This window comes from Podarcis bocagei (genome assembly GCF_964188305.1).
Source record: "Podarcis bocagei genome assembly, chromosome: 13".
NCBI lineage: Eukaryota > Metazoa > Chordata > Lepidosauria > Squamata > Lacertidae > Podarcis > Podarcis bocagei.
Window position 1 is genome coordinate 3,377,694 of NC_138138.1, and position 288,358 is coordinate 3,666,051.

A 288,358-nucleotide genomic window follows, 5' to 3' on the forward strand; every position below is an offset into this window, starting at 1 on the left:
GCAAGGGAAAGAGAAGGCTCAGCAAGGGGCCCTCCTGTCGAAGGGGGAAATGCTTACAAAATTAGATCCAGAACCAACTTGAATGTAGATTTTCATTGGTGAGCAAAGCCATGGCCAGTGTATCAGGGTCCCCTGTCATTTTATTTCATCAGCTATGAGCCTATGTATAATAGCAACCATTAATTTAAAAACTCCCAGCCAAACCCCATCAGAATATTGAAAGCAAGAATGAAGAGAGAAATGCAATCTTACAGCATCAGTTTTAATGCAGTCTGGTGTGTTGCCATACAATTTAGCAATACACAGTATCATGCACAATAGCGGAATTAACATCTATTTTAAAATATATTAACCGATAAGGAAGTGCATATATATAATCTCTTGTACACAAATATTATTCTTGTACAAAATGAGTGAACACTGCAATATCAAATCATTTTTCCTCATCCTACTGTACCTTTGAGGTTTGATTTTCTGCTTAAGTGCATTTATGATATTACAAAATAACAGCTAACAATAAATAATTTCAGCAGCTTTGTGAGGTTTTGCTGAAAAGACACATTGGATCCTCGCTCAGTAAATCTATGAATGAGTGATTAGGTGGAAAAATAGTGCCAGGCATGTCCAGACACACACATTTTACAAGCAGTGGATAAGACAATATAAGCACAACAGTGCAGCACTTCAGCTATCCACTAAACGAGATTGAATGCAAGAAGCCTTTGCCATATTACATCACTATTGATCGGCTTGTCTCCTTTTCCCCCTGACAGGACTACTGTTACAGGTTTCCCCCTGCACAGCTAGGCACCTGCTGAATTTCTGCCTGTCAATGCAGCTATAAAACCTCAGGAGACCTGTCAGCAAAAAGAAATAAATAAAATAGCATTTTCTTAAATGGTGGGAGCCAGCGGCAGCAATTTCACAACAGAGTTCACTATAGCATCAGAGCAGAGAGTTTTAGGTACCCAGAGCACACAGAAAACTTCAGAAACTTCACATTGCCTTGGCATAAAGCATAATCTACAGCTAATACTGTAAATCAATTATTTCCTTAATTTAGAACTAGAAAGGGAATTCAATGAGTTTCTGAATTCTTTCAGATACTGTATCAATTGCGGTTAAAGAAAATGCTCAATGTGTTTTATTGTTAAAACTCTGTTGGTATGTCAGTGGGGCAAAGAAGATGAGAAAGGACCTCAGAGAGATGAAACAGTTTATTCTTTTGTCCAGTAAATGTTCACAGGCAATTAATATTATCAGCCATGATAGATGGTGAAATCTGGAATGCCACAATAGCTCTAGGTTATTAAAGATCCATTTGTTGTACAAGTACTATTCTTTTACAATCTGGAGTATACAAATGTCTTTGGTAATGAAAATGTTCTCCCTTGAAATGCCTTTTTATTCATTCATTATGTTTCTAGCCTAGCTTCCCATCAAGGAGACATGCTCAGTTCTCTCCCACCCATTTCTCCACACGACACATTTCATCCTCACTGAGAAATAGCGACTGACCTTTGGGCACGTGGTTCATGGCCAAATGGGGTGCCCTCGTCCAACAGCCACACCTCAATGCCACTATATTGGCTAGGGTGATTTCTTAACACCAGTACAGAAATGATAGTGGCGATGTAGCCAGACTTTGTGTCCATGTGTTAATGTTTCCGCTGTGAGACAGGGAGGCGAGGCACTATACAGATTTTAAAATGTAGCAAACCAAAATACCAATATTTAACAACTTGTATTTACCTAGAGATGGGAATTAGAACACAACAAAATGTTTGTTGTTTTGCTTGAGATGCACTGCAGGCTTCCTGAATCTTCCTGAATCAGTGGGGATTCTGGGATGTGCTGTCAATCAAGCTCAGCTGGAAGAGCATGAGACTCTTAATCTCAAGGTTGTGGGTTCAAGCCCCACATGGGCTGGACTAGAGGACCCCCTTGCTCCTGTCCAACTCTACAGCTCTACAATTCTGTGAATCACTCGATCAACCATTTTGTCTGTATGCTGACTTTCCACAGTTCAAACCACGCTCAAGGCAGCTTGCAACATAAAAAAACAACAGAACTACACACAGAACAAAAGTAGTCGTAAACAATAAATGAAGCATGAAAAAACTGAACAATTTCCACATAAATCATAAGATCCAAAATAAAGATCCAAAAATCAAATCAAAGCTCAACAACAGCAACACCCCCCAACCAACCAACCAACCCTCCCCCTGCCCCTCTCCCATGCAAGCCAGGTATCAAAGGCACAGGCGTACTGGTTTCTAATTATTAGAGTTTTGATGCATCTAGTGATAAAAACTTAAAAGCAAACTAACCATAATTGTGTGTATTGCTTAGCTTAACTAGTGCCTACTTCTCAATGACATGGTAATCTTGTTTCTGGGTTGTATAACTTCCAACTCTAGACAAAGTCTTACATGATTGAAAACTAATTATTTGCACATAGAAAATTAGATGCCAAAAGAACGGTTCTAAACTATTCGTATACTCGCCATGGGTGTGTGTACAGTTTTCTGTGTGGAAATAGCTTTTTGTATGACAGACTATTCAAAACAAGTTAGCCCCACGTGCAAGTCAGAGAAATACAGTCACAAACCAAGCTTGCCGGTTATTCAGAGTTAAGCACTGAAGAACTTGAGGTGGCCACTGGCAACTCCCCATGTACGCAGCGGTTGCATTCTGAGGCACCGTGTGCATCAGTGGGACACACGCAAGGCTGCCCCGCTCCACCCCCGCCCTGTTCCTGTCCTGTGGTGCCGATAACAATGCATGTGCCAGCGGTCGTGTGCATGCCAGTCACGCACAAATGGAGAGTTGCCTGTACCTACCCAGATACTGAATTGTGAATCAATACACACAAGCACATTTGAGAATTACAACAGCAATCCAGATCAATATTTCAATGAAAGCTACGCAGAAATAAACTTGCTTCACTGTAATGTACCTAGAATCAGGGTGTTAGATATATCTGTGTTATTAATACTTTCTTAATTCGGATTTTGTACGTGTCATCAACAGCTTGCCCAATACTAGCAAAACTACCATAATGGCAAATACATTTTTGACATGATTCCAAAGGATGTGTTTATCCAATAAATGTTCTTGTGATAACTAACTGTTAATTTGACCAGGTTTTGTTCCTTTCACAAAACCAAGGAGGCTGTGGTGACTAGCAAACAAAGAAAAAAGACTAGATGTTTCTTTCTTTTGGACCAAGAGACACGGCCAACATTCTGCCGTAAGCAGCAAGGATATGCCATGATGGGTGTGATTCAGGTATACGAGAGGAGCTGGGCAAGAATGCCTGTCCACTGAAACAAGGATTGCTCCTTCAGGGTAGCAACCTTGAAACAACCTAGGAAACTACGCAGGAATTCTCAACTCTGAAAATATCAAAAATAAAGTGAGTGATTCAATAGTCTGGAAAAGGGAACAATTAAGTGAGCTTCACAAACCCCCCAAAAGTTTTCCATATATTTTTGATTTTCAATCTGAACAGTATCAGCTATGATACCATTTCTATTCTTTACTACCTCCTCTCATACCCTCCACAAAATGATTGCTTATGAGTTTGTTTAAAAAAAACTAAGATTTTAATCTTGTCTGCTTTTCCTGCGTGCTGATTCCACCTGCCACAAGCTAAGGGGGTGGCTTAGAAGTGTGGGGCCCACACGCTTTTAGACCAAATGCATAGAGGGAAGGTTTGTGAGAAATTATTATTAGCCACGATTCCTAAATGGAACTGCCATGTACAGAACCAGTATATCCTTCTGCATTCCAGACACTGGCAACAAACCACAGGAGGAGGCTGTCAGTGCTTGAGGGGCCTCACAGGCATCTGATTGGGGCTCTTGGATACAGAATGCTGGACCATAAGGAACTTGGACTGACCCAGCAAAGCAGTGCTTAGTGTTTTTATCTACATACTTCCTGGATTTGGGTTATAGCAGCACAGTTTGATTATGGTAGTTTTGCATGTATCAGTCATGCCAGAAGCGAAATAATTCATCGCTACAGTTTGTCCTTCCTAATTCCTTAAATCTTCAAGTGAATTTTAGCCATTATTCTTGCTGCTTCTGTGCTTTTAGAAGTTCCCCTGCCAACTTCGTAATGTGCTTCCAGGCAAACTGAACATGGGCAGACTCCACGGTGCGGGCGCAAACTGCAAAACGCAACACAAATTTCCCTCTCAGGTTACAGGGAACAAGATGAATCTTCCTGGAAGCGTTTATGTTTCTAAGTAGTGCTTCATTCAGTTCATTAGTACCCTAGAATAAAGATAAAACAAGCAAGAGTGGTCATTAACATCACACTCTCATTCTGGTAGCTCTGCCAGGACCATCTTGGGTGGGCAACCTTCAGCCTGCAGATACATGACTCAATTTGGAGTAAGCCACACCCACATTTATTTATTTTTAGCAACATTTATATACCGCTTATGCAGACAAAAGTCCCCTAAGCAGTTTACAAAAGGCAACCTAAAATATTCATTAAAAGCACAAAATAAAAACACACATTAAAAACAAGTTTACCTATATAATCAGCCATTTAAAAACATTTATACTTACTAAAACCCCATGTTAAAACTGCATGCTAAAATTACATTCCAGGGTAGGCTTAATGTTCATTCTGCTTTTCACAGCCGAGTGACCCAATTTGAAGGTCCCAAACTTAATTACAGATCAGACCTCTTCATCAGGTAATGCAGTTTCCAGATTTTGCAATGCAGTTTTGGTGCACAAAATGTATACAAAAACCACATGTTTTATGGTTGGAATGCATTGAAAATATGTGTCTGGGGGGCGGAAGGAAGGCATACAAAAATGTGTCTTACAGTAGTGTCATCACCAGAAAGTAGTGCTGGGAGATTGTGGCTTTTGAAATTTGAGGCCTCTAAGTTGCAACAAATAATATAAGAGCTGGAAATTACTGCAAATTTACCTTTAGTCGGAAGCACACCAGTCCCAAAATGACATCAGCACAGATCTCAAATCGATCATCCTGCAACACCAAGTCCTTAAATTCATGTGCCAGCTTAACATGCTAAAATGATAATGAAAAGTTATAAAACAAAATCCATCAAAAGAAGCAGAAGCAGAAGAACCGAAAAACTGACATTCTTTCTGGGAGATAACCAGCTTCATATAGCCAACATGCTTAAGTCTCATGAATGCATGAAGGTGATTGAGTGAGTGGTTACTGAACAATCCAGGCACGCCTGGAGGATGCGGACCATTTGGATCCCTTCATGGGACTGAAACTGCCTTGGTCGCACTGGTTGATGATCTCCGGCAGGCTAGGGACAAAGGTGAGAGCTGTTTCCTAGTTCTGCTGGATCTCTCAGCGGCCTTTGATACCATCGACCATAACCGTCTGGACTATCTAGAGGAGCTGGGATCTGGGGGCACTGTCATACAGTGGTTCCGCTTCTCCCTCCTGGGTCGTATCCAGAAAGTGGTGTTGGGGGATGAGTCTTCAGACCCCTAGGCTCTCACTTGTGAGGTGCCTCGGGGTTCTGTCCTCTCCCCCATGCTTTTTAACATCTACATGAAGCCACTGGGAGAGATCATCAGGGGGTTTGGGCTGGGTGTTCATCAGTATGCGGATGATATCCAGCTCTACCTATCTTTTAAATCAGAACCAGTGAAGGCAGTGATTCTCCTGTGTGAGTGTCTGGAGGAGGTTGGCAGCAAACAGAATCCTGACAAGACAGAAGTATTGTTTTTGGGGGACAGGGGGCGGGCGGGTGTGGAGGACTCCCTGGTCCTGAATGGGGTAACTGTGCCCCTGAAGGACCAGGTGTGCAGCCTGGGAGTCATTTTGGACTCACAGTTGTCCATGGAGGCGCAAGTCAATTCTGTGTCCAGGGCAGCTGTCTACCAGCTCCATCTGGTACGCAGGCTGAGACCCTACCTGCCCGCTGACTATCTTGTCAAAGTGCTGCATGCTCTAGTTATCTCCTGCTTGGGCTACTGCAATGCACTCTACATGGGGCTACCTTTGAAGGTGGCTCGGAAACTGCAATTAATCCAGAATGTGGCAGCTAGACTGGTGACTGGGAGTGGCTGCCAAGACCATATTACACCAGTCCTGAAAGAACTACATTGGCTCCCAATACGTTTCCGAGCACAATTCAAAGTGTTGGTGCTGACCTTTCAAGCCCTAAATGGCCTTGGCTCAGTATGCCTGAAGGAGCATCTTCACTCCTATCGTTCTGCCCGGACACTGAGGTCCAGCTCTGAGGGCCTTCTGGCGGTTCCCTCACTGCAAGAAGTGAGGTTACAGGGGACTAGGCAGAGGGCCTTCTCGTAGTGGCGCCCACCCTGTGGAACGCCCTCCCATCAGATGTCAAGGAAATAAACAACTATCTGACTTTTGGATTCAGGTAGGTAGCCGTGTTGGTCTGACGCAGTCAAAATAATTTTTTTTTTTTAATTGTCCAGTCCATGGCGGAAATGACTGGCAGAATCCGAGACCAGGGAGAGGAGACGGTGGAGGAAGATTGGAAGAAATTTAAAATTTATTTGCAGAAATACTGTAAAATTTATGAATGTTAAGGACATTGAAATGAATTGCAGGGGCTTTAGCAACAAAGTAAAATGTAAGATTGGACTAACAATACATAAATTAATAGGATATGAATTTGCTGAATTAATTTTCAAAAAGCGATACAAGAACGGGAGACGTGAGGAAGTCGGGAAAATAAGCTAATTGAAGATGAGAAATTAAGAAAGAGGGAATTTTTGTTTTTTGTTACTATATGTGTTTTTATCCTTTTTCTCTCTCTTTTTTCCCTTTGATGTGTTTAATGTTTGTATTTTTGTATTGTATTGTTTTTTTGTGATTCTGTATTTTCTTTGTCTATGTATGCTTTTTTATTGTGAAAACTTAATAAAATATTTATTTTTTAAAAAAATTGTCCAGTCCACCAACAGCATACAAATCAATATGGCTAACCTGATCCAAAACACCCACCCACCTTACTCACACACGAAAACAAAGATCAGCACAGCCAATCACACCCTAGGCCAACCCCAACCTCTCTCACCACCAAAGGAACACAAGCAACGCTGACACCAAACTCTACATACATTAAGCATAATAGAAACATCGCCACCCAACCCCAACCCCATCCATCTTCCCTCCTCCCACTCCCCCTTTCTTTTTCCTTTCTTTCTTTCTTTCTTTTTTCTTCTCCCCCTAATGCCTCAACAAATGAAATGGATTTGTAAAAATGTTACATGGAAAAAAAATACGAGGCATTACACTTACTTCTGTAAAACAAGAAAATCCTTAATAAAAATATTAGAAAAGTAAAAAAAAATATATAAAAATTGTCCAGTAGCACACTAAGTTTGTTCTCAGCTTATACCCAGAACAAACTTAGTTGGTCTCTAAGGTGCTACTGGACAAGTTATTTATTTATTTATTTATTTATTTATTTCTATCTGACTTTTAGAAGACATCTGAAGGCAGCTCTGTTTAGAGAAGTTTTTAATGTTTGACGTTTTATTGTGTTTTTAATATTCTGTTGGAAGCCGCCCAGAGTGGCTGGGGAGACCCGTCTGGATGGGTGGGGTATAAAATTATTCTTATTCTTATTCTGGAGTTAGCTAAGTCCCTCCCCCTCGCCTTGGGAGGAAGCCTATTATTGTACTTCAGTCTACCTGAGAAGCGTAACATGTGAGGTCTGAGCAGGTTGCACCAATCTCAGACCGCATGCCTCTAACAAGCCTCTCTTGAGTTCCTATAACAATAATTTAGGAACTTTCACCACTTTGGAGCTAAACTGAGTTTTACTGCCTATGCAACTTTTTCTGAATGCTGTGTGGAAAAGTACATGAACATGACCTTCGAAGAGTTTGTAAGTAAACCACTTTTAACTTACCAAATGTGTATACTTTTTCTATGTTAGGTGAAGAAGAAAACTTTGGAAAGAACTTAGGAAAGCATATTTTAAAAGTCCAAGAGCCTATACTTCAGGTTTTACTTTGCTGCATATTTTGTGATTTTAAATCTCTGCTGGAGTTCTCTCACTTGCCCCAAACTTGGATTTTAGCATCCAGGAATTCTCCTTTTGTGCCTATGTATTTCCTTGCCACAAACTTTTTCTAGCTATCTAATCCTATCCCCACCCTCCAGTAAGGCTTTCAGATTATTTTCTTGAATGTTGCTGAGGGCTGCCAAAAAAATGCCTCTTGGGCTGAATGTGGGCCATGGGCTGCTGCTTGGACCACCCTGGGCTAGACACATTTTTAGAAGCATTGCATCTGCAGAAGTCTTTGCACAGACTCTGTCACGCATGAATGCATCCTTGGCAGCAGTAGCTACAATGTCAGGATATGGAAACTGGATCTCACTTTTCACAGGAAGATTTCAGTGGAATCTGTTGAGCACAGAATATGGAAATGTCTACAAGATACAAAACTAATTGTCTTCTGTGTGTGTGTGTGTGTGTGTGTGTGTGTGCAGTGCTTTTTTTCTTTAAAAATGTTTAGGGGTACTCTCATTTTGACTCAAGAAAATCACAATTTTATAGTTCAAATTGGGGGAAATAAATACAGTAAATGGACAAAAGGACAAAGATTCACAAAATGTTTAGGGGTATGCACATCCCTGCGTCCCCCCAGAAAAAGGACTCGTGTGTGTGTGTGTGTGTGTGTGTGTGTGTTGTGAATATATTCTGTACTATGTGGTTATTAGTATGTTCCTGCATTGCAGGGGTTGGACTAGATGACCCTCAGAGTCCCTTCCAAACTCTACAATTCTCTGATTCTATGTTGTTTAGCAGGTTCATATGCTGAAGGTCAGTTCTCAATCAGTGTGGCAACCTTTTCACTATATTTAATTTGTTCCAGAAACTTAGAACTGATAGACTAATCTGGAGCACGGTATCAATTGGGTGGGTGGGGGGATTCCAAATTGCTCCTCAAAACCTCAAATGGCCTCTGCATAGCTTTTATGTTACTAAACTACAAAGGAGAAACTAGATTAAAATGTGGGACTTTCCTTGCATTAGAGCAGCTGTTCTACAGGAAAATAATAGTTCGCTGAAGTTTTAAATTGTAAATCTGTTATAATTACAGTATTAATCTATATAACAAGTAGTACTTAATAAAACCACTGGGAGGCGCCCAGAGCTTTGGCTCTTACAATGCTGAACTGAAATTCTTCTTCTGCAGCTGCAACAAGATACTTTACAGCCAGACCTGTGTAGATTTACTCAGAAGCCAGTCCTGTTTTCTTCAGCGGCATCTAATTTCTAAGCTTATGAACACAGATGTTGCCTTTAAAAAGTATTGCCACTTACAAATTAAATATCAAAACTGCCGAAAAGTTTGCTGTGTGTGGGCCCTTCAGAATCGTTCCTGGGGTTTTTTTGTTTTTATTTTAATAGGAATTTTGTGGACCTGCTCCGTGCCTGTTGGTCTCTTACATCAGGGCTATTAAAACAGGGTCCAGACCCCAAAAACTGGGTCTGCAGAGGAGGCCCAAAGATCATAGCAGTGCAAGAAGCGGAGGCCGCCTCGGCCGTAAGACTGTAGCTGGAAGAGACGGCAGCGAGGACTCAAGTCTTGCGGCTCCTGCTCCCCCTCCTGTGAGGGCGGGACCTGGCAGACTGAAGTTTTACATTGTCTGTACTGCTGTAATTGTTTTTAACTTGAGTGGGTGGGTGTTGTTTAGTCTGAAGAATGTGCATCGAGGGCAATTGCAGTAGTTCAGGGCAGGGGGAGATGGGGGCAGGCCAGGTAAGGGGCACAAGCAGTTGGTGACTGTGCTGTTTGCCAGCCCCTGCTCCAGCCTGGGGAATTGTGGTTGTTCTATCAGCCAGCCCTCGGGACTGCAGCTACTGTTGTTGAATGCCTGGTTGGCTTGGAGTAAGACCTCTCTCATCCTTGACATCACTGAGACCTGGTGGGTGAACAGAGTGGGGATGGTCTCACCCAGCTGTACCCACCTGGGTACTCAGTGTGGCATCAGGGCAGACTTGAGGGTCTGGGAGGCGGAGCTGTTGTGGTCTATAGAGATTCTCTCTCCCCCTCCCTCTCCAGTCTCTCTGTCCAGTTGCGGGTGGAATCCAGAGTCTGTGTTCCTGGCATTGAGCAATCAGGATGGCCAAGGGATTCTTCTGGTTTACTGCTCCCTTGCTGCCCAGCAGTCTCCCTGCCTGAGGTGACAGAGCTGGTCTCGGAGGTGGTGTTTGGACTCCCAGACTGTTGGTTCTGGGGGACTTCAGCAGGATGAAGAGGAACCGTTAGTGAGCACTCTTTGGGTTCTCTCAGTCAACCAGCTACAAATCCACCTCACAGTTATCTCACCTAGTCCATATTGTGCCTGCTTTTCCAGAAGAAGATCATGGGGGACTTTGTCAAAAGCCTTACGGAAATCAAGATACATTACATCTACAACATCCCCCTGATCCACCAAGCTTGTACATCTCTCAAAAAAGGAGAAATGAGATTCAAAAAAAGCCTGTGTTCATCTGTAAAGCTCCCTCTCATCTTTTCTTGCCCTTTGAGTATTCAGTGCTAAAATAAAATGCATTCACCTTGCGGATATACTCTTGCAGTCCTTTCACTCCATACATCCGAAACACAAACCACATCTTCAAGGAACGGAACCGACGGCCTAAGGGGATCTGCCAGTGCTGGAGGAGAGATCGAATAAGATTATTTTTGATACAGAACAGAATCTGCATCAGAGGAAACTGCCCACACCTTACAGATTTCATAGTAGAATGCTCAAGAAGCCAAATATGGTGGCCGATCCCAGAGTTCTTAAGGGTCAGCACACAGATAGGTGGATAGTGAACAGCGCTTTTCTCTCCTGAAGCATTCCAACACGAGTGAGAAATGAAAATATTGTGATGAAATAATGTTCTGTACTTACCCTATAATCTGTAATAAGTCCTGTATGTTGGTGGGGAGAAAAACATATAATGTAATATTATATAAACACACATTCACAACTACAATGTCATATTATGATACTGTGGGAAGTCGGATCCTTGAAACCTCTCAGCAGAGAGTGGTTGTGGCGTCCAACTTCTGTAACAATATAAATATATTGCAGGGCACCCGTCCCTCCCCTCCATGAACCTAGAATTCAGGAGGGGGGGGTGGAACTGCCAGGCCACTGGCCACCCGTGGGGCCTCCCCACCTGCCTTCCTCCTCCCAGTGCTGCAATTAGGCTTTTAAAAAATGTCCCTTTCCCACGCTGGATGTGATGTAAAGAGAACCATTGTGGGAGGGGGGTCACAGCTGTGATCCCCTACTGAAAATGCCCCCAGCTCTGTGGTTAAGCTTGGGGGGGGAGAGAAACCCCTACTTGGCTCCATAAGGCAGGGGGGAAACCAACTTTATTTCACCCGGGTCAAAGGCCCAGTTTGGCACAAGCATTTGCACACACACACACACACACACACACACACACAGGCTGGGAGCCTCAATGACACCCCCTCTGGAGGCTTCACCCGGGGCAAAAAAATACTGGCTAGCCCGCCCCCCCCAAAAAATAGCTATGACTTTGCATTAGGGGATTTTCTCAGATCTAAGTGTGGGAGGAGGCATATTGGGGGAAGGACACTTACAGCTGAGGTTAAGCCTTCCCTTTCCAGCTCTCACTCCCCCTACCAAAAAACACCCCCACCCCCTACTGCCTTTAGGCTTCAAAAACCACAAACCGCTTATTGGCTCAAAGATTATCTTTAAAGCCTAATAGCAGCAAGGGAGGGGCGAGGGACTCAAGGCGGTTTACAGATAACAATAAGAACAGCTAAAAACAAAGGGAATAAATAACCATTAAAAACATTTAGACATCGATAGAAGGAAAACTGTGTGTGTATATGGTATACAGGATTGGATTGATAGATATTTCATCTCAATGAAGCAGAACTCCAGATCAGCAGCAGAAAAAAACCTGTTTTTCTATCTCACTGGTGATGTCAATTTAATGGATGCAGGGCTTGAGCAAACGTCTGAAACAACTGGGGATGGATAACTAATTCCATGTTGCCGTAACAGGCCATGTGCCTAATGAGCTACTAGCAACCTCTCAGAAACAAGCGTAATGCCACCAGCTATTAGCCCTTGTCACCATGATTATAAGCCTCACTTGTACAGCTCTATGCAGCCCAGATGAGCGCAATTAAGGCTGCACATGGGGCATTTATCATACAGCACAAAGGCGAATCCCTCCCTCGCTGCCACCCGACTGCCATCCTTTGGCTGCCAGGAAGTCAAAAACAATCCCTGATTCGAGAATGCAAATTGACACAAAATTACAGCATCAGACAAAATATGGATTTTCCCTTCCAGTACAGAGTTGCTTGGCAATTATGGAAGTACTCCGTACAAGCAGACAGACAAAAAAGCAACAACAAATCCACCCCACTTTGGTTTACCTTCTGGGCTTTCATTATGTCAACTTTGTCAGCTGTAGCCCTCCAACTGCACCTAGAATTCGATTAGGCTCCTGTTGCCGCTTCAAAGAAGCTTTCCTGGTTTTTTGTTACTTTCCCAGCAAAGGGTACTTTCAAAAGAAGCTGTTATGGAAGAGGCGAGGATCAACTGATTGATAACCCTTTCCCTAGGGAAATGGCAGGGCCTATTCCAGGAGCTCAGGGTTTGTTCCAAAAACATAAAACATCGCCCATAAACTACAAACCCCCAAATTTGGGATCCCCCCCCCCAAGCCAGTGCCAAACTGTTGCAGTTGGATCCCAAATTTGGGGGATTTGTAGTTAAATATGAACCCTGTGTTTGATGTATCATTTGCTCAGTTTGTGGGGTGCTGCAAAATGCTGCAAAAAACTACAGAACTTTGGCACAGGTTTGGAGATAATCCCAAATTTGGGGGTTCGTAATAAATTTTCCTATAAAACATCTTTACTGCATGGCTACTGGTTCATCTGGCCCCATGGTGTATTTTTATAGCAGCAGTAAGTGCTCAGGGCACTTTCTGTAAACCAAGATGGTGCTTGCTTTTAGGAACAGGCAGTCTAAATTTAGGCAAAAAGGGGGAGCAAGAGAGGGAGAGAGAGAGAAAGGCCAGCAGAAGAAGTGGGAGCAACTGCAAGTGCAAAGGCTTCATTTCAGCTGAAGAGGAGAACTAAGAGGCTAGTCAAATGTCTCTGTCAGGACTGAAGAATATCTATTTCAAGCTGAAGTTGAATATGGTGCAAAGAAAATGAATAAACTCTAAATGGCAGGTACTAAAAAGCATTAAGCACAATTCTGAAAATTTTACATGAAAGAAGGGAAAGGCAAGACATTTTATAAAAATAGATTGACATGAGGTGGACTTTGAGGTGGGGAAGAAATTTGATTTATTTTTGCATGTGAAGCTCAATTTATCAAATCTGCACATTCCAAAGCAATGTAAGAACCAAAACAGAGCCATCCTTCAAAATTCACACTTATCCAATTTTTTCACTGCAGTTCTCTATCCAAAGAGTCTTTTTAAAAAATGCAGGTTAGAATAAAATGTGCCTAAAAAGGAATGTAATAGTGAAAAGAGTAGGCAAAAAATGCCAAAATTGGGAGAAATTGCTTGCAAAAATGTATACCTTCATTAATAAACACATTTTTGTATGTAGTTTTAAGAGAAATTCACACAAAAACACTAAAGGCTTGTTTCCAGACACTTGACCATCTTGGTCGCCCTCCTTTGCACACTCTTCCAGCTTGTCAATATCCTTCTTAAATACAATAAATGTTGTAAGCTTCAGAATCATATCCAGCAATGAGACGGCCAGTCCTTCCTCTCACTCCAGAAAGCCTACAGCTGTTCTGTGTCATCCACACTTAGAGGGTCCACCAAAACCCCCAAAGTGAGTTGACTCCAGCTCTTAGATTAAAATAATGTAAATGACACACCTTATTATAATTATTGCCAAGCACTGGACAGAAAAAGGCAAATATACTTTAGATTAGCCTTCGGCAGCGAAGCAGAAGGGAGAGTATCCGTTATCATATGGGGGAAGCTAAGCAGCCGCGCCTTGAGGCTGGGCTCTGGTGCTGTGCTTTTTAACATTTTCATTAAGACCTGTTAAGAGGAAATTAACCATCAAATTGCAAGTGATTTTGTTATTCAAGACAACTAATCGCTGGTTCTCTGAGAGCCAGCGCAATAAATGCCCTGCTGCACAGATAACAATCAATGAAATGGCTGGTCTGCATATCAGGTGAGCTCAACCTGGAACAGACTGGTTTCCGTTCTGCATGGGCCTACTTAGGTTTTACTGGAACCCCCAAACCCCCATAGTCCTCTGAACCCGATTCAAATTTACAAGGTGGAGACTTGAAATCCCAGAACTAATCTATACTAGGATCCCAAATTTTCATTCCCACCTAAGAACATCAGAAGACCCTTTGAGAGCCCAGCGTTCATGTCAGCTGCGTCTACAGCAATCCTTTTCTTTGGAGTTGTCATCTTTTGTCCGCTCAATTTTTATGAAGCACCCAGTTGATGTCACTTTCCTCCTCTTACATTCCAGAGGGGTTTGCGCTATCCTCCTGTGTTTTTCATGCCTAATCTAAAGCAAATCCTGTGTATAGTCAGGAGAACACGAGTGAAACTCTGAAAGGCTTCTGTGTCCTGAATTCAGCACTTCTTGTTTCATTGCTTCCTGATCAGTTTGATCAGAAGATTAGTAACTAATGGCCTATTAATTACCCTTCAAGTAGCCATTTTTAATTTCCCCAGTGTTAGCTTCTGTTCCCAAAGGGGGAGGATTAATTCCCAGTTCCCTTTCATTATTGCCATTATTATTACTCCATTTGTTTCATCATAAAATGGGACTACTTCACATCTAAAAAATTGAAAGAAATTACCAGTGGGAATTAGCTATTAAAGCCTCCCCTCTGTAAATAAGTAACAAGAAAAGTTGTTGGGTGATATGACAACTTATTGTTACAAAAGATGGGTGCACCCACACTCTCTGCTGAGTGATAGCAAGATCCTAGGGGGTTCCAGGCGATCACCCAGTATCTGTGTTCCTTTGGAGAATTGAGACATGGCGGAGACTGTCTTAGCTTTAAGAAATATGGTTTATTCACCTATTTACACCTTCAGTCTGCATGGAGGGAGTCCAGACCTTACGGCATGGTCATTTCAAGAGGGGCTTGTCCCCACAGCAGCACAACCCTGGAGTCCAAGGCATTTCTCCCAGTCATCTCTGCAGCCAGCCTGCCCAAGATGGATCTGAGGCTGGATCTACACTGATCTGTAAAAACGCTATTAAAGGCTATTTTTTTAAAAAAAAAAATAGCTCTCAATGCAATTTCCCATTGCCAATGGGTTGCTGCTCTACAGCACCCTCTGGAATTACATTTTTATAATGCATTTTGAATGTTATAACCAACCAGTGTAGATTCACACTGGTCTTTTTTCCTTCCTCCTTCTTCTTCCCAGCAACCCTTGCTCAAGACTCTCCGTTTCCTGTTATCTCAAACACACCCACACCCACACACCATCACCTTGGCAACGTCTGTCTCCCCAGGCCAAAGGATTCTTCTCAGATGGTCTATCAACACCTTTTGTCATGTTAATAGATTTGCTCTTTGCTAGGCCAGCCAGGCTGGTTTGCATAAGCCAGCCCAGGGATTCCTTATCTGACACAGTTCTGCAGCTTGTACTTTCACCCATATTGCATGGCGAGTTCCCGCCCCCCCCCCAGGGTAAATAAAGACACGAGACACCATAGTTTAAGGTTAAATGGGCGAATTAGGCCACAACTTTATTGAATTCAGGAATGAGAGGCATAGGCTTAGGCATTGGTCCTATCGACTATCCGGCTCCAGCCCATTTGCTGGAGACACGGGGAAGGGTTAACACTATATTGGGGGAGTCTCCTGCTGAGGCACGTCAACTAGGAGCTCCCCCGGGTCACTGCTCGGGGCGTGCCTTTGGCCCTCACCTCCATAGGCTTCGGACAGGGCCACGCGCCCTGGAGTCCTTTAACGGACCACCCTTCGCTCACTGGGGGGAGGTGATGGCGTTCCCCCCCACATCCTCTTAACCCCTTCTTACCAATGCCTACTGCCAATGCCGAAGAGTTGTGACGAGTTGCTACGAGGTAGGCGAAAAACCAAATGGCTGTAAATTGCCAATTGGGAAAAATTCCTACCATGCCCCTTGCGACGACAGACCGAAGTCCATAGCAAAGTCAGAGCCTACCTAAAGCCTACCTAAAGGGAGGGAGGGTGGGAAAACGTGGGGGCTAGCCGGCAAAAAGAGGGCGAGCCCCCTCTGCGTCAGCCCTAAATAGGCTGATTGGCTGGCTGGGGGGGGGGTAGACGCAGCCGGGATTCCCCTGTTCTCGCGGGGGCTGAAACCAGCCCCCGCTCACGTGGGGGTGGGCATGAAGCCCGCAACACCACCTACTGGGCAGGCCGGAAGTGGCTTTCCAAGTAACCAAAATCCTACCATTTATTAATTTATAAGGTTTAGGAAGGGTCCCCCCAAATCTATAACAATATTAAGTGTTTGACTGGAATCCTCATTTTAATCCTGCTTCCAGCTGAGTTGAGAAAAGCCACACTTTAGCAGCACTAAAGGGTTCTAGGATGAAAGGAGCCTGAATCTAGCATTTCTTGCAAGAATCCCAGCCACAGGCAAACAGTAGCTGCTCCACTAGTGTATCAGAGTCTACCTTCTGCCCATCCCTGAGCTGAAATGCTTCAAGAAAGATGTTGGAAACATCACTGCTGGCTCATTCTAGCCATCACTGAAATGGACTGAACCTGTTGTGAAGGCAATAGACTTGTTCATGGTAGAGGAAATGCTTCATAAAGAGAATGAGCAAAAATATGAGGCCTACTGTAAACAGATAAGGACATTAGCAGGATTATTGTAATAACCTGCAGTTTCATAAGAGTATATATTTAAAGTAGATAAATAAAAGAATAAGTTAAGTTAGAGTATGCAGGAAATGTGAAAAACAAATTTAAGGAACCGCAGGAAGAGGAGGAAGGAAGTCGAGTTTTGAATGGTTAGGATGATTATAAAACTATATGAAATGTATATAAATGAAAATCATAAATCATAAATAAAACAAAAATAAAATATGAGGCCTACTATTCCTCATTGCTATCCTGGCAATTGTTCCTCACCTAGCAACAGGAGCGGCATGTCCAGTACCTGAACACATCACCCCTTCTTCACCGCAACAAGATTTCCCCCCTACTTTCTGTTGTGCAATCACTCACCACCTGGGCAGGGGGAGGGTGGTTCCAGGCTTCATTCTCTCAACAACAGGCAATCAAACCTGACCGGAACAATGAGCAATTGGGCAATTGAGCTGCCTGGCTGCTCAAGAGAGTCCTACAGTTTGCAACAAAACATATCCCCCTGTAATGGACTCTCGGAATCAAAATATTCATCGCTTCACTTCTCCCTTAACATACCCTATCCACCCTTTTATGCACCGCAAACATCTTCTGCATTCTTTCAAAAGTGGCAGTGGTCATTTTAATCCTCATTATTGACTGAACACAAAATCAGAGAGTTGTTCCCCTCCTTTGTCCATTTCTTTGGACACTTGTAAAATCAGGCAATTTTCTGAACTCATGTAAACTTGATTTACATACTTGGCTAACACATGTTTTGAAGAAAAAATGGGAAACTCTTACCATTTTGAAATACTGTGCTGGAAGTATCTGAACTGAAACGAACTTTGACAGCCAAAAACTATTTTCAAGTTAGGGAAAAGATAAAACACTTTACCTGATTCTTGATGGGCATGCTTCAGATAAACAGGGTCTATTTTAAAGGCACAGGTTAAATCTGTTCTCTTCTTCACCCTGAAAAAATATTGACTTTGGATTATTTGCCATTGCATTACCAGCTACTTCTGTCATGAGTAAAATATATAAAAGCTTTGATTGCAGATTAAAATTTGACCCCTCATTAATTTATGTGCAATGGAAGGGCCCAAGTCATATGCAAATCATGCAGACACCAGATGCTTTGTTCTTGTGTCGGATTTGATTAACGTAGAATTTAACCTAATGAAACATCATTTTTTCAACTACTTTGTATCTGAAACTAGCATATACTTTTCCTAGACTTCCTTTCAAATTCATTTCAAGTGTAATAAACCTTGGTAGCACGATGCCCCACAATCACAATTCCAAGCAACCCTAAACAAACTCCAGTCCTAGAATTATTTGAGAGGAAGATGTGTTTAGAATGTGTTTTATAGGAGTAGTACGTTCACAGCCCTGGTCCACACATCACATTACATTGTGATGTTAATCAGGAGTAAGAAATGGGATCTGGCTAAACCTCTTAGCTTAGTTACTTTGATTATCTGCAGAATATCTTATGGCTTGAGCCAAAGGTTTGTTCATTAAATAATGGTTTAACATTACATGCAAACTCTTCATTTTTGCACTTCATACTTACCACATGGTAGAACAGTCAAAATTTACTAAGAGCCATTTGTGTGGGTTGAAGTTAAATGAATCTGCAAACTGAAAGGATTTAAAAAAACCATCAGGAAAATGATTACAACCACCAGGTCAATATTTCTAACTTGAGAGCCTTGACAGATTTTCCAGTTTGTCTGTGAGGAGCTTTCATCAATTATTGGAATATTTAGAGAATTCTGGTGAAATTCAACAGTAGCATTCACAGACGGGGATTTTGAAGAACAACTCCGTTATTAAGAGGTTTTGGTTGATGGGTTGGTGGGTTGGTGAAGCCCTCTTCATATTCTGAAGGTTTTATTTATGATTCTATTCATCAATTTCAAAGTACAATACAATCACTTCTCATGTGCATTTAACTTGCACAATATACTTCATATGCATTAAAGCGGAGATCTAGGGGAGAAGCTTAAGAAATTAGGAATTCGCTCTGCACTTCTGGATTTGGGGAACAACCATGGAGAAAAATGGTTGAAATTGCACAAGTTGAAAGTTTTCCCAGTGCAGAGACAGATTTTAAGCTCTCCACGCAGTGCACAGGCTCTAGGATGATCTCACAAGATCTCTCAGGGGCGTCCGAGTTCCCCTGAGATCTCGTGATCACCCCCCAAGCTTCCAGAGCCAGCATGTTATGCAGACTTTGCCTGATAAGAAAAACAGAGAGCTTAAAAGTCCTTACTATGCCAAGAAAACCCAGACAAAAAGAGATTTTCAGGTCTCTGTCTTGCTTGGGGGACAAGGCCTGCTCAGCACGCAGGCTCCAGGGCTGAGTATAACATGAGGTTTTCATGTTATCCCACACTTCAATGCGTTCTGTGGCGCTTGCACCAGATTAGGCTGAATCCTGAACCAAATCAGGCCAATCTGTGGGGATCCGGGTTTTGCCTGACTTAGGTGGAGACAATCCTGGATCACCTCAGGTTGGGTCACGGCACCCAGAATGATCTGGGGCTGTCAGGGGCCAGGTGGCAAGGAAAGGCAGGCCCTGGGCAGGAAGGATGGAAGCTTGTGCTGGAAGCAAAAGAAGCAGCACTTTCCAAGATGAAATCCTCCACTCGCCCCACCTCTTCCTCTCCCTTCCCACTTTTGTCACCCTCCTGATCTCAAGTCCCCTAACAACACTGCTGCAGTTGGGTCAGAAGAAAAGGGTGCTCCGATGTGCCCCTGCCACCATCACCTGCATCTCTGCCACCCACTCCAGCCTCTGGCTGCCAGCCGCAGGGTCCCTCCTGCCTTAGTGAGCCACCAGGACCAACAGAGTTGCAGCTCTCCCCCCCCCCCCCCCAAGGATTTCCACATGTAGCAAAGGAAGCGGAAAGAAACTATCCATTCTGCAAAGTTAACAAATAATAATGTAGGTTGATTTTGTGGTTTCTGAATGTATATGAAGAAAAAAATGGTATGGTGCTTTGCAACACCAGGATATCTCTGTTTTAGCCAGTTGCAGCCCAGTGGCATCAGCGTCTCCATTTGCATGCAGGCCTTTTGTGAAGCAGTATTGTGAGGTGGGGGGGGGGGGAGGGAGGCCATATGGCTAGAGGGAGGGCATCTATTTAGACTTGTTGAATGGTTGCCACACTGACGCTTGAAACACCATGGAAGTGATGATTCATTTCCTTCAGGAGCCAGTGAAACCTGCACAGGAAATTACAGCAAGCTTTGCTGATAAAAACGAGAAAGGAGGGTGCTTTATTGGCTAGGGCTTTTTTGCTTCTTTTCATTTATTAGCTCGTACACACTGGCATTATTTAGGTACATTCAGCAAACAGTAATATATTTCCCCCTTTAATGTCAAGGAAGACCAGGAGTTTATCTGGCAGTCTGGAAAGAGACTCAGGAAATTGCATTGCCCTTATCTAAGGATGCACATGAAAAGCAGCCCAGCATTACTGAAAAAATGAAAAGTCACCTATCATTTATACAGTACGTGAAACAGAATGCCCTTTGGTGATTCTGCACATACTATTCAGTTTCCCCGTTCTGCATTTGGAATGTATTCTCCTGAGGTTTTCAAAACACATGCAGATGAGGAAAGCGGTCACTAAATGATCATGTTGTTTCAGATAATTGCTTGAAAATATTTCCATAGCTAATCAGGATGGAAAGGCAACCTTCCCCATCTCCCTTCTGCAAGCAGAGGGAGGTTCAGAGGAGAGAGTCCAGCAAGAGACCAGGGAAAGTCTTCCTTTGCTTTTCTGCCAGTCTCTTTATTTGCAACAATTACACTGGTAGCTAAGAAGCGGCAGGCGGTGATAGCAAAAAGGCAGAATAAGCGTCAGCAACTGAGTTCAACAGGCTCAGGGCTGACAACGGCGGCTTCTTCTACCCAAGCCAGTAATCCAGCCGCTGTCTCAAATCAATCAAAGTCTGTTTCACACACTTTTCCTTTACTTCTCGGCCCTCCTCTCATTTTGCCCCCCCCCATCTGTTAAAATGTAGTTTGCAAGCTCTTTGGCTCCCTTGCAGGTGCCATGTGTAGCTTAATAGCAATAGGGACTGCACGCACCCTCTACAAATTGTACTTCTAGGAGATATTCCAGAGCCCCTATGCAACTGACCAGAACCACGTCTAAAGGAGCCTTTGGAAATTTTAATTTGTTTCTTCCAGCTTCAAGAAGAGCATCAGCTACAGTTGAGAGGTTGTTGGACTTGGGGTGAATGTTTGCCCCCCCTTCCCTGTTCACCCTCCAAGATTACCAGGTGTTAACACAATGATATAATGTTTGAATAGGTTGTAGATACACAAAATCCAATATGCTTAGACCTCAAATAACAAAGCTGATCCACAAGTTTTATCTGGAAGACTGATTGCATAATTCAGGTGTGTGTACTCTGGACTTTACCAATATGCTCATAAAGGGAAAGGGAAAGGACCCCAAGGTACTGGCAGAACAGGTGCACCAGGGCAGGAAGGTGTGATCCTAACTGCCCGTCATACATAGAGGCCGGGAGGCAGAATGCCAGGGTATTTTTAGCTGCATAAGGAAGAGAAAAATACGGAAGCAAAACCTTGCCCAGCCACCCATTCTTCCGCTGCGTCAGACATGTGCATGAAGATAAAAGTTGTAAAATCAGGTTATTAGCAGCTAATGATTCTGCCTGGATTTCATTTTGAGTTTTCATTACTCTTGCTTACCTCCACTCCATTGAGAAGGTGGCGGAATTCGGGGCAGATGAATGAGCTCCCAGCATAGGCTGCATCAACATGCATCCAAATATTCTCCTCATTACCTAGAAGGTGGGGAATTGTATGAACAATTTTTAATAACCCACCTAACTGAAAAATCAGTAATGAGGGTAGGGCTGGGTTGCAGGTTTCTAAATGTCATTTTTAAAAAAGTATTTCTGCATAATGCAGCTAATCTAAAATGCTGCAATGTTCTAAAGGAGACATGCTAATTCTAGAGGGTGATCAAAATGGTTAGGAAGTGGAGCCACAAGGCAGCAGTGAGCACAGAGTCATCTTGCGACAAAAGCTTATGCCACCAAAGATTCATGGACTAATTTTTAAGGTGCTAAAAAACTCTAATCTTTTTCTGCAACAGAATATCCACATTAAAAAGTTGGGGGGGACCAGTCTTGTTATAAAATAAATATTTTTCCTGTGTTTTTCCAAGCTTGTTTTTAGTCTGTAAGTGGCTTTGAAGGCCTTATGTGGAAATGTGGCTTATAAGCAGAGCTAACCTAACACTTTACACATTTTCAGAGTAGATATGTGATCCTGTGACAGAATGGGAGAAGACGCAGACTTCAGATAACTATCTTACTTTATTGGTTTATGTTAAAGTTACAGAATCCCAAAGTGGAGGAACACTGCTGGGATAGGGCAGTCTTGCTGATGCTTACTTCTTCTTCTTTATGCCTTTAAAGCATAAATATATTTTAAGAACCCTAATTAAGACACAGAAGAGCTCAGAAATGATGCTCCCCACGACATATCCAAGGCAATACAGTGGCTGCTTGCTTCATTGGTGCACAACTCTCTTCTAGATAACAATAAATGGGCTGTCACAGAATCGTAGAGTTGGAAGGGGCTATGTGGATAGGTCATATTTTTCCAGACACAATATATATTGCATATCCAGGGCTGAGAAAATGTAAGTCTCCCTGCAACAGGGAGTACAAGACTGAGGAAAATGTTTAAACTGTTCACTGTACATGGGCAGTGATGGAGCAGAGGGGAAACTGTGAAAAGGTTGTGTGAATCTGAGCTTCCGATCTGGTTTATCTCTGCAGATCATGGCAGGAGTATAAGACTGACATAACTACAGGCACCATCCATGCAGGGCCAGGGGCCCAGGCACCCACAAATGTTCAATGAAGGGGCAGGGGGCCCCCAAAAATTCTACGCGGTGACACAAACACACAGCAGGGCGTGCCAACATCACTCACACCCACTGCAGTGACAGCAGCATGGCCTGGGACCCCTCTGTCATGGGGGCGAGGCAGCGCACCGGGACATAACTAACATGGCATGAGACTCTCCATGATGAAACTTTGGTGACTCTGGAACTTCCAGGCCCCTAAAAGGCACGCAGGCATATCCTGAATTCACACACGCCTGACCTAAAGATTAACACCTGCAAATTTAGTTATCAAATACAGGATACTCAACTCCTCAAAGGTGATTTGAAGGCAGGTAGCAGACAAAGACGGCCAGATTCAAATAATGGCTCACTGTCACAAGTCCTTCACCCTTTATTAAGCAAACTGGATGGCCAGTTTTAACATTTTCTCACTATTCTGGAAGGAATTATGGAAATTGTAGAAATCACTCAGTTCACAGTCCCCTCCCCACTGGCATGCCTTGGCAAAAAGGTATTTTAAAAAACCTTTAGATTCAAAGGCTAGTGAGCTCTCCTGGCTCCAACATGACAGAACTGACCCAGCACTGGCCAGGACTCAGCACACATCTGTTTAGCTTTAAGGACAGGTACACTTTGTAATAAAGTACCTTATAAGGGATGCGGGTGGTGCTGTGGGTTAAACCACAGAGCCTAGGGCTTGCCGATCAGAAGGTCGGTGGTTTGATTCCCCGCGACGGGGTAAGCTCCCATTGCTCGGTCCCTGCTCCTGCCAACCTAGCATTTCGAAAGCACGTCAAAGTGCAAGTAGATAAATAGGTACCGCTCCAGCGGGAAAGTAAATTGTGTTTCCGTGTGCTGCTCTGGTTTCTCCAGAAGTGGCTTAGTCATGCTGCCACATGACCCGGAAGCTGTCGGCGGACAAACGTTGGCTCCCTCGGCATGTAAAGTGAGATGAGTGCCACAACCCCAGAGTCGGTCACGACTGGACCTAATGGCCAGGGGTCCCTTTACCTTTATACTTTGTTTCCCCACCCCTTTCCACTTCTAGTGGGGGTTTATGGCAAAATTGTCCTGCCCATGTTTCTGCAGGCATTTTAGAATAGTTAGGGGATCTTTTACTCTTTAATCAAGGTGTGTATGTATTGTAAAATTTGCTACCTGTTTAGATTATAACTTGGCTGTCTGAAGCAGCATTTATATATATATTGTCACTCCTATCTCACAGAATAAACTAAGCTTTTTCAGTCCTCTGTGGGAGAGCTTCTCATGGGCATAAGATTAAGGGTTAACACACATCCATAGCAAGCACAAGTCATAACTGCAGCAAAAGATTCTAAACCTCTCAGCAGTATGTATATGAACATACATGAGTGTTGGCTGTGAATCCAGGTACAAACTTGCAATAGAACAGGAAGGAGCTAACTCAGGGACGTTTTTCAGAGAAGAGGCAGGTCTCCAGGGTAATGGTTTCATTCTGCTCCCAGATGGAACAGGTTTGACAACATACTAAATTCAAACAAACCCTGTTTATTTGTTTGTTTGTTTGTTTAATTAAACAATATGAGCACATCTCACTGAAAGTACTGTATTTAATGATGTGACAAGTGAAATTTATTGGAATTTAAATGGTAGCTCATTTATAGCAATATTTTTCCAACTCTGAGACAAAATAAATAATTGTTGACTTACAAATAGGACCCAGTTCTGACAGTTTGTCAAAGGAGCAGCATGTTGTGGTTCCAAGTGTTGCACAAAACTACAGGACCAAAAACAAAAAGCAACAACAACAACAAAATAAATCTAATTGAAGGAGAGAATCAGCCATCAGCAAACCAAAACCAAAACTTTCAGCATTCTTTGGGAAAGTACAAGATTAGCTGCATAGAACTAATACAAACTAATTTCATGCAGCATTTCCCAATACAAAATCTGAGGATCTTGTGTGCGTGCGTGTGCATACGCATTTGTGCATGTTTGGGAGTAGTGGTGGTATTTTCAGCTAAAACAAGTCCAGACTGGCTCCACATTAAGTATAATTTCAGCTAATATGGGTCCAGTTTTGTGAAATTCAAAAGAACTATTGGAACATGTACCATGACCCAGATCTCTGAAGCTCTGCCCCTTTCCCCAGGTCAAAAAAGCTTTGCTTTGGACCTCTTAAGAAAGCTGAGATGGGATCTGGAAGGATCTGGATGGGATCTGGAGGTTCCACTCCTTCCAGGCTCTCCGCCAGAACGCAATCCAGGCAGGTGCTTCCATGTCCCTTCCCCCTCTTCCCAGGTTGTCGAGATCTGCTGGACATTTCTGCTTCCCCTGGTCTTCCTTGTCGGCTGAAAGCATCCGAAATGCTAAGTGAAAGGTGAATGCTCACAAGGGCCATAGCATTCCCAGATATAACTCTGTGACATCATTCACCTTCTGCCAGAGGCCGTGATGTCATTTGGGGCAGTTTTGGCAGCTGTGAACTATCTCAGCTGTTAGCGCACCTGAGCAGCAGGTCTGTCCTGTTGTCACGTCACTGTCTGTCTCAGAGTTAGTCCATCTGTAACAGTTTTTGTCTTAGATACAAATCTACGTAAGATGTATCATTAAGATAAGAAACACCTCCCTGCCTTGTATATTTGATCCACCAAGTGCAAGTACAGGCAGCCCCCATTCACGCGCATTCAGTCTGTGTGCGACCATATATACGCACATTGTACCAAACCCAGAAGTGACTCAGAAACATCATAAACACGTCACTGAAACGTCACTAAAAGGGCAGAACGGGGTGTTTGCAGGCCTTTTCAATGGTTTTCAATTACCTATATGTGATTTCACCAATGTGTGCGGTGCCTTGGAACATAAGCCCCAGATAAATGGGGAGCTGCCTGCACACTGAGTAAAAGTTATTTGTTATTTAAACTTTAAAAGACAGTGGTCTTGTGTAATTTTTGTAGGAAGGGAACAAACGAAAGGGTTAAACGACCCAGACTCTTCCTTTCACATAGCGCTAAATGGGAAGGAGAATCTAATTCCCACATTCCTCTGAGGAGGCTCCCAACTGGGGCTGGGCTGAAACCTGACATTCAATGAACTATTTTTATTGCTTTTGTTGCTGCTCCTTGCTTTGGCAAACTCTCTTTTCCTGCCCAACTGCCATCTCCGCTCAGACAGGTTTTGTATAATGCTTGCTCCAACGAATTTACTGGCTAGAGATGACAAAGGGGCAAAAGATTTGGCTCAGCGGTGACTCTATCGTGTCTCTTCAGTGGTGCTGCTCCAGTCATGGGACCCCTCCTCAAAGAGGCTTGCCTAGAATCTACGTTGTGGTCTTTCCATGCCAGATAAAGACTTTTTCATTTCCCCAGGCTTTTCAATCTCTTCGTTTGTGACTCAAGGACACTTTGGATGGCTCTGAAGTTCAGATCTTTCTTTATGGTGTCAGCTTTTTGAAACGGTGGTTATCTTCTACTGCTGGTTTTATGCTCCCTTAGATTTTATGGTTTTATTTTTGCATAAAACTTAAAGCTGCCCAGAGAACCTTAGTTATTGGACAACATAAATACTAGGGCTGTGTACAGACCACTTGTTCTGCCCTGCGGCTCTGATTCAGGTTGGGGGCCAGCAGACCAACCCACCCTGGACCCAGGGACCACCCACCCCAGATCCAGTCCCAAATTAATTCAGGGAGTTGGGTTAATATTTAATTATATATTTTTAAAAGGCCCCAATTTATCACAGGGCCAAGAGGAGGGCAGAGGAAGGAGAAGTTGCATTTTCTTCTACCTCCCACTACCAAGAGCAAAGGGGGTGAATTATGTGGGGTGCTGCTTTGCAAGTGGTTTTCCTATAGGGAAAGATTCTGGTTAGTGAGGAGGGAGCTTAACCATTCTATCAAATTAAACATTCAACATTCAATTGTTTTTAATGACTGTTTTTCATGTGTTTTAGTGGTTCTTTATTTTTATCTGTAAGCTGCCTTGAGTGTCTGTCAGGGGAAAAGGTCGGCTATAAACATGCCCACAACACAGCGGTGTAGGGTGAGTTGTCAGCACCCGGGGCAACGCAAGTAATTTGCGCCCCCTAACCCGGGGCAAGGCAAGTAATTTGCGCCCCCCCTAACCCCTAACCTGCGAGTTGCCGCTGGCGCCCAAACGACGCCGCTTGCCCGGAGGAGGAAAGGGGCAGAGAGGCGAGGAAAATGCAACGGCCCAGCAGCTGCAGCAGCACCGGCGGAGGCGGGGCTGTGAGGAGGGGCTGCCTGGCGCGTCCTCCGCAGCGAGCGCTGAGAGCCGCTGCCTGCCGGGCGCCTTCAGCCCGGACGCGCGCACAGCTCGTCGGTTCCGCGAGACATGCGGCTCCGCTACAGCCTGCGCCCGAGGCTCTTCGGCGACTCCGGAGGCAGCGAGCGCGCCCCCCCCCCCCAGATGTTGCGCCCGGTGCGGCCGGCACCCCTGGCACCCCCCACGCTATGCCACTGCCACAACAACAATAACCATGAATCGAAGTTTGGGGAGCGCTCAGAGCCAAATCCTGGCTTAGTTCACGGGCACAAAAAGAGCCAGGGAGCAGCAACATATCTGTGACCTCTCCAGGAGTCCACACTCCCGGTAGGCAGACCAGACACTGATTTCAGTGGAAACAGCTAAATCCAAATGAAAGCTACAGCAACTTGGTGTCAATGTCCTCTTGCTGCTAAATGCAGTAACGCACAAGCCTCAAGAAGGAGCTCAGGCTTTAGGCCTTGTCACAAGAGATGAAGCTCAGCTATATTTCATTCTCCTGGTTGCTTTTCCTGTGACCTTGTGTGTGTGTGACCTCGAAGCTCCTTTTATCCACAGCCGAAAGCTAAAAACATCTGTTGTCCTGGGAGGGGGAAGGGTTTTTTTTTAATGCAGCGTCTGTAGCAGCCAATGACTCTAACCCAATTTGTAACCCATATTACAACATTGTAATCACATCAGGAGCAGGGACAGCAGGTTGCCTCTTGCAGATACAGCTGGCAACTGAGAGGGGGCCCGGAGTTTGCTTTTCTTCAAATGGCAGCTGCTGCTCTCCTTCTGGGTGCTGTTAAAGGCCCCGAGAAGCCGGCCAGTTCCCAGGTTGGCAACCCCAGTTGTCTACTTATTCATTGGGCATTACAGCCACTAGGTATCAGCAGTTTGAGCTATCAGCACTTACAAAGAATGGAATGAGGCCAGCAGCTTTATCTTGGTCTACGGCTTTCCTTAGGGCTGACCCACGTACAGCGAACGCCTCGTCTGTGGGGAGCTGCTTGGTTTTAACTCCAGCGATCAAGCCATCCTTTTCAACCGATGAATGAGCCTGCAATGAAATGGGAGAAAATGTGTCTTAAAAACATATTTGCATAAGAAGCTTAGTTTATTGAATTTACTTATTACTTCACACAAGTGTTTGTTCTTATTGTTAAAAAAATTAATTAATTTAAAAAGGGAAGAGGCATCACAGACAAAACATGTTAAAGTTTAAACTTGTAGAACACAACACCTCTTTTAAAAAGAAGACAGGCAAATAAATCCGAGTCTCAGCCTCCCATTTGCAGCATGTTAGTCATGTTTGCAACTTCGATAGCTCTACTCTGAGTAAAATACAGCCCCAAAATACTGGCCAAGCCACCTGGTATAGGCTAGTAGTAGATAGGTAGCCGTGTTGGTCTGCCATAGTCAAAATAAAAAAATTCCTTCCAGTAGCACCTTAAAGACCAACTAAGTTAGTTCTTGGTATGAGCTTTCGTGTGCATGCACATGGTATCTGAAGAAGTGTGCATGCACACGAAAGCTCATACCAAGAACTAACTTAGTTGGTCTTTAAGGTGCTACTGGAAGGAATTTTTTTATTTTGGTATAGGCTAGTAACCACTAGCTGGAGATGCTCGGAGGAGGCGGCCTAAAAGGGGCAGGTGGATCTGACTCAGTTGGAGCAAAAACGTGACAAGTGAGAAACTGGAGTACAGACACACATGCCCTTCTTCCAAATATTGTTAAGGATGCAACCATATTCAGAGAGAAAGAAAGCAGTCCCGTTTATCATAATCCTGGATTCTCCTAAACCATCTACCTTTGTTAAACCTGATATTAATCCTTAGGTTGGATTTTCTGTCTCTCCTTTTGGATTACTGAGTCACCCAGTTATGAACTTAATGCAGAAGGAGCTGTGAGCTCAGCAACAGGCTGCCTTAAAAGGTCAGAAACATCTTAAGGCAAATCCTTGTGCAGACAAAATAAAAATCCCCTGACCTTCAGCAGGCAAGTCGGACTGTCATCCCTTATTGAGGATCAGGCATTTACAATCCAAAGGTTTTTTTTTGGGGGGGGGCAGGTGCACTTGATTTCAAGCTGCGTGGCTGGGGCTGCCCAGGAGGAATTCAAAGAACAGGGGAAAAGCTTCACTGCATACATAACGGTCCTGTTTCTGTGACCTTAAACCTTATATCCCCCTTTCATCAGCTTCTTTTTCTACAAGAAAAGAATAGGTAATTTCACACACTTGTTTAAAAGTATGCTTGTGCAAGGAGCCACTTCAAAAGCCAGTGTGTGGATGAAAATTGGTTGTAGCCAATTAAGTCCCACTCAGAGTAGACCCACTGAAACTAATGAACCTAAGTTAGCCATGTTCATTCATTTCAATAGGTCTATCAGAGTAGGACTAGTTTTCATACCATTCATTATGTTCACAACCCAACTTTTTTGGACCAGTGGACATATTCTGAATGTTGAAGAGTCAAAAAATGGCTGCCACTGGGGCATGGAATAACTCAATGTGACTACCATGCGAGATGCATGACATGAAACAAAATTAGCACAGTCATGGTGAAGCTTTTCCCATAATTTTATTTCCATCCTTGAAAAGACTTAACCTGTGGAATTTCTGCCTATCATAGAGCTGTTAAAGGCACAAGAACCCTGTATTCAGAAGCCTGTATCCCCCAATTCTAAACCAAAGCCTAGGTTGGCATCTTGTTCCCATTTACCTGGGGGGTAAGACTCCTTTAAAACAAAGAGAGCAAATAAGAATAGAGGTGCATACTTGACTATATAGTGAATTGTTAACAGGTGTATGGTCTCCAGCTCCTGCACAGGTGGAAGCGTATCTAAGCCTCTTCACAGGTTTTCACATTTGCCTTTTGTGTGGAGCGGGGATTCTATATGCAGAAAACAACTTCAAAGGACTACCTGGTCTCCGATGACGCACCATAGGAAAGGCCCATTCTGGTTGCCAGGGGCAGGGAAGGAAGGGGAAACTATGGCGATTCCAAGGACTTATGGAAAATAAGACAGAAGCGGGAAAACCCCTTGAGGGAGAAACAACAGCCCTTTAGGACTCCAGTGATTCCCACTGCCAGGTGTCCAAAGAACTCACTTATACAGTTCTGACTTCACACATCGGCGAAAACACAGGCAGGTGGGAGCAGCCATCACAGAAATCGCTTAAAAGGGTGCCTGTACTTTTTGCTTCATAACTTTATTTTTAGCAGGTACAAAACTATATCTATATCTGTATATCTATATATCTATGTCTATACGAAAGCTCAGGGTCGAGGGCCGCTGCCTATGGATGCCACTGAAGGTCTTTGCAGGCACTGTGGCAGCTGCAGGTGCTGGGCTGGTGATTCCTGCTTCAGAGTGTCTCCATACTCACTTGGTCCGAGGTATAAGCCACCAGCCGGCCAATGACGTCTCCCTGAGTCAGCATTCCGTTTTCTGATTGCGCCCGCTGGATCGCTTTGGTTCTAGCTGCAAGCAATGCAACCAAGGTAGCTTCGCTGGCCGTGCCCTGCAGGGAAGGAGAGAGAGGCTCAGTTGGGCAGGACAAGCCAATGGAAAGCAAGACAGGACAGTGGCAGAAGATCCGCTGAGCTGAAGAGAACATGGTGAAGATTTAGGGTGCTGCAAGCCAGGGGAAGGGAAGCACAGCCAGAAGCACCTCATTAAACAGGCATTTCTTGTGAAAAGCAATTTAGAAACCGAGGAAGCTTCCCTCTACGAGGCCAGAGCACAGGTCCACCTGGCTTAGTCTACACTGCCTGGCAGCAATGGCTCTCTGGGATTTCAGGCAGGGAGTCTCTCCAAGGCCTCCTTGGGGATGCCATCGTAGATGGAACCTGGGACCTTCCGCTTGTGCCTTTCTGACACAAAGACACACGTTCTTTTTCCACTATGGATTCTGCTCACCCTTGTGGTCTAGCAGCATTCAGAACAGCCTTGCACACACACACACACCAGTCTCTGCTGAATGGCAGCAAGATTCCAGGAGGTTCCAAGTGCTCACCCAGGGCTGTGTTTCTGTGGGGAAATCAAGGTGCAGCAGAGTCTGCTGTGTCTTAGAAATATGGCTTATTCACACTTTTAAACCTGAATTTACGGAGAGAGAGTTCACAACATGTATGTCCCAAGAGGGACTTGTCCTTCCCAGCAGCCCAATCGCCTGATCCAGGCAGCCAGCATGAGGTTGTGCCCACTTCCTGCTCCTTCTCCCCCACATCCCTTTCTCCCCAAACCTCTGCTGGAAAAGGAAACCCTCTTTTCCTGGGGTGACATCATGCTCCCTCTACACCTGGCAGAGCCTGGGGAAGTTAGGAGTGTTATTCCCAGCCCTTGCTAAATTCAGGAGTCTACTCTAACTCTGACCATCCACTGAATGTAGAAATTATGGGGAGTCTGTCCCCACTCAAATTCACAACATTAGGAATTCCTTCTCTCTGAGGCAGACGTCTGGTTTGCTGATTGGTGCTCTGGTTTAGAGGGAAAGCACCCTCAGCCAGTTCCAGGAGGAGAAGGCCAACAGGCATAGAGACAAGAAACACTTTAAATGTAGTTAAAGTTAAGCATTTTTGAACACTATTTATTTCAGAGGCCATTAAGCACTTGCTTATATCCCTCCCATTGAAATCAGTGGGTCTTAGCTGTGCAATTATGGCTGGATCAGGCCTCTATAAAATGTCAGAGTGGAGAAACTGAGGCGCCCCCATTGAATGCGCTGCTGGGAAAGATGGTTTTTATGACACACATACTAAGTAAGCCGGCTATTATACTTTTTACTTCACAGCAAGCAAATAAAGGTTACCATGGTGAGCAGCCTCAAGAGGCGACAGAAGCATTGGTGAGTCAAACAGAGCCCCAAGCGGAAATTTTCTTTCGGCTTTGGATTTTTCAAGTGTCACCTTTGAGGCAGCAGGATAATTTCATATTGATTTGGTCCTTTAAGGGTAATTAAGCATCCATTTCCACAGGCCAATATTGCAATATTCATTTGATTGGCAGTCTAATATAAAGCCCATCTCCGCCATGTTCTTTCTTGTTTTTATCATTATTGATACAAGAATGAGGCAAGAAGACCAACACTACAAATTGCTTCATCTCCACCAGCAGCACAGACAACACCCACTCTCAGTGCCCCCAAATTATAGTCCATCAAGAATTGTCAGCTTAAAAGGGCAGCATTTCCCATTGGCAAATAGACATAATTGCTCATTGATCCTCAGCACAAAACTAGGGCTATGGTGGGGTGAAGTAAAACAACATTTGCACCCTACATGTAAAAGCAATTCATCCTGACATCCAGCTAGCAAGCGTTTCATCCAGCTAGCAAGCATTCAAGCAGTTATTCCAGATTTAATACTGTGGGATTGGGGGCAAGGTCTGTGCTGGTTTGTACAGTTCTAGAATTCCAACTAGCCATTAAAAAGGGCAAAGTTATTACAACCAGTGCTATTTTTCTAAAAAAGGAGGTGCCAGAACTCACCGCAAACACCTCCCTTGTTCTATTATAATGTCAACGGCATTGAGTTTCAGCAGAAGAAAAGCCCTGATTACAGCTGTTTATCCAAATAGCCAGAGTAGCATCTAAAACATTTTAACGATTGGCTCAGCTAAAAGAGGGATAAGTTCTTCTACAACAGGTTGCTCTTCCCCTGAAGGAACAGGTGCATAGCTTGAGGATAACTCTGGTGCCATCGCAGGTGGCTTCAGGAACTAGGAGTGCTGATGCTCAGCTTCAGCAGGTGCATCATCTAGAGCCCCACCTGAGGAGAGAGAGCTTGGCTGCAACCATCCACATTCTGGTAATTTCCGATTGTATTGTTGGTGTTCTTTTACATGGGGCTAGCCTTGAAAACCCCCTTCATGGATCACTGCCTTGCTGTGGCGAAGGGGCTTGAATAACTCAGAGAAGCTATGAGCTATGCCGAGCAGGGCCACCCAAGATGGACAGGTCATAGTGGAGAGTTTTGACCAAACGTGATCCACCTGGAGCAGGAACCGGCAAGCCACTCCAGTATCCCTGCCAAGAAAACTCCATGGACAAAGACAACAGGCATATAAAAGTGAGTTTGAACAAAATGCGGGAGTGCCTGGCATGCTCTGATTCATGGGGTCAAGAGTCGGACACGACTAAATGACTAAACAACAACAACAAATTCCTTGAAACCAGTTTGGAAGCTGAATCTGGTACCAAATGTGGCAACCAGGGTACTAGTAGGGTTCCTCAGCATAACATCAGTCTTGAACAATCTCCTGTCTTCTGGGCTCATTTTAAAGTCTTGATTCCTTTGCAACAACCATCCCTCTGAGGTACATTTCACCCACAACACTGTTGTTGTTTCATTGTCATTGAAAACACACATTTTTGCCTAGTATTTTGGAGAGGAAGGTTTATGAACTTTGTAAATTTGTGTCTAGTTGGTTTAATTGTGTGTGTTTTAATTTTGTTTGTTTTAGGTGTATGTCACTCCAGTAGGGACCTTCAGGTAAAAGGCAGGTTACATATACAAATCCATATTTCCATAGGACATTATCCCAACTAGGTTTTCACAGGGGTAACCAGGAGTTTCAGGGATGGTTCACACAGGCATAGTGTCTTCATTCCTCAGATATCAGATGATGACTTGAAAGCATGATGGCATGTCTTCTGCACCTTTGTGGGGAACCATTATGCCCATATAATATTCAGAAAAAAATCAAAGATACATATCGGTTTCAATCCAGTTTGAACAGAACATACACCATGCAGAAACTAAGACCACAAGCTTCCAGCTTACCTGGATTACGCCACCCCCCTCTCCATCCTTCTCGGCCAGAAATGATGGTGGCAAATTGATCATCTTCCCTAGCCAATCCAGCATGACTGTCTCCAGCTCTGTGCAAGCTGGGCTTGATGCCTAAAATAGAGAAATGTGGTAAAAAGAAACTACAGGAGTGCGGTAGCTTCTCCTCAATATTTATACAAAGAGTTATAATACAGGAAACCCACAAATATAGCATCCCTGATAGTTGGCCACACAATCTCTGCTTGAAAAGTCTCTCACAAAGAGAAATCCAGCACCTTCCAAGGCAGTCTGTTCCACTGTCAAACAGCTCATGCCCTATCCTCTGGAGCAACAGAAAATGAATCTGCTCCATCATCTATATGACAGTCCTTTAAATGTTTGAAGATGGCTATTATATCACTTCTTAACCATATTTTCTCCAGGCTAAACTCCTTCAATCTTAATCTGTGTGTTTTAAAATATTTATATATCTCTATATTTAAACAAAAACAAAAACCTGAAGTGGTTCACAACAATAAACACAATAAAACACTTGGGTCTCCAGGACATGGATGCGGGAGGCATTGGTAGTGGGTGATAATTAGGAACACAAATAATTGGGTGTGTGGTTGGCAGGGTGACTGAAGGGTGAATTGCCTGCCTGGTGCAAAGGTTGCGCATGTCGCCTGTCCCCTAGGAAGCCCAGCAGAGAGGGGTGGAACACACTTACCCATGTAAACCCAATACACCCTATGCCCCCAGAGAGCATGTCAGCCAGAAGAGCTGGGAAGGAGTTGGCCGTTGGGTAGTAGGCAAAGAAGTAGGGGCTGTGCCAGTGCGTCACCTGCCGGAAAGACCAGAAGCAGGCATACATCAGGGAAAGAAGCTGGAGTGAAGAATTGTTTTATTTATTAGATTTCTACGCCACCCTTCATCCAAGGATCACGGGTGCTTTACAGTTTAAAAACAAATAACAACAAACAGAACAATACCACCTGAAAAACACAGGCCCTAGATTGTTTAATCAGCCAATAGCCTGGAAGAAGGAGGACCTCAGATGAAGATTACGGAGTCTGGGTTGGTTCATATCTAAATCTAAATAATCTAAATCTAAATCTATGTTATATTGCCTATAAATTTACTACTGACTATTGAGTTTATATGGACTATAGGGTGCTGGGTATCATAGCTCTGTGAGGAGTAAACTACAGTTTCCATTATCCTTTGGGGGAAGTCATGTGCTACAAATGTATGCTGTGGTAAAGGTAAAGGTAAAGGGACCCACGACCATTAAGTCCGGTTGTGACGCTCATCTCCAAAAATCCCTCCCCCCAGGTGCTGCAAATACATCCTTTTTTATCTCAGTTTGAAACCAGAAATGCAAAACAAACCCTACAAATTGCTATATGAAGCGCATTTGGTGCTTCTGGGGAGAATATCTTCAGTCTGATATTTGAATGAAAAGGGCAGTTATTACAAAGAAATCCAGGAAATGCCAAGGGCTTGAGAAATGGAGCTGCTGACCACAGACCCCTATGAGGCAGACTGATGCTTTGGATGAGGCAGCAGAAGCTGTTTATCTTGATCAGCTTGTGCAATAATACTTAAGTCAGTGACACATTCTGAAGAGATTAATCAAATGTGACCCTCCTTCAGGCTATTTGCAGGATGAAGCAAAAGAGAACAGTCTGCAAAGAGGCGGATTATGGAGAAAGTCAAAGGGACAATCACTTTCACACTCATTGGCTCTGACACCAGCTCAGCATAGATGGCCTTTTCAATATTGGAGTTGGGGGAGAGAGGCTGGGTTTGTGCCCGCTGACCCTCCCGTTCCTTAATTTACCTGCTTTCCATTCACTGAAGATCATATCTCGTAGTGGATGATTTATGGATTTCCCAGGGCACTCTGACACGACTTGCAGTCTCTACGCTGCCTTTTTCTGGTACTGGATCACAAAATTGGAGTATGACAGATTTCATGTGCTGAGGCAATTTCTACAGATATGGAAGAGCCATTCTCATATGGACAAGTCACTACTGATCAGAATTATTGCCTCAAGAACTTTGTTATGGCTATTTATAAATTAATTCATATTGGACTTGTCCACATTTGAACATTATTTGTTAATCCACTTTCCCCCCTTCAAATTAGACTGAAGTAGTCCACACTTACATGTATTTGATGTTTTTTGCCGTTGTTGCATGTGAATGGTTTAATTTATTTTTCCCAACATTCCCCCCTTCTCCCCCTGAATTTTATTACGAAGATGGCCATGAAGCCATTTTCTTAATTTGTCAACAAAACTGGATGTAAGAGGACACCTGTTTGGAGGCCCACATTTCCCGCATTGGTAGCACCATAGTGACCTAGAGATTAGTTGCATTGGATAAAGTCCCGTTGCACAGAATAAAAACATTCTGGATCTTCAAAGCCTTTGGAAACCTTTATATTGTGATTTGTATTCTGCCATGTCTAGGTTCCAGACATTTTTATACCACAGATATATTTGCAGACTCTGCAAAGTCTTCCATTTTTCTGCTGTAGATAATCTTAGCCATATTACCATTTTTTATTGCAATCTTTGAGTAGGGCTATCCCACATACAGTATATTGACTTTGTAAATAAGGAACTACTTGGGTCTTTCACATTTGTACCAGCAGATAGAAATATTGTACAGGTTCCCTTTTCTGTTTGTCCTTGTCTTCTGATTTCATACTCTCCAAGATTTATCAGATGACAATAGGGATGTCTAATAATAATAATAATAATAATAATAATAATAATAATAATAATACACCCACCCATCTGACTGGATTGCCCCAGCCACTCTGGGCGGCTTCCAACATGTATAAAAACATAACAAAACATTAAACATGAAAAAACTTCCCTCAGAGGGCCGTCTTCAGTTGTCTTCTAAAGGTTGTACAGTTACTTATCACCTTGGCTCAGGGTTCGCATATTTCCAAACCCTCCAACTTTTCTCCTATGAAAGTAGGGACTTCCTAATGAAAAGCGGGACATTCTGGGATCAAATCAGAAACCGGGATGGCTTCTGTAAATCTGGGCCTGTTCCTGGAAAATAGGGACACTTGAAGTGTCTGTGATTTGTTGATACCATTATGCTGATTGAGGACCAACAGGTCATGTGCATGGATAGCGATGCACACACCTTGGGCGTTCTCTTGTTTTTAAATTCCCAGCCCAGGAAGTGTGCAAAAGCACAGAGTCAGGCAATTGTAAATACTCAGCACTCTATTTGCTTGTGTAGTTTTCTGGTTTGGGACATAACTGAGGGAACTACACACATGCATATACATATACATATACATATACATATACATATACATATACTTATACTTATTTATTTATTTATTTATTTATTTATTTATTTATTTATTTACGGCTATTAGCCCATAAAGTATGTACAAACATAAAAGCACAGAGGCATAAAGACCGATATATTCGGCACCAGAAGGTGAACGCCATGATGCAGGGGTGGGTCATTGAGCAGAGCCAGATAACAGCTTGGGGCCCGGAGAGCTCCAGGGGACGGATCCCAGAAAAAGGAAAACTGAAGACTGGATCCGACATGCACTCTTCTTCATAACTGTCCGATTAGTTTTTGATGTTGTTGTTGTTTTTGGTGGTTTTTGTGTGTGAGATAACCGCATTCAGGAATCTCGCCACCTGCAGAGTTACAGAAGGATCTGTATCCTGCAAAAGCAGTGCGGCGTGTGACTCAACAGGCCTGCCAACCAAGCGCAGTAAAGCAGGACCCAGGAATTTAGTCCTGGCTATGCTATGTAGGGGACAGTTGAACATTATGTGTGGAAGAGAATCAACAGTTTTCCCGTCACACACGCATAGCGGAGACACCAAACCCTTGGAAAATCTGTGGCTCAGCAGGTTCGACGGAAGGACATTGAACCTTGCACGAATAAATGCAAGTCGGTGTGGTACAGATGAAAGAGATGACATGTATGATGGGAGGCCAAGTGGTGGGGTTATTCCGTGATACCTGGAGGAGCAGACACCCCCACCCCCGGCGAGGTTGTGTTGATTTTCAATGTCTGCTAATCTTTGCTCAATAAGGCTTTTGGCTGAGCGTAAGTTCATCTTTAAAGAGTCCGCTGGGGAAATTCCGATGCTCAGAAGTTTGGCATGGATTTTTCCTACCCACGGATTGACAAAGTCGTCCCGCCAGAGGCACTGAAAAAGGTAATGGTCGGGAAGCCTATGCCAGCTGGACAGCCAATAACCAAAGACTCGCTTCCAGATGACAGTCTCCAATGATGCACTCCTTAACTCCAGACGTATGGCTGCGTTGCTCACACACATGGGGAGTTTCAGGAGGCGACGGAGAAACTGATTCTGCAATGTCCCCAACGATGTTAAATTGGACCCTGGGGCCCAGAGTGGGGCAGCATAACAGAGGGTGGAAACCACTTTTGCATGGTACACCTTCAATGCAGAAGGGATGTGGGAGGCTCCGTCGGCCGCAAAAAATTGGAGTAGAGTATAAAGTATTGTTTTCCCTTTGTTTAGTAAATACTCTATCTGTGGCTTCCAGCTTAGGTTGTAGTGAAAAAAGACTCCCAGGTATTTAAATTTGAAAACCTGTTCTAATTGGACTCCATCTAACTTCCAGCTGTAAGTTTTCCGAGACCTGGTAAAGACCAGGACTTTAGATTTCCCATGATTAATTGTCAGATGGTTGAGTCTGCAATAAGCCACAAAAATCTTTAGAGCTCTGCATAAACCGACTCTAGAGTAGGAAAGGATCGCTGCATCGTCGGCATATAGGAGCAGAGGGCAGCGAAAATCAGCTAGGCGGGGGGCATGAATGTTGGCTTGAGACTCATTCAGAAAGAGCTTCATATCGCTAATAAACAAGTTGAAGAGGAGTGGGGCCAAAATGCAGCCTTGGCGCACACCTCTATTTATTGGGACATATACATATACATATACATATACAGCTACAGTCGTCCATTCAGGATCATGCCAGATATAGTCATGAGCATAGCTGGAAAGGAAGTTAAAGCATTGGGGAAGTAGTGAATTTGGAAAGGGAAGTAACAGAGAGTGACAACTGATCCACCCACCCAAAACCACCACAGCTAATTGTCTGAGGCTCCAGGTGGAGTGGTTCGTGGCCTGATTTCTCCCAATTGAACAGATTATCCCTGTGTTGGGAAAACTCAAATTTACAGCAGGAAAGCATCGGGACTGCTGTTGTCTGAGGCTGATGACACATGTACTACACAAATTAAAGGAGAATGCAAACAGCTGTAAACACACAGTAAACCTCCCATGTAGACAAGCCCATTCTTTAAAGCTCATCTGCAGTTTGATCTTACCCCAGGCATAATGATCTTTTCAACATCTTTAAGGATATCTTCAAATCTCTCAGGTTCTTCAGGAGCAGAATCTGGGATGTGAGGCCTCAGGTACCCGGGCTCCACATCAGGATAGACCCGTCTTTTCTCTATCGTCTCCAGGTAATCTGCAATATAGTCCACCATTTCTTTTCCTCTTTTTCGGAACTCTGTGGCATCCATGTCAAAATTTCAGACTCTAAAAGAAACAAATTGGCATTTTTAAAAATTGCCCACCTGGAATTGGGCAATTTTCCTCATAAGTGAAGTCTGATGCATACAAAAATCAGGTTGTCAACTACTGTACTGAAAAATACAATAACAAAAATGATCCCAGGGCAGAGCCTGGAATCAAAAGGAATGGAGTCAGAAATGTGAAAGCTTTTAGGGAAATTTCCAAAGGAAAAACCGGGGAGAGGGGTTGAATTAAAAAAATATTCAGTGCAATATAGTCTCATTCAAAACAACAAGTTGTATACTTTTTAAAGTAATGGGGCCCCCCCCCCAATAGTATTGCAGTCAATCATACTGCTGCAATAGTTCTTGATCAAGATTCTAGTGCGCATGCATTCATTCACTCAGAAGTAAATCCTGCCCTGTTCCAGTTTTACTGCACTAAGTTACATGCAATGCGCCCCCCCCCCCAGAATACCCTGAAATGGAATCCTAGAGACAGCTACCTCCTTCACTCAGTTCTGGGGCTTTAAAGAAATGGGTTGCTTGCTATATCTAGATGATACAAAGGAAGATAGCTTAATTACAAATGTGGGTAATTTATGTAGAAATAATCCTCAATTTACTATTATTTTATTTGTTATCCATTATTATATAATAGTGACCCATTATTATATAATAGGTAAAGGTAAGGGGACCCCTGACCATTAGGTCCAGTCGCGGATGACTCTGGGGTTGCGGTGCTCATCTTGCTTTATTGGCCGAGGGAGCTGGCGTACAGCTTCCAGGTCATGTGGCCAGCATGACTAAGCCGCTTCTGGCAAACCAGAGCAGCGCACAGAAATGACGTTTACCTTCCTACTAGAGCAGTATCTACTTATCTACTTGCACTATGACATGCTTTTGAACTGCTAGGTGGGCAGGAGCAGGGACCGAGCAATGGGAGCTCACCCCGTCGTGGGGATTCGAACCGCTGACCTTCTGATCGGCAAGCCCTAGGCTCTGTGGTTTAACCCACAGCGCCACCTGCCTCCCAGTTATTATATTAGAAAGGTAAAGGTACCCCTGCCCGTACGGGCCAGTCTTGCCAGACTCTAGGGTTGTGCGCTCATCTCACTGTATAGGCCGGGAGCCAGCGCTGCCCGCAGACACTTCCGGGTCACGTGGCCAGCGTGACAAGCTGCATCTGGCGAGCCAGCGCAGCACACGGAAACGCCGTTTACCTTCCCACTGGTAAGCGCTCCCTATTTATCTACTTGCACCCGGGGGTGCTTTCGAACTGCTAGGTGGGCAGGAGCTGGGACCGAACGACGGGAGCGCACCCCACCGCGGGGATTCGAACCGCCGACCATGCGATCGGCAAGTCCTAGGCGCTGAGGTTTTACCCACAGCGCCACCCGCGTCCCTTATTATATTATAGCTATCCACTATTATCCATTTGTTAAATCAGATATCTCTTTTAGATTGTAAGTGGTTACACACATACACACACACTTTATTTATTTATTTAATAAAATTATATAATGTTTGATTGGAAAAAGCACACAACTCAAGGCAGTTTACAAAAAGAATTAAACAATAAAAGTATTGGCAAAAAGAATTTAAAAATAACCATTTAAAATATTTTAAAAAATTAAAATCAGCAATAAACTAAAAGCAAAGTAAAACAGTCTTCTACCTATCTGGGTAGGTTGGTCTAAACAATAATGTTTTTAGCTGGCACCATAATATCAACAGGCAGGGAGTTCCAAAGCATAGATGCTGCAACACTTAAAAGTTGATTTCTTGCGCACGTAGAATGGGTATAATGTGGCACGTGTAATAGCTGAAAAGGGCTATTGCTGCGCTGGAGTTCTTTGGCTTTAAATCTCACTGAATCCTGGAACTGTTCCTGCAACGAGGGCATTGTGAGTTTTGCAGAGGAAGTGGAGTAAATTGGAGTAAAGCCCTTTGGGCTTTTCTGAATTAGTGGTATATAAACAAACGAACTAAACTTTGGGGCATCTGTTGGACTTAAACACCTATGCTCAATCAGCCTGTCTAGATGTGTAAATACAGCTTGTATCACAAAAGACCAATAAGTCTTCAGTGACCTCCTTTCAAAGGAACTGGGCTACACATAACAACATGATGTGGAAGAAGGGGCCTTTGGCCTGAGACATAAGAAGTCTAAGTGAAACCATCAATTGGGCCAACTATCCCATCTCTGGGGCCAGCTAGAAATGTATTAAAATGCTAGAAGTGTACAAGGTACTGAATAGTCATTTCAGTCTCGTCCTTTAGAAAGTTAAGAACAAGACTAACTAGCCAAGTATTCAATGCAATTCAAGATTGCATTGAATGTCTATATGAAAGTTAAAAATCATATTGAAAACAACATGGCTAACACAAATTACACTGAAAGGTCTAATGGAAAAAAACATATCTACTTTTGCTTTAGATGTGTTTAACCATATACAAAGAGAGAAACTGAAATGGAGTAAATATCTTCATTTAGAGTATCGAAATGGTGACATGTAACTGGAAACCCGATTAACATTAATATGAAAGAAAACTTACAAAAGATAGCTCCATAGGTACTTGATTCTCCTAAAATTAAAGCATGCCTATTTTTCTGCAGCATGATAATTCTTGGTGATCTCATCTACTGTCTGGACATCTCATGTACTTTTATTGACATTCTTTGGAAGCAAATTTTGGAAATATTGAAAGATAAGGCAGGTGCTCCTGAAATATAGTGTTACTGGGATATTTAGCTGATTCTATGGCATGTGTAAATCCTGCATTAGTAGTTTGCTTACTAACAACTGCAAAAATATGAGCGGCTTTTTACTGGAAATAACTGAGACATAATCACATTTAAACAAATGGTAAAAAAAACCAGTCTGGGCTGTATCTGACTGAGCTACTGTAACAGAAGAGAGCCAAAGAACAGACACACTGGGACAGATTTGCTGGGGAATTAATTTCATTTACTATGCACCGAAAGAGTAAATTTCAAGATCAAATACAACTTTATGCATTATTTTCCCCTTTGAAATCAATAACTATACTACATAATTATCTTGTTTGTTTTTAATGATATAATACAATTTAACAAAATCATTTAAAATAACTGGCGGGTTTATGCCACACATACTAATAAAGTTTGCTGAAACTCCCCCCCCCCATAATTTTTATTATTTTTTTCAAATATCTTAAACACAATACAGCTTAACAATAGTATTCTCCTTAAAATCTATATCTTATCTGAATTAACTTCCCTCCACCCCTCTTCTGGCTTATAGACATTTATAGACTGTAGATATAGTAAACCCGCTTAAGTAAGTTTGCTGAAACTTTGTATTTGTCATTTTCATTTAAATAGGGAAGGGTTCTGCTTCAGTTCCTATAGAATGGATCCTTTAAGATCTGTTGCTTATTTCTAAGAATTAAGTGCCTGTTTTAGCCACTTCATTGACTGTCAGTGCAGCTAAGCAGTATACATGCTTTAATATAGAGACTGAGTTACATGAACAGTATTTATATTTTGATCCCAAAATATTATGCTGAAGACACGTGTTTGCAATAGCAGTTTCATGTAATGCACATAGGATCAGCACCTTTCAATTCTATTTTGTCATATTATGCAACCTCAAAGAGACATGTGCATGCCAGGTGTATAAAAAAACAGCATGACAATTTTGACATGTTAATAAAAAAAAATTAATTGAATCTGTATCTGCACACACATGCATGTGTGCCATTTACTCTATCTCCTGACTATTTCAGTAAAGTCCTGGGATAGTGTACAATTAAATGGTGCATTAAGGTGCCATTTCTATACTATTTAAGCTTAGAAAGTTAGGACTTTTACTTACTGTTGGTGAGATTTTGTCCTCTCTCTCTCTCTCTCTCTCTCTTACCCGTCTGCTTTCTTTGTGACAGTTATAAAGACCAGAGGATGCAGTTGCTAGTTTATATCTACAGTATCCACTTTCCACGAGCCAATCAGAAGATAGTGCTTTGCATTTTAACATTCTGCATGTCACACACACCCTCCCTCTCTGCATCCATTCATTCACAAACGCTACTTTAAATATCTTTCGAAAACACTGCTAAGTATTCACCCTAATATATCAAGAAGATTTCATTACTATTGAAGCCACTACAGCAATTTTTATTTACACATCTGTGCCACAATTACTGAAGTAAATATTTGGCACTGACAGAGTTTTGTTACAGTATGTCTAGAATATGCCTCTCTGAGCTGTGTTGGGTACACATCAGTGAAAGGCCAACCTGTGTACACACGATTATTGCATGCAGTGAGCTTTAGGAGAGCTGCTTTTAATACATGTGTGTGGAAGAACTGAAAGCAACCAGCCAACAAAGGTCATACAACTCTCAACTCGAAAAGGCATTGTTGAAATACACTGTGGATGTGTTTTCTCTATTATTTATAGGGTTACAAATTTCAGTTAACTTGCTTTATCACTGGCACAGAGGAGGGGGTAGGCTTGGCTGGATTATGCCTGAAATAATCACTTCAAGGTTTACTTAAGGATGCTTATCAAGTACTTTGACCTGCAAGATAGCTAGTGCTGTGAAAATTGTCAGGTGGAGATTAAGAAAACTTTGGAGAGGCAGCATGGTGTAGTGGACAGAGTGATGGGCTGCCAGGATTCTTGGATGTGCAGACATGTGCATAAATTGTGTGGTGTGTATGTGGTAGCAGATCTTGCAGCTTGGGTGAATTAGATTAGAATAATCACTTACAATTTCTGAAGTCTCTGGAGTTCAAAGGCTTTATTCATGCAGGAACTATTTACAGGATGAGCAGAGATGTGTGAGAGAAAATAGCAGATATCTTGTCTCAACAAGTTGGGAGAGAGCAACAAAATGGACCAGCTTTTAAGGGTTGAGTTGATTTTGACAGAGAGCTGCAATCAACATCCTTCTTAAATTGTGGTGCCCAGAAGTAGACACAAGACTCCATGTGTGGTCTGACCAAGGCAGAATAGAGTACAGTGGTACCTCGGGTTACATACGCTTCAGGTTACATACACTTCAGGTTACAGACTCCGCTAACCCAGAAATAGTACCTCAGGTTAAGAACTTTGCTTCAGGATGAGAACAGAAATTGTGCCCCGGCGGCAGTGGGAGGCCCCATTAGCTTAAAGTGGTGCTTCAGGTTAAGAACAGTTTCAGGTTAAGAACGGACCTCCAGAACGAATTAAGTACTTAACCCGAGGTACCACTGTACTACTATTATTTCTCTTGACCTGAACACTATATTTCTGTTGATGCAGCCTAGAATAGCATTTTTAAAATAAAAAAAGATTTGCTGCTACATCACACTGTGGACGCATGTTCAGCTTGTGGTCTACTAATACCCCTAGATCCATTTCACATGGACTACTGGCAAGCCAGGTGTCTCCCATATTATATTTGTGTAGCTGGTTCTTCCTGCCTAAGTGTAGAACCTGACATTTGGCCCTACTGAAATTCAATCTATCAAGGTCATCTTGAATCCCAAGTCTGTCTCCTGCGGCATCAGTTACCCCTCCCAGTTTGGTGTCATATGCAAATTTGATGAGCACCCCTTCAATTCCTTCATCCAAGTTGTTTATAAAGACATTGACCAACAACCCCACTTGTCACTTTTCCCCCAGGATGAGGAGGAACCATTAGTTGAGCACTCTTTGGGTTCAGTCAGTCAACTAGCTACAAATCCACATAACAGTTACCTCACCCAGCCCACATTTTACCAGCTTCTCTGAAAGAATATCATGGGAAACGCTTTCAAAAGCCTTACTGAAATCAAGATACACAATGTCCACAGCATTCCCCTGATCCACCAAGCTTGTAATCTATATCTATATATCTATCTATGCTGGGTCTTAGTAATCAGCCTCCTTTTCTAAGTGTTCAAAGACCAACTGTTTAATTATGTGTTTGAGGACCTTTCCTGGTATCAACATCAAGATGACCAGTCGTAGTTTTCCCCCCTTTTCTTTTTTGGGGGGGTCTCATTTACCCATGGTCAGCCCTCCCAAGGGCTGCTTGTTGAAGTGCAACAGTGAGCATGGCCTCTCTTTTTTAAAGGACAAATGTGGAGTCTTAGAGGACCACAGAAAAACATTTTGGCATCACAGCGTTGTAGCAGGGACCTATAGGAACAGTTAGCTTTTAAAAAATACATTTTAATTTTTAAAACTAAATAAAACTTGGAAACTTTTTTTGGGGAGGGGCTCAAACTGCAGGCTACAGTGACACCCATAATTATAAAACATTAAAAAATATTGTCAGCTCTAGGCTTCTAGCTGTGATATTTTGTTTAGTGTTCTATGTTTTTTGGAATTCCAAGTGAGTCTATGAAGTATTTTACAGAACAATATAATTTAAAGGCATTATATGTTTTGACAAGACTATAAAGGTTGCTGCTTAGATTATGTAATTTATATTGTGCTATGGTTTGGTCTAAACCACTGAGCCTAGGGCTTGCTGATCAGAAGGTCGGCAGTTCGATTCCCCACGACGGGGTGAGCTCCCGTTACTCGGTCCCAGCTCCTGCCAACCTAGCAGTTTGAAAACACGTCAAAGTGCAAGTAGATAAACAGGTACCGCTCCAGCAGGAAGGTAAACGGCGTTTCCGTGCGCTGCTCTGGTTCGCCAGAAGCGGCTTAGTCCTGCTGGCCACATGACCCGGAAGCTGTACGCCGGCTCCCTTGGCCTGTAAAGCGAGATGAGCGCCGCAACCCCAGAGTCGGCCACGACTGGACCTAACAGCTAGGGGTACCTTTACCTTTACTTTATGCTTTGGTATAAATGTATATGTATTCTAATGATTTTGTAGGTATCTCAGTTCAGTCATTTACTGTTTCTCTCAAGCTCCTATATGGCAATGGAAGCATAAGTTTGGGGCATCATTTTGGATGCCATCTTAAACTGTGGGCTTCCAGTTCCATAATCAGTTTGTGAGTGGTGATGCTCAGATTAATCATTGTTAACTTAGTCTGGATAAGTGGCTTTCCCTTATTAATTGTTCTTTTTTTTCTGTAATGAAAACGAGAGCGCACACACGCGCGCGCACACACACACAATTTTAATTTGGAATTGGTGACTGAATTACATTTACTTTCAACAAAGTCATCCCTCTTTTGATGTGATCCCAGTTGATCTAATTTTAGATTACCTGTTAAGGGAGAAAACAAAAGAGGAAATTGGGTCCCCTGAGCTAAGCTCATGTATGTATAATAAAGGCAGAAATCCTTTTTCATGTGGTAAAAAGACCAAAAAGAAAATTCAGATTTAACATACTCAACAGTTGCAAAGATCAAAGGATCATAGACTTGTCTGAGTAAATAAACTACAAATAAATTTGAAAGTGCAATGTGCCAGCAAAAGGAGTAGCAAAACCTCAAGGGCAGGACATAGACACAGGGAACCATTTGACATTGTCCCTACTTGCCATGGATCTTGCCTTTTCTCTTTCCTTTAAGGCAGACTGAGCTCAGCTCTTAATATTGTGCTTCAGGCTGCAGAGAGTGCAGAGTCCCGCAAAGGGGAGGCGCTTGAGGCAGGGGGCACTTTCCTTCCCCACTAACCAAGACCTGGATAGATTGAAGCTAGAAATGTGTGAGCCCCATTCATTCATTCATTCATTCATTATTTTACTGCCCTTTTTCCTAAGATCACAGGATAGTTTAGAGTATAAAAACATAAAATAACAATAACATTAAAAAACACAATGAAACAGTAACTCCGATTCAGTGATTCCGACTGGGGAAATCAGAGTGGGAGGCTCTGGTGTGTGTATAAAATAGCAGTGCAATTAAGGTGAATGCACAGGGAAGTGTATGAGAAGAACTGAGGTAAATGTTAGGAAGGAATGAGCTTAGAACGTGGGCGAATGAATGAGTGGTGAATGAAGGAGAACTTGAAAGGGAGTCTGAATGTTGGGGGTGAGACACATGAGAGTGGAGTCGGGGGGGGGGAGATGGTGGTGGATGTGATTTGGCAGAGCCCATGATTTTGTACAGGATCACTATTATACAGTAGTAGCCGTTTTTGTGTATCCGATAAAGTAACAAATAAGATAAAGAAAAGCTGAAACGACACACACACAAAACCCTTGCTTATTATTTCTGTTTGCTGAATTAATTGCATTACACCGCATGCCTCATATTTGGTTATGCTGGGGTGGGATATCCAGATAAATGTTATCTGTGGCGGCGGAAGGAATACAGGGGAATTATTGACATGCCCGTCCAAAACCTAGCTCAGAGCTGTACAAGTTGCTCAGAGTGGGAAGGCGGGGCAGGTGTGGGGGGATGCTGGCACAACAGGCACCAACTCAGTTCAGATCATTTTGGGCCTGATCTAACCCAATTCAGACCTGGAATCAAAAACAAAATTCAGAAAACGAAATCTTTAGCTCTCCCACTGATTTGCCTCCCCAGAAGTGAGGCAAGTTCACCCTATATTTTTTTTTAAAATGTGGTACTGTAGTTATATTTTCCCCTTCATGAATCACTGCCTTGCCATGGTGAAGGGGCTTGAATAACTCAGAGAAGCTATGAGTTATGCGGTGCAGGGCCACTCAAGACACGACTAAATGACTAAACAACAAAGTTATATTTTGAAACACAGAGCAGACAGCTAGCCACTTAAGATTCAGGCAAAAAACACATCAGGGGGAAAACAGGATTATAAAAGGAATTTTGACAAGTAAAAATCATGCTGAAAATCCCAGCTGAGTACATGTAATTTCCAACAAGCATGTTACGGGAAACATTGCTAAATTATTAAATGTTTTTTGTTTGGTTTTTTTACCTTAGCTGTTAGAATTGAAGAAGGGATAGTAGATGGATACCAACATTAAATATACATTTCCTAGAGGAATGAAAGAATACTGAAACCATACTGGATCATGCCTGGAAAAGAGACGCGAGTGCAGAATAGGAAGGAAGCAAAAACAAATCAAGAATGAAGCATACAACAGAGCAGAAACTGAATTTTGGAAGAACCATTTCAAATAACAGCCAAAGAGAGAGAAAATATCCCAGATGTGTGATGTACTTTCAAGAGCTGTGCACCAATTCTGGACACATCCCAGCTCCTGCATCACAAGAACATAATATCCCACCTGGTCCAGCATCCCGGTCTCCCAACCAGGTACCTGGTGAAACTGGGGAGTAGAAGATGAGCACAAGACCAACTCTCCGCCTCTCAAGATTTCCAGGGACTGGTCTTCATTGCCGCCTCCAACTGCAGAGGCGGAGCATAGTAGCCATCGATAGGCCTCTCCTCCTCTATGAATTTGTCTAATCCTCTTTTGAGGCCATCCTAGTTGGTGGTCATCACTGCAAGCTCCACTGTTTGACTATGCGCTGCATAAAGAAGCATTTTCTTTTGTCTGCCCTAAATCCTAAATTGAGCTGGTTTTGATGAGAACCAATAAACTGAGTCTGAATCCACTTGAAAAGTCTGAGAAATTGGCCGGTTTCCTGCCCTAGACGGAGGTTGCACTCTCCCTGAAGGAGCTTCTGTGGGTGCATCTGGATCCAACTTTCTCGCTTGATGTCCAAGTAGCCTCGGCAGCTAGGAGCACCTTTTATCAGCTTTGGCTGGTACGACAGCAACACCCATTCCTAGACCAGGATAATCTGATCACAGTAATCCAGTCACTGGTAACTTCAAGACTTGAATACACTCCGTGTGGCAATTCCCTTGCACTTGGTAGCATAACAGCAACACACTGCAGCGTAACAGCTGAGAGGAGCGATATCCTGTCAGCATATTACACCATTGTTCAGAGATCTGCAATGACTGCAACTGGTTACCGGGCCAATTTCAAGGTGTTGCTATTACTATATAAAGCTCTTCAAAACTTTGGACCAGTCTAACTGAAGGGTCACCTTACCCCCTAAATGCCCACACCACCACTTCAATCTGCAGGACGGGCACTTTCACATTTGCTACATAATAGGAGTATAGCATCTAGATCAAGGGAAGTAATAGTGCCACTGTATTCTGCTCTGGTCAGACCTCACCTGGAGTACTGTGTCCAGTTCTGGGCACCACAGTTCAAGAAGGACACTGACAAACTGGAACGTGTCCAGAGGAGGGCAACCAAAATGGTCAAAGGCCTGGAAATGATGCCTTATGAGGAACGGCTAAGGGAGCTGGGCATGTTTAGCCTGGAGAAGAGGAGGTTAAGGGGTGATATGATAGCCATGTTCAAATATAGAAAAGGATGTCACATAGAGGAGGGAGAAAGGTTGTTTTCTGCTGCTCCAGAGAAGCGGACACGGAGCAATGGATCCAAACTACAAGAAAGAAGATTCCACCTAAACATTAGGAAGAACTTCCTGACAGTAAGAGCTGTTCGACAGTGGAATTTCCTGCCAAGGAGTGTGGTGGAGTCTCCTCCTTTGGAGGTCTTTAAGCAGAGGCTTGACAACCATATGTCAGGAGTGCTCTGATGGTGTTTCCTGCTTGGCAGGGGGTTGGACTCGATGGCCCTTGTGGTCTCTTCCAATTCTATGATTCTATGATTCTAATGTCTGTTCCACACCTGCAAAGAATTGATCCTTCCATAGTGCAAGGTAATCTTCGGTTAAACAGAGAATGAAATTCAGGCACACGCGCATGCAGACACACACACACACACACACACACACACACACACACACACACACACCACTCTCTCACTGGTTGCCACGAAATGAATAAATAAATAGAGTGGCCTTCCTTCACTCGGGGCTGCTTCCTGAGCAAGGGAAGGCGTCCTTCGATCAGCCAGTGGCGCAAGGCAGGAGGCTTCATCTCCCCATCTCTGCTGCACAGCACACACGGGCTCCCTGGAGGCAGGCAGGCTCAGAACAGGCAGGCCAGCGGCCCTGAGCGATTTCCAGGGTGAGTCTCTCTCTCTGTGTCCTCTTCCGCATCCTCCTTTTTAAAGAGGGGTGTCCTCACTTTACACGATTTCACTTACGCGTGCAGGGTAACCCCCATGAATGTGGGGAGAAGCCTGTGTGAGGATGCTCAAGAGTGACATGAGTCAACTTATAGGCCATATGCACAAGGCTCACTTGCCCTGCATTGCTCAGCCTCTAATAAATGTAGCCATATCTGAATTCTACAGCATTATGGAAGAGCAGCTTCGTTAGCATATTTAAAGGTTTCGGCCTCTAGGACTATATATGGCAGATTTGCCAAAGTTTCCTTTAATGATAGGCAGTGTCCTTGCAACCACTAAAGAGCTTGTAACAGTCCAGATTTTATCAAGGGGTCAGAGAACACAAAATTTATATAAGGCAATTTCCTAGTTGATCCTTAAGAGACAGTTCTAAATAACTTTCTTGAGAGGTCTAATAAATCTATTGCTCAACAGGTAACAACATATCTGAATGTTCTAGTATCTTTCAGACCTCCTGCCTTGCTACCTGTAATCATAAATAATTGGTGGCTGTGATGTGTACTTTACTACAATCTTTCAGCCATTAAATAAACATTTTATTGATTGAACCAGTTGGTTGATAAAGAAAGGTAAATGTAGCAGACATTGTAATGCCACCAAGCTTAGATGTTAACTACCAGTAAGACTGACAGAAATGGCATGTGTCTTTTGAGCTAAGGTTTAATTTAAAGATTATTTGGTCAACAGAAATCTGTATGTTTGTTGCACAAGAATATGCCAATATGCTTTATTAAGTAGTGGGTTGACATAGCAGCCGGCACAGCGTTTTCTTCAAGTAGCTCTTTATTAAGATAAGCTGGAATAGAACTAACTGCGAACAGCTCAGCCGGCCTGTATTTATAGGCAGCCGGCTGTCAACATTGTAACCACAACAGCCCAGAGTTCCCGCCTAAACTAACTGCCGCGGACCTGAGTGAAAACTATCTACAGACCTGAGTGAAAACTATATACAGTATCCCCCTGTTGGCCCAGGGTGAAACTACACTACATAACACCCCTCCCCACCGAGATAAGGCGTTAGTTACAATCGTAATGGTTTCCTTATATACAGCACTACGCGTAATGGTTCAATTAGGCACAAAAGCATATCGGTTACATTTCCCATACTTAGACCAACAGTGATACCTGTCCAACAACGTAGTCCTTTAAATGAGTTGGGCGCTTGGAAACTCTGCCAGACCGCCGGGGACTGGTAGCCAAGTCCGGAGGGCCACACAGTTCTCGCTGAGGCTGTGGTGCGACCCTAGGTGGCGTTGGAACCAACTCCCCTGGATCCGCTGCTGTGGATGGAGCCTCCGCAAGTGGAGTGGTCTGAGTCTGTTCTGAGACGGCTTGGTTCGGCTCCACGCTGGCAGTTTGCGAGGGAGGTGTAGGTGGGGCCTCGCCATCTGTACGTGTCTCTTCTGGAGCCGCAAGCGCAGTTGGGGGCACCTCGGTAGTGTCTAAGTCGCCAACCCTGCGCCTAAGCTGGTCTATGTGCCGTCGCCACAAACGTCCGTCTTCGAGTGCCACCTGGTACGAGCGAGGTCCAGTGACTCCCACTACTGTGGCTGGCACCCAAGGGATGTCCCCCACATAGTTCCGGGCAAAGACCTGGTTTCCTGGGACAAATGACCGTGGTGCGTTGGCACAGCCTGGGGGTTCAGCCACGGCAAAGTCTGGGTGTAGCCGGTCGAGCGGTGACCTGAGGCGGCGGCCCATAAGCAGTTCAGCAGGACTCCTCCCTGTGGCCGCATGAGGAGTGATGTGTTGCACGAACAAGTATTCGGCGACCCACTCATGCCAGTCTCCCCGGTCCATGCGCGCTAGTGCCTCTTTTGTCGAGCGCACCATTCTTTCCGCTTGCCCGTTGCTGGATGGATGAAAAGGTGCCGTTAGGGCATGGCGGATGCCCAGTCCCAAAAGATACCGCTCAAACGTGCCTGACGTGAACTGCGGTCCGTTGTCAGAGACAAGGACATCAGGACACCCATGCGTTGCAAACAGGCCTCGCAGCACCCGGATGACAGCTTCGGTAGTGGTGGAGGGCATCAGGGCGACCTCCAGCCATTTGGAATAGGCGTCCACCACTACCATAAAGGTCCGGCCGTGAAAGGGGCCAGCCAGATCGATGTGCACCCTCGACCAGGGTGTCTTTGGCGTCTCCCAGGTGTGTCCCTTAGCTGCCGGTGGTGCAGGCCTCGACTCTTGGCACGCTTGACAGGCGGACACCCAGGCAGTGATGGCATCGTCCATATTAGGCCACCAAACGTAACACCGAGCCAACGCCTTCATTTTGACAATTCCCGGGTGGCCAACGTGCAGAGCCTCCAGGACGCGCTGACGGAGTCCCTGGGGAATCACGACGCGGTCTCCCCACAGCAGACAGCCGCGATGAGCTGAGAGTTCATGTTGTCTGGTTGCGAAGGGCTGGAACTCTGATGCAAAAGGCCCTTGTGGCCACCCCCTCCACACCCAGTTGAGCACCCGGCTGATGGTGCGATCCTGGGCAGACGCGGAGGCCACAGTGGCAGCCGATACAGGCGCTGCCGGAAGATCCTCAATCAGAAGGAGCGATGAAGCTGGAGCCGGGTCTTCCACAAATGCTGGAAGAGGGCAACGGCTGAGGGCGTCGGCATGGCCCATCGATTTTCCCGGGCGATGGATGAGCCGGTAGTGGTAGGCAGCCAGGAAAACAGTCCATCGCAGCATGCGTGGTGAGAGGACCGGTGGAGTTGGACGATCACCGGCGAGGAGGCCCAGGAGTGGCTTGTGGTCAGTGATGAGGTCAAAAGTCCTGCCATAGAGGTATTCATGGAACCTCTTCACTCCAGCCACAAGTGCCAATGCCTCCTTGTCGAGCTGGCTGTAATTCCGTTCCGTCGGAGATAGTGTCCTGGAAAAGTAGGCAAGCGGTGCTTCTCTTCCATCTGGAAAACGGTGACTAAGGACAGCACCGATGCCAAAAGGTGAGGCGTCGCAGGCAAGGACCAGCGGCCTGGATTCACTGTACTGTACCAGCACACTGTCTGAAGAAAGGAGAGCCTTGACCGCGTTGAAGGCCGCCGTCTCTCGATGACCCCAGGCCCAAGGCGTCTTAGTGCTAAGGAGTCGGTGAAGAGGCTCAGCCACTGTGGCTTTGTGGGGCAGGAACATGTTATAAAAGTTCAGCAGCCCCAGGAATGCCTGCAACTCCGTTTTGTCCTTTGGGGTGGGGGCCTGCTGGATAGCGCGGATCTTGGATGTGGTTGGATGAAGGCCGGAGGCATCGATAAGATAGCCCAGGAACTCTACCTGTGGAACAGCAATCAGGCACTTCTCCCTCTTTACCTTGAGCCCGGCCTCCTGGAACCTGGTCAGCACGGCACGGAGGCGCTCGAACAGCTGCTGGTGTGAGTCTGCAGACACCAAGACGTCATCAAAATATGGTACCACGCCCGGAAGCCCTTGCAGGAGACGCTCCATAAGGCTTTGGAAGATGCCAGGAGCCACACTCACCCCGAACTGCAACCGGCGGCAACGGAATGCCCCCCGGTGGGTGACGATCGTCTGTGCTTCAGCAGTGGCATCATCGACTGGCAGTTGTTGATAGGCTTGGGCAAGGTCCAGCTTAGCGAAGACCTTACCCTCACCCAGGGAATGCAGCAGGTGTTGGACAACAGGAACCGGATAAGCGTGCTGCTGAAGTGCCTTGTTGATTGTGCACTTGTAGTCAGCGCAGATTCTCACCGACCCATCTGGCTTGACAGGCGTGACGATGGGGGTTTCCCACTTTGCGTGGTCAACGGGCTCCAAAACTCCTTGGGCGATCAGTTTGTCCAGTTGTTCGTCCACCTTAGCCTTGAGAGCAAAGGGAACCCGGCGTGGCTTAAGCTTGATGGGGGCGACTTGTGGATCAAGGCTAAAGGAGATGGGCGTACCAGTATATTGTCCCAAGGTGCCGTCAAAAACCTCGGCAAAGTCTTTGACCAGACCCTCAGTCTCTGCGTTAGAGATGCAGTTGATGCCGGTGACTTCCAGGCCGAGGGCATCAAACCAGTCTAGCCCTAGGAGGCTTGGCCGCTGACCTTCGACCACCACCAACCGGAGCAGGCCCGAGAAATCCTTGAAGGCGATCCGGAACCGGCCAACGCCAACCACGGGAATGTCGTTTCCCTGGTAGTCTCTCAGGTGTACGCGGTGAGAGTCGAGTTGCCTTTTGGATACTCTGGGTACCAGTCTTTTGATGGTGCTCCATGACACGACGGACAGGGCAGACCCGGTGTCGATCTCCATGTCACATGGAGCTCCTTCAATGAGCACCGTGACGTTCAGCTTGCGTCGCGTAGACGAGTCGGTTTGGCCAATCGTGGTTCCAGACGGGCAGCGGCAGTTGGTGAGAGCGAAACAACTTTCCTTGGCGGACTGGAGTGAAGACTTGAACTTGCGAGTCGATGAAGGGGGGGTGTCAGACGGAGCCGATCGGCAGACCTTAGCGATGTGGCCCCTTCTGGAACACCTCCTACAGATGGCGTCTCTGAATCGACACTTGGCACGGGAATGGTCGCCTCCGCAGCCAGCACATTCCGGTTGGCCCTTGGACTTCTGTTGGAGCTTCCGGCGCTCCCGCTTTGTCTGGTGCACGTCATCGTCTTCACTGGAGGATGCCTCATCACTGCTGGCCTCTTCATGATGCACCGGAACTGGCCCCCTAGCAAGACGCGGGCTGCTGGACTTGCGGATCTCCTGGGCGGAGCGTTCAGCAGCTTCTGAGGCCACAGCCTCCTCAATGGCTTTCTGTAGCGTGAGGTCTGGCTTGGCTAGGAGACGCCGTTGCAGATGGATGTCCCGGACTCCGCAGACGATTCGATCCATCAGGGCATCGTCTAAGTCTCGGAACTCACAGTGCATTGCAGCCTGTCGCAGGGCGGTGGCGTAGTTGTTGATTGACTCCCCCTCTGCCTGGTTCCGGTGGTAGAACGCATGGCGGGCAGCAATCTTGGACGGCTTTGGTGCGTAGTGGTTGCGGAGCTTCTCTTGGATCGTGTCCCATGGTGTTGCCTGGACTGCTTCAGGCGCAACCAATGCTCGGGCCGTCTCAAACACCTCAGGCCCACAGAGGCTGAGGAATAGGCCCCGCTTCCGATCCAATGATACTGCTGTCAGCTCGTTGGCTTGGAGGTAGCAGTCGAACCGAGCGAGGTAGGAGTCCCATGACTCAGAGGCTGGCGCAAACGGCGGTAGAGGCACAAGTGAAGCCATGATTCCGATGCCGGCGTGAAGGGCGATGGATGGAACACAGTGCTCTAGCCAGAACAGTCAGCTCTGAATTGGTTCTGCCCAGTGATTTCGCTCAGTGATTTCGCTCTGTGATTCAGCTCAGTTCAGAGGCTGGCCGCATCTGGCTGTGCCCTGATGTCCATCCATCCCATCCTCGTCGCCAGTATTAAGTAGTGGGTTGACATAGCAGCCGGCACAGCGTTTTCTTCAAGTAGCTCTTTATTAAGATAAGCTGGAATAGAACTAACTGCGAACAGCTCAGCCGGCCTGTATTTATAGGCAGCCGGCTGTCAACATTGTAACCACAACAGCCCAGAGTTCCCGCCTAAACTAACTGCCGCGGACCTGAGTGAAAACTATCTACAGACCTGAGTGAAAACTATATACAGTATCCCCCTGTTGGCCCAGGGTGAAACTACACTACATAACATGCTTCTTCCTGCAACCTCACTTACTTGCAAGCCGACTTGTGTGATTTTGTGATAGCTTGGGCTATAAGAAATGCCAGGCCTTTGATTCCTTTTTCCCATTCTCTGGGTGAATAAAGCAGGCCATCTTTATTTATAACACTGCCATGTTTGCTTCTGTGTGTTATCATACCCCTGCACAGACAGAAGAACTGGAAGAAATTTACTGTAAACTTACAAGAAGTAGAGACAGTTGTTATTAATCAAAGAACATGTGATTTATTCTTGAAACAATTTTTAAAAAAGCAGGTACCATTTCATTAATTTGACTACCAATGTGATGCAGATAAACGGTAAAGGTAAAGGACCCCTGGATGGTTAAGTCCAGTCAAAGGCGACTATGGGGTGCGGCACTCATCTCGCTTTCAGGCCGAGGGAGACAGCGTTTGTCCGCAGGCAGCTTTCCGAGTCATGTGCCCAGCCAGTGGTGGAGCTTCATGCTCCGGCACCGGGGGCGGAGAGCAGGCGGGGGCAGGGCTGGCGCACGCCCCAGAGGCGGATGCGCCGCCCAAAGGGGTGGGGCCTGCATCCTGGGGGCGGGGCGGGCCACCTGCAGGCACGGGGCATCCAGCGCAGGCGAGGGGACAGCCGCAATGGAACCCCACTGGGATCGCACTGCCGGGGGTGGGGTGCTCCTCCTGCCCCCCTCTTCCTCCGCCAGTGTGGCCAGCATGACTAAGCCGCTTCTGGCGCAATGGGACACTGTGATGGAAGCCAGAGCACACGGAAACGCCGTTTACCTTCCTGCCACAGCAGTACCTATTTATCTACTTGCACTGGTGTGCTTTTGAACTGCTAGGTGGGCAGGAGCTGGGACAGAACAACAAGAGCTCACCCCGTCGCGGGGATTCAAACCACCAACCTTCCAATCAGCAAGCCCAAGAGGCTTGGTGGTTTAGACCACACTGCCACCCGCTCCTCAAAACCAATGTGATGCATATGAATATAGTATCCTTTAGAACTTGTGCATGACTATCACACAAGCTTTCAGTGAAAATCCCATATGTTTGTAACAGCAAGGCACCAAAATGGCAAGAATGTGTATTAAGTTATTTTTCAGCCCACCTTTCCTTCAAGGAGAGCTGTGCGGCATACATGGTTCTTTTAAAACGCAAGCTTAAAATGCACCATCATGCTGTGTCTTTATCAGAATACTACAAAAATCAATGCATACCAAAAGACTCCCACTTTATTCTTAGACTCAGAGAAGTTTAAACAGAAATCAGTAGGCATTATAAATAAATGCTCCAGCGATTCAATGCTCTTAGCTATAGACAAGGCCACCCAAGAGGAACGGAGAATGGAACTAGAGATTGCGAATTGGAGAAGAGTTTAAAGAGACAGGTAGACGATAGTGTTTGGCAAAATAATATCACAGACATTGAGGAAATTTCAAGATAAGGTCAGGGCTTATAACTCGGAGTCCAGTGTATACGCGTGGTTCAGTCAAGGCATTCAGATTAAGAAAAAAGTGTCATGGAGTGATGATAGCCCAGGTATATCCAATATTGCACTGGGACATTCAGTGTACGTTATACATTTGTTATATACAGAGTTGTGTTTGACAGGAATGCAGGCAGGCAAACAGGATTGATCACAAATATATGGATCATTTAAATCAGTATAGTGTTTTCCAAAGATTTGATTTTAAAAAGGCAAACATGTTCAAGAAAGCAGCATTTATTAAACACGCTCTGATCATGCAAAACAGTAGCCTTGAAAACATGGTATCAGCTAGTTGATTACAACAGTGCAGAGTTTACACTTCTCAAAAGCCTGGTACAAAGGTTAAGATTCCCAGTCCTGTAACACATTCGTTTTTACTTACTTTTTCCTTTCAACTTTCAGGTGTTTTGAATTAAGTAGATAGCACCATGCAGAGTCCTGGAGCCACAAAAAAGCTGATTCAAGAAAATAAGATTTTCAGGGGGCAGTAAGACCAAGCTGTTTTACTCTATCAGTCTCATCCACAAGGAAGCACACCAATCATTAACCTCTGCCACATGCAGAAACTCCTCCCCGCCAACCACATTCTCCCATTCCTTCAAATCATTTGATCTGCTGTGCCTACAAGAAACTTGGCTTATAGATGCAAATGATATTCAACTGCAAAGTTTTAAAATAGTGGTTCTTCCAGCTTTTAAACACATGTACAAATGGGTATGGCAGGGAAGGTCAGGCCTCCCACCTTTCTAGGGATAAGCAAATAGACATAAAAGATAGCAGGCACCCAACAGATAATGAATATATTCAGACAGTATTAGCAAATATTCCTAATACTAATCCAGTTAGCTGCTTAAATGTCTACATGTCTCCTATATCTACAAACCACCATGCTAAGCAGCTCTGGTGTGATTTCTAATTAGCGTTACAATATAGAACATTGAGGAACTATTTGCAAGGCAGACATACTGCTGTGGGGGCATTTTAATACCCAAATTGATGAAAATAACGTGGAGATGAGTAAAATTGGGGTTTTTAAATCCCCCCCACTTCACTATCTTAATCTTTCCTTTTTAAAAAAAGAGAAATAGTTCTTTGTGAAGAAAACACCTTTCACCCCAGGTGCAGGACACACGTTGCTTTATCAAGTGTGCCCCTTTTTAAGAAATGCTGAACATCTTGGCCTAAGAGTAGACCAAGGTCTTCAAGAGCTGAGCACCAGCGCATGAAGTCAGTGGCGTAGTGTGGGTTGTCAGCACCCGGGGCAAGGCAAGTAATTTGCGCCCCCTAACCCGTGGATTTGCGCCCCCTAACCCGTGGATTTACGCCCCCTAACCCTAACCCCCAGATGTTGCGCCCGGTGTGGCCGGCCCCCCCTGCACCCCCCACGCTACGCCACTGCATGAAGTGTCGGCAGATGGGGCTGGGCATTTGGAAAAGAGGGGCAGGCAGCTCAACTACTCCTCTACCCTCCCCCTCTGCGTTTCCTCTACAAACCGCTTCACCCAACAGGAAGGTCCAAGGCGTGAGGGCCAGCCGAAGGAGTCAACAAAGTCCAAAAGGCGGAGGGAGAGAATGCAGAGGCCAAGGGGCAGATTCGGAGGCTTATGCACCCCCTTCCCCCCCCCCGCATGTCATGGGGAACCCCCTGGTGTCTCCAAAATGTGCAAATCCAAGTGAATACTGAAAAAGAGCTGAAGAATTCCAGAAATGATCCTGAGGTAAGTAAAAACAAGGCAACAAGGCCATTTTGTGGGGAGGGAGGGAGAGAGAGGCAGGAACCTTTTTCCTCTTGGCCAGCTAGCCTGTTTTTAAAAAACAGGAATCCCACCTGAGACGCAGCTAGCCCAGGGGTAGGCAACCTAGGGCCCGGGGGCCGGATGCGGCCCAATCCCCTTCTCAATCCGGCCTGCGGACGGTCCGGGAATCAGCGTGTTTTTACATGAGTAGAATGAGTCCTTTTATTTAAAATGCATCTCTGGGTTATTTGTGGGGCATAGGAATTCGTTCTTTCTTTTCCAAAATATAGTCCGCCGTCCGCCCCCACAAGGTCTGAGGGACAGTGGACCGGCCCCCTGCTGAAAAAGTTTGCTGACCCCTTTCAATGCAGGAATATGCAGTTGTCCAATACAATGGTACCTCAGGATGCAAACGGGATCCATTCCGGAGCCTCATCCGCATCCTGAAGTGAATGCAACCCACGACTGCGCGGGTCACAATTCGCCGCTTCCGCGCATGCGCATGATGTCATTTTGAGCGTTTGCGCATGCACGAGTGGCGAAACCCAGAAGTAACAGGTTCTGTTACTTCCGGGTTGCCACGGAGCACAACCCAAAAGCGCTCAACCTGAAGCAACTTCAACCTGAGGTATGACTGTACAGGGATTGAACCTGCAACTTTGGCATTCTCATCCCCGGGCTCTAACCAACTGAGCTATCCAGGCTGATAAAGAAAGGTTATATCTTAGGGGGAAAGGGAGATCCACCTGTTTTTTGCTTTTGGGGTATTTTTCTTTTTCCTGAGTTTACACACCTTTTTTGCATTATTTTGTTTTTGTTTTTGTTTTTCTGGAGCCACAGGTCATGATTTTACTTGTTTTTCACATTTATTTTTATTTTTACTTTTCCTGAGCCACGTGCTTTTTGCATTCTTGGAATTTTTATTTTTCCTCATCCTGGGGTCATGATTTCACGTTATCATCACATTTAATTTGGTTTGCTTGTTTGTTTCTCTTGACACACGCATCATGTTTTCACTTGTTTTCCACATTTTAATTTTAATTTTTCCTGACACGTGTTCAGGCAAAACTGAAGATGCCTCTGCCCCGACCTGCTCTCCCTCCTTCACTGCCAGGAGAGTAAAAGGCTGGTGAGGATTTGGTTGCAGGCCCACACAGCAGTGCCCTGGCTCCCAGCTGCCCGAATCCTTCCACCCTGAGGCCACCGCCCTGAGTGATGGCCACCTATCCGGACAGCTTCAACAAGTTATTAGACAAATCCATGGAGGACGAGGCTATCCATGGCGAGTCAGGATGGCCGTATGTTGCCACCAGGATCAGAGGCAGCATGGCTCCAAATGCCCGTGGCTAGTGAGCAGGAGTGGGAGAGTGCTAGAGTGCTTGAGCTAGAATGCTGGACTCGGTGGGTCTGCGATTCAACCCAGCAGCCTCTTCTTTTCACTGACTCTGTTGTACCGCTTTCAGCACTGTCTCAGAAAACAATTCCTTGTCTGACACCTCATAACTATTTGGTAAGTATGGGAGCTCCCTCTGCTGAGCAAAGGAAGGCAGAACAGGACAGCCACAGGAGAAGACACCTCTGCCCTGTTAGGTGGTCTGCTCTTGATGGGGTTACCCTCCCTCTGAAGGAGCAGTCATGTCTCTTGGGGGTCCTCCTGGATCCTTTGCTGTCTCTTGAGCAGGGGTAGGAAACCTAAGGCCCGTGGGCCAGATGTGGCCCAATTGCCTTCTCAATCCAGCCGGCGGACGGTCCGGGAATCAGCGTGTTTTTACATGAATAGAACGTGTGCTTTTATTTAAAATGCATCTCTGGATTATTCGTGGGGCATAGGAATTCATTCTTCTTTTTTCAAGTCCCACAAGTCTGAGGGACAGTGGACCAGCCCACTGAAAAAGGTTGCTGACCCCTGCTCTTGAGGCTCAGGTGGTCTCAGTGGCCCGGAGTGCCTTCCATCAGCTTCGGCTGGTGGCCCAGCTACGCCCCTATCTGGACAGGGACAGTCTAACTCCTGTTGTCTATGCTCTGGTGCCCTCTAGGTTAGATTACTGAAATGTGTTATGAGTGTGTTATGCCTCTGAAGACGGTTTGAAAACTTCAGTTAGTGCAGAATTCAGCAGCCAGGTTGCTCACCAGAGGAAGACGGTTTGAGCATCTTACACCGATTCTGGTCCAACTGCACTGGCTACCAATTAGTTTCCAGGCCCAATTCAAAGTGCTGGTTTTGACCTATAAAGCCTTAAACAGCTCAGGACAGCAAGACCTCAAGGACCATCTCTCTCCATAGAAACCAACCCAGGCTCTTGCAACCATCATCTGAGGCCCTTCTTCATGTGCCTCCTACATGAAAGGTCCGAAGGGTGGTGTCAGGGAACTGACATCGGAGCCAGAGGTGGAGGCAAGGCTCCCGAGTGATGTTGGAGAAGGGCCCAGCAGGGAGAGAGGCAGCTCATCAGCGGGGGAAGGAAATCAGCGTAACACCAGGGATAAAGGGGGGCAGATGGGGGAATCGGCGAGGGGGCTCCAGGACTCCTCGCCGGAGACCAGCGGGGAGAGCACGGGTCCTCCGCTACCCACACCCTCCCTGCGCAGAAGACTTCCGCGCAGGGAGAGTAGGAGGAGACTTGGCGTCAAACAGCTTTTATGCTGGAAAAGGTTTAAGAAACGCCCACTGACGGATTCTGCTAGAGACTGAGACAGCCGCGAAGTGAAGGGCTGTCCAGACAGAAAAGGTTTAACAAGGCAACATAGCCAGGAGTGGCGGCAACTTACGCACGAGCAACCCCTATTATTATTACAGGTGGCCAAACTAGAACTGGTCTTTTCTGCAGTGGCTCCCTGTCAGTTGAATGTTCTCCCCAGGGAGGTTCGGCTGGCACCTTCATTGTACACCTTTTGTACACGTTCCTTTTTAACCAGGCCTTTGGATGATTGACATCTGATGCCCTTTTAAAATACGTTGTAGAAGTGGGGATTGTGTTTTTATTTTGATTACGTATTTTGTGTTTCTTACATTGTGATTTTATGTTGTGAACATATTGAGATCTACAGGTATAGGGTGGTATACAAATTTAATAAATCATCATCATTCTCCTGTGATATGTATCTTGGGCAGGGCTGGGCGATATATCAATATATTACCCCAAACAGGTTTGAAGTCCATAGGGGGAAGTGGGGCAGATTGATACAGAAAAAATCAATCTCATATTTTATGTAACAAAAATGAGGCAAATAATAATTTTTTTGGCTTGATGCATGGCATAACTAATCAATATTATAACAGCAATCCAAAGAACCATTAAAGTTAGAAGATAATGAGAATATAATGACTTCAGTAAAAAAAAAAAGGGTTTTGTATCATTCTGCCCCACCTGCACGGCTCTTTGATACATCGGATGGGGCACTTTGATGCAAAGCGTAAATTGCACAATTTTTATTGTGAGAGATCATAATCAGCCTTACAATTTGTAACTTAAAATCTAAATTACGTATCAAAACTAACAGTGTTTCACACATATCATAGATTTTATGGCAGGTTTTCTTAAGAAAACATAAAAACTTTTATTAATCTTTTAATAAAGATTATTAATCTATTAATCTTTCCTCAAACACCTATCCATTAAAAAAAAAGCTTTGAAAAAACTTAAAAAGTATAAGAAAAAGTGTAAAGTATAAAAACTTAAAAGTATAGGTAGTCAAAAAATAGTGATTTAAACAAAATGCTTATAAAAAATAAGATAATTACTTAACGTTTAGAGTCTATTGCACATTATATCCACTTAAGTCAATAGAAAAAGTATAAAGAGATGATGTTCTAGATGTGCCCTTTGGGAAATTTGGCTTTGGCAACGGCAAACAACATCCTTGAAATCAACACTTGCCTCATCTTCTACAGTGGGGAAAACAAACATACAAGATCCTGTTTTTTTCCTGAGATATGACACTTGATAATCTGTCATATTATATTTAGAAATGACTTTGGCCACGTAGCAAACAACATTTCTTTTCTTTTCAAATTTACTGAGTTTAGAGATTTCATTCAAACTTGTATATTGGGGCACTATTTTACACTAGCAGAGCACTTTTATATGTATCAATGTCTTAGTGTATCAAAGTGCCCCAATGGACATTTTCAAAAAAGCTAACAATTATTTAAAAAACCACTGAACTTATTTAAAAATCACGTGTAACCTGAATACTGAATGGAATAACTTACCTTAGGTATTTTTAAATCTTAACTAAAGGACGTAAAACAGTGTTGGAACACTTGTACATTTCATGTACCATATTTTTCACTCCATAGGGCGCACCTGACTATAGGGCGCACCTAGTTTTTAGAGGAGGAAAATACGGAAAAAAATATTCTGAATCAAATGTTGCACTAAACTATTTAAAGGAGCAAAGCGGGCGGCTCCTGTCTGCTTTGCTGCTTTAAACTGAGCCTCAGAGGAGGGTAGGAAGGGGAACCATGGCTTATCTAAGTCCAGTTAATATTGCTGAGCCTGACTTATGGCCATCGAGATTAGCCTGGCCGTCTCAGTGGAAATCTGGGGAGGCTAGGGTGGACTTTCAGTGGTCAAAGTGTGGTTGTGTCTTCCTGCCCAGCATCTATTTGCTGCCCTCTTTCCCTCCTGCACCCCCGCACCCTGCTTCGAGGGAAGGAAGCCGAGCCATGGATCCTCTGCTCACAACTGCAGTGGATTCCCTCCACTTTGAAGCAGGAAAGTGGGAGAGGAGCTGCTTACACGAGTGTAAGCTGCTCCCCTCCCACTTTGCTGCTTCAAAGGAATCACGGAGGAGGAATCCGCTGCAGCCCTGAGCAGCGGAGGATCCATGGTCCCCTTCCTACCCCAAACGACCTTGACAGATTAGAGAACTGGGCAAAAACAAACAAGATGAATTTTAACAGGGAGAAATGTAAAGTATTGCACTTGGGCAAAAAAAATGAGAGGCACAAATACAAGATGGGTGACACCTGGCTTGAAAGCAGTACATGTGAAAAGGATCTAGGAGTCTTGGTTGACCACAAACTTGACATGAGCCAACAGTGTGACGCGGCAGCTAAAAAAGCCAATGCAATTCTGGGCTGCATCAATAGGAGTATAGCATCTAGATCAAGGGAAGTAATAGTGCCACTGTATTCTGCTCTGGTCAGACCTCACCTGGAGTACTGTGTCCAGTTCTGGGCACCACAGTTCAAGAAGGACACTGACAAACTGGAACGTGTCCAGAGGAGGGCAACCAAAATGGTCAAAGGCCTGGAAACGATGCCTTATGAGGAACGGCTAAGGGAGCTGGGCATGTTTAGCCTGGAGAAGAGGAGGTTAAGGGGTGATATGATAGCCATGTTCCAATATATAAAAGGATGTCACATAGAGGAGGGAGAAAGGTTGTTTTCTGCTGCTCCAGAGAAGCGGACACGGAGCAATGGATCTACAAGAAAGAAGATTCCACCTAAACATTAGGAAGAACTTCCTGACAGTAAGAGCTGTTTGACAGTGGAATTTGCTGCCAAGGAGTGTGGTGGAGTCTCCTACTTTGGAGGTCTTTAAGCAGAGGCTTGACAACCATATGTCAGGAGTGCTCTGATGGTGTTTCCTGCTTGGCAGGGGGTTGGACTCGATGGCCCTGTGGTCTCTTCCAACTCTATGATTCTATGATTCCTTCCCTCCTCCATAGTTGCTTTGAAGCAGGAAAGTGGGAGAGGAGCTGCTTACACGAGTGTAAGCTGCTCCCCTCCCACATTGCCGCTTCAAAGGGAGCCCGGGAGGAGGGAATCTGCTGCAGCTTCCCCCACCTCCCGCAGAAGCCGCGCGCTCTTTAAAGGGGCTGCGCGGCTTCTCCTAGCTTTTCTGGGAGGTGGGGGGATTCCCCCACCTCGTAGAAAAGCCCGCAGGAGCCGCGCAGCCTTTAAAGAGGGTGCCGCTCTTGGGGGCTTTTCCCCGAGGAGGGAGAAGGGACTGATGTGGCCAGTCAGTCCCTTCTCCCTCCTGGGGAAAAGCCCGCAAGAGCGCACGAAGCTTGTGTGCGGCTCTTGGGGGCTTTTCCTGCCTGCCTCCCCCCTGCATTCGCTCCATAGGATGCAAACACATTTTCCCTTGCTTTTTAGGAGGGGAAAAGTGCGTCCTATGGTGCGAAAAATATGGTATTTTTTTAGTCGGCCCTGCTAAAAACACACTTACTCTCATCAAACGCCAATGGCTAATTGGCAGGTGGCGCCGTTTCAACTGTTGTACTCACACATGTATAGACACGTTTTAGTGATGTTGCGGCATGAATAACATTTCTCGGTACTGAAGTATTGTTAGTGTATCAATGTACCCCATGCATCAAAGTTTCCTCCACTTCTCCACACATTATATCAGTTTCTTAATGTTTATGTTGTGAAATGCCTGTGTGGGTATAGGGTGGTATACAAATTTTAATAATAATAATAGTAATGATGATGATGATGATGATGGTTGGGTCTGTCAGTTTTGGTTCTCTCCATTTCTCTTTCTCCCCAGTCTTATATTTCTGTGCTAATTTGTGTTTTTTGTCGTTGTTTAAAATCCTCATGAAAATTTATCAGCACTTTAGTCTGATTTTCTCCTGATAAACACGTGTTTATGTGCAGTTTTGACTCACACACATTTTTGCAAATCATTTCCCCCCCCCAAAAAAATGCATTTTTGTATGTTATTTTCATGGATATATTCATTTATACACACACTTTCAGTATGGAAGGGGGGCTAGCTGGGGACAGAATCAAAGCTCAATTTCCCTTGAAAATATGAAACTAATATGGATAATATGGATTTTTTAAGTTGGCCTAATAAAGGTGTGGCCCTAATATGTACTATGGAGGAAACTGAATCCCTTTTCTTTCCTGCACAAAAGCCTCCAGATCTGCAATTAAGCCACTCTTGTGCCTACAAGTTTCATCTGCTTCTGCCAAAATGGAGGAAAAATGGAGATGGGGGAGCTGTCACTGTTTCATGAATTTCAAGCACAGAGTTTTGCGGTATGCACAACATCTCAAGCAAAGCAAGCAGAACTACTCAGAAACAGCCTGGAGTTTTAAGAACAACACAGAAACAGATACAAAGCAGATTTTTGGATCTGTGCCCCCCCCCCCGCTATATAGCACGACGGGCGAAGGGATTGGAAATGGGAAGAATAGAGGTACCCTTTGTCCTCCCCTGTCTTTACCCCAACTGCCCCTGGCCTAGATAGGATTCCAGCTGCAGGCTCACTGAAATCCTGAACATCACCATTACCGTAGATTCTGGCGTATAAGGCGACTGGGTTGGCAGCTGCAATTTGGGGGTTTGTCTTATCAGCCCAGTCGCCTAATACGCTGGGCAGCTCCGTGCCCGGGAGAAAGCCGCCCAGCGCGGAGCGGAGCCCGCCACCCGCTGCTGCTGCTTCGGAGCTGCCGCATTAGCAGTACTTGTGAAATGGGGATATACTGTATCATTTTGTTGCAGGTTCCAGTTGTTGCTTTTAATTGCTCAGTTTTGTTGTTTTTCTGCCTTTGTTAGCTGTCCTTCTGGACCAAAAGTATGGGGTATGAATTCTAAAAATATTAAATAATAAGACATACATGCAGGAGATCATGCCATTATATCCACACAATAATCTTGAAAGCCACGTCCAGCATTACCCACTGCCTCTCTGGTATGGATTGTTGAGTATTAGTGTCTTGTTGGCAGACAATCCTGTTTGTGTTCTGCAGGCCCACCATCACCAGAACAGGAGCTGCATTGGTGCAATAAAATTGTGTTTGTTAGTTATTTAGTCATGATAATTAAGGGGTGTACACTTCATAGAATCATAGAATCATAGAGTTGGAAGAGACCACAAGGGCCATCGAGTCCAACCCCCTGCCAAGCAGGAAACACCATCAGAGCACTCCTGACATATGGTTGTCAAGCCTCTGCTTAAAGACCTCCAAAGTAGGAGACTCCACCACACTCCTTGGCAGCAAATTCCACTGTCGAACAGCTCTTACTTCGGCACACTTCTCAGTCAAATAGTGATTTAGTAGTAGTTGAGAAAGCTGGATGCGATGGGCCTTTGGTCTGATCCAGAAAGACTCTTCTTATGCTATTGAGGAATATCCTTACCTGTATAGTTTATTCTATGAGCGGCAGTGGACAGCCAGTATGGTCTTCTAGAGATGCTGCTGCTGCTGCTGTTATTGTTATTTCTTTATACCCCTAACAGGACTCAAGGCAGCTTGCAGATAAAAACATAGGGGGGAGGAATCATTAAAAAATAATTAAACATTAATAGAAATAAAACTACATACTACTAATTAGCTAATTATACTGCCCTATGCCCATAGGTCTCAGGGTGGTTCACAACACAAAGTTACACCACAAAATAATAAAAATAATTACAACAATGAAAAATACTAATGTATACAAACTAATAAAAAATACACTCCCCAGCCAAAGCCCCCAGCCCACCAATACAAATTCCAAAATCCAAATTATCATACAGTCGTACTCTGGAAGTCAAATGAAATCCGTTCCAGAAATCCATTCAACTTCTGAAAACGTTCAGAAACCAAAGTGCGGCTTCTCCTGCAGCCAATCGGAAGCTGCAGAAGCCGTGCTGGACAGTCGGCTTCCAAAAATCTTTTGAAAACTGGAACACTCACTTCCGGGTTTTTTATTGTTCAGGAGCCGATTTGCTCAGGAGCCAAGATGTTTGGGGTCCAAGGTATGACTGTATAACAAATACCAAAATCCAAATTAATATTTAACATATAAAAACAATTTAAATGCACCCAAATAAAACAATGCCCAAACAAGTTAACACACACACTCCCAGTTTAAACAATCTGTTTAAACCATAGTCAAAATAAAAAATTCCTTCCAGTAGCACCTTAAAGACCAACTAAGTTAGTTCTTGGTATGAGCTTTCGTGTGCATGCACACTTCTTCAGATACACTGAGTTTAAACTGTTTAAACCATACAAATAGTTGCCATGAAACAGCATGGCAACAGCCCTTTCATTAAAAGCAGTCAGTTCCCAAAGCCCGGTGGAAAGTGGTCTTCCCCTGCTGACATATAGAGACAGGGTTGACTTTGTGCATTATTTATGGCATTTATAGCCTCCCTTTCTTCCATCATGGAGCTCAAGGCAGTTGCCTCTAACTAGACTGTAGTCTCTCGGCTTTGGATTCCTGCTCCATGTTCTCTGGCCAGCTTCAAGGCAAAGCGGGTGGGAGCTCCTCTCGGGACCACGTGGGCATGATCCTGGCAAGCCTTGCTTTGTCTTTCTGTCATTGTGTGAATGGTGTGATTAGCAGTCATGTGGTTTATAAAAGAATAATACAGTGGTACCTCGGGTTATGAACAGTTCTGCTTACGAACGCTTTGGGTCACAAACTCCACAAAGTAGGTGTCCCGGGTTGCGAACTTTGCCCCGGGATACGAAAGCAATCCACTTCCAGGGCCATGGGAGGCCTATGTAGGGAATGTGTGCCTCGGGTTAAGAATGGACTTCCGGAACGAATTAAGTTCATAACCCGAGGTACCACTGTAATGGGTGGTTGGTGGGGTTGGTCACTGTCCTCGGGACTGCAGCGAGCTGGAGCAAAGATTTAATCTTTCTCCAGCCATTATAGTGGTGGTGACCCTCCCACATGCAGTGCTATTAGCAATGGGAAGAAAGCAAACTATCCCCCCCCCCAATGATAATTGCTATGTGGGGCATTCATTTTCATTGATATATTGACTGGGGAGGGGAAGATTGAACCTCACCCCAATGCTTGGTATTTAATTTTGTTAAATCCACAGCATGATTGCTAATCATAACATTAGCATCCTATGTAGGTGAGCCCTCGGCTCAATTTCTTATTTATTGCACTGGGACTTGCTCAGTGTGAAATTTTTCTACCCACAATATTTCCCCCCCCCAAACAATACAAGGCCATGTGCTGCCACTAGGAGGCAGTAAGTGACCAGTGTGAGCGGCACAACATAAAGCAAACCAGAACAGTTTCAGAAAACAGAGAAGCAGAAACCACCCAGAACATTCATTAAAATAAATAAAAGACAGTTTTTAATCTAAGGGCTAAATTGGGCCATCACTCCACAGAAAATTTAGCTGACCAAAGTCAGGTGGCCCCATGCATGGAGGAAGAAAACCTTTTTAATATTCACTTTATATTGTAAACAAAATAATCATCATGGTTAGGGGAAACAGCTTCTAAGAAGCTTCAGTAAAATAGGATAGGAGCATCTTGATATTGTTGTAAACAATATCAATTACTGGAAAAGAAAAGAAAAAACCTGTGTTGTGTGTTTTGGGAAAGGGAGGTTAACAAAGCAGTCAGGATTCTCAAGTCCTGCCTCACTGTCTAGCTTACGCTGCCTGCGGAGTCGTCTTCAAACAGTAAATAACCATCTCTCCCCCCTCCCAGCCTTGCAGTGTGGGAAGAAAAGAGTGAGGGGAGGGACTCCTCGGCCTGAGCCAAGAGGCAGCCTAACACCCTCCTCCCTCCTCTTGAGCTTTGTTGCTGGGCAAGGAGGAGGCGGCAGGGGGTGCTTCCAGTTCCTCTCACTTGCTCTCCCTTAAGGGTGACTGGGTCCATGCTGCTGCCTAGAGAGGAATCTCAAACTGGCACATCGACTCCGCTGCCAGGCTGTATTGAGGACCATCCTGGCAACGGCCACCTCCCCAAGAAAGTAATAAGTTATGACTTCCGTGCCCAAATGTGCTTATATACCTGAAAGGAGTCAAGGCAAAGCAATCACAGATTCTCATCAGCGGAATGAATCTGAGCCTACAAAAGAAATTCCAATATTCCTGTGCCAATCCTTGCTTAAACTGATAGTGCCAGATCAGTTTCCATCACGTAATGATTTATCCTCCAGTTTTTGTCTTGATAGAAGAAAAAAAAGCTATTCATTAGTGCATTTATTGTTTAGCTTAAATTGTTAGGAGAGTCAGATTCCAAAATCTATAGATGCTGCCTGGCTATATGGTGGTGTAGTGGTTAAGAGCGGTAATCTCGTAATCTGGGGAACCGGGTTCACGTCTCTGCTCCTCCACCTGCAGCTGCTGGGTGACCTTGGGCCGGTCACACTTCTCTGAAGTCTCTCAGCCCCACTCACCTCACAGAGTGTTTGTTGTGGGGGAGGAAGGGAAAGGAGAATGTTAGCCACTTTGAGACTCCTTAAAGGGAGTGAAAGGCGGGATATCAAATCCAAACTCTTCTTCTTCTTCTATATGAGGAGGTTGCATAAAGAGGTGTCCCTGGGTTCCATACCTGCAGGTCTTTCTGATTATGCAGCACTGTGAAATGGCATATTAAGAAGTTCTTGAATTTGCCAGGAGAGGACCAGTATCTTATTTTATTTCCAAAAACCTAAAAAGCAGGCCAATTTGCTTTTGCTTACCACATCTCCTTAGGGCAGGGCTCAAAACCAACACACACACGAGCTCTGGGCATGCCTAAACCTCAGTTTCAAATCCTAGTTAATAGCAAATCTTGGAAAACCAAGATCCAGGGCTCATCTCCACTTCTGCCTGCCCTTCTGCTTTCCCCCAGGGAAACCTCTTTATCGCAAATGTCTGTCAGTTTTATAAAGATTGATGTTAGCTCCCATTCACCAGTAAAGAGTGAGTTTCCCGGGGAAAGTGGCAGGGCAAACGCATAACTGCTCAGACCTGTCCCTAGAAAGCACGCAACAAGTAGAAAACCTTTTGGCCCCCTGCTTTCAAGGCACAGAAGTGAAGTGTGGGTGAGCTCAAAGTTCAAGTGTTTTTTGCACTCTTCCCAATTCACCATTTTAAAAATAGGGATATGTGCTGTAAGTTCTTGAAAAAACAAAAACAAAATTGACTTCTGCTATGTGTTTCCCCAGTGTGATGCTGTGATGCCAAAATGTTTCTTTTTGGTAGCCCCTATAGAGGCAACTAAATATATACAATTGGCAGGCTTAGCCACTTCCGCTTTTACACTTTGGTCATACCCACTTTGACACGCAGCTTTCAGAAGATTTCCCATAGGTCAATGCAGCCCTCAGCCCGAGTCAAAAGGGATTGGGTGTGCCATGTGTGGACTAGCTTTTGGCCTACTCACAGTTCAGGTCATTAATGCACTGTGTGCTTATACTATCTGGCTACTGCAGTGCACTCTGAATGAAAGCAGAGCATTGTAGGGAGGATATCTTAACGATGTTCTGTGATAACACTCCAGTTGTGTTTGCCCTGCGGAGTTTAAAGACCCCTGCAAAACAAAACCCCCAAATCACCACCACCAGTGATTGCATTGGGCAAAGTGCATAGCAGGGGCTGCATTGGGGCAGAGACACTCTCTCGACACTGGCTGGTACACTGGGGGGCGAGGGGAGAGCAGCGGCAAAGCTGGGGTTGTGTGGGTCTACTAGTGGGAGTATCCTCATTGGTTGCCAGTGTCAAGAGGGTGCCTCCATAACCCCCCACCCCATGGTCTGCACATTGGTACACATTGCACATGGTACACATTGTGTGTTTCAGATTGTTTTATTGCCAACCACACCACATTCTTTTTAAAAAAGCGGTTCCCCTTCTCTTTGGAGCATTTTGTGTCAGAGTAACCCAGGAGACTCCATATCCCTGCCCCTATGTAGAGGGGCTTTGGAGGTCTGACCTGGATCCTAGTGTGGAGGGTAGGTGGGCTTCCAATTTGAATCAGACCCTCCAGCAATTTGCATAGGGTGAAAAAGCCATTTTCATAAATATGTCTTTAAATGTCACCTTTTGGATTTGATTATGCTGTTGTTAGATACCAAAACATGTTTCATGTTCTTAACTATATTTATAGTTTGATGTTCTCCCATCTTATTTCTCGCATTATCTTTGACAACAGCTGTCCTGGATCTCTGCTGACATGATATAATGAGATATTTTAAACCTCACAAGATTCATTACTGCTCTCTTATTCTAGTGAAATATCAAAGGAATTGAAGCTTTGACATTTGCTTCCATCTGATATGTGGCATCAACTAGACAAGTCACCTTTAATGCAATCTACAAGATTACTCATTTGGCTTTTGTTGCAAATGATAAGTTTTTGAAAAATTCCTATGACTAACACATTATGTGCACTTTCAAGGTCCATTGAGGAGGCTTAGCAGCTACAGCTTTAACAAAGAATTTAAGGAGCCTCTTTTAGAAGTTTAGAAATAGTTTATAGCTCATTCAGCCTAGTCTTCAAGGCACCCAATGAGAGGCAATTCTGGTGGATGTTGTTTGAAAACTGAAGCAATGTATTTTGAAGGGAAACTTATCAGATTAGACTTGCTTCCCACCTGTTGCATTCCTTTCTCTGGAAGATTTAAGAAAGACATTTAAGGGATTTAAGAAGAAGGAACTTGGTTAAGATAGATTTGGTAATACTGCTTGCTAACGTGACAAAATGAACATATAATAGAAATATCCTTGGAGCATCAAAGTGGAAAATTCAAACCTGACCTGAACTCAAGTGTCTTGATGGATTGCAGAAACGTGTTGCTTAGGAAATGCTGATGTAGATTTAACTTGAGACAGTTCATTGTTTAAGAGTAACTTCAAGAGAAAATAAAGGAATATTTCTGAACTTCAAACAGGTTAAGATTATAATCAGGGAAGAGACATGAAAATGAAGCAAATATTGATCTTAGGTTAATTCAGAACCTGAAACCTGAAGTTGTCCCCACCAGCTGTCTAGCTACAACATTTTGCACCAGCTGGAGCTTCCAGACTAAGCCCAAACATAGCCCCACATAGAGCACATTATGATATTCAGGTGCCTGACTACTGTGGCCAGACTACCCCCATCCAAGAACGGCCATAGCTGGCCTACCAGCTGTGGCTAGTAAGAGGTCTCCTGGTCACGGAGGCTGCCTCCAGCAACAAAGATGGACCCGGAAGCAACTATGAGCCTATTCTTTCAGAAGGGACTGCAACCCCATCAGGGACGCGGACTTATAAAAAATATTGGGGGGGCCCGGGAAAGCTCATGAATAATAAATAAGCTCATGAATATGCAAATAAAGTGGCGCCGCCTCCTCGTGAGCGAATAGGGGAGAGCGTGCTGCGCCTATTAATCAGCTCCGAAGGAAATTGGGTGGAGCTTTTGCTCGGGAGGGAGGGCAGGAGGCATGCAGCCCGACCCTGTGCATTTTGGGCTGGGGGAGGGGCGGCGATGGCGCTCTGCTGGAGGGGCGCCGGAGATTATTGGGGGGGCGGAGCCCCCCCAAACGAATTTTTGAGGGGGCTCGGGCCCCCTCAAGCCCCATGGAGTCGGCGCCTATGAACCCCATCCAAAATATGCAACTGACCAATCTTCCAGAAGCTGTGAGGTTGAAATCCCTGACATGAAAAGAAATCGCTATGAGATTGTTCTTTAATTTTCTGTTCTTTTATTGCAGGCATGAATACAGGAACAGGAAAACAGTTCAGCCACAAAAAGCCTCCCTCAAGGCATGGTTCACTAACATATGCCATAACGTGCTGCTTCTGTTCCAGGCTGCTGATCAGTTGGTCCCATGCTGGTGTAAGTTACCTGGCTCTGCAGCAGAATCTCCCCGAGATGTCTCCCTTCTCCCAGCGTTCTGGGATTCATTTACAGCACTCAAAATTACAAAAACACACATTAGGGGCTGATCATGCATGCAAAACAACAGATCAGTCCCAATATACTTATTGCAAACTCCTTGAGCATCAGGACATTTTTAAAAAAGGAAACAGCAATATTCCACTGTATAAGTATAAACTCTCTGTTAACCAGGGGAAATAGCAAGAAATATATGAAAATGAGCCTCCAAAAACAAAAAATATATATTTGGCTGGCACATTTAACTTTGTTTTGTTGGTCACATGTAGCTGGGAGGACAATTTCTCTTAACATAAAATTTAAAACAGAAACCTAATGCCAGAATAATAAGTTTAAAACTTACATGGAGCATATCCTGATGCTGATTTAGAACTTTGCACAAGGTTTACAAAAGCAGTGTCTGTTCATTTCATGAGATCCAATGCTAGACCATACAGGGGAAATTACAGTCCTTTGGCTGCCAGTGAAAATTGGAAAATCCCCTTGACATTTTTTCTCTTGTTGCAACTTTTTAAACAATTCAAGAAGGTGCACCCCAATTAAGCAAATTCATTAGGGTCTGCCAGTAAAATATTGGGAATGTTTTATTTACATAAAAAACACCCCACACTACCACCTCAAAAACCCCTACCCTGGAATAATAAATTGATCTCATTGCCTGGGATAAGCAGTTATGAAAAAGCCCTTCTTAGTTGAATGAGCATCTTATGACTCATGGCTCATGCAAGTATGGATCAGGGTTCAGTTATCTATCATGGGCATAGGATACTGTGATTTACAGAAGAGTGCACCCATTGCCTTGGGACTACTGCAAGTAGCTCTGAATAGTGGTAAGAATATTGGCAAACACCAGATGATAGAAAATCTGACTATGATATAATATGCTTCCTGTGGGAGGGGAAAGAAGCAAACGGAGGTGCAGTGTACTGTGATTCCCATCCCAGAAAACTTTGGATGTGCCTGAAACTCTCCAAGATATCACAGATAAACAAGCTAACACAAGTCAGATTGTGGGAAGGGAAAATAAACAGGACTTAACAGGAAAATACTGTCCACAATATTTCTAGACTCAAAAAGTCTCCCACAATGAAACAAGTGGAAATGCAATTCTTTAAAAAGAAACTGAACATGGATTTCCAAGTCCTGAGCGTACTTCCAAACAGGCTACATTCAGCCCTGATAAAACTGAACTTGGGCTGCTATAGAGGCCTCAGGGAGTGCAAATTTGCAATAGCTTCCACCAGAGCTGCTAACTGCAGTCCATTCCATATGGGCAAGTCTCCCCTGGCTCATCGGCACGACTCTTTTGCCAGCCCCAAAGCAAGTTCTCCTTGGTGATTCTCAAAGAACGAGCTTTATGACTTGTGATGTATGCAATCAGTCAGTGAGGCATCTGATATGACATTTGATCAATGGGAGCCTCTGCTAGTAACTCAAAACACTCTCGACTGCATGCAGAATTAAGCCTGCTTGGGTGATAAGGAGTTTCTAGTCTCTAAAAGAAAATTTCCCAGTCACTTGTTCAACTCTTTCAGAGCATATGTAAAAAGATGCGTAATGATAATGTTTTATCAAAACTTCTGTTCTGCAATTTCAGACAGAAAAGTGATTATATACAAGGAGCACAGTGCTTTGGCGGAAAGTCAAATATTTAGCATCTATCAGAAAGGCTGTCACTATTGTAATGTTCATTCAGTCTTGGTATTTGTCTGCCAGGCAAATGTGGCTGTTATCCACTAGGCATGGTCCTTTCCCCCTGGGTCATTCCAGATCAAGGGAGCCAACATTTTTACCTCATGTCATTCAATTTTCTGCATAATTTGTACACTTCTTGAATGATCAAAACTAAGTTTAAATCTGAAATTTTAGCTTTTTATCTCATCCTGTTTGTGATTTATGAGGGTTTGAAATTTCAAAAATTGACCATTTTGAACTACACAAAAACCTTAAAAGCTCAGACCAGCATTGAGATGTGTCAAAACTAAAGACACCAATCTCTTCAGAACCTCATGGGCTTTAGTATGATATATCACAAGATGGACTTACTTTAAAATTTAAATGTAAGTTACAAAATTTTAAAAAGTGATTAAAAAATTAGTATGATTAACCATTTTTAAAAAGATTGCTTTCATTATTTTATATTTCTAAGATCTACCTGCAAAACTTCAACTTGGGATCTCAACAGGATCATATTGGAAAAAATGCTTTGTACATACATGTCTGCCTCATTGGGTTCTGTATAGGATAAATGGGTCTTCATGCAGTAAAATATAACAGAAGAAACAAGACTTCCAACTATAACATCAGTTACTTCAGGCATTTCTTTAGAAAGTTATGCAATTAAAAGGTATCTGAAATGCTAGTCAGGCTTTTCTTTTGAAAATGTGTTCCAAAGCAGAGTGATAGAATTTCTGCTTTGAAAGAATTATTGTTAGTACTTCATTTCATGAACATTAAAACAAAATTCATATAAAATTATGTCCCAATAAGGTAGACATGTATGTACAAAATATTTTTTCCAGTGTGATCCCATTGAGATCCCAATATGAAATTTCACAGGTAGATCCTAGAAATATTAAATAATCAATACAATCTTTTTGAATTTCTTAAATCATATTAATTTTAATCACTTTTTAAAATTTAAAATTTTGTAATTTAAATTTTAAAGCAAGTCCATCTTGTGACATATTATATTAAAGCCCGTGAGGTTCTAAAGAGATTGGTGTTTTTAGTTTTGACGTATCTCAATGCTGGTCTGAGCTTTTAAGGTTTTTGTGTAGGCCAAAATGGTCAATTTTTTGAAATTTCAAACCCTCATAACTCACAAATGGGATGAGATAAAAAAAGCTTAAAAAATTAGATTTAAACTTATTTTTGATCATTCAACAAGCGTACAAATTATTAAGAAAATTGGATGACATGAGGGGGGAAAGTTGGATCACTTGATATGGAATGACTCCGCCTCTCTAGTGTGTGCTTTGTGTCGGAGGAGTAATGCCTATTTAACAGAGTTCAGACATACAGCAGTTTAATATAGTAAGTGGCAACACCTATTTAATGCAGTTCAGGCATACAGGAGTTTAGGAGACGCTTTACATTATTGGTGCCTATTTTGAAATTTATTCAGGTACCATAAATCACAGGAACCCTCCCAACACTTATGCCATTTTCTTTTTATCACAAGTTCTTCATCAGTAGATTTTCAAAAGATATTCAGTTTTCACTCCTTACCCTAGTGTGAAAGACCTGAACCTGTTCTACTTATCAGCTATCACCAAGGTTTGGGTAACCCGGTGCTTGTTGGACTACCAGAATAATTGCTGATGTTAAGAGTACCAAGAAAAAGGGTTATATCTGTAACAGAAAAACAGAGTTACCAGAACATATAAAGCAAAAATTTCTCTAACTGATGACTAACGGTAGTTTCAGAATTGAACTACACTTTTAGGCACTGCTTAAAATTGGGAAGACAAAGTTTTCTAAGAAACTTGACCTTTAATATAGTATGTTCTTTAAGGCCTTAATATTCACCAGCACTTACATACATACATGCTTAACTTATATGCATGTAAGAATTTCAAATGTGGTTTTCCATGGTATGTCATGTAATTTCAGAGGAAAGCCTTTCCTTGCCCTCTGCTGTATATTGTAAAGGCCTTTGGCTATGCACAATAAATTGATTGAAGTTGAAATTTGCATGCAGAAGTTTGCAGATTAGCATTTCACTTAAAAATCTAATTTTCGATTTTATTTGGTATGATAACATGGGGATCAATGGAAGCAAACTGGAGTAACTGAAAATTGTATTATTTTAATATAAAATTGAATTAACAAGTTTTTTATTTCCTGAAAGTGTAGGCGGGTTTGTGCATTTCCTCCTTGTGTGATATTGAAGTTTGGAATTTTAAAAAAGCAGTTTTTATTTTTCTGTGGAGACTAACAGTCCTAGGGTAAGATGGAATCACAACTCCTGCCCACCCTTCCCCTGCCACCAAGTAGAAGTATTATATAACAAACAGCCATTATTTGTTTAAAAAACAAAACAAATGAACAACAGCAGACTGCTGCAATTTTCAGATCTACAAAATGACCTTTTGTATATGCTATCAAAATATTCTGCATAATATTTATCCCTGTGCAGTTATTAACATATATACAGAATATTGTTTCTTAATAGAAAGCAATATACATATAGGAGAAATCTAGGAGAAAAAGAACACCGTGTGTGTGTGTGTGTGTGTGTGTGTGTATTCCTCAGTGTTCCTCTTCATTCCAGATTTACCAAAAATTCACCTCAACTCAATTTTGTAGTTTTTAAAAATCCTAACATTCAGCAGAAATAAAAGCCAGACAGATCATAGACTGGGATCTGAAGAGAGGCTTAGGTTCAGGGAGCGGCTGGCCCCAGTCCATTTGAGTTCCCTCTTACAAACCGCTCTTGAAACTACTCTCTGTTTGAAAAGCTGTTTGCCATGCGGAAGAGAGAGGGGCTGCTGTCTGAGGTAAAATACTGAATTCTAAACCCCTTTTTCACGGGGTATAGAACCACTAGTTTCATGGTTCTTTGGATCCTCGCCAGAGTAACAAATATACAAAAAAGGCCTTGAATTAACTCTTTTAGCCAACTCATTAATCCAGGATTGTAATATATCATATTGTAATGATACATTATGTTGCGCACGCACACACACACACACAAGCAAAGGAATGTAAACAGACAGAAGGCACGAAAAGGCCCCAATCCATTCTCTGAATGAGACAGAAGTGAGAAGTTTCATAATTCTGTCATCAGCAGTCTTTTCATCAACTTTTCTCGCTCAAGTTCCCGCCTTAGAGTCTCAGCACTGTGGAATGAATGAACACACAAAGCAGTTATGGGCAGAAGATGCTGCAGATTTCTGTTAAAATAATTAACATTCCAGTAACACCAACCATAGAGAAAGGTTGCTTTTTGATCAAGTACAACATCCTGAAAATATTCCACTGCGTAAGAAGAAATGTGACTCACATTGTTAGTAACAAATACACACCCAATCAAATCTCTTTCAGCAGCTTCTTTCCCCTGAGGGCGCTAATGATCTACTGAGCTAGAGTAAGCCTAGAGCATAAACTAATAGGGTTGTATTCAGTGGGAACTTTGTGCATAGGTCTTCAAGCGCTGCTTACCCCCATTTTGGATGGGTGACAACTGCAGCTTCTTGCAGTCCTACACTATCCCTGGGCTGCCAGATCATGCAGGGCCAGGTGTTAATCCCCCCCCCAGCTGGCTGCATTGTGTTATGGGATTGCCTGCCAAATCTCTTGGTTCAAATGACCCCTAGTAGGCAGAGCATCACTGGTGGGCCATGAGTGAGACGTTCCCACTTGGCTCCCTCAGTGACAATAAAAGCCGATCACGTCAGTGACCCTCACCATGGTCAGCAGAACAGCTCCCCCCCACCCCCGGTTAGGCTACAGTGCTTTTGTTTAACCATCTTTTCCTTTCTAGGTCAAGGTCAATTGTCTTAAGTCTAACCATATTTATTTTACAGGTAGGTTCTAACAATGTCTTTCTTTCTTGTACTGCCTGACCTTGCTATGGTTACCAATGGTTGCCATATTTGGAGCTGAGAAGCAATTTGCCTGCAAACAGATAGACTCCGTTTGCAGGTTTTGCCTTCCCCACAGCAAAATGTCACATAGCAAAATGGGTGAATTGGTGCATCACCCTGAGTGGAACCAGCAACATACTTGGGGTACCCCATTAAAGGGGTCTTGGTGGAAGTCTCTGTCCAGTAGCCAAGTGTGGGGCAGACAGGTCATAGAGCTTCCAGCGGCAGCCTGAGTGCTGCAAGCCTTTCCAATAATATACAGATTGATCTGGTTTCTGATCAATAGTATGCCCCACTTCCTTGTGACTGTGCCTGTAGTGTGAAGGAAATCTATATGCAGGGGGACTTTCTAGTTCACTTTATGGCCTAGTAGACTCTTGGAATTTAATTTTTGCTAGAGTTTGCATGTAGAAGTGTTGGTATGAACAGAGGAGAGCAAGAAGAGAGAGGCAGAGATGTGTTATCTTTGAAGAGGAAATGGCAGTGGAGAAACCTATGAACCAGGTAAAAACAAGCTAAGCTGGGTCAGAGAAGCAAAGAAACAGAAAAGGGTTGAAGGACTCAACAAGGAAACAAGGTGGGTATGACAATAGGAGGGAATTGAGAAAGAGCGGTCCAGAAAAGGACTAGCTAGCCAGTCCTTCCTCCGAGGTAGAAAGCAGACAAAGGCTTCTGGGGTCAATTACCTCACTGGCGGAACAAAGAATAGGAATACAGTGGTACCTCGGGTTAAGTACTTAATTCGTTCCAGAGGTCCGTACTTAACCTGAAACTGTTCTTAACCTGAAGCACCACTTTAGCTAATGGGGGCTCCCGCTGCTGCTGGAGCACGATTTCTGCTCTCATCCTGAAGCAAAGTTCTTAACCTGAAGCACTATTTCTGGGTTAGCAGAGTCTGTAACCTGAAGCGTATGTAACCTGAAGCGTATGTAACCCGAGGTACCACTGTACATAGAAAGTGCAACAAAGGGTTTCCTATGATGAGATGCAGCCACTTAGGAAAGTGATGCTAAGATGGGGAATTAGCAGGGGCTCCTTGGGCACAGACTGGCACGCCCATCTCTTTCAGTCCTGGAAAGCATCAGCTGCTGAGGAAGAGAAATCTGGATCAGGAACGGCTTGACCATTCACTACCACACCATTTTCTCTTCTCTGCAGCTGCTGTTTGGCCTTCCACAGAAATGTTTGTGTACCGTTATGAACACACAACTTTTCCTTAACAAGGGAAATAGTAGCTGTTGGGTTGGCAGCAACTTTTATTAGAAAAATTGGGTGGGAGTGAAAGGTTAAGCTACCCTCCCTGTTTGCCATAGACCCAATCTAGAACAGTCCTTCTGCAGTTGCAATGCACCCATTCGTTCTATCATCTTTTAAACATGAGACCATTTTTGGATGCCAGTGTGCAGGCAAGTGTGAAAGGCTCACCACTAGCTATCCCTGGAGAAACCTTGGGGCTCTGAGGACCCCGAGACTCGCAATGAGGCAAGTCTCATAGCTATCTATTCACTTGGGGTTCTGGCTCCCCCCCCCCCATATAACCCCTGACAATCTACCTCTGCAATAGGGCCACCTTTGGCAGGAAAAGAACAAGATTCCTCCCCCCTGATGTTCATGATACTTCACAAATAATATAAGGCTACTTCTAGAAAATGACACAGAAGAAGGGATGACATCACAGCAGAGGTAAGCAAGGAAAAATATCTAGCTTGTGCAGTTCCAAGTACTTGGCATAAGTTACCATACACTATGGAGATAAAAGTAAATGAGGTGGCAAGAATTCTGGAAGGCAGTTCCATGGATAAGAGGTAGCAGATGAGAAAAGGTGTAGTTTGAGGGGGAGAGAGACCTTCAGTGCCTCAGGTGATGGGAATTGGGCAAGCGAACATTGCAGGGAGGGATTATATCTGGACAGAAGAGATGGGGCATTTTAGAAGCTAGAATGAGAAATATGAGCAGGAGAGCATTGAGACAGATAAGAAATCCATATAAGGACTTAAGGAGGGTTAGAGGAGAAACAAGAAAGGTGTGGCACTAAATTGCATCTAGAACTGAGTGGACCAAGGTGAGAAGATGGAAGAAAAGAGAGGCAAAGATTTCAATAGTTTGAGAGTCATTTAGAATGCAAATCAAAGAGGCTTCACCAAGACAGAGAAGAAGGGCTGTACTTTTGTGTAATGTTGTAAAGGGATAAGTTAATATGGGAAAGTGTGGCAGTTGTGGGGCATTTTGAAGGGTTACTGCTACAGTAAACACTGATTAATACCCATTTGTATGGAAGAAATCAAGATTTTCATTGACATGGAAACACTGCTGATTTAACATCTTCACACCATCCCTTATCAGGTTTCTCAGCCGACAGGTTGTCATAGCAACTTAAATATAATTAAGCATGAATATTCTGAAGAAGAGACAATGGCTGATGAGGGCTTGAGCATGTGGGAAGCCCAGGCAAAACAGCAGCGCCTTCCCTCTTCCTTCCCTGCCCCCAGGCTCTTGCTCTGCTTCCTCGACCCACATCTGAAAACAGGCCCCATGAGACACGCTTATTGACTGGTGAAAGACTTCAGAAAGTAAGCCACATAATACTTCCGTGGAAGGGTTGAACAGTACCTGTCTGCCAGAGAAATTGGTTTGTGAGATGAATAGATGGTCTGCACCGTTGGCATCGGAAAGGTTCCCACCAGAGACTTTGTCACAGATGTTGGGGCAACTGGTGATAACATCTTTGGAGATGACTGTACTACACAGCATTGTAGCTTGTTGTCTATGAATTCTGCCTACAAAGGAGCATAAAAGAAAAAATAGGTTTGCTATATCTTTCCCTGTTCCCATTTCATCCACACATTTGATATCAGCAATGGTCTTTTAAAAAAAGGGCGCAGCTAGATGTCAAAAGGCCATTGAGCCAAAAAGCTATGATCATAATGATTGTGATGAAGAGGACCATCCATATTTTTAGGCAAAGGTTCCTCAGCATAGTGCACTTGTTGAGGATAAAATTCAAGTTCATTAGTTTTTACAAACCTCTACAGAGTTCTAAGTATAAAGTCTCTCCTGAATTCTGTAATAAATTCTGACACTTTTAACTGACAATTTTGTCAGGCTTAAAACTGATTTCCCCAAACCACCTGCTACAATGAACCCTAGGAGAAAGATGCTATGGGTGGTAGTCAACTACCCTGTTTTACTCAGAGTAGACCCATTGAAATGATTGACATGAGCAAGAGAGGCCCATTGATTTCAATAGAACTACTCTGAGTGAAACATAGTTGAATACCACACCCTATATCAACATGTAGAATTTGAAATTTTAGACTAGTGATAAACAGTTTCATTTATGGTACGACGTTGGGAATGTATGGGGACAGCATTGGGGGGCCTGGAATTCAGGGTCTGCGTGACTGGGCATCTGCTGAGGGTCCATACTCCAGCAGGGGCTGGCTGACCAGGCTGGCTTGCTCTCCTGGCCATTGCAAGCTGCTTGTTCATCTGCCTCTCAAGTTTGGCCCAGACAACAGTGGTCTGGAAAAGAGCAGAAGTTGCTGCTGCTACTTCCTTGCTCACTGTCACTCTGCCTGGCAATGGAGCAAACAGCAATGAGGAAGAGGAGCAGCAGCAACTGGTGTCAATGGCAGTGAAGAGGGAGACTTGCCGAGAGAGAAGTGCCCTTGGCAGGTGCCTGACCCAAAGGCCTTCTAGAAGCTGGATCCAGCAATGGTGCCACTTTAAGGAGCCAGCACCTTGGGGGGAGGGGGAGGGTGTTCAAATGGGCAATGTGGAGGCGTTCTTGCAGATGGCACACCCAGGGGACAGCAGCTGAGCTGCAAGCCCAATGGCAGCTTTCCACAGCCTTGACGTGCTCAAGGAGCTTCTGCTGTTTTATCTGAACAAGTCCAAGATATTCGCTCTGCTCCTCACACCTTATTCCAAAGTATATCAAATGCTGAAGTTGGCCAATGTCAAAAGAGAGGGAAATCTGAAATTGTGGGGCACATGCACAAACACATATATACATGCATGGCCAAGCAACCCTTTTGCTCCCAAGGGCACATTGGGTGGTGGGGACTCAGCACTCATAGATGTATGCAGTACAGACGTATAAAAGCACACACCTGCTCACCCTCACAGACACACACACACACACAGAGAGAGAGAGAGAGAGAGAGAGAGAGAGAGAGAGAGAGAGAGAAACAAGGACAGTGTGCAAGGGCAGGGATATTTTGTGCCTTCCCTGACAACTGGTGCTGGGAAGAGTTGAGGAATGTGCTGATCCTACCAGCAATCCCATCGCGTATCTCCCCCTACTCCTCAGCTGATTGGTGCTAGCAATTGCACTTCTCTCAGCCTGTTTGGTGGGCTGAGGAGAGCATGGTTGCAATGAGAAGGAAGACACAAGGAGAGAGTCATTCCCATGTAACTTCCTAACCATGTAAATCACGTTCCCACAGTCAGCCCTGTAGGGTTCAGCTGCCTTGCTGTAATGAGAAGCGAGAAACTGATGGTGTAGTTCTGGATACTTACTGATCTGACAGTGATTACAATAAATGTACAGTAATTGCAATTTATGAATGTTTCAGAAAAGCCAGCAACCTGTAACTGTTAAAAAAACCCCATCCCAGATTGTTTCGGGTTTTGTAGTGATCATCTGTGCAAACCACATATGAGTGCTGTGCAAGGAAGATTGTTTGCGGATTTCTAGAGCTAGGTTAGCATTTTGACTGGAAACCCAACTCCATGCATATGCTCAAGGGGGGGGCATGGTTCCTGTCTTCCTGCTCAGTTCCTAACAGACTGTAGCCCTGGCTATATATGCAAACACAGAGCAAGAGCAGGACAACAACGCCACCTGCAGCAGGAAAGGAGGGCTTCCAACCGGATGATCAATACTTCCAACAAGCCCCCCCAGTCTTCAGCTGGGCTGCAGAGTTCCCAGTCAGGCTTTCCTTATGATGTCTGTTGTACAGCAAGCAGGTGCAGTTTGGGGGGAACAGCCTCCTGGGCCAAACTGGGACGTATGCCAAGTCTAATTTGGCCCATTGGCCAGAAGCTCTCCATCCCTGGGTTTGAAGTTCTAGCCATGGAGTCTGATTTATTTATTTATTACACAGAGTCACAGCCTAAATATGGAATGTAGGAGGGTAGCAGACTGTCAAAGCAGTCTTTACAAAGTGCCGTGAAGGCTGCTCCTGGGACTGCCAGGGTGCAGAAATATACAATGTTTGATTCAACACTTCTGAAAACCTAAGATTTGCTGTCTTTATCTGTCCCCACCCTTAGGGGAAACACACAGGTTCCTTGGTAGGTGGAAAACAGATGCAAAGAGGAACTGTGCAGTTTTTATATTAATATAGCTGGGCATTAATTTTAGGTGATGTATTGGATTAAAAAAGGTAAGTGGAAGCCAAATTGGAAGCCAAACCAGATCGCTTTGCCAAGTGGCTGAAGGAAATGCTACCTTGGATTATCAAGTTCCATCATAAGATAGAACAAGATACTCTTTGCCCATTTGGGGATCCTGCTGTTGAACAACTAAACTCAGTTTCCAAGTCACACCAAAAAACAAAGCTATACCTCTTACATCATCATATAAAGAGACTCAGCAGAGGAATATGTAAGTACCATGTTACAGACTGTAAAACAACTACATGGTATTGTGGAAGAAATCAAGGGCTAACACACAATAGCATTAATATGCTATGTCTCTGACACATTACTCTCACATCACTGCTTACCAGTGTGTTCCCACTACTAGTTTCTGAAGCTGCATTCACACCATGTTAGCCACAGTCCATAGCGATCCTGTCGTTTCATGACAAATACTGCTGTGTGGTGCATCCCCCCCCCCCCAAATCAGCCACAGTTCAAGTAGAAAACTCAAACCACATCCCTTTCATACTTAAGAATGGTGTGATCATTTGAGACAGCCATCATGCATGTGCAGATTAGTGCGCGCACACAGATGACAGCTTTGTGAATGGAAATTCAAGGTGGGCTGTTGCAGAGGCCCCCATGACCCTCTACAACACTCTGGAAATGTGTCTGGAAATGCGGCAGGGAAAAACTATTTTGCTGTGTTTTAAGCTCCTAATGTGAACATGCCCTCCGTGCCCTATAGTGTTCTCATTATCATCCTTGAGGCCAGAGCTGATCTAGGCAGATTAAGAGATAAAGCAGGAGGAGAAACCAGGGTGTGTTTTTGCCGCCAGAAAGCAGAGACACCTGAAAAAGAACTACCATATTTTTCGTCCCATAGGACGCTCCGTCCCATAGGACGCACCTAGTTTTTGGGGGGGGAAATAAAGGAATTCCCCCCTTTATTTCCCCCCCCCCCAAAAGCAGGTCGGGGAAACCGAACCAGGTCAAGGAACAGCGGGATGGCGGCGCTGCGCCTCCCTGCTGTCCCCCGAGCTTGTGGGGCTGGCCGATGTCTGCCCGGCATGAGGGGCGCTCTGCTTCAGGGCGCCCCTCGCGCTGGGTGGCAGGCTGCTATCCGCAGCGTGGGGAGCCTTGCGGGGAACTCCTGCAGGGCTCCCCACGCTGCGGATGTCTGCCCGGCACAGGGGGCACTCTGCTTCAGGGTGCCCCTCGTGCTGGGCGGCAGGCTGCTATCCGCAGCCTAGACAGCCCTGTGGGACCTCGAGTTCCCCGCAGGGCTGCCTAGGCTGCGGATGTGTTCCCGAAGCGCCAGGCACTCTGCTTTCAGGACGCCCGACGCTCCGGGAAGCAGGCTGCTATCCGCAGCCTAGACAGCCCTGCGGGACCTCCCATAGGGCTGCCTAGGCTGCGGATGTCTTCCTGAAGCCTGGAGAGCGAGAGGGGTCAGTGCGCACCGACCCCTCTCGCTCTCCAAGCTTCAGCAAAAGCCTGCATTCGCCCCATAGGACGCACCCAGATTTCCCCTTCATTTCTGGAGGGGAAAAAGTGCGTCCTATAGGGCGAAAAATACGGTATTTAATTTGGAAAACTGATCAGCAGAAACATCTAAACAGACAAAGAAGTCAAGGTTATAACAGATGAGTCCCCATATGAAGTATACTATAGGATGGGGGGCATCTACAAGCTGCATAACATAACAAGCAGCCAGGTATTGACTTCAGCACAAAGGACAAGATTCTTCTAGCAGATGGAAAATCAGAATCACAGAGATTATGTTGCAACACACCATCAAAGTGGACAGATCAGATTTTCATGAAATATGTCTTCTTTGTCCCAGGCTAAGAGGGAAACCCTTGTTAGCACCCTTGAGGGAAATGCCTTGTCAGCAACTGTCTCATAATGTACTCGCTCCCATATAACTGGACTCAAAGGTGTGTGTTACTTGTTGGATCAGTGCCTTAGCTTGCTTAGCCAGGCTGTTGAGACTCTTGATCCTTTTTGCCTATGTACCATCATGGGTGCAGCCAGGATTTATTTTTTGGGGGGAGGCATTATCCTGGGGGGCAGAACTGAGTTATCTGTGATGGAATTGGTCAGTTAGTTAAGATGGGGGGACAACTGCCCCCCTGGCTACCATACTGATTTCAGCATTAAGTATTTGAGTTCTTCACGCTCCAGTGAGAGTCAGGACAGCTACCACCAATCTTTCAGTATAATTCCTAAAAAAAATGCCCTCCCTAGTTAGGTGCTTTTGCCTCCATCATTATTAATTTTCAGGATGAACTTGTAAACAGCCTTGGCAGCTGAAGAAAAAGTGACTGAGATGCAGTGGGAAAAGTGATATAGAGAATAATCCATGTGAAATTGCAACGGTCAGTAATTAAAGATAAAAAGGTAAACTGGCTATGTGGGTACTGATTGGGCTGGAGTTGCCTCCAATAGTCCACCACCCTAGAAGCAAGGGGGAAAGACCTAATGAACGCCTGCCTAGTTTGAGCTCTGAGAATGCAGCCACTGTGGGGGTGCAGGAACCACCATGAGCATAGCTGAGCATGACTTGGGCTTCCCACCAAAGTGTTAGCCTAGCTCTATGAAGTTCTGGTGACATCATATGCAGGCACAGAGATAATATGTGAAACTGCTCAGAGGCCATGAAGAAGAACGAGAGGAAGAGATGTTTCTCTCTTTATAAACCCAGTTCTTAAAGGAATATAAGATGAACATAGAAGAAAAAACTCATGCTGACTTTTTAAAATTTGCTCTTTAAGAACAACAATGTTATAAAAGAAAAAGAAAAAACCACAACAGCTTTTTTATAAGCCAAAAATGAGACACTTTAAATAAAGAAGCATTGAAAGGATATATACATATATTGGCAACCAAATGTGACTAAGCATGAGAGCAAAACATTCACACTGAGAAGCTGAATTGCAGGATCTGTCCATCCTTTAAGTACAGATATTTCTAGCAGGGGTTATAAAGTGCTGGTGAGCATAGAACAATTTGGGTGTTAAGAAAACTGAAAGAGAAAGTCCCCAGTACTGGACTTCATGTATAATATATTATCAGATATGTATACATACCATCATACATAATGGTATCTGTTTGCCATTCAAAGTTGCTTAAAATAAAGCTGGGTTGCAATAGAAGGTACAAAATCCCAACCTTCACCTGTCTGCAGTGATTTTTCACACCCCTTTGAAAAAGCAGGTGGAACTGTTTGTGAAAGGAGGGGTGTCAAGGGAAGAGGCAGCAGCAGCACCTCCCTGACAAGACAACACGGCTGACATCCAGCCAGGCCTAATTGACTGGTTGGGGCCAAATGTAGATCGCGTGCCCATTGATATGTGCATCCAAATCATATTCATTCATTTGATTTGATTTTTATAATTTCTGTCCTGCCACATGAAACATAATTAAAAACAGCACTATTACAGAAAAGGGAACCAAGACAAAACACAGAGCAGTAATATGAGCCAGGTTTAAGCTTTGCTTGAAAATACAACAATGAGAAGCCTTGTGTGATTTAAATGGTCTTTCTCTAGTGCCAGAAAGACACCAGGAAGGCATTTCAAAACTGAGAAGCCACAACTGAAAAAGCCCTTTCACGTGTTCACAACCATCTGATGTCTAGACTGAAGTCACTGGTGTGTGTGTGTGTGTGTGTGTGTGTGTGTGTGTGTGTGTGTGTGAAATGAAGCTCAGAGAGGCCTGGGAAACAAGGTTTTTAGCCAGTGGGCTTATGTGGGAGATGTCAGTTCTTAAGGCAGTCTGGTTCCAAGCTGTTTAATGCATCTGAGGGCGCATCCCACTGAAAGTAACGTAGTGCAGATGAATCCCATACTCAGATCCAAATACAAATGCCGTTTTGTGCTGCATTACATTCAGTGGAATATGCATCCTTATCCATATTGTGCCCCAACTAGTCATGCAAGGCTGCATGAGGTTTGAGCTAGATAATTGTGAAAGTCTTGCTAGGGGGGACAAAACCGCCCCATCACGGCATCGGCCCAGATGTTTCAGCATAGTACTGCCATAAACTGAAGAAAAGACCATGGCCACGTGCAGTTATTAGAAATGGCTAAAGTTGTGGAGATGTTGCCCCTTACACTGGATAAGATGGGATTGCACCTCTATGCTACAGAATCACACGTGTGTATCTGTATCTTTCTTCATGGCTGCAGACTGTGGAAGGAGCAGGAAGGTTCTCTGGCAACCATGGCCATAGTCATGTTAATGTTAAATGCAGTTTTTCAGTTGCATTTTCTACTTACAGAAAACTGTGGTAGTGTTGGAAAAGGATCGAAAAAGGGTTTGGATGTAGCAGCAGGGAATGCCTTTATCTTTAAGGAAGATAAAGAGAAAGATGTTACTTTCAGAACACACAAACAAAATGAAGCGAAGCACTGCAAGCTCCAGCATTATGTCCGACATACCAGAATGGTTTATAACAGCACACAAATTAACTCTCGCACCCTGACACACATGCAAAAGCTAAGGGTGGGGATTCAGAGGTTCACAGAAAGAGAAGGTGGGCTTTTATTCATGCAACCTGTTTGAGAATCACTCCTTGAAGTACACGTTATATACGCCACAATTGTAAACAGTTTTGATCTGCTCAAGAATAATAACAATGTTTTAACATACCAGGAAGGTCTGCAAATCCTGTCATGCTACAAACCTGTTTTCACTTATTTTAGCTAGGAAAAAAAGAGTGCAGAAGGCAGGTTCTCATAATGTTAGAACTCCTGGCCATCCAATGAAGCTGATTCTTGGGAGGTTCAGGGTGGATAAAAGGAAAGCACTTATTCACACAGCACATAGTTAAACTATGGAACTCGCTTCCACAACAGGCAGGGATGACCACCAACCTAGATGGCTATAAAAATGGATTAGATAAATCCATGGAGGAGGAGAGGGCTCTCGATGGCTCCCAGCCCCAGGGGCCGGACTCTGGCTCTGAATCCCAGCTGCTAGAAACCACAGTAGCAGACCGTTGCTCTTGAGCTCGTGTTCTGCTTGCAGGTTTCCCACAGCTTCTGGTTGGTCATTGTGAGAACAGGATGCTGGACTGGGCCCTGCAGGTCCTCTTCTTCTATTCTTATGAGTCAGACCTGGAATGGTCCCTTCTCATAAGAGGAAAAGTGAGGGAAAGACTTACAAATGCACATACCTAGCATTTACCATTGTGGTCTTACAAATACATTCCTTTTCAGCATAGGCGCCGACTCCATGGGGCCTGAGGGGGCCCGAGCCCCCTCAAAAATTCGTTTGGGGGGCTCCGCCCCCCCAATAATCTCGGGCGCCCCTCCAGCAGAGCGCCATCACCGCCCCTCCCCCAGCCCAAAATGCACAGGGTCGGGCTGCTGCATGCCTCCTGCCCTCCCTCCCGAGCAAAAGCTCCACCCAATTTCCTTCGGAGCTGATTAATAGGCGCAGCACGCTCTCCCCTATTCGCTCACGAGGAGGAGGCGCCACTTTATCTGCATATTCATGAGCTTATTTATTATTCATGAGCTTTTGCGGGCTCCCCCAATATTTTTTATAAGTCGGCGCCCCTGCTTTTCAGTGTTTTGTACTGTACCAAATGACTTCAACCTCAGCCAAACTATAAGATTTATATATCCTTGACCAGAACACGCAGGATTGAGTCTAAGAGCCATAAATCCAGAAAAAGGATGCAGTTGGCAGATTTATACATGAACTCCACCCTCAGCTGAAAATACAGGTTAACACACGAAAAAGTGACTCAACACTTTGCTTCAAAGATGGAGAACTTGAGCCCTCCAGATAGCATTGGACTCCAACTCCCATCAGCCCCAGTGGCCACGGCCAGTGGTCAGGGAAGATGAGAATTCTATTCGATCAAAATTTGGAGGGACACAGGTTTGCATGGCAATTTTGTTTGCCATGAGAACACTGTTGCTATCCCAGTGTTTCCTCAAGTATATAATCTCTGTGCAAGTGCTTAAACAACCCTGATTGGAATGAGGTTCCTCGGTGTATACACACAGCGACTTTATCAACATAAATGGTTATTCAGGCTTTGCATGTTTGCTGTAGGAAACAAGTGTGTCCCTGCCCACAGCAAACATAAAGATCTTGTGAAAGCATTTTTTATTTTTTTTACACTAGGTTAAGTGCTGTGAGAGGCCCTTCTTAATATTACCTTCAGCCTAACTTCAACTCAATGCCAACACTTCTTTGGGCACACAGAGATGCCCAGATGCAGATCACCTATTGGGATTAAGAAGGATATTAAATAGGGGCAGGCATCAACCATTTCAATGCTTCAGGGGGAAAAGCAAGATTCAGCTCAAAGCACTTTGGAGGTTGTTCGATTCAGCTCATGTGGAAACAAACCTTTGTTTCTTCCCCATTAACTATTATGGAAAAATAAAAAATGACTTATTTCCAGAACTGGATCAGATTTGCAAGCATATTAGTGCCTCCTGAGTGGATATCTGCCAAATTACAAATAGGTCCATGGTGTGTTTTTTTGTTTTTTTGTTTTTTGCAGTGGGCACTTTTATATTTATGACTTAAAAGGAACTGTCCTATAACTTTTAATTGTTTAGCAAAATTGCATAGAATTTGCAGGTATCTGCCAAATGTCAAATGAACAGCAGTACTGCTTTCTCGGTAAGGCCAGCCTTTCTGTTTCAAAGTGGTTTAAAAAGGATTCACTTAATCCTTAGTCCTAGAAAGTTAATGGCAAGATTTGAATTAGGAACTCATTGGTTCATCGCTTTGGGGGGGGGGATTCTCTCTCTGCCACTTTTTGATCTTTACAAAACCTTTTTAATTGCATCCCATGTGAGTTAGCAGTAGTCGGAATCTCATGGAACACAAGCTCTCTGACACTTTCACTGCTTTAGTAACGTGGTCTTTGAAGAAATAAACATACTAAGTAGAAAGTGAATTCAACGACTTCCTAATTCAAATCTTGCCATTAACTTCATTTTTGAATCTGCAGATAATCCAGACATTTTCTTTGCCGTTCTTTTGAAAGGACAATTTAATTGCAATACATGCAATACCTTGTTTCTATTGTAATCACCATCTTTTAAACTGATTTATGAGTGGAGGCATACTGAGGGAGCAGACACTGGGAAGTGAGCACACACTCTGAACAAAAAGGGAAAAACAAGCACCCAATGAACCATCCCTCCAACAGTCTCTTTACCAGCACTACCCCACAAGAGGTAACCCCACCTGAGATGACACTCTTGCATTCTTCCAACCTTTCCCCACAGTGCCCATATTTTCAGATCAGGTGAAATATTATTCAGATCAGAGTGAGCTAACCTCCCATATGCTTGCTTCATCCAATCTGTTCCTTCTCCTCTAAGGATTCACCCTCCCCTGCTGAGATGGACATCAGGTGCACCAGGCGAAGGGAAGCAGCTGAGCCATTAATTCATGCAGAGACCACTCACCTTGATCAAGGGAACCACTGATGCAGACATGACATCAGTGATGGAAAGCAGGGGAACTGTACTGCAATTATTTTTAACAGATCACATAGCCCAAGACACAGCAATAAATAGCAAAACCCAGCTGTACACATATATAGTCATCCCTCACAGCTGAAATTTCTATGAAGTCAGATGATTGAAGCTTAAATTGCTGGCTTTTTACTGACTTTAGAATAAGAATTGTGGAGGAGCAAGAATAACTCTAAAAAACAAGGTGTCCCATTTAAGGTCTTGTGGGGGAAAGGGAAGTGGCTAAGATTGCATTTATTAATGTGTCAGTTGGCAACTTGAGGTTGTTAGCATTCTGAACAAAGCTTTGTAAAGCATTTCAGTATCCACAGCCTGTTGCAAGTGACACCCAGGTTTCCTGAAAGATCGTAATCTCCCTTCATGAATCTCTCTAGGTGCCAAGATCTTCAGGTGAGAACCTTATCTTGGTCCCATCAGCATCAGAGGCAGTGTTAATGGTGACACAGAGAGAGCCTTTTCTGGGGCTGCTCCCAGATTGTGGAATTGCCTCCCAAGAGAGGTTATACTGGCTTTCTTAGGACTTTCCTATTCAGAAACGCCTTTGAAAACCCACTGGGCTCCCATCCCGGGAATTGCTGTTTTAATGCTGCTTCTAATGTGTTCTCTTATATTTTGACCTGTTGCTATTATAACTGTGTTTTTAAAATGTTGTAAGCTGCCTTGAGTCCCAACTTTGGAGAAAGGTGGGATATAAGTACATTAATCAATCAATCAATCAATCAATCAATTAATTAAATAATTACTGTCTGTAGCTTTTGTGATTTATCACTGTTCAGGGAAATGGGGAACATGTGCAACAATATGTATAACCCATTCTCAGGTTTTAATAGACTTATTGTTTCTGTTTTTTGTCTTGATGAAAATTATGTTTTATGTTTATGATTTTTGTCCTACAAAACGGTAACAGTGAGAAAACAGGCAGCGTATCCTGGATGCCCAGCCGTTGCTTCTCCACCACAGTAGGAGCAAAAGTGCACTTTGGCCTCTTATTCAAAACATCTGCCTCCTAGAAAATTTTACTAGGAGTCAGAAATTCAGCAGCATTTCTCCTGCCTTTTTTATCAATAAGAAATTAACTTCCACTAATATTTTTCATTGTCGGATGACTCAGTAATGCAGCAGCTGTGCTGCTGGTGCAAGGAGTCATTTCAGAGTCTAGGCAACAGGCTTGTTGTTGTTGAGTCGCTTAGTCGTGTCCGACTCTTCGTGACCCCCTGGACCAGAGCACGCCAGGCACTCCTGTCTTCCACTGCCTCCCCCAGTTTAGTCAAACTCAAGGCAGCAGGCTAGCATCACCCAACTACCATATTTTGTCTGAGAAATGCACATGCTGGAAAAAAAAGCTATCATCATTTAGTGGACTCCTAAGTACAATTATAACTACCGTAATTACAATCAGGAAATGAGAAATCATGGTTACCAGAGTGAGAAAAGAAGATTGCATCTATACTGTATATAAACAGAGCTGGATATTAGGTATTTACACAAATGTGGATGCATATTTAAAAGCACATTGGACTCCATATCCCATTTAGAGCAATACAGTGCAGACAGACTGTATCTTCTCTTGGATGTATACAGTGGTACCTTGTTCTATAAACTTAATCCGTTCCTGAAGTCCGTTCTTAAACCAAATCCATTCTTAAACCAAGTTGCGCCTTCTCTAATGAGGCCTCCTGCCGCCGGTGCCCTTCCACCATTCAGCTTCAATTCGTAGACCAAGGTAAAGTTCACAAACCAGAACACTACTTCCAGTTTTCTGGAGTTCATAAACCAAATAGTTCGTAAACAGGGCTGTTTCTAAACCAAGGTGCCACTGTAGTCAGCGTTACATAGAATCTGTATTATCTTTATATCCATGGCTTCCAACCCAACTAGTAATATGTTTCCATAACCTTGTTTACACAAGGAGTTCCTTAGCTGGATAACAACAATTATCTTTAATTTTTGCAATGTCAGTGAATGCAAATTAGCATTGATTCATTTTGCTAGACTTACCATCATTTCCCAAATAAAATGCAGTTTTTCCTTCTTCCATATTATACTTTTCACCACATCATACTGGTTTATCAAGAGAATGGAACGTGCTGTTCTCTGAAGGAAGTATGACTGCATACTTTCGATAGGAGCATTATCTCTTCCTATTTTCACACATGGGGGGAGCGGACACACACTTACATTTCTAGAGACAAAGCCACAATAAATGTTCATGGCAATCATTATATAAGTTGGTACAGTGTGTGTTGTTTGTAGCCAGGGATTTGTGCGTTTCCTGATTCTTAAGGAGCTGAGGGGGTTTGCCATGTAATATGCGATGCCATATGCAATGGCACAGATATCCATCAGGTATAGAGCAACAAGCAGCTTTTATAAACTAGAAACCAGAGCTCTAAATCTACAATGGGGAAAAATCCACATTCTGAGACATTGATGTGCATTGATTGTTTTGCTATTAGCCATACAGAATCTAATTAAGAAGCTGCAATTTTAAAGGATGCTTCATCGGTGAGAGGCACTCCACAGAAACTCCATAGAAAAGATGAAGAAATCTGCTGTGACACAAATGAAGCGAGTGAGAATGAGCCTCTATGTTCCAATAATTTTGCTCCCTCCAGTATGGTCCTTTATGATACAGTGGAAGCTTTTATTGAAAAGGGCTGGTAAGGTCAAATTGCCTATTATGCATGGGTGATAGAATTAGTGTCTGCAGAAAGAGATGGAGAAACAAAGGAATGCATTAGACAAACTGTTTGCAAGGTCAAGAAAGCATTCCATCCATATAATTATGGACCAATACGATGATGCTGCAGTCAGCAGATGTCACTGAAGGGTTGCTTGCTTGCTTTTTTCTAATGAATTTTATGGGAAGTGAGGAACTTCAGAGTGGTTGATCTCCTTCCTTACCTTTAATTCCACAGATCATATGGCAGAAAAATGTTTGTTGCCAAGTACACTCTCAACAGGGAGCTGTAATCAATCATTGCTGAGTGTACCTGTGTGATGGACTTGTTTCAAAACGTGTTTCCCTCAGGAGCCAGCAATATGTTATGCACCACTGGGCACAGAAAAGCTTCCTTTTGATTTTGACTTTTTCAAAAGGAAAAGCAGCTTCAGAGGGATCAGTTTAGCACATGGGTAGGCAAACTAAGGCCCGGGGGCCAGATCTGGCCCAATCGTCTTCTCAATCCGGCCCGTGGACGGTCCAGGAATCAGCGTATTTTTACATGAGTAGTATGTGTGCTTTTATTTAAAATGCATCTCTGGGTTATTTGTGGGACATAGGAATTCGTTCATCCCCCCCCCCCAAATATAGTCCAGCTCCCCACAAGGTCTGAGGGACAGTGGACCGGCCCCCTGCTGAAAAGGTTTGCTGACCCCTGGTTTAGCATGAAGAAATGGTGAGATAGCAATTGGCCCTTTCTGCATCCAAGTGTTTCTGTTCCCCAAACTGTATCCTCAAGCTTTTCTAGGAAAAGCTATGGTAACGGGGATTTAACTTGTACATTTTGTACATGCATACAGGCTGTCTCAGGTTCCTTTGGGAGGAAGGGTACACTATAAATTGATGAATGAAGTGGATTGAATGTAAAATGCCCTTTATTAAACAGCCTTGGCCCAGTATACCTGAAGGAGCGTCTCCACTCCCATCACTCAGCCCAGACCCTGAGGTCTTCCTCTGAGGGTCTTCTGCTCGTTCCCTCACTGTGAGAAGTCAAGTTACAGGGAACCAGGCAGAGGGCCTTCTTGGCAATGGCAGCCTCCCTGTGGAACACCCTTGCATCAGATGTCAAGGAGATGAAGAATTACGCAACTTTTAGAAGACACCTGAAGGCAGCCCTGTATTGGGAGGTTTTTAATGCTTGATGTTTTTATTATGTTTTTAGATATGCTGTAAGCCACCCAGAGTGGCTGGGGAAACCAAGCCAGACAGGTGGGGTATAAATAATAAAAATTATTATTATTATTATAATTATTAGGCTGAAAACCTTCTCCACGTATAGAAGGGCTGCTTCTGAGCAAAAGAGCACTGTATGATAAAATGGACCAACTCTGACTTCCATTTCTGTTCTGCACCAGGAATGGACGACTCCCTCAACATTGCAGGGAAACACAGACGGAGATTAAGAGAATGATGGGAGTAAAAGTATCATTTGGTATTTGAATAATTGTATTAATTGGTTATGAATTGGTATTGTTACAATTGGGCTATTATTGGATTAATGTTGGGAAACTAATAAAAATGTATTTGGCTCTAAAAAAAAGAAAAGAACCAACTCTAAAGTTGGAGTTAGATTTGTCCTAGTTCTTCTGTAAGAGTCTGTAAAATTAGCATGAATGCAATTTGTACGATGCAATTGCATTTTGAAGTCTGGGGCTTTGAAAAGGCAGGGCTTGCAGTTCAGCTGTGGCACTGGGGTTATTTGCCCTCCCTTGCTTGCATCACTGAGGTATTTTGTATTTTTATATATATACTATATAATCAAGACAGACAAAGGGAGATAATGATTATTTTTAAACCAACTGTTTTTAAAGCTGTTGTGGAGAAAATGTGTGTGTTTGTGTGGGGGTGAAACTTAAGTGGATTTACTTTTTGGAGTACAGGACACCTCCCTGAACTCAGAAGCATTAAACAATCATCACCCAGTGGCAAGTGTCCCCTTTTGGGACAAGGTGCTTGAAAGGCATGCTTGGAAAATACTAGTTATCTGGATCCATTTTAGTATGGCTTCAGGCCTGGTTATGGCGTGAAAACTGTCTTGGTTGACTGGGTGGTGACATTTGTTGGGAGAGACGAGGGAGGAACTGAACCCCTGCTCATACTTCTTGACTGCTTGGTGGTTTTCAGTACTGTTAACCAATGTAGATGTCAGGAGCAACTCAGAGAGGTGGGGATTAGGGGCACTGTACTTCAGTAGTTCTCCTCATAATTCCATTTCCATTTCCAAGAAAGTAGTATTGGTGGGCCACTGAACAGCATTCTGTCTTGTCCTCTGTGCTCTTTAACAACTATCTGAAACTGCTATGAGTTGTCACCAGGAGATCTGGAACAAGGTGCCACCAATATATGAATGCAATTCAGCTCTCTCTCTCTCTCTTCCATCAGAATCAGGTGAAAGGTTCAGGTACTAGAATGCTTGGAGATGGTGATGGGCTGGCTGGATGTGCAGCAATAAAGTGAAAATGAAACTTGGAAAGAGCATTACGAGTCCTTGTTCTCAAGTGTGGGAACTATACCAGGTTCACCAGCTAGGACCCTTCTCCGAAATGAATTGGCCACTGTAAGCCATCCTGCAGTCACCTCCAGATCGGTCTGTTGCAATGCACTCTACATGGGACTGCCCTTGAAGGCAATTAATAAATTTCAAATGATCCGAAAGGCAGCAGCCAGATTACTGGCTGGGATTCCATTTAGAACTCGCATCATACTTATTTTAAAACAGCTGCACCAGCTGCCAATTCCTTCCTTCCTTCCTTCCTTCCTTCCTTCCTTCCTTCCTTCCTTCCTTCCTTCTAGCATTGGTGGTCTGTTTCATGGAGCAGCATGGGATGCATGGTTACTCCTCTCACAACACCAGCATCGTTTTCCAGCACCCATGTAGCCAAGGAGGCTCCTCCTGCTTTGGGCCCTACAGTCTGGTCTGCACACAATGGGGAAATTAAGAGAAAATTAACCCACGTTAGCGAGTGTTGCCCCTTCATGGATCACTGCCTTGCCGTGGCGAAGGGGCTTGAATAACTCAGAGAAGCTATGAGCTATGCCGTGCAGGGCCACCCAAGATGGACAGGTCAAAGTGGAGAGTTTTGACCAAACGTGATCCACCTGGAGCAGGAACCGGCAAGCGACTCCAGTATCCCTGCCAAGAAAACTCCATGGACAAAGGCAACAGGCATATAAAAGTTATGACGCTGGAAGATGAGCCCCTCAGGTCGGAAGGCGTCCAACATGCTACTGGGGAAGAGCGGTGGACAAGAACAAGTAGATCCAGAGCTGATGAAGTGGCTGGGCCAAAGCCGAAAGGACGCTCAGTTGCGGATATGCCTGGAAGCGAATGGAAAATCCAATGCTGTAAAGAAAAATATTGCATAGGAACCTGGAATGTAAGAACCATGAACCTGGGTAAGTTGGATGTGGTCAAAAATGAGATGGCAAGAATAAATATTGACATCCTGGGCATCAGTGAACTAAAATGGACGGGAATGGGCGAATTCAGTTCGGATGACCATCACATCTACTACTGTGGGCAAGAATCCCGTAAAAGAAATGGAGTGGCCCTCATAGTCAACAAAAGAGTGGCAAAGGCTGTACTGGGATGCAATCTCAAAAATGATAGAATGATCTCGATACGAATTCAAGGCAGACCTTTTAACATCACAGTAATCCAAGTTTATGACCAACCACTGGTGCTGAAGAAACTGAAATTGACCAATTCTATGAAGACTTACAACACCTTATAGAAATGACACCAAAGAAGGATGTTCTTCTCATTTTAGGGGATTGGAATGCTAAAGTAGGGAGTCAAGAGATAAAAGGAACAACTGGCAAGTTTGGCCTTGGAGATCAAAACGAAGCAGGGCAAAGGCTAATAGAGTTCTGCCAAGAGAACAAGCTGGTCATCACAAACACTCTTTTCCAACAACACAAGAGACGACTCTACACATGGACATCACCAGATGGGCAGCATCGGAATCAGATTGATTATATTCTCTGCAGCCAAAGATGGAGAAGCTCTATACAGTCAGCAAAAACAAGACCTGGAGCTGACTGTGGCTCAGATCATCAGCTTCTTATAGCAAAATTCAAGCTAAACTGAAGAAAGTAGGAAAAACCTGGACCGGTAAGATACAATCTAAGTCAAATCCCTTATGAATACACAGTGGAAGTGAGGAACAAGTTTAAGGATTTAGATTTGGTAGACAGAGTGCCTGAAGAACTATGGGTGGAGGCTCGTAACATTATACAGGAGGCAGCAACGAAAACCATCCCAATGAAAAGGAAATGCAGGAAAGCAAAGTGGTTGTCCAACGAGGCCTTACAAATAGCGGGGGAGAGAAGGCAAGCAAAATGCGAGGGAGATAGTGAAAGATACAGGAAATTGAATGCAGAGTTCCAAAAAATAGCAAGGAGAGACAAGAGGGCTTTCTTAAATGAGCAATGCAAAGAAATAGAGGAAAACAATAGAATGGGGAAAACCAGAGATCTGTTCAAGAAAATTGGAGATATGAAAGGAACATTTCGTACAAAGATTTCCATAATAAAAGACAAAACTGGAAAGGACCTAACAGAAGCAGAAGACATCAAGAAGAGGTGGCAAGAATACACAGAGGAACTATACCAGAAAGATATGGATGTCTCGTATACCCCAGGTAGTGTGGTTACTGACCTTGAGCCAGACATCCTGGAGAGTGAAGTCAAATGGGCCTTAGAAAGCACTGCTAATAACAAGGCCAGTGGAAGTGATGATATTCCAGCTGAACTATTTAAAATTTTAAACGATGATGCTGTTAAGGTGCTACACTCAATATGCCAGCAAATTTGGAAACCTTAGCAGCGGCCAGAGGATTGGAGAAGATCAGTCTACATCCCAATCCCAAAGAAGGGCAGTGCCAAAGAATGCTCCAACTACCGCACAATTGCACTCATTTCACACGCTAGCAAGGTTATCCTTAAAATTCTACAAGGAAGGCTCAAGCAGTATGTGGACCGAGAACTCCCAGAAGTGCAAGCTGGATTTCGAAGGGGCAGAGGAACCAGAGACCAAATTGCAAACATGCGCTGGATTATGGAGAAAGCTAGAGAGTTCCAGAAAGACATCTACTTCTGCTTCATTGACTATGCAAAAGCCTTTGACTGTGTCGACCACAGCAAACTATGGCAAGTTCTTAAAGAAATGGGAGTGCCTGATCACCTCATCTGTCTCCTGAGAAATCTCTATGTGGGACAAGAAGCTACAGTTAGAACTGGATATGGAACAACTGGTTGGTTCAAAATTGGGAAAGGAGTACGGCAAGGCTGTATATTGTCCCCCTGCTTATTTAACTTATATGCAGAATTCATCATGCGAAAGGCTGGGCTGGATGATTCCCAAGCTGGAATTAAGATCGCTGGAAGAAACATCAACAACCTCAGATATGCAGATGACACAACCTTGATGGCAGAAAGTGAGGCGGAATTAAAGAACCTTTTAATGAGGGTGAAAGAGAAGAGCGCAAAATATAGTCTGAAGCTCAACATCAAAAAAACGAAGATCATGGCCACTGAGCCCATCACCTCCTGGTAAATAAAAGGGAAAGAAATGGAGGCAGTGAGAGATTTTACTTTCTTGGGCTCCATGGTCACTGCAGATGGTGACAGCAGTCACAAGATTAAAAGACGCCTGCTCCTTGGGAGAAAGGCAATGGCAAACCTAGACAGCATCTTAAAAAGCAGAGACACCACCTTACCAACAAAGGTCCGCATAGTTAAAGCCATGGTTTTCCCAGTAGTGATGTATGGAAGTGAGAGCTGGACCATAAAGAAGGCTGATCGCCGAAGAATTGATGCTTTTGAATTATGGTGCTGGAGGAGACTCTTGAGAGTCCCATGGACTGCAAGAAGATCAAACCTATCCATTCTTAAGGAAATCAGCCCTGAGTGCTCACTGGAAGGACAGATCCTGAAGCTGAGGCTCCAATACTTTGGCCACCTCATGAGAAGAGAAGACTCCCTGGAAAAGACCCTGATGCTGGGGAAAATGGAGGGCACAAGGAGAAGGGGACAACAGAGGACGAGATGGCTGGACAGTGTTCTCGAAGCTACCAGCATGAGTTTGACCAAACTGCGGGAGGCAGTGGAAGCCAGGAGTGCCTGGCGTGCTCTGGTGCATAGGGGTCATGAAGAGTAAGACATGACTAAACGACTAAACAACAAAGCGAGTGTTGGGCCCCTTAGGCTTAAACTCAAGCACACTTACTGCTGGATAACCTTGGTTCTTGTGAAATTAGGTATATAATGCCTGTGATTTATATTACAAACATCTTGAATGTAGAGAGAAATTAAAACAAAATGGCAGTTATCTGGTGAAGGCTTTAAAGAAAAATAAGAGAGGGTGGTGGTTAAAGTGGAGTTTTAATCATCAGGGCTCTCCCTGCCCCGCACACCAACTCCTCCAAGCGCCTACGCATGCTGCCTCCTCTTATCCCAATTTCCATCCTCCACAGCCTTGCAAATACCATGCCATATCCCCGTATCTGTCCATTTGTCTACATTGCTTTGCTTGCATCCTTAGTGTAAGTGTGGATGATACAAACTATGGGCAGGGGGGGAAGGGTCAGTCAAATGTTGAGTGGAATGTACACAGCTCCTTTTATTATTTGCTCACAAAGTCAAAGTCACTGACTCTCAAAAATGAAACTTGCAGTATTTTGGAACAAGGAACAAGGAACACCGGTCCATGAAATTAATAGGCATTCCAAAAGAGCTGCTTGCAAATACAGACATACCAGAATTGCGTAGTGCAATGCACAGCCTGATGGTATCCCACAGAGGAAATGATTCTAAGTTTAAAAAAAAAGCAGACATTAACAAGGTGGCAATTACTACTTGGTCTGGTTGTGAACATGGAGATGGAGGCTGCAAAGATGAAGACATGGTCAAAAGTTGTAGTTTATGGCATTTGTTTTATGAACACTCACTCTTGGCAACATTCTTAATAGCCCAAGATTCTGTCACAGGCCTAAAATAAGACTATATATATATGTGTACGAATTAAATGTGTGACTCCTTCTTACTTGAAAAATAAATCAAAAAGCAATTGCCTTCAGGGTGTGCGTGTGTGTGAGCAAAATCATGAATGCTGTTCACAAAATTATTTTTCCCTGTGCAGTGGTTTCAGTGAAAGCCCCTCCCCCGCCCCACAAGCTATTTTCTCCAGGAGAGAATCTGCCATTGGAGACGGGACTGCTGGCGCAAAGGCAAGTCCAAACTTTAAAATTCAGAACAACCATAGTGTCCTGTTACAAAAAAAAACAAGAAGTAAATGCATACAAAAATCATATCAGATCACTAGAACGATACAATTTCCTCCTGGCTTGACAGTATACAAGCATTTGTCAGAAGTTTCTTAAGCTGGTTTCAAATAAATAGATCAGGAATCTCTACAGGTTTAGTCTAATTTATGAAAGCCAGAATCACAACAGAACTAAGATAATAGTATTGTGTTCTGAATTATTACAACATAAGCATTGCAGCTTTTTCCCGTGCGGATTTAAGAAATTCTCTGAGACATAACTTCCAGGGCTGCAAAATGAAATCATTTACCATCGGCGTGGCTTCAGTGAAATCCATGAGCAGATCTCCAGGTGCCAAGGCAAAGGGACCTCCAGGATCTGTAGGGCTCTGAAGCACAGTAAAAATTCAGGAAGTGTTAATGGAGCTGAATTGTAAACAAAAATAATTTCATTTGAGAAGATGAACTGCAGGAAATCTTAATTCTGTATTCACTAGCAGTGTCAGAACCACAACAATAACTGTAAGAGAGGCAGGGCATTTCTCAACTCTTCTTTGGCCTCCCAATTCAGGCGCAAAATAAAGCCTAGCTCAGCCACCACAGTCCTCCTTATGCCTGACCCATGCCATACAATGGGGCTGTGGGGTCTTGTGTTAACCCCCATCCAAAGATTTCAGGGCTCCTCCTGCTCTTGCACGTGTTGTGGAATAACCTCTTTTTTAAATACTGTTTTAAAATATTTATTTTCATGGTACAGAAGATAAATTTCGAGAAAACAATTGTTACAACAGTAAACAACAAATTACTTGTCCTGATGAAATTACAGACTTCTGTCAGGCCAAGTGTTAAAGTTTCATTTCATTACTCTAAGAGATCACGCCACATTTTCCCATGAGTGTTGGGTGGATTCCTGCCACTGCCTGAAGAATTTATGTATTCAATAAACATTTCCCATATGTTATAAAAGGAATATGGATTGTGTTTGCCCTTTGGTGCTCTCACCTGGCATGTTAGTTTCTCGGCCAGTGCTATTGACTGTACTCTTGTTAGACCAACACCGGTTTTCCAACATCTGGCTGTCTCTGTATGAGCAGCAGTCATTAGAAAGGCTAAGAGGTCATCTTTAGGATAATCAGGAGCAGGCAGGATCCTAAGCCCAAGCAGTGCTAGTGCAGGGGACACTTCCATGGTTTTCTTGTATATTCAGCTTATTTCTTTGAAGGGTTTGATAATGTCACAACACCACCACATATGGAAATATGTACCCTTGACTATGCATCCCCTCCAACAATTGGGATTGACTTCCTTACCCATTCGGGACAGTCTCACCGGTGTATAATGCTACCTATGCAGAAGTTTTAATGAGGCTTCCCTTATTTTTGCAGAAACTATTTGCACATCTAGGTCCATTTCCCATGGCATTTTTGTGAACAATATTGCCATATTCTATCCCATGTTTCTGAGTATTTCCACTTCATCCATCAGTCCCTCCCTGTCAGTGAGGACCAGGTCCAAGATAGATGATCCCCTTGTTGCTTCTTCCACCTTCTGGAAAAATGAAATTGTTAGCGAGGCAAAGGGGAAATTATCAGACGTTGCAGAGCTTCAGTTGTAACAGATATCGGGGAAATTGAAGTCTCTCATGACTGCTATGAATCTCCTTTTTGAATGTTTGGTAATCTGCTTTAGGAAGGCATCATCCAAGTCTTCAGTCTATAGCAGACCCCCACAGTAAGGTCACTCTTCTTTCTCTCTCCTACAATTTTTACCTATATTTTCTCAATCTGCTTTCCATGTTCCAGGTCAAGGATTTCTTCACAAGTGTACACATCCTTTACATATAATGCTACCCCCCCTCTTCCTGTTTGGCCTATTCCTTTTGAACAGATTATACCCTTCCCTCAATCCCTACATTTTAGTCATGGGTTCCATCCCACCAAGGTTCACTAATGCCTATCAGGTCATATTTGCCACCCTGAATTAAAAGCTCCAATTCATCTTGCTTGTTTCCCATACTCTATTCATTTGTATAGAGACAACTAAAACCATGAGTTGTTCCCTCCAGCTGCTTCCTTCTTGTAGTTTCTATACTTTAGTAGGTTTCTGGAGCACCACCTCAGTTTTTTGTGCATCAATGAAGCTATTATCCCCAGTACCAGGTATTTGTCTTTTGTCTGTAATGTTGTTTCTCTCCCTCTCAAAATCTAGTTTAATTTTTTTTATATAATATTTTATTAGGTTTTATCAATAGAAAAGTTTAGAAAAATACAAAAACAAAAAAGATACAAAATTACAAAATACAAAAATACAGACATTAAACACAAAGAAAGAAAAAGAAAAAACACATATAAAAGAAAAACAAAAAATCCCTCTTTCTTAATTTCTCATCTTTAGTTAACTTATTTTCCTGACTTTCTCACGTCTCCCATTTTTGTATCCCTTTTAAAAATTAGTTCAGCAAATTCATGTCCTATTAGTTTATCTATTATTATTCCCATCTTACATTTTACCTTGTTGCTAGAACCCCTTCAATTCATTTCAATGTCATCAGCATTCAAAAATTTTACAATATTTCTGCAAATAAGTTTTAAATTTCCTCCAATCTTCTTCCACCAACTCTTCTCCCTGGTCTCGGATTCTGCCAGTCATTTCCACCATCTCCATATAGTCTATTAGTTGCATCTGCCATTCTTCCAAGGTGGGTAGGTCTTGTGTCTTCCAATGCTTTGCTATGAGAATTCTTGCTGCTGCTGTAGCATACATAAAAAAAGTTCTATCCTTCTTAAACACCGATTGGCCAACTATGCCAAAATCTAGTTTAAAGCTCTCCTGATCAGGCTTGTGAGACTCTTAGCTAGTCAAGTTGAACATGAGACAGAAAGTTGAACTTGCAGGGACTCCTTGGCATTTCAGGCTTGCATTAGCAGAGGGGAGATTTTCAGTAACAGCAAGGAATGTGAACCAAATATGCTTATCGAAGACAACCATGAATTTATGAGTTGCACCCTTACCTGCTGCTGAGCCCACATTTTAACCCACCCTTCCAGTTATCTGTATGTACCTTTGCACATGATGAAAAATGTCCCTCCAAGTTTGTTCTCTGTGACACAGGAGATGCTGAGGAGTGTGATGGCGATGCCCCAACCGCTGCTGCAAGTGCTGGAGGAAGGTCATCTTCATCACTGGGTTGTTAAAAGTACAAGAAACTTTGCTCACTACAATATTTTTAAGTACTCATTTTCATGGGGAGGATAACCTAGAAAACATTTTCAAAATGTCTACCACTTGTTTCTGCTCGCCTCTTCAGTTCTGCTATATTGTGTTTTTCTGAAAAGTGTGTCACATACACACACTAGTTGCTGGTACAGGAATCTCCTAATGCACATACAGAGTTGTACATCTAGGGAGGATGGATGCTGAGGGGGCTCTGACCAGGGCAGAACGAAGGCATCGTGACACCCAGGGCGGGGCGTTGCTACGTAGGGTGCATGTGTGGTGTTGCTACATACGATACATGCACCGTACATAGCGATTCCGCACATGCACTGTACATAGCAGTTTGCCAGTGGCAGGGCTCCAGTGCCATATGGACAGTGCCGGGATCTTATGCTGCAGCCACGAACAGAGGATCTTCTACATGTGGCTGTAGCAGTGACAGAGGGATCCCACCACCGTCCATATGGCGCTCAAGCTGCACTGGCAGCAAACCACTATGTACAGCGCATGTGCAGTGTCATTATGTACAGCACAGGTGTGCGACACTGCACATGTGCTGTACATACTGGTTTGCTGCCAGTGCTGGGATCCTCTGCTCGCGGCTGCAACTGCGGACAGAGGATCCTCCACATGCGGGTGCAGCGGAGCGATGGCTGCTCGTGCCGCGGCAGCGGGGTGAGCCTGTTAGGATTCTCGCTCCGTGTTTGCAGTCATGGGATTGTTGTCTATCACATGGCGGTGTATGTTTTCATTCCACAGTGTAGGAAGTGACGGAGACAGGATGTTTTGTACTACTGTGTTCCGGAATATAGGACTATTGTCCTTTGTTCTTTCTCTCTTTGCTGTTTGATGAGAAAGAGGAAGGAGCTAAGGCAGGATGCTCCAAGTGTATGATATGTAAATAACTGTAGATTAGCCAAAATGCTGTGTTACTGAGTTCTGTTATGCAAACTGTGAATACTCTGTGGATCCCAAAGTGTGCTGATGCTTCTTGGTATCAGTTGCTGTGATGTTTGGGCTGAAGAGAGCTTTTGAAGGAGGGAGAGAACATGCCAGTCAGGCATATGTCTCTGCCAGAGTCCTACACGAGAGTAGGACAATCCTAACAGAGCCCCTGCAGGATGCCTTCTTGTCACCCCCCAAAAAAAAACCATGGCACCCGGGGCGGACCACCCTGCCCGCTGCCCCCCCGTTGCGATGCCACTGGCTCCGACTGCTGCATTAGAAAGCATCTACAAACCACTTTGAAAAAGCATTTTGTTCAAGAGATTATATCAAACGACAATATAAAACAGCAACGCTTCCATATTGGTTGGAATTTTTTTTGTATTTAAAGCTCCACTTACCATTAACATATCTGTAGATTACCGTATGTATTTATGGGTGACAAAAATTGAGGTGCTTCCTTTCTGATTCTCACCAAATGCATTCATTATACAGCTATAAAATCACTTCAGTGGTTTGGGGAAACCCTTCTCACTCCACCCTTCCTTGCCAAGATAAGTCTCCCCCCAACCCCCAACCCCCCCCTTCACACACACACCTTGAATACGTGAATCTTGCCACATACAAAGCCACTCCTAGCTGTGTCTGAGGAGTCTCAGCCTCCAATAAAAACCAGGTTTCAGGGGCAGCAAGAGCAGCTCCTGGCTGCCTTCCTTACTCCTCCTCAGAGCACACAATAACCCATGGCAACACCCTCTTTCCTAGGGTATTATAAAACAAAAAGACTGTTTTCTGTGTTAATTAGATGCTATATTAATGCAAATGGACAGGTTTTAGTTCCTTGACCTTGTTAATCTTTATTTTGCACCAAGGCTGCTGACATTCTTTTAAACTATCCCCTTCATACGCAGCAGGGATAATTTGGCTTTCTCCCCACTCTTGCTAGGTGAATTTGTTTCCTTGTACTCATTTGTATGGAAGTGGAATTTTCTCATGCGGCTTGCCAATTGAGTAAATATTCTCAGTCACTTGAAAATAACAACTGCAGGTTGGAGAAGAAATTTAGTTTCACACATTCTGGCTGCAAGCTGGAGCACCAGACATTTGCCCAATTAGCTTCCTTTAAAAGAGGATCACCTGCATTTTAACTATTTAAAGGCCTTTTTTTAAAAAAAAAAATGAGGGCATGGTCACTGTTTCTTGTATAGAAAACTCTTGTCATGTTCAATAGTTGTGAATGAAGCTTCAAAAACGTGCATGTTAACACTTAGATCTGCATTCTGCCACTTGTATCAGTCTAATTTTAACTTATATTGCAATATGTTCCTTTTCATACTCATTAGAGAAATGTGACTATAACAAATGGCTAGTGAAAATAGTTGTGATGAGCACAAGCAAAGTGAATGGCAATTCCAGAATCATTTTCATCGCAGTTTAAAACAAAGCCAACCATAGGAGCCAACTCCTGGGGGCCGAGGGCTCGTCATCTCCCAATAAAACATTTGAGGGGGCTGGGGCCCCAAATTTGATGGGCATTGCCATTCAAATGGAGTTCATGCACTGTGTCATGCGATTGATTATGTGGGGTGGGGCTCACCTGCCTCCCCCCCCCAATATTTTATTCAAGCTGGCACCCCTGAACCCATCATCAGTCTGGAGACTAGTTGCACAGTTTTCAGGATTCTTAATCATATATTGAGGCAAACAATATTACTTCCTTCCATTTTTCATTTTGTAATTTTTTTAGCAACAAACCATAATAGAATTTCAATGCATTACAAACATTCAAATGCTCCATGTCAAGCCTTAATCCAAAATAAAACAGTACATACGGAAGTGTGTGTAAGTGGAGACAGAACTTTAAACCAATAAGCACATTGTGTCAATATAACTAGCTTGTGTTATCGTGACATTCAAGCAACAGCAGAAGAAAAATCTGTTGATGTACCACAAATATACCCTTAACTAAAACCCAAAATGTTGACTGTGTTTCTGTTGCTACTACAATGAATTGTGTTGTTCTAAATGTAATGCATGTACTCTTGGCATGCAATAAATACTCTAATTTTTAGAGATAAGTCAAAGTTCCTCAGAAGACCTATTTTTTGAGATGTTTCTTTTCCTCCCTCCTCCCCCCTACTAAAAAGCCAATAAACATCTCCAGATATTCTCCCCCATTCTCCCTCTCTGCCCCGCGATGCCCTGGCATAACACTAGTAGGCTGGAGCTACATTGATCTTATAAACATTATTAAACATAACGTTCCATAACGTTTAATGGCAGTTTCCCTTTGCTGCTCTGCAGTTCCCTCTGGTGTCACATTTTAATAACACATTTTAAGTTATAAACTTAGATCTGATGTAGGTCTGAGGTATTATGCAAAATGGAGGCCAGGTTGCCCAGCCAACAAAATAGATAGTTACACAAAAAAATAAAAGTGAAATGAAATAGCCTTGGGGTGGGAGGGGGACGAAGCTGTAACCTGGTTGTTGCTCTTGGGGAGCCCCACTGGGAGGAACTGTTGGAGAATGTGGCTGAAATGTTCCCTCCCATTTCTTCTACACACAAACAGAGCAGTGAATGTTGGAGGCCACTTGTGCACAGCTGTAACATTAATTTCACTGGAATATTCGCAATGTAACTTAGTCTGTTTAATCACCATTCACAGCACTCAATTTATTCAAGGATTCTCAGCTCTCTACATTCTCTTGTCTTGCTCCTAGACCATAGCTGCCAACGTTTCCCTTTTTGTAAGGGAAATTCCATTATTCTGAATAGGATTCCTCGCAAGAAAAGGGGAAAATTGACAGCTATGTCCTAGACCCCATTAAAAAAAATCCCCATAAATAGTATTATTTTCACAGTGGGAAAACTATGCTGATTGAATTATTAAGATGTTTTGCTTAAAGAAAGAAGCTAGTAAGTCAGCAGGAACACAGTTTGCTGCCTGGCTTGCTGTGCACACAGGCTCTGATTTATTCTCTCTACTGGGCATGCTCAATGGACAATAAGGTAAAGGTAAAGGGACCCCTGACCATTAGGTCCAGTCACAGATGACTCTGGGGTTGCGATGCTCATCTCGCTTTACTGGCCGAGGGAGCCGGCATTTGTCTGCAGACAGTTTTTCTGGGTCATGTGGCCAGCATGGCTAAGCTGCTTCTGGTGAACCAGAGCAGCGCACGGAAACACCATTTACCGTATTTTTTGCACCATAACACTCACTTTTTTCCTCCTAGAAAGTAAGGGAAAATGTCTGTGCGTGTTATGGAGGGAATGCCTACGGGTGGCATGCCTACGGATTTTCCTCCTCTAAAAACTACGTGCGTGTTATGGTCGGGTGCGTGTTATAGAGCGAAAAATACGGTACCTTCCCGCTGGAGCAGTACCTATTTATCTACTTACACTTTGACGTGCTTTTGAACTGCTAGGTTGGCAGGAGCAGGGACCGAGCAACGGGAGCTCACCCCGTTGTGGGGATTCGAACCGCCAACCTTCTGATCGACAAGCCCTAGGCTCTGTGGTTTAACCCACAGCGCCACCCACATCCCCAACTGACAGTAGTAATCAGGAATAATAAAGAGCAGGGGGCTGTGGCAATGGCAATGGGAATGGCAATGGCAGGGCAGGGCATCATGAGCCAAAAGTGCAAGCTAAGAGTTCGTTTGAATTTAGGGTTTTTGAAGCAGTTAGTAGATGTAATATGGGGGGTTACTCAGGTTGCAAAGCTAATTCAACAGTTCTGGTTGCATTCAGAAACCCTTGCCTGCATACAGAACTGGGGGGGGGGCGCTGTTTAAAAACCAGGAAGAGCCACAGGAAATTCATCCAGTCTGCATGTTATTGTATATAAGGGGGGCGAACATAATCCAGTGTGTGTGTGAGCTGCAGTTGTGCACTTCCTTTCCACTAGAGGCCTGTCCTGATTTGTTTTGTTCACCTTATCTATTTGTGACTTGGTAAAGTTTGCCAAGATCTTTCAGTCTCCTTTGTCACTTCTGCTGAAGGGGGCCAAAAACAAATGTGACAAGTCACACACTGAACTGTTTCTGGTTACTTTATTAGTAGACTTTGATTCCACCTTTACTCCCCATGGAAAGTCCTCAAGGAAGCCTGCAGGAGTCTTTCCCGTCATCTTCACAACAATGCTGAGGTGCAGAAGAGGTGGAAAGAAGGGCTTGGCCCAAGGCTATTCCATAGGCTTCAGAGCTGAGCAGGGATTTGAATGCTGGCTTCACTGTTCCACTCTTTTAAGTCAGCACTCTCTTTCAAACTGGACCACTTGTCTTTTTCCATGTGATTGTGAAACAACCTCAGTGCAAAAAGACTCCTCTAATTTTATCCCCTTTTTTATTCCTCTTCCTCTTTGTTTTCTTCACAGCTACCTTCACGGTCTCACTATTCTCCTCCCTCTTCAATCACTTCTCCCCAATGGCAAAGCAGCAACCAAATGCTCCTGACTGCAAGGTGTTTCCTGAGCTGGCTTGGCCTGTCACCTGAGGCAAAACAGGAATGGCCTCCTCCTTTCCTCCCTCCCTCCACTGCTTCCCCCACTACCGTTTCCACAATCATCTCTCACAGAATCATAGAATTTAGAGGTTGAAGTGATCCTGAGGACCATCTACTTCAAGGACGTCTAGCTCCCAATACACTGTGATCTACTCACAGTATAAAAACTGGCAGTGATCTACCCCTAGTTGTTGATCTTTTTTTAGGAAGGAGATTGCCGAGGGGCCAGAAATCAGCCAGGAATCTACCAGGAACACCCTGCGATCTACCAGTGGATCACAATCTACTTGTTGGACATGCCAGATTCTAGTTCAACCCCCTGCAATGTTTTGAGGACTGTGAGAGCCAGGGCATGGTGAGGGCAGAAGTAGGGGGGGCTGGCTCTTGCCAAACTCAGCAGGAGCTGGAGCACTTCCTCAAAGCATTGCCGCCCGGCTTCTTCATCTGTGGAAAACGGGTTAGTTATGCCACCTGCCGGGACACCTCCTTTTCTGCTTCAGAAGTGGTTGGGTGGGCAGGATGCCACCTCTTGCACTTCCACTGACCGAGGCAGGAGCTTCACCCCGTCACAGGGGAGCTGGCTCTGTTTCTGAGGGAAAGGCCTGATGGGGTAGGGTATAACCTGTTGGATTCAGGGTGGATGGATTGGGAGAAGGATGGTGGAGGTGGGGAGGCATGTCTCTGTGAAAGGAGAGAGAAAGAGAAAGAGGAGTGGCAGAGAGATGAGGGACTTTCCATGGGTCAACTGTTGTCACTGCAACATCATCATTGTGTGTGTGATCAATATTGTGTGATCTCCGTAATCAGGACCAGCAGGACATTGCTGACTTCGCAGGCCAAGCCTGAAGTTGTCTGGGGGGTGGGGGAAGCAGCACTGATGAGACTCTAAATTTTGTATTATGCCACATCCCAAGGCTGCCATTTTGTGACTGGCACCCACAGCATTCAAAATGTGCCCACTGAACCGAAAGGTTGGCAACTCCTGAAATGGACCCATAGGGAAAACACATCTGAAACAGTGTACAGCAGCCATAATTGGAATTATACTCACAAGCTGTACTGCCTCATCAGTTTCCTCACCCGTGGTGCTTTAACTTCCTGCTTCTCAGGTACACTGCTTGTCTGTGTTGTCTCCGGCCGTAAAGGGGCTAGATTTCTAAATGAAGAAGAAGAAAGAAATGAAAAAAGAAAAGAAAAGACAAAGTTAGGACTTCTGGGAGAAGATATCATTTGTTCGATATCTTAGGTAGGTAGGTAGGTAGATACATATCTCAAGTGTTTGTTTGTTTGTTTGTTTGTTTGTCTCTCTCTCTCTCTGTGTGTGTGTGTGTGCGTGCGTGTGTGCATACACACCCACACCCTACTATGATTTTATTTAATTGTATGAATTGTTTTCACGAATTTGTTGTTGTTTGCTTTATATGCTGTTGTGTTTGCTGTTATAGATTGCAATGTTTGCTGTTTTTTAATGCTATTGTGAATATTGTGAGCTGGTTTGAGCTTAACATCTGTTGCTGGAAAAATGGAATACAAATACAGTCATACCTCGGGATAAACACTCTTCAGGTTGAGCGCTTTCGGGTTGCGCTCTGCAGTGACCCGGAAGTAACGGAGCACATTACTTCTGGGTTTTGCCACTCGCGCATGCGCAGACGATCAAAATGATGTCACGTGCATGCGTAGAAGCGGTGAAACGCGACCTGCACACGCACAGGCGTGCTGTCGCGTTTTGCGTTCCGTTCGGGATGCGAACAGGGCTCCAGAACGGAACTGTATTAAATCAACTCAAATCAGCTACCAAAGATTATCTCTTTTTCTTTCTACACTCCACAGACCCCCTCTCTCTTCCCAAGAGCAGCTTTTTCTCCTGCATCCTAGACCACAGGTGCTCTTCTACCTCTCTTTCTGCGCAAGCGCCTTCCAAAAACCCACAGCTTGGGAAGCTAATCTCTCACTCCCGAAACTCAAAGAAAAGCCCATGCAGACAGGCAGGTCCATGGAGCAGCTGGAGAAGCACACCCCGCCCCCTCTTCCACACCCCCCATATTCAAGGAAACTCCAGGGATTCCCATCACTCCCACTTCCACTAGGCAGACCTATGGTCAGAGGAAAGCCATCTCCACCACTTCTCCTCCCTGTATAAAATACTTCATCTGGGAACTGAGCTGCTTGCCTCTGCTCCTGCCACCTCCACCATGCGGAGGGGCAGGTATTGGCTTTGCTGCTGCTTCTCTGCCCCCCCCACCCAATACTGTAAACATATTAGTTAAGATCCTAGAAGCCATTTCATGGGAAATCAACCTGGACCAAAGGAATTTAAGTTACAAGAGAGGAGATTTCAACTCAACGTGTAGAAGAAATTCCTGATCATGTGAGCAACTAGAGGACCTTTGAGGTGCCTTCTAACCCCAGTTTTTATGTAGTTTTAGTAACCAGTTATCAAAGCATTTCAAGTTTCTTTGTTTTTTAAAAAAGTCATCTAGCTATTTAGTTTCACCTTCAGTATACTCCTAGGGTTGCCACCTGTTCTGGATTATACAGGATTGTCCCATATTTCAAAATTGGCTTCCAGGTGGAAAAATCAAAATTAGAAACAGAACTGTTAGAACCTAAAACTAAGACTTTGTCAAAGATGTATAACTTGCTGTTGAAATGGAATACTCAGGATGAAACGGTGAAATCTGCTATGATTAAATGGGCACAAGATGTTGGACATAACATTATGTTTGCTGACTGGGAACAGTTGTGGACCACAGGTATGAAATTTACGGCATGTAATGCCCTAAGAGAGAATATTATGAAAATGATATACAGGTGGTACATGACACCAGTCAAGCTTGCAAAAATCTATCATTTGCCCGATAATAAATGTTGGAAATGTAAAGAAACTGAAGGTACATTCTTTCACCTTTGGTGGACATGCCCAAAGATTAAGGCCTTCTGGGAAATGATATATAATGAATTGAAAAAGGTATTTAAATATACCTTCCTGAAGAAACCAGAGGCCTTTCTCCTGGGCATGGTCAGCCAATTGGTGCCAAAGAAGGATAGAACTTTCTTTATGTATGCCACAACAGCAGCAAGAATACTCATCGCAAAGTACTGGAAGACACAAGATCTACCCACCCTGGAAGAATGGCGGATGAAGGTGATGGACTACAGTGGTGCCTCGCAAGACGAAAAGAATCCGTTCTGTGAATCTCTTCGTCTAGCGGTTTTTTCGTCTTGCGAAGCAAGCCCATTGACGGATTAGCGGATTAGCGCTATTAGCGCTATTAGCGGCTTTTAGCGGCTTATCTGCTGATCGGATCAGCTGATAAGCGGCTTAGAAAAAGGGGGGGAAGGAAAAAAAGCCAGCAGGAACTCGCAAGACATTGTCGTCTTGCGAAGCAAGCCCATAGGAAATTCGTTTTGTGAAGCACCTCCAAAACGGAAAACTCTTTCGTCTAGCGAGTTTTCCGTCTTGCGAGGCATTCGTCTTGCGGGGCACCACTGTATATGGAACTGGCAGAAATGACTGGCAGAATCCGAGACCAGGGAGAAGAGTCGGTGGAAGAAGATTGGAAAAAGTTCAAAGATTATTTACAGAAACATTGTAAAATTAATGAATGTTAGAATGATGTTGGATGGAAACTAAGTGGTCTTTTGCTGTAATGCTATAAGGGAATATGAGAAAATGGTTATTAATAGGTAAAAAAATTAATGTTATAAACATTTAAAAATTGAAGATTAAGATGAATGAAGAGGGGAGGGATTTGCTGAATTAACAATTGGAACTGGAATACAGAAAAGGAAGGCGTGAGGAGGTCTGGGAAATAAGCAAATGAAAAATATGTGATAGAAAGATTGAACTGTTTTTTTTAACTATTTTTATTTTGTATTTTTCTTTTTTCTTTTTTCCTTTTATTCTGTAATTTTTCTGAAAATCTTAATAAATATTTATAAAAATAAAAATACAGGATTGTCCCATATTTCAATGTAAAATGCTACGTCCTGTATTTCATGTCTTCTCTCTGCCAAGTTAGGAATCCTCTCCAAATACATGTGTTTGAAAGGGTGTGTGAAAGGTCAGGTATTTAAGCTCTGGGTAGCCAAGCAAAGACGGATTTGGAAATTCATGTGTGTGTTGTGTATGACAAATTCTAGAGGGGGCGTCCTGTTAGGCTACAATAGATTGTAATGGATTGCGATGAAGTCACTTCAGCACCAAATGAAAATAAACCCCCACCCCACCCCCACTGCCATGCCCTGCCCTGTATTTTGCCAGAACAAATGTGGCAGCCCTACTCCTCCCCAACCCACAAAGGAACACACAAACTAAGATACAGAGTTATGGAGACATGTTATGGAGAAAAGCAAAATACAGATAAACATAACAGAGAAGTCTAATTTAATCTTGCTATGGTCCAATATATATTCCAAGCTAAATATGTCAGAAGTGCACCTTCTTCTAGATTCATTAAGTTGTTTTTCGAAGCTTTTGCAACAGAAATTTCTATTCTGCATGTGACGGACCTACTCTAATTACACATTAAATACACTAATTTCGTCAAGTTGCATTTTCTTCTAAATGTAAAAACAGCAGTAGAATATATTTAGATCATAGTTCCATTTATATTTCACAGACCATTAAAAATGTGTAAGATTCTGCACTGCTAATGAATTTCAAAAGCTCATCCCAGCATTTGGGGGAATTTTCCAGTGCTGTCTGACAGGGATAGCACATTCAAACAAGTTCATTTAAAGAGAACTCTGAGCTCTCTCTGCATCAGATGTTCAACATACTGGGGTTCCTGAACAGGAATAATCATTATATTGTTGGGAGTAAAGCAGCAGCGCTTGTTGTATCTTACCTGATAATAGACAGAAAGGCAACCTATTCCTCCTCTACTGATTTCTTCTTCAGTGACTACGTGTTGATATGTAGATTGGTTTTTCTCATGGAAAATGCTAATGAAGCAGCACAAGCAAGACTTGACTTATTTATGTATTTATTTATTTAATCGATTGATTGATTGATTGATTGATTGATTGATTGATTTATATACCACCCTTCATAATACAATCTTAGGGCAGTTCACAGACTAATAAGTAGTAGTAGTTTGGGGAAATGGCCTCATGGGCCAGTTTAGACCCCTTAGTGGACCAAGAATGGCCTGTTGTCCAGGGTTTCCCTACCTCTGGGTTAAAAATTTTTAAATGAATAATGATAGATACCATCAGTGGATAAAAGCTGACTAGGCTGAGCCAACAGTTTGTTTTAAAAAGAATATTGCGAGCACATGTTTAAACATTTGGCATTCCAAACAGCCCAGACGGCTTTTGTGTGCGTTCCACGAAAGTAGTGGCTCAACAAATGTACCACATGACAAGTGATATTAAAAACAATGACAATCAGGAAAATCAAAATAGGCTGATCAGAAATGCGAGGCAGCAAATGTTTCCTTTCTTCAACTTCACAGGTTTTGGAGCACATTTCAATCCACACATACACACACTGGCAGAGGATTTTGTTGCCCTCATCTGATATGGCAAGGCTCCAGTAGGCATTGGCCAATTATCATGATTTATGTATTTGTTCCATTTGAATTTCTCATTCTCCCAGGAGCCAAAAGAGTGGCATTGTAATTTTATGAATTCTCATATATATTTATTCCACCCTTTCTCCAAGGGTTTTTGGGCAATATATGTGGTTCTTCTTTTTACTCTCTGTGGTAGATTATGTTGGCAGGGAGTGACTGACCCAAGATAATCCAGAAAGCTTTCTGGCAGACCAGAGATCTGAATCCAGATCTCTACCACCTCAATCGTCACAATAACCCTGCAAAATAAATTAGTCTGAGAGAGATTACGTCAGTAATTTAACAAAATTAACAAAGGCTATTCAACAACTATTCAAAGGCTATTTTGCAACTCAGTGTGGATTTTAACCTGTTGATATCCAAACCTAACATTCTACTAGCCAGTGTACCAAGAATCAAGTTGGCTGGTTGTAATGTTATGAATTTGTGGGTGACAGATCCTCCCTTAAATTCCTGGGTCTAGGGTGTGTTGGAGTTTAATCAATGCTTGGAGTATTAAAATAGGCTGCCAGAGGCTGAATTTAGCAGTGTCAATTTACAGGCCAAACCAGTTTTTCTGTGTTCAGGAAATCACCTGGGAGAAAAGCCATCATCATGGAGAACAAAAGGAAGGTAATGAGTGATTAGCAAAGCAGATAGCAGAGAGGTGTAAGCCCCTCCTTCAGAGAGAGAGCGAGCAGAGAAAAGGGGTTTGTCTGTTAAAGGCAAGGGGCTGCTCACAGGGCCGAGGGTCAGGGCTGATTTCTGCTGCATCCAAGACTGTGGCCGTGGGAGAAGCAATGCTAGAAGCCCCTCCACCACAGCCTCAGGTTATAGATGTACCGTATTTTTTGCACCATAACACTCACTTTTTTCCTCCTAGAAAGTAAGGAGAAATGTCTGTGCGTGTTATGAAGGAAATGCCTACGGGTGGCATGCCTACGGATTTTCCTCCTCTAAAAACTACGTGCGTGTTATGGTCGGGTGCGTGTTATAGAGCGAAAAATATGGTATGTGTAAATAAACCATATATCACAAAGGCAGTCTCCACTGTGCCTTACAAGCTCTGGAATCTCTTACCACTTAGAGATTGGGGAGGCATGGAAAAGTATATTACACTCTTCCCCCCAAAATGGTCCCACATGTATCTCAAATGGGGAGGAGGAAACTGGCAGCAGAAGTGCAGCCCTTAGAAGGACTCTCTTTGAACATTGTACTCTAAGAATTATTATGTTGGATATGGCCCCAACTATCACAAAAAAGCAACCATTTTCTCATTCCAGCACCAATCTGTTCTCTTTATGGCACCTAGTCTGTGCCAGATTTTAGCTCTGCCAGATTCTTGTTTTGCCAGAGCTTCATTTACAAGACTCAAATCTGTCTGGAAATCCTATTTCTCCATTTCTACTTCATCAGTCCAATATGAAAAAGGGTGAAGTACAATGAAGATGGGGCAGTTTCTCCACATAAAGCCATTCTCTCCCCCCCCCCCCGACATAAATAGGAAGCATTCCAACTAATGTATTAATTGACAGCTTCAGTTTCTGAAGCAGCTGTTTTTGATTAGGCACTGAAAACATTCCAGTTCTATTGTACCTAATTATAAAATAGTAATAAACTAATTCCATAAAAGTGACAGTGACCTGAAGACACAAATTTAGATAAATTTGGTTTGGACCACTGATTCTTCCAAGCTAGACCTCTCTGCCCCGGGCAGTTAATTAGGGATAGGGGACACACACACACACACACACACACACACACACACACACACACACGAATTAGATTATATTTACAGGGAGGAGATACCAACCACTAACACTGAATAGCCTTGAAAACTGGCATGCAGACTGAAGGTGTAAATAGGTGAATAAACCATATTTCTTAAAGCCAGACAGTCTCTGCTGCGTCTTCTATTCTCCAAAGGGACACAGACCCCATGGGCTCTTGCCACCACTTGGCAGAGAGAGGGGCAGGCTTGTAACAAGAGGGACTTTTGTAACAATATTCAAGGTTTACATATTGGACCCTAACAAGAGAGATTTCCACCATTTATTTATTTTTTCAAACTGTAGCCCTAAACAATAGGAATACCCCCCTTCTCTGTGTGTGTTTGAAAACTTGGGGACGATGGGAAATTAGTTTGCATACCCCTACAGTGGAAGATTCCTGCCCTTTGTGAAGAACTTGCTTTTGGGGGGAGAGGGAGCATCTAGGACATGAGTGGTTGCAACTATCAACTAGATTTGTATCCTTGACAAGCATGTACTGCATTCTTTGACGATTCCAATAACTTTCATTAATAATCTCAACCCTGCAAATAAGAATCCACAGACCTGACATTAGGGTCCTGCAGACTGGAAGCATTAGGAGGATTTGTCAAAGAAGTTTCTTCTTTTCCAACCTGTTGAAAAAATAACTCTACTTTAGTACAGTGCATAGTAATTTAGTGCAGTACATAGATTCAGCACACAAATACATTTGGCAGTGAGTGCTTACTTTTGAATCAAGGCTAACACTGTAAAGGTCTTCTCCTGTACTTTCCAATGAGAATATTTTGTAAATGAATCACCAGAAATCACAATTGTGTTGTTTAACAAGAACTGGGGGCTTTAGAAAATTGTAGGCATATAAATACTTTTATTTCCAGATTAAACTAGACTCATTTTTGTTCGCATTATTCTTTAGGCAGCTATTCTAGGCCAGTCTGCAAAACAATAAACTTTTACTCCAACTCTCACACCCAGCTCATTATACAAATGCAGTGATCTATGGGAGCCTATGAGGAGCACACAGCAATTGCTGCTAAGCTCATGGTTCATTTGCAGAGGGGCTATTTGCGCTAGCACCATCACTCACATGCCTTCCACGACTGCTTTGGTTTGCAGCCCTCAGCTGGAACAAGACCTCATACCAACACAATACAGTGGTACCTTGGTTCTCAAATGCCTTGGTACTCAAACAACTTGGAGCCCAAACGTTGCAAGACCAGAATTAAATGTTCTGGTTTGTGAACATTTTCAGAAGCCGAACGTACTCTATTTTAAAGAAGAAGAGTTTGGATTTGATATCCTGCTTGATCCCTACCCGAAGAAGTCTCAAAGCGGCTGACATTCTCCTTTCCCTTCCTCCCCCACAACAAACACTCTGTGAGGTGAGTGGGGCTGAGAGACTTCAAAGAAGCGTGACTGGCCCAAGGTCACCCAGCAGCTGCAGGTGGAGGAGCGGGGAATCGAACCCGGTTCACCAGATTACAAGTCCACCGCTCTTAACCACTACCACCACACTCTTTGAGTGTTACGCTTCCAATCTGAGTGCCACACTTCTGTTTTGAGTGTTAGGCTGAGGTCTGTCTATTTTTGCTATTTATTTTGCATTTTTGTTTTTGTGGCTTTTTTCTTTGTTTTTGTGACTGTGTGGAACCAAGTGTGGAACCAGCTACTGATTGATTGATTGATTGATTGATTGATTGACTGACTGATTGATTGGCTGCAGTACATTGTTTATTGCTTTCATTTTATGGATCAATGGTCTCGTTAGATAGTAAAATTCATGTTGAATTGCTGTTTTAGGGGCTATTTTTAAAAGTCTGGAATGGATTAAACCGTTCTGCATTACTTTCTATGGGAAAGCGCACCTTGGTTTTGGAACGCTTTGGTTTTGGAACGGACTTCCAGAATGGATTCAGTTTGAGAACCAAGGTAACACTGTATATAGACTATGATGAAAGGAAGTTATGGGTGCTGGATCTTCCCTTTTGATGATCCTCACCAAACATACTCAGTCCATTTCAGTCTCACCATACCCCTAGGTTTCTCACGTTTCCCCATTTAGACCAACTGAATTAAATCCTACTCTTACAAACAATGAGGTTTTTCAAGGTAACAGTCGGTCGGTGTTGCATTTCATAAAAATGTCTTTCAAGTTAATTTGGGGGGGGATGTGACTGCTGAGGAGTTTAATTTATTTCTCATCTGACTAATAGCAAAGTTCTGTTGGCAGCACTGAATCAGTGGCGCATGTCCTCCTGGCATGCACTCTTTACAAAGACCTGAGGAACGAAATTATCACACACACACCTTTTATTGTCCATTCCGGGTCACCCAACCACTGCCACAGTGTCTTTTCTCCTGGCAGATCAAGAGAAGCAGATGACTGCAAAGGTTGAAAGGTTTCTAGCTGAGGCAATCAGAATAAGGTCCACTATTTGATTGCTGATTCAGGACCCTCAACTGTGTTTTATATAATCGACTTTTTATTTTGTTCTGTGTATATTGCACTGTTCTTTTGTTGCTATGGCTGTTGGCTGACGCAAATAAAGTTTCATTCATTCATTCATTCATTCATTCTGAGCAATGCAAAGCACTGCATGCAACAACACAGCGCCAACGGTGGAAGGGCACAGCACAACTTAACCAGAGAGTTGCTGCTCTTCCTCTTTTGCTCCTAATTCATTCAGTTGTTTGTGCAACGTGCACAACTTAAAACAGTGAAACCATCACACATAATCTCTTCCTACACTCATATAGCATGTGCATGGTTATTACAGACCTACACTCCATGGCTGCAGCCATACTGAATCCAGATCTGGAATGTGGATTCTCTGAACCAGGATCCTTGAGGTGGGATGCTGGAAGCAAACATGCCACAGCAAAACTCCGGCTCATGCAAGATCCATTGCATTCCATCCACCTTTATTTGCAGTGGGAGTTTTGCATTACATTTGAACACAGATATAATAAACTAGGATCAAACAATGATTTCGTAGAAAAAACCCAATCATGCAATTTCATTACAAAACTTTCAGACAGTTGCTGCTGTCCTTGTTTTAAATATCAGTCTTCAGCAAGGTGCTCTGCCTCCCTCCTCGCTTATCATGTAATAAGCAGATCCATCACAAATGACGGCAACCATAGATCTGCACTCATTTCATCTTGACCACTACGTTTTGGGGAGAAAACACGTCTGCATTCAAGGAGTCTACTGCATTAATTTTGTTTGCCGAGAATACAGCCTGTATACAGGGTGACTTTGGGCAGGAGAAGCCTATAAATATGCACATAAATACATACATGGAGATTCTGTTTATTCATTCATTTATTTTGGACCGCAGCTATTCAGAAGATCAAACTAGGGTCCTTTGCTGCTATCCTTAGAAATGTTTTCAAATATACCGTATTTTTCGCCCCATAAGACGCACCGGCCCATAAGACGCACCTAGATTTTTTGGGGGGAAATAAAGGGAAAAAATTTTATTTCCCCCCCAGGTGCGCTGCGCTACACCAGGAGCTTGGGGCGTGCGGAGCTCAGCGCGCCCCAAGCTTCTGCGTGCCGGCAAGGTCTCCGCTAGCGTGGGAGAGCCGGGCGCCTCTCCCAGGGCTAGCGGACCCCTGCGCTAATCCAGAAGCTTGGGGCAGGCTGAGGTCAGCGCGCCCCAAGCTTCTGCGTGCGCGCAAGCAGTCCGCTAGTCTTGGGAGAGCCGCGGGGCTCTCCCAGGGCTAGCGGATCGCTGCGCTACACCAGGAGCTTGGGGCGTGCTGAGCTCAGCGCGCCCCAAGCTTCTAGGTGCGCGCAAGCAGTCCGCTGCCGCCCCAAGCCTCGCGCACCCGGTGGGACCTCCTGCCGGGTGCGCGAGGCTTGCAGACACTCGCCCGAAGCAGGGGGAGCCCTCCCGAGGGCTCCCCGTGCTTCGGGCGACAGGCTGCCGCCCCAAGCCTCGTGCACCCGGTGGGACCTCCTGCCGGGTGCGCGAGGCTTGCAGACACTCGCCCGAAGCAGGGGGAGCCCTCCCGAGGGCTCCCCGTGCTTCGGGCGACAGGCTGCCGCCCCAAGCCTCGCGCACCCGGTGGGACCTCCTGCCGGGTGCGCGAGGCTTGCAGACACTCCCCGCACGCGCTCTTCCGGCTGGGGAGGTGACGCGCGGCTATAGAGGCTCCTGCCATAGCCGCGCGTCACCTCTCCAGCCGGGAGAGGGTCGCGGGGGCTGCTTTAGCCCCGTGCGCGTGCTCTCCCGGCTGGAGAGGTGACACGGGGCTGTAGAGGTTCCTGCCATAGCCGCGTGTCACCTCTCCAGTCGGGAGAGGGTCGCGGGGCTATGGCGTCTTCGCTCCATAGGACGCACACACATTTCCCCTTCATTTTTGAAGGGGGAAAAGTGCGTCCTATAGAGCGAAAAATACGGTAAATAACACAGGACTGTCACCTGGGGGGAAAACATTCTCATGAAAACTCATGAAGCAATTTGTATTTGTTTGTTTGTTTGTTTGGCTGTGGTACTTTAGAGAAGCCAGCTGACTTTTCTTCTGTTGACCCTAGAAGCTCCTCACTAACCTTGGTGGAGAGAGAGTCAATTCTGTAAGAAGAAATACTGACTTCCCATCTAGAAGATCATTCTCCATCTAAAGTGCTCATATCCTTCTCTGTTCTGAGAGCGAAAATGTCTAACTCTCCCCACAATTATGGAGGAGAGAATTGACACTGTTCACCTCTAATAAGGTTCAAGGAAACCCTTTATGTTCTCAATTTGTATTTTTATGTTGTTCATCATCCTCATCACCCAACACTGTAGGAATACTCTAGAGATCTGAATAATGCCTATCTGACAGTGTTTATGCTACACAACTCAGTAGCCTCACGCCTTGACCTGGACCCCCTGGAATTTTAGGGCTGGAAAACACGGAGGAATGTGTTGCCTTGTTCCTTGTAGAGGCATGCTTCACCCCTGAGTGTCTGGTGCTGTGTCCCCAATTCCCTGAATCCTTTCATCAGGCTGAGGGATGAGTCAGAAGCAATTGCCAGTCTAGAACATAGCGCTCATTTGTATATGCTGCTGAATGCCTGCTCTGTGAAGACACATCCCACTCTGACAGGACCAGTTTCTGAAAAAGAGGGGGAACAGAAATAACTCTTCCCAGTGCTCCCCCCCTAAAAAATGTTTTGGGATACTCTCATTTTGACTCAAGGAAATCACCATTTTATAGTTCAAATCGGGGGAAATAAATACAGTAAATGGCCAAAAGTACAAAGATTCACAAAATATTTAGGGATATGTGTCCCCCTGCGTCTCTCCAGAAAAAAAAGCACTGGCTCTTCCTCTAGGCCTTTTCTCAAGAAGACAAACTTCCCTATAATGTAGAAGCGGCAAGCTTTTCAGCTGGGAGATTGAGATCTGGGACTATTGAGGCCTTTCAAGACTGTGCCTGAGGAAAGTCAATAGAGACCATATCTTGGAGACCATATTTTTCCTTCTTCACTGAACACCATCAACCTCCAACTGATCTCAAACTGTGCACTGAGCTGCAAAAGCTGCCCCCATTCATATCTTGCACCCCCCCCCCATTCAGTTAAAGGGCCTGGGTTGAGAGAGAAGCAAAATAAACTTCTACCTTGCAGAAAAGAGTGGCCCCTCAGAATATGTAAATGGACTTTCCCTGATCTAAGCTCTCTTGGTATTTCGGATAAATCTATCTTTGCCCCATAGGCGTCAGCCGTATTATAATTAGATTGGTTTTAATCCTATATTTTGCCAAAGTGATTTATCTTTCATCTGAAATCTGTGCCAAGGTGAAAGAGGGAGAATGGAATAAATCACAGAACAAATCTTTGAAGGCACACCTTTTCTTTTCCTTGCTATTAAAGAAAAACAATGTAAACGTTGCTATTATTAGGCAACTGCAGTCATGAAAATTGCATCATCCCAAATTATTTGTAACTATGGTAGACTAAGTCCTTAGGCACAGTTGACTATTTCTAACACTTTGCTTCTTTTTGGTCTAGGCATCTGTGTCTGGGCAGGAATTGTTTGTGCTAGAAATTCAGGCAATGGGGACCAAGGTAAGAAAATAAATCCAGACACTAAATGACTTCAGAAAGTATAGGCTAACCACATGGGCTGAAAATGCCTCCAAAGTAACAATAAAAGAACTCAACAACACAAAGTAAAAGGCAGTTTTTTCAGCCCACCTCCACCGGTGCTGGAGTGGGTAGGGTTGGAAATGCTGGTTTTGTGTATGCACACCCACCCACACCCACCCACACCCCTTTGCACATATGTGTGTGTGAGAGAAGGTATGCATGAGTGCTTGACTACATGTAAACGTTTGCACATGCAGTGAGTGTGCATGCTGTGTGTGTGTGTGTGTGTGTGTGTGTGTGTGTGCGCGCGCTGAATGTGCAGTGAATGTGTGTGTGGCCTGTATGTGTAGTGCATGAGCATGGATACACATGTGCATAAGCCATAAGAGAACATTTAAAGGGGAGACAGACATGGCATACCCACCTGAGGACCCACACGAAAAGCCGCTTCCACCTGAGCCTTCAGGATGTTGCATTTAAAGTGGTCAGGTACTGCGGAAGGGGACACGGGAGGAGGATGAAGGCTCTTCTCTGAAGTTTTGCTATCTTCACCCTGTCATCAACACAAGAGGACACACGGCTGAGCAGGAAACATACTGATCTGAGAGAGATGTCTCTTCACTCTACACCCTCTGTTATGTGAAATAAACAGTGCTGTCCTAAACAAATTAGGAGGATACAGGCGACTCTCAACTTATGTAGGGGTTACATTCTAGGGATAGCATGTGAAACCAAAATCGTGTATAGTTAAATCACTTTGGGTTCAATGGTGGGTGGGATTGCCAAAGACTTTTTTCTCAGATGCCTGCCCCCCACTTTTTAAATTGTGAACTGTGTAAAGCTGAATGCGCACAAGTTCAATGGACGTCAGTTGTGAGTTACCTGTGTAGATTTATTAATAACTTCTTTATTAAAAAACCAGTGATCTACTAAAGATGGTATCAATTGAATAAATGAAACAAATATTGAAACTGTTTTTTGTTTAGAAAAAGTTTAAGTTTATGGTGGGCATGGGGAGGAAGGAGAGGAGTGTGTTTGTTCTAGTAATAACAGAAAGGGGGCGACACAGCGGAGGTAACTGGCCAGGCCAGTTAAGGGGAAGAGGATTGAGACTCTCAAGGCGTCCTCCTGCTTCCAGCTCTCTCCATTTCCCGCAGTAACCTGAGAAGTTCTGCCAAGTTGCCCTCAGGTCATGTGGTGAACCAGTGCTGTTGCTAAATACCAAGTCTGCCTGTAATAAAACTGCAATTATTCATGATTTCATCTTGGAAGAGGAAGCCAACCTCGATTGCATCACTAAGATTGAATCAATTCCAGATGTTTCCAAATCAGATCTCAGGTCAGCACCAGCGCAGGACATAGTGGGATTCTGTCTTCTTACCCAACCACCCATCAAATCAGCACCTGGATCCCAACACTTCTACATAGTTTATGGCTCTTGTGGATTACTGTAACATGTTCTACGTGGGGCTGCCTTTGAAAAGTGCTCGGAAACTTCAGCTGCCCCAAGGAGCTGCAGCCAGATTGTTGACTGGGGCTGGTTATAGGGAGCAGACAACTCCCTTGCTACAACAACTCCACTGGCTACTGGTCTGTTTCTGGGCACAATCCAAAGTGCTGGCTACAACCTATAAAGCCCTACACAGCTTAGGTCCTGCCATCCTCCCAGGCAACCTTGAAACTCCCTCCCTAAAGAAGCTAGACTGGCCCCCTCCTTGTTGTCCATCTGCTAGCAGGTGAAAACCACCTTCCAACAGGCTTTTGGGTGCATTCAATGTGGGGGACTGTTAATTTTTTATGATTTCTTTTATATGTTTTAGCTGTTCTCATTTTATCTGTAACCCGCCTTGAGTCCCTGTCAGGGAAAAAGGGAGGTATAAATATATAATAATGGTGGTAATAATAATAGGGATAGGTGGAGAATTCTGTTGGTGTACCCCATAACTTACTGCCCAACAACCTCCCTTTCTGAGCTGACAGAGGTGGTTGAGCTCCATCCCTGTGAGTGATTAGCAATGGAGTATATTAGCACACTTGCTATTACACTTTTCAGTGTGTGCACTGGAGGATGCTGTGCAGAGAGAAATTACACTGAATGCTTAAAAACTGAGCACATACCCTAGTTTCTAATTGGTTTTGCTAGGTCCACCATCTATGTAAGGTAGATCATAATATTTAGTCAGTGGAGAAAATGTCAAGAGGAAGGCCTATCCTTTTAATTAGTCAATTTTTCCATTATCCTGCTCTTGCAAGCAAATTTTCTATCAGACATATTGATCTGCAAGCAGGATACTAACTGCCCGCTAAAATGTCTCAAGAAACTTAATCTGCTGACTTGGGTGAAGCTGAACAGCTGCCACCATCTGTACAATGTTGTAGCCTTAGTGTCCATATGAAAACCAATCTGGTTGCAGAAGGAAAGACCTGGCGAACAACGCAGTTTTTTAGTGATAGACACACCTTTACATGGGTATGGTGTTAGGCTACAATCCAGTACTCCTTTACCTGGGAGTAAACCCATTGAATTCAATGGATTTAATTTCCTAATAGATGCGTATAGGATTGCATTATCAACCAGCTAATAACATGCCTTTTTTCAGTGTTGTGAACTGATAACTTTAAAAATGGCTTGTTAATATGAATGTTCCGGTGAACGTGCACAGATGCAGGCAAAGAACTAGTTTATTCATCATGTACTTTGTTTGAGTCTCGATTGTGTAAACTGCCTCTACTAATATATTTTGTCTGAGTTGACATTGGGCAATATGAAAGTTATAGCTATGATAATTAATCTGTGATGGCTCATGTTGTCACTTGCCCCAGAACTTAATTATGTGCACCTTTACCTCAAGGAAACATTTATCACAGAGGAGGAGCTGTTACTAATCTGAAGATGACTGAAAACTTGTTTATTTTTATAGCACCATCACGTAGCATGGAAATGTACAGTAATGTAAGCAAAAAGAAAGAAAAGAAAACGAAGCTAGATTTCCCCCCAGTAATTTACCATCTACATTTTGTAAGTGAAAGGGAAACCACGGTGGAGAGAGGAGCAGCAAGAGCACCTGACAGCACACAGGGAAGGCAAGGGTAAAAAGAGATATTTGAAGAATATTTCAGTTAGTCCTGAGGGTCAATGTTGCATCCAGCCTTTAGAGAAGACCGGTTACCTTCAAATATCATAAAACATCCCACAGCAGCTCCATGTTCAATTAGGGATAAACCAATTTATGTAACCTCAAAATACTGAAGTAATCTGGGGGGAACAAATGTGCTGGACTCTTGCTTACAGGGACTCATCCAGGAATAAATATAATATTGCATTCACCATCTACAGTTTCCCCAAACCACAGAGAATATTTCACTCTGTTATACTACTTAGCAACATACATCGTTGCTGTATCTTCTTTTTTCGATAATCTGACAAGTATGAGTTTTTCCAGAGTGGCATGATAATTTTTCTGAGTCAGGTACGATTATGTCCCGACTCCTCAAAGATGAATCTGATGACTCCTCTTCTTGGAGATGGTTCTGTCCCTGCTCTTTGGACTCTGTGGCAGTCCCCACGCCATCCCTAACCATTGGCCATGCTGGCTGGGGCTGATGGGAGTTGGAATCTAACAAGATAGTGGGGCACATGTTCCTCTATGTTGCTCAACACAGATTTTCTCCTCAACTGCTCTTTCTAACTATGACTGCACCAATACTCCACTCTGCCTCCGCCCTTGCCTTTGGACCGTCTGTCTGTCCCTATTCCAATGCTCTACCTACCCTCACAGTCCTTTCCTTAAGATAGAATAGCTGGCTCTTCCTTCCTGAATTTTGTCACATTGGTGCTCCTTCCCCCAAAAGGGATCCAAAAGCAATAAGGCCATCACAGCACCGTGTCAAACATGGCACTGTCACCAGATATCAATAGATGAAATCATGTGAGTCAACACCGCCAACCAAATATCGCTTCATGAAGGATGATATCACTGAAGGCAGATGGGGGCAATTTGAATAAATAAGTGATAATTTTCACAAGAGGTGTTGAGAAATGCTGAAGGGGCAATGACTCCTTTTGGCACAGCCAAAACGTTCAAAGCAAGCCACGGGCTGTTTTGTCTAGCTTATTCGCATTATATGTCCCATCAAAGGCTTTGGTCCATGTTTTTCATGGTGAAGGGAGATGCCCTTTGCTGTAGACTCATAGCATTGCTTCAGATTAGTCATGCTTCTACGGCAGGCATAGGCAAACTCCAGCCCTCCAGATGTTTGGGACTACAATTCCCATCATCCCTGACCACTGGTCCCGTTAGCTAGGGATGATGGGAATTGTAGTTCCAAACATCTGGAGGGCTGGAGTCTGCCTATGCCTGTTCGAAGGCTACGAACTCAGTTTATATGGTTCTGACTAAGTCACCTCTTCACACCTTATCTCTCATGATCATTAATGAAAACTATTTGATAGAGACGAACCATCAGAATAATATTACTGTGCGTGTTTTTATTTTGGTTTATCTCATCTTGAAATCTAATTTATTATTATTAATGCAAAATAACCATGAGGTCAATGATTTGGATCCCAGTCATTATTCAGCAGTAGAGTTGCTATAGCCCCGTGGAAACAGGCCTCCACCACCTCTGTGCGTGCAGAGGTGCGTTTTGTCACCTTTATAAAGAGCAACAGGGTAGCAGATCTATTCTCCAAGAGAAATTTGTGTCCAGGAGGCTTGGGCACAGTCCTCACCCAGCATTTGCCACCTGAAGCAGCCAGTCACTCCTCCCTTTCTGTCTAATGGCAGGGCTGGTACTGGATAGTTCAGTGGGTAGAACAGGGGACTCTTCATCTCAGGCTTGTGGGTTTGAGCCTCATGCTGGGCAAAAGATTCCTGCATTGCAGGGGGTTGGGCTAGATGACCCCGGTGGTCCCTTCCAACTCTACTGTTCTATGATTCTATGAAATATATCTGTTTTAGACTGAGTCAAAGTCCCCCTTGACCTATTTTAAAGCCCCACACAGCATGAGTTCTGGATACATTCTAGAATGCCCAGCGCATTTTTCCTAAAAAAAATGTTTAGGGGTACTCACATTTCCCTACTCATATTGAAATACTGCCCCTCAATGAGGCCAAACTCAGATTCACAAAAATGTTTAGGGGTATGCGTACCCCTGCGCCCCCCAGAAAAAGTACCGAGAATGCCTAGTGGAATTAGCCTTCCCCAATACAACATTCTCCCATGTGGACTCCACCAGTTTCAGATCTTGCAGAAAGGCTTTTAGAAAAGGACCAACACTATCTATGTCAAGATAGTCTTCTAAGAAAATTAAGCCTTTGGTGGTAGTACGTGTACTATATAAATTCTTCTCTGTGGATGTTTGGGAACCTCTTAGGATAGGAAAGTGGCATGTCATCTTAAAAATAAAGACATAAACTAAGTCATTGCGGTTAAGAAGAGTTCAGCAACATCCTTGCAATTGGATGCTGTTAGAGCCAGAAAGGGGAAATGCAGGAATGATTAAATGGGGACTGGAGCCTGGACTATGTGGAATCTGGTACCAAGCTCCGCTGGAAGAGGGCTTTCTACACCTCTTCTCAGATTGCCACCAGTAATATTCATACCTGGAGGGGATGAAGAACTAAGGGAAAAGATACTTGTATTCCTGTTTGGGATATTTCTCTTCACCTTGGGGATTAAATATTATCTCTGTGGTGTCAAGAAGAGTAACAGGCTTCTTTAATATCACTTGTGGTGCTTCATTTTCTCAGAGGCTGTCAACACCCCGATGTGAACTGCAGCCCAAGGGAGACAGTGGCATTTAATCAAGAGCCTTAAGATGGCTGTGCTTGACAGAGAGTTCTTCTGAATATTTCTTCATTCCCACAAGATGAGGCCAGCTGTAGCGAGGAGAAATAACTTGAGCAGGACTGCTAGACAGGGTGTGTGTGTGTGTGTGTGTGTGTGTGTGTGTGTGTGGAACCTGTTACAGAAGCCAGCATTGTACTTTATTCTTAAAACATGCATTTAAGTCTATAAGCACATCATCTCATTTCAGGGGGATAGGTTTAAGACTCCAAACAAGGGAGCTGCTATTTGATTTGAATTGAATTATAGAATCAAAAATGGTTTTAAAAGAGCAATTCTTAAAACTGGAAAATGATTAATTATGTGAAATACAAAACAAATATTAACTTCAGTTCCAGAGTGTGGAGGATTACAAATCAGGGATGTGGGTTCACTTTGGAACCCAAGGTGGCAGGATGGCTCTGAATTGGGTTGCCAGACCTTGAAGAGCAAAAAAGAGGACAGCACAAGACAGGGAAAGAGGCACACGGGCATACAGGCTGCTGCCCCTGCGCCCACATGCCTCTTTCCTTGGCTCGGGCTGGCAGTGGCCAGGGCATGGCAGAGCAGCCCCAACCCAATCCGCCTGAGCCCAAGCCATAAATAAATAAATACAAATTTAAAACCCCAAAACCTGGACATTTCCTTTAAGATGTAAAAATCCCCCTGGATGGACATGTTGGCCCCCTAAAAGAAGACATGTCTAGAATTTCCCAGATGTATGGCAACCCTAGCTCTGAAGCATTGCAACCGAGGGAGTAGAGTGCTTCTAAGGTGTTTTTTCCTTACTGGGAAGCATTTCTGTAAGTTTCCCAAGCTCTCCATAAACAGGAAATGCCACACAGAGACTTAGGGACAGACAGAGGAGCAGGGAAGCTAACTGTGTGCCTGACTGACAGCTCCAGCTGCCAATTGGGGAGTGAGGGCTCTCCTTTTACACCTCTATGGTGCCTTCAGGGCCCTCCCAGGGCTGGCTGCCCTTCTCCTAACAGATTCCCACTGGTGCCCATCTAGCTAATCTATACAGATAGGAAATGCCTATCACATTCTTCCAAACATAGAGACCCCATAACAGCTTCCCAAGAGACTTCACCCCTCTTCAATTGTGTTTTTGATAATACTGGGTGTTGCCTCTTATATGCATATAATTACAGCCAATTCCAATTATTATCTCTCTTTATCACAAGCAGCACTATTTTTCTATAAAAAGAGGTGCCGGAGTTGACCACAAACATCTCCCTTACTTTCTTAGAATGGCAATGGCACCCCCCTGAGAGGGGCCAGAGCTGAGCTCTGTCTGAAAAAGAGTCCTGGTCACAAGAGAGATGGGCAGGCTCAGATCTCAAAGGTTCCCATTGAATTCCATAGGATACAGCAAATGCCTTGAAATCTGGAATGCACCTGAGATTAAGCAAATCTGCCAGGGACCAGGGCTGTCTTCACACCACACATTTACTGTAAAATACATTTAACACAGAGAGAGAGACCCAAGAGGAACTGTAGTTTGTTTGTTTTTCAGTGATGCAACCAATAAAGCATAAAATCAAAACAAAATGAACTTAGACTACAGATTGTAAATAAGATGAACTGAATATTAAGTTTGTTAAGGGTGCTGGAAATTGTAGCTCTGAGAGGAGTAAACAATTCCCAGGCTTCTTTGCGGAATACAATGTGTTCTGAATGTGTGGTGCGTATGCAGCTTACGTTCCCTGGGGGGGGGGGAGGGGCTAGCTTCCTATTTGGATATTATTGAATAAACCTTTTTGCTTCCTCCCACATAAATTAATGGCTGCAATTTCTTCCCTGGGGTGGGGAATATAGTGCTAAACTTGGGAGTGACATTTCAGTGAGGGATAAAGGTGCCCAGGGTTCTATGCAGTGCGCACATGCGCACAAGGAAGCTTCACAGATCCATCCCCTGGTCTCTACCTCTAGTCCATCCTTTGACACCCTGTGCATTCAAATCACTGTCATTTTGCTAAGCAAAGAGTTCCCAGGCATAGCTTCCTGAAATGTACCTTGTTCGTGCTGATGTGCAGAGCTGACCAAGGCCCTACTACTTTCGCAGTCTCCACCTCCATCTTCTTTAAACGGGGAGAAGCATCCTCATAATGCCGGGATACTCCTGGATGCCCAAAATGAGGAAAGAAAACAGCCTGAAAGCAAAGTACAAAAATCCTGCAAGGAAAACCTCTATACAGATTTCCATGTCTTCTTTTGGTAGATGGTTTCTAAAGTTCAGCTCTTGTTCCCTTTCAGAGCTGCATCAGTTGCCAAGCTAGCCAGGGGCGTTATTGCTGTTCCTGGGACTGGTGAATATAACCAGAGGATTCATCTCCTGGTCCTGGGGTCTGTGGCAGTCAGTGGTACTAGGACCCAGACAATGGTACTGTATCTAGGATCGCCCTCTTTCTGGGCAAATCTACATTACAGAGTTGAATAAGTTTTACTGTTTAATTCTTAAAGCACACTGGGCTAGTTCAGGTGTTTTGTACTAAACAATCCCCACCCTGCCCAGCACCACTTTGGAGCAATGGGCGAAAGAGAAAGGCCCCTCACTTCCTGGGGTTCTGCTACTGCAGAGGTTTCCAGAAAGATCTCATGGAACTTGCGCAAGATCTCACCACTGCTACCACACAAACCCAGCAACAGGGATGGGTGGGACACACCACCCCACGGGATTCTGCCACCCAAGGCAGTTGCTTAACTCTGCCTCATGGCAGGCTGCCCTTAAAGTAAGCCTCTTGCGAGATATGACGCAATCCAAGGGTAGGCAAACTAGGTAAGGCCTGTGGGCCGGATGCGGCCCAATCGCCTTCTCAATCCGGCCTGCGGACGCTCCGGGAATCAGCCTGTCTCTACATGAGTAGAATGTGTGCTTTTATTTAAAATGCATCTCTGGGTTATTTGTGGGGCATAGGAATTCTTTCATTTTCCCCCCCCAAAATAAAGTCCGGCCCACCACATGGTCTGAGGGACGGTGGACCGCCCACGGCTGAAAAAGGTTGCCACCCCTGACGTAATCCCTATAAACAGCACCATGGAAGTTTCAGTTTGTCCCCCATTCTCCCCTCCCCCCTGTTGTTAATTCGACACCCAGGTCCAATGCTAGGCAACGAATGCTTCCTCCCTGAAACACTTTTGTGCAGTCACATTGAAATTGCAACCATTCCGACTTCTTTAATTTTTAGAAAACTTGTATTAACACACAATTTAATTTACAATAGATGAAAAATAAAATGCAGAGAACTCATGAACCCTACAAAAACTCTATCCATATAGTAAATCCTTTAAAGCAGCCAAATAAGCATCTAAGCATACAAAGAACGACTTCATATCCATATGAAAACATTGCACTTTAAATTTTGCCTTCAAGGATTTAACTGCAATTCAGTAATAGACTGAAAATGAAGAAAACAAAAACAAACCCATTTCCCCCCCCCCCCAACCTCATGGTTTACTCCCATTTTTCAAGTTTTTGTGGAATATCCAGTTTTTCCTTATTTCTAGATAAAAAAAAAATTGAATAAGCCTACTGTAGGCTAAAAGCAATATGCCTATCCAATATAAAAAAATTCATTCCAGTAGCACTTTAGAGACCAACTAAGTTGGTTATTGCTATGAGCTTTCGTGTGTGATGCACACAAAAGTTCATACCAATAACCAACTTAGTTGGTCTCTAAGGTGCTATTGGAAGGAATTTTTTTATTTTGTTTCAACTACGGCAGACCAAGACAGCTACCCACCTGTAACTATGCCTATCCAATGTATTTTGAAAATGACAATGTCCATTAAGAATATATTAAACTGGGGAGGTATTCAGAAAGAGATTGGAAGTAAAGTGCAAATAAAAGAGCAAGTATCACAATGCCTTTAATCTATGTTGAGGTTGCACAAGAACTACTGAAGAGCCAATCTAGTCCAGTCCTCTGTCCTCACGATTTGTGAGCAGAACCCCAAGCATTTGGAACTCTGTGTACGGTTCCAGTCTGTATTGCTACAAAGAATGAGGTACTGGCCTGGGCTATTATGACAGGCTAATGTGATGGGTACTAACGTTTTTACAACAGAACACTGTAAAGCCAGGAACTTGAGCCAGTAAATATGAATCGAGCTCTTGAACCTCCCATTAGCTCACCCCTTTGACTGATTCAGTCAATCAAATCAATCTGGAGTGACAGTTCCCACATTTCAAAAACCTATTTCCGGATCCATTAAGAAGAAAACGTGCACTGAAATTTCTGAGGGGTACCAATGAGTCATTTACGAGTGTTACTTGACTCTGGAGAAGCTTTTATACACTTCTTCATGGGGGATGGGACCAGTGGCGTAGCGTGGGGGCTGGCTGCACTGGGCGCAACATCTGGGGGGGGCGTGCTCGCACTCGCAGCTCTCTGCCCGAGTGCTAAAATCCACGGGTTAGGGGGCGCAAATTACTTGCCTTGCCCCGGGTGCTGACAACCCACGCTACGCCACTGGATGGGGCTACACACTAACAGAAGCAGCCAGATTTTACTGCAACCCACATTTTCATAAGCTCTACTTTCTTTATGGGCAAGGCCCTGTGTAAAGCTTCAGTGAAATCCAAACTAGTTAATGTATAGCTTCCCTCACAGATGTATTTCCAGTGCAGACAAATTTGCTATATAAAAATATACAAAATGGTATAAGCAGTCTGAGTAGAACAAAATGATCTTCTTACGATGTCTCTGACCAAAGGTACAAGCCCCACCAGCTTTTTGTGCTTAATGTCCCTTCCTGCTTGTCTCACTGCAATCTCAGGTTAGAAAGTTCAGACTTCCATTGCCTCCCGTCATAATGCCGAGACGGAGGTAGTTGAACAGACTTACTGTTTGGGCTTTGCCTGCCAGCCACGCTGTCCTTGTTGTCAGGAGGAGCCAGTGCCCCATAGTTGGAGTGGTGGTGGTGGTGGAGGTGGTGGTGGTGGTGGTGGGGTCTTCCAGGCATTTTTGTAGTCAATGGTGCTCCACCATTTTCCTCGATATTAAATGGGTGAAGCTCTGCGCTGTTCAAAGCATAGCTGTGAAACACAAGTGTGGGTCCAATGAGAGAATTAAAAAGGGATAACTATATTTGAGATGAAAAAACCAGTCTGCATATGTACTGCATTCATATCCTGCACTTTCTCTGAGTTCACTTTGTCCAGAACAGCACACTGAGCGCTTAAATTAGTGACCCCTGAAATGTGGCATCACATCCCCAAATGGATGTATATAGACCTCTATAAAAATAAAAAACCACCCTGGTAGATGTGCACCTTACTGGCTCTAAATTTCACTTACTTCCAGACATGTCCAGCAGGTAGATCACGATCTACCGATAGATCACTGGACATCTGTGGTAGATCACTGGCTCTCCCCAAGGAAGCTCAACAACTTTGGCCCCCCTAAAAAAGCTAAACATCTTTGCCCTGCAGCCTCCCAAAACAGGGCTTTCCTCCTCCCTAAAAAAGCTCAACAACTTTTACCTGAACCCCTGAAAAGGGGGTAGATCACTGCCAGTTTTTAACTCTGTGAGTAGACTGCAGTCTCTTGGGAGCTGGCCTCCCTAGTAGCTTCAAGCCTCGTCCTTAAAGAGATGATGGACATTTGTGTAGTCTGCACCCCTTCAGAGCGCAAATGGTGGTCCAATGACTTAATGTGCCTCCATGCAAAAAATAAAACAAATCCCTGCAAGCTAGTATTCTCAGAAGAGGGGTTCTAGTATGGTAATTTTCTACATGTGGGAATCTCAGTAGATTGCAGTTGTTTGTTCTGGTGAACCCCCAGTGCAAGATTTTGGATTCATGTGTTCACAGTGGTGCCCCGCAAGATGAATGCCTCACAAGACGGAAAACCCGCTAGACGAAAGGGTTTTCCATTTTGGAGGTGCTTCGCAAAAGGAATTTCCTATGGGCTTGCTTCACAAGACGAAAATGTCTTGCGAGTTCCTGCGGGGTTTTTTTCCTCCCCCCCTTTTTCCCAAGCCGCTAAGCCGCTTAACAGCTGATCTGCTAAGCCGCTTAACAGCTGATCTGCTAAGCCGCTTAACAGCTGATCCGCTAAGCCGCTAAACTGCTTATCAGCTGATCCGCTAAGCCTGCTAAGCCGCTAATAGCGCTAATCCGCTAAGCCGCTAATGGGCTTGCTTCGCAAGACGAAAAAACCGCAAGACGAAGAGACTCGCGGAACGGATTCTTTTCGTCTTGCGAGGCACCACTGTATTTGATATTAGTCCTCTTGAGTACATATCTTTAGTTACTGTGGGCTGATTACTCCCCTAACATTTTATATTAAACTGTGTGAGACCCACTTAGGTTTTAAACTGAACAGGATAGTTTAAAAGCTCAATATTTTTTTTTGGGGGGGGGGGACAAGGGTTGGAGGCCCAGCACCCCTGACGCTACCCCTGACTCATTCTTACCCACAGAGGCTTTGGTTATGCCAGTCACACAATCTCCTGTTAAGGTGGCTCAGTCAAAATCACTGGCAAAAATGAGGGACAAAGGAGCTGTGTGACTCGCCTGGAGCTGTCCACAGTTACAGCTGTTTGGTGGGATGCACCGAAGGAAAAGCTGTTCCCAACCCAGAACTCAAAACAAACCACCATAAAATAGGAAGGAGCAGTCAGTGGGGTAGCGTGGGTAGCCAGCACCTAGGCAAGGAAAGCATGGCGCCCTCTAAGCACTGCCACTGACGCCAGATGGAGCTGCCGAGCAGCAGTGAGACATATGTGCACACCTCCTCGGCTGGAGCACCTCCACCACTCCAAGTCTCGCCACCCGCCTGCCTCTCCTGCCAGCTGGGGATGCTGTGCAGCCAAGGGATGCCAGGGCCTGTCCTCTCCCAACTACTGCTCAGTGTGCCACTCCGGTGAGGCAGGCGGGCTGGGTATGGAGTACCTCCCGTCAGGGCAGCAGCTGCAGAGGAGGACCCCTAAAAATTCTGTGCTCAGGGCAATTGGCCCAGGAACCCACCCCCCATGCTACACCTCTGAGTAGAGTACATACTTATTTAAGCTCATTTCGGTCTGATTTCAGACCTAGCTTTGCCTTAAAGGTAAAGGACCCCTGACAGTTAAGTCCAATCGTGAACGACTCTGGGTTTGCGGCACTCATCTCGCTTTACTGGCCAAGGAGGCTGACATTTGTCCGCAGTTTTTCTGGTTCACGTGTCCAGCATGACTAAGCCGCTTCTGGCGAAACCAGAGCAGCGCACAGAAACACCATTTACCTTCCCGCTGCAGTGGTACCTATTTATCTACTTGTACTTTGACATGCTTTCGAACTGCTAGGTTGGCAGGAGCAGGGACCGAGCAATGGGAGCTCACCCCGTCGCGGGGATTCGAACCACCAACCTTCCGATCGGCAAGCCCAAGAGGCTCAGTGGTTTAGACCACAGTGTCACCCACGTCACTTGCCTTAGTTGTGGGCAATGACTTTGTTCAGGAGAGAGCAAGGGAGGGATGTACATCGTCCTGAATATTACTCTGGCATCTGATACCAGCAACCACTGTACCCTTCTGAAGTGCCTTGTGGGAGACATTATATCAACAGTAGTCACTCTTTTCAGGTAGGTGTCAAGAGGCGGTGCCAGTTCTTTCCCATGGGATGCTGCAAGCTTCCCATTCTGTCCCCCATGTCTTTTGACGTGAAGCCCCTGAGAGTAGAGATGAGCTTTTTGTAAGGTGTTTTCCTGAGTAAATAGATGATTTTTTTCACCCCCACCACTAGAAAAAGGAAGCCACTCTCCCCAAATTTCCTAGAAATATCTGCGACTTTGTGGGGGTTGCAAAATGGGAGCCAAGATGCAGCCATACAATTGCTGTTCTTCTTTCTTGTAGAGATAGGGATATTTTAAGGGGAGGAGGGGAAGAAGCTGTGCTGCTGTGCACTAATGGTGAATCCCACCAAGGAAAAACTGCTGGAGAACCTCTCCTCCCGTTGAAGAAATTAACTGAAATCATCCTCTGAATGGAGGGGCAATTTGTGCACTGCTCTGTTTATGAGAGGTGTTGTTTTTTTTTTAATGGGCAGGAGGGCAGTATCACCGATTTGTAGATGATACACACTTGTTTCTCTCCCCTTTCCCACATTCCACTTGTAACCAGAACTCCGACCGTTCTTTGTTTTTGTTTCTCTCTTGACGCCCATGGATAAGGGCCACACGACATAGACATATCCCTTTGTCTTCTCCTTTTCTTCATTCACAAAATAATGGACCAACCAGCAGCCATTAATTCTGACAGCTACCTGGTTCCTCACCCAATCAGAGGCACAGTAGTAGAAAGGTTATGAAACAGCGCTCCCTAACAAGGACTACGCAGGTACTGCAGCTGCCCAGGCAAGCTCAGCTGAGATTTGCAGAGGAACCTTGCCGAGCGCCAGGGAAAGTGCGGACGAACTTTGCTATTCGGTATCCAGCTCGAGTTTTAGTCTCTTTTTAGCAGGAATCTTTAGAAATCCATATTAAATCCCTCCTGTGGTGGATTTTCATCATTCCAACGTTGTTTTACTCAGGGGAAAGATGGCTATCAGAGGAGGGGCTGAAGATGAGGCCTAGGTCGGCCATAATCCCTGAAGTGTGTGGTCACATACTCAACAACCACACTGCGAGAAGTCTCAGCATCCTGTCTCCGGAGTGCCAGACTCAAAACCATTCAGAAAACAATGTCCACTCAGCCTCAGTGTATTGGAGTCCTGGTCGAGACAAAGGGGGTTATTTGACCCGACATGGGGAGTAGGAGATCGTGAATATTTTCCTTTGACTTAACAAGTACAGTGGTACCTCGGGTTACAAACACATTGGGTTACAAACTCCATTAACCCAGAAGTAGTACCTCGGGTTGAGAACTTTTCCCCAGGATGAGAATGGAAATTGCGCGGCAGCAGCACACTGGCAGCGGGAGCCCCATTAGCAAAACCTCAGGTTAAAAACAGTTTCAGGTTAAGAACGGACCTCCAGAACAAATTAAGTTCATAACTTGAGGTATCACTGTAACAGGAATGTTGAGTATTTCTGATTGGCATGGCATCAGTTTTCAGCCGGGATGCCACTCCTGTTTTATGACATGCTTATGACATATATATAACTTTTCTAACAAGTTGTTATGGGTATAGAATCATAGAATCATAGAGCTGGAAGAGACCACAAGGGCCATCGAGTCCACCCCCCTGCCAAGCAGGAAACACCATCAGAGCACTCCTGACATATGGTTGTCAAGCCTCTGCTTAAAGACCTCCAAAGTAGGAGACTCCACCACACTCCTTGGCAGCAAATTCCACTGTCTAACAGCTCTTACTGTCAGGAAGTTCTTCCTAATGTTTAGGTGGAATCTTCTTTCTTGTTGTTTGGATCCATTGCTCCGTGTCCGCTTCTCTGGAGCAGCAGAAAACAACCTTTCTCCCTCCTCTATGTGACATCCTTTTATATATTTGAACATGGCTATCATATCACCCCTTAACCTCCTCTTTTCTTTTTTTATATAGATTTTTTATTGCGTTTCTTTTCACAGGTTAACAAATTTGTTTACATGGCAACATACAAGAAACATTTTTTATATATATGTATATGAAGAAAAATAAACAAAGAAAAAATATTAAGAAACTTTCCTTAACATCCTTCAACAGTCCTTCAACTTTTGGACCTCCTCACATCCTCTCAGCATTGCATTCATTGTTCTAGCCAGTTCAGCAATTTGTTATCTTGTTTCTCATCTTATTATACCTTTAAATATATTATGTTACCAATTTCAAAAATTTGTAATTTAATTTTAAGACTCTTAATAAACATAATATTTTGTTTCAAATATGTCTCGTTTTTTCCATCAATGCTTACTTTATCATTTACTTAAAATAAAATGCAGAAGCATAATGTTTCTTAATCGTGCGCTATCTTAACATTCAAACAACTTATAATGTTTTTGCAAATAGTCCTTAAATTTTTTCCAGTCCTCCTCCATTGTTTCTTCGCTCAGATCTCGGATTCTGCCAGTCATTTCTGCCAACTCCATGTAGTCCATCAACTGCGTCTGCCAGTCCTCCAGTGTGGGTAAATCTGGTGTTTTCCAGAACTTAGCGATGAGAATCCTAGCTGCTGTGGTTGCATACATAAACAAGGTTCTGTCCTTCTTTGGCACCTTCCGGTCCACCATGCCCAGGAGAAAGGCCTCTGGTTTCTTAGAAAAGGTATATTTAAATACCTTTTTCAGCTCATTATGTATCATTTCCCAAAAGGCCTTTACTTTCGGGCAGGTCCACCAGAGGTGAAAGAATGTCCCTTCTGCCTCCTTGCATTTCCAACACTTATTATCAGAAAGATGATATATTTTAGCCAACTTGACTGGGGTCATGTACCACCGGTATACCATTTTCATAATGTTCTCTTTCAAGGCAGTACATGCCGTGAATTTCATACCGGTGTTCCATAACCTTTCCCAGTCCTCAACCATAATGTTGTGTCCTACATCCTGTGCCCATTTAATCATAGCAGATTTAACTGTCTCATCCTGTGTGTTCCATTTAAGCAGCAAGTCATACATTCTTGAAAGTACCTTAGTCCTTGGTTCTAGTAACTCCGTCTCCAGTTTCGCTTTCTCCAACTGGAAACCCACTTTTTTATCCATTTTGAATACCTCTTGAATTTGAGCATAATGTAACCAATCTCGCACCTTACCTTTTAGTTTATCCTGGCTTTGGAGCTTCCAATTATCTCCAACTCTTTCAATCAATTCCCAATATTTTGGCCAATAGGCCTCCATATTGGGCCTTTTTTTAGAAATCTTAGCTTCCACAGGTGATAACCACCTCGGGGTCTTACTTTCTAGTAGATCCTTATACTTCATCCAGACGGCAAAAATTGATTTTCTGACAATATGGTTTTTAAACAGTTTGTGAATCTTCGCCTTGTCATACCACAAATATGCATGCCAACCATACACATTGTCAAACCCTTCCAGATCTAAGACATCGGTGTTTTCCAACAGAAACCAATCCTTCAACCAGCAGAAGGCTGCAGCTTCGTAGTACAACCTTAAGTCCGGCAGGGCAAATCCCCCTCTGTCTTTTGAGTCGGTTAGTATTTTAAATTTTATTCGGGGCTTTTTGCCCTGCCAGACAAACTTAGAGATATCCTTCTGCCATTTTCCAAAGCATTCCATTCTGTCCACGACCTGAAGGGTTTGAAATAAGAATAACATTTTTGGCAAAACACACATCTTTATAGCTGCGATTCGGCCTGACAAGGTAAGTTTCAATCTTGACCATATATCCAAGTCTTTTTTGATTTCCAACCAACATTTTTCATAGTTATCTTTAAAAAGATTTAAATTTTTAGTGGACAAGGATACTCCCAGGTATTTCACTTTTTTAACCACACTTAACTCTGTCTCTTTCTGATACCCCTCTATCTCTGTAGGTGTCAGATTTTTAACCAAAACCTTAGTTTTTTGTTTGTTTAACTTAAATCCCGCCACCCGACCAAACTCCAGGATAAGTTCCAAAACTCTTTTTGTGCTAGATTCTGGCTCCTGCAATGTCAAGACTAAGTCATCTGCGAAAGCTTTCAGTTTGTATTGTTTCGCTCCGACCACTATACCTTGCACCAACTGGTCCTCCCTAATCATATTCAGCAATACCTCCAGAACAGAAATAAATAGCAGAGGGGATAAAGGGCACCCCTGTCGTGTCCCTTTTTCAATTCGAAGTTCCTCCGATACCACATTGTTCACTATCAGTTTAGCTTTTTATTCTGCATAAATTGCTTCTAATCCATTTTCAAACCCCCGTCCCACTCCCATCCCTTTCAAGTTCTTCTTCATAAACATCCAAGAAATGTTGTCAAATGCTTTCTCCGCATCAATAAAGATTAAAGCAGCCCTTGTGTTTCTAATTCGCAACAGCTCCAATATGTCAATAATGTTCCTGGTATTGTCCGACATGTGTCTACCAGGGAGAAAGCCTGCTTGGTCCTTGTGAATTACTTCATTTAATACATTTTTAAGTCTACTTGCTAAAATGTCTGCAAATATTTTGTAATCCACATTCAGGAGTGAGATGGGACGGTAGTTCTTAAGCTGAGTCTTTTCCCTTTCTGACTTGGGAATCAATGTGATGAATGCTTCTTTCCACGTTTCCGGTGCCTTTCTCCCCTCCATGATCTGGTTACAAACCTCCAACAACGGTTGTATCAAGAAATCCTTCAAAGTTTTATAATATTTGGAGGTGAGTCCGTCCGGGCCTGGAGATTTGCCCAGCTGCATGTTTTGGATGGCACCTTCAATTTCCTGTTGAGTTATTTTGCTGTTAAGGATTGATCTTTTATCTTGGCTTATTTTAGGTAGTCCATTTGTTTCCAGAAATTGGTCCATTTCCGATTCTTTCTGAGGCCCCTGTGCGTAGAGCTCTTTGAAATATCTATGGAAACACTTTCTTATTTCTTCTGGTTTCTGAACTATTTTTCCTTGAATCTCCAAATTTGTAACCGTATTTAACTTTTGTCTTTTTTTCAATTGCCAAGCCAGCAACTTTCCACATTTATTTGCTGATTCAAACGATCTCTGCTTCATTTGTTTGATTTTCCACTCAATCTCTTGATTGATCAGTTTCGAATATTGTGCTTGATGAAATTTGATCTCTCTTAGCACCTCTTTTGACTTTGGTTTAATTCTCAGCTTTTTCTCTCCTTCACTTATTTTCTCTAAAATTTTTTCTTTTTTTCCATTCCAATATTTTCTTTTTATCGAATTCTGTTGAATCAGAAACCCTCTCATTACAGCTTTACTTGCGTCCCAGATTGTTCTTTTCTCCACCGTAGTGTTCAAATTTATTTCAAAGTAGTCCTTTAATGTTTTTTGGGCCTTCTTCACAATCTCTTGATCTCTTAACAAGGTGTCATTCATTCTCCATCTGAAGGATCCAGTTGGAAAAAGTCTCAGTTCCATTTTTAAGGCATTATGGTCGGAGCAGGTTTTTGGGCAGATTTCCACTTTTCTCGTTTTCGGAGCCAGCCCTCTAGATATCCAAATTTGGTCAATTCGTGTCCATGACAAGTGGGCCTCAGAATAGAAGGTTCCTTCTTTACCCAAAGGGTTCCTTGTCCTCCAGATGTCAATCAAGTCCATATTGTCTGTCATTTCAAAAAAGGTTTTAGGGAGTCTGCCGTCTGTTGTCAAGTTTTGATTTTGGGATTTGTCCATATTTGTAGACACCACCCCATTCATATCTCCCATCACAATGATATTAGCATAGTCCAAATAGTCCATCATTGTCTCATGCAGCTTCTTGTAGAATTCTGATTTTCCATCATTTGGCGCATAAATTCCTAATATCAAAATCTTCTCTCCTTGTGTTTGAATTTCAATTGCGAGAATTCTTCCATGATCATCTTTGAATAAAAATTTTGGCGACAGGTTCTCCTTTGCATAAATTACAACACCTCTTTTTTTAACTTTGTCTGATGAGATAAATTCTTGACCAAGTCTTTTATTGATTAATACTTTCCTGTGGAGCCTAGTCACATGTGTTTCTTGCAAACATATTACATCCAATTGTTCTTTTTTTAGGATATGAAATATCCTTCTCCTTTTTTCCGGAGAATTCCCGCCATTTATGTTCCAACTAAGTAGCTGCAGAGACATCCTGTTTTATTTAAAATGTTCTTAAGATGGGGTGTCTTCCTTTTTCTCAGATCCCGAGGGTGTAGGCGTTGGCCCACTTCCGGGCAGTATTGGTGCTGGTAAACCTGGAAGCCAATCCGCTCCTTTTTGGAGATCTTCTCCGTGGTCGTGGAGGAACTTTTGGTTATCTTCCGGTGTTCTTATTTTAACCTTCCTTTCTTTGTAGGTGAAGGATAATCCCTGTGGAAACTCCCACCTATAGGGAATTGCGTTGTGTCTCAGCAATTTTGCTAATTCTGTATAGGTGGCTCTAAGGTCCAGCAGTTGCCTCGGGATATCTCTGTAAATTTCCACCCTTTTGTCTTGTATTTCAATTGCTTTTTTGAAATGAAGGCCTAGGTTCTTGTCTCTCTCTTCCTTTGTTCTTAAAATTATCAAACAGTCTCTGGATCTGTCTTTCCTTACCAGTCTTCCCAGTCTATATGCCGAGACTATCCTGAAATCTGTATCTTCCTTTAAACCCCAGAACTTCGAGAATTCCTGTGTTAAGTATCCAATCAAGTCTCCTTGCTCGAGTTCCGGGATGCCTCTCAATTTGATGTTGCTCTCGCGGTTTTTCAGTTCCACCATTGACAGATAGACTTGTTGTTCACCCACCTGTTTGTGCAGGGGCCTAACTTCTCCTTTTATTTCTTCAACCTCTTTTTGTAGAACTCCCACTTTCTGGATTGCTTCTCCAGCTAATTCCCGATTTTCCGCTGTTGCTCCTTGCAATTTCTCTATGGCTTGCGTGTGCTGGGAAACTTGGTCAGTCAATTTTTGAATCGAGGAAGTTGCTTTATCTATCTTCACAGACTGGTCGTCCACCTTCTGGTTTAGACTTGATAATTGCTCCAATATTTGTTTTAATAGTGTATCTGACCCACCTGCTGCCATATCTTCCTCAGTGGACTTCTCAGTTGTTTCCCCTTGTTCTCTATGGGTCACCAGTACAGCTGGAACCGACGAACGGCGTCCTTGGGTCAACGTTGTTTGTACAAATTGTCTTCTTTCCTTTTCTTTTTCCTTAGCCTCTTTAGTTTCCTTTGCTTTAGATGCTCTTGTTCTCCCTGCACCACTCATTACACATCTGTCAATGTTCAAGGTCAAATTGTCTGTTGTTCCATGGGAAAGGCAAATTCAGAAGTAAACAACCAGTGAGATGGAATTCAAAACAAAAGTCAGTTCCCAGGATTTTATAATCCGAAAGCCCTGTAGGGGGAGTACCACCAGGTTTCAAAGACAAGGAAGGAAGTAATCCGCCATTAAAGTTCCAAATTGTTTCAAAACAGTAGATTCATTAGTCCAAAAGTCCCTTCATAAACTCAAAGTTTCCCAAAGCACCTTTTATAGATCAACAAAGTTTCATGAAAGGTGCTTGTAACAGTATCCCATTCAGTCTTTTCTGCTCAAATATAACAGTTACGTTTCAACAAAGTTTTGCAACTGTTTCCGCAGTTTGACACAGTCTCTCTCTCTGGCAGCCCGACAATCTGGCTCTTTAAAAAAGACAGCCCAAAGGAGAAAAAAGATAGGAGGAAAGTCACCATTTACTACTTCTTTTAGTCAATGTCCATTTCCACCTTCAGCTCAGTAAAATAAGCAGATCTTATAGCACGAAAAAGTTTAAGCTTCCCACAGTCCCGTTTCAAACGCTTCCGTTTTTAAGAGCTTTGCTTTGATCTTGTCAGCAATGTCGGAAGACGGACTTCCCTTTTCTCGTCTCCCGCTTTCAGCCAAATTTACCGAATTTCTTCTGCCAAATTTAAAACCCCTTTACTCACGGGTATGTTGCTTGCAGTTTAGCGTTGATTTTAGGAAGAAGGATCAGCGCTCATCTGTAACAGCCGCGCGGCTTCGCTTCCGCGGAAAGAGCGATGAACTCACAGCACCGCTACCCCTCCTTCACTCCGGGTCTCCTTACGGGGTCCCTTCTGTGTTTTCGGAGCAGCTTCTGGTGCCCGCCGAGTCCCACGGCCACGGGCTCCCTCTACCCGTGGTTTATCTTGATGGGTCGTCGCTATGCCGCAGCGAACGACCCTTTTCCGCGGAGCCCCTCTTCAGAGCTCGAAGAGGACCGCCATTACAGTTTCGCGCCGCCCCCGGAAGTCTCCACCCCTTAACCTCCTCTTTTCCAGGCTAAACATGCCCAGCTCCCTTAGCCGTTCCTCATAAGGCATCGTTTCCAGGCCTTTGACCATTTTGGTTGCCCTCCTCTGGACACGTTCCAGTTTGTCAGTGTCCTGACAATCTAGGGAAACTTTTAAAAAAGAGGAGCACCCATTGTTTGGGGCTTCTCTCTGCTTCTTCCATATTGTAGTTTGAAGTCTTGTTGCAACAATAAAGATCAGGCCTCCTGGCCGTTGTTTTGCTTCTATTTCTTGACCATCCAACCTGAGCCTGCAGAACTCACTGCATGGAGGCTCTAATTAGATGTCTGACTAATGACTTGGGAGGATATTAAAACAGCTGTTTTTAATTATGCTATTTATTTAAATTTCTGTTCAACCTTTTAAAAACTAATATTCAAGGTAAAAAGGTTATTATTCCATTCAGCCACTAAGGAAAAAAGATGTGAGTACTTTGAGTGCTATTTAGCAGTTTGATTGTTCTGCTTAGAACTTGCAGATGAACAGCAAATGTGGGCTGGTAAACCTTTTATGCTGTTCCAGACTTTCTATAACCATTTTTCATTGCTCATTTCAAGAAGCTCTGCATAAAGGTTTTTCTCCAGATTCTCAAAGTAGGTAGCTAACTTTTACTATTAAATGTTCAATTGTGTATTGAATACAGAATATATTCTATCTATGGTTGAGTAGGTTTTCACTGTGCCGTAAGTTCCAAGGAGACGTCTTGGAGGGGCTATTTGGATCAGGCTGAAGGTTTGGGGCTCAAAGAGCTAGAGGCAACAATCCCAGGGGTTGGGAGACTGATTTCGTCCAGACCCCACAAGCTAGACTTTCTATGGGGGAAATATTGTGGTGGGAGAACCAAATCCCAAAGGAGGAGTCACGGGGCTCTCATCTAGCCAGCCCAAACCAGCTTCCTCGGAACTGGCTTCTGCACTGCTGGAGTAGCCACTCCCTTCCATTCCTACTGGCCAGCCTTGCCTACAGGGAGGCACCAGGTGCCAAGCCTGACGCCAAGCCAGAGCTGTCTCCTCCTGTCACAGCGAGATGCCATCGCTGCTGTGTTCACAAGGCTCAGGTCCAGCCCACCAGAAGGTGTTCCCCCGTCCAAAGATATGCGCCGCTTACCATGCTAAAGCCATGCCCAGCCCTGTCCTTAACAGCAGGGATCCTAGGTGTGCCAACCATTGAAGGAATAGCTTAGCCTGCTGCTTTAACCTCTTGCCTTTCTTATGTACCATACTGATTTGAGTGTTCAAGTTTTTGGCAGGAACTGTAATCTGAATATGAGTTCTTCATCCAGCAGAGGGCAAGACAGTTTGGACAGAATTGGGTGCCATTTTGAATCAAGATGGTGAACTGAACCTTTCAAAACTGCACTGATTTTTGGTTTCTTAGAATCTTGCGCGGTTCCAGGTACAAGGCTGCTAGTAAATCATGTGAGGAAGGTTTATACAATATAATAATTTTATAGATGAAGTCTATTACATTTACAGATTCTGCTCCATTACTATTTGTAAATTTCTTCATAAACGGTTCTCAGCTTTTGCGTTCTTTTCTGTGGTAACTAAAATGATAACACATTATGATTGAAATGGTCATTAGGTATAATAGATATCCAGTTGGAAACTTTGATCTCTTACACAAGGAAGTGTGATAGCAGTGAATAAATCAGTATTAGAAAGTATGGAAGATGGAAAGAACAATTGCAGTACATGCATTACTTTTGCAAATGGCTCAATCCATGGTTTGAAAAACAAAGTCTGAAAAGAAATAGCTGAAAAACAATAGCTAAAAATAATTTCAGTCCCTCTACTTAGGCATTTTTTAATCAACTACCTTAAACACAAACAGGATCTACCAAGTTATGGGAACAAAATTAAAGTGCAGTCCATCCAATGTGCATCTTTGCCACATTCATCTGCAAACTGATAAAGAAATTCTAACACAATGTTACCTATTCTTTGCTGCCATGCAAGGCTACGCATCCTCAGTCTTTATATGAAGGCATGAAAACCTCAAATGTATGTTGTGATAGAGATGTATAGTATTGGCTCGTTTCACGCCTGTTATGAAACCCAAATGTTCTAAATTCATGATGCTTTGCTGCCCTTTCAATACTACGCTTCCAAATGAGGTTGTGCAGAATGGTAGCTTCTTGTACTATCCCTGCACAGTACGTGCTTCCAAGACATCCATTCTTCACGGGAGCAACCACACAGGTTGACTCCACTCACTTTGAAGGGAAACAGGGGCTTTAACAAGGAGATGCCAGAAACTTAACTGTGATACATCTCAGGTATTATACATGCAAAATCAATTTGTGCTGGAAGCTGTGTTTCTGGCATTGCGTGCCCATAATAATCTTAAAATTTTAACATGAACAAGGTGCGAGATGAAGCATTACACACCTTATCTGCCATGTTGGCCATGGAGCAGGAGGGAAAATGATTCCATGTGTTTTCTCCCCGGTACAATCAAGTTCCTAGTTCCCTCTGTGCCCACCCAGCCTTAGCAATAAAAAAACCACTCTGTAAAAGGATGGCTAGCATCCTGCAGGGGGAAAGACAACCCCAATTCCAGAGTGGCTGGGGAAACCCAGCCACATGGACGGAGTATAAAAAATAAAATTATTATTCTTGTTATTATGTGGCTCGGATTGTTGACAGAAACTGTGTTGGGAGGCTCTCTCCCTCTCCATGGGGCTCTGGACTCTCTGCAACGCAAAGCAGGCACGTCTGCTAAAGAAGAGGCAGGGGCTCAATAGGGACCCACTGAAGGGGAAAGTAGCAAACATAAATCTGAATAATTTAAAAAGCTCTTGTCTACTATAGCTTCAAGAAGGTCTTATAAAACATGATTCCTATCAGGTGGGGGGGGGGAGAGAGAATCTACCAGGTGGCAAAAGAGTTGCAGAGCCAGGGCTGGTTCTTCTCACGGAGGTGGAAACAAGGCATTACCCCTTGGACGTGGGATTGAATACTCCTTTGTACATTGAAAACGGGCAAACCAGGCTGGGCTGAAAGCCCTTCCCCTGGGATGCACGTGTAGGAGTTTTCCTCAGCTTGTACAAAGCCCTCTGACTGCAGTCTAATGTGGTGAAGCTCAGATACTGTTTACAATCTGAGAACTAGACCAGAGTTCTAGCCCAGGAGAACCAAGCTCGGCTCGGCTCCTCCCTCAGGTTGCCCTAACCCCACTCTGGCGGAATGACAGCAGGCATGGCCTTTGCTCGCAACACTGGATTGCGGGAAATGCACACTTCCCCGAGTGAAGCCTTTTGCACGCCATTTTCACAAAGACAGTTCCAAGGCAATCCTTGAAAAATCATAAATTGGACACTCCCAATCGTGTGTGTTTTCTTTAGAAGACTGGACCTGTGTTTCCTGTTTGTTGAATATATCTTCCATCCTATTTCCAAGCCACTTTGTGTGCATGTAGCAACCATAAGAACAATAACCCTGTTTTTTCTAAAAACTAAAATGTATAACAAATGCACTGTGGATGTATGCAGTCTTCCTAGTCTGAAGACTAAAAACATGTCCAGAATATAAAAAATGCAAAGACAACAGAAAATATTCATATTTATTTTTTTGTACTCAGCACATACAAAGATCAAAACAAATGTAATAGCATTTGTAAACATACTTTAAATTAAAAAAATTAAACTATCATGTATTTGCTCTGAAGGAGAAGTAGACTTACCCTCATTTATAAAGTTAGATTCTGTAAAATCACATGAACAACACTAGCACTTTAAAATATCCCCCAAATAGCAAGATATTCCTTATTTCAATCAATTTCAAAAGATCACAGCTTGAAGGCCAAATCAACACGTGAACCAAAGCTGGCACTGTTATCTCCATATTCAAGAAAACCAAAACTATCACAAGTTTAGCCTGTCTTGTTTAAGGAACCTGAGTGTGTAGATAAAGAATGTATATCCAACTGTAGAAGCTGAACTTGTTTATCCATATCTCATGTCAAAATACATAGGTCTAAACTATCTTTTAGAACCAAAATCTTGGGATGCATTCAGACAGCTAATGTCCTTGCACGATGAGCTCAGGGTTGGGTCTTAGGTGCTCACATAAACCCTCTCTCTGCTCCTCACACAACCCAATGCAAAAATGAATGACTACAGACAGGAATTGTGGCTGGAATGGAATGTGTGAGCCAGGGATTCCTGAACACGTAGGCCAAACAAATTTGGGACAGAGAAGAAGTAGCACCAGAAGCATCACCAGGCTAAGGTGGTTTTTCTTTCATCTAAAAACACAAGTCTACTGAAAGACAGCACCACCAGTTATTAAGGCACCATCTTAACACCCGTTCATTACTTTATAAGCTGATCAATAAAATCCAAAGAGTCAGATGCGCTATATAAATATATATATATAAACTCTAGTGATTTTTGTATAATTGTTAACATGGTGCAAAAACCTATTTGTTTCAGGGATAAACAGAATTTTTAAAAGCATTTCATTATTAGTCATCTGGATCCCTTTATCACTGGCCATTAAGTCATATTTAATAACTACAATTATATTGACTCCTGATTTCAGTATAACTCAAAAGAAAAAAAGCGAAAGACTATCATTGCTGGATTTTATTCATAAATGAAACCACAGAACAGCTGCAACTGTGTGTAAATGAAACAAAACAAAAATTAAAAGGCCACAGTAGTCAAAAAATAACAACAGTTTTATAAACTACCTGCAACATTCCAGAATTTTGGGCATATTTCTTAGCTTTTTCCAAAGTAATGGAACTACAGCCTGCAAGTCTTTGTCTACTACACCTTCTGTTCTATGGATTATGACACAATTTTAAAAACTTATTTGGAATGCAATGAGTATGTGAGATGATGCATAAAGCGGTGAGAGATGGTTCTTTCTCAAAGGGTTGTCATGAGCTTATCCTGATACAACAGGCTCTGGATCCCAACTAAGTTCTTCTGGTTCTGGTCCTGAATATACCACAAATTGCTGTCCTCTCCATTTGGGGATTGTTTCCAACAGAGCCTGTCATCCTGATAGGGTGGCCTGAAGCACATGCAGAGTGATGGTGAATGAGAAGCAAAAAGGAAAAAGACAGTTATGAATGGCAAAATAAATGAGCTGATCATATACATGGAAAATGAGACAACAGTGGGGGACTATATGGATGGAAAATATTAGCAGGGGGAAAACCTAAGTGGGAATGAAGAACTGAAACCACGGATGGAGTACAATCCTCTAGAAAGTTCACTAAGTCCCACTTCAACGAATGGGAGAAACTCATTGTCCACCTGTGCAGTGCAGGCTGTGCAGAACTTTCCCCCCGGAGGATTATGTGCCGTGCTTTCCCCTACATGTGTATGCATGGAATTGCATACTCAGACACTTGCCAAGTGGCATACGAGTGTTTATTCGGCCTCAAGTAGACCACTTAGAAGCTGTTCACCAGGTTTATCTCAGAGATGTGCTCCATGAAGAGAAATGATGAAACAGCCCTAAGGAATTTTCAACACTTGAGAGCTGCACATTAATGTAAAAACTGGTTAGTTGTACACTGAAAATGTACTGAAATCATGTGCACTGCTCTATGTGGGCATTATGGGTAATGTGGAAATGCTTTTTGTTTTTATTACTTAATTCTATAAAAACATTAAGACATAATAAAAAAAAACCCCACATTGAGACAAAACACTAAAACATACAAAATATAATTCACTACACAATACATTTCTACCAACACTTTTAGACTGGTAAAAGTTGAGAAGAATAGAGAAAAACAGAGGGCAGGGCAGCACCCCCCCCCCTTTGTTCCAGGGTTCATTTTTTTATGAAACTTCCATTGTTTCCATTTCATACACCAGCTCCCCCCATTTCACTGATGTTGGAGGTCTGATGGTGCTAAGACAAGGTTTCCACAATGGCCGGGGTGGGGCTCCCAAACTCAGACCTGCCTCCCTATTCTGTGACCTCTCCCCCCCCCCCCCGAGAGAATGATCCAAAACATCCAACGACCTGTGGGGTACCTCCCAGAAACAGGAGAAATCTGCAGCCAAAATCTGTATACATGTCATACCCATTTCATTTACACCAAGTTCATTTTGTATTTTTTGATGAACTTTAAAAGGCTGTAAGCGTAGTCAGCTACTCCAAGGCTGAAAATGTAGCTCTCTCAAATTGACCCATTTAAAGAAAAGAAACCAGTACTAGAATTGTTTTTAAAAAATCTGTCTTCCATAATTTATTTATATGTAACACTGGTTCTTGTTTGTCCAGCCAATGGTAGTTTTAATGATATTCAATAAGACCTAAGGAAGTTTCAGGCTCTCATTTTAATTGAAAAAAATCTCATTAACCATCTTCTGAATTATTTGTGCCATCATTTCCCTTCTCTGATCCTAACTAGATGATAGATTGTCCATGCTGTTTAATTTTATAGTTCTGTTTCTGTGTTGCCATCTCAAAAATCACAGGTGCCTCTGTGAAAAATTCCTTCACATCCCCTCTTTCTCAAATAGCATTTCTTCGCCAGCATTCATGCTATATATATTATCTCTGCAATCCTTACCTTTAAGACAGGCTAGAATTATTGAGGTGCTGGTACTGCAGATGATGGCTGAAAATGAGAACAGTGGTTTGCCTATTCTCATACAGTGAGATCATAGATGAGCTGAGGATTTCCTGGCACTGTGCTCATCATATGCTTAGCCCCCAGGTGACACCAGATTAGGAGCAACGTGTTGTACACACAAACACACACGGTCCTGTTTTCCAACTAGTGAGATCATCCCCCCCCCAGACTTTTACAACATCTGCACAGAGCAATCACTTACCTTAGATTTACAGGAGGATGTGGGTGCCAGTGTGATTGGCCAGGGTGCATATTGGGATGATACGGAGGCTGAAAATAAAATATGAACCTAGGTTATTGAAGAATTTGTTATCTCACTTACATAGGTTAAAAATTCCACAGCAGCCTTTTAGAAAGGAAGGAAGGTACTGAAACTGCTTACAGACTGGCAGAGGACATTATAGTTGCCTATAAGGCAAATATTGATTCCAATTCTGAGGAAAAACACATTCGAAAGTTTGCTTTGACTTTGGAGGTTCCTCTTCACGTGTAGCGACCAGGTGTGCCCTTGACTAGGGGTAAAGTGGGGAGTCCCGAAATCTGAGAATGAGCTGTGTCACTTCAGACTCTGGGTGATCATGTTTTGAATGCAAAATAAATAAATAAAAGGCTTCCCTAGAACTGGATATAGTAGTGGGGGAATTAGGCAATAATATTTCTTTCTTCTGTGCTAGTTTTATATTTGCAGTGGTGGACAGGCATTTTTAACAAAGCGATTCCCTCTCCTGTAATCTGAAATAGTACAGGCATTCCGCCTCCTCACAGTTCCCTTATGCTGTATGTATCAATCCAATCAATAAACCTAATTCTTTGCTGAAAGTGACACCACTCTTATACTACACATTTCTGGGTCTAGAAGCATACTTCTGAATTGTTGCAATACTCTAAATGAGACACTGATACTACTTTTGTGGCTACAGATCTGGTCGGCCATCTATCTCACTAGGCTGCTGTGACCATTTGTCACTTCTCTTTTTTCTGAGTACTTGAGTTTACGTACATCTGTTATGTATCGCCACTGCGTCCAAAATGGAACCACACAACTGGTAGACTGACAGCATCCTCCAAGTGATTTTGATTTGTTTAAGCGTTTTCACACATTTCATAGGTGAAATCTTATAATCTCGGTTACTCATTGCTCTCTTATAAGTGCATGTGTACAATGCATAGATTTGAAACATAAATTTAATCTTAATCAAACTTTCTAATTTTCTTTCTTAAAGAAATCCCCTTGAATGCCAGCTTTCAGATACGGCTTCACTTTTAGCCGACATACTTCACAAACATACAAACATATGAGAGGCACATGACATTAGCACACCAAAAATATTCACAATCACAAATGGTAAAGCAAGCAAGCAAGCAAGTCACTTTGATCATGACACTGTTGGTGCTATAACTAAGGTAACAGAAAAATAAGAATTCAGTATTCCTCTTACCTGATAGTTATGGACTTCTTGGTTATTTTTAGTGCTAAAACAAAAATGATATTATTATTTTTTGCATAGTTCTCATAAAGTGTAACACAGAAGCTTATCTTATTAATGAACAAGGCAAGCTAACGCAAGGGGAAAAAATGTCTTTAAGATCTTAGCAAGCAGGTTTGAATTATGTTTTAAGTAGTGTAGCTATTAGAATGGCAGCTCAAGAGACTGCAACTTGCGGAGGTGCTTTTGCAAAACATTGCCTGCATCTCCCCTCTTCAATCCCTCTCACGCAGCTGACCAACAGGATGATGTGCTCCATTCTCCTTCCAACAGCATATTGCCATCTGTGCCTCAACCTCGTGAAGTGAAACTTCTGGGGCAGATGGAACATCTGCAAACATTCCATGTTTGCCTCAGCCAGTGGCTATGGAAGACTAATTTATTAGATTTATACCCCTCCAAGGATCCAAAGACAGTTTACAGCATAAACAATTCCCAACTGAATTCAGTTGCAATGGTTCAAATCAGTTTTGAATGTTGGGGAGGGAGGATTCAAACACTGGAGAAGCACACGATCCTGCCGCCTGCTTCTGAACCACAAATTAAGTGCTCAGCAACATCATGCCTGTATTTCTGTCCCTATTCTGATCTCTTAATGGGACACATTAGGAGTTCCTGCACTAGGAGGTTTCCAGTACCTTTATCTAGGGGTAGCTTGGATAGCAGATGCCAAACCAAATAATTAATGTGAAAGATGGATCACACTTACCAAATCTGGGGTGCTTTGAGAGTGTTGCTTGCTAAGAGAAGGCACAGAAAAGCAAGGGTAAACATCACTACTTTTGAAAAAAACCAACCCTCTGTTTTTTATACAGGATAACATTCCAGCATTACGTAAGGGGCAGCAAGTGACAGAAGGGGGAATAAGTAGGTCTGTCTGCCCTAAGTTTTCATGTACAGCCCCCATGGTCTCCTCTCCATCCAATTCCTACTCATGAAAACAGGGTGGAGATGAATGAGGCACCTACAACTGAACTCTCCTCTCTGTGCTTCCCAACCTAGGCACATAAAGGAAATTTAATGTACAGCCCACTTCTGTGGGTGAAAAGGAGATTATGTGACTGAAGATTGTGCCAAAAAGCTAATGCAGCTATGCTTAGGGTCCACCTTCAAAAGACGTTGATGGTGTCCAGATGTTACGTTATGCCATAGGTTAACGCGACAAGAAAAAGCTGCAGAGAGCCTCTGACTTGTATTCCGCCCTTCACTCGTATCCTCTGGTGAGACCACAAGAAGTTCAGAAGCTTCCACTTCCAACTTAGATTAATCACAACTTGTTGTGTCACTCAATCCAGACACAGCATGAATCTTAACTATGGTTCGTTTGAAACAAACTTCAAACCAGGGGTTATGAAGTTGACTTGTTTAAACAAGCCATAGCTAACATTACCCACAATTTAGGGTTCCAGTGTCATACTGAACTGTAGTTAATGGAAATTAGAACTGAAATCATCCCAGCTCTCGCAGGTGTGCGAGAAGAGGGGAGGAGAACAAGGCTTGCTGTGCCTTGCTCTCATCAGGCTAAACTATGGTCTGTCTCATGAGTGCTGCTTCTTCATAACTGTAGGCGTTGTCGACTTCTTTAAGGCCTCTGTTGTATTTGATGAACAACGTACAGAGAAGTACCTTGCCTGAACTTGGGGCTTTTCAAGTGCTTCGGAGAAGCAATAAACCAGAAAAATAATGAGTGCGGGAAAGGAAACTGACAGAAACAAAACAAAATGAACAAAATATAATTGGGATGGAGATTTAAGAACAAACTAGCAATCAGGAGCACTACAAAGTGGAAGGGGAACTTTGTTTTAGGACACCCCCTTGCATTTCTTCATGGTGCGATGAAACAAAGCCATCATGGTATGTGAGATGCAATGGAGAAAATAAGCTCTAATTTTAGTTAAGCAATTTGCTTAATGAATATGGCATGCAAGTTCGCTGCAAATTCTAACCTTTGAAAGTTGAATGCCTTCGGGATGGGTATCGCTTGCTGGGCCTCCTTTCAAAGGTACTGGCTCTGCGTAGTCTGGATCCACGTGTTGCCTGGTATTCTGTTCGACCACTTAAAAAAATAAGAAGTAACGAAGACTTACAGTGCATTTCTATATAATCTACTTGGAAGCAAGTCCCAGCAAGTTCAACAATGTTTTCCTCCAGGGAAGAGGGCATAAGTTTTCAGCCTTAGTTTACTTCACTAACAGCTCCCATCCTCAAAACCTACACAGTCATATAAATGCTGTATGCCAAACCCAGACTTTAGCCTAGTACAGCTGTATTTTACATTTATTTGTGGCTTCATAAATCATCTCTTTCCCCAAGAAAATTAAAGACAACAAGGGCACTTCATAGCAATCAATATAGCTACAAGTCTGGATGTCACTCAGTTTCAGAAATCTTAAGTGGATAAATCATTGGAGTCTCAACTGACCAATTAATTCTGCATAAGCCTGCATATCATACTGTGAGTGACACCTGTCAAGGATACAGGTGCTGCTACACTAAAGGAACAACACCTCACAAATGCAGAATGGACATCATGTGTCACTTGTAAAAGTACAAGTTCCACAGATAAAATGATTTGAATGGGCTCATATAGGGAAAGGCAACCTTAAGAAAACTGGACCCAAAACTGGACATAACAATAGCAATAGCATGAACTTGGCCCAGTAACAAATTAGCACCCAGTGAGTATAGGTGTATACATTGGGGGGGGGGGGTTGCCTGTCCTGCAACTCTAAATTACCAGATTACAAAAACCTCAGCCTCAAAAGAGTCCTCAGAATATAGCACTCAGAATATGAGCAAAGAGCTGCCTTGCAAAGCAGAAGCGAAGCCAAGACCTCCAGGACTTCCGGAGGGTTTCCCTACTCATGCTCACCCTCTCCAATTGCTAGAAGGAACCAGACACCATTCCTACTTATCCAAGCCTGCCAATGTGTCTGGCAGGAGAGAGACTCCTATTAAAACAAGCAGAAGAAGAAGAGTTTGGATTTGATATCCCGCCTTTCACTCCCCTTCAGGAGTCTCAAAGCGGCTAACATTCTCCTTTCCCTTCCTCCCCCACAACAAACACTCTGTGAGGTGAGTGGGGCTGAGAGACTTCAGAAAAGTGTAACTGGCCCAAGGTCACCCAGCAGCTGCAGGTGGAGGAGCAGAGACACGAACCCGGTTCCCCGGATTACGAGACTACCGCTCTTAACCACTACACCACACTGGCTCTCAAACAAACAAACAAGCCAAATTTTTGTGACTTAGCAGCTTCTGTGGCCTTATTTGCAAGGGTGCATATGCAGCTAGGTACCTGAATCGAAAGCGGGATCCCAGCCTGATAAAATCTGACCGGCTAGATTTACTGTTTGCAGGTGTGCGCAACCGAAAGAAGGCATGATGCTCCACTGCACATTTCCAGAGATGCTTGCAGGTTTTAGCATTGTCTAATCTGAAAACAAATGTGTGCTCTTGCTCTCTACCCTGAAAGACAAAAAATGGAAGCCTTGTAAGTTTTCATGCAACCAATGTCACAGAAAGAGAGCTTGAACTGTCAATGTGCTGAATATCTCAGGGTCAACTGCTGAACTCCTGGGACTCTGGATATTGCGAGGTTGGGTTCATTACCTGATCATCATCTTCGACCACCACAAGGGTCAGCTTGCTCTTTTTGAAGTCCATTTTTGTGATTTTAGGCCTGGTCACATAGAAGACAGATAATGTAAACAGTTAATTCTCAAGAGAAACAAAACATTATGTAACATATTTATATATAAATGCTGTTTTATTATTATCATGCTAATCTGAAGAGCCGGGGGAGGGGTGTCAATCTCTCCGTTTTTTTAGTGGGTGGGGAGAGATTAGTATTGAATAACAGTAAGTGTAAGTAGGAATTACTCACCAAAAAAACAAACCTATTTTGTTTGCCCCTTCAAAGATCAAGATCCCTGTTGGTGTCAATCCAAGAGCATAGTCACAACCATCCCTTCCCTACAAGCAAACAAATGATGTTATTTCAAACACAAAAAATCATCTGCCAGACATACATTCAGAAAGTGAAACAGGTGAAGGAAGTTGCTTTTAAGCACAATGTCTTAGAGCCACACTGTGAACCTCGTTCCCACCCCCTGCATAAAGAAATTGCAGGGAGAAGCTCTTACCTTCACTACATGCATATCCACCCCATACATCTCTAGCCATTTGGCTTTGTTCAAGTAGCACATTTCTGCCTGTGCAGGGCTCTTTCCCCTATGAAAAGGAAAGGGAGAAAAACAGTTCTTAATCAGAAGTATTGCTTCTTTCCTTCCACCAAGCCTTAGGGATTCAGTTTTGGGTTTATTCACACTTCCTCTGCTTTCCTTTGGGAGAAACTGCTCTTTAGCCCTCAGTCAGAGCAAATGGCAATTCTAGTATTTTTCCAGACTGACATTTGCTCTGCTAAAGAGCAGGTTTTCCCTGGGAAAGGAGAGGAGCAAGGGGGAAAAGGCTTGGACTCGGGCCTAGAAAGTGTGGGTCAAGCAGACCCATGCTTTCTAGGCATGGGACAAGCGGAGGTGTGGACAAGCCCTTTGCATGTCTTACTACAGAGACCAGAAGCTGTTTATCTAGTAGGATGGAGCTGTAGCAATACCTTCCCGTTTGCTGGGTGGGAGGTGGACGAAGCGGTGGGGAGATGAGTGTGGGAACACTAGCACCAAATTGGCTTTGCCAGTGTGACCTCCCCACCACCTTGCCCCTCTCCCTCCTGGCAGGGATGGCCCATCCCGTTTCACCACCTGAGGCAAAATGGGAAGGTGCCATCTTCACCACCGCCCCTCCACCACAGCCTTGCTTATTGGGGTTGCACAGTTGAAGGCACTGGTGTGATCTTGCTGGAAGCAGAAACTGCAGCCGCTTCTCGTTTCTCCAGTGATAGTGATGGGGCCAGTTCTGACAGAGAGCTCAATTCACTTCTTTGCTGGTCTCTCTCTCTCTCTCTCTCTCTCTCTCTCTCTCTCTCTCTCTCCCCCTCTCATCACATGCTATGCAGATAAAATCAGGTACTGTATCTTCCCACCATACCTGAATTCTTTCCACTTCTGAAAGATTTCAAATTCCATTGCTTCAGTTTGATTAGGAGTAAATAGGAATTCTGAAACAAGTTCTGGAGTGTGTTCAGGGAGCTCACATTCGCCAAGCTCAGCTGTCAAAAGTTGGAAATTCCAAATAAGATATCACATCGAAGTAGATTATAAACACTACTATCTTTTCCAAGCTAAGATGTTATTAGAAAACACCTTCTCCATTTAAGTTTTCCAGCTTAAACAAATTCAGAGCAAGTAGTAGATAGGTAGCCGTGTTGGTCTGTCATAGTCAAAATAAAAAAATTCCTTCCAGTAGCACCTTAAAGACCAACTAAGTTAGTTCTTGGTATGAGCTTTCGTGTGCATGCACACTTCTTCAGATACCTGAAGAAGTGTGCATGCACACAAGGTATCTGAAGAAGTGTGCATGCACACGAAAGCTCATACCAAGAACTAACTTAGTTGGTCTTTAAGGTGCTACTGGAAGGAATTTTTTTAAATTCAGAGCAAGAGAGCAATAAGCAACAGAGAAAGTTAACATATAGATATTCTGGTCTGTGGGGAAAGGTATTACTCAGATTTGTAACACAAATTCATTGGGTACTCCTGGATTTATTATGAGTATTAAGAGCATATATAAAATAAATAATTTCACTTGAAAAAAGCCTTTAGATTAAGCGGAACAACCTCTTGCCCTAAGGAAGAACATCCCTCAGGTGCTAAGGGAGGGAGCAGGTTTGCTCTCAGTCCCCACGCTCCCTGCTGCTCCTGCCCAGGAGCCAGGTCACACCAGCTGTGCATTCAACCTTGCACACGAGTTGATTTGGATCCCACCCCCTTGTACGAAAGAGCTGTGTACCAAATGCACAGGTGCCAAGGGGCGCCCCTGCTGGGTGCTGTGATGGGCGTGTCTGGGTGGCCGACTTTACACATTTTTTGAATGCACGGATCTCTTTTCAAGAGGCGGGGAGAGAATGTAAGAGAGCAACTATGTGAAGAACATCACATTTTTCTCTTATTTGAAAGATCTCTAGAACAACTGCATTTTATGAACAGATCATTTCTTAATTTCCTTGGTAGCAATATTCATTCTTTATCCCAACAGTTATTGGCATTGTACAGTGAGGGGGGAAAGTATTTGATTCTTGCTATAAATTTGCCAATTTGTCCTCTAACGAAGAAATGACTAGTCCATAATTTTAATGGTAGGTTTATTGTAGCTGTGAGAGACAGAATAACAACAGGAAAACCCCCAGAAACCCAGAAGACAAAAGTCAGAGATTGATGTGCATTATAATGAGTGAAATAAGTATTTGATCCCTTTGCAAAAGATGACTTAGTACTTGGTGGCAAAACCCTTGCTGGCAATTACAGAGGTCAGACATTTCTTGTAGGTGGCCACCAGGTTTGCACACATCTCAGGAGGTATTTTGTCCCACTCCTCTTTGCAGATCCTCTCCAAGTCAGTAAGATTTCGAGGCTGATGTGTAGCTACTCGAACCTTCAGCTCCCTCCATTGATTTTCGATGGGATTAAGGTCTGGAGACTGGCTAGGACACTCCAGAATCTTAATGTGCTTAATGCCCTGGCTGAGGGAAGGAAGTGCTCACCCAAGATTTGACGATACATGGTCCCATCCATCATCCCTTCTATGCGGTCAGTGGCGTAGCGTGGGGGGTGCAGGGGGGGCCGGCCGCACCGGGCACAACATCTGGGGGGGGCGCGTTCGCACTCGCAGCTCTCTGCCCCCTGCTAAAATCCATGGGTTAGGGGGCGCAAATTACTTGCCTTGCCCCGGGTGCTGACAACCCACGCTACGCCACTGTATGCGGTGAAGGTGTCCTGTCCCCTTAGCAGAAAAACACCCCCAAAGCATAATATGTCCCCCTCCATGTTTGACGGTGGGGGTGGTTTTCTTGGGGTCGAAGGAAGCATTCCTCATCCTCCAAACATGGCGAGTTGAGTTGATGCCAAAGAGCTCGACTTTGGTCTCATCTGACCACAACACTTTCACCCACTTCTCCTCTGGGTCATTCAGATGTGCATTGGCAAACTGCAGACGGGCCTGTACATGTGGTGTCTTGAGCAAGGGGACCTTGCGGGCTCTGCAAGATCTCTGTCCTCCACGGCGTAGTGTGTTACCAACTGTTTTCATGGTGACTATGGTCCCAGCTGCCCTGAGATCATTGACAAGTTCTGGGCTGTAGTTCTGGGCTGCTTCATCACCGTTCTCATGATCATTGCAACTCCACGAGATGAGATCTTGCATGGAGCCCCAGACCGAGGGAGGTTGACAGTTATTTTGTGTTTCTTCTATTTGCGAATTATTGCACCAACTGTTGTCACCTTCTCACCAAGCTGCTTGGCAATTGTCTTGTAGCCCAGCCCAGCCTTGTGCAGGTCTACAATCTTGTCCCTGACATCCTTGGACAGCTCTTTGGTCTTGGTCATGGTGGCTACTTTGGAATCTGCTGGATTGATTGCTTCTGTCGACAGGTGTCTTTTGTACAGGTACTGTAACGAGCTGGGATTACAGGTAAGACCTCTCCCTTACAGCAGGTGCTTCTAATCTCAGCTCGTTACATACAGAGAAGATACCAGGTAGCCTGACATCTGGCTGGTTAATAGGGGATCAAATACTTATTTCACTCATTATAATGCACATCACTCTCTGACTTTTGTCTTCTGGGTTTCTGGGGGGTTTTCCTGTTGTTATTCTGTCTCTCACAGCTACAATAAACCTCATTAAAATTATGAACTGGTCATTTCCTCATCAGACGGCAAATGGGCAAATTTAGCAGGGGATCAAATACTTCCCCCCCCTCACTGTATATATATTTTTTCTCCTCTCTTGTTTCCACTAAGCCAATTCAGATTTTTTCAAATGAACAAATTTAAGTATTACAACCAAGCCATTTACTATTTCTGTGAAAGCATTATTTCATAGAAACATGGTTAGCGATTTGGGACAGGAACTGAAGCCTAACATACATACATGAGTTTTAGCTGTCAGTCCCCTGTCAGCAATTAACGTGTAACTATGGGAGAGTTTTCACAGGCTGCAGAAGAGATTCCATCAGACTTTCTGACAGGCAAAGGCTACTGGGAAAGAGAAAGACTGCCTTCTCTTGGAAGACAAGTACTACGGAGCCTATTACTTCCCCTCCTTAAAGTTCAGTTCAAGTAAAGTTCAAACAGGCAGTATGTAGGTCTACTCTGTCTGCAGCAGTTCCAGGCACCACCAGAGCTCCGACACGTGGCCTTTGGCGGCCATATGTGAATGAGCAACCAACACTGGGACATACCTTGGAGACACAAAGCAGCGAGTTCTACAGCTGTTTCATAAGGGCATTTCAATCTGCAAAAAAGATACAAATAATTCAGTAAACAACAATAATCCCTCACAAAGAAGCCCCCCTCCCCTCCATCAATTGAACATTATTATTTATTAATTAACATATTTCATATTATTTCTCTTAAATGACATTCAAGGTGGCCAACTGCAAACAACTGGATACACAATCCAATTACAGTAGTTACAAGTGAAACCATTTTAAAAAACCTTTTATGAATTCTCCTGCAATGTTAAAACGCCATATCCATGAACTCCATATCCATGGAGTATGGAAATGCTTAAATAAATGATTTTTGGCTGGCCTTGGCTGTGGCTGCCAGAGCATGCAACACCCCCATCCCTTCCACTACCTTGTGAGGAGCTAACTCTATGCTTGGGTATTACCACTTTGTGCACACAGAAAACTAGTATTCAAGGGGGGAAGTTTTTGGCCTTGCCGTCTCCATAAGCTAATTTTCTATGTGCAGGAAACTGCTCTGTGTAGAGAATCATTTGGCCATATGAGCTCCCACTGACAGGATGAAGGGGTACAACTCAGAGACGGCTTTACCACCCTTGTAGAACCAAGCTTAGTTAAACAGCAGGTACAAGCCTTGCCATTTTCCCATTCTGCACTTGCCAGATCAGAAGTGAGGGTGACTTGCCAAGCCCACTTAACGGTCCCTGATTCATGTTTCCCTTCTATGGAAACAGAGCAAACTCCTACTACACCAGTTATTCAGACCTCCCCTGCCCCCACACCAAATAATTACATGCATAACAGTGTAACCACTGCCAAGCCTAATCTTAGCATGTAAGAGCTTCTCATGCCCTTTCAAAACGAAAGGTGAAATACTTACTATTAGCTGCAAATATAACATGTTACTTTGTTTATTTCCATGAGGAAGAAGGAAGTCGCTCAAAGGATTTTACACACTCCATGTAACAATTAACCAATCAAAAAGGGTCCCTTTCAAAAGCTCGTGACGAAAGATAAACTTTCCCGCAAGGACTCTTCAGAGAAAGGCTCTCTGCTGTTGACCAAGGCTGCAATCCTTAGCACCTAGGGCTCATCCACGCTTTCTAGTCACAGGTCCAAGCTTTCCACTGCCAAAACTGCATTTTCCCACTAAAACGGCAGAAAACCCAATTGCCATTTGCTCCAATTAAGTGGTAAAACGTGGGTTTTCCTGGGGAAAGCGCTGGGACCAAAAAACACCAAAACCCCTCAGACACAGACCTGGAAAGCCTGGCCCTGTGCCTAGACACATGGAGCAAAGGAAAGTATGAATGAGCTCTTACAAGGGAGAAAGGTGCATTGCAATCCTAAACATACTTCCCTAGGAGTAATTCCCACTGAATTCAGCAGGACTTGCTTCTGAATAGACTTGCTTAGGATTGCATGCAGGGCAGAATAGGAATAAATGCACTCAGGATTGCTCTGCAAAACTCTCCACTTTTATCAGATACAGGTGCAAACCAATTAAACTTCCACCGGCTTTTTTTAAAGGTATCACTTCCTTTTCAAAAATACATTTTGGAGCAGAGACTTGTAGTAAAGGCTCCATTTGGGATGACATCTGCTATTCATGTTGACTGTAACACAGACAGACAAAGTTTCACTTGCACTCTACAACTGCTTTCTCCTCCCTTGAACTGGTCTGTCAACTCAGATCTTCATCTGAGGCTCTTGCCAGGCTGCTACCTCCTTCCAACAGTTGGCAGGGGCACGGCTTCCAGAAAGCATACCTTTCCTCTGGCAATGTCAAGGTTCAGGGAATCTTGTCCCTTCCCCGGTGGCAGCCAAAAAGCAGATAAACACGAAGAGTCCTTACCACGTGATTTATTCCGTATTCACACAGAGAAAGGAATGTAGTCCTTATTCTATAATGGTGTTGCTCCAAGTAAAGCTCAACCCCCTCCGTCTCTCTTATCCTGTGTCATTCCTGTGCTGGCTAAGCTGAGCTTTCCGCCCTTGAGCTTTCTGCTCTCCTACCCTCAATGCACGCCTAGTCCTGGGAGAGGAGGGCTCAGGAATGCGCTCCAAAGACACGGAGTCGGTCAGCTGTCTCTGCCCCAGTGTTTCTTCTTTCTGTTGTTCCTCTCCCAATATTTCCCAGCTTTCCCCCTCTGCAGTCTCTGAACTATGTCCTTCTGAAAACCACAGTTCTAAATCTATACTGTCCTCCTGTTCTCGAGAGGGTTCAGGAGGAGGGGGCTGGCCCAGTGGCGTAGCGTGGGTTGTCAGCACCCGGGGCAAGGCAAGTAATTTGCGCCCCCTAACCCTAACCCCCAGATGTTGCGCCCAGTGCGGCCGGCCCCCCTGCACCCCCCACGCTACGCCACTGGACTGGCCCCCCTGAGTCCAGCCCCTGACAGGCAATAGCCCTTCCCCAAGCAAACCAACAGCACCTTTTAGATGCCAGAATAATTTGGTCCTGTTTGCTTAAGCATGTAATAGCAATTAATATTTACTGGCCATGACTGTTCTTTCCCTGCATTTCTTTTTTGTATTTTGTTATGGTTTTCAAATTTATCTTAGTTATTTTATTACATTTTTATATTTTATTAACTGTGTTTGCAAGCTGGCTTGAGGGCATTTTTAGTGGAAAGATGGAAGTAAAAACATATTTCTATTATTATTAGATAGCCTTCATGATATAGTCTTTGCTGTTGAAATAAAGCTCTCTCATCCATGCATCCAAGCATCCAAACACAGACTCTGACCAAGAGGCTGATCCAGAAAGCCACAGTGGCCCTGGGGTGGACAAGCCACGTTCTGGTGGAAGCGCATCAGTGGAAACAGCACCCAGAAGAAAGAATATGAAACTAAGCAAAGAGGACAGGCTTTTCCCTTGTAGAAGATGAAGTCCTAGTGTTACATCTGCTCAATAACCAAAGCTAGAGTCCAAGAGCAGGTTCTTCACTCTTGTCAAGTGACTCGAAGTGTTTTTGCCTAGGTGGGCTAACTCAGGGCTCCCAGATGTTGCTGGACTCAGACAGACCATCTGCATGGACGTCAGGGGTGATGGGCATTGGAGTGTAGCAACATCTGGAGGAACAAAGATTAGCCACCCTTAATTTATTACTTAATGAAATGTTATGTCAGCTGATGACAGGGCTTTGAGTGATTAAGAATTTGAGTTCCCTCTTATTAGGTTTAAGCTTTCAATTGATACACTTTACTTTGAGCATCTCCTCCTGAAAAACGGGACTCAGGTTCAAGAAATATGAAAAGAAAAATAGGAACGTACTTTCCCGAAAGAACATCTTGCCGCAGCTGTAATACAAACAGGTACCTAGTAAATACACAAGAAAAAGAAAAAAGATCAATCATGTTTCCCAAGAGTTCCCCACCCTGTGAAACAATAAAACCCTTTCGGATCACAGCTTTTTAAAAAGGTCCTAGCCACAGTTCTCATACCCACACCAAAAGCACTTCAAATAAAACCAAATGTATTATTTCAGAGTAGTGTGTGAACTGCCTGCATTCCATGACTTCTGGAAGATTTGTATGTTCCATACAAGAACCAGAACCAGAACTTATTCCACTCATGGATGTTTCTTACTGACCTTGTTAGGTATGAATTAGTTATATAAACTTTTAGGCCAAAAGAAAGCACCCCTTTCCTCCAGTAGATGTTGAGGAGATTCAGCAGCCTCCAGTATCCCCAAAGCTGTGAAGTCCAGCTATAGAACCCCAGTTCACCATAATAGCACACAATTTATTTTATCATTTGACTAGTGAAATGCCAACCACTGTGACAGGTTATCTGCATGCAGAGAAAGTGACTCTGTACTGTATTTCAAGGGTCCAGGCTTTACCCCCACCTTTCAGGTGTGTCCCAGATAGCAGTCCATTTACAGTGGTGCCTCGCAAGACGAAAAGAATCCGTTCTGTGATTCTCTTCGTCTAGCGGTTTTTTCGTCTTGCGAAGCAAGCCCATTAAAGGATTAGCGGATTAGCGCTATTAGCTATTAGCGCTATTAGTGGCTTTTAGCGGCTTATCTGCTGATCGGATCAGCTGATAAGCGGCTTAGCGGCTTAGAAAAAGGGGGGGAGGAAAAAAAACCAGCAGGATCTCGCAAGACATTGTCGTCTTGCGAAGCAAGCCCATAGGAAATTCGTTTTGCGAAGCACCTCCAAAACGGAAAACTCTTTCATCTAGCGAGTTTTCCGTCTTGCGAGGCATTCGTCTTGCGGGGCACCACTGTACTTTACTCCACAGAATTCAACGGCAGTCACTGGTGACAGAGCCCACTCTTATTGGCAAAGCTCAAGGATGGAGTACCTGTGGCTGTTAAGATATCATGGGTCTCCAACTCCCACCAGTCCCAGCCAGCATCGTCAATGGTTAAGGATGGTAGAAGTTGGAGTCTAACAACATCTGGAGGTTCCTCACCTCCTCTGCTTTTTTTGGTTGTGCTACAGTGTGACAGAACGTTAGGAACTTGCATATACCTAAAGCTAAATGTTCATCAAATTTGACAAGTTTAGGAACATAGCATTGCAGCTCTTTCCTCATTCCCACTCTGCTCTACTCATCCAACAATGAAGTTACTGGCTTGGTCAAAGGAAGAGTAAGGAAAGGCCTGCTATGCCAAATCTCGCCCTCCCATCCCTTCCAGAAACCGAACATAGCCAGGCTCTGAGGAAGAAGTAAGAAATATTTACCCACCCTCCTGAAAAAGAAGGTACATATCAGGCAAAGGTGGAGAAAGAGGAGATTCTGTCCACCCACCTGCTGCACTGCCTGCTCACTTGCTGGGTCTCTGGGCGAGTGAATAGGGAGAGTTGGGTTTCTGCTTGGGCCACTTAGACTCTAGCTAGCTAGGCCTCAGAGAAGAATGAACCACCAAGCCATGCCAGCTGCTGCTACCCTTTCACAGGAGATGAGCCAGGGGCTTCACATTCCAGGTGAATCAAGAGGACAACTCTCAAACCCTGACAGCTTTTGCAGGAGTAGGGGATGCTGGGTAAGGCAAGAGGTATCCAAGTTTTCTTATAAGGAACCAGAACCTAGGAGACATCTCAGTGTACGATAATGGAACTAGTGAGGAAAAAGTCAAGGCACAAGGAAACTAGGTAGGGAGAATGCTACTGTATCACCTTTTCCAACATGACCTGACCTGAAAATGCCACTCCTAGATGCTTCTCTCATGGTTTGGACTCCAGACCAGGGTGGGGTGGATTACCTGTCTTTGGAGAAGACAGACAGAAAACCCATCAGTCAGGTTATTTTCCTCTCTCGGGGAGATGAGAGCGAGTGTGTGATATGTACTAAAGCACCATCTGTTTCAAGAGGGAAACAAGACCCTTCCTATCCGACAAGTGTGATCCTAGCTCCCTGCCATGAGGCAACAGCACCATCCCATCCAAACCAACCTCTGACAAAATTAAGCCTCCAGTTTTAGAATTACAGAATGCAGGAAGGACAAGACATCGCCTTGCATGTGTTTCCCAGAGACTATATAGGAAAGAATAAGTCAAAATCTTATAAGAAACTGGATACCAGCTGCTTGATAAGACTCTCTTGATACAGACAGTGACCCAGCATCCTTTAGCCGTGTGAAAGATAAGGAGATCTGAGAGCTGCCCTCCTTAGCTGTTGGCCGTGGCTAGTTATTCCCAGTGCCTACGTTCAATGAACATGGAGTCTAGTGTCACAGATAAACCAGGGAGAAAGAAGGTACTAGAATGAAGCTTAACCACAGTTAAGACAAAACCAGTCCTTCATAGTCTGAAGATACAGTCACTTAAGCACAGAATTTTTTTAACCATGGCTAAATTCTGTCAATTTTCCGTGAACATGGTCCCTACAGACACCAAACTCAATAAGAATGCAAAAGATCCCATACTTGGTGGCAGCTCACTTAACACACATTTAGGCAAAAGCTGCACATAATGCTATTAAAAAGAACATTGTTAATAACAGGGTAGATTTGATTTAAATCATATTGATTTAAATCACAATTTAAATAATGATTTAAATCTCTAGTCAGTAAGACTTTATTTAAATCATTTTTTTCCAGAAAGATTCATTCTTGCTGGTATAATCTTAATATTTACAACCAGATGAAGGTTTCATTTTTGGAATAATAAATTTTCTAAGTAGTTTTTACAGTTATATCAAAAATTACTGATTTGGTTATACAATTAGAAATGCATAATTATGAAATTACTGTGAGGTTTCATAACTTAACTGTTTATATTTGGACAACTTTTCTCCTGCACTTTATTGGAAGGAGAAAAATAATCATTTCCTTAATAACTATTTAAACAATTTATTTAACTAAAACAATAATAGTACAGCATATGTATCCATGTTTGTTAACTGATGTGGTGAGAGACTTTGTTGTTTGGACCATGTCAGGCCAGCCCCGGGAAGAAGGGCCTGGAAGCAGTGAACTCTTCTTAGTTGACCTGCAAGCACTTCAAGGACTTCCAGATCCCAGTTATTATTTCCAAACCCCGTCCCCCTTTGGATTTGCTTCTGCATTCAGGTGCCTATTCTGTACAGTTAGGTGTGAGTGCAGTGGTTGGAACCCAGTGGGATTGGGAAGAGGTTGCCAGCCCTGAAGAGCCTTCAGCACTTGCCTCAAGTCTGAAGTGCACAGATATGCAACTGACTTGCACAATTAATACACAAAGATCCACAGACTTGTGGAATATTCTGCTCACAAGGTTGCACTTTCGTTTTCACTGCTTCACACTTAGCTACTTGGGCAGATCAATTCCTCCAAACAATCCATTCACTGAATCTCTTGGAACTTAGCCTTTCAGAGGTAAGGGCTTGGTTCTGTGTATATAAATTTGCAAAGGAACAATGGGATTAAGGTTTTCTCCTCAACTCTGTATGTTTATTTTATAACATTTTTCCTGTGAAGAAAAGGCATGTTATCTTTGCAGATACAAATGCACACTTTTGAGAGCTGCAAAAACAAGCATCTGTGTTAATATCTTCTTGTTAGAAAAACTGCCCCAAATAATCTTACAGAGGCCTCTGGAAGAGCAAGACATTGTGAATGGATTAATGGAATTCATTTACCAAAAAATTTAAACACCGCATGTAAAGCCTCATGCTACATAATTAGAAACAAATCCTTATTTCCTGATGAATAGCCTTTGAACTATAATGTAACTTAAATAGAAAACTATCTTTAGAAATATTTTTCGTCCAAAAGCATTTTATTTTAAAAAATCCAATTTAAATTTTTTAAAAATCATTTTTTCATCTTTTTCTTAAAAAAAACCAACAACAAACCATTGATTTTTATCCACCCTGGTTAATAAACCAAGCCCAAATTTACCCTCAACTCTACCCTCCTTTCCAGATGTTTGGGTTGCAACTCAAAATCACTTCCTACCTTGTGAATTCCTCATGGAGGTTGTTTGGCTCCGATGAATAGTATTTGATTCGAAAGTGCAACGTATATGGTGGCCCAACTAGATGAAGAAATGTTTTTAAATGTTAAAAGCCAGAAGCCGTGCAGTAAATCATAGAATACATCTATTACAACGAACGAAAGTATTTTGTGAAAGTGCTGAAGCCTTTGGTGTGAGCAGGGCTGATGTCACAAAGGCCCAGCAGTGATGCTGCCACAGACAGACTAGGCAGGAGAGGGGAGTCCAGGCAGCACCAGAGAAACAGGAGAGCTGAACCAGATGTAATGGGGGCAGCTGTGTTTGTTTCATCACAGATTTGCTGGGGGAGCCAAAAATCTGCCTTAGTAGCGTTGGGAAGCAGCCCCTCTGATTCAGATCCACTCTGCCATGCCATTCACTAGTCATCCCAATCTGATCCATTAAATCTGAAGCTCCCTCTCTCTCCCTTCCTTGACTATAAATCGAAAAATTGCCTCTTCAAACGGAGTGAATTAAGCCTGGCAAATTTCAGGCCAATCCATTCAGTGGGGGTTTCTGCAGGAAAACTTTTATTTTAAAAAGTGGATTAAAATTGGAGATATGGTGAAATTTCAGGCGGCAGTACAGCACTTCTGCAAAAGTGGACTCCAAGTAAGTTGGGTTGCTACTATTACATCTTGTTTTAACTTAAGAAAAGGATAGGTGGAGTGGAGGAGGCAAGAGCTTGAAGCAGAAAGGCCGAGGGGTGCTTAAGGAAAGGGGTGCAGAATGGGCAGAGAAAGCAGGAAACGAACAATGGGTGTAAGAGCTAAAGGAGAAGAAATATAGATCATGAACATCACTGGTTGAAATACTCTTCAGCTGGGAGACTTAGGTAGGTACTCTATCGTAAATGCTTTTATGGAAAATTTATGTCTGGTAATGTGCTCTAAAAAGCAGTGTAATTTTTTTATTTAAGGGGCTCATCTAAGTGCACATTTACATTGCATATAAATTACTCTTCCGGTGTATATTCACTCCACTTCCACATTCAACTAACTACCAACAGAGCACAGAGACACAGGACATATCAAATGCTCAGTAAATACGGAGTAAGAAGAGCAGAGGTGGACTAAAGGATGAATGCACTTCACTACAGAACTACCAGTCAATTGCTAGTCCAGGGATTAGCTTGATTCAACCAGGCACTTCTTAGGATTTAAATTGAGAGTGCACACTCAGGATCTAGGTGCTCAGAGCAGCGAAGCCAATCAGAAGTTTGCATTCTTGCTTATCAGAAAGCAGTCTGAAAGCCCTTATCAAACTTAATTAAGAGCTCCTGGTGGACGGTGATCAAGTTCATACCTGCTCAGTTTCATCAGCTCTGCATTGTGGTCCCAGATGGGGAACTACCAAATAGCATATCATTAATCTGATCAAGAGAAAACTACTGAAAGAGGCAGTATCGGGGGGGGGGGAGTGCTTAGGGAACTCACACAAACACCTTTCAACTAGTGAGCAACATGGCAAATAGTGGGCAACGTGAATCTGTAAATTGAAAAATATGAAATATTTAGCAATGACTCAAGATTTAGGTTCACCATACTTACTTTTGATTTGCTTCTTAATGGGTTTTGAATGGTCTAGCCAGTGCTAGGAAAAGAAAATTGTTGTTTTTTTAAAAAAGGAAGGACTCTGCTCGTTTTTAATAGTTCAGAAAGAAACATACAAAGAATACCATGTTCAATAAGCATTTGCACCATTTCCATGTGCTGCTTCCACACCAAGCATTTGTGTGGAATAACTGCACTTTTTAAATGTGGCATGTATAAGACCATCCTTCATATCCCCTGGATTTCTGACTTTTTACACCACAGAAAAATCTCATGTTTTTTGAAAGTCCAGAAAAACAGCACCATCTCCACAGTCCTTAGCAGTGCTTGTCTGTTTTTCTTGAGAGATGTGACTTTGGCTTGGGAAATGTCTGGAGCTGAACCTCATATGCCACAACTGTTAAGAGATGGAGGAGGCTCAATTTCCTCTTTTAAAAAGAAAAATGACCTTACGACACATGTGGATATGATAAGTGAGAGGTACTGAACTGCTTGGGTGGGGAAAGGATTTACAGGTTTCTCAGTACAACTACTGATCACCCCCACGTCCCACTCTAAACCAGGGTGGGGGAGCCTATGGCCCTCTCCATGCTGTTGGACTGGAACTTCCACAAAGCCTGGCCATTGGCTACCTTGGCTGGGACTTATGTGAGCTGCAGCCCAACTACACTCTGGAGGGCCACAGACTCCCCATCCCAGTTTAGAGCTGGAAGAGGGGGTGTTCAGAAGTTGTATTGAGAAACATGTAAAGCCTTCCCCTCAAAAACAGGAGAACTGAAAGGGAAATCTACCTTGGAAAAACTTCAAAAATAAGGAGACCTTTCACTGTTTGCATACTTGGCTGCAGTCCAGAGCTGCTTGCCCCAACTTCCCTTCCCTATACTAGCCCAATCCCCTGTGCCTCCCCAACCTCTGGACCAAGCAGAGTGAGGTTGCCTGATGGAGAAAAGCTCCATTCACATTAGAGAGGAAGAGCCCAAATGTTTTTGGTTGGTTTTGTGGTTTTTTTAATCCCCATTCTCATTGTGCAACGAGCTCCTCTTCAAATCTTAACAGATAATCTCACCAAAAAAGGGAAAATAAATATAAATACTGTAAATTAAAAAAAAGAAATATAGGTGTGTTTGCATTTATTTATTTTAAAAACTGAACACACAGAACACAGCACTAAAATAGCATGACAACGGGGAAACAATGAATTGAAGCAGCCACTTCAAATGGGGGGGGGGGGAGACGCAATGCCCACTTTTAACACACACGGCTCCTTTAGAGGTGGAGGCGCTTTACAAGATCTCCTTTAAGATGACGCATACAATTCACCCAGGGGCCGAGGAGCACAACTATTTGCTGTTATTCATTCAAAGAACACTGTCACTTCAGTTACCAAAAAATAAGCCATGGATAATTCAGGCAACTTCTGGCTTTAGCAAATCTCTATTGTGCCATCTCTGCCAGATGATACAAATTGAATCCCAAGTGTTTTGGTTTCTTCCTCTGTAGAGTTGAAGCCTGATAATTAAAAATGTTATTGCATCTCAAGTAAATGACTTCTCTATTCAGAAAGAAGCTAGTATGGTATTTTGGAAGTGACAGTTTCAGATATTCTCAGATTACCCTCTAAGCACCAATTCTTCTAAACTGCCAGGACAATTTCCATTTGATACCAAGGGCAATTCAGTCTGCTAAAGAAACAGAGCTATTCTGTACTCAAAGCTACCGTATTTTTCGCCCTATAAGACGCACCGGCCCATAGGACGCACCTAGTTTTCAGGGGGGGAAATCAAGGAAAAAAATATGATTTCCCCCCCGCAGCTCTGGGAGCAGCGGACAGGCTGCACGCAGCCTGTGCGCTACTCCAAGACCTTCTCCCTGCTTGACTCCTGCGGGCTTTTTGACCAGGAGGGAGAAGGGACTGAAAGGGCCAGTCAGTCCCTTCTCCCTCCTTGGGGAAAAGCCCCCAAGAGCGGCGCGCTCTTTAAAAGGTGCACGGCTCCTGCAGGCTTTTCTAGGAGGTGGGGGAATTCCCCCCTCGTAGAAAAGCCAGCAGAAGCCGCGGAGCCCCTTTAAAGAGCGCACGGCTTTTGCGGGCTTTTGCGGGAGGTGGGGGAATTCCCCCATCTCGCGCAAAAGCCCAAAGGAGGGAGAAGGGACTGATTCGGCCAGTCAGTCCCTTCTCCCTCCTTGGGGAAAAGCCCCCAAGAGCCGCTTGCTCTTTAAAAGGTGCACGGCTCCTGCAGGCTTTTCTAGGAGGTGGGGGAATTCCCCCCCCGTAGAAAAGCCAGCAGAAGCCGCGGAGCCCCTTTAAAGAGCGCGGCTTTTGCCTGCTTTTGCGGGAGGTGGGGGAATTTCCCCATCTCCCGCAAAAGCCCAAAGGAGGGTTGGAGAGTAGCGGCAAGGCGTCGCGCACCTTCCCGCTGCCCCCCATCCTCTGGGGCTGGCGATGGGGGAAGCGCTGCTTTCCCCACCGCCAGCCTCAAACCCGGGTTGGAGAGCAGCGGCAAGGCGTCGCGCGCCTTCCTGCTGCCCCCCATCCTCTGGGGCTGGCGATGGGGGAAGCGCTGCTTTCCCCACCGCCAGCCTCAAACCCGGGTTGGAGAGCAGCGGCAAGGCGTCGCGCGCCTTCCTGCTGCCCCCCATCCTCTGGGGCTGGCGATGGGGGAAGCGCTGCTTTCCCCACCGCCAGCCTCAAACCCGGGTTGGAGAGCAGCGGCAAGGCGTCGCGCGCCTTCCTGCTGCCCCCCATCCTCTGGGGCTGGCGATGGGGGAAGCGCTGCTTTCCCCACCGCCAGCCTCAAACCCGGGTTGGAGAGCAGCGGCAAGGCGTCGCGCGCCTTCCTGCTGCCCCCCATCCTCTGGGGCTGGCGATGGGGGAAGCGCTGCTTTCCCCACCGCCAGCCTCAAACCCGGGTTGGAGAGCAGCGGCAAGGCGTCGCGCGCCTTCCTGCTGCCCCCCATCCTCTGGGGCTGGCGATGGGGGAAGCGCTGCTTTCCCCACCGCCAGCCTCAAACCCGGGTTGGAGAGCAGCGGCAAGGCGTCGCGCGCCTTCCTGCTGCCCCCCATCCTCTGGGGCTGGCGATGGGGGAAGCGCTGCTTTCCCCACCGCCAGCCTCAGACCCGGGTTGGAGAGCAGCGGCAAGGCGTCGCGCGCCTTCCTGCTGCCCCCCATCCTCTGGGGCTGGCGATGGGGGAAGCGCTGCTTTCCCCACCGCCAGCCTCAGACCCGGGTTGGAGAGCAGCGGCAAGGCGTCGCGCGCCTTCCTGCTGCCCCCCATCCTCTGGGGCTGGCGATGGGGGAAGTGCTGCTTTCCCCACCGCCAGCCTCAAACCCGGGTTGGAGAGTAGCAGCAAGGCGTCGCGCGCCTTCCTGCTGCCCCCCATCCTCTGGGGCTGGCGATGGGGGAAGCGCTGCTTTCCCCACCGCCAGCCTCAAACCCGGGTTGGAGAGCAGCAGCAAGGCGTCGCGCGCCTTCCTGCTGCCCCCCATCCTCTGGGGCTGGCGATGGGGGAAGCGCTGCTTTCCTCCACCGCCAGCCTCAAACAGCAGACTCTCCTGGCTTCAGCGGAAGCAACGCGAAGCCTCCGGAGCGCAGGCTTCAGAGGCTTCGTGTTGCTATCGCTGAAGCCAAGGAGTCTGCATTCGCCCCATAAGACGCACCCACATTTCCCCTTCATTTTTGGAGGGGAAAAAGTGCGTCTTATAGGGCGAAAAATACGGTAGTTTGTATGTGGGTGTAATTTCTCATCCTTGAAGCCACAAAGACCCCAAAAGAGACAGGCCAGAGAAGCTTTAGGGTCTGCCAAAGCCATTACACTGCAAGGATTTCAGTTCACCCCTCCTATTTTGCCACGCCTTTCCTTGACACAAAAGTTGTTCAACGTGCAGGAAGTTTATGACACAAACAAGTGTTCCAAGTGTTCCTACTCGGAAATGGTTCTGTGATGAAGAGAGCTGTACTTTGTTTATCTACTGAAGATGTAGATTTACCCCAAGTCACATACGACTTCCTGGCAGACTTTGAAAGTGACAGATTCAAGCAGATTTTGAAGTGCCTCTGGTTGTGAGTGAAAAACCATCCCACATAACATAGCTCAGATTAGCCCTCAACCTCATTTCTATACCTTTTCCTTTGTAACATGCCTACCAAAAATCTCAGATGAAAGGGGAGCACACATTGGTGGAAAGATCCCTGGAAACCACCACACCAAACCAATCACCATACAGTTAATAAGAAGGCTTCTTTGCAGGGAGCAAAAAGGGAGAAAGCGAGTGAGCCTCAGAGCACAGATCAGTCTTGCATATCTGCAGGAAACCATGCAAGCTCTGCTCAGGTGGAAGGAGGCGTTAGCGGTATTCATCACTTCCCCCACTAGGTGGAGGGTCCTGGAGAGCAAATCTGCAATGACACACTTTCTTTCTCCTTTGAATCCCTGCTCTTGGGCTTCATTCTTGTACAGTGGTGCCCCGCAAGACGAATGCCTCGCAAGACGGAAAACCCGCTAGACGAAAGGGTTTTCCGTTTTTGAGCTGCTTCGCAAGACGAATTTCCCTATAGGCTTGCTTCGCAAGACGAAAACGTCTTGCGAGTGTTCCGATTTTTTTCCACTCCCCCACATTTTCTAAGCCGCTAAGCCGCTAATAGCCTTTTAGCCGCTAAGCCTTTAATAGCCACTAATCCGCTAAACCGCTAATAGCGCTAATCCGCTAATAGGGTTGCTTCGCAAGACGAAAAAACCGCTAGATGAAGAGACTCGCGGAACGGATTATTTTCGTCTTGCGAGGCACCACTGTACTACTTATTTGGCTTCTTACATCCCACTGGGGGCAATGTGCAAAACACAGCCACACAGCCAATAAAGAATACCTTTCTATAGCATCCCACACCCTCTCTCAGTAGAATGCAGCCAGGATGTAAAAATGCTTCTCATACCTCTAAATGCAAGATGTATCTTACATAGCTGTCAACTTACAGATTTGAAAATAAGGGACCAGCAGCCTTGAAAATAAGGGACCAGCAGCCAAAATAAGGGACCTGCGGCCTCACCTGTTCCAGGCACTCCAGTCTTCCTGTTCTCCTGCAGTCTGGTCAAACTCATGCTGGTAGCTTCGAGAAAACTGTCCAACCAACTTTGTAACCAGAGGTTCAACTGAATAGAATCTGAATCACATGTACCACAAGGCCTATGCAGCCTCAACTTAAGATGGCTCCCCGGCCTGGCTTTGCACTGCAAAGTTTGTAGCAGCACGTGCAACAAAATGGCGCCCATCATTCAAAACACCCCTCAGCTTGCATTAACTAGCCGCACACAAGGCATGCAAGCTCCACCCCCCAGTCGTTCTTAGACTTCCTATTGGGTGAGCAACACAGCCAAGCAACACAGTTGGAGCCTCCCTCCTCCTTGGCCGGCAGGGAGGGCGGGAGAGGAGCTGCTTCCTTTGAAATTTAAGGGACATCATTTAAGGGACATTTAAGGGACATCCATCAATAAGGGACAGCAGCGGGACATAGCGCTGGAATAAGGGACTGTCCCTTCAAATAAGGGACACTTGACAGCTATGGTATCTTATTGGCATAAGAGCCAGACCCAAGGACTGAAGACACACTAGCTTCCACAGAGCAAGTCTTCTTCTGCCAGTTTTCTTCTTCTTCTGCCAGTTTTCTGACCTAGTCGGGAAGCAATGGTCCACCTGGCACACAACATTATATAAACAAGGTCTTCCTTATCAGAGCTTTTAGTATATGCTTCTAGACACCATAATTACCATAAAATAAAGCTCATTTACATACCAAAATCTGGGATGTATCCATGAACTGAAGGCCAAAGTAATCCGTTTCCACAAGATCCAAATGGTACACAATCTGGTCAAATAAATCCTGCCCTTTTGCGTGTTTCTACAAGAAAGGATTACATAAAAAGGAGGAAATATAGTTACATGCATGTTTCATACAAACAATATTTATTTACTGACATCTGACAACTTCAACACAATATTGCGCTTTCAGCTAACAGAAAGGTAGTAAAGAAAAAGTACAACAGCATAACAAACTCAAGCTAATACAGAAAATTAAAGCAACTGGAGCAGCAACTGCCTGTTCAAATAGACAGTAAAAGCAAACTGCTCTGAGTTAAAGATGCTTACAGCAGCAGTTCTTAAATGCCGGGGGTGGGGGTTGCCTAAATGGTGGCAACAAGGTCTGGACTTCCTTGAAGTAGGTATTCCAAAGGCAAGGAGCCACCAAAGGAAAAGGCATCCTCTCTGCTCGCTCCTCACTATATTTCAGAAGGCAAGGGCACCCCTCAAAAAGTGCCAGACGATACTTTCAGGAAGTGGACAGATCAAAAGAGCAGAAGGCAGCCCAAGAAATATTTGGGTCCTAAGCCATGAACGTTAAGACCAACACAGGCAAAGTAAGATTTATTTGTCCAGTCCCTGTTTGTGACCTAGCTAGAGTGTTCTGGACTAACTGCAATTTCTGCACTCTCTTCAAAGGCAGCCCCACATAAAGTGCATTGCAGCAATCCAGTCTCAAGGTTACTGGCCCTCCTGATAGGAGTGGAAAATCACAGAAAAATGGTGTCTCCAGTCCCCAGCCCAAGAACCTATCCTGAAGCATACCAGGTATAAAAGCTACTGAGGGATCCAGTATAATCCACAATCTGTCTTCCTCCTGGTATAGATGATCCACCAGAACAATTGAAATGGTTTCAAAAGACATCTCCATCACAAGTTAAGTCAGGCTCTGCCACTTACTTGAATGAAACCACTTTCCAGTCTGTCCCTGAACCATGTTTTTTAAACATTCAAAATAAATGCTACAGTGCATTAGATCCTCTTACTGAATTGGGTTTTCTCCCCAGAAAGCAGTAAGTGAACAGGTCAAAACTCTCACGGGTCTTTTGCTGCGTTACTTGCCACCTGCAAACCCCTAGCAAAGGCTTTCCTGCTTAACTTACTGGCGTGAAAAATATCCAAGTCTTCTCCAGGAAGGGATGTTAGAAGACCAGCATATCAAGAGCATGCTTTGTTGACATCTGGTTTCCTGCATCAAGCAATTTTAATTTTATTTATTTTAAATATGAAGGAATATTCAAAAACGTGAGCCCTCTAACTGCGTTCTAAAGCAGTACAGCCCACATAAAGATTCTCCCTCTCTCCCTCTCTCTTGCACACTCACACATACACTCATACAAAAGCCAGGGCATCTGAACAGGATGGCACAAATGGCAATTATGAAAAAGAATACGATGAACACATTTTTAAGGTTAACAAAAGGACCAATTAAGTCACCATGTTTCAAGCTAGTCCCTATAAACAGGTCAGCGATCAAAGAACACCAAGTTCAAAGAAAAAATATTCACCAGCACATTCCCAGGAACAAAGGGAGAGGTTCTTAATTTTCAATAAAATTCAAAATATATATAATTAGTAAAAGGTAAAGGGACCCCTAGGACGCGGGTGGCGCTGTGGGTTAAAGCCTCAGCGCCTAGGGCTTGCCGATCGAAAGGTCGGCGGTTCAAATCCCCGCGGCGGGGTGCGCTCCCGCTGTTCGGTCCCAGCGCCTGCCAACCTAGCAGTTCGAAAGCACCCCCGGGTGCAAGTAGATAAATAGGTACCGCTTACCAGCGGGAAGGTAAACGGCGTTCCGTGTGCTGCGCTGGCTCGCCAGATGCAGCTTTGTCACGCTGGCCACGTGACCCGGAAGTGTCTCCGCACAGCGCTGGCCCCCGGCCAATAGATGTGAGATGGGCGCACAAACCCCAGAGTCTGTCAAGACTAGCCCGTTCGGGCAGGGGTACCTTTACCTTTAAAGGGACCCCTGACCATTAGGTCCAGTCGTGGCCGACTCTGGGGTAGCGGCACTCATCTCGCTTTACTTACAGCTTCCGGGTCATGTGGCCAGCTTGACTAAGCCACTTCTGGCGATCCAGAGCAGTGCACGGAAACACCGTTTACCTTTCTGCCAGAGCGGAACCTATTTATCTACCGTATTTTTCGTTCTACAGGACGCACCCAACCATAGGGCGCAGAGTGGAATGGCAGAGTGGATCTGAATCAGAGGGGCTGCTTCCCAACGCTACTAAGGCAGATTTTTGGCTCCCCCAGCAAATCTGTGATGAACCAAACACAGCTGCCCCCATTACATCTGGTTCAGCTCTCCTGTTTCTCTGGTGCTGCCTGGACTCCCCTCTCCTGCCTAGTCTGTCTGTGGCAGCATCACTGCTGGGCCTTTGTGACATCAGCCCTGCTCACGCCAAAGGCTTCAGCACTTTCACAAAATACCTTCGTTCGTTGTAATAGAGTATTGTATGCGTTACTGCACAGCTTCTGGCTTTTAACATTTAAAAACATTTCTTCATCTAGTTGGGCCACCATATACGTTGCACTTTCGAATCAAATACTATTCATCGGAGCCAAAAAACCTCCATGAGGAATTCACAAGGTAGGAAGTGATTTTGAGTTGCAACCCAAACATCTGGAAAGGAGGGTAGAGTTGAGGGTAAATTTGGGCTTGGTTTATTAACCAGGGTGGATAAAAATTAATGATAGGACCCTCATACATACGGGGCTGTCTCTCCTGGTATGCCCCGCGGAGGACCTTAAGGTCCATAAATAACAACACTTTGGAGGTCCCGGGTTGCAAGGTGGTTAGATTGGTCTCAACTAGGGCCAGGGCTTTTTTGGCCGTGGCCCCGACTTGGTGGAACACTCTGTCCCAAGAGACCAGAGCCCTGTGGGACTTGACATCTTTCCGCAGGGCCTGCAAGATGGAGCTGTTCCGCCTGGCCTTTGCTTTGGACTCAGTCTGACCCTTATGTTTCCCTCCCGTTATGGTTGATTTATGGGCTACTATTAAAATGAGGCTGCATTTTAAATTGTATTTTAACCCATATTTTTATAAACTGTTTTGTTTGTTTGTTTGTCTCTCCCCCCCCCATTATGTTTTATTGTAATTTTATTGGTTTTAGCTGCCCTGAGGAGGGCGGGGTATAAATAAATTATTATTTATTATTATTATTATTATTATTATTATTATTATTATTATTATTATGTAATCTGATTTTAAAAAAAATAATTCAGATTTTTTAAAAATAAAATGCTTAGGGAGGAAAAATCTTTCTAAAGATAGTTTTCTATTTACTGTAAATTTCGGTGTATAAGGCAAGTTTTTAACCCTGAAAAAGAGGTTAAACAGTCGGGGGTCGCCTTTTACGCCGGATATCTGCCCCCCCCCCCCGCTGCAGCTGCGGCAGCTCCAAAGCAGCCGCAGTAGCGGCGGGCTCCACTCCGCACCAGGAGAGAGCGGCCTGGCGCAGAACCCGCCCACTGCTGCTTCGGAAGCAACAACAGGGGCGGCGGGCTGCGCTTCGCTCCGGGCAGCCTTCTCCCGGCGCGGAGCAGCCCAGTGTATTAGGCAACTGGGCTTATAAGACGAAACCCCAAATTGCAGCTGCCAATTTGGGGGGGGGGTCATCTAATACGCTGGAATCTACGGTAAGTTACATTATAGTCCAAAGGCTATTCATCAGTAAATAAGGATTTGTTTTTAATTACGTAGCATGAGGTTTAATATGCAGTGTTTTTTTTTGATAAATGAATTCCATTAATCCATTCACAATGTTATGCTCTTCCAGAGGCTTCTGTAAGATTATTTGGGGCAGTTTTTCTAACAAGAAGATATTATCAAGGATGCTTGTTTTTGCAGCTCTCAAAAGTGTGAATTTGTGTCTGCAAAGTTAACATGCCTTTTCTTCACAGGAAAAATGTTATAAAATAAACATACAGAGTTGAGGAGAAAACCTTAATCCCATTGTTCCTTTGCAAATTTATATACACAGAACCAAGCCCTTACCTCTGAAAGGCTAAGTTCCAAGAGGTTCAGTGAATGGATTGTTTGGAGGAATTGATCTGCCCAAGTAGCTAAGTGTGAAGCAGTGAAAACGAAAGTGCAACCTTGTGAGCAGAATATTCCACAAGTCTGTGGATCTTTGTGTATTAATTGTGCAAGTCAGTTGCATATCTGTGCACCTCAGACTTGAGGCAAGTGCTGAAGGCTCTTCAGGGCTGGCAACCTCTTCCCAATCCCACTGGGTTCCAACAACTGCACTCACACCTAAGTGTACAGAATAGGCACCTGAATGCAGAAGCAAATCCAAAGGGGGGCGGGGTTTGGAAATAATAACTGGGATCTGTAAGTCCTTGAAGTGCTTGCAGGTCAACTAAGAAGAGTTCACTGCTTCCAGGCCCTTCTTCCCGGGGCTGGCCTGACATGGTCCAAACAACAAAGTCTCTACCAGGAACTTCAGTCCTGCAGCAGGAAACCCTCCAGTCCTCGGTTCCCCTTTTCCAGCTTTCCACCAGCCTGTTTCTCCTCGGCCTCCTCTTTCTGCAAGCCTCTTCCAGACTAGGTCTCCCAACTTTATCTTTCCTCCCCCCCCTCTACAAAAAGTACATCAGAAAAGTTGTCCAAATATAAACAGTTAACTTATGAAACCTCACAATAATTCATAATTATTTGTCTATGTATTTCTTTTTTTTTTCTTTTTTTCGATTATTTATTGAATTCTATAACAATTAATGATACCAATCTCATTCATCATGTTATTTACAATTATTCTCCCTCCCCTCCTCTGGACTTCCCTCAACTCCCCCTCTGCTGAGTTATTTAGTTTTATTTATTGTATCCTGGTTTTCCTACACAAAAATAAAATCCCTTATCATTTCTCTAAAATATCTGTTACTCAAATGAAGTTGTGCAAGTTTATTCAAATCCTGCCAGTGATAAATTCTGCAAATAAACTGTAAATGGTTCCCCGACTCTCTTGAAGTCCTTTTCGTCCTCTTGTAGTTTGTATGTTAGCTTAGCCAATTCTACATAGTTCATCAGCTTTTCTTGCCGTTGTTCCTTTGATGGCATTTCTTCCGTGTTCCAATATTGTGCAATCAAGATTCTTGCTGCTGTTGTAGCATACATAAATAATGTCCATTTTTCTTTTGATAGCTCTTGATTTGAGATACCTAACAAAAAGGCTTCAGGGTGTTTGACAAAATTCATTTTAAATGTTTTTTCCCAAATTCATTGTATACCATTTCCCAATATTTTTAATATATTTGCATTATTATTATTATTATTATTATTATTATTATTATTATTATTATTAATTTATTTATTTATACCCAGCCCATCTGACTGAGTTTCCCTAGCCACTCTGGGTGGCATTCCCACCACATATGATAAAGTGTTCCTTCCTTTTCTTTACATCTGCAACATCTGTTATTTTCTTTCCTAAACATTTCACTGGTGTGATATACCATCTATACATCATTTTCATGTAATTCTCTCTTAATAGTATGCAATCTGTGAATTTTATATCAACTTTCCATAATTTTTCCCAACTTTCAAATTGGATGTTGTGTCCCACATCCTGACCCCATTTAATCATAACTGATTTTACCTCTTCATCTTTGGTTTCACATTCTAATAAAATACTATATGCTTTTTTTTAACAATTTAACATTCTCTTCCACTATTTCTTATTGAAATTTGGAGATTGTATAACTAAACCCCTTTTTATTGTCTTCCTTAAAAAATTTCATTTAATTGCCTATGGTGTAACCAACTTTGTAGATAGTCTTTCAGCTAATCATACTCTTTTAGTTTGAGTTTACCTTCTTCTGTTAACAACTCTCTATATGTCAACCAGCTGACTTTTTTGGTCGACTTAAGTGAAAATGCGTCAGTGGGTGACAGCCACCAAGATCTAACAGATCTTTTTATTTTTCCCACACTCTTATTAATGACTTTCTTATTATATGGTTTGAAAAGCCTTTATGTATTTTCCCTTTCCCATACCATAAATATGAGTATCTAAACTACTCTAGAGTTTATCTAGTATCTAAAGTTATTATTTAAAAAATGAAACCTTATACCAGCAAGAATGAGTCTTTTTGTAAAAAAAAAAAAATAATGATTAAAATCAAGTCTTACTGACTAGTTATTTAAATCAAATCCACCCTGTTTGCACCGGCAGGGTAATTCTTCCAACATTTGCAAATCGAAGCACTGGCATAGCCCCACCCACCTGTGCCTGGGGGGCCGAAGGTGCGCTTGCATGTGCTGTGCCATGGGGCAGAGGTGGGCAGGGCGTGCCACCTGAGTGAATGGGAAGTGAGAATGCCCCTTGTCTAGTCCTCTCGCCATTGGGCTAGGCAGGACTACCCAGGATCAGTCTGAGGTCTAGTTTCGGACCAGGCGGTTTGCTCTGGGGAGCCGGGTTGGGGTGTGTGGCTGTGCACAGAGGGCGCCTGGAGGGGCCGCACAAAGTTTTCCCAAAAACAACATGATCAGGAAGGTTCTCTGAAGCTTTACATTTCCATGGGAAATTGTTCGTTGAATGTGTTTGTCTAGTAACAGTGAGGAAGAGTGAGTGACCTGCAGACTGAATCCCGGAGGGCACCTGTCTCCTGGGCTCTGCCTGCCTTCTCTCCCCTCTTTTCCTGAGGTTCTTACCCAGTTCCTTCTCGGGGCTCTTTGTGGGAAGAAGGCAGGAGCACTGGGGTAGCACCCCCGCTTGTGCCATGGAGGCAGGGGGTCCCAAGTGGGCAAGGGACACCCGGCAGGGATGCAGGTGGTGTGTGCCGGCCCGCAGAGCACCCCAGCTGCGTTTCACGGCAGCACTGGGCCTGCTGGAGGGCACCCGGGAGGGACGCAGCAGTTTGGGCACCTGCAGCCCCTGTGCTGTCCTGTGTGCCCCGCCTCCCCACCCTCCCTTCCTATGCTACTAAATCAAAGAAAAAATAAAATTACCCCCACCACATGAAATAAAACCAGAGATAGAAGGATCATGAATTCATATCTTTGCTGCTTGCTGCCTTTTGATTTATTTATTTTACTTAAAAGGGGTGTATGGGGTGGGGGGAAGGGTAGTACCGATGGTGGGGGACATTTTGTGCTCTTTCTAGAGTAGTCTGTCCACCTTTGGGCTCTATGCTGCACTCCGTTCTCACCTGTGGTTCCTAGAAGCTGTCAGCATATGACAGCGGCCACATCGCGGGAAACGACTTTGACTTGCCGGCTGACCAGGTGAGGGTGGCTGATGGGTCTCAAACCCTCCCCTGCATGCAGAGACAGGCTCCGGTGCATTGAGTAGTAGTACCTTACAACCCCACCAACATAAGGAGGAACTAGATCTCAGCTAGTTGGACTGGAGTTGAAGAACCAGCGGTGGACCACCTTCAAAGAATTATCCCTAATGTTAGCAGTCACAAACCTAAAGAGACAGTGGACCAGATCTTAAGCCATTGAGAATCTTTCAGTTCACCCACAGAGTCCTCCTTCCACACTGATTTCCAAGTAGCAAGTGGTCAGGAGTGGGGAATGTATCACATTGCAGTGGGTTGGAATAGATGACCCTTTTGGTCTCTTTCCAATTCTCTGATTCAAAGTTAATCCTATTTATATATGAACATATACATAAACAGAGGGGCATGAAAATTCATATTCATATTTTCAAATACCTACCCCCCCCTGAAAAACAATGTCAGTTGCTTCATTTAGAGTTATGAAATATTTTTCGATTTGCATGTTTAATGAGTAACCACAATCTGGACTAGAGAACCCTGTTGAGCCTGTTATTCCACATAAAGCACAGATGACTGTAATGAATTTGCAATTTTAAAAGTGTAAGATTACTGCCTGATAAAGTTCAGAGTATGACTCACACTGTTGACTGACTTGGAGGGCAAAAGGCACGTTTTCCAACATTATGTTGAGGGTTAACTTGGTTTTACAAAGCCTTGAGAAGTTACAGTCACAGAACTTGAACACCAGTAGCTTTGTGCATCTAACTCGTAACTAAGTTATGTAAGAGAATGATTTTCTTAGATGAGTAATAAATTCTGAAGTACCTAAAAATCAGCTGGAGAGGAACTCATGCTTCTAGATTTCCCCTAAAACTAAGTGCACGATGGTGGGGAGAAAATATACCCCTTGTACTTCTTGTAATTCTGCAAGAATTTTGTGGCTGTCGAGCTGTGCCCTCGGGGCCCTTCTCATTACTTACATGGTATTTGCTAATTTCTGTGGCATGCACAGATTTTCTCAAGTTTAATTAAAGTGTGCAGAGTAACATGAACATATACTTCCAGATGTGCCTCCCAAGGACACCACCACCTACTGAACAAAATGCAATTCGGCATACTCAAAATACGTTGAAGCCCCCGTGCATACTTTTAATTCCACAGGAGCATGAACACATAACTTCAGTTTTCAGCATGGTGTTTCAACACCCCAAACCAAGAAGGTTTGTAATGAATATTCCACGCTTGTTACTGTTAACTAGGTACTTCTTGTTGTACAAGTTATAACTGGTACAAGGCTGCTTTTTTCCTAGGACGCTGAACTCTGCAGAGCTTGTGTTTCCTGTAAACAAGAGGAGTGAATCTCAATACCAGAGCCAGGCTGCCTTGCACTCAGGGACTCCGCTCTCCCTCTGTTCTGCAGTCAGCCGTGCAACCAGATCCAGCCACTTTACACGTTCTGAAAGGTGATATAATTGTTGCATTTAGGATTGGTTTACAGGACTTACATTGGGCCTTTTCTGTCCATTTACTAACTAACTTTTTGGCCGCCTGCATTGCATTGGCAGCAGTCATAGGAAGGAAACTTTTATTGGTAATTGGGGGGGCATTTTCTGGGGGCCACTCTATTCTCTTCACAGCATTCTGTTGGCTGAAAGTTAACTTCAGAGCTGGGAGCAGTGGCAAAAGAAAGGAGGGCACAAGAGAAGGATAAACTAGACACAGAGGGCTGCATAAAGGAGAGTGTTACAGTGGGTTTTATACGTGAACTCAATCAGAGCCGCAGCTGGGGGGGCAGCCAGGATTTCTGTCCGGGGTGAAGCTTCCTGGGTCCCAGCCTCCCTGCATGTCTGTGCTTCAAATGGAGAGAAATATGAAAAAGGGAACAGCAGCCACAAGCTCTTACTGTCCCCTCCCCCCCCCAAGCTGAAGGTGCCTTATTTACAATGTGGTGCAGGGAGAGGGGGAGCTGGAAAATGTGGAGAGGCTCTCTGCAGTGAAGCGGAAGATCGGCTCCCCTGTGAGAAAGAAATTCTGGAGGGGCGGGGAGCGGAGGAAGAGAATCCGTTGCAGAGTTGGAAGGGACCTAGCGCCCTAGCCCCCAGAAAGATCCTTTCTCCTGTTGCTTTCCCCTCTCCTTCACGTCTCTGAGATCCATTAAAAGTGATGAAGAGATCAGATCTCCTCACCTGGTCCTCTTTTTTGCAACATGATTAAACAATTTAAATGGCAAGTTCCCCAAGATAAGCGCTTTGGAGTCTGGCTTGCTTCTCTGTGTTCTCTCTCTCTCTCTCTCTCCCTCCCACCCACCCACCCTGGGGAGGGTCTCTTGGGGGTTCTCCTCTGGATCAGCCCCTCCCTGCAGGGTGTGATCCCTTAAGAGGGACCAACTGCCACCTTGTTTCTTGCCTCAAAACTTGCCTCATGTTGTTGTATTTAGTTTCTCCCAATATGTTATTTTGTTCCAGTTTTCTTTATTATTAAAGCTCTGTTTACATTTACATGAGCTTCTTATTTTTCTCAAAGAAAAAGAAACTGCTGAGGAAAGGTGTAGGATGTCCTAAACTGCGTGAGGGAGGAGATATTTCCCCAGTCTGCCAGGAGGATGGATTTTGTTAATCTTCTTCCTGCCTCCACAGCAGTTTTACACTGCAATCCTAAGCACTTTTACTCAGCAGTAAGTCCCACGGAGTTCAATAGGACTTACTCTCTGGTATGTACCTGATACTTCTGCTTCATTGACTACACAAAAGCCTTTGACTGTGTCGACCACAGCAAACTATGGCAAGTTCTTAAAGAAATGGGAGTGCCTGATCACCTCCTGAGAAATCTCTATGTGGGACAAGAAGCTACAGTTAGAACGTGATATGGAACAACTGATTGGTTCAAAACTGGGAAAGGAGTACGACAAGGCTGTATATTGTCTCCCTGCTTATTTAACTTATATGCAGAATTCATCATGCAAAAGGCTGGGCTGGATGAATCCCAAGCCAGAATTAAGATTGCCAGAAGAAATATCAACAACCTCAGATATGCAGGTGACACAACATACAGTGGTACCCCGCAAGACGAATGCCTCGCAAGACGGAAAACCCGCAAGACGAAAGGGTTTTCTGTTTTGGAGGCGCTTCGCAAGACGAATTTCCCTATGGGCTTGCATCGCAAGACGAAAGCCCATAGGGAAATGCTGGCGGTCGGGAGCAAAGACTTTCGCCCACAGCCGGCCTTCAGAAGAGGACCTCTTCTGAAGGCCGGCGGGGGGCAAAAGTCTTTGCTCCCCCCCCCTGCCTTCCCCCCGCCTGCCCCGGGCGATCTTAAAATGCTGGCGGGCGGGAGCGAAGCGTTCGCTGCCGACCCCCAGCATTTTAAAATCTCCCCGGGACAGCAGAGAAGTCTCTGCTGTCCCGGGGAGATTTTAAAATGCTGGGGGTCGGGAGCATTTTAAAATCTCCCCCTGTCCCGGGGAGATTTTAAAATGCTGGGGGTCGGGAGCGAAGCGTTCGCTGCCGACCCCCAGCATTTTAAAACGCTGTTCCGAAGCGGGGAGGGGGGGCGGGGACACCTGCCCCAGCCGCCCCGCTTCGGAACGCTGTTCCGAAGCGGGGCGGGGGGCGGGAACACCTTCTGAAGGTGGGCAGGGGGCGAAAGTCTTTGTCCCCCCTGCCTGCCTACCCAGGGGCTTTTAAATCGCCCCGGACAGCGGAGAAGTCCTCCGCTGTCCGGGGCGATTTTAAAATGCCGCCCGCCAGCATTTTAAGATGGCCCGGACAGCGGAGAAGTCCTCCGCTGTCCCGGGGTTTTTTAAAATGCTGGGGGTGGGAAGAAAAGCCCTTGCCCCCCCCCCCAGCCTTCAGAAGAGGTCCGGGGACAGACTGTCCCCAGACCTGGTCTGAAGGCGGTTTCCCTAGGAACGCATTAATTGATTTTCAATGCATTCCTATGGGAAACCGTGCATCGCAAGACGAAAAACTCGCAAGACGAAGAGACTTGCGGAACGAATTAATTTCGTCTTGCGAGGCACCACTGTAGATGGCAGAAAAGTGAGAAGGAATTAAAGAACCTTTTATTGAGGGGGAAAGAGAGCACAAAATATGGTCTGAAGCTCAACATCAAAAAAATGAAGCTCATGGCCACTGGTCCCATCACCTCCTGGCAAATAGAAGGGGAAGAAATGGAGGCAGTGAGAGATTTTACTTTCTTGGGTTCCATGATCACTCCAGATGGTCACAGCAGCCACGAAATTAAAAGACGCCTGCTTCTTGGGAGAAAAGCAATGACAAACCTAGACAGCATCTTAAAAAGTAGAGACATCACCTTGTCAACGAAGGTCCGTATAGTTAAAGCTATGGTTTTCCCAGTAGTGATGTATGGAAGTGAGAGCTGGACCATAAAGAAGGCTGATCACTGAAGAATTGATGCTTTTGAATTATGGTGCTGGAGGAGACTCTTGAGAGTCCCATGGACTGCAAGAAGATCAAACCTACCCATTCTTAAGGAAATCAGCCCTGAGTGCTCACTGGAAGGACAGATCCTGAAGCTGAGGCTCCAATACTTTGGCCACCTCATGAGAAGAGAAGACTCCCTGGAAAGGACCCTGATGTTGGGAAAGATGGAGGGCACAAGGAGAAGGGGACGACAGAGGACGAGATGGTGGGACAGTGTTCTCGAAGCTAAAAACATGAGTCTGACCAAACTGTGGGAGGCAGTGGAAGACAGGAGTGCCTGGCGTGCTCTGGTCCAGGGGGTCACGAAGAGGCTAAACAACAACAACAACATGTACCTGATCATTCTCACAGTTTTTATTATTATAATATTTATATGTTTGTGCTGAGGAGAGCCCAGGAACATGCCTTCATCATATACAACCCCCACCCCCAAGATATAAATGTTATATGCAAAGAAAGAATAGCATTTCACTTCAGAACAGATAATTCAACTGTCTGTGAGTATTTAGAAAAGGATGCTGTGATCACTAAGACCCAGCATGGGTTTCTAAAAAATAAGTAATGGCAGCAATATAATTTCTTTTTTTGATGGAATTACAAACTTGTTGGATCAGGGGAATGCTGTGGACATAGTGTATCTTGATTTCAGCAAGGCTTTTGACGAAGTCCCCCATGATATTCTTGCGAGGAAGCTGGTAAAATGTGGGTTGAATGAGGCAACAGGTGGATTTGTAGCAGGTTTTCAATTTCATTGTTCTGCATGGGACAATGACAATAAAGATATCGTATATCGTTGACTGGAAAAAAGTGACCAGTGGGCTGCCTCAGGGCTCTGTCCTGGGCCTGTTGTTGTTCAACGTCTTTATAAATGACTTGGATGAAGAAATTGAGGGGATGCTCATCAAATTTGCAGGTGACACCAAACTGGGAGGGGGAGCTGATGCCGCAGACAGAATCAGAATTCAAAATGACCTTAACAGATTGGAGAACTGGGCGCAAACTAACAAAGTGAATTTCAATAGGGACAAATGTCAGGTTCTGCACTTAGGCAGGAAGAACCAGGCGCACAAATAGAGGATGGGGAACACCTGGCTTACTAGCAGTACATCTGGGGGTCTTGGTGGACCAGACGCTTAACATGAAAGTGTCCTTGCACCCAAGAAGGGGAACCTTCAGCCTCAATGCAATCTTTATTATTATTGCCTTGAGAAGGTGGGTGATGAATTGGCAACTTATCACTGGCACTGGGGTGCTTCAGAAAATGCCTTCATTAGAGGGTGTAAAGATATCAGAACTATTCACATGTGGTGGGAATGTTATAAACCGCAAGCATTCTGGAAGACTGTTGTTAGTGACATAAGCTTGATTACAAACCACAACATTACTTACACCCCAACCTTGGTTCTGCTAACAGTTTTTAAGGTGATAGTGTTAATTTGACAAACAAAGCACTAATCACCTTCCTTTACATTGCCACTAGAATACTACATAGCTCAAAATAGGAAGTCCCCAGGGAGAATCAGCTGGCGCCTTCATTATCCACCTTTAGGAGCCAGGCAAAAACATTCCTCTTTAACTAGGCCTTTGGCTGATTAACATCCTATACTCCTTCAAATGTTTAGTGGGAGTGGGGTGAGGTGAGGGGGTTATAGGTTTGTTTTATACTTGTTTTTATTATGCATTTTGTGTTATTATCTTGTATTTTTATGCAGTGATCTGCTCCAAGATCTACGAATGAAGGGTGGTATACAGATTTAATAATCATTATTATTATCATCGTGGGATGCGGGTGGCGCTGTGGTGTAAACCCCTGAGCCTTGGGCTTGCCAAACGGAAGGTCAGCATTTCGAATCCCCGCCACGGGATGAGCTCCCGTTTCTTGGTCCCTGCTCCTGCCAACCTAGCAGTTTGAAAGCACGTCAAAGCGCAAGTAGATAAATAGGTACCGCTCCGGTGGGAAGGTAAATGGCGTTTCTGGGCGCTGCTCTGGTTTCACCAGAAGCTGCTTAGTCATGCTGGCCACATGACCCAGAAAAACTGTCTGCAGAGTGGACAAATGCCGGCTCCCTTGGCCAGTAAAGCGAGATGAGCGCCATAACCCCAGAGTTGTTCGCGACTGGACTTGACTGTCAGGGGTCCTTTACCTTTAATTATTATCATCACAGTGGAAAAAGAAAGTAGGGATACTGGCACTTTCAAAAAATTACCATATTTTTTGCTCTGTAAGACTCACTTTTTCCCTCCTAAAAAGTAAGGGGAAATGTGTGTGCGTCTTATGGAGCGAATGCAGGCTGCGCAGCTATCCCAGAAGCCAGAACAGCAAGAGGGATTGCTGCTTTCACTGCACAGCGATCTCTCTTGCTGTTCTGGCTTCTGGGATTCAGAATATTTTTTTCCTTGTTTTCCTCCTCCAAAAACTAGGTGCGTCTTGTGGTCTGGTGCGTCTTATAGAGCAAAAAATACGGTAACTAAGGACATCAAGGCATTAGCTGGAAAAGGAGAAGAGGATAACTTTATAGCGGCATTCTTTTATTACACACACAACTGACTGTCACTCAGAATGAGCTCCCCCAGACTCACACCTGACACTTTGGAACAATGTTTTCCCATGAGGAACCTGTATTTGGAGGGTGGGGTGTGTGAAGTGGGTGGTGTTGGTTGGGAGGATTGTTATTACATGTTATTTTGAAAAATCAGTAAAATATATTAAGCACACACACACCCCTCAACATTCTACATATCTGGGTAGGCCACTCTAATCAAAAATGCTTTTAGCTTGATGTCAATAGACACACAAAATATACATGTAGACAGTGTGTGTGTGTGTGTGTGTGTGTGTGTGTGTGTGTGTGTAAGAGAAAGAGAGAGAGAGAGAGAGAGAGAACATCCAAACACAAATCTGAGTTTGAAAGCTCCTGTTCAAAGTTTGGCTGGCAAAACGGACAGACTGAGAGCATCCCAAATATTTACCTTGGCTTGATAATCTGATAATGTTAACATTTATTACTTGAACTTTGTTATTTTATTGCATGTGCAACTGTACTTATCCTTGGTGCCTATTTACTTTGTTTTTATATTTTTATTTTCATCTGTTACAATTGTTCTCTCTGTTTTATATAACATTATAAAATGAAAATTTAAAAAGAAATATTGCAAAGAAAATGCCTTCCTCCTTGTATCTCTCCAGGTTAATTCAGAGAGTTGAATTACTCCTTAATTACTCACACTCTGCAGTTTTGTTCCGTTCTCCAATATTTATGTCTCCATGCCAAGTACGGTATCTGCTTCTCTGTTGGGGATACTTTGTGTTTGGTTTCCCCACACTGAGCATGGGAATCAACAGAACAGCTTAACAAGGCACCCTCCAATTCGGCCCATGGTGCGCTATGCTATGATAACACCATGGTTGCAGGTTCATTCCCTATGAGGGACAGGTAAATATTCCTGGATTGCAGGGGCTTGAACTAGATGATCCTCAGGGTCCCTTCCAACTCTATGATCCCATGATCTCTGGGGACTTGGTGTCGACTTAAAATAGAATGTGGATTGCAAGTAGCCTCATTTGGAGACTTTGTATAGTAGTTTCCTTATTCAACATCCAAATATCAGCCAAATGCAGTTGGACATAAATCATGAGCACGGGGCTCTTTACACCTGCATCCAAATTCACGGAAGCCTCTTCTCTGTGAACAAGCTCTCACATGGCTGGGATAAAATTTAAATGACCCAATCACAGAGGGCGATTGTGTGGATCACATGCACCAAGTCTGCCTCCTGCCAGATGCATTGATTCCATGTGAAAGACCCACATGTCTGCCCCAACTCCACTTCAGGAACCCCTCATGGAAAAGTCTCTACGGGTTCTGGGGAATGTTGACGTACGTCAAAATATCAATACAGTGGTACCTCGCAAGACGAATGCCTCGCAAGACGGAAAACTCGCAAAACGAAAGGGTTTTTGGTTTTTTGAGTTGCTTCGCAAGACGATTTTCCCTATGGGCTTGCTTCGCAAGACAGAAACGTCTTGCAAGTTTGTTTCCTTTTTCTTAAAAGCGTTAATACAGTTGCGACTTGACTTCAAGGAGCAACTCATAGCCTTTTTTTGAGGTTTTTGAAGACTTTGGTAATTTTTGAAGCTTTTCCAAAACTTTTCCGACACCGTGCATCGCAAGACGAAGAAAACCGCAAGACGAAAAAACTCGCGGAACGAATTAATTTCGTCTTGCGAGGCACCACTGTATGAGTTTCTAGTACACTAGAATTTGTTGTATTTTTAAAACACTAGATGCATTATATTTCTGAAAAATACATTATCTGTGAGACCTGCAGAATGTGCTCAACAGCTGGTTGTTATGCACCTTAACATATACATAATATATGTGCAGGCATGCACATGTATGCTAAACTCTTCTGAATAACATAAAAGTTACATTTAGGGGCAAATCAGCATGTTCTGATGACTCTGTCAGCCAATTAGTACATGCTATTAGGAAATGTGCGTGCTTGGAATAAGAAATTGTAGTGTATATCAACAGTTTAAGTTTGCTTTCTGGTAATTTACTTTATCTTTATTAAAGCCAATCAACTCTGCTACACAAACTTGTCGCAGCAACAACAACAGAATTGACAAAAGTTAAAAATAGGTCTCAGGAAGGATGGATAAATGGATTCTGAATGGACAGCTGAATACCTGCCGTATTTACCATCTGTTTCCTAGGCCAACTTGGAAGAGGACTGATGCCTGAGAATGAGGTACAAGGGACAGCTGCTTCACACAGCATGCAATGTCATGTGTGCTTTGCCCCCGCATGCCTACATAGCAAGGAGCCACAGCTTATCCCAGGCCCCTGTTCATTGCACCTGTAAGGGGCACATAGCAAAACATGTTTGTTGCAAACTGCCTTTGGAGACAATAGTAAAAACACTACCAGTATAAATTATAGCATCATGGTACACTGTAATCAGAACTTAAGAATCCCTTAGCTGGGTCAGAAACAAAGTCTATTTTGTCCAGGTTTCTGTGTCTAACACTGGCTCCTGGAAGATCACGAGTAGGGCATTGTTCTGGCTCCTACTTGAAGACACAGTACGCTTGGCTCCCTTTTCACCAAATGCAAGGGCTAAACAAAGATCAGGTTACAAGGCGTGCAAGTCAGCAGTTATATCAGTCCTAATATTCATGGCTAGGCCATTGTCCCAACGCTTCACATGCCCCTGAAGCTCCCCTTCTGAAGAGCCCACTGGGGCAAGCAGACAGGCTTTCTGGAGAGTAGGCTGGATCGGCTTGTGCTGGCACAGCTAGCACCACATCCTTGGATATGGAGACAGAGTCTCACAGCTAATTCGCTGTCTGTTCCGGCCTCAGATGCCAATCCGGAGGCAATAGGAAACAGGGCTGAAGTCAAGCCAGGGGGCTCCTCCTCAGCTCTTGGGATGTCCAATTGTACTGGGGATGAGACCTCCATTTGACAACCAACCTGGTCCTTCCCCAGTGTCAAGATCAGTACCTCCCAAGCCAATGGGCCCCTTCCCAGGATCCAATTCCACAGTCCTGTCCTGTTCCTTCTCCTCTTCTGACCAGCTCTGCCAAGAAGTCTCCATGTGGCTCATGAGACTGAACCAGGGACCTTTTACATGCACACCGTGTGCTTCTCTACTGAGTCACAGCCCCAATGTACGCTGCAGTAACAGCAAGCCCTGCACTCCACCCATGACTAGGGCTGGATGGTATCTGGCTTTCAACATCACAATATAACACCAGCTAAACATTGCAGTATACCGATATATCACGATGTCTGAAGTAAGGATGGAGCTGCCTCCCCACTGGGCCCGCCTCCTCCGTTGCAACACGCTTACGTGGTCAGGCAGGGCCAGCTCTGGGAGGAATTGGGCTTGGCTCTCTCTGCCCCTTGGTCCCCCAACGCTTCTTCCCTTGTCCCCGCTCTCTGGAGCCTGCCATGACCCAAACTCTTCACGTGTGGCTGAAGAGAGACAGTGGTCAGTATTGACCTAGCATATACCATCCACTGCCTTGACAGTCCAAGCTGTAAGGTGAAGTTCATGACCGAAAAGCTGTTTCTCAAAGGGATGCCTCACCATGAGCGCTGTTCCCAGAACTTGCTGCCGCTGGGCCAATGCGCTCCCTTGAGCCCCAAAGAAAGAGACATGCTCACTGGGGAAACAGTGAGGTTCGTTCCGTGGTGGAGCTCTGCCCAGCATTGGTAGAGAGCGAGGGCAAACTCTGTGTCCAGGTTCTGTGGTTCATGGTGGTGCTCGCAGCCTCTGACGTTTGAGGAACCAAGCAGCAGAAGGAGGGTAGTGCTGGAAAACACCAGCACGGCACAGGCTGGGGTGGGACTGCCGACTTCCTGTTTTACCGCGGATCAAAGCGGGTGCGCACCTGAGCTACTCGGAGATGGAGCAGTCACTGAAGGGGGTCTTTTTGGGGCTACGCAAGGGCTATGCAACCCTGGGAAAGCTCAAGAGGGGATCTTGAGCCTTGAGAAGCAGTGGTGGCATCAGAAAAAGAAATCTCCTATCCCCTTTCGTATTTTACTATGAAAGGGTGGGGGTTCCTTAGACGCAAAAGAACCACCACTTCCCCCCAGTGAAAAGCCTCAGACCCCGAGTGATCTCAACAGCAGTAAAATTTCCTCAGGGAGTCTTGCCTGGTGCCTTCACTACATATCTTTAGGTGCTGGGCTAAAACTTTAACTATATGTGGCCTTTTGAAAGGGGACAGAATGTTTTTAATGTGTCCCCCCCCCTTTATTTTAATGTATCTATGTGAAGGAATCCATCTGTCTGGTTGGTTGTAAGTCTAGGTTACCCTTGGCAAAATAAAATGACTAACAAATTTAAATAATAATAATAATAATCTGGCCAATGGATGATATGGAAACTAGAAATGACATCTGAAGGCAGCCCTGTTTAGGGAAGCTTTTAATGTTTGATGCATTACTGTATTTTAATGTTGTGTTGGAAGCCACCCAGAGTGGCTGGGGAAACCCAGCCAGATGGGCGGGGTATAAATAAATTATTATTGTTGTTGTTGTTGTTGAAAAATACTCACCATAAATGTCAATGGTCTCAACTCACCAGTAAAACAACAAAGAGTCAAGCTACTGCTCAAATGGGAAAATCTAAAATAATAGAAACGCACTGTAAGAAGCAAATGGATAGAATTCATTGTCTCAAAGGCTTTGATGTCGAAATCTCATCTCCTGGCACATCAAAAGCAAGAGGAGTAGCGGTGCTGATTTCCAACAGTCTGATTTTTACCCTCAAGGGAACTTTGAAAGAAAAGAGAGGCCACTATGTCAAAGGCCCAAGGAAAGGCATCACACCAACTATAGCCTCACTTTGCTCTCCAAACAAAGGACAGTTACAATTTCTCCGACTCACTCTGCAAGAACTATCTGGATTCCAGGAAGGCATGGTGCTATTAGGAGGGGAATTAAATCTTGTATGAGATCCCCAACTGGACAGAACCGGTCCCACTGTAACCAAGTCACGTAAAACACCCTCAGCATTGGAAGCCATACTTCGTGAACACAACCTGGCAGACATATGGAGAGAGCTCCACCCAACTACTAAAGACTTTTGAATTTTTAAAGTTGTTACTCATCATACTCCTATCTCAATTTTGTCATGATTTCAACATCAGACTTTCAAAGAATTGTTGAATCAAAGATTGGCTGTCACACTGTTTTCAACCACGCTCCAGTGGGGGCCACCTTACGTCTCCAAGAAAAACCCAAGTCATCATCTTGCAGGAGTTTTCCTGCAATTCTCCTACTGAACAAGCTGGCAACAGACCACCTCTTTTCAGAAATAAATAACTACTTGGATATTAACACCACAGAGAGAATGCCTCTTGCAACAGTCTGGGAAGCTCTGAAGGCATCATCAGGGGACCTGCATTAGTGAAGCGACAGCAATCAAAAGAAAGGCTGCCAGAGAATCAGATCACCTCCTACTGGAAATAAGGAAGCTTGAACTAAAGCACATAAGAGGTGGCAGGAAGAAGACTTTAAGGATCTTGAATGCTAGGAGAGCAGAAGTCACAGCCTTGGAAACATAAAAAAACTCTACAAATTTGCTTTTCCTCAACCAAAAATATTATGAACATGGTGATAAGAAGTCTAAGATGCTTGCTAACCGTATTCAGAAAAGAATGAACATTAAGAGAGTAAACCAGCTAAGGGATAAGGCAGGTACCCTTAAATATGATGATAACAGTAAGTATATTATGTTTAGAGATTTTTATGCCTCCCTATATGCTGATCCTATCACCTCCTTCCCAACAGTTACAGAATACAGTGGTACCTTGGTTCTCAAATTTAATCCATTCCAGAAGTCCATTCCAAAACCAAAGCATTCTAAAACCAAGGTGTGCTTTCCCATAGAAAGTAATGCAAAATGGATTAATCCGTTCCAGACTTTTAAAAACAACCCCTAAAACAGCAATTTAACATGAATTTTACTGTCTAATGAGACCACTGATCCATAAAATGAAAGCAATAAACAATGTACTGCAGTCAAACAATCAATCAATCAGTAACTGAACTGGGTTCCACACAGTCACAAAAACAAAACAAAAAAGCCACAAAAAGAAAAACGCAAAATAAATAGCAAAAACAGACGGACCTCAGCGTAACACTCAAAACAGAAGTGTGGCACTCAAATCGGAAGCGTAACACTCAAAACGGAGCACTCAAATTCGGCTTCCGAAAAAAGGTTCGCAAACCGGAGCACTTCTGGGTTTGCAGTGTTTGGGTTCAAAGTTGTTTGAGTACAAAGCCGTTTGAGAACCAAGGTACCACTGTATTTGGAAAGAACTGCATTACCTAAACTAAATGACACCCACAGGGACTATTTAAACCAGCCTATAGATGAGGTAGCCACAGTAATAAAAAAAAACTGAAGGGGTATAAAGACAGTTACACTGCAAACTTCTATAAGTGATTCAGTGAGATTCTGATCCCAAGATTAACCTCTCTGTTTAATGATATTCTTTCAGGTGGTCAAGTACCAACCTCCTGGAAACACTCTAAAATAATAGTTATATAGGGTTGCCATATTTCGTATTTTTGGCAAAGTTTTGGGGCATTATTTATTTATTTATTTATTTTGCCAAAGTTGTTGAGTTTTTTCCTCCCTGGACGTTTCAGCGTTTTCCACCCGGATGCTACTTCCAGGGGCCAAATCCTTTTTTTAAAAAAAAATATAAAATAATATTTATTAATTTTCCAACAGTTTAAACACAACAAAACAGGAAAAAAAGAAAAAAGAAAAAAGAAAAAAAAGAAAAAACAATACAGCAATACTATACAATACAGGTCATTTAAAACACCGAACAATTTCAGTATCTTATCTTTCATTCACTTATTTCCACGACCTCCTCACACCTCCCTTTTTGTATTCTACTTCTATTAATTGTTTCAGCAATTCCTTTCCATCTTCCTCTGTTTTCTATCCTATAATTATCTTAACACATTCTAACCTTATTTTCCCCTTTAATACTCTATTAATCTATTTATACTTAATTCCTTATAACATTTCTACTAAAGCCCTATAACTTCATTCCAACATTTTTCTAACATTCATTTTTACAATATTTCTATAAATAGTCTTAAACTTTTTCCAGTCTTCTTCCACCGCCTCTTCTCCCTGGTCTCGGATTTCTGCCAGTCATTTCCGCCAATTCCATATAGTCCATCAACTTCATCTGCCATTCTTCTCGAGTAGGTAAATCTTGTGTCTTCTAGTACTTCACAATGAGTATTCTTGCTGCTATTGTTGCATACGTAAAAAAAGTTCTATCCTGCTAGCAGCCCGTCTCCAGGGTCAGAGCGGCGGCATTTCAGATCTCCTCACTCTCTCCCACAGGCATACTCAGTCCACAACTTCCCCCTCTCCTCTCCTGCCTCCAAGAGGGGGTTTAATATTCTTTGCTGATGGAAATTTAGTCTTTTACAAAAGGCTTTCCAGGACTCCAGCTTGCAACTTCATTGCCTCAGTCTATTCCAGGGGCCAAATCCTGGCTATGTCCAGGAAATTCAGGACATATGCCAGCCCTAGATTATACCTAAGCCAGGGAAAAATCAAGATGCTAAATTCTTTACTGCAAGCCTCAACACGTTTATTTCATCATGGATCAAGCTGGGTCCATACCCCAGAGACAGATCTGTGACCCCATTTTCCGTCTACGAAATGTTATCGATCCAAGCAAAAGCAAAAATTTACCACTAGAAGTCATATCAATAGATACATATAAATCCTCTGATTGAGTCAACTGGCAATTCCTAGAAGGGTTGTTGCCAAAAATGAATATGGGGCTATATTTTATGAATTCTGTCATGAGACTATACAAAAACTCATACGCTCAGGTTAGGGTAACTGGTATAGACTCTGAAGCCTTCTCCACTGCAAGAGGGGTGTGGCAGGGATGCCCTCTGTCACTCCTCTTCTTTGCCGTCTCAATTGAACCACTGGACCTCTCCATTAGAAACAATTTGGAGATAAAAGGAGTAGAATTTTTTTATTAAAAAGTGCATAAAATAAGCCTTTTTGCAGATGATATACCAAAAATAATGTTTTCTAACCCAAAAGATGCAATGCCTGTATTAATGAAAGAACTAGGCAATTATGGTGAAGTGGCTGGATTAAAAATCAACAAATCCAAATCAGAACTAATGTATATAGGCATTCCTTCACCATTCAAAATCAGACAGGTTTTAAAACCTGCCAGAAGGTAATAAAATATTTGGGAGTGCAGATAACTAAAAATCAGCTCTAAGTAAGGAAACTTCACACCAGTATTCCTACAGGTATGAGAAAGTCTTGAATATTGGAAAGGCCTACATTTATCATGGTCGGGAAGCATAGCTGCAGTAAAGATGGCTATCCTGCTGAAAAACTCATTTTTCTTTCAAGTGCTGCCGATTATGATTACACCCAAACAATTTAAAATTTGTCAGTGCTCAATAAACAAGTTTATTCAAGATGGGGGGAGAGCACGACTAGGCTCCAGAATTATATATGGAAGGGTCCAAAATGGTGGGCTCAGAATCCCACATCTTCAGACTTATTACAATGCCTTCCAGCTAAAGCTTTTGATGTCACTGAACCACGGGCAAAAACGTAAACCATGTATAAATATAGACATTTCAGATCCAGTATATAGAGCCTATCCCTTTCTACTCTCCTCACTCACTAAAACGCATACGATTGCGTACCCTGTCCTCTGTACCACATGTGTGGAAAGCAACATTTAAAAAACTGGCTCCCCCGCTATCTCCCCTTATCCCTCTTTGCTTTCACCCATCTTTTAAAGAAACAGGACAATACTTAGATTGGAATGGTTGGGAACAGGTGGGCCTTTTCAGATTAAAAGATTTTTATGCAAACAGTATCCCACTATGAAAGGAACAATTCATAGCTGCCAAACGAAACCTTAAATGGTCATGGTACCATTTCAACCAGCTGTGAAGATTCCTGTTAAACCCAGACATTTCCACTCAAGCAAACAGGAAACTAACCGCAATGGAGCACATCTTTTTTAACTTCTCTCCACTCATAGCTTCCTCAATTTACAAAGCTCTAATAACACTGGAATTTGGCAATATTGTTCACAGAAATGCCATGGGAAATGGACCTAGATGTGCAAATACCAATAGTCTAGTTTCTGCAAAAATAAGGGAAGCCTCATTAAAACTTCTGCATAGGTAGCATTATACACCGGTGAGACTGTCCCGAATGTGTAAGGAAGTCAATCCCAATTGTTGGAGGGGATGCATAGTCAAGGGTACATATTTCCATATGTGGTGGTGTTGAGACATCATCAAACCCTTCAAAGAAATAAGCTGAATATACAAGAAAACCATGGAAGTGTCCCCTGCGCTAGCACTGCTTGGGCTTAGGATCCTGCCTGCTCCTGATTATCCTAAAGATGACCTCTTAGCCTTTCTATTGACTGCTGCTCATACAGAGACAGCCAGATGTTGGAAAACCGGTGTTGGTCTAACAAGAGTACAGTCAATAGCACTGGCTGAGAAACTAACATGCCAGGTGAGAGCAGCAAAGGGCAAACACAATCTATATTCCTCTTATATGGCAAATGTTTATTGAATACATAAATTCTTCAGGCAGTGGCAGGAATCCACCCAGCACTCATGGGAAAATGTGGCATGATCTCTTAGAGTAATCAAATGAAACTTTAACACATGGCATGACAGAAGTCTGTAATTTCATCAGGACAAGTACCGGTAATTTGTTGTTTACTGTTGTAACAATTGTTTTCTCAAAATTTATCTTCTGTACCATAAAAATAAATAAAAACTGTATTTTTAGCAGCAGTAGTAGCAGCAGCAGCAGCAGCAATAGTCTCCCACTGAGGAGAGCAGGAATCCGCACATGCAGTCCTCTCCATCACCTGGAGTCTTCCCACTTCAGAGTTTCGCTCTACAGTGGTGCCCCGCAAGACGAATGCCTCGCAAGACGAAAAACTTGCTAGACGAAAGGGTTTTTCGGTTTTGCGTTGCTTCACAAGACGAATTTCCCTATGGGCTTGCTTCGCAAGACCAAAATGTCTTGCGCTTTTTTTTTTTTAAGCCGCTTGAAGAGGCGCAGTTGCGACGGACCGTGCTTCGCAAGACGAAAAACATCGCAAGACGAAAAGACTCGCAGAACGATTTCTTTTCGTCTTGCGAGGCACCACTGTACTTACTTGTCCCAAAGTTTTGTTAGCTTATAATACAGAAAGGCTACAAAAGTTCAGGTGATTAGAACAGGCCCATGCATTGGGGTGGGGGCTATAACCTGCCATTTATGCCGGATTGACTCTCTTTTACAAAAATAGGCACAGCAGTACAAAGATTTTAGTGAATTGCCTCTTTTGTACGCAACTGTCATCAGCTGCATTTCCAACATCAACGTAATCCTTTCATGTGTTAATGCTTAACATTCCATCTGGTTAAAACCAAATATCACTAAGGTAATATCAGTTTAGCCCAGTCTTTGACTACTGTTTTTGTGCCAAGATTACATGGTTTAACCTCTCAGCCAGCAGGCCCCAAATTGAACACTTTGTTCACATGGTTATAAAGGAGCCCTGAGTATTATTATGCAATTTCTTAACACTTGTTAAACCTTTTTCTTGTAGCAGCAATGTAAAGCAAATATTGTGTGTGACAACGAAGTAGGTTTTGAAGGAAATGAGCTTATTAAAAATACACCTTGCCTTATATTCATGTAGTCATTCTGACATGGAGAAATGCTGATATGAACAGACTTTAGTACTGTAAATAAATAAAGAGGTTGTGCAATTGCTAATCTAGCTTGCAACAGCCCAAACATGCTAAAATGCAGCCGGCTGGGATACAAGCTGGATGCATAGCTAAGCAACCATGAGATCTATTCACCACACGCCAAACTGCACTGTGGGGGCTCACCAAACAGCTTGGAACCCGAGAACGAATCACAAGCAAGGCAATTTTGGGAGACCGGCTCTGCGTCCAACTGGGCGGCTGTGTGCTGCTTCTGGCGTTCATGAGCAGGTCAAGAACTGAATCGGATCTAAGGGCCAGCTAGGAATGCAGCAGAAATATTCTGATGCAGATCACCTCCGGCTTCTTTGGGGAGATGATGATCCGCGTCTTCTGAAGCCAAACTGTCAGCCCACAGAGGCAGGTTGCTGAAGCCAAAACAAGAGTTTGCCTCTTCCTAAAATAAGTTTTGGTGTGTTTGTTACATGGATTTCTGGGAATGATGTTGCTAATGCAGGGATTAAATTATTTGGGCTGCAAGCAGCAACTCAAAGCAAGGAGTCTCCGGCACTGACAGCAGAAGCTTGGAAGCTCCAAGGCTGCCCAAGAACCATTCTGCCAGGTGTGGGCAGGGCCCCTTCTGTCACAACCACCTTATCAAGGAAGTCAGGAAGTTGAACTAATTACATTAAGAGATATAAAAATGATGAACGGCAGAGTTTTAGCTATCTTCAAAATAAGGGCTTACTAAAGGCTCTTTTTTTGCAAGTGCTGTGTGGAAGTATCAGACCACCTCACACTCTCTCGTGCACTCTCATGCACACACACACACACAGTCCCCTCTCCTCAGCCAACCTCTGCAGTTCAGAGCAGGGGCGCATTGCCCCATCTCCACTCTTCAAATGATCCAAGTGAGGGGTGAGGAAGGGGTGATTGGCATCCCAATCAGGGCACTGAGCTTTATCGCCCCAGGGCTGCGGTGTGTGAACTTTATTTTTGTTTCTGCCACTGCCACCAAAGTTGCGGTGGGAGTGTGGATCAGGACCCCAACCTGGAGGCTCGCCACTCCTGCTATACCCACCTAAGTGGGCAAGATCACTTACTTGAAATCTTAGTATCACTGCAGGTATAGATGCCTTGTCGCTAAGCAGACTTACATAATTCTACTGTATAAATAGGAATGTGGACAAGGTTTTGAATCATAAGAAAAAGAACACTTAAAAAAAGGATAGGTGACATGTCCCTCACAAACAAATGCAGCATTTTTAAACGATGCCAAAATCAAAATGAGGAATTTGGAAGGTATGTGGTAATCTTCAGGCAGTTGTTCTGGTTATTTTTTTAAGAGAAACCCTTTTAATATTTGCTTCAAGGCAAATGTATCTTGTTACAACAACTTAAAGGTCTTGGCTGCAAGGTCTCATCTCACAACCAGCTGGTCCTCCTCTGATCACTGAAGATTAGAAGATTTAGGAGAGAAGTAAGTATGTCACCCTTTATACAACTAATTCAGAAAAAGAATTTGTCTGAAAATAACTTCAGAAAGCATTTTTAAGTCAAAATAAATCTTCCTAATCTTTATGAGAGAAATCAAGACAGCCTGTACAGACTCAGACATAGGAGATAAGGATTCAAATTAAGTTCAGGCATCAGCTCTAGCAAATCATTGTATTACAGCCGCTGTTTCTTATCATTAAAACTATGCTACCATTTAAAAAGTTTGCAAGGACGAGTAAGGAAAAGCCACTGTACACTCTGGACAGCAACTTCTGGACAGGGTGAGCTATAAATTGAAACGTATTCCAAAAATTATATTTACAAATGCACATATTCAGAAGGAATGACATTGGTGCAACAACAACCACTTAAAGCAAGTTCTTTGGCCCTCAAGCAGAATGCAGAGTTGAAGGTCTAGATTCCAGTTCTAAGAGTGCCCAAAGAACATGCAGTTAAATGCACCAGAAAGAAAAAGTCAGTCCTGACGTATATATTGGCTTCCTTATTTCCTCCCCTGAAGATCTCTGAATGCCTAAACGATGGTCAAGAATTGGCCACAAACCATGTTTTGACCTTCCTAGTCATGACTTGTAGTGTTATGTCGTGACCTTAGAAGCCATGATTGAACCAGGGTGGATAAAAATCAATGCTTTTTAAATATATATATATATTTTTAAATGTTTTTTTTTAAATTTAAATCAGATTTTTTTAAAAAAGAAAATGCTTTTGGAGGAAAAATCTTTCTAAAGATAGTTTTCCATTTCAGTTACATTATAGTCCAAAGTCTATTCATCAGGAAATTAGGATTTGTTTTTAATTATGTAGCATGAGGCTTTATATGCAATGTTTAGATTTTTTGGTAAATGAATTCCATTAATCCATTCACAATGTCATGCTCTTCCAGAGGTTTCTGTAAGATTATTTGGGGCAGTTTTTCTAATGAGAAGATATTATCACAGATACTTGTTTTTGCAGTTCTCAAACGTGTGAATTTGTGTCTGCGGAGATAACATGCCTTTTCTTCACAGGAAAAATGTTATAAAACATACAGTGGTTTTTTTTTGGGGGGGGGGGTTGGTAGGGAAAATATTCATGTACTTACAAACCCCCACAAAATTCATTGCTGTTAAATATTTTTGTTACATTCAAAGCTACTATCTCCACTTCACTGCTCAACATACAAATCAGTGTTATACTAACTTCTGACAGCAAAATGCAGAGTATAGAATGAAAGAATCTTTATTTATCTTGGCACAAACACTGAACATAAGCGCAAGGACTGGATAAACAAATAGCCAAGGTTATGTACAGTATATGCCACAAGTCATTTTTCAAGTGACATAATGGTGAAGAAACCCAATTAATTATTTTGGGGGGGGCAGTGTATTTCATTATTTTATTTTAATTATTTCTAGGTGAATTTATATCTATGGCTGGAGGCAGAAATGCTTCTCAGTCCCAGTTTCTGGAAACTGCAGGAGAACAGAGCATTCTTGCACTTGGGTTTTGTGCACTGGCTTCCAACAGGCTGGCGAGTGTTATGGCAAGATGCTCGACTAGATGGGTTACCGGCCTGATCCTTATGCTTCTTATGTGATTTTAAGTTGTCATAAGCTGCCTTGAGTGATGCACAGCCACTAAAAGGGTATGACAGAAATGTATATATAAATACCGTATTTTTCGCCCCATAAGACGCACCGGCCCATAAGACGCACCTAGATTTTAGGGGGGGAAATAAAGGAAAAAAAATTTATTTCCCCCCCAGGTGCGCTGCGCTAATCCAGAAGCTTGGGGCAAGCTGAGGTCAGCGCGCCCCAAGCTTCTGCGTGCCGGCAAGCAGTCCGCTGCCGCCCCAAGCCTCCCGCACCCGGCAGGAGGTCCCGCCGGGTGCGCAAGGCTTGGGGCGGCAGCGGACTGCTTGCGCGCACCGAGAAGCTTGGGGCGGGCTGAGCTCAGCTGGCCCCAAGCTTCTCGGTGTGCGCAAGCAGTCCGCTGCCGCCCCAAGCCTCGCGCACCCGGTGGGACCTCCTGCCGGGTGCGCGAGGCTTGCAGACACTCGCCCGAAGCAGGGGGAGCCCTCCAGAGGGCTCCCCGTGCTTTGGGCGACAGGCTGCCGCCCCAAGCCTCGCGCACCCGGTCGGACCTCCTGCCGGGCGCGCGAGGCTTGCAGGCATTCGCCCCATAAGACGCACCCCGATTTCCCCTTCATTTTTGGAGGGGGAAAAGTGCGTCTTATGGGGCGAAAAATACGGTAAGTAAAAAGCAAACAAACACTGCATATAACTGGAGGAGTTGGAGAAAGCTGGTAACAGTATTTGTAATCTGCAGCTCAGAGCCCAGTGGCCACACACCCTTTCTTGCTGCAATGCCTCAAAATTAGGCAAAAAACATATCACCGCCAGCAGCATCATCTATGTGGTAACTGCTTGCCTCCCAAACAATTGTGCCAGCCAGGGGTGGCAAACTCAGGGATCAAAAACATCGCAATAAGCAGAGTGGACCACAAATAATTTGCTCAAGTTCACAGGACTAAAAAGTAGAAACTTTATACAGCGGTACCTCGGGTTAAGAACTTAATTCGTTCCAGAGGTCCATTCTTAACCTGAAACTCTTCTTAACCTGAAGCACCACTTTAGCTAATGGGGCCTCCTCCTGCCGCCGCAACGCCGGAGCACGATTTCTGTTCTCATCCTGAAGCAAAGTTCTTAACCTGAAGCACTATTTCTGGGTTAGTGGAGTCTGTGACCTGAAGCCTCTGTAACCTGAAGTGTATGTAACCCGAGATACCACTGTATAGCCTGCCACAAAAATACAAAGATGTGGAATGATGCTACAACTGGGCCAGGGCAATATACCGTATTTTTCGCTCTATAGGACACACTTTTTCCCCTTCAAAAATGAAGGGGAAATGTGTGTGCGTCCTATGGAGCAAAGAAGCCATAGCCCCGTGACCCTCTCCCGGCTGGAGAGGTGGCGCACGGCTATGGCAGGAGCCTCTTTAGCCGCACACCACTTCTCCAGCCGGGAGAGGGTCGCAGGGGGCTTCTTTAGCTAAACAAGCCCCCCGAGACCCTCTCCCGGCTGGAGAGGTGACGGGCGGTTTTGGCAGGAGCCTCTATAGCCGCGCGTCACCTCTCCAGCCGGGAGAGCGCGCGCACGGCTAAAGCAGCCCCCCGTGACCCTCTCCCAGCTGGAGAGGTGACGCGTGACTATGGCAGAAGTCTCTTTAGCCGCGCACCACCTCTCCAGCCGGGAGAGCGTGCGCGCGGCTAAAGCAGCCCCCCGCGACCCTCTCCCAGCTGGAGAGGTGACGCGCGACTACGGCAGGAGCCTCTATAGCTGCGTGTCACCTCTCCAGCCTGGAGAGCGCGTGGGGGGCTATGGCAGGAGCCTCTCCGCTGCGCGCCTTTCCCCGCTCCCCGACCTGCTCTTTGGGTGGTGGGCTTTCCCCTGCCAGCCCCAAAGAGCAGGTCGAAAGGAACCTGAAGCCTGGAGAGCGAGAGGGGTCGGTGGGCACCAACCCCTTTCACTCTCCAGGCTTCCAAGGTAGCCGCCTGAAGGCGACTGAACGCACCTTAAACGGCACCTTGTTTTAGAGGGGGAAAACAAGAGGGGGGAAATTCTCCCCCTCTCTGCGCAGCGCCTCCTGCCGCTTTGCTGAAGGGGTGCTGGGCAGAGAGGGGGAGAATTTTTTTTCCCTTGTTTTCCCCCCTCTAAAACAAGGTGCGTCCTATTGTCCGGTGCGTCCTATAGAGCGAAAAATACGGTATTTCCCAGAACCAGTATGGGGGGAGACTGCGATGGCAGCTTCACTCAGCGGTATATCTCTGGTGAAACAATCCCTGCTTGAGTCCCTCTGTCTCTAGCGCCCAGCGCACCGAAGGACAAACAAACTAGCCAGGAGCTGGAGGCAGAGGGACTCAAGCAGAGACGGTTTCACCAGCGGTATATCACACTCTGCCCTGGCTGTGTCAGGATGCTATCAGCAGCTCCCGGCTGGTTCCCCAGGAAAGTAGAAAGACAAGGCAAAGTTTCTTACAGTTCTTTTTTATTTCAATCTTTACAGAGAGGTTATAGAACCCAGCTTCTTGGATAGTGGCGTTGCCCCGAGTGAATCTCCACCCCCGTCTCTCCCACTTCCTCATTCGTCATTCTCATCATCTCCTCTACAGATGCTGCCTTGTCTTTGAGCTCTTTGCTCTCCTACTTTTAAGACTCACCAGGTTCTGGGAGATGGAGGGTCTGGAATGCTTTCTAGTGACAACATGTCAGCCAGATGCTGCTCCGACTCTGCCTGCTCCTCCTCTCCCATTACAGTGGTACAGGTACCTTGGTCCTCGAACAGCTTAATCGTCAAACAACTTGGAACCCAAACGCCGCAAACCCAGAGGTAAGTGTTCCAGTTTGCAAACTTTGCAGGCGGTTGTAACTGCCAGGGCAAGGGTAAAACAGCCCCACTCCCCCACCCTGCTCACACCGCCTGAGAATTCAAAGCTGCCCCTCGTCGCCCTTTCGGGCGCCCTCTGCCCTGCTTGCCGCATCCTGTCAGGGCAAGGGAAGGATGCCCAGCGGTGCCTTGTCCCAGGCCAGCACCAGTGCTGAGTGTAATCTAAACTGCCTTCCTCTTCCTCCTCCTGAGGAGGCAGTCTCCAACATTCCTCCTCTGCCCAGTTCCTGACAGGCAGAGGGAGAAACAAACAGTTTTTCAGAGCCCCCGACCCTCCACCGGCTCCGACAAGCCAGCGGCTTCATTAAACTAGTCCCCCTTCCCAGCTGAGAGAGCCCCAAACCCACTCCTGCTTGCACATGAGTAGGAGTGGGATTGGGGTTGCAGCCTTGCTTGGAGCCCACCCTCTCGGTAGAAGGCAGCCAGGTGGTCTAGCGCTCACTAGCAGCCTCCAGCAGCCCCTCTCTACAAGGCGCCTTTGCCCAGGAGGGTGGGCTGCATCTTTCCTCCTGGGGTGAATGAACCCCCCTCCCCAGGAAAGAGGCAGCACACCCACACAGGCGAAGGCTAAGGCAGTCAAATGCACAGAGCCTGTCAGGCTCTGTGTGCTTGGAAACTGCCGCCTGGTCCGTCATCGGGGAGTGGGAGGCGAGTGGACAAGGTAGCTCGCCCACCCCCCACATCAGCGAACGCGGAGGGAGTCTGGCCAAGGAGCCCCAAGGTCTTTGCTGCTCAGGGCTGGCTCCGTTGGGGACAGGAGCTCTCCCGCCTCTAGTGGAGCCTGGCCAAAGAGCCCTGAGTCTCCTTCTGGTCATCCACAAGCCCTAAGGCCGACTGAGGCACCTGCCTTGGGCAGTGGAATCCAAGGGGCACCCCTGAGGGCATGCACCCCTCTCACCAGATCCAGAAGGGATGGCTGGTTCCCCCTAGAAAGCCTTCTCCAACCCCCAATTGTTCCTATTGTTGGACAACAGAAGCTCTTCAAGAGTCTTGGCAGCACTGACAGAGAGAACATTAATTTGGCAGAAGCTGGAGGTCCCTTGAAAAGATGGAAAAGAAGCATAACAATGACCTACGTCTTAAGTGGTAGAGTGACTGTTCTGTTCTTTCTAAGAAAACAATGATATGCCATGGGTTAGTAACTACATCATCTGCAAGGGATTACTAGTCTATTGATTCAAAATATTATTTCATCCGTGCACAGGGCTGGAGAACGTCATCCTCTAACCTTGGGCAAGGTTCCATACAGAAAGGAGTTGAAGTCAAAGTATAGTTTCCGTATTACATTCCAAAACACACACAGTAAAAGCCTTCAGTGTGAATATACAATTATTTAGATCACCTTGTTGCATGAGTCATGTGCAGCAAAGCCATTAAAAATAAGATATACACTGTCAAAATCTTGCCAAAAAAATAGTAAACTGAGTCCGTATGCTACATGAAAATACACCATCAAAATATTAGGTAACGATTAAAGCTAAGCCAAATGACGGCTTAGTCAATGCAAATGAATGGGTTTCCAGAGAGGAAATTTCCTCCTCTCTGGCTCTCTTGCTGCAGCACTGCACTGAACTCAGCTGCTGTTTAGCTTAATGTGTCATCTGAGCCCAGCCTTGTGCTGTGCTGTCCCCCAAACAAACCACAGGACAAACCTTGGTGACACCTTGTGGTTTGTCTGGAAGAAAGCTAAACCATGAGGCTGAGCTTAGACAATATGCTAAGCCAAACTGTGGCCGTGCACAGCAGCAGCAGGACCAGGAAGGAGCCAAGAGCCCACAGCCTTCCTTCTGGTAGCCTACAGCATATATGCTCATTGTGGAGTGACTTAACATTACATGAATTCCAGTAAGAAACAGGAAAAGGAAAAAATGCTAACTTTCCCCTTGGAAGTTGTTCATTTATATGTTGCTTTCTTACCTGCCTGGATCTGATAGCATTAAAACTGACCAGTTAAAAAAACAACACAAACATATGGCTCAAATGCCAACTCCATTATAACAAGCATTATCCCTTAAGAATATTGATCAGAGAATGAGATACCTTGTTTTTTACTTAATCTTATACCAAGTGGCTTTGTTACAAATAACAAAACTTTGTCTGATTCTCACCCAAGAATTTGAGAACTACAGATATTAATAATTATATGAAAGCAAAATAGTTAATAGCGGTCATTGGTAACAAGGCAGCGCTGCGAATTAACCCAAAACATCCTGGCACTGGTTGGCTAAGCAACACATGCAATAAAAATCTGTAATCTCATTTCAAACCAGAAGAGGCAACACTGAATTCCACACTGGACTCTCTCTAGGCAGCTCCTGTTGCGCTGCCTTCTTGTTAAGGGTTCCACAGAGAAGTATTGTTATAAGGCCGCCATACACCCCTAGGGACGCGGGTGGCGCTGTGGGTTAAAGCCTCAGCGCCTAGGGCTTGCCGATCGAAAGGTCGGCGGTTCGAATCCCCGCGGCGGGGTGCGCTCCCGCTGCTCGGTCCCAGCGCCTGCCAACCTAGCAGTTCGAAAGCACCCCCGGGTGCAAGTAGATAAATAGGTACCGCTTACCAGCGGGAAGGTAAACGGCGTTCCGTGTGCTGCGCTGGCTCGCCAGATGCAGCTTTGTCACGCTGGCCACGTGACCCGGAAGTGTCTCCGGACAGCGCTGGCCCCCGGCCAATAGATGTGAGATGGGCGCACAAACCCCAGAGTCTGTCAAGACTGGCCCGTTCGGGCAGGGGTACCTTTACCTTTACTTTACACCCCCTCTTAAAAGGGAATGGAGTCCAGCGTCAGAATTTTGTTTCTTGCCACAACTATAAGCTTAAGATAACCTTGTTAGTAAGGGAGAGACATTTTGGCACCTGAGGCAAGCCACAAAATGGCACCAACACCCGTCAGGGAAGAAGCGGGGAATGGAGATCTACATCGGGAACAAGGCAGGAATGAAACCAACCTAACCTGATGGTTGAAATGGGGATCAAAGGCTGTTGGGCGGAAGGATCTGCTCTGCATCACGCTGGGAGGGGGGTGCAGAACCCAGCAGACCCCAGAGAGCAGTCCGGCCTGCCACTTGCTTCCTGGGGGTGGGAGGAGACCAGCAGCGCCTCCTATTCACCCAGAACAGAAGCAGCATTGGCAGGGCTGTGGAGGCCCCTTCCTCCGAGGAGTGTGCCCCAGGCCCCTGCTTTTCTCAGGGCAGTGGCAGCAGCAACAGCCAATGCATTCCTTGGAAGCTGGATCTGCTGCTCCTGTGGATCCTGCCACCCGAGGCAGTTTCTTCACCTTGCAAGCCCTGAGGTTAGTCAGCTAATAATGTTCCTGCAAGTAACAGAACACTTTTGGGGCAGAAACACCCCTTTTTCTTCACTCTGACTGCCAAAGCAAGCAATCATCCCCATGCAGTTGGCGCCTCAGTGAAAACACTCAGCCAAAGTCAGCTAATTATGAGATAGTAAATGAAAACAGGTACTGACCAAATATATAAAAACTAAGAAAGTTGTCCATAGGAAAATACCATGATCCATAGTTGGACAAACTATGTATTAGAATCAACCAAAGTAATTGCAAAATAGTTAGCAAGTTTTCAGGTCCCAAACTGTGTTTCAGTGGCAGAGCACTTACATCCCATGCTTGTATTCAGTAAACTGCATTATATATTTAGCAAATTCTAAAGGACTCACTTCACACATAAAAAATTAGGGCAGCAAAAAACTAGGAAGCACCTGTCACCAAATTTAAAAGGTGCAAAATAAGATCCTGCTTACAAAGCACCTCCTAAGGATTTTAACATACTCAGCAGAAGCCTTTTAGGATGAAAACAGAGGAAGGAACAAGTATGGCAAAAATAAGGATAAACGTTTGTGGACAAGATCCTGAAAATTCAGCCAACTTTGCCAACTTTCACACACCTCCAATAGCCCTCTTACAAAGGCCGCCTGTCAACACCCTGAGGGAGAGAAAATGAAAGTAACTTGCTTTCTATTTGCACACCTAAGTCCTGGAAGCTGAAGGGCAACTTCCTGAATCATGCAAACATTCCACACACTGCAAATAGCAACAAAAACCATGACAGATGAGCAAGTTTCTGCAGCCTGACAGTGCCTCCTGAGTTTCGCTGACTCCCGGAAAGCTGTCTTGCCTTATTTTAGCATATCTTTTTTTTAATTTTAAGAGGAAGCAATTGCAACGTTTATTCATATCTGAAATGCAAAAGGTTCACTGAACTCTGAGGGCAAAGTTCATGGTTTGTAAACATGTTACAGAAAATACTTCCAACATGTTGAACGCACTTATACATATGTAGCACTGGAAATTGTACTGAATGGGTTTTTAAAGAACTAAAGCTGCAAACTAACTAATTTGGTTAGGAGGCAAAATTTTAATTAGTACGGCTGCAGTAAAATGCATTTTTTATTTTTGAAGCTACTTTGGTGCTGATGCTACTGTAATAGGGAATTAAAAAAGGAAGCATTCTACATCATTTATTGCAAATGGTGAGATTTAACATTACTGTTAGCTTTGCACTTCCTCCAAAATCTAAGAAGCAGGTCTATACAGTAGTGAGGTATGAATATGCATATGTAAATTTAAACAAACTAATTGATTAAATGGTAAAATGACCAACCTAAATGTCTTTAACTGATGGTACAGCCTTGATTTTAACTCCTTGAAAATGTTGATTCAAGGTTCCGACATGAACAATGTTTCATTATGATGTCATCTTCCCATTACAACATAAAACTATCCAGAGTCTAGTGAAATGCCATTATGATTTAAAAAAGCAGTCGTTCTCTGAAATGAACTTTGCTGTTCTGAGACGAGAGAAGCAGTATCATGAAATCTGAACAATAAAAGGGTCCTTTACTTATTTAAACCTGACAGTACACTCTAGAAGGTCCATGAAGCTAGTCTAATGCTAACCTAATGTTGCAATTTGCAGGCTATTGGTATGCTTAAAAGCAGGCAGGCAGTGTCAGGACTGCAGCCAAAGAGCAACAGAATTTAAATTAAATTCTCTGGTGCTATAAGGAGTAGGGCAAATGAGTTTAAAATAAACTACTACCCTGGACTGAAAAGTTCATCATCTACATGAAACAGTGGTTCCGCTCCTTCCTCCTGGACCGTGTCCAGAAAGTGGTGGGGGGGATGAGTGTTCAGACCCCTGGGCTCTCACTTGTGGGGTGCCTCAGGGTTCTGTCCTCTCCCCCAGGCTTTTTAACATCTATATGAAGCCTCTGGGAGAGATCATCAGGGGGTTTGGGCTGGGTGTCCATCAATATGCAGATGATACCCAGCTCTACCTCTCTTTCAAATCGGAACCAGTGAAGGCGGTGAATGTCTTGTGTGAGTGTCTGGAGGCGGTTGGCAGCTAACAGACTGAGACTGAATCCTGACAAGACAGAAGTATTGTTTTGGGGGGGCAGGTGTGGAGGATTCCCTGGTCCTGAATGGGGTACCTGTGCCCCTGAAGGACCAAGTGCACAGCCTGGGAGTCATTCTGGACTCACAGCTGACCATGGAGGCGCAGGTCAATTCTGTGTCCAGGGCAGCTGTCTACCAGCTACATCTGCTACTCAGACTGAGACTCTACCTGCCCACGGACTGTCTGGCCAGAGTGGTGCATGCTCTGGTTATCTCCCGCTTGGACTACTGCAATGCGCTCTACGTGGGGCTACCTTTGAAGGTGACCCGGAAACCACAACTAATCCAGAATGCAGCAGCTAGACTGGTGACTGGGAGCAGCCACCGGGACCTTATAATACCAGTCCTAAAGGATCTTCACTGGCTCCCAGTACATTTCTGAGCACAATTCAATGTGTTGGTACTGACCTTTAAAGCCCTCAATGGCCTTGGCCCAGTATATACCCCCATCGCTCAGCCCAGACACTGAGGTCCAGCTCTGAGGGTCTTCTGGCGGTTCCCTCACTGGGAGAAGTGAAGTTACAGGGAACCAAGCAGAGGGCCTTCTCGGCAGTGGCACCCTTCTTTGCAATGCCCTCCCATCAGATGTCGAGGAATAAAGAACTACACAACTTTTAGAAGACATTTGAAGGCAACCCTGTATCGGGAAGTTATTAATGTGCAACGTTTTACTATGTTTTTAAATTTTTTTATAAAATATTTATTAAGGATTTAAACAATAAAACACCATTCACATACACAACCCAAAAAAGAGAAAACACCATCACCGTCAATCAGTAAAGAAAAAAAGAAAGAAAAAAGATACGATAAAAGATATACAAAAAAAGACAAAGGACAAAAAATCATTAAAAAGACATGAAAAATAGTTCAATTTCATGAATAAAGTTTCCATAACCCTCTTTTCTGACTCCCTCACATCTCCCTTTTCTGTGTTCCCATTTACAAAATCTTATTCAGCAATGCTTCACCTTCTCTCAAAACTTATTTTAAATTATACGTTTCAGCTATTATGTCTCCAATTTTTCCCTTTGTTATCAAATATTTAAGCTTGACATAATATTATTCAAATTTCGCCTTTGTTCTTATAAATCAATTATTTTCATACTCCTTTCAGCTGTGTCACTAATGCCATATTATCTTTATATCCTGCATCATTCTAACATTCATCGTTTTACTATGTTTTTATATGCACTGCAAGCCACCCATAGTGTTGAGGAAACCCAGCCAGATAGGCAGGGTGACAAAACAACAACAGCAACAACAACAACAACAACAACAACAACAACAACAACAACACAAAGTACAGATGTTGGGGGGGAACTTCTATCTGAGAGCCTGAAGAGGAATTCAGTCAGAGTTTACATCACTCGGCAAGATGGACAAACAGTCTAATCTGGTAAAGGCAGCAGCTTCCCAGGCCTGAAAGGAGAAAGGCCTCTTCGCCAAAGCAGCAAATGGATCCAGTGGGTTACCAGCCTTAATGGAGAACCACTTTGCTCACTTCATGCAATCCAAACATCATAGGAATAAGCATATTTTCTAAGTAACATATTTGCCTAATTGACCGCAACTGTGAAAAATGGTGAAGCGTTATTTTTTGTAGATTTGGTGGATAACGTTGTTTGAGGAGGGGAAAGCCCCAGCCTTATTTTTAAAATTAGCTTTAGGGTGGATTAGCACAGCTTGTGACCTACATGTCAAATGCAGCCCTCAAGGCACGCACTGTGGCCTGCCAGGAGCTTCTCCCGCCAGGCCTTTCAAACTATTCAGTTCCAGCTCAATAATGAGGGTGAAAGGCAACACACACATTCAAAACTTTCCCTTTGGCAGCTCAGGTACTCAAGGAGATGAAGCATTTAATTCTACTGTCAGACACAGTCCAATTTTGTTCATGCGAGAGTTTCCACTAGACCAAATTGATTTGGTATACTCAAAAGTTTGATAAGGTGCACAGAGCTCTACAGAAAAGAAGTATTATGTGGTAATGGGCATTTCAGAGCCACTGAAAGAAAAGCTTGCTACCCTCAACACTATAGCTGCTCCAATAAAGAGTATCCTGAGAACCTGGTTCAAATTTCACCTCGTCTTTGAACTCACTAAGTAACTTGAAGCAAACCCTCTTTGAAGCCCTCAATCCACACATAACCCTGTAATCAGTGTTAGAAACTCAGATATATAAGCTAGGTGCCAAATGGCTCCTTAAACCAGGGTTACAGTCGCCAAAACAGAATGCCTAGTTGCCATTTTGGGGCCAGATGGCTCAAAAGTCATATTTTTCAATACGACTTTTTGGTGCTGTGATTCCTTCTGATTGTGCAGATAAAATATCACAGCAGAATTCTACAGGATGTGTTGCTAGTGTTTGAAAATAGTCACGATCCAATAATCCCCAGGCAGGCACCTCCAGATGGCGGAGACATCAGGTGCCATCCTAGTGCCCAGGCATCTTCACTCAGTCACAAGGGCCAAGAGTCAGGTGAAAAAATGCACCTAGCAAATTTCAAATCATAATTCTTACCTAACAAGGTGGAAGCTGATTCCTTGGGACAACCAGGGCTCACCTTACCAAGTGAAATGCCCAGATTTTTTTTTTAAGTCCTCAAATCTCCAAGCCACACTCTTTCCTGTCCCACACCTCATTCCACAATTGATTTCAAGGTAGAGTGTGCCCGGGGTACTTTTCTGTCAATCTCCCATTCTATGGCTAATGAGCTCTCTGCACCACTCAGTTAATCTCAGTCCAAAACTACTCCCAGACCAGGGGTCATGATCTGCCCATCTGTCTCTAAGCACCAAACCCAATTTTTATCTTACCAGACGTACTAGCTATTTGTCCTGGCTGTGTAATTTCCCCTCCTCACTGTTGTCACTATTTCAATCCAGATAATGCATCTAACAAGAACTAGTCTACTTTTCGGGTAGACCCACGGGCTGTTCTGAGCATGCTCAGAGCTGTTTCTACATCTGCAAACAGCTCAAACTGCTAAGTATAAAATGCCAATGTTCAAATGTCCACTGTTTCTTTGCAAAGAGGAGGACAGGGAGAGTACCAAAAGAGGTGGAAAAGAAGACAACTTTTCTCCCAGCAGAAATGCAATTCTGGCAGCAGGGATGCTTTGTGTGCGCCTCAGATTTGAGGCAAGTGCTGAAGGCTCTTCAGGGCTGGCAACCTCTTCCCAATCCCACTGGGTTCCAACAACTGCACTCACACCCAACTGTACAGAACAGGCACCTGAATGCAGAAGCAAATCCAAAGGGGGGGTGTGGATAACTGGGATCTGGAAGTCCTTGAAGTGCTTGCAGGTCAACTAAGAAGAGTTCACTGCTTCCAGGCCCTTCTTCCCAGGGCTCACCTGACATTCTCCAAACAATAAAGTCTCTACCGGGAACTTCAGTCCTGCAGCAGGAATCCCTGAAGTTCTCCGCTCCAGTCCTCGCTTCCCCTTTTCCAGCTTTCCACCAGCCTGTTTCTCCTCGGCCTGCTCTTTCTGCAAGCCTAGGTCTCCCAACTTTATCTTTCCTCCTCCCCACTCTCCCCTCTAGAAAAAGAAAGACCAGCCTCTCCAAAGTCAGAGCTGCTGGGAAATATAGCCCCTATAAACAGTTAACTTACTAAACCTCACAACAATTTCATAATTATCTGTCTATGTATTTCTAATAGTATAACCAAATCAGTAATTTTTGATATACAGTAATTGTAAAAACTACTATGAAAATTTGTTGTTCCAAAAAATGAAACCATCTGGTTGTAAATATTAAGATTATACCAGAAAGAATGAGTCTTTCTGTAAAAAATATATGATTTAAATCAAGTCTTACTGACTAGCGATTTGAACTGTGATTTAAATCAATTTGATTTAAATCAAATCCACCCTGGTGCTATTTGTAAAACAGCAATGCTTAAATGTCCACTTAAGTATCTATGCAAGGGAGGAAGATGGGGAGAAAACCCAAAGTTGGCCACCACTCCACCATGACCTCTCAGTAGACCCACCAGGTTCCAGAGGACACTGACTGACCACTTCTTATAGAGTTAGTGCAAGGATTACAGGATGGTGTACTGAAGTTCTAGGCATTATTACCATGTTTTCCAGGACCAGTCTAGAATAGAGAAGCAGTATGAAGATGAGAGCCAGCATTTTCATTCATGAGCTACACTCAAGTATTAACTGCCAGTGATGAGCCATTCCTAACACTTGTTTAAAATGAAATTATTTCAGACTTACACTAATTGTTCTAAAAAAAGAAAGAAGACATTGTCAGATGGGTTTTAAAAAGAATTAAAGGAAGCTCATGGAAAAGGAGTGCATCAATAGCTATTATTATGACACCTAAATGAAATTTCTGTATTTGGAGGCAGTACACCTCTGAATAGTGCAAGCTCAGGGCTGGGCACAATTATGAATTAGAATCATAGAATTGTAGCGTTGGAAGGGACCCCAAGGATCATCTAGTCCAATCCTCTGCAAGGCAGGAATCTCAACTAAAGCACCTCCAGTGAAGAAAAGTCCACAACCTCCAGGGAGACTGTTCCACTGTCTAACTGCTCTTTCAGTAGCAAAATAGCAAGATGGTGTTTGGATGCATTTCAAAAATCATACTATATAATTAATTCATTAACAGAAATGTGGGTTTTAAGAATATGTGGACATAGCTATATAAAGAAATCATAACAATGAAGCAGAAAAGCGAGCTTGTGTAGTGCCAGTCTATATGACTTTTTAAAAATAGGATTTCTTTGTGGTTAGCTGCTCTTCATCAAAAGATTCACATGAAGCTCCTCAAATGCTGTGAGGATGCAGTGCATTGGGGACGACATCCGAGGCGCAGCTGCCACTGACCCACCTTTATTCTGTCCCTCAAAGATTCCTGGTTCCTGCAATGCTGGGGGTAGGACCCCTCCCAACTCTACAATTCTGAATCCTGCCTTTATCATCAGTTGCCTTCTCACACCTTCACTTCCTTACTTACTTTCTGCTGCATTCAGCTTTAGTCCAGTGCAGTAGCTACATTAGATATTTTTTTTTTGCGCTGGGGGGGAGGAATCCCTTCACAGAATTAACAGGCAGACACCAAAAATTCCTCCCTCCTCCTGCTTCTGCTGTGTTAGTTGCTAGGTATGAACATTTCTCTTGAGCTGAAGGTGGGAAGTGTTGTCATTACTGCTGATGTCACAAAGGCTTTCCTCCTGAAACTAAGGGAAACAATTGTGGGTTTGGGAGTAAGATGATTCAACAAGTTCCCTGAATATTTTTTCAGACTTGGAGTGCAATACTCATCAGAGTTTGCGGGTCTCTCTCATAGCTAGAGGAAGGGGCAGATTTGCAGTTTTAATTTGAGAGATAGAGAGCGGCAAGCTTTTAGCTGGCCCAGACACTGAGGCAGAGAGAAGGATTGTGTTCCAAGCGCTCCTCTCACTTCTCACTACTCTCTAAAACAGTTCATAGTGAATCACATGGGATCAGGTCAACGGGAACTAATGGCTACATTTACACCCTCCTCGCCATAGGCAATCGCTCCACAGCAACAGATGAACAGACATTCGTGTCAGAATCTGTGTCGTTCAGCGTGGAAGACCCTGAGGAGTTCTAGCTTCAAGAGGCTAGAGAGTGCATCACTCCATTTAGAAAGAAGAGAGAGCCCTTTTGAGAAAGTGCACTGTAAAGACTTAAAAGCAGAGGAAGAGAGCATGAAAGCATTAGGAGATCAAGACTTGAAAAGCCTGATGAGGAAACTGCCTTTACATTAAAAGGCAAGCACAATTTCTAGTAGCCTTTTGAGGTTATGCACTTCAGAGAAGAGGGAAATAATAGGGTTTTTAATTTTTAAAAAATAGCTGCACAGTAAAATGAAATGCAAGAAAGTGGGCAAAAATAAAATCAATGGATATTTTGAGCAATTCATCTAAAAACAAAGGCCTGAAGCCAAGGATGCCTGCTTATTTCAAAGATCAGTCAATGAACTTCAACCTCCCAAATCTCTGAAGTTCCTGGTTCATGTGCAATGGCTCTGGCTGTCCTTTCTCGCTCGCTCTGGCCTTCCCCTCATGCCCTTAAACTCAATTCTTCCAGAACCCAGGGCCCTCATCTCTCATGTCTCTTGGACAGCCAGGGAACCCCTGCACCCTCCCCCCCTTTCCCTAAGGTCCATCCATGGCAGGGAAAGGGGCCTTTTGTCTGCCCCCCCTTTCTTGCATTGGCTCTAGAGTGGATTACGCCTGCCAAACTGCAGACAAATAGGTCTGGGTGGGGCTGCAGCAGAAGTAAGTGGGATTCACTTTCTTCCATGATCTGGAGTGGGGGCATGGACTTGTCACTTACTCTTTCTTACTCAAAAACAATAAAGAGGCGGCTGAGGAGTGTGTTTTCTTGCCTGCACATTTTTAAAAAACACTTTGCAGCATCCCACTGGCTTTCCTTCCTGGCACTTGATTGTGTCCTCCAACAGGTCTCACTGGCCTTACAGCATTACATGCTTGTGATGTTGCCTGGAGTTCTGAAGAGTTCTGAGTTTTGTGTTGGTTAAAAAGAGCAACAATGAAATAGAGCTTTGAACTTTTTTTTTTAAAAAAAAGGTATTCACCACTGTCCTTTAACTAAAAATAAAAATCTAGAGTGCTTTGCAGACAACATTTTGGAAAGGCTCAGTTCTTACAATGTCCGTTGAAGTAGAGAAACACAGTGATATGTATGATTTGATTTGTGATTTGATCCCAGAATGACCCTATTTTCATCGGAGAAATGTTGGAGAGTATGGAGTTATCTCCGAGCTAAGGAGATAAGCTGCCCAAAGTGGATAGGGGATTGGCGAAGCCCACCTAACAATGTTTAGAAAAAATAAGGATAAGAATTTGTTTGTATTGTTTGTTTTTTTCTGCTTGTGTTGTTTAGTTGTGTTATAAACTGAGTAAAAAAAAGGGGGGGACAAAGTGGATAGGGGAAATTATTATTATGGAATAGGACATCCCTACTTTCATCAGAGAAACGTTGGAGGGTGTGTAACCATACATCTGTTTTGCATTCCCTCTAGTAAACTATTTCTGGGCCCTCTGCCCCATAATCATTCCTTTGGGACCATTTGCCCTGCTTTAGAAGAACATATTGCCTCCTGAGTATCAGAACTAATCATGGCAGACCTAGTTAAAATAACCAGCCTAGGAATCTAAGCACAAATACTCTGATCAGAGCAGAAATACTATATGCAGCAGAACTAGCATCGCATGTGCTTTCAAGGTACTGATATTTAACACAGAAGTCTCACAATTTCTGGATATACAGACACACCAGAAATCATGAGAGATCTTTGTGTTAAAATCTCCATACAACAGGTCACCTGCTTGTTCTGATACACAAATAAGTGACCTGCTGTGTGGAGATTAAACACACAGATCTCTCACATGATTTCTGGAGTGCATTTTCATGCAAGACTAATACAGTACCTATTACACTGGTAATCTGGTGCATTTGAGCACTGTCCAAACCACCTTAAACACACACACGATATATTTACTCCAAGGTCATTATTAGTAAAATACACAATCGGACTCTACACAAATTCATATGGAATTCTGATGATTTGGGGGTTTAAAAGAAGTTTCACCTTGCTTACTTTCCATATTGTTTTAAAATCATATCTGATTTGCATTTTATTTTTACTGAGAGGAAACAGGAGCTTATCCGGCCAATTTCTGTGGATGAATTCCATACTTTCAAAGCTACAGTTGCTCATGTTTCTTTAAAAACAATACAGTATCCAACACTTTAGAAATTCAACACATTGTAAAGGCAATTTCACAAGGAACCCAAGAAGCATAAACACAGTGAGTGAGGGGAACACCTGCAGGAAGCAGAAGCAACAATTTTGGATATGGGGAGGGGGCTTGTCTGACCCCCACCTGACACTCATCCCCAAGAAGGATGCTTTCTATAGAGAGGGCAGTGTGGTGCCTTGAAGCGAATCCAACTAATGCAGCTGCAGACAGTTAAGAACTGGATCCCGCCCTGGAAAGGGCAATCCTCTGCTTAGAGGCAGCCCAATCCCAGGTGGCGTAACCAGGGACAGGCCGAACTGGTCTTGTGAAAACTCAAAAGGCTCTTGATCCAAGGGTCAGAAAACTCTCTTCCCTGGGGACAGGGGAGGAGCCAAGGGAGGAGGGGGGTGCAGCTCCCCCCATTAAATCAAGTAAATCAATAAAAACACTTAACTGAGGTTCTGCCCCCCCCCCACATATAAAGTGTGGCTATGCCCCTGCCAGGGGAAGAGGGTCATGGCCACAACTTGTAGCAGAATTTCACCAGTGCCAGGAATTCATTAGGGCCAAGTGGGCAACGAAATGCGCCTGTCAAGTCAAAGATGAAAAAGGAAGAAGGCCGGTCTCTCAGGTCCCACCTGCCTCAGGCAAGGCAAGGAAAAAACATACAGGCACCAGCTCCCTTGGGCGCAGACAAGGAGGGGCAGGCCTTTTGTGGGGGGGGGACCTCAGTTTGCTATGTATTTTTGTTTTTACTTGATTGGGGGGCAGCTACCCCGCCCGCCTCCCTTCGCCACGCCCAAGGCAGCGACACAGGTTTGTCCCCCCCCCCCCCCCGCCAGCGACGGCTACAGGTGGCTCTGCTCCCCTCCTGGGGGGGGGGGGAGTTTGCAAAATGCAGCTGCGGGCGGCTGTTCACACGAGTGGAGCCGGGGCGGGCCCGCGCCGTCGGCTAAGGGGCCTGGAAACGGGCCCCACCGGAGGGGGGCTGCGCAACTGGAAACACGCCGCGGGGTGGGAGCAACAGGGATCGAGACGCCTCCGGGGAGTCGGAGGGCGAGGGGCGGAGCCGTCGGTCCCAGGCGCGCCCCCCTCGTGCTTGCAAGCCTCGCCGGGGCGGGAGGAGGAGGAGGAGGCCGCTGGCAGCCAGCGACGCGCGCCCGGGACCAAGGCGCTCGGCAAGAGAACGCTTTTCCGGCGCGCAAATGGTACGGAAAGGCGCCAGCCGCACGTCTGAATGCATACACGGGGGTACAAAAAAGCAAAGGAAGGCAACCGGTGCCATGTTTTAAAGACACTGCAATTTCACGTGGCGGAAGGAAGGCAAGCCTGGGGAGGGACCGTGACACGGGGGGGGGGATGGCTGGAGACTCCCTGCTGCCCAGGATCCCCCGAGGTCCCGCAGCCCCAGCCCGCCTTCCCTCGCCCCACTCACCGGGAGCTCCACGCTGACCTCGGTGCCGTCGAGCAGCTGCACCCGGCACTGCAGCGCCGCTCGGCCGCCCGTCGCGGCCGCCTGGATGTGCGGAGGCGCCGGGGCGCCGGGCGCGGCCAGCGGGGCTCCGGCCGAGGCCGCCCGGGGCGCCCCGTCGCGCTCGTCTCCTTCGCCGGCCGCTCGCCCGTAGCGCTGCATCGACCGCCGGCCGAAGGTCCTGCGCAGGAACCGCAGCATGGCGCGCCTTCGCTCCGGGGGACGCGAGCGGCACTCCGGCTCCTAGCGGCCCCGCGCCGGCGCTCCTGCGCGGACGGAGCTCCGCCGCCGCCCGCCGGGAAGCCAGGCAGGCAAGCAGCGGAGGGCTCTCCGCCGCCGCCGCTGGGCGGGGTCCCCGTGTGCCGCCGCCTCCCTTCCTGCCGCAGACGGCGGCGGCGGCGGCTGCACAAAGGCGACGGGCGGCGGCGACCTGTGGCGGCGGCGCCGTCGCTCTGGCTCGGCCAAAGGGGGCCGCGTCCCTCTCCTCCTCCGGGGCCGCCTCGCGGAAAGGGCGCCTGCGGCTCTACCTGCGCCCGGCTGGCCACCTGCTCCACCTGGCCTTACCTGGGCGGAGGAAGAGGGGTCGGAACAGCGGCCGAGATGCCTCGCTCCTCCCCGGAAAGCCGGCCAGGCCCTTCGGCGGGCCGGGGGCGCCCTCTCTGGCCCGCGCCGAGGCAGGCGAACGGCGGAGAGCGCGTCTCTTGCTCCGAAGAAGCCGGCGGACCTTGAACACTTACTTCCGAGTAAGTTCTGGGCAAGGCCAAGCCGACAGGAAGGGCCTGGCAACGCACGCTTGGATCTCGGCCTGAGCAACTCTTATGATGGGAATGGTTGGCTTCTTTTCCAGTCTGTGCTCTTGTTTTCTTTGTCAGAGGTGGGAAGGGGACCCCAAGGGTCATCCAGCCCAGCCCCCTGCCATGCAGAAATCTCAGCTATTGAGGAGAGCCCACAACTTCCCAAAGAAGCCCCTTTCACTGTTGAACATCAATGTATTTTGTGCTTTTATTTCGTAGGAACCGCCGCCATTCCATCCACGATCTAGTGGAGATTCCTGCATTGCAGGGGGTTGGGCTAGATGACCCTTGGGGTCCCTTCCAACTCTACCATTCTAGGATTACTATGACAAGAGCCCTGCTGGATCAAGGCAACTAGCAGTCTGTTCTCCCAGGAGTCAACCAGATGCCAATGGGAAGCACACAGGCAGATCCTGGGGCCCCGGCAGCCCCCCCCCATCCAGAGCTTAGGGTGAGGCCAGTGGAAGGGAGTGCAAAACACAGAACACACTGAGGCTGCACCCTGAATTGTTTCATTTTCATTTCATTTTTTTAATTTGCATACCGCCTTTTCTATTTTGCTATATACAAGGCAGTTTACAAGCTGAAGAAACAACAATATACAGCAAAGGTCACACATCTTATAATGATCCAATAAAAATGTCAAGATAAATATATGACTTAAAATAAACAACAGTATCAAATAAAGTAATATTTAATAACCCATTAGAATATAATAGTATACAAGAAAATAATGTCAACCTATCAGCAAATATTAGACAGAAATTCACTCTCAACAATTGCAGTAACCGTTACTTAAATTATAAAATAAAGCAACAGCAAAATACATCAAATACCACAATACATAAAAAGCCATAAAGTAATGATACTGTTGTTCATTAATGGTGCCCTTTCTTTAGGTGTTGGTGTCCTGGAGCAGAGCCAAACCCAGATGGAGCTCCTTCTTGCAGGACCAGGCATGCTGAGATGCATGTGTGAACAAAGAAGATTTGCCCTGCCCAGGAAAGAAAACAGTAAATGGCTCAAGTGTTGAGCTCTTCAGCACAGAAGGCATCCATCTTAACACAGTGTCTTCTATGGTCTGTCATGGATCAAAGCAGCAAAGCACAACACAGATAAGGGCCAGTTGTCTCACTTTCCTGTCTCTGTCAGTGAGCACTGCAAGTTGCCAAGTTTCTCTCTATCCAGGGCTGTGTGTAGGAGCAAGTAGGAGTCCAAGTGACTAGCACAAGCCGCAAGGAGCAGTTTAACTCAGACTCCACTCATGTCCATGAATTGCAGCCCTTCCAGAGAAATGAAAGGTTGCCATCACTCCAATGGAGAAAAGTCAAGGTCTGCACTGTTATGAAGAGAGCAGACCTTGCTCTCTGCCCTGGCGGGCCTGGCAGTGAGAAGGCACCTTTACACATCCCCCTCTATATGTTCCCATCACCCACCGGAGATCCTTGCAATGTCTCCCCTCCACATACAACCTGCCTTTCACGATGGTGTGCATTTTGCAACGCTGAAAAAATCCCAAGTACAGAAAGAGTTAAAGGGTTGTGCAATTCATAGGGAAGGGGGAGGCTGGTACATCAACAACTGGCAGAATAGTTCTGTAAAAAAACAAACCAAAAACCTGATCCTCAAAAGGTTCTCATTTATGATCGCCCACGCCACCTTGGGAAGAATATACAGTGGTACCTCGGGTTACAGACGCTTCAGGTTACAGACGCTTCAGGTTACAGACTCCGCTAACCCAGAAATAGTACCTCGGGTTAAGAACTTTGCTTCAGGATGAGAACAGAAATCGCGCAACGGCAGCGGGAGAAGGCAGCCTAGATATATTTTAAATAAAGAAAATATTACAGCCCTTCTGTGTGCTTTGCCTCTCTTTCCTTGCAACAACCAGGCTGGGAATATATGATTTTGCTATAGCTGCAGACTCCTTTTGGCCTTCTGGAAGCCTAACAAGCACACCCTGCCTCAGTATTTAAACAAAACAAAATATTAAAAGAACGCTGGATAAGAGGAGAAAGAGAAATAAATTGGGAAATGCAACATTGTTCAAAATTAGGGCAAGAAAGGAAAATTACCAGTTTAGAACAAGGCTGCAATGCCTGTTGGAAGAATTGGGTTAGGTCAAGGTATACAAGAGGAGATTTCGTGAAGTCAGTTTGCTAAAAATTCACCCTACTAGAGGGAGTCTACTGACCTCTCAAATAATTTGCAATACCAAATTACACCTCTATATCTAAATGAGTTATTTTCTTTAAAATGTATTCCAAGATGCTCTTCAGCCTATTCCTACAGAAATATACTTGGCTAAATTCTGTGAGATTATCACCCAGTAAGTACCATATTTTTCCATGTATAAGACTAGGTTTCCCCCCCTAAAAAGTAATGTCAAAAATTAGGATGCGCCTCTCCCCATTTTCTTAAATCGGAGTCCTCCCAAATAGGACATGGGGGCGTCTTATAGATGGAAAAATACTATACATATTGGACTTGATAGGAGCTTTATAATATTTATACTCTGTTCTCATTTAAAAATAGAGTGTTTCCCTTTCAGTGCCAAGTATAGTTTTGAATAAGCAAACAGTCTTACACATTCATTCATTCACCCACCCACCCCCAACCAGATCTAGAGCAGGCAAGGCCAACCTTTTTGGACCAGTAGGACCATTTCAATTTTTGAGGAAGTACTGTGGGTGCCAGTCAGAATATGGCTGCCATCAGGGTGTAGCATAACACAAAATTAGTTAGCCTGGAAACGAGGAGACTGAGAGGAGATAGGAAAGCCATCTTCAAATATCTCAATATGGAAGATGGAGCAAGTTTGTTCTCTCCTGCTCCAGAGCGTAGAACTCGAACCAAGTTACAAAAAAGGAGATTCTGACTAAACATCAGGAAGAACTTTTGACAGTAGAACGGGCTCCCTCAGAAGGTGAAGGATTGTCCTATATAGGAGGTTTTTAAGCAGAGGTTGGAGGGACACCTGTAATGATGCTTGAGTTGAGATTCCAGCACTGCAGGGGGTTGGACTAGATGGCCCTCAGGGGCCCTTCCAAATCTACAATTCTAGGATTCTGTAATTCACTTTGCTCTTCTATGATGCAAGTTCTATGAAGCAAGATGTAATCTGCCTTTCTTCCAACCAGAAGAAAATAGAGTTCTAATATAAATCTAACCACATTTGTTCAAAAATACGCAACTAAACATTTGCTCTTGGTGAGCAATTTAAAAAAGTGGTTGTCCTTTTTACAAGGGGAGAGGTATTAACGTAGACTGTATGGCAGCATTCCAGATTCATTAATTATACCTTGCCTGCCACCATGTACCTATCTTCTCTTTCATTTCAAATGGATGTGCCCAGAGGCAGAATTGTACTTCTGTGTGCTGTTAACTGTCTGCTGTGATCTGACCTTAAAGTTAGTTGTGCCACTCACTTGTGGGAGGCAGTGTCCCTTTTACCTGCTCAACGATGGTGAAAAATGCAGTTAGCATATTTTTGCATTGAGCTGACTTGCAGAGCTACGGGAACATAACTTAAATCAAGATACCCTACGGTTTGCTCATTCTCCAGGTAAGCAGTTTAAAATTCATGCCAGTCAATGAAGCACGGCTGGCTTGTGTAAGGCTACTTACTGAATGTCATTTACTGGTCTCTGTCCAAATTCAACTTGATCCAAAAATGATACCTGTTGCCAAGATGGGATTTAGTTAAGTCTATACACAACCCCACTTGCCTCCTTGCTGAACCTTGGTCCACAAATGAAGATTTTGTGAGAATTTCTGCAATCTTCATGGCGTTCCCATGAAAACAAAAAAACTTTTGGGTGGAAAGAATACCTGCTTATTTAATAGGCGAGTGAGTGACCTTCCCATTTCCTTCTATTTTTATTAACATTAAACAGAGCCAAGCCACTCTCCTCAGCAGCTGGCTACTAGTCAGTTTAAAAATCTATTTGAAAACAGCTCTGGGAATATTGCTACATGATTGCATTGTCTAGGGAGTTGACTACCTTCATTCTCAAGAGGTTTTCGAACTGAATAGCAGCCATCTGCTGGGTGCAGCAGCTTGCCTTTAACATAGTTGGGCAAAGTCTACCCAGTCACCTCACCAGATGCTACTCTTCCTACCAACTTGAACTTGCTTCCCTCACCCTACCTCAACATCCACTGGCCAGACTCATCTTTAGATGAGTTTTTGCTCTTCATCTGATCTGACTGAATGCTGAAAAATTCAACTGGGACAGACATTTGGATGAGCCCTAAGCTAAATAGGGCTCTGTTCCACAAAGTCCTGTGGTGAATAAACTCTTAAATTCATTAGTTTCAAAGTTACTCATGTCCATTAACTTTAAAGGGTCTATTCTGAGTAGGACTGACATTGACTACCACCCCTAATCTTAGCTAAATTATGTCCCCTATGGTCTCTGACCAGCAGTACACTAATTAAGGAGGCTGCCTCAAAGGTAAATGGGCTGGGATCCCTCTGGCCCACTTGTAATTTGAGCCCAGCAGATCACTAAAGTGTCCTGTGAAATAGAGACTGAAGGGATCACGAGGGACCCCTCATCCAACTCCCTGCAGGACTTTGCCCAAAGTGGTGCTTGAACCCCTGGCGCTGAGATTAAAAGGCTTGTGCTCTACCAGCTGAGCTATCAGAAGTGTACAGTATAGTTTGAGGATTTTCCCTATTCCACTTCTTTTGGACAAGAGGTTGCCTTGACTTGGGGAAAGACTGCCCTCCTTTTATGCAAGAACAATTTGTCCAGAGAATGGTGTGAAGTTACGACACTTTTATTATGAAATTAGACCTATTTGGCCATCTAAGATGTCTGGATGAGAGATTGCCTCAGCACAATATGTAACTGGGCCAGTCCTGTTCTGACTAAAATCAGGAAGACCTTTCAACAGTGGAATGGATTCCCTAAGAAGATGGTGGGCTCTTTTCCTCGGAGGTTTTTAAGCAGAGTGTGGACTGCCATCTGTCAGGGATGCTTCAGTTGAGATTGCTGCACTGCAGAGGGTTGGACTAGATGACCCTCAGGGTCGATTCCAAGTTCATGATTCTATTCTATAACTAGCCAGAGTGAGGCACCCAGGCAGCGGCAGCAGCCCTGAGCCTACTAGCCATTTCCCTTTGTGGGCACTTCAAGGCCTGCCCTCCACCCCCCCTTAAACTAGCTCACTGCACTCAGGTGGGGTGGAGGACGCTGTCCCACGGCCAAGCCTTCTGCATGTGGGATGGAATGGGTTGTCTTCACCTTAGGCAGCTCAATGTCCTGAACCAGTCCTGATATGGAAGGAAAGCTGTCTCCCTAGCTGGTTTGGGGGTCACCCCTGGTTCTGGTGTGGGTCAGGTGAATGCACCCTCGCCTTCCTTGTTCTCTTAGATTCAGGCGGATGAGCTAGGGCAGCTCAGAAGGACCCTCACGCAAACACCTGGCTGGAAGGCTTAAAGCCTGCCACTGCTACATGGGAGAGGGATTGAAGAAAAGGAAATACGAATTGGCTCCACCCTGTAGCCTGACCAATCACGGCTAGGAGTCAGGTGGAGCCATAGGTCTTTAAAAAGTGTAGGGGGTGTCAGAATTGCGCTCCGGCTGGAAAAAAGCACCGCCATGAAGTGACCTGGACACCTGAACCTCAGGGCCGGACGTATGCTGGATTTCCCACCCCCGTGTGAGAGACATGACATCACAACAGAATTTCCTTTGTTACCCACATACCCACCCTTTCCTCAGACAACTCTTGACAAGGGCACTTAACTTCATGATGATATCACCTCAGTTGAAACCGTGTGTTTTTAAATACTGGAATGCAACTGTACCTGAAAAACCAACTGAAGAGATTGCCACCCCAAGTTTCACCGTTGCAAAGGTGAAACATGCCCCCAGTGCTGTATTGCTCCATTGAGTTTTGTGTCAGCTGAGGAACAAGAAGTGGCTCACAGACACGTCCCTCTTCTGGCAGGCTGTCATCCTCATGGCAAGAAACAGGCACTTGGATCTCTTGGATCAGAAATCCTGCTCTGAAACTCCTGGTGCTTCACACTGAGCGTTCAGAGAAGATGCTTGATGCCACATGTATTCAGTGATGCTACACAATGTTGTATCTACAAACATTTCACAATATTATGCAATAACTTCCAGAATACTGTGGTATGTTGCTAAATACCAGATGTGTCAGTGAATCAGTGTGAAGAAAGAAAAACACTTTCCATATGTTTCTTCTTTTTGCCTAAATTTATTCTTTTAAACTAGACTTGAAGGTGAAGCGTGTCACAACATTAACAAACAAATTGTGATCATTTTAGTTGTTATAATACAGGGTGAGCCTTTTAACATGTGTAATCTGTATCCACAGGGCCTCTTTCAAAGGACTCACCCTGTATTTATAGAATATGAGCCTTCATTTTTATTTTTTTAAAAGACTCCCATCCAATTTGGGATGTAAATGAGGAACTAACTCCCTTCTTGAGCTTGGGACCTAGTGGTTCTTGCTTCCATATGCTTAGCTAAGAGCTGCCATATTGGTCCTTGCAAGAACCTGCATCAATGTGTGCAGGACTGTTCACCTAGAAGGATTGCTGCAATAGCACAAAGTATCAGGGGGGTGGATGACAACTGTTTACCCAGAAATGTTTACTGATGTCAAGGCTGAAGAGAAGCTTTAAAAAAACAAAATGTCAGAGCTTCCCAACAGACCAATGATGTCCAAAATATGAATTACACAAAAAAGGGAAATCAAGTACTAGGAAAACTAGAAGAGACCCTTATGGGGGGTGGGGGAGAAAGGAACCAAGGGTCCAAATGATAGCAATCAGTCCAATGGAGAAAGGTGACAACCAGCCAATTCAGTAATCAGAAGACCAGGAGTGTTTTTTAATTAAGTGCTTGTTTGCACATATAGATGAAAAAATGTTGCATGTTTCCTTTTCACCTTACATAGTCTCAGTTACAAGAATAGCCACCACACTATCTTAGAGCCCTCTTCAAACACAGAATATGTAACACCACCCCCTGAAATTGACAGAAAGTATAAATGACAAAATGGGAGGGAATCTTCTTTGTCTTCTGCCCTGGCCCTCAGCCTGGCCAACAAAGTAGTGCAAATGAGATAGAGAACACATGTTCAAGGTCTTGATTGGAATTGCAACTGTCCATGGACTTGGCCTGATATTAAAACCATAATTTACTTTAAAAGGAATTCAGGAATGCTTATGTAAACATATCTAAGGGTTATATTGGAAACATATTAACCCGAAAAATAATGCAAGCATAAAATCATAATGTAAAACACAAATTTTTGACATTGTCAGCGAGAATTAGAATAGTAGATGTTATCTACAAAATAAAGAAAATGTAAAGCACAGGAGAATGTTAAGTAATTTACAAATCCAGAAACATTAAATCACATCACTGATTAGACTTCCTTTTCCTGTTCACATCTCTCTCTCTCTTTATTATATTAATAGTCAAACTTCCCACACAGTCCCAGCAATCAAGACTTTAATTCATTTGGAAGAGAACCATTGTTTTTTATATGCAAACTGCATTTAACAGATAACAGTTATAAGAACCACTATTTTATGTTTTCTAAAACTCAACTGAAGAAAGGAGAGAATCATAAAATTTATTGGAAAACAGCAGGCCAGTAATATAAGAATAATCATAAATGACTGTAAAACCAAGACAGGACAATGTTCCAGTATAGAACATTCTTATTCTTACACAGTTGGTGGCCATTTAACTCAGTTGATGCAATTTTACAGTTCTTTATGGCAATTTAGTTTATTAGCAGGGACTAACAACATGCTCTCTGGAGACCTTTGAAAAAATTTCAGTTAATTATAGTAAGACTTCCGTGAAGCCTTGTCTACAATATCCTTCAAGGGGGGCTGAAGGGGGCAGGCTATTCTGGGGACAGTTTAGGATTCTAACCAAGAGGGTCACAGACTGAGCAAGCGCCATGCGGACAGAAGCTCCTAGATTCACTTCCCTATAACTCAGGCCAAAAAGATTCTTAAGTAGCTTCTCATCGCCTGAGACTTTGGGGTGCTGCTGTCATTCAAAATAGACACTCGTGGGATAGACGCCCTTTAAAGAGCAGCTTCACGTTATTGTGGGTTTGGCTGACTTGATCACTGAGAATGAGTGGTAGGGAAAAATAATGTTAAAGTATCTTAATGCCTGAACGATCCCCCCCCCAAGATCTCTGCAAAAGAAAGTATGGAATGAGTCCACAGAGGACAGTGAGGAGCTGCAGACAACACTGTCAACACTTCCATCAAAGCAGCTTCCATCTCCCATGGAAACAGGCCGAGAAATATCTTGTGTGCTTCTCGAAACACAAACACTCAGTGTGTGGTTTCATCAGGAATATCACATTGCAGTCATAGCTGATCCTATAGTCTTCTATAGCACAATGAAGAGGAAGCCAGCACAATAATTATTATTCTTCATTCCACTGTGCCAGAAAAATTATTCTTCCTGATAGTTGGACCTATGTTTGCCTGACACTGATGTCCTCTTGTTGTTGGCGCATTTCTGTTTTCAAAAACGTATAGAGACGCCAGACCTATTTAACCTCTTTAGACGAACAAGAAATCAATAGTTTACTTTTAACATTTCATGTGCACAAAGTTACAGCACTGGCTCCCCTATTACAAGAGGCATTCCTTTCTACATGAAGAAGGAAGGCATATTATGCTAAGTCTTGGTTTATAATGCATAATTTCATTAACCAGAGTTAATTTTTATGGTCCAAACCTGGTCCTGCAGCTTACCTATACAGTTAAAGAATGCAGATTAACCAAGGTTTGTAGCTGGTTTATAAATCTTGGTTAATGCTAACTATGACTTAGCATTATGGGTAAATGCAAATTTCCTCTTTAACTATGGTTAAAGAACCAGAGCCATCAAAAAGCCTCAGAGCCGTGAGTATGTAACAGTTGAAATATGAAGCCACATTCTAGGCTCAACAGGTAAAAAGTAAAGGTTAAAGACCCCTGGATGTCAACGGTGACTGTGGAGTTGTGGTCTCATCTCACTTCAGGCTGAGGGAGCCATATTTGTCCACAGACAGCTTTCTGGGTCATGTGGCCAGCATGACTAAACTGCTTCTGGTGCAACAGAAACCAGAGCACATGGAAACGCCGTTTACGTTCCTGCCACAGGGGTACCTATTTATCTACTTGCACTGGTGTGCTTTTAACTGCTAGATTCAGCAACCCTCTCTGGTGCCTGTTACTCTGCCTGCCAACAACTGATCTCTCCACCTGTTTTCTTGCCCCATACCCTATTTCTTGCCCTATTAGAAGCATTTTCTACATTTACCTCATTGTCACAGAAAGGCAAAGCAAATTTAAAGAGAACACTGTGGCCTGCTCTTAGCTACTGATCATGAAATAACGTTTAAGCACCTTTATTGCACAGTTAAAGCAGGAGTTTTGATGGTTATACAACCTAGCAAAATATATGCTGAAGCAGAAAGATGGTTCAGGAGCAGAACTTTTTTCCAGCTGGTGCTCATTGGAACTGAGTTCCAGCCCCTCTTTGTTGTGTTCCAGCAGTTCTGTAGTGCTGTCCCCTTGTGTGGCGCTGGGGCTTGCATGGCAGAGGTGGCAGAGGTGGCATGGTGCTGGAGGCTGTGCTGCAGAGGCGCTGTCTGGTGGGTGCTCTCCTGAAAATGGTCAGCAAGTTCCGGAACTTTTTCTTTTTTTCATTTTTATTTTCCAAATATAAAACAGAAAAAGAAAAGAAAGAATAACATCAACAATAGCACCAATAATACATATTCATAATTGGACATAAAAAAGAAAAAAGAAAAAAAATAAATTGAAAAAGAAAAAAGAAAAGTTGACTTCCCCCTAGTCCCTTCCTTGGTTCCATTGTTTATCATCATACTACATGTCCATTTTAATTTAAAAAATCATTAAAATTACTTATCTTCCATTCATATTACCTTACAAATATTTCTAGAATCCTGCTAATGTATTAACCTGTGTACATTGCTTCTGTATATATGCAATAAAGTCCTTCCAGTCTTCTTTAAACTCGTCGTCTCTTCCTCTTAGTTTCAATGTCAATTTTGCCATTTTAGCATATTACATTAATTTAACTTGCCAATCTTCTTTGGGACACCTTCTTCTTTCCAGTGCTGTGGTAGCAGTATTCATGCAGCTGTAGTTGTATACTTAAACACCGTATTTTTCGCCCTATAGGACGCACTTTTTCCTCTCCAAAAATGAAGGGGAAATGTTTGTGCGTCCTATGGGGTGAATGCAGGCTTTCGCTGAAGCCTGGAGAGCGAGAAGGCCCCTCTCGCTTCCAGGCTTCAGGAAGCTCTGCGCAACCCTCGGGAGACCGGCTCTGAGGGTTGCGCAGAGCTGCCTGCAGTCCCGGGCTCAGCGCAGCTCTGCGCGGCCATCGGGAGCGGGGCGCGAAGTCCCACTCAGCTCCCGATGGCTGCGCAGAGCTGCCTCCAGTCCCGGGCTCAGCGTACTTCTCCCCATCGCCAGCCCCACAAGCTCGGGGGACAGCGGGGAGGCGGAGTGTGCCTTCCCGTTGTTCCCCGACCTGGTTCTTCCAGCCCCACACCTGGGGGAGAAATAATTTTTTTCTTTATTTCCCCCCAAAAAAACTAGGTGCGTCCTATGGGCCGGTGCGTCCTATGGGGCGCAAAATACGCTAAGTCTTTTTGTGGTCCTGGTATGTCCACTCCTGTTATACAGTACTGATAGAAAAGCTTCTGGTTTCTTAAAAAAAAAGTTATTTTAAACATCATCTTCATTTCATTATAAATCATTTCCTAATATTTCTTAACAATTTTGCAATCCCACCACATATGAAAAAAAATGTCTCTTCTGCTAATTTACATTTCCAACACTTACTTTCTTTATTTTTGTACATTTTTGCTAATTTTACTGGAGTTAGATACCATCTATACATCATTTTCATAGTTTTCTTTAATCACCACACTTGCAGTAAATTTTATCTCAGTCCTCCATAGTTTTTCCCAATCCTCCATCTTGTGCCCACATCTTGTGCCCATTTAATCATAACTGATTTAACCTCTTCATGTTTCACTTCCCATTCTAGCAACAGATTATACACTTTCGATAATAGTTTCCTATCATTTTCTATTATTTCTCTCTGAAATGTTGAGAACCTGAACCTCTTTGTCTAGCCCTGCCCAAGAGTCTTGGTTTTCTCTGGCTGGTGAGAATGACTGCACCCCCTTAACTGGAGGAAAATAGGAGGAAGGGGAAGAAATCAGGATTGCTGTGAGAGTTGTCCACCCCACGTGTCAGTTGAACCACCCAATAGCAAATGGGCAACTGAGGCCACTGAATGCCATGGGAGTTATACAGACTTGCAAAGGGTAAGCAGATTTCCCACCCAGGGTGAGTTGTGGTAAGTCATGCTAATAAAAATTAGAAGCGAATTCCTGGGTGATAAAGGTTTGCTATGCATTATTTTTGTCCAAACCTTGCAACATGTCTTTTCTCCCCAGGATTAAAGCAGCTCCAACTAGTGTAAGTCAAGTAGATCAACATAGCCTGTTTCCTGTCTAGCAGACAAGATAGAAGTGGGCCTGTTCATTCATCTCCTATTTGTTTTCTATGAAGAGTGAATCAATAAGCTATCAGCGAACAGAATTGCATGCCAACATCCATGTAGTTTCCCCCTAGATCTAAGCTGTAAAAGTGACATGCTATTAACACTCCTCAAGTTCTTTCCAAGCAAACCTGATTCTTTCCACCCCTTCTTTACATACTGGGCTGCCAAGGGGTGGGGGGAGTGGAATATTGTATGCTGATTGAGCTCTCAGTTACACACTCAAAAGAAGGAGAATTCTTTAACCCACACTTACTGTATAGTAAAATTTGCAGAAAGTAACTCACAGAATGTAAGTACAGTGTTTCCAAGGAATGGAAAAGGAGACAGAAGCTGGAAAGAAAGTGCAGAGAAGGATTCCTGTCTCCTGGCACCCAAACAATCTGCTGATCAATCACAGCTTTGGCTTCACTCACTGTCTAAAAATGCTGAAATTTGGGAGCAGCTAGGATAACTATCTCACAGAAATCATTCAGAAAGTTAAGGTTTGCCTGTAACTTTCACTTTGTCACTTTATTTATAGGACACCAACTTGCTTTTATTTTTTTAAACGAAAGCTCAAAGTCTTCCCTCATGCCTTCCTCACGAAAGGACGTCAGCATCCCTCATACTATAGGGTTTCCATATGTCTAGTTTTTCCTGGACACATCGTCTTTTTGGTAAAGTGTCTGTCCGGGCAGATTTTTTAAATTTGCCAAAATGTCCACTTTTTTTGTTTGGTACCCTAGCTCCCACCTAAGGTATGCCTCTATTGGGCGCACCTCCTGTCATTCAACAGCGCCGCAGCAGTCATTGGGTTGAGATGCTCCCTTGCCTACCTACGTCCTGCCCTCTGCCGCCATTGGATCTGGTGTCTCCTGCCTGCCAACTTGATTCACTTTGGGACCTGCTTTTCTCCCTTATCCTCTCTCAAATGCACCCCCTAAGATACCTCTCTGCTAATGTCTATCTATTGAGTCTCTGCATTTAACCCTCTCCTCTTTTTTCTTCCCGCATCTTTCTAGCAGATGTTTCTTCATGTGTGTGTGTTTGTGTGTGTGGCCTTCTGTTTCAGTGCTTTTGGGCACATGCCTTTCCAAACTGGTGGGCTGATTTATATTGGGTAGCTAGCAAAATACATTGTGACTCAGTGTAGTTTTATTCTCTACATTACACAGTAATTTGAGTACCCATATTTTGGCACATCTTTGTATGTCCAAATGATGTAGTTACATATTTTTCTCTCTATAAGACGCACCAGACCACAAGACGCACCTAGTTTTTGGAGGAGGAAAACAAGAAAAAATATATTCTGAATCTCAGAAGCCAGAACAGCAAGAGGGATCGCTGCGCAGTGAAAGCAGCAATCCCTCTTGCTGATCTGGCTTCTGGGATAGCTGCGCAGCCTGCATTCGCTCCATAAGACGCACACACATTTCCCCTTACTTTTTAGGAAGGAAAAAGTGAGTCTTATAGAGCAAAAAATACGGTATGTAACTGTAGACTCTGAAGTCAGTGGCCTTTTAGGATGGCAATGTGTATTACTTGAAAGTGTGGTGAGCAGGCCTGTTGCATCTTCTGCTGATTGGGGACCAGGACTTCTGCCCCAACGTCCTACCCTAAGGGCATCATTGTGGATGCCTGTTTTTTTCTTTTCTTGTGTGCTTGCTGGTTTTAATTTGATAAAAATATGCCTTTGCTTTGTGCATTTTACTGTAGTTTTGTGGTTTGGTAGTTCTACATTCTCAAGGTTCGAGTTGCATAAAGCAGCAGCCTCTTGACATCCAAAACTGCTTGAGGTCCATATGTGGCAAGCTGCTTGAGTGTGGCCACTGGGCTTGGACATCATGGCACAGCAGACTGTTTTCTTTGGAAGCTTGTGCTGTGGTAGAATCATTTGCATTGCTTGGCCACACAAAACAGCCTCAGCATGATTTTGATTTCTGTTGCCCACCACATTGCAGCTTATTTGTTTGAATGAGGCTTACAAACTACTCTTATCGTTGTCTTCCTGGTAGCATATGCAATCTTGATTTGCCGCTGGCTAAGTATATTTGACACCTCTCCTTTTTTGCATTAAAAAGCCTGGTTAGGACTGATGCCTTGTTCAAATGTAATAGTGATTTTAAAAGCCACAGGCTATGTATTCACTATACCTTACAAGCACATTCTTTCGCTCAGAGAATTCTGGACATTGTAGTTTATGCCTCTCAGGAGTGCAATTCCCAACATTCCTTAACAAACTACCGTGCCCAGAATTATTTGAAAGTATGAATGTGCTTTGAATGTCCTTTAAAGGGGTACATGGGCACAGTGTATGCAGTTCAGGAATGAGTAGTTGGTGGCCTTCCAGATATCAACATGGCCAAGGGTCAGGAATGGTGGTAGTTGTTGTTCAACAACATCAGGAGAGTCACAGGTTCCATATTCCTAGTGAAGACTCACCTTCACCCCTTTTCTAGAGAAGTATGAAAGTAAATGGATACTTCATTCCCATCTATTTTGAACACAGCACATGGGAGCTAACTGAGAAATCCAAGCTTCCAACCTGCCATATGAGAGGTGGTTTGAGTGGGGCATTGCCCTTCTGGCTTCTGCCAATGAGGGGGGGGGGGACTCTACCGCTGGCAGGAAAGCCCAAGGGCTAGCAGGCAGAACCAGTGGAATCTCTGCCTGCGGAAACCCTCGAAACAGGTGAGGGCAACTGCCTGAGTCTCTTGGCTCCACCAGCCTCAAAGGCATTCCTGCCGTGACCACGAGGTATTCATTTACATTTGTACCAATACAGGAGTTTCGTTGTCAGGATGCTGCTGATTGCCCAGGAAATTATAAAAACAAGGCAAAGTTTCTTACAGTGCTTTTTTATTTCAATCTTTACAGAGAGAGGCTATAGAACCCAGCCTCTTGGATAAGGGCCTTGTCCCGAGTGAAGCTCCACCCGCTTCTCTCCCACTTCCTCATTCGTCACCATCATCCTCTCCTCTACGGGTGCTTCTAAGTGCCCTCTGTCCTTGAGCTCTTTGCTCTCCAACTTTTAAGGCTCGCCCGGTTCTGGGAGATGGAGGGTCTGGAATGCTTTCTAGTGACAACATGTCAGCCAGTTGCTGCTCCGGCTCATGGCTTCCCTCAAACCCCTGCTGTAAATCTATACTGTCTTCCTCTTCCTCCTTCCTGGAAGGGTCAGGATGGGGAGGCGGTCTCCACCACTCCTACTCCTCTGCCCAGCCCCTGATATTCATATAGCCTACCAATGTATTGAAACACATGTTCTATTTTTTTGTAATTAGAGCACATTTACTTTTACAGTTAGTTACTTATTCGATTAAAGCCAATTCAATTGTTTGTATTATTATTATTATTATTATTTTGTTGTTGAAAGTTACTAACACTGCTAGTAGCAATATATCACAGCTCCTATAGCCTACATATAGTATTTAGAATGAGAGACGTCATAGTGATCTGTAGTTAGAAGTAGATGTCGGCAAATGTATCCTCTTTTTTGCTCTTCAGAATATAGCAGCCCTGCCATACTACCTCTTGGCAGCCCCACTTCCAATTCTTTCCTTTGAAGCTGGCTCAACTGCTGTCATGATGATGCCAGGTGATTGACAAGTGAGGTGCACCATCTGCCTAGCCTGTCATACTGGCTCACAAGGTGTGGGGAAGTTCAGGATCTGTCCCATCAGCAAGATACTGTTCCCCACCCCTAGAATGGCCTTTGCCTAGAAGAGGCTTATTGGTATGAGAAATGGCCTGACCAATGAATCAGGCACAGCATAAACCAATCCTTTGGAGCACTCGTGACACACAGATTTGCAATTAGTGTTTAAAAAATCAATTTACGTAGTCCTTCCTGAAGGTGTGTTTACATAATATGGCAAACAATGCATCTCCCAAGAAGTTGGTCATTGCTTACTTGTTATGCAAACATCACATCAATAAGGGCTACATTTGGATGCATTCGGGTAAAGAATGAGCCAACTGGCCTGAAAATGAACCAAGAAGTGTCCTCCACTATGTAAACCCCCTGAGCGGAAAGTTTGAAGTTTGATGGGTCTGTTTGAGGAGGCTCAAGCAACCTGATCAACCCCTTCCTGTGCCCTTCTCTCAAGCCCTTCTTCCCCGCCCCTGGTGCAAAGACTTGCCTTGGGGTCCAGTGATGGGTGAGAGCACCACTAGTGTGGCTGCTCCTTGGATGGAAGAGGCACATCCAGCCGTCCTTCACACTTAGTCTGAAATGAGAAGTAGACACCTCTAGCATCTCAACACTCCCCTCGTTCTTGGTCTCTGGTACTTCCTTTCGGGGACAGGCCTTGCAGTGCAGCCCTCATGACTCTTGCAAGAGATTACCGCCCCCCAATCCCCAGTAGCACAGCTTCTGTTTTCACTTTTGAAAGCAGCATCAGGGGAGGCATCACCATTGGGGAAGAGAAGGACCATCTACATGTATATACATCTTTGTGTTCCAGCTGAGAGAGATGCCTCAGAGCTTAGGAAGAAAAACCAGAAGGCTTCCATCACTGCCCTGTGGCATCTGTTGCTGGAGGTGATGGATTCATTTTGCCTAATTTATTTTTTCTATTTTATGCCTGCCGGCTGCACTGGCTTCCAGTCCATTTATAGGCCCTATTTCAAATGCTAAAAGACCACCTACCTGAAAGGCCACCTTCTCCCATATGTACCCACCAGAACATGAAGTTCTTTTCTGAAAGTGCTGCTCCAAGTGGGGCAACCACACAAGTCGTTGCTTCTGCTGGCAGTGACACCCCGTCTATGGGGCAGCCTTTCCAGGAAAAAGGGCCTGGAAGCATCTCTGTGAAGGTTTTTGATGTCAAGTGAAAAGCTTTCTGTTCACCTAGACATTTTAAATAACTTGTGTAGCTTGGGCATCTCAATTTTTACTTTTGGGGTTGAGAACGGTTTGGTTTTATTGTAATACTTGTGCTTTATATGCTTTCTATGGGGCTTTTTGTACTTGGAGTGTTTTTATATGTACTTATTTTAAGCTGCCCAAGAGACTTTCTGTCATCAGCCAGTGTACAAATGTCATAAATAAATAAAATAACCAAGATGGCCCAACACCCGATATATTTGCAGTAAAGCCGTTAAAATGTGATTTCAGTGGATAGGCAGCAAAGCCTGACAGATTTGCGCCACTCATATCACATATGACACCCCTGCAGCTATATTGGAACACACCATTCTTTGTATCGTTGCAGCTATGCACATCTATAGGACTGAGTGCTAATCTGATACACTGCATTTTAAAGCATAATACAGTTCATCGACCAGGCTTACTGAACATCTGCTGTGGAGCTGGGAATATATACTGAAAATTCATTTCTTGCAAGGCAGTAGAGTTAAAGCATCATCCATATTTAGGTTTCAGTCATTAGCCTAAGCACCAGCAAGCCGTGTGGTGTCTTGCTAAGCATGTAAAAAATAGTTCAAACAGAATACAGAAATGTTCTCTTAAAATCCAAAGACAGGACACAATCCTGCCAAGGTTTGTTAATGCACTTCTATATTCGGTGGATGTCAGTGGGAGGCATTTAACCGCATGTTTACAGTCCCCGTTTAAGTCAGTGTCCTGGTTCACATGTCACACTTAGGGTCATAGATCATAGAACAGAACTGTAGAGTTGGAAGGGACACCAAGGCTCATTTAGTCCAACCCCCGTGTAGGAATGATCGCTGGGTTGTGGAGCACACTCCTGCCCGGGGGCAGCCTTAGCTGTCTGCACACATGACCTTGGGGTGTGGAGCACACTCCCCCTCACAGATAAAGCCACAGCTGTCTGAACATCTTGCCCTCTGTCTAACCTCTTGCGGTCTTAGTAGTCTGCCATGCTCTGTCTGTGACCTTTGTCTCCTTTGTCATACATTGTGCAAGGGGAAAATGACATGGTGGAAACAGGTGCCAAAATAACTTTGTACCACCCCACGATCTCGGGACTGGAAGTTGTGTAAAGGTCACAGCCCAAAATGTATCTGCCTGGATTTGTATATTGTGGCAATAAAAGGAGCCTCTACAGAGCTAGCTGGCAGCTTGCTTGTGCCCAGTTCAGCCCCTGCTGAGTCTCTATCTGAAACACACTGGGACTAATAAACCACTTTTTTCTGTGCAGCTTGGAGGTTTCCTTCTTTCTTATTTTTGTGAAAGGGAAGCTAGAGCCACCAGACACTGGTCCATTTGTGAGGTTTATACTTTGGTTCTTGCTGCAAGATGCTGTTTTTTTGTCTCTGACTTTGCTTAGCTTCCCGCCCTCAAACACATGTTCTGAATAATTGTCCCCTGATCAGAGAAATTGTAATCCATCTACAGCAGAGATACCCATGATTCAGCACCTTGGAAAGCTCCAAATGAACAATGTGCTCCAACAAAGAATGGAAGTGAAGTCTTAAGAGTCCCTCCTTCCAGTTTAGTCCAGCCAACCTCCATCCTTTGGCCTGAAAGGACCAAACCCACTGGCCTGAAGGTGAGTGCTTCACCTCCTTTCTGTGGCCTCCCTTCTGGTGATCCCCCTGTACCATGGTGAAGTATAGGAGGTTCTTGATTCCTCAGGTGACTAGGGCTAGGAGGAAGGCATCTGCAAGGGACCTGGCTCACGTTGCACAGGTGCCCCTGACCACTAACCTTGAGAACCCAGTCCAGTTCCTCAGCAGGCAGTACACCATTCCTGACATGGTCAGCTCATCCTTCTCTGATTTTGAGCTTGAGGCCAGGGTTGTGTCAGGGTCTCAGGCAGATCAGCAAGCTCCAATAAGAATTAATGAGCCTCTGGCAGGTTTGTGGTACATTTATTTACAATTAACACTGAGAGAGCAGCAGTGAGCCATCTGCCCTTGGTTACGAGTTGCTCACTCTGAGTCTCCGCCCCTTCCGCAGCAGGAAGTGCACCAATGTCCCATCCTCCCTCCCTTGTACTTCTGTTGCATTTTAACCCTTTCAGCCCTTCTGGAGCAGGGGGAGGGTGGATGGACTTCTCCTCCACTCTCAGATGAAGAGTCTTCTAAATGCTGCCTCCCTTCTGGTTGCATAGCAGCCCCCTCAAGGCCATCTGCTTCTCTCCCCACCCCCCACCCCCGACTGCTGTGAGCCTTCTGAGTCTACTTCTCTATCTGCCGCTGGAAACTCTGGAGGGAGTGGGCCCCAAACTATCCAATTCTTACTCTGACTGTGACTGTAATTCCTCATCTCCCGAGTCTGACTCTTTCCATGTCTCTGACAGGTTGTGACATCCCATGGGGGTGGCAGTTTTACCCATTGAAATGACAAAACATGGCTAAGGTCTATTAATTTCAGTAGGACTACTCTGAATGAAACTTAGTTGAATTTCCTCTTGTACACCCAGGTGATGTACAAATCTGCACACATGTGCCAAGAAGCCTAAACCGTAAGCAGATGTCCTAAGGTTGAGGAGGGGAAATGTGGAGAATTGTTGAAGTAGGAGCTGTATCTGTGGAAGCAACATGACAGGTACAACATTAAGTGCACACTTAGCATCATCTTGAAGACCCTCTGCTTCTCTGCCTGACACCAGGTCTCATCGAGCCCCATCTTCCACAGCCACTGCCCACCATGAACCTCCTTTGTTATGTCTTATTTTGAAATCATTAAGATAGTATTTTAGTTTTCTGTTAGTTATGTCGCTTTATGTTATGTTATGTTTTATTTGATGTTTTCATGCAAACCGTTTGGAGGTTCTTTTCTTAAAAATATAAAGTGGGATAGAAATGAAATGGAAAATGGTAATAATAATGATTTTGCCCATCCTGAATTTCACATCTAGAATTGCCACCAAACAATTGCATCATGGTGTGCAGCCAGAGAAAAAAATAGTTACATGGCTCATCCATGCTTAGACGCAGTGTGAGTACCATGGGGCGGGGGGGGGGGGCAAGCAAGAGGGGAAAGGCACCATTTTTATGCTCTGCCTCTGAACTTCCCAGGGGAACATGCTGTTGAAAGATGAATGCTGGGTTCAGTGGAGCTTAGTCTGATATAGCAAAAAGCACTTCTTATGTTCTGCTAATGGTCCTTTGTCATCTTTCTCTTTTAAGTGGCTTATTCAACATTTTATAACTCTACAAAGATGCAGACTGAGTGTATTTTAAAACATGAACACCATGAAAGAAAGAGGAGGGGGGAAATAACACCAAACAACTGAGAGAAGGGAAAGAGAGGGGAGAAGAAATTGTGTGGATAAGGATTTTGGGGGATCATATTCCACAGAAAAGAAGGAAGGAATCCAAGAGTTTTTCCAAGTGAAGTCCAGATTTGTAACAAATACACATATCATGTGCTTTTGGTTTGCTAAAGTTGCCATCCATTTATCCATGTCACGTACAAAAAAACGGAAGAACAAGTAATTTCTTCCTCAGACCACCAAACCAGATCATCCATTGGGCAACTGTTGGTGAATGTATAGCTTTCTCGTTTAGCACTGATCTTCTAATCCAAAATCCTTCCTCTGACTCTGAACTCTACTCAGGTGGAACAGAGCCTCACTCCCCTACCCAGACAATGCAGATTCCAGGTGGAGAGTTTGTATGTCTGCACATAAAAAACAACGTGGCAGACAAAAGGCTAAGCACAGAACCATTCTAACAGCCTAGCTTTGAATGGGCAGGGTGTGTGGGTGTGTATCTATCTACAGATACATTCAAACAAATACGTATTCCCACACCTTAGTCTGAAATGCAACCACCCAGCAAAAGCTGCACCACATGATTCTTCTGACTGTGGGCTTTATTTGTTATCTTCCTCCCCCCCCCCCTTTTTGTGAATTTAAAATATTGGATACTGGGACCTGTAATGGGCAACAGGGGAGGAATTCCCTGATGGCTCACACACTCTAGGAAATTCATAGTTGGTGGTGGGACATTCTAGAGGCTAAGGATGAAGATCTGCCTGCTTCCTGGCAGGACCTCAAGGGACACCATCAGGACTACACCTGGAATGGAGCTGCAACAACAACTAGGCTTTTGCCTGCCTGCAAACAACATTGTGCTTCAAGTAGCTTTTTAGGTAGGTTGGCTACAGTTTGGTTTGGGTGTTAAGTTGTTTGGGTTTGGGGTTTTTAAAAAAATAATATGTGTTCACAATCTCATTTTTTATTTAATTTAGCCTCTTTTATGCCAGAAAAAACACGTTTTCTTAAACTGTGAACCCCCTGGAGACAGCTCTATTAACATTTAGAAAAACAGCTTGTAAGCCTCTCTTGAGCCTATGGGATGGAGTGGGATATAATCACATTAATTCCCAGGTATTCCTGTAGATTTATGTTACTGTAATAGAAATGTAAAAGTAAGCATGCAGTAACAGAAACAAGCTTTTTAACATGCCTGCTTCCCACTCACATAAATAGCCCATGAAGTGGTCAAAACTGCTCAGACTGCAGATGGGCTAAATAATTTATCGTGTACAATAACTCCTTGCATATATACAAGACTAGGATGTCAGTGTGCATTCGGGTGGCTTAATATTTTGACTATGTTTTCAGGCCTTGAGAAAATAATGTGAATGATTCTTATTCCTTTGGTATGGTCCCCTAAATGGGTAATTCCCCTACAGTGGTGGAGCCTCTGACCGTTGAGGGTCTAAAGAATCGCAGCTCAGCGGGGTCTTGCCTCTAGGGTACATGGCCTGTAGAGGAATCTGTGAACCATCGACAAGGTGGTACATGAATGCCAGAAATAAAATAGAAAAACCAAGATAGTGGTTTGATTTGCCTAATAAGCAACCATGGGGCAAAACCAGTCAAGGATTTGGCCTCATTTTGTTCTTCTGGCTGTTCTTCTGGCACACACAGTCTTATAGCTTTTTTGCTTCCTGCCCTTCTTCATCCACAGCTGTGCAAGTGCTGAAGAAATCTATCAGAGGCTCCTACACCCAGGCTGCAGCTGTTGCTTGTTTTGCTTTCTCAATCATGGACTGTATCATCACCAGCTTCACATCCTGAAAACTGAAAAACAAGCTATTTTAATCTTTGTGGATGCGGAAAAGGCCTTCGATAATATATCATGGAACTTTATGTTAAAAAACCTAGAGTATATGGAAGTGGGTAAGGAATTTTATAATGGGATAAAGGCAATATATACAGAACAGAAAGCGAAGCTAATAGTAAACAACTATACCACAGAAGATATTAAAATAACCAAAGGTACAAGGCAGGGATGCCTACTGTCGCCACTATTATTCATTATGGTGCTGGAGGTTTTGCTAAAATCAGTAAGAAAAAATGAAGATATAAAAGGGGTGTCTATAGGGAAAAATGAATACAAAGTTAAAGCATTCGCGGATGACTTGGTATTGACAGTAGAAGAACCAGTGGAAAGTATTGAAAGAATCTTAGAAGAAATAGAACAATTTGGTCAAGTTGCAGGATTTTATCTCAACAAAAAAAAGACGAAAATCATGGCTAAAAACATGAATCAAGAACTAATTGAGGAAATACAACAAAGGACAGAGATAGAAGTGGTGAACAAAGAGAAGTATTTAGGAATATGGTTAACCCCCAAGAACATTGATTTGTTTCAAAACAATTACTTACCTATGTGGAATCAGATAAAAAGGGATTTGGAGGTGTGGGGAAGACTGAAATTGTCCTTTTGGGGGAGAATATCCACGATAAAAATGAGTGTGCTACCAAAGATGTTATTCCTTTTCCAATCATTGCCGATAATTAAGGGGGCATCAATTTTTAAAGAATGGCAAAAAATAATTACAAGATATATCTGGCAGGGTAAGAAGCCAAGGATTCAGTTTAAGTTATTAACAGATGCAAAAGAGAGAGGTGGCTTCGCCCTTCCAGATTTGAAATTATATTATGAAGCATCATGCCTCTGTTGGATAAAGGAATGGATTAAATTAGAGAATGGAGAGCTGTTAGATTTAGAAGGATTTGACAATAGATTTGGTTGGCATGCTTACCTATGGTATGAGAAGAAAAAAAAAATTCACAAAGGTTTTGAAAACCACATCTTCCGAAGATCACTGATAGAGGTGTGGGAGAGGTATAAAAACTTGTTGGAACCTAGACTCCCCCATTGGATTTCACCATTAGAAGTGATGAGTGTGAAAAAAATTAACATGAGGGGGAGGTGGATAACATATGGAGAATTGGTAACAAGAGAGGGGGGGAATGGAAAATGAAAACTTATGAAGAGGTGAAAGAATTTGTTTACGACTGGTTACACTACTTTCAGATTAATGAAATGTTTAAAAAAGATTGTAAAATGTGTGGGTATGAAAGGTAAAGAATCAAAATTCCAAGTGGAGGGCTCAAGACATTGGGTACAACATTATGTTTGAAGACTGGGAAAGGTTATGGACCACCGGTATGAAATTCACGGCATGTAGTGCCTTGAAAGAAAATATTATGAAAATGATATATAGGTGGTACATGACCCCAGTCAAGCTTGCTAAAATATACCATTTGTCTGATAATAAATGTTGGAAATGTAAGGAGGCTGAAGGGACATTTTTTCACCTCTGGTGGACCTGTCCAAAAGTGAAGGCCTTCTGGGAAATGATCTACAATGAGTTAAAAAAAGGTATTTAAGTATACCTTTCCCAAGAAACCAGAGGCCTTCCTTTTGGGCATTGTTGGCCAGAAAGTGTTAAAGAAGGATAGAACATTTTTTATGTATGCAACAACAGCAGCAAGAATACTTATCGCAAAGCACTGGAAGACACAAGATTTGCCCACACTGGAAGAGTGGCATATGCAATTGATGGACTATAGCGGGGGAGAGAAGGCAAGCAAAATGCGAGGGAGATAGTGAAAGATACAGGAAATTGAATGCAGATTTCCAAAGAATAGCAAGGAGAGACAAGAAGGCCTTCTTAAACGAGCAATGCAAAGAAATAGAGGAAAGCAACAGAATGGGAAGAACCAGAGATCTGTTCAAGAAAATCGGAAATATGAAAGGAACATTTCGTACAAAGATTACCATAATAAAGGACAAAAGTGGTAAAGATCTAACTGAAGCAGAAGACATCAAGAAGAGGTGGCAAGAATACACAGAGGAATTATACCAGAAAGATATGGATGTCTCGTACACCCCAGGTAGTGTGGTTGCTGACCTTGAGCCAGACATCCTGGAGAGTGAAGTCAAATGGGCCTTAGAAAGCACTGCAAATAACAAGGCCAGTGGAAGTGATGGTATTCCAGCTGAACTGTTTAAAATTTTAAAAGATGATGCTGTTAAGGTGCTACACTCAATATGCCAGCAAGTTTGGAAAACTCAGCAGTGGCCAGAGGATTGGAGAAGATCAGTCTACATCCCAATCCCAAAGAAAGGCAGTGCCAAAGAATGCTCCAACTACCGCACAATTGCACTCATTTCACATGCTAGCAAGGTTATGCTTAAAATTCTACAAGGAAGGCTCAAGCAGTATGTGGACCGAGAACTCCCAGAAGTGCAAGCTGGATTTAGAAGAGGCAGAGGAACCAGAGACCAAATTGCAAACATGCGCTGGATTATGGAGAAAGCTAGAGAGTTCCAGAAAGACATCTACTTCTGCTTCATTGACTATGCAAAAGCCTTTGACTGTGTTGACCACAGCAAACTATGGCAAGTTCTTAAAGAAATGGGAGTGCCTGATCACCTCATCTGTCTCCTGCGAAATCTCTATGTGGGACAAGAAGCTACAGTTAGAACTGGATATGGAACAACTGATTGGTTCCAAATTGGGAAAGGAGTACGGCAAGGCTGTATATTGTCTCCCTGCTTATTTAACTTATATGCAGAATTCATCATGCGAAAGGCTGGGCTGGATGAATCCCAAACCGGAATTAAGATTGCCGGAAGAAATATCAACAACCTCAGATATGCAGATGACACAACCTTGATGGCAGAAAGTGAAGAGGAATTAAAGAACCTTTTAATGAGGGTGAAAGAGGAGAGTGCAAAATATGGTCTGAAGCTCAACATCAAAAAAACAAAGATCATGGCCACTGGGCCCATCACCTCCTGGCAAATAGATGGGGAAGAAATGGAGGCAGTGAGAGATTTTACTTTCTTGGGCTCCATGATCAGTGCAGATGGTGACAGCAGTCACGAAATTAAAAGACGCCTGCTCCTTGGGAGAAAGGCGATGGCAAACCTAGACAACATCTTAAAAAGCAGAGACATCACCTTGCCAACAAAGGTCCGTATAGTAAAAGCCATGGTTTTCCCAGTAGTGATGTATGGAAGTGAGAGCTGGACCATAAAGAAGGCTGATCGCCGAAGAATTGATGCTTTTGAATTATGGTGCTGGAGGAGACTCTTGAGAGTCCCATGGACTGCAAGAAGATCAAACCTCTCCATTCAGAAGGAAATCAGCCCTGAGCGCTCACTGGAAGGACAGATCGTGAAGCTGAGGCTCCAATACTTTGGCCACATCATGAGAAGAGAAGACTCCCTGGAAAAGACCCTGATGTTGGGAAAGATGGAGGGCACAAGGAGAAGGGGACGACAGAGAATGAGATGGTTGGATGGTGTTCTTGAAGCTACTAGCATGAGTTTGATCAAACTGCGGGAGGCAGTGGAGGACAGAAGTGCCTGGCGTGCTCTGGTCCATGGGGTCACGAAGAGTCGGACACGACTAAACGACTAAACAACAACAACAACAACATGGAACTGGCCGAAATGACTGGCAGAATCCGTGATTTGGGAGAAGAGACAATGGAGGAGGACTGGAAAAAATTTAAGGACTATTTACAAAAATATTATAAGCTATATGAATGTCAATAATTTGCATGAACTGGAAATCAAGCTCCAGCAATAAGATTTTGTATATTGGAAATTAAGATATAACTATGAAAGGACTAAAGTTTAAAATAATATTGTGTTTATTTTAGGGCAAAAGTAAATTGATAATAAGTATTTTGAACCCAAAAGAGAATTATTGGAAAGTATTAATAACACATGAAACAAGCTACTAATTTGCTGTTATTTTTATTGTAAAGAAAGCAGGGTGAGGGAGACGTGGGGAAGTCCAGTCGGTTATGGAAAAATGTAATGGAAAGTTGGATTTCTTTTGTTTTTCTTTTCTTCTTTTCTTTTTTGTTATCTGACTTTATACTTATATCTGGAAAAAAGCAATAAAAATTTATTAAAAAAAAAAAATTCCAAGTGGAGGTATTGAATAATGAGTATAAAAACCTGTCTAAAATGTATAAAGTGTTGCTGGAGTGGCATACAAAAGATGAAGACTTAAAAGTAGTAATGATACACTGGGCAAGAGACTTTGGTTACAATATACAGTATGATGATTGGATGAAATTATGGAATGAAAGGTTAAAATTCACGGCATGTACTGCGTTGAAAGAAAATGTAATGAAAATGTTTTACAGATGGTATATAACGCCAGTTAAACTGGCCAAAATGTACAAAACATGCAATAAGTGTTGGAAATGTAAAGAAAAAGAAGGCACTTTCTATCATATGTGGTGGGAGTGTAAAAAGGTGAAAGACTTCTGGGAAATGATATACAATGAATTGAAAAAGATGTTGAAATATACGTTCGTTAAAAAACCAGAAGCCTTTCTATTAGGAATGGTAGGAAACGAAATCAATAAGAGAGACTGTAAACTGTTTCAATATGCAGTGACTGCCGCAAGGATACTTCTGGCCCAAAGATGGAAACAGGAAGAAATTCCAACAGTGGAAGAATGGAGAAGGAAATTGACCGAATATGCAGAATTGGACAAATTGACTGGGAAGATTCGATACCAGAAAGACCAAAAGTTTATCGAGGACTGGGGGAAATTTACAGAATATCTGAAAAATATATGTGATGCACAGACAACGCTTGTTGGTTTTGAAGAGACTCTGTGAAATAGTAAGAAATACTGCAAAAAAGAGAGTAACAGGAAAAGGAGTGGGGAAAGGGCCACAACTTTATTGGTTACAGTATTTAAAAGGTATTGGCTTAGGCACTGGATCGAAACAAGTGGGTTCTTCACCAGTAGGTGGAGCCTGTCGATGCTAATCCGACTATAGGCTCACCCCTGCTGTCACCGAGGGTCGTGCCAAGGCCTCCCGCCAAGCAGGCATCGGACGGAATACACGACCCCCAGATTCCTTTAACGGAATACCCCTAAAAATTGAAGGCATAGGCGATGGCCACACCTAGCACTTCCACACAGCGCAACACATTATTCCAATGCCTAACCTACCCACCAATACCACAAAAGTTGTGACGATTGCTACGAGGCAGGTGAAAAAACCAATTAGCCTAGTGCCAAATGGAAAAACTCCTACCAGGCCCCCCAGCCAACCAGGGCGACCAACCTAAGGTCCATAGCAAGGCCGAAAAACCCGAGCCCTAACTAAAGGGAGTGGAGGGTGGGTGACTCTCGAGGGGCGAAGGAAGGAAGAATGAGGCCGGGGGAAGGCTGGCGCTGCAGCAAAATGCCGCTGAACACGCCCCCACCGTGGCCCCCGGTTGGATGGCCACCGAGGGGGCGTGAGCGCCAGCCAGGTGAGTGGGCAGCAGGGGGCCACGCCCCCTGCTAGCCGGAGCTCGAGCCCCGACCACAACCCCTCCCCTCCCCTTCGGGGAGGAGAGTCTTAACAGGAAAAGGAGTGGGGAAAGGCAATATCATGTTTAGAAATGCGTCAATTAAATAGAAATTTCTCGAAAGATTGACAGAGAAACTGAGGGAAGTCAAAAATTGAAGCATGAGTGTAAAATAATTTGTTAACTGTATAAAACTTGTTTGGAAAATGAATAAAAATTATTTTTTAAAAAAAGAAAAGTAAAGTTCTTCATCCATTATTGAGGATTTTCTTCCAGTTCTTGGCTCTTGCTGCTGCTGTAAGCCTCCTGGACAGGCAAAACATATTCCTTCTCTGCTACTGTAGGTTTTTTAAAAGGATGCTGGAAATGGTAGCTCTGTGAGGCGGAAGCTGCAGTTTCCAGGATTCTTTAGGGGAAGTCATCCGCTTTAAATGCACATGGATGATGCTTTGAATGTATCCAGTGGATCTATTTGCCTTTCTGAATTGTTTATTTTTAGAGCAGGGCACCAAAACCTACACAGCCTGATCTGCTTTGGGTTGCCACCCAACTCTGCAGATAATGGGCCTTTTCTGCAATGGCCCCCCATTTGTGGAATGCACTCTCCAGGGAGGTTCAGCTTGCACAGTTTAAGCGCCAGACAAAAACGTTCCTCTTTAACCAGGCCTTTGGCTGATTGACATTCAGTGCCCTTTTAATATGTGTTGGGGGGGATATCAGGTCATTATTGTTTTTATTATGTATTTTGTGCTTTTATATTGTGATATTATGTTATAACTGCCCTGAGACCTGTGGCTGTAAGACAGCATACAAATAAATACAATACAAAACTCTGTTCTACTAAAGTCAAACACTCTTTCATCAAAGGAAATGGCAACATACTACCTCATATCTGCTCTTCTTTGTAAGAAATCAGAGCAGGATTAGGCAGGTATACAATTGCCCTTCTCTCAGTCATAAAGGCCACTGAGGTTTGGAAGGAGGACATCTTGAGAAGATCCTTTCCTTGTAAGAGTCTTCCTGCCTATTAATAACTCCAACAGAAGCGCTCTTGTGTGTCCCAGCAACCCCTGAATCACAACGGAGGAGAAGGCCTTTCCAATAGCTGTGTCCAGTCGAATGGCCTTGTAAAGACCTTCCTCTGTTGGGAGCTGGGTTGTATGTATCCCAACTACATTCTGCTTGGAACACCCAGAGGTCTTCTAATGTTGGATGCAGCTATTTTTCTACTTTTAAATTTTTTTGGGGGGTGCCTTTTGATGACTGCTTTAACATCTGCAACTTTTTAATTCTTACAGGTTTTCTTTTTTGTTCTTTTTTGATTGTTTTACTTGATTCTTGTCAGCTGCCTTGAAATCATTTCAAAGTAAAGCGGGGTGAAAATGGTTTTTTGTTAATCAATATATCACTATTAAAAGATTTACAAAAAGGAGAGAAAAAGCTGCTGTTTGGGGAATTAAGACTCTGGCTACTGTGTTGCATGGTGCCAACCGTGACAATGGCTCAGGACCGCCATACCTCAAGGGCTGCCTCTCCCCATATGCACCAGCCCGACCCTGTGGTGGTCAGCGGAGGCCCTTCTGGGTGTGCCTGGAGGGTGGCCACATGAGAACGGGCCTTTTTTGTGGTGGCTCCCTGCTGGTGGAATGCTCTCCCCAGGGAGGCTCACTTGCTGGCTTCACTATATATCTTTAGGGTTGCCATACGTCCAGTTTTTCCTGGACATGTCCTCTTTTTTAAAGGTCAAAATCAGTGCTTTTTTCTGGGGGGGCGCAGGGGTACACATACCCCTAAACATTTTGTGAATCTAGGTTTGGCCTCATTGAGGGGCAGTATTTCAATACGAGTAGAGAAATGTGAGGACCCCTAAACATTTTAAAGGAAAAAAGCACTGGTCAAAATGTCTACCCAGGTGGATTTTAAAAATTTCGCAACATGTCCGGGGTTTTGTGCTCCTGCCTTCCTCCCACCCCAGCTCCCCGGAAGGCCGGCTCCGGCACCGCGGGCTCCTTCTGCAGCCCTTCCCGCAGCGAGCCCCGCGCCGGGCAGGAGGGCCGGGGCCGGATCGCGGAGGCGGCGGCGCGCCGGGAAGCTCATCCCCCGCGCCGGGCCGCGCCAGCGGAGAAGCCCTGCCGGTCCCGGGGGGCCGCGGCGCCCAGGCCGGCGGTGGGTCATGCCCGCGCGCCCAGGCTGCGGCGCCCCTTCGCCCACCACCTCCCCGAGGCGAGGCCGGGAAGAAGGGGCCGCTGCCTCCCTCTGCCTGCGGGGCGGGGTCTCCCTTGCTGCCCCCTCGCCAGGCGGCTGGAAGAGGGAGACGCCTTTGGGAAAGTCTGTCGGGGGCTTTTGGCGAGCGGGGTGTATTGGATCCGAATAATCAGAGATCTTTTTTTTTTTTTTTAATAATAATTTTTATTGCGTTTTTTTTCCAAATTACAGATAGAAAAGAAAGAACATAGACAGTAAAAAGAAAGAAAAAAAACAGAGAATCTCAACCATTTCAACAACTTATTTCAGAATTCTATCGGACTTCCCCACATCTCCCGCATAATGCATTCTTAACAATAAAATTATCAGCAAATTATAACCTTGTTTCATGTGTTTCTTTTTTACTTTCAATTGCAGTTTAAGTTTAAATCTCTTGTTTTCCATTTACTCTTAAAATATAACATATTGTCATTTTTACCCATTTAAACCTTGATTCTTTCATAAAAATTATCCAATTTCTTATATAAACCACTTTTGTTGCTGGGGCTAACATTCCAAATCATACGGCGTCTTAAGATTCATATAACTTATAATACTTTTGCAAATAGTCCTTAAATTTTTTCCAATCCTCCTCCATAGCTTCTTCTCCCAGATCTCGGATCCTTGCAGTCATCTCGGCTAGTTCCATGTAGTTCATCAGTTGCGTCTGCCAGTCCTCCAGTGTGGGCAAATCTTGAGTCTTCCAATGCTTAGCGATAAGAATCCTTGCTGCAGTAGTAGCGTACATGAAAAGAGTTCTATCCTTCTTTGACACCTTCTGGCCGACAATGCCCAGGAGGAATGCCTCCGGTTTCTTAGGGAAAGTGTATTTAAACACCTTTTTTAACTCGTTATATATCATTTCCCAGAAGGCCTTCACTCTTGGGCAGGTCCACCAGAGGTGAAAGAATGTCCCTTCAGCCTCCTTACATTTCCAGCATTTATTATCGGACAAATGGTAAATCTTAGCAAGCTTGACTGGGGTCATGTACCACCTGTATACCATTTTCATAATGTTTTCTTTCAAGGCATTACATGCCGTAAACTTCATACCGGTGGTCCATAACCTTTCCCAGTCCTCAGACATGATGTTATAACCAATGTCCTGAGCCCATTTTATCATGGCTGATTTAACTGTCTCGTCCTGAGTGTTCCATTTAAGCAGCAAGTTATACATTCTCGATAATAGCTTGGTCTTTGGTTCTAACAATTCTGTCTCAAGTTTCGATTTTTCCACCTGGAATCCTGTTTTTTTATCTAGCTTAAAAACCTCATTAATTTGGGCATAATGAAACCAATCTTGCACCTTACCCTTTAACCTTTCAAAGCTCTGCAACCTCCAGTTGTCTCCAATGTTCTCTATTATTTCCCAATATTTCGGCCAACCGGCCTCCATATTGGGTTTTTTCCGAGCCTTGGCCTCTATTGGTGATACCCACCTCGGAGTTTTGCTTTCTAATAAGTCTTTGTATTTTTTCCAGACCATAAATATTGCTCTCCTGACAATATGGTTTTTAAACATTCCATATGTTTTTGCCTTGTCATACCACAAATACGCATGCCAACCTAACGAGTTATTAAAGCCTTCCAGATCCAGGACATCAGTGTTTTCCAACAAAATCCAATCTCTCATCCAGCAGAAGGCTGCAGCTTCGTAATATATCCTTAAGTCCGGCAGGGCAAATCCCCCTCTCTCCTTTGCATCAGTTAGTATTTTAAACTTTATTCGGGGCTTTTTGCCCTGCCAGACAAATTTAGAGATATCCTTCTGCCACTTTCCAAAACATTCCACTCTGTCCACAATCTGTAAGGCCTGAAACAAAAACAACATCTTTGGCAAAACGTTCATTTTTATAGCTGCAATTCGGCCTAACAAGGATAACTTCAGTCTTGACCAAATTTCTAAATCTTTTTTAACTTCTGACCAACATTTCTCGTAATTATCTTTAAATAGATTCAGGTTCTTGGAAGAGAGATTGACCCCCAGGTATTTCACTTTTTTAACAATGTTTAGTTCTGTTTCCTTCTGAAACTCTTCTGTTTCAGTAGCTGTCAAATTTTTCCCTAACACCTTAGTTTTTTGTTTGTTCAACTTGAAACCCGCCACCCGACCAAATTTCTGTATCAGTTCTAGAACTCTTTTTGTACTAGATTCTGGCTCCTGTAATGTTAAAACCAAGTCATCTGCAAATGCTTTCAGTTTATATTGTTTCACTCCGACCCGTATTCCTTGTACCTGCCGATCCTTCCTTATCATGTTCAGCAAAACCTCCAGGACTGAAATAAACAATAAAGGGGATAGGGGGCACCCCTGACGTGTTCCTTTTTCAATCTGAAGTTCTTCTGTCACCACATTGTTCACTATCAACTTAGCTTTTTGTTCGGAATAGATTGCTTCTATTCCGTTCTCAAACCCCCTTCCCACTCCCATCCCTTCCAAGTTTCTCTTCATAAATTTCCAAGAAATATTGTCAAAGGCTTTCTCCGCATCAATAAAAATTAACACTGCTTTAGTGTTGATGTTTGTTTGTAAAAGTTCCAGAATATCAATAATGTTCCTGGTGTTATCAAACAAATGTCTACCAGGGAGGAAGCCTGCTTTGTCCTTATGAATTACTTCATTTAAAACCTTTTTAAATCTATTTGCCAAAATGTCTGCAAATATTTTGTAATCCACGTTCAGGAGTGAGATGGGACGGTAATTCTTGAGTTGAGTCTTTTCAGTTTCCACTTTAGGTATCAGAGTGATGAATGCTTCTTTCCACGTATCTGGTGCCCTCCCTCCCCCCATAATCTGGTTGCAAACCTCCACTAATGGTTGTGTCAAGTAGTCCTTTAACATCCTGTAGTACTTGGAGGTAAGTCCATCAGGGCCTGGGGATTTGCCTAACTGCATGTTCTGTATGGCAACCTCAATTTCCTGTTGTGTTATTTTACAATTCAAGATTGATCTCTTCTCTTGAGATAATTCTGGTAGGCCATTATCTTTCAGAAATTGTTCTATCTCAGTCACTTCCTCAGGCCCTTGGGTGTACAGTTTTTTGAAATATTTCTGGAAGCACTTTCTAATTTCTCCTGGTTTCTGAATATTTTTTCCTTCCACTTCTAGATTGGTAACATAGTTTAATTTTTGTCTCTTTTTCAACTGCCAAGCTACCAGCTTCCCACATTTATTCGCAGATTCAAAAGATCTTTGGTTCATTTGTTTAATTTTCCATTCCACTTCTTGGTTGATCAATTTCATATATTGTGACTGGTGAAATTTAATTTCTCTTAAAGTCTCTTTTGATTTTGGATTCAGTCTTAATTTTTTCTCTCCGGCTGTTATCTTCTCTAATATCTTATCCTTTTTCCCATTCCAAAGTTTTTTCTTGATCGTATTTTGTTGTATCAGAAACCCTCTCATAACAGGTTTACTTGCGTCCCAGATTATTCTTTTTTCCACCGAGGTGTTGAGGTTAATTTCAAAGTAGTCCTTTAAAGTTTTTTGGGCCTTCTTTACAATCTCTTGATCTCTTAGCAGGTTGTCATTCATTTTCCATCTGAAGGAATCGGCAGTAGTAAATCTCATTTCTATTTTCATAGCGTTATGGTCGGAGCATGTCTTTGGGCAGATTTCTACTCTTGTGGTCTTAGGTGCCAGACCTCTAGTTGTCCAAATTTGGTCGATTCTTGTCCATGACAGATGGGCCTCAGAAAAGAAAGTTCCTTCTTTACCTAGGGGGTTTCTCGTCCTCCATAGATCAATCAAATCCATATTGTCAGTTAGTTCGAAAAAAGTCTTTGGTAGTCTTCCATCTTTGGTCAGGTTCTGGTTCTGTGACTTATCCATATAGGTAGAGACCACCCCATTCATGTCTCCCATCATAATGATGTTAGAATAGTCCAGATAATCCAGTAATGTCTCATGAAGCTTCTTGTAGAATTCTGATTTCCCCTCATTTGGTGCGTAAATTCCTAATATCAAGACTTTTTCTCCTTGGATTTGTATTTCAATTGCCAGGATTCTTCCTTGTTCATCTTTAAACAAAAATTTTGGTGATAAATTCTCTTTTACATAGATCACCACTCCTCTCTTTTTAACTCTGTCTGATGAGATAAATTCTTGGCCTAGTCTTTTGTTTATTAACACTTTCCTGTGAAGCCTGGTCACGTGGGTTTCTTGCAGACAAATTATATCCAAATGTTCCTTCTTCAAAATATGAAAAATCCTTTTGCGTTTTTCCGGGGAATTTGCGCCATTAATGTTCCAACTATACAGCTGTAGAGACATCCTGTATTAATCTGTTGTTGCTCTTTATGGGGTGTCTTCTTTCTTGTCTAAATCCGAGGGTGCTGGCACTTTCCCAGACTCAGGTGGAGGCCAAGGACCTGCTGTTCCCTTCTGCAGGTCTTCTCTGTGGTCGTGCAGAAACTTCTGGCTATCCTCTTTCGTTTTGATTTTAATCTTCTTTCCTGTGTAGTTGAATGATAGGCCTTGTGGAAACTCCCACCTGTAGGGTATTCCGTTGCTTCTCAAAAGCCCAGCTAGGTCAGTGTAGTTTGATCTGAGATCCAGTAGTTGTTTAGGGATATCCTTGTAAATTTGAGCTCTTCTGTCCTGGATCTCAAGTGCTTTATTAAAATGTAGGTCAAGTAGTTTGTCTCTCTCTTGCTTGGTCCTTAAGATGATCAAACAGTCTCTAGGCCTGTCCTTCCTGGCAACTCTTCCCAGTCTGAATGCAGTTGTTATTTTAAAATCTGAATCTTCTTCTATACCCCAGAATTTAGAAAATTCTGCTGTCAAAAAGCCAGTCAAATCCTCTTTCTCAATCTCTGGGATAGAGCGTAATCTCAAATTATTTTCCCTGTTTCTCAGTTCCACCATAGACAGGTAGGCCTGCTGGTCGCTGACGTGTTTGTAAAGCGGCCTTACTTCTCCTTTCAATTCATCCGCTTTCTGAATTGCTTGGCCTGCTTTTTCATTCGCAGCCTCGGCCAATTTCCGATTTTCAGATGTAGCGTCCTTTAAACTCCCAATATCTTGTGAGTGCTTAGCCACCTGTTCAGAAAGTTTAGTAATTGAAGATGTAGCTAGGTCAATTTTAGCAGTTTGATCGTCAACCTTTTTGTTCAAAATTGCAAATTGTTGTAGCATTTCCTCTAAAAGAGTTCCAGATCCCCCTGCTGCCATATCCTCAGTTGTTGGCTGTTCAGCTTCCTTAGATGGAGCTGTTGTTGAGGGTACAGCTCCCTGTAAAACAGCAGGGACTGAAGATCTGCGAGCCTGGGAAATCAGAGTTGTTTGTACTAATTGGCCTTTTCCTGCTTTCGACGCAGCTCTTGTTTTCGGTGGACCACTCATTCCACACCTGCCTTTGGATTCAAGGTCAAACTGTCAAATGTTCCATGAGAAAGACAGGCCTCAAAGTAGATAACCAAGCCACAGAGAGTCAAAACAAAGTTGGTTCTCAGGAATTTGTAAATCCCAAACTCCACTAGAGGGAGTGTTGTTACAGTTCAGGAAAGAAGGAAGAAGGTTCAGTCGCCATTAAAGTTCCTGCAGTTAAGTAAATTAACAATAGTCCTCAAAGAAAACTTTTTTCCACTGGCAAAGCCCTTTCAATATTGTCCCAATAGTTTATCTGAAGATGCAAGATACAGTTATTTAATTGTATCCACCAATGATGCCTCTATGTATCCGTTTCAACTTTGTATATGTATCCGCAAAGAAGCTTTTTACCCCCTGCAAGCCCGGGACTGGGGTTTTTAAAGTTTTAAAAGTCCAGTAAAGGAGAGGATCCTCAAGTAAAATCAACACAGTAGCAGATAGAAAAATAAAAGCTTGCCTTTCCCTTCAGTTACCAACTCCACCAGACGCATGAAACTTCCCGTCTTTAAATCCCTTTTTATTGCTTCCAGCTTGTCAGTTCCTTTGCCTTTGATCTCTAAGCACTACCGGGAGACGGACTTCCTTTTTCTCGTCTCCCGCTTTCAGCCAAATTTTTACTTTGTAGTCCCGAAATTAATACTCTTCCTACTCACGAGTAGATGATTTAGAATCCAATTCTTAAGGAAGAAAGGTCGGCGCTCATCAGCAACAGCCGCGCGGCTTCACTCCCGCAGAAAGAGCGATGAATCCACAGCACCGCTTCCCCTCCGCGCTTCCGGACCCCCTTACGGGGACCCTTCTTCGTTTTGGGGGTCGCTCTAGGTGCCCGCCGGATCCCACGGCCACGAGCTCGCTCTGCTCGTGGTTTATCTTAATGGGTCGTCGCTTTGCCGCAGCGAACGACCCTTTTCTGCGGAGCCCCTCTTCGCAGCGCAAAGAGGACCGCCATTACTTATTTCGCGCCGCCTCCGGAAGTCCGAATAATCAGAGATCTAAGCCTATTTCCCACCCCTCTTGCCCAGCTCCTTCCTTCTTCCCTGCCTTGGTTCTGTGGGACAGCGGGGCCTTCAGAGACCTGTCCTGTCTTTCTCTCTCGGCAGCCTCTTTTTTGCTCTTCCGAATATGGCCCGGCAAAAGCATCCCTCTCGAGCCCGGCCTTGGGGCCTGAATTCTCTTCGGCCTTCAGAAGGGGGTGGGATGTTTTTAATGCATTTCTCTCCCGGCCGCTCTGCTCCCCACCCCTTGGTTTTAAAGTCTATGTGGGGTTTTGCTTGGTTGGTTGGAAGTCACTTTGGAGTGCCTTGGGGCAGATACAGTGACTAACTTTTTAAAAAATATATAACGAAGAATGATCCTTCTAACCTAGATAGGGCTACGTTTCAGAGTGCTCTGAAGAGCAGATCCCCTGTTGCGTAGCCAAGCCATAAGTGGCTCACCTGCTCAGAAAGTAGCATGCAAAGCCGCCCTTTCAGCCTTGCTCCTTGATGATGGGGTGGATAAACTGAATGCATTGCAGCAAGGCAATTGTCTTTATTATTTACACGTTGATAAAGCTGAGAGAAGCTGGGCTTTGCCATTCTCAGCTGTGCTGCCACCTGAGTGCTACCCGGCCTGTTTGGCCTCCTGAGACTTCCCATCTGCTGTGTAGGCAGCTTCCCTGGTAACCGGGCTCCAGCTGCCTCCCTGAAATTGACTGAGATTTGAAATGGCTCCGCTGGGTGCAACTTGCTAGAACTTAGAAAATAAGCCTCTTTTTAGAAAGCAGAGCATCTAGCTTCTGTAGTTGTATAAATGGGCTCAAAAACTGACACATTTTTTTAAAAATTGAAGACCTAAAAGGGCTTGTGGCTCATACATTTTCTCCAAGAGGACAAATAGCGAGTCCAGGAGATGATTCAACCTTTCCATGGCCCTGATCCAAATTACCCCACCCCCACAGCCGCTTTTAGAAGAAACTTGCTCCATGCCCTATTAAACAACCCAACAGTAAAATCAGCAGCAACTAGGCCCCTGATAACCCTGATAACCTTCGAAAACCTCCTTTCGAAAACTTTGAAACGGTAAAGGGACGGTATCCGCAATATACAAAATACTACTCCAAAATCCCACAAACCCCCTAGACGCAATCAAAAAACAATGGGAGAATGACATAGGCTATGAGATTAACCCCACTCAATGGACCAGAATGTGGTCTAAACCCCCCTTTAAATCCATATCAACGAAAAGAAAAGAACTCACACTGAAACTCACCTACAGGTGGTACCTAACACCAAGAAAACTAGTGCTAATACGCCCAGGAACCTCACCAAAATGCTGGAGAGGGTGCACCTCCACAGGCACATACCTCCACATGTGGTGGGAGTGTCCCAAAATCCAACTATTCTGGACAACAACCATACAAGAAATATGTAAAATAACCAAGCAAGTAATAGACATCACCCCAGAATTGGCCCTACTAAACATCTTCCAAGACAACAATGCCCATTTACACCACAAAGAACTCATAACCCACCTGCTCTCAGCAGCCAGAAACACCATAACCAGACACTGGAGAGACCTGTCAGGAGTAAGCATGGACCAATGGTACCAAATAGTATGGGAAACAGCCCTACTAGAAAAATTAACCAATAAACTGAAACTGACACGGGGACAAACAGAAAAAGATGCTCCCCTTTATCACGTACACAGCCCAACAAGACAATGACAAGAATCCACCAACAGCATACAAATCAATATGGCTAACCTGATCCAAAACAGCCACCCACCTCACCCACACATGAAAACAAAGATCACCACAGCCAATCACAAACAAACAACCACACCCTAGGCCAACCCCAACCTCTCTCACCACCAAAGGAACACAAGTGAACAGCACAAGCAACGCTGACACCAAACTCTACATACATTAAGCATAATAGAAACATCGCCACCTGACCGCACCCCCACCCATCTTCCCCCCCTCCACTCCCTTTTTTCTCCCCCTAATATCTCAACAAATGAAATGGATTTGTAAAAATGTTACATGGAAAAAGTATGAGAGACATTACACATACTTCTGTAAAACAAGAAAATCTTTAACAAAACAAACAAAACCTCCATCAGAAAAAAGAGAAACTTGCCCCATGTACCATGTTGCTTGGCCCATATACTCTTGTTGTCACTTGTTCTCACCCATTTAGTACCAGTGTGAACATAAAGTTGGCTGTTCTTCCCAAGCTGCATCTGCCCTGAGGATGTCTTGAGCATATACCTTCCTTTAATATTATTATTGCATGAGATCTGCTGGATCTGACCCATCCCAGCGGGCACAATGCAGGCGTCCCATAGAGACGAGGATACATTGTATGAAGATCCAGAAAGGGGGAGAGGGAAGGTGTTATGTACTGAGTTGAATAGGATTCAGAATGCAGCAGTCTGATTGGTCCTAGAACAATGCATCAGTATGATTGGTCTGTTGGAGCCACCCAATCCTGCTCGAGATGGAAGTGAATCCACAACCTGATTGGCCTACAGGAGAATTCTGGAATTAGCCAATCACGTGCAGCCCATTGTGTAAATAATGTATATAAAGCAGATACTTTGGGGAAACATTCATTCCTCCTCACCACTATGAGCTGAATAAAGAGCATGAAATCCACTCTCGACTCTGAGTATATTTCAGAAGTCAAGGGGGATTTTACATTTATTTATTTTTAAATTCTGTTTGTATATTGTAAAATTGAAAATGCAAAAATAATTTCTTTAAAGAAGACTGATCCTCGTATGCGCACTGCCTGGTTCTGCTTACAAAGCAAGTCTTTGTTATACAGAGAGCAGGCAGGTCCATAGAGACAGGGAAAAGTAAAGAGTGGTACTTGCACACACTCTTAAGATTCTGTTTGCAAAAACCCAGACATTTTATGTTAATTTCATCATGCAGTCCACTTTGCCATTCCATTCTGCCATTCCATTCTTTCCCCATCTCCATTAGTCAATGAAAATGTTAGTAAGTGAAGCCTGCATTCTGCAAGCATAAATAATGTTTTCTTTTTTTTAAAAAAAACCATATTTATTAGAGTTTCCAATAATATAGAAATATAACAGAAAAGAAAAGATAGAATATATTTAAAGCCTTACTTTCGTTACCTTCTTTCTAGGACTCCCTCCTCCCCCTCCCGACTATATTCCCCTTTCATTAATTTAGTTCCACAAGCTCTCACTCCCAATTTAAAACTTAATATGTTTAACCCATTAACCAATTTAAATTATACAATCTTACCATCATCCCTCATCGTTAACAGAAAAAGAAAAAAGATTTTTCCCCAAGAACCACCCCAATTTCCTTCCACGAATTCCCTTTTTTAAACATGTCAAATCAAAATACCATGATATGCAAAAGTTATATAAAGAAATAGAAGATAAAAAATATAAGAAAGTTCAAAAAGATGGTTACATAGCCTTTGGATTCCAAAACTCCCCCCTCCCTTCCCCGGTTTGAATTCCCCGTGTCCATCAGTCTATATGTTGTCAGCCTGGAGGTCTCAAGTCCATGGCCAGATTTTTTCCCATTCCACCTTGCCGGTTTTCTTTTAATTTATTTAATTTAAGCTGCACTGGCTCCCGGTGGAGTACAGGGTCAGATTTAAGGTACTGCTTTTGACCTTTAAAGCCCTTCACGGCCTAGGACCCTCGTACCTACGGGACCGCTTCTTCCAGTATGCCCCACAGAGGACCTTAAGGTCCATATATAGCAACACCCTAGTGGCCCCGGGCCCTAAGGAAGTCAAATTAGCTTCAACCAGAGCCAGGGCCTTTTCAGCACTGGCCCCAACTTGGTGGAACGCTCTGTCTCATGAGACCAGGGCCCTGCAGGATCTGATTTCTTTCCGCAGGGCCTGTAAGACAGAGTTGTTCCGCCTGGCCTTTGGATTGGAGCCAATTTGATTCCCTCCCCCCCCTTTTTCTTTTTTCTTTTCCTTCTCCTGCAATGAGGCTTCATTTTAATATTTTAATGTTCCATTATTTTAATGTTGTATTTTATTTTTGTTTTTAAGTTGTAATCACTCATCTTGTTTTTATTATTGCTTGTAAGCCGCTCTGAGCCCGGCCTTGGCTGGGGAGGGCGGGGTATAAATAAAAAATTATTATTATTATTATTATTATTATTATTATTATTATTATTATTATTATTATTATTTTAATGATGTTTAACTTCAAAAGTCCAGTCTAATAGAGGCCTTTAATTTCCTTGGTCTTTGCTGCTCCTCCCATTGTTCTTTCCGTGTCGTAGTTAGTCCTTTGTTCTTTTTATTCCTTACTTTCTCAGGTTTCTTGTCTTGTTCAGCTGCTAAAACGTTCTTATTCCAAGATCTGGTATCTCTACAGAGGTTTGTTGTTCAGGAACAAAAACTTACGTCCAGTCCCTTCCTTTCTTCAATAGAAAATTCTATTGTCTCCTTTTAATGTAAACACCTCTGTAGACAAAATACTATTTCAGTTTTGCAGCTTTCCCAGAAGATAAGTCCTGTGCGAATCCCAGAGTGATTTTCCACGTACGACCACTTGTAATGTCCCGAAACCCCTCTAGGGGGATTGTAGTAACTTTGCATCCTCTAATCCAAAAGTCAATTGTTGTTCCTTATTTTCCGACAGTTTATATCCATATTGTGTCAAATTGTAACAGAATTAGCCAGCAAAATCCTTGTAACAAAGTCCTTTTTATATTCTCCAGCTTTGACAGCTACTTTGACAGCTGTCAAAGTCTCCGTCTCTCTTCGCCAGGCTCTACGAATCGCCCCGGTTCCCAGGGGGGGTTGCATTTTCCCTCTCACTATCCACTCTTCTCCTCCAGCACAGTTCTTGTAATTTCCCATCGTGGAATTAATGATTTTTATCAGCAATAAACTTCTCTTTCGATCTTGGTTACCCAGTCCTTGTTTTAGAATGTTTACAATCGGGGGGGGGGGGACTGACTTCCTTTTTAGATCACCCCCGCTCGTGCCGAATCCGAAAAAAAATTCTTTTTTTTCTCCTTTTGTACCCGGTTTCCCAATTACTCACGGGTTGTTGTTGATAGTCCGAATTTCCAATGGAAGAAGTCAGCGCTCTCCGTCGAATGGCATGCGGCTGCGCTCGGCAGGGGAAGCAGTGGACTCAAAGCACCACGCCACTCCCCGGCACCCGATCCGAAGCCTTTAAAAAGGCTCCTTCACGAGTCGGGAGGGCGCTAGCGGTGCCAGCCGAGTCCCCATGTCCACGGGCTCCGTGCCCGTGGTTTTTAAGGGTCTCCGCGTCGCTGGCGCGGTAGGACCCAGCCCCTGCCGAGCAGACTCCCTCCGGAGCTCGGAGGGAGTCCGCCATTTAGCGATGGCGCCAAGCCGGAAGTCCCATAAATAATGTTTTCTTGGGCACTGTGAAAGTGCCTTGTGCCTAAAAATCCCACACTGAAAAGACACAAATTCCCCACCAGGTGATGTACCCGGCTTGTTCTGTTCTAAAATGTTAGCCTATTCCAAATGCCCCACATTTAGATCATTAGATGCAAAAGTTCCACATCCAAGCTTCAACATGAACAATAAAACTGAAGTTGTACTCTTGTACCAGTTATAAAAAGCCAAAATCATCACCTATCAGCTGCCTGGGAGAGAAGGAAATATGGTGGGCCTCATCCTGCTTCTCTTCCCCTCAGAAACCCTGTTTGGAAACCCCAATTTCTTTTTCTCCTGGGTGAGTTTGCAGAGTACGTACCTAGCCTCTGAGTGCTCTTTCTATGCTGTACCAGTTTTCTCCTCTGGAAAAGGAAGAACAAGTCCTTCCTTGGTTTACAAGGAAAGCTTTGAAAACAAGCAATTAAATCCACAATCCATTACTGTTTCCTACACTACTTTGATAAAGAAAGGTGTTGTACAGCTCCAGTTTCATTACCAAATTTTTAACATATTTTGAGTCAATGGGAATTGGGATGGAAAACGTTTTTAAACGTTACTAATGCCCTTCTTTTTTACATTTTGGATTAACAGAAGCTCTGTGCCCTTTTTTTCATTACTCAATCTCATTTCCTGTGAGATCTGACTGACATATTACAGCAGGATTTAAACATAATCCACAGACAAAGCTCTTTGTCTTTACTGACACAAGAATGTATTTAGGAAACAATTCAGCAAGAATATAACTCCCATGAATTCAGCACAGTTTCTTAAGGTCAAGATTAAGCTTTCAACAATAATGGCACAGGTAGTAAGGAATTCTTTACCATGAGCTGTAGTGTTAGAAAACATATTAGACTTCTCTAATGCTTTGGGACCTATGTAAAATTATAACTGTGATAGAAACAATGAAATTTTGTGCTCCTGCAGCAGCCTCACGGAAATCAAGGTGTCACTGGCAGCTGAGGTTCAGGGCAAGCTGCAGAGATGGTGGGAGAGTGGACTCCTCTATCTGATGGCAGATGGCAGTAGAAGCAGCAGCAGCAGTAACACAGTCTATGCTAGATGGTTGTGAGCCACCCACACTCAAAATTACCCACAATGCCCATGACAGAGCATCACTCTAGTGCACTGGCATTGTGGGTAATTAGAATTGTTGTTTAGTTGTTGAGTCGTGTCCGACTCTTCGTGACCCCATGGACCAGAGCACACCATGCACTCCTGTCTTCCACTGCCTCCCGCAGCTTGGTGAAACTTGCTAGTGCACTGGCATTGTGGGTAATTATAATAGTGGGCCGATATTTGATCCGGATGTCTAGCACAAAGATCCCAAGAACAGCAGCAGTGGCACGTCCACTTTTCTCCCTGGCAGCTGCCCAGAGATGCCAGGTTCTGATGCTGACTCTGCTTTCTGTGCCATATCTGAACAGCAGCAGGGTCTGCTGGCACAGAGTGATGTCTTCACTTGTATCTCCCCATCTGATGCTATTTCTGATTCTCTGTTCACTCTACTAGAAGCAAAACGGCACCAAGGCAAGATGAGGTTGTGCATGCAACAAAGGACTAAAGTGTCACTTTTTAGTTTTTACTCTTGTAACTTTCACAGCAGCTTGACACAGGTGGAGCTCTTACTATCACTTATGCAGGTGGAATTATTATTGTCACACTGCCTGCTCCATCTCTGAGTCCCAGGCAAACCGAACCCATGGGCAGTGGAGACTTTGGTGTTTTGTGATATATGGTTTATTTACACATACAGTGGTACCTCGGGTTACAGACGCTTCAGGTTACAGACTCCGCTAACCCAGAAATAGTACCTCGGGTTAAGAACTTTGCTTCAGGATGAGAATACAAATTGTACAGCGGCGGCGCAGCGGCAGCGGCAGCGGGAGGCCCCATTAGCTAAAGTGGTGCTTCAGGTTAAGAACAGTTTCAGGTTAAGAACGGAACTCCGGAACGAATTAAGTTCTTAACCCGAGGTACTACTGTACAGGGGTGTCTTGCCCATAGAGGCAAGTGGCGCAGGGCACCAGGGTGCCATTCTGGAGGGCGCCATGGAAGAGGCAGAGGCTGGGCATGGTACCTTCCAGCATCAGCTCACCGCCCTCACCCACCTCGCTGAAGCAGCGCCGCGCCCGGAGCCTCCGCCTCTTTCCTGCTGGAGGAGCTGCCCTCTAGCCGCTGCCCGCCTCCTTCAGCCCCACAAAGCTGCCGGCAGCGCTGTAAAAAGGAAATGGGGGGTCCCCCGCCAGAGGGATCTTTGCATCACGGCACTGGATATACTTAAGACAGCCCTGCCAGTGGCGTAGCGTAGCGTGGGGGGTGCAGGGGGGGCCGGCCGCACCGGGTGCAACATCTGGGGGTTAGGGTTAGGGGGCGCAAATCCACGGGTTAGGGGGCGCAAATCCACGGGTTAGGGAGCGCAAATTACTTGCCTTGCCCCGAGTGCTGACAACCCACACTACGCCACTGAGCCCTGCCACTGTATATACATCCTAAACCTCCGCTGCCTTGTGGCTACACACATTCATAAGAAAAGCTACACAAGTAAACCCTAAGGAGAAAACTATACCCGCTGCCTTGTGGGACATCTTTGGGAGAAGAAAAGGCTCAGGAGTAAAGTGACACAAATCTGGAGTGGCGTCGTTAAGACGGCTGGGTAGCATCTTGTAGGCCTCCTTCCAGCGACTCCTCCAGCCCAGCCGGTGCCAAATGTATTGCTCTGTTTCCCTTTGGACCACATCAGCAAGGCCAAGAGGGGGCCTTAACACAGCATAAACAACGCAGGAGGCAGTAGTTTCAATACAACCTGAGCCTAAGATGGAGGAGCTCACAGCCTTAAGACCGCAAAAGGTCTCACTTTTTCCATAGTCACAGCCTTGGATTCTAGCAGGTAATCAACCAAATCTCTCAGCTTCTGCCTGCTGCCAGCCCAGCTCTCACACAACTGCCCTAGCTTTTGTCTTCGAACTGCCAGCCAGGTGAGGGGCAAAGGCCTCTGGCACAGAGCCATTCTCTGACAAAGAAACTGGCCTGACTAGTTCAACAATGGAATCCTCCGTTAGATTTCAACCCTTGCTGGATCCAGGACCCTGGAAGTAAAAGGGACTCCGGTATCATGCCAGCTAACACTCCCCCACCCCACCCCACCCCACTCACAACATGGTTATCTCTTGGAGAATGTTCCCCTGGTAAAATTTTTGCGTGCCATTCACCAGGGCAGAGAAATGGGCCCAGTGAAGAGGTGGCAACCCTGCACACGTTCCAAACAGGTTGTCAGGGAACTGCCATCGGAGGAACAGGTGGTGGAAGGGCTCACAGAGGCTGGGAGGGAGTCAGCAGCGAAAGCAGGGACCAGCAGGGGGAGAGATGGGTCTCTGGAGGAAGGTCTCATGAATGCGGAGAGAGACGGAGCAGCTAAAGCAGGAACTAGCAGGGAAGAGGGAGGGCTCAGGGACACGTCCAGCGAGAACAGCGGGGAGGTGTCAGAAGCCCCCATAGGGAGACCCATTCCTCGCAGGAAGCTGTCACGTCGTGAGTCCAGGAGACGTGTTTCCGTTAAGGAGCTTCTATGCTGGAAGCGCTTCCGAAAACAACCACTGTCGGAATCTGGAAGTGACTAGGGCAGACATGTTTGAGGAGCTCTGTCACACACAGAGGTTTGTGGAGTTGCACAAACTCTGAGGGACCACGATTTTACGCACAAGCAGCTCATCATCCCATCACAGCATTCCGACAGTCTTTGTAAGCTGGCTGTGCAGGAGAAGGCATCATGAGCGACCCAGCCGGAACCGGAGAGGCAGGAGTTGGAGTGGGTCCAAGCTTGGAAGAAAGGTACCGAGCGTTGGAAATCCAACTGGCGCTGCAGACGGCGAGGCTGGAGGAGAGAAGGGCTCAGGATGCAGACAAGAAGGGGAGAGCCACCCAGTTCAACAGAAAGGTACCAGGATTGGTGCAGAAATTTGGGGGGGACCCCAAGGACTACCATGCCTTTAGGACAGAGATGCAATATGCCCTTAATGTGCAGTTTGATTAATTCCCTGATGAGGAATCGCGAGTTGCTTTCGTGATTGGGCATCTTGAGAGGGGGACGAGGGACTGGGTTCGACCCCTGATGGCAACGCACAATGACGTCCTAAAGGACACCATGAAGTTCTTTCGTGCAATGGATCTCATGTTTTCCAGCGATATTGAGGAGGGAGTGGTGCGCAGACAGCTAATGGCTTGCAAGCAGGGAAGCCGATCTGTCCGTGAGTACTGGACTGAGTTCACCATGCTGGTTCACAGATTGGGGTGGGACTTATCGGCGGCACCCATTCAAATGCTATTTGAAGAAGGCCTTGCTTCGGCTGTGAAAGACGAACTTTCCCGGGGTCCTAGGGCGGATTCTATGGATCAGCTGACTAAATCTGCGCTGACCATAGGAGCGCGCCAGGAGGCGAGAGCTTTGGAGAGGCGGGAAGGGAAGGGGGAACGCTGGAAGGAGGGCCGCATTCCTGACATTCCAGAGACAACTTTCCCGCCGGCAGAGCCGATGGAAATCGGAACAGCACGCGCGCGCGCAGTTTCAAAGCCGAGTGAGAAGGGAACTGGTAGAGGGAACGGTGCATGATGAATACGCCCAGGACAAACTCAGGGGTCTCAGGAGGGAGGGAGACAAACCCGGGGGTTTTGAGGAGAGAAACGGGGCGTTGTATTACAAGGGAGCGTTATATATACCTGAAGGTGATTTGAGGGAGAAGGTACTCAAGCAGCTGCACGATAGCCCCACAGCAGGGCATTTTGGGCAACACAAAACCATGTGGCTGGTTACCAGGGAATTTTGGTGGCCCAAGGTCAGGGAAGATGTGCGGGAGTATGTGAGAGGGTGTGACCAATGCCAGCGAGCCAAGGGGGAGAGGCGGGCACCGGCAGGGTTATTAGAACCACTACCCACACCTGAAAGACCATGGGAAACAGTGGCCATAGATTTCATGACTGATCTGCCAAGGTCCAGAGGGAAAACAGCCATCATGGTTGTGGTAGACCTGTTAACCAAAATGGCCCACTTTATAGCCTGCTCACATGCGGTCACGGCAGAAGAAACCTCTAAATTGTTTGTAGAAAATGTGTTTAGGTTGCATGGCACCCCCTTGAGGGTGGTTTCAGACCGAGGGAAACAATTTACTTCCAGGTTCTGGAGGAAGCTCATGAGCTTACTGCATGTAGAGGTCAATTTTTCAACTGCCCGGCACCCTGAAACCAACGGGCAGGCGGAAAGAGCCAATGGCATCCTCCAGCAATATTTGAGGTGTTATGTGAATGACAGAGAGAATGATTGGGTGGAGAAGCTGGCGTTGGCAGAATTTGCCTACAACAATGCGGAGAACGTGTCCACGGGGATGAGCCCCTTTTTGGCTAATTACGGGTGCCATCCCCGAGCTTTCCCAGGGGGGGAAGGGGAGAACTGGAGCGTTCCAGCTGCCGAACAGTTCGTAGAAGAAATGGAAGCGATCCATCGCCAGCTCCAACTTAACTTAGACAGGGCCAAGGAGGAATATAAGAGGCAGGCAGACAAAAACAGAAGAGAAGGTGAAACCATTAGGGTGGGGGACCAGGTGTGGCTGTCAACCCAAGGGTTACCATTCAAAGGAGGTTGTAAGAAGTTAAGACCCAAAAGACTGGGGCCATTTGAAGTCACGCAACAGGTCAACCCAGTGGCTTTCAGACTCTGGTTACCGAACCACATGAAGCTGCACCCAGTTTTCCACAGGTCGTTGCTGTCACCGTATAAAGGGGACAGAGAAGGGAGGGTCACTCGGGGACCAGCAATGGAGGAGAGGGAACACAGCTACCATGTAGCGGAGATTCTCGATTCCAGGTGGAAGGGAGATCAAGTAGAGTATTTGGTAATGTGGGAAGGTGAACCGGAGTCGGAAAACACTTGGGTCATGGCAGAGGATGTCAATGACGAGGTTTTAATAGAAACTTTTCATCAGAGGTTCCCACGTAAACCTCAGCCAGTGGCGAGGTTCCGGAGGGAATACTTTGCCACCACCGACGAAGAAGAAGAGTTGGAGGGGTTCACTGATTCCGAGGAGGAGGAGGATTCAGCGAGCCGGAACGGAGACCGATGGAGGGAAATGTTCGAGACGTCTGAAGATGAAGAGGATTCTTTTCGGGGTTTTACCTCCTCACCGCCCAGAGGAGAGAGAATGGGCGGGGGGGGAAGGGGGCCCTGGAGGGGAGGTGGATGTCAGGGAACTGCCATCGGAGGAACGGGAGGTGGAAGGGCTCACAGAGGCTGGGAGGGAGTCAGCAGCGAAAGCAGGGACCAGCAGGGGGAGAGATGGGTCTCTGGAGGAAGGTCTCATGAATGCGGAGAGAGACGGAGCAGCTAAAGCAGGAACTAGCAGGGAAGAGGGAGGGCTCAGGGACACGTCCAGCGAGAACAGCGGGGAGGTGTCAGAAGCCCCCATAGGGAGACCCATTCCTCGCAGGAAGCTGTCACGTCGTGAGTCCAGGAGACGTGTTTCCGTTAAGGAGCTTCTATGCTGGAAGCGCTTCCGAAAACAACCACTGTCGGAATCTGGAAGTGACTAGGGCAGACATGTTTGAGGAGCTCTGTCACACACAGAGGTTTGTGGAGTTGCACAAACTCTGAGGGACCACGATTTTACGCACAAGCAGCTCATCATCCCATCACACAGGTTATTCCCTGGAAAGGGCCATTGCTAAGTGGAAGAGCATCGGATTTACACACAGATGGTCCCGGGTTCAATCCCCAATGCATCTCCCGGTCAGACTGTGGATTTCCCTGCCTGAAACCCTGCCAGTCAGTGGGGACAATGCTGAGCTAGATGGCGCAAGGGTCGAGCCCCACTATAAGGAAGCTTACTATGTTCCCTCCATCTCACTTCCCTCCACAGGAAATCAGATGCTGGGTGGGGAAATTTCCACTACTACTGCTGCTGCTTCTGCTAATTTTATTCAGGTCTTACTCCTGTAACTCTAAGATCAGCCTGACTTGCAAAAATTAGCAGCATAGCGATGTGGTGAAAAAGAGAATCCTCAGCCAATTTTCTGATTGTTATTCAAGGCAAAGGAGCAGGTCCAGCAGAAAAGACGACAACCCCACCAATTCTTTTGCAGATCAGGATTTGCTGGTCTTTCATCTATTTCTCTGTGCCACCACCTCCCAGTACTGCAATTGCTGCTGCTCAGCTTCTTCACATGCATCAGACTGAACCACAGCTTTTCTCTTTTCTCCATATCAGCTTGCTCAGGCTATAATAAGGCAGTCTGAGGCTGGGACCTTCCCTCTTATGAGACATGGTCTCTGTTGAGACAAAACCTAGTTTCACAGCAGTGGATTTCTTCAGCTGCTGTGCAGTATTGTATGCTTGCATTCAGTAAGATGTCTGGTGTCACTCTAGGTTTCCCCCAGTGCCATCCCCATTCTAGCCTCTTCCTTTCCATTAACAGTTGGGTACTTCTTCTTTTCCTGACGCAGTAGCTTCTTGTTCCCATAGTTGCATTTACAGTGGTACCTCAGTTTGAGAACAGTCCAGTTTAAGAACAATTCAGTTTACAAACTCCACAAAACCGGAAATAGTGTCCTGGTTTGAGAAATTTACCTCAGTCTAAGAACGGAATCCAAATGGTAGAAGGACACCGACAGTGGGAGGCTTCGTTAGGGAAAGTGCACCTTGGTTTAAGAACGGTTTTGGTTTAAGAACGGACCTCTGGAACGGATTAAGTTCATAACCCGAGGTTCCACTGTACTGCTATTTTCTCCACATCCATCTCTCAGCAGAAAGAGCCATTCCCTGACTGCAGTTATGCTTGTAGGTGGCTACTGCAGAATGGAAGGTAATGAGATGAACAATGAATTTGGGGTAATGAGAAGGTAATGAGATGAACAATGAATTCTGTTTAAAAGTTAATGCTCACAACAAAATCATGAGGGCCTAAATAATAAATCCAAAGCAAGCCTTATACATCTCCCTTATTTGAGAAATGGCTCCTTAGCTTTAGCTTTTATTTACAGGCCTTAACTATAGGAAAGTCATTTTCAGCCACTGTATCTAAGAAACACTAGGCTGAAAGCCAAGGTCATCTTGTTACTGTACTAGTTATTTAAACACAAAAGGATTAAATGGCACAAGAAATGTCTAGCACCCAATGTTTCTTGTTTGCCTGACAGCATATGCCTGTGGACATGCCGTAAGGTCGCCAGGTTCAGTCAACGTTTACAAAATGGGTAGCCAGCACAGTGCACTCCAGATATTCTTGGAGTACAACCCCACAATCCCTGACCATTGGCTAAACTGGCTGAGGCTGATGGGAGCTTGGAGTCCAACTCTTGGCAGCCACTGCCCCCAAATAACGCTCTCAAGGTGATCACAGCCCCATGTACATATTGTGCTCCCGGCTTGATTCTGAGATGAATGAGAAAGAAATCCAGAGTGGAAAGGAAGCTGACACTCTTCCATTTAGAAAACTCTTAAGTACTTGAGCAAGAGCAGGAGACCTCAGGACTTACTCTCTCTCCTGCTTGTGGAACCTTTCTTCAGAGTTTCTTCCTGTCATCCTGTTTGTACTGGACCTCTTGCTCGTTTTTTGTTTGTTTTTGCTCCTTTTAACAAATTGCTTCTGACTGGCATACTCTTTTGGATTTGACCCCTGGACAGCCCTGGCATCTTCCTTAGTCTTGACCATATGATTGGATCCAAACCAGTCTCATATAGATTCAGACCATGAGTCCCCTGAGCCCAACTCCAGTTCTGCACCTTGCCAAAAATTCTTTAGCGGCCTTAAAGGAAGAGGCTTCCAACTGGAGTTTGAAGCTGGGCCCTTAGCCTACACTCAGCCACTGGGCATTGCTCTTCATCAGTTGCATCATGGAGAGCAGCGTCAAGAGAACTGGACAACTACCCAATGAGGGCAGGCTGCAGCATTTGCGGATTTTGGGTTAGGAAAAAATGTGATAAAGAGGTGACATGATAGAAGTTTATGAGATGATGCATGGCATGGAGACAGTGGACAGAGACAAGTTTTTCTCCCTCTGTCACAACACTAGAACTTGTGGATACTCAATGAAGCTGAATGTTGGAAGATTCAGGATTAATAAAAGAAAGCACTTCATCACGCAGCACATAGTTTAAATTATGGCCTTCGCTCTCACAGGAGGCAGTGATGGCCACCAGCTGGAATGGCAGCGTGGTTGGAATGTTGGACTAAGATCTGGGAGACCAAGGTTCAAATCCTCACTTGGTCCTGAAGCTCATTGGGTGACTCTGGGCCAGTCACTGCCTCTCAACCTAAACTACCTCACACGGTTGTTGTGGCGATTGCGTTGTTACAGGAATTTATGTAAAGGTGTGGGGGGGGTAGCCCCTCCAGCAGACATCATACACACACACCCCGACTACCAAACTCAACACAATCACTCCTGCAAGTGTCCCCACAAAACACTTCATCACAGTTTTTTCCTATCTCTATTCAAAGGGCCTCTGATGCACATTACCACCTGCAACAGTTCACTGATATGTACAGTGGTGCCACAGGTTAAATACTTAATTGGTTCCGGAAGTCCGTTCTTAACCTGAAGCGTTCTGAACCTGAAGCGCACTTTCCCATTGAAAGTAATGGAAAAGTGGATTTTTCCGTTCCAGACAAGAAACACCCCCTAAAACAGCAATTTAACATGAATTTTACTGTCTAACGAGACCATTGATCCATATAATGAAGGCAATAATCAATGTACTGTACAATAAAATAAATAAGACAGTATTGTAGATGAAAAAAACAACTTTACTTTTTTTCTTAGATGTACTGATGATTGGGGGGGGCTTTTATCCATTTCTGCAGTCACACAGTGGTTAATAGCTGAACCCCAAACCCCACACTATCCCCAAAACAATGGCAGAAGGCAGAGTCCCCCAGAAGTCCCCCAAATGAAGGAGCAAAGCAGAGACAAAGGCACAGGGCAGACTCACATAAACAAATCCCAAAATCCCTCGCAGAATCCCAACATTTTACACTCCCCCAGCTCCCACAGGGTAGGTGGGCTTACCTGGCTAGGTGCCACCCATCTTGCTACGGCTGGGGGGGGGGGCAAGGGCTGGTTAAGGGCTTTTTGGCCCAGGCTCCCCTTTGTTTTCTTAACAGCTTCACTGCTCTTGGTCTTCGTTAGGGAAGTGTTCCTTACCTAACTTTGGGGCTGGGATGCGACCTGCTGGGCATCCTGCGGATGTCGGGGCCTGGCTCCAGGCAGTTGCGAAGGTCTCGGACTGGAGGCCGATCACGGAGCCTCCATAAGCCCCTTGGATGTCCAGGCTTGGCTCCAGGCAGCGGCAAGGCCTCCGAGAGCTCGGACAACTTACTTCCAGGTTAAAATCGTTCATAACCCAAAAAAAGTAACTTGAAGCATTTGTAACCTAAGGTACCACTGTACTGGCTCACTGGGAAAACTTTAGAAAGTCATATAAAATCGCTCCAGTATGGATTTCCACCAATTTTGTTCTGTTCAGGAAAGGAATGGCTACGAAGGGGGGAGTCTGGGATGTGGGAAGCCATAATCCATGAAACCTGGGATCACGTACACAGCAGCCTCTTGCACAAGAGATAATCACTGGCATCCTGGCAGATGGGTGCCAGACAGGCAGTCATCCCATGGACAATGGCAAACCATCCAGGAATGGATTGGGTCCTCAGTCAGGACAAAGGGGCGTGATTACCTGACTGGGAAAACCAGGGAAATGTAAATATTCCTGTTGTATCACTTGATGGGTGTGTGGTGGTGGGCAAGGGAGGTTGGGGGAAAACCTGACAAAGTGGTTTCTGCCAGAAAACTCCTCCCTGTTTGTGACATATGTATGATGCATCTGTGATGTATGCATGATGTTCACCTGAGGTGTTCATGGGAAAAAGGGAAAACTTATAAAAGAGGGAGCCGCCCTTTGTTCTGGGCTTCTTCCTGCTTCTCCCATGTGATGGGTGGAAGTTCTGTTGCAACCGTCTTTTGAATAAAGATCAGGCCTACTGGCTGCTGCTTTGCTCCTATTTTCTTGACTGGCGTCTTTGTTTGGCAATCCAAGTGAGCCCAGGAACTTTCATTTTACAGCGCAGATGAGGAAGAGGAGAACTTTGATTTCCTTAGATAAAAAGGTGGGATATAAATGTAATAAAATAAATAAATAAATAAACAAAGAACTCATAACCCACCTGCTCTCAGCAGCCAGAAACACCATAACCAGACACTGGAGAGACCTGTCAGGAGTAAGCATGGACCAATGGTACCAAATAGTATGGGAAACAGCCCTACTAGAAAAATTAACGAATAAACTTGAAACTGACACGGGGACAAACAGAAGAAGACACCTTCACCCCGGTATGGCTCCCCTTTATCACATACACAGCCCAACAGGACAGTGACAATAATCCACCAACAGCATACAAATCAATATGGCTAACCTGATCCAAAACACCCACCCACCTCACCCACACACGAAATCAAAGATCACCACAGCCAATCACAAGCAAACAACCACACCCTAGGCCAGCCCCAACCTCTCTCACCACCAAAGGAACACAAGTGAACAGCACAAGCAACGCTGACACCAAACCCTACATACATTAAACATAATAGAAACACTGCCACCCGACCCCACCCCCACCCATCTTCCCTCTCTCCACCCCCCTTTCTTTTTTCTTTTTTCTTTTCTTCTCCCCCAATGCCTCAACAAATGAAACAGATTTATAAAAATGTTACATGAAAAAAAAATACGAGGCACTACACTTCTGTAAAACAAGAAAATCCTGAATAAAATATATATTAAATAAAAAAATAAACAAACTTAGATGGATTTGAAAGAGGATTAGACAAATTCATGAAGGACAAGGCTATCAATGGCTACTAGCCATGTTAGCTATATTCTTCCTCTGTGATCAGAGGCATATTCTGAATACCAGTTGCTAGAAACCACAGAAGTGGAGCGTGTTCTTCTGCTCATGCGCCACTTGCTGGTTTCCCACAGGCAACTGGTTGGCCACTATAAGAATATTATGCCAGGCTAGATGAGCCATTGACCTGACACATCAGGCTCTTCTTCTGTTCTGCAACTATAACACTTTATTTTATTTTTTTATAAATTTTATTTTTCAGTTTTCAGTTTAATAATAATCATCACATGTAGATCAGTACACACTCAGTTTGACTTCCCCCCTTCCCTTCTGTAGTTTCGTATAAGATCATTTCCAAAACTGCATCTCTTTACATTTTACACCTTTTACTTAGTTACTCTCTAGTTTACTTTTAAATCAACCTTTTAACTGCTTGTTTTTAGATTAATCCTGCTGATGTGTTTAGTTGTTTGCAATAGTTTTTAAGACAGTCCACAATTTCCCCCCATTCTTTGTTACAAGTTATTTCTTCTTGATTCCTTATTCTTCCCATTAATTTTGCCATTTCTGCAGAGTCCATTCACTTTATCTGCCGTTCTTCCTTGGTTGGGAGTTGGACAGTTCCTTCTCTGCACAAAAGCATTCTGGACTTTAGACAGAAAGCAGCAGGAAGCCTGAAAGCTTTATCCTAAACATGCTAGTTTTCTGTGTGGACAGGAGGTTTGTTAAACAGCAGAGAATTTAAACATGGTGCCTTTGCCTTATCTGCAATCCAGAAGTGGTAAGGTAAAGGTAAAGGGGTAAAGGGACCCCTGACCATTAGGTCCAGTCGTGGCCGACTCTGGGGTTGCGGCACTCATCTCGCTTTATTGGCCGAGGGAGCCAGTGTACAGCTTTCGGGTCATGTGGCCAGCATGACCGTTTACCTTCCCGCCGGAGCGGTACCTATTTATCTACTTGCACTTTGATGTGCTTTCAAACTGCTAGGTTGGCAGGAGCAGGGACCGAGCAATAGGAGCTCACCCCGTCGCGGGGATTTGAACCGCTGACCTTCTGATCAGCAAGTCCTAGGCTCTGTGGTTTAACCCACAGTGCCACCCGCATTTCTCCAGAAGTGGTAGAGTTCAATAAAAAGTACACTTTGTGAATTGGCTATTAACGTAGGTTAGTCCTTCTCCCCTTGGAAGAACCCTAGTCCTTCAAGCTGTGCATTTTTTGGCGACGCAGGGATACGCGTACCCCTAAACATTTTGTGAATCTAACAGGAGAAGAAACTAAAAATTTTAAATTTTTTAGTTTCTTCTCTAGCACAGTGAATCGTTAGTTCCGTTGCTTCCCGTGATGGCAGCCTCATTTCTTGTCATGGTGTTTCCTGAGTCTCAGACGGAAACGAGGGTTTAATGTGTGAAGCAGTGTGGAATGTGGATGTGTGGTGTTTTACTGATGAAGGTTTGGCCTTATTGAGGGACAGTATTTCAATATGGGTAATGCATGTTCTTTGTACTTTTGTCCATTTACTGTATTTATTTTTCTCGATTTGAACTCTAAAATGGTGATTTTCTTGAGTCAAAATGAGAGTACCCCTAAACATTTTTAAGGAAAAAAAGCACTGCCTTCAAGTAGAATCATAGAATCATAGAGTTGGAAGAGACCACAAGGGCCATCGAGTCCAACCCCCTGCCAAGCAGGAAACACCATCAGAGCACTCCTGACATTTGGTTGTCAAGCCTCTGCTTAAAGACCTCCAAAGTAGGAGACTCCACCACACTCCTTGGCAGCAAATTCCACTGTCAAACTGCTCTTACTGTCAGGAAGTTCTTCCTAATGTTTAGGTGGAATCTTCTTTCTTGTGGTTTGGAGCCATTGCTCCATGTCCGCTTCTCTGGAGCAGCAGAAAACAACCTTTCTCCCTCCTCTATGTGACATCCTTTTATATATTTGAACATGGCTATCATATCACCCCTTAACCTCCTCTTCTCCAGGCTAAACATGCCCAGCTCCCTTAGCCGTTCCTCATAAGGCATCGTTTCCAGGCCTTTGACCATTTTGGTTGCCCTCCTCTGGACACGTTCCAGTTCGTCAGTGTCCTTCTTGAATTGTGGTGCCCAGAACTGGACACAGTACTCCAGGTGAGGTCTGACCAGAGCAGAATACAGTGGCACTATTACTTCCCTTGATCTAGATGCTATACTCCTATTGATGCAGCCCAGAATTGCATTGGCTTTTTTAGCTGCCGCGTAAACACTGTACCTGCTAGATTGGTAAAGAAAAGGTGTTTTATATGCATTGTATATGCATTATAACACTGTGGCACCAGAAGGCGCTGTGGAGTTCCGTTTTTGCCAACTCAATTTCTCATGCAAAGTTTACAACGCTTGTTTGATGTGTCTGGATCCAGCCACTGTTTCCAGCCCGGGACCTGAGAAACCTTTGGTTTGTCTGAGCATAATTTTAAATCCAGCTCTGAGCATAATATTAAATGATTCCTTTACAACATTCAAATCCCAGATGCCCAGTCCCTCAGACGGAGATTTCTTATGAATTCTAATCTGACCGAACTCACTGGATAGGAAATAAATGGCAAGAGTGAGGCAGCGGCACATCCAAACACAGGGCAATTTATCTTATCCTTAGCATAATCCTGCAAGCATATGCTGCCTTTCCTTGTCAGTCGGCTGTGGCTCAATATGTAAAGATGCACTTAAATATGGATGATGTTCAGAATCCAGGGGTTTTAGTGTGTTCAGATGTGGCTGGTCCTTAATTAAGCAGCAGAAGGTACATTATCCTGGTGTTTTAATCAGCTTGGCATCTCTCAGCTTTATCTGCCACAAAAAAGTCTCTATGGCAACCAGAGCATTAGCTAACTCTTGACACAGACTGGTGTCTTAACTGACATGGGATTTGGGGGGTCGGGGTCGCAGTGGATGGCTCTGGACTTCCACCAGCGATTCACTTATTGAACATAATGTAGGACAAGTCTAAGCATGTTTACTCAGAAGCTAGTCCCACTGACCTCCCTTGGAAATGTAGCAGGATGACAGCCTTAAATGATCAGATTAGGGATGAGCCAAATTACCCAATAAAAGGAACGCGGGTGGCGCCTGGGGGTAAAACCTCAGTGCCTAGGACTTGCCAATCGCATGGTCGGTGGTTCGAATCCCCGCGGCGGGGTGAGCTCCCGTCTTTTGGTCCCAGCTCCTGCCCACCTAGCAGTTCGAAAGCACCCCTAAGTGCAAGTAGATAAATAGGTACTGCTTTATAGCAGGAAGGTAAACGGCATTTCCATGTGCTGCGCTGGTGCCGGCTCACCAGAGCAGCTTCGTCACGCTGGCCACGTGACCCGGAAGTGTCTCTTAAGTGAGATGGGTGCGCAACCCTAGAGTCAGACACGACTGGCCCGTACAGGCAGGGGTACCTTTACCTTTACCTTAAATTACCCAATTAATCTTTCAGGGCAAAAGGGAGGCTTTTAAAAGTGCAAAATGCTCCTTGGAAACTTAGTGTTTCCCATGTCTGCTCCAGCCCTAGTGTTCCATCACTCATGGCTCCTATTCTGGGCCTATCCTATATTTTGCCTTGTTGTGTGATCCTAATCAGTGTAACGACATGATGTTGTGTCATTACGGTACATCAGACTGGCTACAAGTTGCCTAAACAAGTAGTGTATTCCAACACACCAGTACAATGTAACCCCACCACAACTACAACCCTCCAAGCGTAAGTTGGATAGAGTGTGTGTATGTATTTAATTTGCTCTAAGTTAGAAAGCTCTAATGAGATTTGGTGGTGGGACTTAGAGACTCAGTTGTGGCTGCACATACATGCATGCAGTTGGGGTTAAAACAAGAAGGAATTTTAGGATGCAGTTGCTTTTCTCACCTTGTGTCAGGATGCTGTCAGCGGCTCCCGGCTGGTTGCCCAGGAAATTATAAAGACAAGGAAGAGTTTCTTACAGTCCTTTTTCATTTCAATCTTTGCACAGAGAGGCTATAGAACCCAGCCTCTTGGATAGTGGCCTTGTCCCGAGTGAATCTCCACCCCCTTCTCTCCCACTTCCTCGTTCCTCATTCTCATCACCTCCTCTACGAGTGCTGCTACGTGCCCTCTGTCTTTGAGCTCTTTGCTCTCCTACTTTCAAGGCTCGCCGGGTTCTGGGAGATGGAGGGTCTGGAATGCTTTCTAATGACAACGCGTCAGCTGGGTGTTGCTCTGGCTCTCCCATGATTTCCCAACTTCCCCCCACATCTGCCTCTGAGCTACGACCTCCCTCAAACCCCTGCTGTAGATCTATACTGTCCTCCTCTTCCTTCACCCTGGAAGGGTCAGGATGGGGAGGCGGTCTCCACCACTCCTCCTCTGCCCAGACCCTGACAACTTGGTATGACAAGCTTCATCTGTCATAAATTGATGCTGTTGCTGGATACGAAGAGTAATCAATATGATGTGAAATATTTGGAAGGATAGATGTGTGCTTGTTGCAAACACATATGTTGAATGCAGATGGAGGCGCACAACATGAACATTCCAACAGACAAACAAATTCCACTAACTGTGTCTTTGGGGGGAAAGGTAGGGATGAGTGCCTATAGATGTGGGGTGCAGGCTTTCTCACCCAACCTCTCCTTCCTGCCCAGCCTCGCCTTCTTCCCACTCAACACCTTGCCCCCTGAAGCAGCACCCCACAGGATCAGAACCTCCATGCAACAGCTGGTCAGCCGAGGATTCAGTCCTGGGGAGTGCTGGGCAATGCTCTGCAGTGAAGGCATCTGGTTTTTGAATGTATATTGCCTTGGTCATAAAGGTAATTTCTAGCTGTCATGGTCATAGCTATGTGGTCACAGCTAGTAGTTATTGCCTCATCTGAGATGTGCATTGTGTGAAGCAGTCTCAAAACACTTGTGCTTTCAGTACTTGAAGTTTGTGTTAGCAGGGCAGGCTAGTTTGGGATCTATGCACACTGGCCTAACTGGTTTGGAGTCTGGACTGTCTACATGGTGAGTTGGGGCTAGGCTTGGGACAGAGCTGGGAATGTTGAGATGCATACAGCTTAGAAGAGAAGCTGAAGTGTATCTCCTGTATGCTACGAGAGCCGCAGGGAAACTGGAGTTTGGAACTCAAGGTGAAAAGGAGTTGAGAAAATAAATAGTCCACGTATGCTGCTGATGACGAGGGTTCAGGAATTGGGTTGCTCTGCTAGGGCTTTGGAAGGCTAGCCCTTCTAATCTCACCCTATATTTAGAACAAAATTATCCCGTGATTATAATAGATGAGGCCCAGCTTCTCTTGTGTTCTTCAGAGACACATTTCTTAATTAGATGAAAAATGAGTCTGCAAAGTAATTTGCTGACTGACTGAACTCAGGTTTTTTGCCTTAGGATGCAATCAGTATTTGCACCATGAGTTTAGGACTGAACTGAGCTTACTGCCTGAAGCAAAGTCCAAATCCGTTGTCCTGCCTGCCCACTCCACCCCTGCCCACAGCCAACTGTGTAGCACATAATGCTGCGCCCAAAGAGTCCATACGGCCCAAATGTCCCATTTTTACTTAGAAATCTCAAATTTAAATAAGTCACCCAAGCTTCTGATTATATCCTGGGACATGTGTCCTTCCTCTCTTGGGCAGCCACCACACAGAAGTGTGACTTTCCCCTCTTCTCAGTGTCTTAATAACTTAGGAGGGAAAGAAGGTGGCTGCAGTGGCTGTTGGGAGAAGCAGAAAAAGACAGGTGTGATGGGCTGGCAGTGGAGCAACGGCGGCCAAGTGAGGAAGCAAGGAGGCCTGCCTGTGTGGAGCCAGCTGAGAGAGGAGACCAAGAAGGGCTGGTTGCGTCAGGCTGGCCAAGGAGGAGGAGCTGGCAGAGGGAGAGTAAGATAAGGGGGAGGCAGGGGGACATGGGAGGCATGTTGTTGGGGTGTGTGTCCAAAATTGGGATTATAATGAGTTGGAGGGTATGAGAGACCAATTCCTGCCTGGCCCCCATCATCCCTGTCCTTCACACTGAGCCTAATGGGCCATGGGTAAGATACAACCCCTAATAAGAGGCTATAAAGAGGTCACTTATTCCCAACTTAGTTATCACAAGAACCAGTTTTATCACCTGCCTTTCTCTTCGTTTAGACCAAGATGCAGAGGTGAGAGGTGCAAAGCTCTCAAACATGGGGTTTAAATGTGCAGCAGGTATATTTTCAAGTCACACTTATTTCAATTCTCATCACTTGTCATTATGAAGTCTAGCTTGTTAATGGCATTGCACTGTTGTTGGGTGATTGATCAGAAGGATGAGGGAAGTTTTTGCCCCCACTCTCCAACAGCCCCCCCCCCCCAAGGCAGACCCTGCACTTTCCAACTCTCAAGGGTGAGAAACTCTCAGACTTTCCACGAAAAAGAAGCGGAGAGGATTACTTCACAGACAATTTCTTTGGTTGTCTCACTTGGTCACAATGAATGGTCATGGGTCTTAGTTGCGTGGCGAGTTCCCGCCCCCCACCAGGATAAATAAAGACACGAGACACCATAATATAAGGTTAATTGGGCGAATTAGGCCACAACTTTATTGAATTCAGGAATGAGAGGCATTGGCTTAGGCATTGGTCCTAACGACTATCCGGCTCCAGCCCATTTGCTGGAGACACGGGGAAGGGTTAACACTAATCGGGGGAGTCTCCCGCCGAGGCACGTCGACTAGGAGCTCCCCCGGGTCACCGCTCTGGGGCGTGCCTTTGGCCCTCACCTCCATAGGCTTCGGACAGGGCCACGCCCCCCGGAGTCCTTTAACGGACCACCCTTCGCTCACTGGGGGGAGGTGATGGCGTTCCTCCCCCCACACACAACCTCTTAACCCCTTCTTACCAATGCCTACCGCCAATGCCGAGAAGTTGTGACGAGTTGTTACGAGGTAGGCGAAAAACCAAAAGGCTAGAAATTGCCAATTGGAAAAAATTCCTACCATGCCCCTTGCGGCGACAGACCGAAGTCCATAGCAAAGTCAAAGACCTACCTAAAGCCCACTTAAAGGGAGGGAGGGTGGGAAAACGTGAGGGCTAGCCGGCGAAAAGAGGGCGAGCCCCCTCAGCACCGGCCCTAAATAGGACAGGCCTCGCCCCCCCCAGCCAGCTTCCCCTGCTCTCGCGGGGGCTGCAACCAGCCCCCGCTCACGTGGGGTGGGCGTGAAGCCCGCAACCCCACCTCCTGGGCAAGCCTTTAACGGAGTCCTTTAACGGACCACCCTTCGCTCACTGGGGGGAGGTGATGGCGTTCCTCCCCCCCCACACAACCTCTTAACCCCTTCTTACCAATGCCTACCGCCAATGCCGAGAAGTTGTGACGAGTTGTTACGAGGTAGGCGAAAAACCAAAAGGCTAGAAATTGCCAATTGGAAAAAATTCCTACCATGCCCCTTGCGGCGACAGACCGAAGTCCATAGCAAAGTCAAAGACCTACCTAAAGCCCACTTAAAGGGAGGGAGGGTGGGAAAACGTGAGGGCTAGCCGGCGAAAAGAGGGCGAGCCCCCTCAGCACCGGCCCTAAATAGGACAGGCCTCGCCCCCCCAGCCAGCTGGTTGGCTGGCTGGGGGGGGCAGGCCCGGCCAGGATTCCCCTGCTCTCGCGGGGGCTGCAACCAGCCCCCGCTCACGTGGGGTGGGCGTGAAGCCCGCAACCCCACCTCCTGGGCAAGCCGGAAGTGGCTTTGCGTGGCGAGTTCCCGCCCCCCACCAGGATAAATAAAGACACGAGACACCATAATATAAGGTTAATTGGGCGAATTAGGCCACAACTTTATTGAATTCAGGAATGAGAGGCATTGGCTTAGGCATTGGTCCTATCGACTATCCAGCTCCAGCCCATTTGCTGGAGACACGGGAAAGGGTTAACACTAATCGGGGGAGTCTCCCGCCGAGGCACGTCGACTAGGAGCTCCCCCGGGTCACCGCTCTGGGGCGTGCCTTTGGCCCTCACCTCCATAGGCTTCGGACAGGGCCACGCCCCCCGGAGTCCTTTAACGGACCACCCTTCGCTCACTGGGGGGAGGTGATGGCGTTCCTCCCCCCCCACACACATCCTCTTAACCCCTTCTTACCAATGCCTACAGCCACACGAGCAATTGCTCGCCGCCAATACTCTCATGCCTGAAACCAACCCCTTACCCCTTTGCTATATCAGTCAGCCACATGTCATTTCCCGCATCTGAAAGATGCACGCCATCAAGCCAAATATCATTTCCCGCATCCGCAAGATGCACGCCATCAAGCTGGTGGAGGGCCTCACCGTTGCCCGGGTGGTCAATGACCCACCCACCCAGGGCTGCCACTCTACGCACCACCGCCCAATCCAAGGCTTTCCTAGCCCTATTTGTGGCTATCGGGCACCTGCTCTCTCTCCAAACCCAGCTTTCCATCAACAAGGTCCAAAGAATGGTGATGTTTGGATAAGAGGCCTTAAGTTCCTCAAAGTCACTAAAGAGATGCCACATCAAGTCGACTGCCTTTCTGTAAGCTAAATCCTTTTCGCCAAATTGGATAAGCCTCTGGGGGGCCCACCGCTGCCGCTCTGGCCCTAATTGCGGGCAACATTCCGGCCCAGCACATTCCCCTCCGAGAGATCCAAGACATATTGATGTAGTTAAGGTGCGGCCCGAGACCGGGATTGATGGTGCGGACCCTGGCCCAATGCACAATGCTGTGCCCGATTATCCAGATGCACGCCCTCATAGCTCCTGCACCCTAGGGTCCCCGTTACCGGCATGGTTTCTATCCCAGTGGACAGTGCAGGGCCTATAATCCAAATGTGCACCACAACGTCACCTGAAAGCAAAAGAAGGTAACGAAGCCAGGTCAAGTATACTGTGAACAATCACAAGGTCTTACGAGTATATCCCTTAAATGCATCAGACTTTCACTGCCCCCAAGTCCTTCATCCTTTCAGCTGAGAGTCCCAAATGCAGTGCTGTGGTGGCGGCCACAATCCTAAAGGAGTTAGCTGCGAATTCAGCTGAGGATAAACTGCAGGCAGCAATCTTCCTTCGCATAATGCGCGTGGACTGATGCCCTGCAAGGCAGGAGCCATCCAAGTGTATAAGGGATGGACCTGAGACGGTTGGTCTCACGTACATGAAATGTTTAGTGTCCTTTACTGCTGATCGGTTCTGGAACATTGGACATGCAGGGCTAAACTGGATCTGAACAAGGTCAGGTCTCTCAAACTAACCCCGGGCAGCGGATTCTGGATGGCCCTTACAAACCACTTCACCCATGCGCATTCTGGTTGGCCCTTACAAACCACTTCGCCCATGCGCATAGCGCCAAAGGCAATGGAGTATGCAGCTGAAAATAACCGGGCCTTGTCCTCGGACCGGCTAGCCGGCGAAAAGAGGGCGAGCCCCCTCAGCACCGGCCCTAAATAGGACAGGCCTCGCCCCCCCGCCAGCTGGTTGGCTGGCTGGGGGGGGCAGGCCCGGCCGGGATTCCCCTGCTCTCGCGGGGGCTGCAACCAGCCCCCGCTCACGTGGGGTGGGTGTGAAGCCCGCAACCCCACCTCCTGGGCAAGCCGGAAGTGGCTTTACATCTCGTTTGGATTACTGTAGCGTGCTCGGTGGGTGACTGTTTAGAAACTCTGACCATCTCAAAGGGCTGCAGCCAGAATGTTGACCAAGGCTGGTTAAAGGGAGCAGACAACTCCCTTGCTAGAACTGTCCCACTTGCTACTGGTCTGTTTCTCGGCACAATTCAAAGTGCTGGTCCTATACAGCTTAGGTCCAAGCTATCTGAAAAGCCACATTCCCTCATACAAACCTGCCCAGGTTATGAGATCTTCTGGCGAGACCCTTCTCTCAGTCCTGCCATCCTCACAGGCATGAACGGTGGGGACGTGGGAGAGGGCCTTCTGGGTGGCTGTCTCCAGACTCTGGCACTCCGTGGAGAAGTTAGACGGCCTCTTTCCTTGTCCTTCTGCCAGCAGGTGAATACTTTCTTTTTCCAACAGCCTTTTGGGAACGACTGCTTTTAATGACAGGATTGGTTCTGTGCAGTTTTACTGTAATTGGTTTTAATAGAGTACAGTATATATAATCATTCATATATATGTTTGTGTGTTTAATTGTTTTTAATTATTGTTTTTTCTACGTTTTTAACAGTTTTTGTTTTTAAGGTGCCTTGAGTCCTGTCAGCACAAATGGTGGGGTTTAAATAAATATATAACAACAGCAACAACAACAATAATAATCAGAGTGGAAGGGGAGGGGACCTTTCTGACTCCTGGAGCTGCTCTGCGGAGCAAAATGAAAGCTGTGTCCCCAACACAGGAAAATCCTAACTCTAGTCAGTTTAGTACCCTACACATTCTGATTTATAACTTTCCTTCCAAGGTGGCTAAATACTTGCTTTCCTTTTAAGTATGCTCCAACTCTTTGGCCCCGTGAGTCATGGGCCCTGATGCAGCTGCTCCAATTGCACCCTGGATAATCTTAGCCTTGGTTAAAAACACACCACAAAACAGAATAGTGTGCCGCATCCAGATTGCCAAAATAAGGTGGGACTCAAGCAGAAATTTGATTCCCTTTGTTTTTGACAGCAAACCTATCGAATCTGCACTTTCCAAAAAAAATGCCATCCTTTCAAGTTTGCATGTCTCTTATTTTTGCGTTGTGGTTCTCTAACCAAGCAACACTTACACAAATATTGGGAGACTGTATAAAAATTAATATATTGGTGAAAATAACATGGAAAAAAAATACAAAAATGTGTTTATTCAGAGAAATTTTCACTAAAATGCTGATGAATTTTCACGAGTTTTCTTTAATGCAAATTACTGCAGAAATGTGTAGAACTGAATTTAAAATTTGAAAAATGATAAACTGAGGCAGATGAAATGCAAAGATCTGTCCATCCCTTGAATGGGTTTCAACAGCTGCAGTTTCCCAGTATTCTGGAGTATCAGGGAATATGGGCACGTTAAACCAAAAGTGCAATGTTAATTTAGTTTTATATAAAGAAACTGTTCCCCCCCCCCACATTTTTTTTGTTTTGGTATGTGGGCAGACCTTATTTGTTGATGAGGGAACCTGTTGTAAGGCTTTAACACAAAATATGTAACATACTAGATTTAAACAGCACCCATCTCCCCCCCCCCCCCACTTTCTAATCAGGCAAGTGAGAGCATCATTTGGTCTCCTATCAAGCCAAGAGAGGAAATGTATACTCCTGTCATTCAGAGGCTATTGAATTCCAAATCATGTTTTAACTCCTGGTTTATGAGGCTGAGTCAGGCTTTAGGAAGCAAAGAAATCACGCAGTGTTATTTGTATTGTTAATAAAGCCTGAAATTAATTCCTTTATTCAAAGAACAACACACACTGCTTTCTGCTCTAGAGAGATTTCTTTTGTAAGAATGGAAGCGTTTAAAATAGCAACTCTTTCCATTCTGCATTTATTACAGCAGTCACATTTATCAAAAATCTGATAAGGTTTTAAACATAGCTCTTAATTGTCATGGATCTTTAATTAAACCTCTTTTACTTTGCTCTGATCCTGGTCCCTTTTAAAAACATGAGGATTTGGGAAACACATTGTGAAACAAATATTATGGGTTGGATCCAGAGAAAGGCAGTCACACGTGGGTCCCATTCATTTTCACTTTTCACATTTCTTTCAATGCAATCTAATTGAGATTGAGTCTGGGTCTAAGCCTCTACGTATCTTCAAGAGGGTCACAAGCCTCACGCTTGGCACCAGCAGTTGGCATCACTGGGCACATGTTGGGGGCCATGTAAGACTTTGGATAACAGAGGGCAAAGCCCTTGGTTATTTGGGATTTCCACTCT

The 288,358-nt window shown here is 44.4% G+C and overlaps 2 protein-coding genes and 3 long non-coding RNA genes across 11 annotated transcripts; 2 read left to right on the top strand and 3 right to left on the bottom strand.

Annotated features, from left to right (window-relative positions):
* Window positions 1-241: 241 nt before the first annotated feature.
* On the bottom strand, window positions 242-57,956 carry DDC (dopa decarboxylase). 2 transcript variants are annotated; one of them, XM_081168562.1, is made up of 14 exons: window positions 57,831-57,956; window positions 39,140-39,356; window positions 34,511-34,624; window positions 33,793-33,912; window positions 30,396-30,530; window positions 27,918-28,061; window positions 24,444-24,510; window positions 21,584-21,678; window positions 18,425-18,492; window positions 17,744-17,820; window positions 10,906-10,925; window positions 10,565-10,663; window positions 4,957-5,058; window positions 242-4,283 (listed from the first exon to the last, which is right to left on the bottom strand). In XM_081168562.1, the coding sequence occupies exons 2-14, from the start codon at window positions 39,338-39,340 to the stop codon at window positions 4,077-4,079; spliced, it is 1,449 nt and encodes a 482-aa protein (XP_081024688.1). In that variant the 5' UTR covers window positions 39,341-39,356; window positions 57,831-57,956; the 3' UTR covers window positions 242-4,076. The 2 variants fall into 2 exon arrangements, with proteins under 2 accessions (XP_081024688.1, XP_081024689.1); XM_081168563.1 differs by lacking the exon at window positions 57,831-57,956 and adding an exon at window positions 43,192-43,249.
* Window positions 57,957-76,528: 18,572 nt separating this feature from the next.
* On the bottom strand, window positions 76,529-222,951 carry EPB41L4B (erythrocyte membrane protein band 4.1 like 4B). Of its 5 annotated transcripts, XM_081168510.1 has the most exons (26): window positions 222,700-222,951; window positions 177,153-177,257; window positions 171,363-171,405; window positions 169,776-169,854; window positions 165,662-165,706; window positions 162,379-162,431; window positions 159,072-159,192; window positions 158,171-158,258; window positions 157,912-158,000; window positions 157,638-157,707; window positions 157,324-157,493; window positions 155,975-156,084; window positions 154,738-154,768; window positions 153,981-154,014; window positions 152,744-152,811; window positions 134,983-135,173; window positions 132,151-132,257; window positions 124,728-124,856; window positions 118,786-118,853; window positions 111,940-112,044; window positions 105,283-105,403; window positions 102,533-102,610; window positions 101,716-101,769; window positions 89,002-89,070; window positions 81,962-82,128; window positions 76,529-78,604 (listed from the first exon to the last, which is right to left on the bottom strand). In XM_081168510.1, exons 1-26 carry the CDS (start codon window positions 222,934-222,936, stop codon window positions 78,535-78,537), a joined length of 2,502 nt encoding a protein of 833 aa, XP_081024636.1. In that variant the 5' UTR covers window positions 222,937-222,951; the 3' UTR covers window positions 76,529-78,534. The 5 variants fall into 5 exon arrangements, with proteins under 5 accessions (XP_081024636.1, XP_081024640.1, XP_081024637.1 ...); XM_081168514.1 differs by lacking the exon at window positions 101,716-101,769; XM_081168511.1 differs by lacking the exon at window positions 89,002-89,070.
* On the top strand, window positions 179,625-193,826 carry LOC308572505. 2 transcript variants are annotated; one of them, XR_014001781.1, is made up of 3 exons: window positions 179,690-179,807; window positions 185,758-185,910; window positions 193,467-193,826. It is a non-coding gene; the product is annotated as an uncharacterized lncRNA (long non-coding RNA). The 2 variants fall into 2 exon arrangements; XR_014001780.1 differs by lacking the exon at window positions 185,758-185,910 and having other exon boundaries at window positions 179,625-179,807.
* A 431-nt stretch (window positions 222,952-223,382) lies between the features above and the next one.
* Window positions 223,383-225,121, top strand: LOC308572513. The gene is made up of 2 exons (XR_014001791.1): window positions 223,383-223,478; window positions 224,429-225,121. It is a non-coding gene; the product is annotated as an uncharacterized lncRNA (long non-coding RNA).
* A 10,317-nt stretch (window positions 225,122-235,438) lies between these two features.
* On the bottom strand, window positions 235,439-274,917 carry LOC308572516. Its single transcript, XR_014001794.1, has 3 exons — window positions 274,846-274,917; window positions 239,263-239,349; window positions 235,439-235,566 (listed from the first exon to the last, which is right to left on the bottom strand). It is a non-coding gene; the product is annotated as an uncharacterized lncRNA (long non-coding RNA).
* Window positions 274,918-288,358: the final 13,441 nt, after the last annotated feature.

Bases quoted from the DNA above. Each gene is read 5' to 3' on its own strand.
- DDC (XM_081168562.1), bottom strand. From the start codon at position 39,340: ATGGATGCCACAGAGTTCCGAAAAAGAGGAAAAGAAATGGTGGACTAT. The intron at 17,821-18,424 runs GTAAGTATGAAG...ATATTTTTTCAG, and splicing joins TTTGACTGTTCTACCATGTG to GGTGAAGAAGAGAACAGATT. The intron at 4,284-4,956 runs GTAAATTTGCAG...TCTTTATTCTAG, and splicing joins TGGTGTGCTTCCGACTAAAG to GGTACTAATGAACTGAATGA.
- EPB41L4B (XM_081168510.1), bottom strand. From the start codon at position 222,936: ATGCTGCGGTTCCTGCGCAGGACCTTCGGCCGGCGGTCGATGCAGCGC. The intron at 177,258-222,699 runs GTGAGTGGGGCG...CCTTTCTTGTAG, and splicing joins AGGTCAGCGTGGAGCTCCCG to AAACACGCAAAAGGGCAGGA. The intron at 159,193-162,378 runs GTATGTCCCAGT...AACTTTTGACAG, and splicing joins CGCTGCTTTGTGTCTCCAAG to CTGAGCTTGGCGAATGTGAG.